The sequence below is a fragment of the Camelina sativa genome, chromosome 15 (genome assembly GCF_030686135.1).
Source record: "Camelina sativa cultivar CO46 ecotype springtype chromosome 15, ASM3068613v1".
NCBI lineage: Eukaryota > Viridiplantae > Streptophyta > Magnoliopsida > Brassicales > Brassicaceae > Camelina > Camelina sativa.
The window spans coordinates 2,449,657-2,711,269 of record NC_141894.1 but is presented as its reverse complement, the minus strand read 5'-3'; the positions used below and the strand labels follow the sequence as shown (position 1 = coordinate 2,711,269).

Genomic DNA, 261,613 nt, shown 5'->3' with positions numbered 1-261,613 from the left:
TGTTTACAAAATAACGAAGAGTTTATGACCAACCAATCAAGGTTGAGAAATTAGAAGAAAATTAATTTGACATAATTAAATAAACAATAGAAAATTATAAGCACAGTAATATACGGATCCTAAATAATTCAAAGATGAAAATATAAATTAAATAAAATAATCTAAAAATACTAAAAAAAATTAAAAATACAATATTAAGAAAAGTATACGCATATATTATTTTTTGGGTCAACATATTAATATTACCTATTTCCAACTGAAAAATGAGAAAGTAGGAGAAAGTTTTGGTTTTAGAAAATAAGAAAAAATTACCTTCCCATTTTAAAAAAAAAATCCCAATTAAACAATCTTGAAAGCAGTATTTTTAAATAACTTAAAATTAAAAACAATTATATAATATATAATTTCGAATTTTATGAAATATATATATATATAATCTTCTTATAATTATTTTTAAAAACTTTTTTTTATATTCTGTAATTTTTAATAATTATCTTTTTATATTATTAATATTTTTTTAAACAAAATTTTTGTTTTTTGTTGTAATCAAGTTACACATGTTAAAATCAAAGATTGATAACTGGACACATGTCAAAATCTTGTTAATGGCTAACTTTCAAAACTCTACTTTATATAATAAGATACGTAGTTATATTTTTATATAATTAATTTTAATTTTGATCATATTTAATTTAAAAATTTGTTTTTTTTATTATTTTCCTTGATCACTATGTTGTTCGTTTGTCTGTCGCTGGATCCAGCGACTAGTTTCAGCGACTGATCGCTGATCGTTGGCGACAGTCGCTGAAAATTTTAACGACTGAAAATTACGGTTGCTGATCGCTAGCGACAATCGCTACGACTGATCGCTAGTTAGGGACAGGTAAACAAACAACTTTCTGTGCAAACGAACAGGCCCTACGGTTTTAGAGGGGGTAATAAACAAACAATATACACTAGAAGGATGTAGAATACAGTAGTATCTTTCTTATGTGTACAGTAGTACACTAGCTAGTATTAGTAGTTGTTTCTGGATGGTCAACTTTTCTTAAAATTTCATTCCCGAGAGAGAGGAACATTGTTGTATCTTTGTTAGGGAGGGAGAGAGAGACAGTGTCATCATCATTCATCACTCACTCTCTCCTTAGTCAAATCAAATCAAATCCCTACTTTTTTAGTTTTGACCACCATGGTTTAAGCACACTTCAAGGTCCGATTCAACTCGCGCGATTCCCCGATTCAATTCTGATTTCAGAGGGTAGAGTTTTGATTCCGGTGGTCTGGTGTAGTAAGGGTTTCCGTTTTCTGACCGCAATAATGGAGACTCCACCTGTGGAAGAGCTGCTGAAAAAGATGCTAGAGCTAGAGCAAAGTCAGGACCATCTAAAGCATGAGATGTCTAGGCTCACGGGGCTTAGGCAGCCGTCGCGTCTTATGTTGCCGGGTCAGCCGTCGCGGAAGGAGAAACGACGTATCCAGGGTTCGATGAGTTCCAGAGCTGGAGTTGGTGGTGGCAAAGAACCATCGGCAGGGAAGTTCAGTAATGAACAGTATTTGAATATTTTGCAGTCCATGGCTCAATCTGTTCATGTCTTAGATCTAAATACGCGAATTATCTTTTGGTAAGTAGTTAAGGCTTCCTCTTATTTTGTTGATGCCTGAACTTCGGAATTGTATAGTCAGTCAGTGATATGGTTTCACTTTCATGGGTAGACTCTTTGTATTATAGGTTGCATTGTTCATTTGTACTAGTGCTTTGTTCTCAGATTGCTATTCGATGGCATGATTTGTTTCCAGGAATGCCATGTCGGAAAAGCTTTATGGGTACTCTGCGGCGGAAGTAGTTGGGAAGAATCCACTTCATGTTATCGTAGATGATCATGATGCTGGCTTTGCGATGAATATTGCTCGACGTTGTGTCAATGGGGAGAGCTGGACTGGCGAGTTTCCTGTCAAGAGCAAATCAGGGGAGATCTTTTCGGCTGTTACTACGTGTTCACCCTTCTATGATGATAACGGCTCTATTATTGGGATCATTTCTATCACAAGTGACATAGCACCGTATTTGAACTCGAGAATCTCTTTGGCTAAACTGAAGGCAGAAGAAGAAGAAGAAGAAGAAGAAGAAGAAGAAACGAGTTCTATTCCTCCAAGGAGTAGTTTTGCCTCTAAACTTGGTTTGGATTCCAAAAGAGCTGTTATATCGAAACTTGGTTTTAACTCTGATCAGCCTATACAAGTTGCTATAGCATCAAAGATATCAAATTTGGTTAGTTCAATTCTAGGTTGCATATTCTGACCTTTTTATCTTGCTGTTGCATATTTTTTTACTAGTGTAAAAATTGCAGGCATCCAAGGTGAGCAACAAGGTCAGGTCGAAAATGCGAGCAGGCGATAATAGTGCCACACTTTCCGAGGGTGGCAGTGGGGATAGTCATTATTCAGACCATGGTGTCTTCGGTGCTACTTTCGCTGACCATAGGGAAGATGCAGCTTCAAGTGGTGCTAGCACACCGAGAGGGGATTTTATCCAGTCTCCTTTTGGTGTATTCACATGTGATGATAATAAGTTACCTTCAGAACCCTTGAAAGATTCCAGTGTTGAGAGTAATGGAAAGCATGCAATCCATAAGGTTCTCACCGCAAAAGCTGAAGAATGGATGATAAAGAAAGGCTTGTCACTGCCATGGAAAGGGAATGAGCAGGAAGGTTCAAAAAGAAAGTCTACTCATTTTGTATGGCCTTGGGTACAAGATGAAGAAGAGAAAAATAGGTATCACCAGATTAATCCCTCTGCTGGTGTTAAGTCTGAAAGCTATGGCTTTGACAGTAATAAGCCTACTGATGACGAGGCTTTTACTATGTGGTCTTCCTCTATAAATGGGAACAGCACAAGCAGTGTTAGTAGTTGCGGAAGTACTAGCAGGAGTGTTATGGATAAGATTAATACAGATAGTGATTGCTTGGAATATGAAGTTTTATGGGATGATTTGACAATTGGGGAACAAATTGGACAAGGTAGTTTATTTCACAAACAGATTATCATGTTTGCTAGACATATCCATTCTTTATAACATCATATATTTTACTATTTTATGTGATGTTCTGTCTCTGTTCTGCTAGTATGCTTCAATAATTTTCCATTGTACAGGTTCATGTGGAACTGTCTATCATGGACTCTGGTTTGGATCTGTACGTTTTTCGCTCCTGGTGATATTGTAGAATCTGCATCTGTTGATTTATTCACACTTCCATGGTAAAAAGAAAATTGCAAGTTCAGAGATCTGTCTTATTGAGAGTTGCTAATGTCACCGCAGGATGTAGCTGTGAAAGTGTTCTCCAAACAAGAATATTCAGAAGAGGTCATAAAATCTTTTAGACAAGAGGTACTGGTTTTGATCTTTTGTCCATAATGATTGCTCTGAATGTAGTTTTGCCGAAAGACAATTAATATTTGTATTGGTTTTCTAGTAGAACCAACATCCAAAAATTCCAGGTTATATATATATATTGGTCATGTTTTACTTTTGAAGGTATCGTTGATGAAAAGACTTAGACATCCTAACGTTCTGCTGTTTATGGGAGCTGTTACTTCACCTCAGCGTCTCTGTATAGTGTCTGAGTTTGTTCCACGGTTCAGTCTCGTCTCTTTACTTTCTTTGTGTTTTTGGGCCTTTAAGCCATAGTTCCTAATCATTTGAATTACAATTTGCAGAGGAAGTCTCTTCCGTCTACTACAGAAGAGTGTATCAAAACTTGATTGGAGGCGGCGTATCAATATGGCCTTGGATATTGTGAGTATTAAGTATACGTTCATTAGACATCTTATTTTTCCGTTTCTGTGGTCATTGACAGTTGTACGTAAACAATTTTCTAAGTATGGGCTGCTCTATTGGATTAATTCTTTGTATTTTTCTTGTTAACATTCTTGTTCACTCTATTTGACCTGTCACCGTACATCTCATACAGCGTATTACATGATTCTTCGCACAGGCTCGCGGTATGAATTATCTTCACTGTTGTAGTCCACCCATCATACATCGTGATCTGAAGTCGTCCAATCTGCTGGTAGACAGGAATTGGACCGTTAAGGTAACATTTTGGTCTTTCATCTTGCAATCCCGTAATTGAGATGAACAATAACTTTCCATCTTCAAACGGATTATATAGCTTTCTAAAACGAAATGAAGATAAAAATTATCACTTTACGTGTGAATGCTCTCTGGAACTACGAAGGTCGTCGACTTACAGTGACATCTCTAACAGGTAGCCGACTTTGGTCTTTCGCGTATCAAGCATCAGACATACCTAACCAGCAAATCTGGAAAGGGAACGGTACTTAACCTGGACTCTTTCGATTTGAATCCTGATTTATAGGCAGCTTCCCTCAATGATCTTGTTTGGCCTTGTACCTGTTTTGCAGCCTCAATGGATGGCACCAGAAGTTCTTCGAAATGAGTCTGCTGATGAAAAGTATATTCTTGTATTCTGTTGGTTAATTCCTTGATTTCTATTTTTCTAGCCGCAATCGCTAACTAGCTCATCTAATTTCTTGAGACAGGTCTGACATTTACAGCTTTGGAGTAGTACTATGGGAACTTGCCACAGAGAAGATACCATGGGAAAATCTCAACTCGATGCAGGTATTTCAATGAGCGATAGAATGGTGAAAAGAAAGTGTCTTCAACTGAAAATTGTACCTTGAAATCACATTTTTGGGCATAACTTACTTTTAGACAACATGTTTTGCTCTGTCAATGGAGCTGGAAAAATAACTAAAATCTTTGAGTCAAAAGATTAGTGTCAGGGTAACCGCTGTTAAAAATTCATCAGTACTTTCCGTTAACTAATTGTACTAGTTAGGAAGCTAGGGATTATTGTACTTACAGTAATCTGTAAAAAATACAAGTGAACTACATATATAGCCTTACTTTAAACAATATTTTTGCAACATCTCTACGAATTTGATGTCCTATATCCATCGCATGACTATTCTGCTTGTCAAGAAAATTTCATTTTTAGTCTCACTGCACTTCCTCTTGTTTACGAAGAGATGCATATTTGAATTCTCCGCAGGTGATCGGAGCTGTGGGGTTCATGAACCAGAGGCTGGAGATTCCAAAGGACATTGATCCTGCTTGGATCTCATTAGTGGAGAGTTGTTGGCACAGGTAATTAACATATTGAACATCGCCTTAGCCTCGCTAGAAGAATATCTTGTTGTGTTTCTCCTTGATTTATATAGATTTCACAGCTAATGGGGACATTATTTTGTGGTTCTATTTTGGTTTGTCCCACGCTGCAGCGATACAAAGCTGAGACCCACATTCCAAGAACTGATGGAGAAACTAAGAGACCTGCAAAGAAAGTATGCTTTACAGTCCCGACTGACTCGTGCTGGGTTACTTGAGAATGAGAACCCTGTCCTCAAGAACAACTAAACAAAAGGAAAGTTGACCCCTTTTCCCTTATGTGCCATTTTGCTCCGTGACGCACTGCTTCTAGCAACAGCAATGCTATGGTGGTCTGCCAGTGTCTCCTTCATCATTGAACAAAAGAGTGGAGCTGCTTCAGAAATTTGCAGAGTCTAATTTCCCTGCAGTTGAAGTACATGAATACGCAGTTCAAGTAGAGACATACACCACACTCTCTAAAGCCAACAGCCTCGTACTCAGTGTCAATGGAGCCATTATATCTCTCTTGTTGGACATTCAAGCTGGAAGTGGGATGTTCGCTAAGCAAGAAATTAACGAAATCATCCATACATCTTGGTCTTGAAGCGATTTAAGTTGATTTGGATTGTATGAATTAATGGTTTCAGGCACACATTTGACCAGAGGAGACCAAAGCAGCCACTGTATCGACACCCATGGGAAGATGTCTTGTACACCAAGTCATTATTCACTTCACTTCTTGCCATCATCATATTATTATTTATATATTCCATCCCCTCCAATTAGGCCTTTCTTAATCTGGGAGTTTTTTTGTTGTGATGTCCCATACCATAATTTTTTGGTTATATTACACACAATGTCTCGGTAAAATTTATTAGGTTATAAACCCATCGAACTGTCACTGTAATTCGTACAAAAACTCTCTCTCTCTTATCTCTCTAAAATCTTTTAGAGGGAGAGAATGTTTGTTTTGCTGTCCGGTGTTTTCTGGCTTCTGTCCAACACTTTTAGCTTTCATAGTGGGATAGTTGGCTTTTATCTGGCGTCGTTGGCTCTTTTAGCAATGTCGGCCGGCTTTCTTCCGGCATAGGTGGCTCTGATTAGTATCTTTGGCCGGCTCTGCTTCTAGCATAGGTGGCTCTAATTAGCACCTGTGGCTGGCTTTGCTTCTGGTATCTTTCAGCTTCTATAGTGAAGATATTCGGCTTTGTCTCTAGCAATTCGTTGGTTGTTTTTCTGGCGAGTTGATACTTTCTGTGACTATGGCCAGCTTTTGCCCGCTATCCGTTCGTCTCTTCGGCGATTTCAGCAAGCTTTTGTCTCGGAATTTTTCCGGTTTTGTTTTATGGATCGATTGAGTTTTCATCGATTCTATGTTTGTCTTTTTAATGGCGGAAGCCTATAAATCTAGATCTAGACTGCTTTGTTGAAAATCGATTTTTCACTGGTTCTTGAAGACGAAGATTTGAAGCTCTGAAGTTACATATCGCGTCTGTGATTATCTGAAATTCCGGCGATTTAGAGTTTTCTGCAGGCGAAAAAACAACCGGCAGTGATGATCGGCGGTAGCCCCTGTTTCTTCCTCTTCTTCACGCGTGTTTTTGACCTCATCCTTTGTGCAACACGTGTCTTGTGTGTTCAATGTTTATCCATCAATTTTCTTCGTGGCAGTTTTAGATCATTTAGATTTAACTGGGCTTTCTTTTGGGCTTATGTATGGTTTGTTGTACTGGCTTATGAAATAAATAAAGAAACAATTGAGAAAAAAAAAAAAAACCCATCGAACTGTGGTTAAAATAAAGAAATATGATGAGAATGTATCTTTGTTTCAAATTTGGAAATATCATGTCACTTTGACAAATTTATCTATTTTATTAACTTGACATATTATCAGATTGAAATAATAGTTCAAATTTGACATATTGTGGTAACCTGACATAGTATCAAATTGACATATTTAATTTAAATTGACATATTTCAAACTTGACTATGTTATTATAATAACCTGACATATTATCAAATTGAAATAACATAGTCTGCCAAATTCAATTTAAAGTGAAGACAACAATTTTGCTTATCTTAGAAGAAACAAAAATGGTATATCTCGCAAAAATCGGGTAGTCAAGTTTCTTAGGGGATGATTCTTCTGCGCATGTGATGATATTGAATGGATTAAGCTTTATTCTTCTAGAGATAAGTTTTCAAATCTTTTAGCTTTTTAAGGAAAGAAAAGTATAAATATATTGAAATATCGGTCATATCCAAATCCGAAAACGTAAACTATGCCACCTTGCCAAGTTAGCATTAATAAATGAAGAAAGACATCAGCAAAGAAAAAAGGAAATGACAAAAAAATAGTAAAATATATGATTTTCAATCTATAAAGGTGAATTAGTTGCCCGATATTTTGGCCGACATACAGGTCATACACAACAATACAGCAATTGCAATTGCAGCAATATTGGAGTTGAAGCGGTGGGGCGACGAGTTTCATATTTATTTTTGTTTGTTAAATAGTTTTTCGATAGTATTATGTATTTTTGTTATAGCTTTGAAAAAAGGTGGAACACGTAAGAAATTTAATGCACAAGTCACAAGTGATTGTATTTTTGTTTGTGGATTATAGTTGTCAACACTCTCTACAAATTTCATCTTTCTTACGTATTTTTTTTTTGTTTTTGTTTTTGTTTTTGTCTACATAACCAAGACTACCAAGTTACCAACAAATTGTCAAGTTACCAATAAAACAGAACCGGCCAACCTCCTTTTCCTCTCTCTTTCTCTAAAGTTCTAAATTTTAGGTCAATCTTTTAAAAATGCCTTTTAAAAAAATTAGATAAGTTTCTTGATTATGTTTTTTTTTTTTTTTTTTTTTTTTGTCAAGCTCTTGATCATGGTTTTAACTGGATATATTTATAAAGATAAACTACCGCAAGATAATAAACTGAAGATATATATATGTTTTTGATTTCTTCCCCGATCAGAATTTGAGTTGAGATATATATGAACCAGTCATTGTCCTGTCTATATTTAAAAACTTAAATCTAATGATCTACTTTAGTGTGATTGTGAGTTTCAAAAAAAACAAAAAAAAAAAATACAGAGAAACATGCATGTTCACTTAAAATGTAGTATAAGTTAGGTGCCAAAACAAACATGTGATATAGTGCTTAATTAGTTATAAATTTTCAAAAATGAATCAACTTGTTTCTAATTAAATATATAAAAAAACTACTAATTTGTCTAATTGCAAAAGCAAACAAATAAAGTCGTCCACATCAACCACAAAGCTTTCTTATTATATGTGTCCATTTAGGAAGATTATCTCCCACAATTAACCTAAACTTATTTGCAAATTAGTGATTACATGCATGACACTTTTTTCATATACAATGAATTCATAGAACTCCCAATAAACTGGGAACAAATCAATCTGTATCCATCTTCTTGGTTCATCTTTTTTTATTTTTTTTCCCTTTTAAACAATTTTTTTAATTAGAAATTTACAGAACAACAAAACCAAAATTACCATATTTTAAAATGAACCAACATTTACAGTTTAGAAAATAATCAGAATTTTTTTTATTTTCTCCCAAAAAAAATCTAATTTAGAATCTACCCAAAATAAATACATAAGAAATCTATGATTGTCTGTCTAATGGAAAAAAAAGAAATAAACCGCCAAAAAAAATCAAGGAATAATTATTAATTAAGTGGAAAAAGTGAAGGTAAAGAACAAAAAAAAAGAAGAATAAAAAAGAAGCAAAGATAAGCGAAGAAAAGGTTTCCATTATTGTTGACTGCTTGAGAAAACGTTTCTCTCGCATCTCCTCATTCCAAAGAGAGAGAGAGAGAGAGAGACTTTTGTTCTTTGGTTAGGGAGCCAACAGAGATTGTCATCTTCATCATCATCATCTCCTTTTATTAGTGTCCTTTAGTCAAATCAAAATCCCTATTTCGTCATGGATTAAGCACTAAATCACCTTCTTCAACGCTCCGATTCAACTCGGGCCACCGATTCCCGATTCAAACTCGTTTTAGCTCTTTCAGATTTGATCGGGAGCGCAAATGGAGAATCCACCTGCGGAGGAGCTGCTGAAGAAGATACTGGAGCTAGAAGAGAGTCAGGAGCATCTAAAGATGGAGATGTCTAGGCTTAAGGTTTCTACGGAGCTTAGGCAGCGATCGCATTCGGTGTCTCCGGCGAGGAGGAACATCGGAGATGTAGTAGCTCCTTCGTGGAGGAGAAGCGGTGCCGCCGCCTCGTTTCGTAACGCTTCGCCGTTGCGGAAGGAGAGCCGTATCCTCCAGAGTTCGATGAGATTGAGGTCTGAAGTTGGTGGCGGTGGACCATCGGCTGGTAAATTCACGGATAAACAGTATTTGAATATACTACAGTCCATGGCACAAGCTGTTCATGCCTTTGATCTCAATATGCGTATTATCTTCTGGTGAGTAGCTTCCCTCTTGTGAAATGCAGTTTATGGAATTTAGAGAATGTCTAATTAGGGAGTTAGGTTTGAGTTGCAATGTTGTTACTTAAGATTCCAATTCGGTGACATGACTGTTACAGGAATGCCATGGCGGAAAAGGTTTATGGGTACTCTGCAGCAGAAGCACTTGGGGAGAATCCAATTAATGTTATTGCTGATGATCGTGACGCTGCCTTTGCAATGAATATTGCTCGACGTTGTGCTAGTGGAGAGAGCTGGACCGGCGAGTTTCCTGTCAAGAGCAAATCAGGGCAGAGATTTTCAGCTGTCACTACATGTTCTGCATTCTGTGATGACGACGGTACTCTTATGGGGATCATTTGTATCACAAGTAACACTGCGCCGTATCTGAACCCGAGAATCTCATTAGCTAAATTAAAGGCGCCTGAAGGTGAAACGAGCGTTAACCCTGTAAGGAATAGTTTTGCCTCTAAGCTTGGTTTAGACTCCAGAGGAGCTGTTGTATCAAAACTTGGCCTTGACTCCGATCAGCCTATACAAGTCGCCATAGCATCAAAGATATCAGATTTTGTAAGTTCAATTGTAGGGTTGCATATTCTCACCTTTTTATCTTGCTCTTAGACATTCTGACCAATGTTAAAATTGTAGGCATCCAAGGTGAGCAACAAGGTCAGATCGAAAATGCGAGCAGGCGATAATAGTGCCACACTCTCCGAGGGTGGCAGTGAGGATAGTCATTATTCAGACCATGGTGTCTTCGGTGCTACTCTCGCTGACCATAGGGACGATGCAGCATCAAGTGGTGCCAGCACACCAAGAGGGGATTTTATCCAGTCTCCTTTTGGTGTATTCACATGTAAAGATGAGAAGCTTTCTTCGAAACCCTTCAAAGATTCCAGTGATGAGAGTGATGGAAAGCCTGCAATCCATAAGGTTCTAACTTCAAAAGCTGAAGAGTGGATGGTAAAGAAAGGTTTGTCATGGCCATGGAAAGTGAATGAGCAGGAAGGTTCAAAAGGAAGACCTACTCATTCTGTATGGCCTTGGGTACAGAATGAACAAGAGAAAGAGAAGTCTCTCCAGATTCATCCTTTTGCTGGTGTTGAGTCTGAAAGCCCTCCCTTTGAAAGTAATAAGCCTATCAATAATGAGGCTTCTAGTTTGTGGTCGTCTTCTGTAAATGCGAACAGTACAAGCAGCGCTAGTAGCTGCGGAAGTACCAAAAGCAGTGTTATGAACAAGGTTGATACTGATAGCGAAAGCTTGGAATATGAAATTTTATGGGATGATTTGACAATTGGAGAACAAATCGGACAAGGTTACTTATTCTCTCAAACAGATTATCTCGTTTGCCAGACACATTCATTCATTTTAAAACTGGTATTTTTTGGGTAAATTCTATCTCCCTCCTGCTAACATTCAGTAATTTCCATTTTACAGGTTCATGTGGAACTGTTTATCACGGTCTCTGGTTTGGATCGGTACGTTTTTGGCTTTGTGATATTGTAGAATATGCATTTGTTAATTTATACGCGCATCCATGAGAAAGAAAAGGAATTCTCAAGTTCAAAATTCTGTTTTATTGACAGCTGCTAATGTCCCGCAGGATGTAGCTGTAAAAGTATTCTCCAAACAAGAATATTCAGAAGAGGTCATAGAATCTTTCAAACAAGAGGTGTCATTTTTAATCCCTTCTCCACAGTGATTGCTCTGAGTATAGTTTTGGAAAATAGACCGTTGACATTTATATTGGTTTCTAACTCTTGTCTTTCATTTCCTAGTAGTCAGATTGCTTCTTCAACTACAACAATTTTCTGTACTAACAAAATATTCACTTACAAACTGCATCGCACTGAAAAATGAATAATTTCTGAGAATAGTTAATTCCATATTCTAAGTTATATATGTTGGTCTTGTGTTATTGTAAAGGTGTTGTTGATGAAAAGACTCAGACACCCTAATGTCCTGCTGTTTATGGGAGCTGTGACTTCACCTCAGCGCCTCTGTATAGTGTCCGAGTTTCTTCCACGGTTCGGTCTCATCTCTTATAATTATATCTCTCACTTTCATTTTACTTTTTTCGGCCCTCAAACCATACTCTGATCCATGCCCCTAATCATTTGAATCACTATTTGCAGTGGAAGTCTCTTCCGTCTATTACAGAGGAGCACGTCAAAACTGGATTGGAGACGGCGTATCCATATGGCCTTAGACATTGTGAGTGTTAGTTACACGTTTTTGACGTGTGATCCTTCTTTGTATTATTTGTTTTGTGATCCTTATTTCCCCCATATTTGACTTAGTCACCGTTCATCTCATCGAACATATTACATAATTCTTCACACAGGCTCGCGGTATGAATTATCTTCACCATTGTAGTCCGCCCATTATCCATCGTGATCTGAAGTCATCAAATCTGCTGGTAGACAGGAACTGGACTGTTAAAGTAAGATACTTATCTTGAGATACACTTACGTTCCTATAATCCAGATAATTATAAGTTTTCATATTCATAATGATTATATAGCTTTCTCAAAGAAAACTAAGCTTTAGAAAGAAAAAAAAAAGGAAAAGTGAGACTCAGATCTCCAAAATAGAACTAGAAACATCGTCAACTTACAGCGACATATGTGACAGGTAGCTGACTTTGGTCTCTCTCGTATCAAGCATGAAACATACTTAACCAGCAAGTCTGGGAAGGGAACGGTACTTAACCTAGACTCTCCTTGTTTCAGATCTTCAATTATATTCAATCTCTCACAGTGATCGTTATTGAATTTTTAATGGTTATGCAGCCTCAATGGATGGCACCAGAAGTTCTTCGAAATGAGTCTGCTGATGAGAAGTATACTTCTGTTTTTTCTTTAATTAAGTTCCCTTGATTAATTGATATTTTTAGCCTTCATCGCTAACCATCTCTAATTCATTGATACAGGTCTGACATTTACAGCTTTGGAGTAGTACTATGGGAGCTCGCCACTGAGAAGATCCCATGGGAAACTCTCAACTCGATGCAGGTATCGTTTTTGATAGATAGAGAAATAAGAAGAAGATGTCTCCAATTGACAATCTGGCCTAGAGATCACTAATTCAAATTTTCTGTGCTATCAATTATGCTTAAGAAACTTAACAAGAATCTTTATGTCAAAAGATTGGTTTCAGGGTAGATCTGTGAAAATCATAGGAACCATTGTACTGGCCTTAAAATATACTGATACAAGTGAAATGTTATTTTATATATTGTTTAGATACTTAGAAGGTATATTTTACAACATCTCTACGAATTTGATGTCCTAACTCCCTTTCTCGACCTGCTTGCTGAAAATTTTCGTTTTAAGTCTCACTGCATTTCCTCTTGTTACACATACACAAATCAAAGTATGGAGAGACACTTATTTGAAAATATGTGCAGGTGATTGGAGCTGTGGGGTTCATGAACCAGAGGCTGGAAATCCCCAAAGACATTGATCCTCGTTGGATCTCATTAATGGAGAGCTGTTGGCACAGGTACATTAACATAGGGAACATGCATTAATCTCTGTGTAGCCTTTAGTTATTATGGTTCTCGTTAATTTAAGTGTTCTACATATTTCACGGCGAATGCTGACATTGATCTGTGTCAATTTTGGTCTGTCCCACATGGCAGCGATACAAAGCTGAGACCTACATTCCAAGAACTGATGGAGAAACTAAGAGACCTACAAAGAAAGTATACCATACAGTTCCAAGCGACTCGTGCTGCATTATCTGACAACTCTCTTCTTAAGGACAGCTAAAGAGAAGAAATTTTTTTGCCTTTTTGTTCCTCAACGCACTGCTTCAAGACTCTAAAGACGTTCATGAAAACAGAGAAAGATAGAGAATTGGTCTAATTTTGAGCAGTAACAGTAGGATGGTGTAATGGCAACGTGGAGGAGACTGTGAGCAGAGACAGCCACTGAAATTCTGAGACATGTGTTGTGTGATGTATTCGGGTCATTACACAAACTACAAAAAACAACGTATGGCTCAGGTTAGTTACTGTAATTTCGGTGGTTGGCTTCTGCTCTCTCTTTCTATTGTGAAAGCTTAAAGGAAGTGCGTGAAAGGAATATGATGTGAGGTTGATTGCAAAAATACCACGCGCTAGTTGGTTAGATGGGCAAGAGATTGCACTTGCATATGTTATTGAGATTATATGCATACTAAATGTTAATGCCTTGAAGAGTGACAGATTTGATGATATGTTGTACAGTGAGAGGAAACAAAAGGGATTTAGAACCCCAGTTATGAGTGAATGTGGTGATACCAATGGGGGGATTTTTTATTTATGTAGTTGTATCTATTGGAATTAGGCCAAAGTATGCAAACTCACGTGGAAAGGTTGTCAAATTAGAACTTGGAAGTTTGTTAATCAACAAATATCTGGTTTTGAATGTCTTTGGTTGGAACTTGCAAGTTCTCGTTGTATCCAATATAAGAATGAATCATACTCATTTTAATCTTTTACTACCAACTATTTCAGTTTTGTTTTCTTTTGCTTTGACAGTAATACTAATGTTACATGATAATCCCACATGCTTTTTACAGCTCCAAGACCAAGTAAATCAGGAACAACTTTCTTAAAAGTTTTGATAATAAGATAGAAACACAAAACACCACCCCAGAATGAATTGTACCTGTATTCAGGGCATCTTAAGAGAGATTGATTCAGCAATAGACAACTTCAACTCAATTAAATATTTGGAGACTTGGATCTCTCAACCTCTCACACAAACAAAAAAACCTTGGAAGTAAGAAAAAAGAAAGAAAGATGGCCTATCATAGAGGATATCGAGAAAGCAATTCCCTAGTCGCAGCAACTGCATCCCCTTTATGCTCCCTTAGGGTTCTTTCCACCACATTTTTTTCCAGCTGCTTATTTACAAATGAGACAAACTTTTGAGCTTCGTGCACACAGGCATAAGTATACATGTTTAAGCTTGTGATGGATAAAAGGAAAAAAGCTAACCTCTAGTTCGTTCATAATAATCTCAACATCTTCAGCATTGATCTTCACAGAAGCCAGTTCTTTCTCCCTGCATAGTATTCCAGCAAACTATCAATCTAATACAACGAAAAAGAAGTCTAATTCTATCTTCTCATCTTTTCCGAAAGATGAGTTTCACACTAGATCACATAACTGCCACTTGTTTCGTTTACCATTCTCATTTCTCACTGTATTCTCTTGTAAAAGCTGTTACAGCACAACTGATAAATATGGCGTCAATACTACTACCTTCATGTGACTAATGCCATGAAACAAACAGATCCTCTAAAATTCACTCTCTTAGTCTACTAACTAGTTAGACTTCAAGTGTACCAAGTAAAGAAACAAACAGAATCTCTAAAATTCACTCTCTTGATCTACTAAATAGATAGCCTTTAAGTGTACCATCAATTTATACAGACACATTACTTGAACAGTATCAACTTAGTTCTAAAATATGATTAGAAGAAAACAAACGGGTTTAACTTATGTTATAGCTTCCTTAATCATCTCCTTTCCCAGAATTTAGAACACAAGAAAGCTAAGGGGTTTTTTTTTTTTACCTCAATCTCTTAGCATTCAGATCAGCCTCCCTAGAAGCAGCAATCGAAGCCATAGCCTGAAACACAACACCGACATTTCAATTTACTAACTGAGCTCAAATATTTTACAGATTTCCCAATTTATTCCCAAATCAAAACTACTAAACTACGAAAGAGAAAAGAGAAACAAACCGATTGAACACGAGACGAATCGAGCTGGCGATCCTCGACACGATCGGTAAGCTTGTCGAAAGCTTTGCTTTGTTGCTGTAAGTCCTTTGAATCAATCGCTATCTCCGCACCAGCTTCATCTGTTCCCTCCATTGCTTCTAACTCTTCTCTCTCTTTCTTCTTCTTTTAAGTTTCGGTGAATGATATCTCCGGCAACAGAGAGATTTTGAGGTTCGAAAAGTGTTCAATCTTCAACGTTAGAAACCCTAATAAAGGCAGCTTAAAGCTATCCGGTCAAAATACCAAACCGAGCCGGATTCAAGTTCAAACCGTTTTATTTCAATTTTAATTTAGATAACTGTCCTAAACCAACCCATAATAAGTTAAACCGAACCCAAAAAAACTGAAACAACTCAATTGAACCTCAATTGAACCAAAAATCGGACGGTTTATTTGGTTGATAACGATCTATATTGGGCCTTACATCAAATTGTTATCGGCCCTTATTAGCCCATGAAAGAGATGCGTACTGGCCCTTAGCCCATGGAAGAGAAGCGCACTACAAAAATATCTTGCTTGATATTTTCTAGTTCACACACTTCTTCACACACGATTTCACTTACGAAAACATTGACGAGCTCCAAATTTGAAAACATTGGAGAGAGAGATGAAGGATATTCAAATCCCCAGGAAAAACTTCGCGCGCTCATCCGATCTCGGAGCTAAGAGAGTCAAGGATCCAGAGATGAAGAATCGCAAGGTAAATTCAATCCTTGAAATCGCCATTGTTTCTTCTTCCTTCCATCGTACTACTGAGATTTCCAATCAATTTTTTTTGCTTCTCTGAACTGAAGGTTGCGGAGAAGAGACAGAGCGCTACCTTTTCCGACGTTTCTTTTGAGAGCACGAAGGATCCGATCGAATCTACTCCTATCTCTCAGATTTCTAGCGCGATCTCTGATTCCGAGGCTGAGGTTAGCTTCTCTCCGCGTTTTTAAACTAGGTTTCGTTTCCGTCGATGTTTTCTTATCTGTTATTTTGCAAACGCCCAGATCTGTTCATATTCGGATGTTTATTTTTGGAAATTGAATCGATTGGGTATGTGATTGATAACGAATAGGAAGAATTAAACCTTAATCGTAGCGATTTGGTGTTTGGGTACTCTCTGATGATACTCGAATTATGATGTTCTCTTCAGAGTGTTATCCAAGGATCGAAGCTAGACTTCTCGTCAACGCCAGAGATTTGCCTCCCGACTGATGATTCTACAGTTTCAACCATTACTACTAGTGTGGAGGCTCGTATTGACACTTCTTCGACTGATCAGATCCATTCGATTGTGGACTTGTCTGCTTCTGTGCAATCCTTGCGTGCGGAGATCAATGAGCTTAAGAAATTGATCTGCTCAGTTGTCTCTTCTGAAGAAAGGAGCTGGGTCGATAGAATTGTTACTATGAAATTCCGCGTTGTGCTTTTGAGTTTCATCATTTGGGGTATCTTAGCTGCGTTTGTGGTCTTCTTCAGCTCAGGAGAGAACGTTGATTACTATGGACCACTTCCAACATGAAGGTAACTCACTTTAGGTTTCTTACCTTTGTTACATTGATTCTGGCTTCCTTTTCATTAGATGATTACAGTCATAATATCAATGTTGCATAGGATTGGGGTTGTATAGTGATTTGCCTTCAACAACACATCTATCCTGATTGTCATTTTTTTGTTGCTTCTCTGCTTATGAAGTCCCCAACTGTTTAATTTCAAGTTAGCTACTAGGCATCTGTAGAGCTTATAGATCTTACCAAGACATGTGCTAGTCTTTGTTTACATTCTTATGCAAGTTGTTCTTTACTTTTTAGCTTTTTAGTATAATAAGCCAGACAACCCTGTGGAAAGTCCAGCATGTGAAACTTTTTTATGTAATTACTTGATTTGATCTTTTAGAAATATTAGGATAAACTCCTCTGAGGTGTTAAGTTAGGTTTATTCTCCATTATGGATAAAATGATACAAAGATTAGGATTTGGGAACTATTCCTGTAATTTAAAACTGAATGACAGAATAATCCAGACTGGTGTTTGGCTTTTCTACTGGAGATTATAGTAGTAGGTATTAGAGGAAACCTCAAGGCCCAATAGTAGGCCACTTAACACAGGAATAAAATATACTAATATATGACATGTGTTAAAGAAAAGCAGCTCTTGTCGATGAAGTAAAGTTTCTCTGTTTCTGTGTGATTAAAGAAAAATCCGGCTTAGTGATTTGAATTAGTGGGATACTAGAAACCAATTATTGGAGTTTTTTTTTTCATGATAATAGTCTTTGTGTCTTGACATTGATTAGTGACCATATTTTGTGTTTTTTAAGCAATGGTTTGTATCATTTTTCTTGCTTGCTTTTGTGGCGTTTGTATAGTTAAGTCTAGGGATTTATTTTTTGTGAGAACTGAGTATTGCTTTCAAATTCGAATTCTCACTAAGCATATTTCACGTTTATGATGAAAAGCTGGTATTAAACCTAGGCATCTAGGCAAATCATGGGTTGGAAATTCAGCTTTTAGATTCGCAGCAAAAGTTGTCATTGGTCAAGTAACTGTCACGTTTGCTCAGTGTTGTTGGTAAAACAATGATAGCAACTTAAGAGTTAGGCTTCGAAATGCTTATAATTTAGTGTAATATTTGTGCTATTTAAACAGGTTTGGCTAATATATATAACTGGGAACCGGGGACCTAAAACTCAACACTACTTCAGAAGCGCGAAGCATGTTAAAGTTAGAAAAGATCATATGAAAACAATTCGTACACAGGTTAGTAATTTCATGTTTGCCTCAGAACAGCGTGTAGTTGATATTAAATTTACCAAAAGACTATTAATCATTTCATATTAGCAATTCAAAGTAGACCGTTGAAAAAACAATGATTGAGCATCATCCGTTATCTCATCAGTGCTTCTCTTTTTCTTCTTTTTAAAAATAGTCCTTCTCCTTCCATTGTCTGTCGTTCACGTAGTTTCTTTGGTGTCTAGAATTAGGGAGGCAATCTCTGTACCACCTTCATCATACTTAATACTTAATTTTCCTTTCTTATCAACTTTTCTATCGATATATATATAAACATATGAGAAAAAGAGAGGAAAAAAAAAACACTACATCCTACATAGAACATAAACAAAAATTAAACAAGTTTTTACATTTTAAAAATAGAATTCCAAAACTCCTTTTCATTTATTATTTACTTTTACGTTTTTATCGAGTATTATTCTGTATGATTGTTTTGTTACTATAATATCCGCACATGCTGCAATTATTTCTTTTTAACAAGTAATGGATAAGCTTCATGATTATTTCCAAATTCAATTTTATATAGATAATAATAGGGTTCGGGATTTCAAATGTGTACTCCTTTATTATAACATAAAAATTAGGTCCACGTTTAATGGCTCACCTGTTGATCCGTCCAAAGTTTTATTAGCTGAGGCTCCTTACATAATCCCAAATCAGTAGTACAAGTTTTCTTTATTGATTCACAAATGAATTAGACATCTATGATTTTAGTATGGATTACGCTAATTTTGCATAGTTTCAACTATTTATTAGTCAACAAGTATAATTTGTGAATGCGTATATTTTTGTTGCCGATTGTTTTCGAAGTAGAGCCAAGAGTCACATTAAAAACCAAAGAAAGTAGAGCCAAGAGAATTACACACAGATACGACGAATAATGGTTTCTTTGACTCAGTTCAGATAATTCATTAGGTTGCTTTTGTGTTTTGACCAACAAAAGAAATGTAGAATTATCCGAGGAAAAGAATCGTGTGTTTTATAAATGTAGCTGAAAGTATTAATTGAGAAAATTGAAGTATCTAAGTCGAAAAATACATTCTTAAAGTCGAAACAGATAAACTATTATATTGTAAGTGGCACTTTAGTGGATAACTGGATATATAATATGTTGTTTCTTTATCATACTACTAATTTGTCATGTGCAATCATTGTAACTTATAACTTTCTAAGGTACAGAGAATATGCCACATTACTTATACAATAATTAACCGGCCCTTAGGTCAAATGAATAGTATTAAGCATCCACTCTGTTTTAACATCTTTTCCACCCTCGCATTCTACGCCTGAAACATCTTTATACAGTAATTTATGCTATTGTGGTACTTTTGTCTAACAGAAATAATGTTAGTTAATCTCTCTAATTTATTGAACTATATAACATAAATGATATCCAAAAATCAAACTAACAGTACAATATTCTAGAAAAAGAAGCTGGTCTTAGCTTATACTTTTCTATTTTTATACTAACCAAATGGAGAAGTTCGGAAGATCATTTTTTCAGCAGGATATATGGACCAAATGCCACTCCCACACACCCACCCAACAAACTCATTAATCTAATACTTACTTAAACATCCACACAATATAATGAAGATTTATTAGTGCATGTTGATACATACACATACAAAACTCTTTTTCTTTTAATAAAATAAACGACTTAATTTTAGTGATCTTTACAGGGGGAAAAAAAAAATTTGATAAAGCCTTAAAGAGAGGCAATGCCACTACCCTACATCGCACATGCATTTCGTTTGGTATTTTACTTTATGCGTAAAGTAGTATTTAAACACAATTGCAACAATTCAATATTTACGAAATGATTGCACTGAATACAAAATCCAAAGTTTTAGTTTTCGGCCCCTCTCTTTCCCCTTGTCAGTCCACTAAAACGACCAATAGAAGTCATAAATGGATTTCTCCAATAGTAACGTGACATGTCATCATACCATTTGAATCTACCTTCCTCCTCCATTACACCACCAACGTATCGGCCTTTTATATGACTACAATATGAGTCTATGACGCATATGATACAAGTTTGTTTTTTCTTAAAACAATTATAGATATGAACCAAGCTCATTTCACTCCTACCAGGAAGGCAAGAAAAAATTACTAACTATGATTGAACCCTAAACGTGATGGGAAACTATCTTAAAGATACCCCTATTAGTCTATTACTACCCACATTATGATAATATGATCTTTGTAAGTATGTATTCATAAACATTGCTTTTTACGTCACAATAATGTCTTCTTAATAATTCCATAACCATAGTCTTCTGCGAGCCAGTAATTATAAGTTTATAACTTATTATTTCCATTAGGCTTCTGTTGAAAATTAAATTATTTTTTCTTGGTGGTATTCACGAAGTCCTTATCATGCAATAGTGCATTACAAATGCCACTGTCGTATCTGGCTAAAACACATAATAATTCCCCGAGTGAAACAAAACAAATACATATAGACAATACGACGCCGTCCGAATAAAAACTGCTACATTTGAAACGACGCCGTTTATTATATACCTCTGTCCCTTTTATATATCTTCGTCTTCTTCCCTCTTCCCTTCCAATATTCTCTCTACAAATTCATAATTTTATTCTCCTCAACTTCAGAGAAACTCTCAGACTCCGTAGCTTTGTGAATACGAAAAAGAAGATTAAGGAGAGATCAAAACCTATTCTTCTGGTTATGGCGTCTCTGATCTCGGATAATGAACCGCCGACGAGTATTACTACAGATCTCGTTCGGAGGAAGAAGAAGAAGAGATCCTCTGTTTCCTCCGCCGCATCGTCTCGCACAAGCGCAGCTTCCATCTCCGGTGAGAGCAACACGCGATGGAGATCCGAGAAGCAACAACGGATCTACTCAGCCAAGTTGATCCAAGCGCTGCAACAAGTCCGCCTCAACTCTTCCGCCGCGGCGACATCGTCTCCAACGGCTCAGAAACGAGGCAGAGCCGTTCGTGAAGCCGCAGACCGAGCTCTCGCCGTTTCAGCTCGCGGAAGAACGCTCTGGAGCAGAGCGATCTTAGCTAATCGGATTAAACTGAAATTTCGTAAACAGAAACGTCCGAGAGCGCCGACGACGGCGATCCCGAACACCACGGTGGTGTCGGTGAACAGCAGCAACAACAACAACAGATGGAGAAAACGAAGAGTCTCGGCGGTGGTGAGATTGAATAAGAAGAGTATACCGGTTGTAAACCGGAAAGTTCGAGTTCTAGGCCGGTTAGTTCCGGGTTGTGGGAAAGAATCAGTACCGGTGATTCTAGAAGAAGCAACGGATTATATTCAGGCTTTGGAGATGCAAGTTAGAGCCATGAACTCTTTAGTTGAGCTTCTCTCCAGCTACGGTTCAGGCTCACCACCTCCTCCACCGATTTGATGAAGGTTAAATTCGTCATTTTCCCAATATTCATCCTTTTCCTCTTCTCTCTCTCTCTCTGTACACCAAAAACTTTCATATAAATAGAAGATTCGGTTTGAGTATATATATCATCTGTCCCAACTGCTGATTTCTTCTTCGCCATAACAACTAAAGGTTACTAGTTTTGAACTGATTAAATAGATTAATTAATAATTATCTCAATTTCACGATCCTCAACTCATATATAAAGTAAGTCTTTTAGTCGTTACCATTAAAGGTTCAGAATCGTAGTGGATTTAAATTGTCGTCTACGTTATTGCAGTTAGTGGGGGGGGGGGGGGGGGGGAAATGTATGGAAATTTTGATGTACTTTTAATCCCCTTTCAATATGGCATCTTACTATGTAGTATGTATGTAGTATAGAACCCCAAAAAGATATATACTGCAGTAAAGTGTAAAGAAGATAATTTCCTATTAATGAATTGGTTAGACACTAATAATTTTTGATTATGTGATGATGCATTAACTAGAGAATGAAATCATACAATCAAATGCATTGAATTCAATGATGAGATGATATATCTGTCTCACTCAATCATCCACTCCCTTTCTCATATTTGCCACTTTTCTAGGTTGTTTGTCTCCTTTTCCTTTTTAACTTATTTCACACGAAAACAAAAAAAAAAAAGGGAAATCTTTACATAATTACATTGGCTAATTCTTCGGTTCTTCCCTGCCAATATAAATAAGTTGTTTCAAACACTAATCTGCAATTCTGGATGTACGTTCTTAAAGGATTCGTCACCAAACAAAATTTTACGAACCTATATGGACTAACCATGATTGATTCATTAGCTTCGTTACGAAGCCTTCGTATATATATATGACCCCAAAAAGAAAAGGAAAAAAAACGAATATAATTGTTGTTTTCTATATTTTACAATTTTTGAGGATGAACACTGGAGTATGACTAAGCGACAACAAGAGAGAAGTGACAAAAGCAAAAATATTAAAATTAAAATATGGAGAGAAGTGACCTTATAAAAAAGTATGAGGAGGCACATGGGAGTGGCCATGCATTGTCCTCTTCTTTCTTTTCAAGCTTCCTCTATTAACTTGCATTATAACTCTCCTATTTTGATCATATATGTTTATATCTGAACTATTACCGCCAAAACGGACAAACTAGTAGAGTAAATATCGCAGTACTATTGTTGAGAGGTTTGGGTTCAAACTCGCAAATTGTAACACATGATAAATATAATAAATAACACAAAATTGAAGACGTTAAGAGGGAGACAGACTTAATTAGAAACCTTTATGAGACAAGAAAACGAAACGGGCAGGTTCCGCATGCAAACAAAAGACAAGACTCGCACTCTTGGTCTTTTGTCGGGATAAACCTCGTGTCATGGCGAGCGCAACTACGATCAAGGAGCCTCAATATTCCCCACAAACAATCTTTATATATGTATTTTATCCATAGCAGACACTCTACCATGTTTCTCCTAGTCTTCACGGGGGAAGATTCCACGACAAAGGAAGGCTTGAAGACTTGAAGACTTGAAGATCACCATAGACTTGAAGATCGCCATCACGATAAAAGGAGATCATTCCATATAGGTATGTTGCCGCTTTGTGTCCTTTAGACGCGGCTTTAATTTGCTAGACATTTGATCCCTTCCTCTTCTACATCACTAGCTTGTTTGGTAAAATCACTTCGTAATTCCTTCACGAGACAATGCTTCTGCGTTAGAAAACTCATCAATGATTTGCAGACGAGGCTGAGATTGAACAAGTTTTTTGAGTGAAGAAGAAGCCACTCGTGTCAAGATCTCCTTAAACAACCACTTTCTTCCGGGAGAGAGACTCCATTTGAGGAATACTATTTTGCAAAATCTTGTTGCAAAAATTTCGATTTCATTTTTTAATAGATTGATTATATATTAAATTCAAAAATATATGATAAATTTGCATCATAACCGAATTCCAAATTTTAAACATTAAATTCTTGATCAACATCAACACCTAAACCAAAACGGCTTTTTTTTTTTTTTTTTAATTAGTACTGTATAAATATATCTATATATATAAAGTTAGCTTTTCTCACTCATGGTGCAGCCACCTCAGCTGCCACGTCAGCCACATCTTATTTAATTTTATGGGCCTTACAAATTTTAATAAGCCATTTACAAATTTTATGGGCCTTACTTTCAAAGAATCAAGGAAACACAACTACAAATTAGTTAAAATAATTATTTGGCAGCACTTCACAAATCCATCACCAAAGACAAAGACACAAAGAGATGAACACACATTTAATAAAGTAAGAAGATTCAGATATATGAATGTCATAATCAGATAACCGTAACACAAAATTATATGAAAAAGACAAACGAAGAAACAAAAAAACAATTTGGACTTTATAAAATTACAGCAAGATAAACAAGAAAATTAATTTTCCCCAAAACACAACTTACATCGAATAAAACAAAATCACTCACAGGACAAACGAGAAAAAAATTACAAGAAATAACACAAAACAACTCACAACTTAATTAGGAAACTTAAAAAAAGCCAACATATTTTCATATAAACAAATTTGCAACCCACTTGACATTCACCTTTAACAAAATCAACAAGGGATAACCAAATATCCCCAATAGATGCGAAGCGAGCAACGAATCAACCAAATACGCAAACCCCAAAAAAAAAAAATCAAGGAAAAACGGTTAAGATAGGAATGACTGAAAAAAACAATTACGAGCATCAAAGACATAAGTTTAATCCTCAAACAGACCTCTAGATCGGAAAATTGCTCTTCTCCTATTCGTTCACGAGGACATCGGATTTTGAAAAAGAACAAATCAATTTCAACTCAATAACATACAAATAATAGTCTAATTAACCCACAAATTATAAACCTTACAGAGAAATTGGGTCTGAATGAAACAAACAAAAATAGCCTAGAAAGAAAATTGATAATAAAATCCACAATAAATAACTTATTTATTTTTCTTAATAAAATCCACAATATTTTTCACTCCAAACACTAAAACATTGACAAAAAAAATTACTCCAACAGTTTACGAAATACATATGAAAATATTAAATAACAATCCAACCACAAAATAGAAAATAATAATAAATTAATGACAACTAACAGCTACAACAAAACAACAACTTCAACTAAACAATGTTAACTTCTAATAATAACTTGTTTTAAAAGCATTATAAACACACAAAATGATCTCATTTTTTCTTTAAAACAGCAAACTAAATTATACTTACTCCAAAACATATTTTTATTAAAATATCCAACAAAACAACATAAGCAACCAAAACTAAATACAAAAACAAACGTAAAGATGAATTTACAAAAACCAAAAAAAATATACACAACAAAACTCAGAATACACCTTCATCTAACTACCGCGCGTAGCGCGGATCGATTGCTAGTATATATATATATATCTTGAAATTAATTATACTATATGTATAATTTTTTTTTTTTCGTGTTTTTGTTGCGTATAATAATAATATGTACAACTCAGACACGTCAAAAGTTAAAAATTCGAATTACGACACCATCTCTACTGTTAATTACAAGATTAACTTTTGAGTCAAAAAAAACATCATTTTATTTGGAATATATAATAATCTTCAACGAATTAAATAGGATAAAAAGATATCCAAACGTGTTCTGGAATCCAGAATATTTATACCTAAAGGAGGTTTTTGGATAAGTAAGATATTCACAAAATATTCATTTAATCTTCAAATATACCGGAAACAGATCTAATCTAACAAAGAATAGTAACAAAAGTATCTGTTAGAGAAATAAATAAGATCGGTGGCAATCCAATCCCCCCTAATAATTATGCGCAAGCCAAGGAACACGCTTCGTGACAACTGTGAAAACCTCGTCATAAGATATAGATAAATAGCGAGGTTGAGAGTGACGACGACAAGTGATCGATCGATCGAGAGAGACAGAGAGCTAAAGAAACTACAACCAAAAAAAAAAAATGGCGAAACAAGAAGACGTATCGGAGGTCCCGATCTTCACATCCCTTGAGCCTGTCTACGGCGATGGATCTCTTCTCCAAGAAGCTACACAACGATTCGATGTTTTGATGGCCAGTTTCAACCAAACCTTCGGTGCTTCTCCCCAACTCTTCGCTCGCTCTCCTGGTAAAATCATTTTTTTTGTTGATAAAATTGGAGTTTCGTTGACTTATGATTAATTGGAGGATGAGATCAGCTGATCTTGTATTGTGAAATTGATGGTGAAAGGTGTTTTTTGATTTGTGTGTGTTTGTGTAGGAAGAGTGAATTTGATAGGAGAGCACATAGACTATGAAGGATACTCTGTGTTGCCAATGGCTATTCGTCAGGATACAATTATAGCTATTCGGAAATCTGAGGATCAAAAGCAGCAGCTTCGGATTGCAAATGTCAATGATAAGTACTTTATGTGTACTTATCCTGCTGATCCTGACCAGGTTCTTCCTCTTTTTATATCATTACAGCTGCAATGTCGAATTTGCTTTTAAAAAATTATGTCTTTGTTTGCTTTGTTCTGTTTTTTTTTTTTCACATAATAGAGTTGAGATCTTGGACTGTTAGAATACTACTACTGCCTTACTTATCTCGTTTATGCTAAATTTTTTTTGCAGGAAATTGACTTGAAGAATCACAAATGGGGCCATTACTTTATTTGCGCGTAAGGGGTTTCGTTTTGGTGCTCTAGTGTCCATTAGAAACTGAGATATCTCACTTTTTTTTTTTTGAGGTGTCTTATGATTTTTTTTTCGATTCTTACAGGTACAAAGGTTTCCATGAGTATGCAAAGTCAAAAGGTGTGAATCTTGGTTCACCAGTTGGACTTGATGTGCTTGTTGATGGAATTGTTCCTACAGGTATATTTTCCCAATTAGTGCATCTTTGATACTCCCTGAACAAGAATTTTTTTTTATCATTTTACTTGTAAAGCTTAAACTGGATTGTCTTGATATAGGTTCTGGGTTGTCAAGTTCTGCTGCATTTGTTTGCTCAGCAACTATTGCTATTATGGCTGCCTTTGGGCAAAACTTTGAAAAGGTATCTTACTCAATCGTGCTCTATGCAAGGCTTTTCACACAATCTCTTTTTGATTATTGAAATCTCCAACTTCTCTCTGCCTTTCAGAAAGAACTTGCTCAGCTTACATGTGACTGTGAACGACATATTGGAACACAGTCTGGTGGGATGGACCAGGTCAGAAATTTTCTCGATTAATCCATGATTTGTTTACCTCTTTATCCATAATTATTTGGATTAATCAAATTTTATTCATTTTCCACAGGCAATATCTATCATGGCTAAAACTGGATTTGCTGAGCTTATTGACTTCAACCCAGTCCGGGCAACTGATGTGAAACTCCCTGATGGAGGGAGTTTTGTTATTGCACATTCTCTTGCAGAGTCGCAGAAGGCCGTCACGGCTGCTACCAATTACAATAACAGGGTCGTTGAATGTCGACTTGCTTCTGTAAGTCATAGTGTATAACTTTTCTGCTGCAATATCTTAACTTTGTTTTGGAGTTGCATATGATTCTCTCTACCATGTGGCTTTGTAGATCATACTTGGTGTTAAGCTCGGAATGGAACCAAAAGAAGCAATATCAAAAGTTAAGACTCTCTCTGATGTGGAGGGATTATGTGTGTCATTTGCTGGTGATCGTGGGTCATCTGATCCTGTCCTTGCTGTTAAGGTACTCATCAGTCAGTCTCTGCCAAAATTTAATCAGTCTAAATCTATTTAGTTGAAATCTAATTTATGCGTTCTTGTCTATGCTGCAGGAATATCTGAAAGAAGAACCATACACGGCTGAGGAGATTGAGAAAATCCTGGAAGAGAAATTACCATCAATCTTGAACAATGATCCAACATCTTTGGCTGTACTCAATGCTGCCACACATTTCAAATTGCATCAGGTAAGTATAAATGTACAAACCTGTGGGGTATTGTTTTCCTTTTTTTTTCCCCTGAGTCGTAACAAGAATGGTATGCTTACGATCATCAACAGAGAGCTGCACACGTTTATTCAGAAGCCCGGAGGGTTCATGGTTTCAAGGACACAGTCTATTCAAGCTTAAGGTGAGACCGTTTTTTCCCATGAAACTTCTGATTAAATCTTAACCGGAACCTTAATACTTTAAAACATAAACTGCGTGCAGTGACGAAGAGAAGTTAAAGAAACTAGGTGATCTCATGAATGAAAGCCATCACAGCTGCAGTGTCCTATACGAGTGCAGGTGCATAAGCTAAAGATCAAATGTTCAGAGTGAAACCGGTGAATGTGTGAAAGAGGATTTTGATTTTGAGTTTGATGTAATCGTGCAGTTGCCCCGAGCTAGAAGAACTGGTTGAAGTTTGCAGGGAGAATGGAGCACTTGGAGCAAGACTGACTGGAGCTGGATGGGGAGGTTGCGCAGTGGCCTTGGTTAAGGAATCTGGTGTTACTCAATTCATTGCCGCAGTCAAGGTAATAAATAAAAATCCTTATGGTGTTAGGACACTAATGTTGTGGTCATTGTTTTGGTAGTAAAAGAAACGGAATTGTGGGTATTTACAGGAGAAATACTACACGAAGAGAGTAGAGAAAGGAGTTGTGAAGGAAGAAGATATGGAGCTTTACCTATTTGCTTCCAAGCCATCAAGTGGTGCTGCCATCTTCAACCTCTAAACACTTATTTCCCTCTCTTATTAATTTTATTCAATCTGAATTGTTTGCAATTGTACCACTTCCCAACTTCACTTCGTATACATATTTTTTTTTAATAATATGTTCGTCTGAAATCAATAAAAATATATAGTAGAGTTGACAAAATTTTTTTCTTTCACAATTGTTTACACATTATTTATGAAATAAATATATCACTTGACTCAATTGATATATACGGCGAGACTAAAGGCATTTTTTCGTACTGCAATACCGGATATGTTGACGGGAAGTTGCACGTGATGCCTTGGACTACGAGATGTGTGGCTGCTTACAATTCCAAGGAAGCTAGATGGGCACAGGTTGATCCGGTGATGGGTGCTTTTATGTGTAAAAATGCTTATTGCCAGATCGATGATGTTTTTGGGATGTCTGTGTTCTTTTGGTATATGCAACTGTGTTATTGTCTCTTGTTTCACTTCTAATCATGTCATGTCAAGGGAAACTAACTGAGAAAATATAACAACTAGATTTGGACAGGAGATATTTTACAAAATTAGAAAGTGAAAGTCAAACTAGTTACTTCCTGCAAACATTACATCTCTACTCACAGGCACACACTTACCGGCCAAGAGCTCAAAGTTAAAGACAGAAATAAAAAGAGTGTAAAGGCAAAACCATCATTACTAACACAACCTAACATTTAACCTCCATACTCTCAGCCTCTTTGTTATCCATCTTCTTATACCCAACCACATAACCGGGCATATGCTTTGAGTAAACCGGTACATTCTTGCAATGCTGCTTATCTTCCGGGATTCTGATTTTCCAACAAGTCCTTGTCACCTTCTTGCTTCTGTTGTTGCTACCACAATCACCATTCCAAGGCAGCTGGGATGCTTTCACAACCGATAAATGGATTCTACCAACTGGTCCCTGGAAGCTTCCACTGTTAAGATTCGTCAGAAAGGTTTTCTCCACATATGTAATGTCTGAAACATTTATGGTTCTGAGCTGTACATGTAATCCCCAGTAAAACACAATGTTTGGCTGCTTTGCATAGGTTTCGACATACTCTGTTGGGTTTGGATCGCAAAAGCCATAGACTTCCTCTATCTGCATTATAGATTATATGTGGAATAAAGCAAATTAAGGCCATACTATGAGACAGAGACCACAAAACAAGGCAAAGTGTTTGTACTGAAAGAGTTGAACCAAATTATGATGCAAGTGCGTACCTTGAGCATAAGAGAACGGAAACGTGACTTAACCCAACCAACCCAATTACTTAGATCTTCCTGATTAGCAGCTGAGAGGTGTATCTTGATGAACCACGTGTATGTGTTTACATATGGATAAGGCTCAAACAAATTCTTCCAACTGAAGTTGGGTTTCGAGTAATCCTGAAATTTGTCATAGTAAGTGTGTGAGATAGACCAAAAAAACATCATAAAAGGACTTGGACTACCACATAAACCTCAAGGAAGATCCAAAGAGACTTAAAAAAAAACATAGCCAAACAGGATATAACCCTACAGCAACCACTACTTGTTAGGTGGAACACTGAGAAAGTAAGACTTTTAACCTTTGTCAAATGATGCCCTCGTAGAAACTCTGCCATTGTCTTGTAAAATGTGCTTCTTGTTATGTTGGAGTTGCAGAATTGATGTGGGCCGCAGGGTAATTGGATGGGCATTAAGCCTGGAGGAGACCCAGTAGGTAGAAAAGCATCCTCTAGCAGCACCACCGGTGTAGGCCATGGCCAATGAGCAAATATGTTAAAGAAATTTGCCAGAAGGGAACTCAGTGTAGCGTTCCGTTCATATCCACAAACAAATGCAGCAAGAACAGCCAGATGAACTCCCCCTAGGAATCCATTCAACTGAAACAAGTTAAAAAAAAAAAACTCAATTAAACAAGTTATGAGAGCAATGGTTGATATTCATTTATACTATAACACACTTACGTTACCGTATACACCTCGCCTCTTTGCCCATAATTTGACACACCGCAGCAATGATTGGAATAGCTAAAATAACAAGAAGATACACTCAATAAAACAGAAGTTGACATGCATGGTCTATAGCAATAATGCTGGAGGAATCAATTAAGAATCTCTCTGTTACCTCTAAGGAAGGCACTAATCGAAGTATGCATTTATTTGCGCGAACTCCAGACAAGCTTTTCCAACTTGTCTCATCAATATCCCTCAAGAAGAAAGGATTAAGCACATCTACATTCTGAAGTAGTGGTCGCAAATTTTGAATTAAGAGTATATTAAAAAGCCATCTAGTGTGTAAGTAAAGCAACTGGGACTTAAAAAGTTATGAGAACCAACGTGTGGAATGGATAATACTCTAAGCTGAGCATATGGAAGATCAACCAAGATCCCATCAAACTTAAAGCGGATCAGAGGAACTTTTGCATCTTTAACACAAAGAAGCTCGGAAACTTCTATTCTAGTTTTCAACATATCACGCAAGCCGATGAAAAAATCCTCCTGTACCAATAAGAAAGAACAATCTCAAATTTACGAAACAAAAAATTAAGAATCATTCAACAAAGGATGCAAAACTCACAGCCAAGGAGGCAAAGAAAGGACCAATGCAGAGAGCGTCAATGTCTGATTCAGAACCATAAACCTGGCCGATGTCAAGAAAGACAATTACATGGCAATAGATGGTTCACCATTACATATTCTTCAACATTGCTTCTGATTTAACGAACTCATTGCATCTTACACATAACATTTGATAAAGTTCCAAAGGTTGGATTCATTGCAGTAATATAAAGATAAGAAAATAACCCCAAGACCGTAAGAGCCGTAAGCAAGAATGGTGGCGTTGGTGGCGTCAACATGATGTTGAGAAAGACGGCGTTCCCAGGCTACATTCTTAACCCATCTCTCCACTATCTGTTTCATTGAACTCAGAGACATCAATCGATCACTGTTTTAACTCAAGAAACAAAACAAAAAACAAAGACTTCATGAAAAAATCGAATGTACCGTACCCCTCGTAGCTTACTAATAACAACCCTACGTTTCTCCTCGTCTTTATACGACGGAATAATTCCTTCGTCAGCCATAAGCTACCAACACCACACAAAATAAGATAAAAGGAAAAGATGACCAGACAGAACCCAATGAATTGAATATATGATGATCAACTTTGACACGAAATAGGCAAAAACCCTAGTAATTCTTTTTACCTGACGAAGCGAAATCGAGCGTTCATCTTCTAATTCAGACATAGAAGGAGGAAACCCTAGGGACAAGAGACCAGAGCCGTTACGTGAGGAAGAAGAAAGGGTTTATCGAAGAAAAAGCGAAATCAGCGTTTAGTATAGAATAAAAAAAGAATCGAATAAAACGTGACGATGATGAAAGGGCGGCAGTGACGACTTGGACAATATTTGGCGGTTTGCGATTTACACAATCGGAGAAAACTCAGAAAGAGAGAAGAAGATTATGCCGGGGAAAAAAAAAGAGGAACTAACCTATATTTCTCCCACCTCCCTTGATCATTTTCCAGGAATGTCAGATTTTCTTGCCTTGTTTCCCGAGAAAATCTTGCGAGAAAAAAGTGAAGAAATCAAAATTGGTGATTACGAAGATCTCTTTCTTTTGAACTTTGTTATATATAAAACGAAACGACTAATTCCAGCGTTACTATATAGTTTCAGTCCCATCAACTTCTTGACACGTGGTATATATGTTTTAATTAGTTTATTTTATGAAAGACATATATTAAGATAAGTTGAATTATGATCTTGATGGGACATTTTGATAGACATATTAAAAATACATAAATTAATGTGAAGAAACCGTTTCAAAATTGCGGTTTGTTTGATTGATGATAGTTTATGCTTCACAGAGAACGTTTCTGTTCTTTAGACAGAACAGATTCTTCAGCAAATCCGAAGTGTTTGGAGGTATCTTTGCCGGTCGTGGTGCCATGAAGTTGACAATCTTCTCATTAACATTATACCTGTTTCGTTTTTTTACACACAAATGATTCAAAAGAGAGAATTGACGAGAGGGAGAAAAAAAGACTTGAAAACTACTGTATGTGTGTTGTATTTTTTTTTTTTTTTTGACGATCTTATGTTGTATTTATTATACCTGATCTTTCTGCTCTTACAGGCACGCCGATCCACAAGTTTCCTTTTCTTCGTCTGAAACTTCTTCATTGCATAGTAAGCCGCTTCTGCCATTGGCAAATAGAGATTTTCAGTATAATACCATAGACTTTACGGGAAAGCAGAAACTACAAATCAAGTTCCGAGTTGTTGGACATAACAATCTAACGAGTCCAAGATGAATACCTGAGGAAGCTGGATCGATGGTCTCAATGAACTCCTTCAGTAACTGCTGATAGAATTCAGCATCTTCTATAAGTTCAGGGTCTCCTTCAAGCTGTCTTTCCTGAACAAGAAAGAGAGTACACATGTTAGACAATTGGCCTAATAAAGATAATCAAATAAGACTGATACAAATTGACTTGGTTAGAGAAAATTGTTACTCTACCTCTTGATTTGGTTCCATGGCTTCCCCTGGGACCTGTAGATGGAAATTTCAAGATTAGAAACTTACTGAAGAGAAGCTGATCTGGGATGCTTTTCTTATTAAAGAAAAAAACTTACAGTGCCAAAAACAGCAACAGTTGATCTGGACTGTTGCATTTGTTTGATCATTCTACTTGGATCCCTCATGTATGAAGCCACCTGTTCACTAACATTCTGTTTTGTTTTATAGAAAAAATGGTCAACTTAGATTCCTGATTGATCCGCAGATGTATAAGCAAAAACGTTTATGGGGTTTGTCGTCAATACCTGGTTAAAGGCGTGGAACTTTCCTTTAATAGCAGCTGCACCGCTTGTGACTTGTGTTCTTCTCTGCCATTTGTCCACAGCTTTGTTTCGGAATACAGACATTCTACATGGCAAAGACCAGTTTTGTGTTAGCAATGAAAATATAAAATCATAATCAGACTGATTTCCTAATGAAGTCAATCAAGTTTTTTACTAAATCGGACAAGAGCTTTTTAAGTCGTACAGTTAGGCTTGAATACCTTTTCATCGCTATCTTCTGTATGTGATTTATTGGATTCTGCACTAGCTGTTCCTGACCAGATAGAAAAACAGCGGTGTTATAAATTGACCCTTGCTTATACTGATAACAGTTATGTTTTCTGTATAAAATAAGGCATACTATTCACTTGTTGTAGATCAACCGAGGGGTTCTTCTCAAGCAAAGCCTGCAAAAATAATTATTTTGGATAAAACGAGTAAACCAAAGGTGGCAGAAAGACAAAACACACTAAGTGACAGTATAGAGTTACTGAATCTCAACCCTAGGCATACATACCTCTAGCAACTCCAAGAGGGAGTCTAATGTCTTCTTAGATGAAGTAACTAGATCTGCATATGCTGTCGAGACATTCTCATCATCTTCCGAACAAAACGACGATTTCACAGGCTCCTGAAGAGGAGGATTAGCTTCTGTCATAAGCATGAAGGAAACAAACAACAATAAATAGAAGAAGAGAAGAGACTATAGCGTACCTGTGGCAATCTGTTTGAACTATTAAATGGTTTCTGAAGTAAGAATCTGAACTCCAGAGTTTTATCCCAAAGAGCCTTCACATAGAAATGAAATTGAATTGTCTCTTAAACAGAAATTCGCTATAGATTAACTATAGAGAAAAAAAAAATATACATGTGCAACTGCATGCATTTGATTTCTTCTAGTAGACTAATTCACAAACTGTAGAAAAAAATGTCATACCTTCTGGTTCTTCACGGCTTGACCTTTAACAGCATCCTCGCCCTTATCACGCTTCAGATTCCTCAATATATCCCTGTATACAAAAGGAACCAAGTTAGTAAACAAAGAAGATTCTTTTTTTTTTGGCTCTCATTCGCTCATTTTAGTATCTGACATAAACCTTCAACAAAAGTCTGTTAATTAAATCCAATTGCTTAAATTGAATTTGAACCTACTTCGCCAACACTCTTTGATAAGACTATCTCTATCTACCAATTCTAGAAACAAATTAGAAGAATTCACTATTGACAGAAGTCTTGAGAAAATATTACAAGTTCAAAAATGGAATCTTACTTACTCTTCTTGTGAACGAAGCTCCTTGTACTCTTTCTCAAACTCTTCCATCTCAGCATCTTTATTGTCGCCATCATCCTCACTATCTACGTCACCATCCTCTTATCTCATCAGATAATTCATAATCTTCACTCACGCTTTTGACCTGTACGTAATAGAATCCCCCAAACATTAACACAGCCATCTAAATAATTAACATAAACCAGACGAAATCAAGCAAACAAAAACTATTATACCTCAACAACGTTTTCTTGGTCGCTTATGTCTTCCGACTCACTGTCATAATAAAGTCTTGCTCTTTTAGACCTCTTTGATGATCCCCCAGCCATTTTTTTTTAAACACTCGCAATAACGAAAAAAACTCAAATCAATTGAGGGAGGAGATTGAGAAACTGTTATACAGATGGGATTGAGAAGGAACTATGATCAAACGAAATTAGGGCTTTTGATGACTTTCTATTACGGGAACTACCCTTATTGTTTTGGGTCTTGGGCCTATGGCATATATCATATGTTCGGCCTCTTATTTTGCAATTTTCTCCTCTTTAAGTTTTTCATTCACCGGTTTATTATTTAACCAAAATAAAATAAAATTAACCGGTTAATTTACATTTAGAACAACATATAGAACCCAAGTCACGTAATTAGACCAGTGTATTCGAGTACCGGTTCGGCTTCAGATAGAAACTCTTGGGTCTCGACTCTCGAGTATTTTAGTACTACCGGTTAAGGTCTTAATCGAATATATCTTATAAATTCGGTTTGGTACTTTTGGGTTCAAGTTTATGGTTCTGAGCTGCAGTCCCCAGTAAAATACAATGTTTGGCTGCTTTGCATAGGTTTCGACATAATCTGTTGGGTTTAGACTCTACGGTCTACGGATGAGACGATATGAAATGATTGATCAAATGTGGACACGCTTATAATGGAATACTAATTAGAATTCAGAAAGTCAATATACGTATATAAATATAATATACATGGATCCTTAAAATTCAATTAATACTATATGAGTACCTAAGCTACATCTAATGTCGGTGAATATTACTATTAAAGTCTCAATTTTCTTACTCGAAAATGATTGCAATGTTTATAAACTTCTTCTCAGTGTAACTAATTAAAGTCTAATTAAAGAAACGCGTCTTTGACAAACAATACGAATACAACCACACCGCACTAGCACATCCTCGTCAGTCGTCACTATTAAAGTCTAGATGAAAGTTCAAATGCTAATTTATTACGAACAAAATACATAAATGCTTATGTGAAGAAAGAAATATACTACTATGTGACCATATATGACTCCTCCTTCCTAGGTTATTAGACGGTGGTGGTTCACTGGTTCTGGTTCATACGATACACTTCACCGTTGAGGATAGTGATCCAAAAATCAATCATCCACTAGTCTTTTAAATATTTAGAGTACAATGATGAGATAAGGTTTGAAACATTACATGTCACACAAAAATGTTAGAAATAATTTAAAAAAAAAATCTTCAGCATCTGGCCACTCAAAATTATATCCAGAAATATACATGTCCTTCTTAGTTATTGGAATCTATGCGTACTGTAATTGATAAAAATTGAGAATCAAAATGTACAATCCAGCGAGTGTAAAACAAAATATGTCTCTTTATTTTTATTCCTTAACTTGTCTCGTTCTAAAGTTCTAACTAATAACTAGGACACAAATCTAATAAAACGTGTAGTATTATTGGTTGTTAAAATCCTCACTACACAATTTATATTTTTGTAACCATGCAAGCATTCCCTTTCTATCGATGGCCCCCTGATTTTGATATAAGAGTATAAAAAATCCCAAACCCGTATTAATCATAAGAATTATATTCTTTTTTTTTCATTGTAATTTTTATAATTTAATTTGTCGGTTAGTAATTTTTGTTCTGGAGGAGAATCAAAAAAATTGATAAAAATGAATAGAGAGAGAGCTTAAAAAGCTACTAACCGTTCAAAAACACACAGTTCGTTCACTCGTTCCTATCTGTGAGTTGTCGTTACTACTTTTATTATAATTAGGATTCATCTATCTATCTCTATACTCATACTTGATCCACTCTTTGGTTCATCATTGTTCGATTTATCAGGCGAGATCTACCAGATCTGGTTCTGGAGCGAAGCTAATTGCTGGCAAAATTATTACAGTTTTTTTGGAATCCGACGAATTATCGCGCTTTGATCGTTGTTGCTTCTCTGATCGGGAATGGCGATTTCAAGTCCTGTTACACCTGGGCTAGTACGTCTCTATGAGCTATTTTAGTTGTTGTTATTTTCTTCTGAGCTTTGTTTAATTTTTTAGATCTTGCTTGATCTAGCCCTTCGTCTCTGAGAACTAAGCTTCTTCTTGTGAGTTTGTTTTGGTAGTGAAGTGATACTGAGAGTGATTTGTTTGGGAAATTGCAGATGTCGGTGGTGCTTGGGATTGTGCCGGTGATCGTTGCTTGGCTATACTCCGAGTATCTCCACTATGCTAAATACTCCGTCTCGGCCAAAGCGTATGTTGATACAACGTTTCTATTTTTTGAAGTGATTAATGAACTTTTTTGCTTTGATTTTTGTATGTTGATTTTTGTCACTTGGGTTTTGTCTGTGTGTGTTAGTAGGCATTCTGATGTCAATTTGGTGGAAATTGCTAAAGATTTTGTCAAAGAAGATGACAAAGCTCTTTTGATTGAAGATGGAGGTGGTCTTCAGTCTACTTCTCCTAGAGCCAAGGCCCTTTCCACACATTCTCCTCTCATCAGGTTCCTTTTCTTCTTCTCAAGCACCCCACCAGTGATCTCTGCTGTTTTTTTTCTTATGCTTAATTATGTGCAGGTTTGTGCTATTGGATGAGTCATTCTTGGTTGAGAACAGACTGACGTTAAGAGCAATGTGAGTACTTGGTTCCATTTGCTACAGTAGTGTTTTGTATGTTTGAAAGGTCCATTATTTTGAAAGACTCCCATTTTATCTAAGTGATCTTGTTTTGTATGCAGAATTGAGTTTGCGGCACTTATGGTATACTTTTACATATGTGACCGCACGGATATCTTCAATTCATCAAAGAAGGTGATGGTTTATCTAGCTAGTTACAGAGTCTTTACATTGTTCAGCAACATCTTATATACACTTGTTTCTTATAATTAAGGTTGGTCAAAAATGTTACATGAAAAGAATAGACCCTCGTAGGATTGTGAATTTGATGCGACTTAAAAAGAAAGATAATAAATTTGATATGTCATGATGATTACCCTGCTTGTGTCGGTCCATTCGTCCGTGCTTCTACGAATCTGACTAGCTTTTATTGTTTATCTTTTGACACAGAGTTACAACCGGGATCTCTTTCTGTTCATATACTTCCTTCTCATCATCGTTTCAGCGTTAACTTCATTCACTATTCATAGTGATAAATCAGCATTCAACGGAAAATCCATCATGTACTTGAATAGGCATCAAACCGAGGAGTGGAAAGGCTGGATGCAGGTTTGTCGTTTAACTTTTATGTTAGTGACTTGCCCTTCGATTTTGTTCATGTCTGTTAATGCATCTGCTGGATAACTTTGTAGAGAAGTATCTAGTGTTCATTTTTTGGATCTGCCAGTTCATTTGCTGTTGCCTCATCATTGTTTTCTTTTTTCTGGTGTTGTAGGTCCTCTTTTTGATGTACCACTACTTTGCTGCTGCAGAGTACTATAATGCAATCCGTGTCTTCATTGCCTGCTACGTATGGATGACTGGATTTGGGAATTTTTCTTATTATTACATTCGCAAGGACTTTAGCCTTCCGAGGTTTGCACAGGTAGCTATGTTGTCCCGGTTTTTTTTCTTTCTTATTTCTAGCTGTCAGCTACTTTATATTCTAACATACTCTTGTTCTACAGATGATGTGGCGGCTAAATTTTTTGGTCATATTCTCCTGCATCGTCCTCAACAACAGTTATATGCTATACTACATCTGCCCAATGCACACTCTGTTTACTCTGATGGTCTATGGAGCACTTGGTATTATGAACAAGTATAATGAGATGGGTTCAGTCATAGCTGCCAAATTTTTTACCTGCTTCGTTGTTGTCATCATCGTTTGGGAAATTCCTGGCGTTTTTGAATGGATTTGGAGTCCATTTACACTCCTAATGGGTTAGTGACATCCTAAAACTTTGTTTACCACAATATAAAATGTGCTCATGAGACCGCTGTTTTCTAAGAAAGTACTTGAAAACAACAATTCCAGGTTACAATGATCCCGCAAAACCACAGCTTCCCCTCTTGCATGAGTGGCATTTCCGCTCTGGCCTTGATCGGTACATATGGATAATCGGGATGCTATACGCATACTACCACCCAACTGTAAGTTCCCAATACTAGAATTTCACATCAACTCTGTTCAGAAATGGGTAGTTTAGTGATAAAGACTTGCCAATTTTCGTCCTTCATTTCCTTGATTATGTATCTTATAGATTGAAAGTTGGATGGATAAACTGGAGGAAGCTGAGATTAAGTTCAGGATGGCTATCAAAACAACTGTGGCACTTATAGCAATAACGGTATAACAAGTCATCATTTCACTTTCTTCTAGGTGAAAGAGCCTTACGTACTGTTCTTCCAGCTAATCTGTCATTGTTATTATGAAACTTTTAGGTGGGATATTTTTGGTACGAGTACATTTACAAGCTGGACAAGCTAACTTACAACAAATATCATCCTTACACCTCTTGGATTCCTATAACGTATTCCACTTTACTTGCAAATCTCTATACATCAGATTCATCCAAGAACCAGTCCTAACATGTATACTTTGTTTTGCTTTTCTTTCAGTGTTTATATCTGTCTCCGGAACATCACTCAGTCTTTCCGCGGCTACAGTTTGACCCTCTTGGCGTAAGAAAAAATATTTCAGTCAATAGTGATATTCGTCCTCTTGTTACGATTTTTCCAAAATAAATCTGTTCATGAACTTTCAGGTGGCTTGGGAAGATAACACTGGAGACATATATCTCCCAGTTTCATATATGGCTCAGGTATGTCACACTTTTTCTTGTCGCAGTTCTCAACTGTAGAGTAAGTCGGAAATTGATGGTTGAGGATAGATACAAAGCTATTAATATGTTCTTGACCCATTGAACTATGAAATAATATAATTCACCCACAGATCTGGAGTTCCTGATGGTCAACCCAAATTGTTACTCTCTCTTATCCCGGATTACCCATTGTTGAACTTCATGCTCACAACTTCGATTTACGTCGCTGTAAGTAAACCCTGCTATAACAGATAGAGACAATTTGAAAGCCAGACAAACTGATTGGCGTTTTGTTGATATGTTTCAGATCTCCTATAGGCTCTTTGAGCTTACCAACACTTTGAAAACAGCCTTCATACCAACCAAGGACGACAAACGCCTTGTCTACAACACAATCGCAGCACTCGTAATCTGCACTTGTCTCTACTTTTTCTCGTTTGTTCTTATCACAATTCCCCAAAAACTGGCAAGTCAAAAACAATTCTCTTACTTTTCAGTTCATTGATATGTTAGTGCATACACAAAGCAAGTACAAATGCGATTCTCTCATATTCGATTGTAACATCTCACGTTTTGTTATTTCATTGGAAACAACAGGTGTGAAGGCAATTCTGAACCGGGCTGGATTATTTGAATGGATTCATAGGAGTTGTTGAACTACGCGATATGGTAGATACACGAAGATAGAAGTCAAGAGGTAGATGCATACAATGTTGCTGTAGTGTCACCTTTCTGTATATTTTATTTATGAATACGGTGTTCTTTCTTTCTTGTTTATTTATGTTTGTGTTGACGATGATGTAATTGTAAAGACTTATTGTTATTGTTTACCCCAAGTTAAGGAAATCCATGGGAGTAATATTATAGCAATAAAATCCAGATTACTCTCTCAAATGTAAGTGGAGTTTTTATGCATCAAATCTCAAATAATATGATAGCTAGGGAGTGAAGAGCATCAATTCTCTGCTCACTCCTGCTATGCAGGAGACCATGTTTGACGTTTGAATTTGAATTTATGTCGACCATTTTAGCCTCACTGCATTTCATCTCGTATTTGTATATATAATTATATATACACAAATCATGTATGAAGATGCGCTTATTTGACCAAGATGTTCTGCACGATTGATCTTCAAAGAAGCCACTTCTTTCTCCCTGCACCAAAGTTCCAGCAAATTGTCAGTCGAATCTTCTCACCTTCTCTAAAAGATGAGTTTCACATTGAATCGAATGAATAATACTATTAAGTGCTGCCCCTTTGATCATTCTCACTTGATTTCTTCAGTAAAAGCTATTTAAACCCGCTTGTTTTACTAAAATGTCAATAAACAAACAAGTTTCTCTAAATTTCACACTCCTCGTCGTGGTCTACTAAATAGATAGTCTACTAAATAGATAGCCTCAAGAACATCGGATCAATGTATACACAGCTTAAGCAAACCACCTATCCCAAAGGCTCTTAAACCATAGTAGAGTATCCAATGTCTGGCGATCTGACCTCTACACCAATCTTTCACTTCATTTCTCGGCACATAAATCAGCAACAGACGAAATAGATACATGAAAGTTATTCACCAAAGTTTAAAGTTGTCTACCGAAAATTAAAGTTGTCTATTGAAAATATAGTTGTCTATAAAATTAAAATTTAGTCAATATTGTTTTCGTCTCTCTCAGTGTTGTTCATGGCATTTCTCAAAAAGATTTATCGCCTTATGACACATTTAAAAAGGTTTTCCATTGTTCATGACAATTTTGTTACTTTTATCTAAAGAAAAATTACATAGACATATAATTTACTAATATTCTATGTTATGTTGTTTATATGTAAAGATGCTTGGTAAGTGTCTTTTCTTTTTGACTTCAAATGCCCAAGATTAATATTTTATGTTCCTTCAGCAAATTTCGTGCATTCTTTCTTTGTATATTTCATGCGTTTGTGTCTTTTCACTTCAATAATTCTGCTCTATTCTCTTTTGCTTTTTTACAAGCTTTTTTATGTTAATTTTTAGCAAGTTAATCTAGTTTTTAAAATATGAACGCATATTTTCATATTGAATAGACCATTTTATATATCAAGCTCTAATATAGGTTCTTATCAACCACAAAATAATTTATATTTGTTTGATTTGTATTATAAACTATTATTTAAGTGTTTACAATTCTGTTTTATATATGATAACAAAGTATATAAGAACTAAAAAGTATTATTTTAAAATAATTTGAAAATATAAATTTGTATTCATCTATGTCTTCAGATGATTAAAAAATAGTTCAAAAAATCACACTATAAGTTTATTCATATTTTAAACATAAAAAAATAAACAAATTAACAAGTAAAATCGTATGAGCACAAATAACCAATTTTAACACTACATATATGGCTCTATAAGCCAATTTATTAAATTAAATTGTTTATCAATTTATAACAAAAAAAATCTGTGGGTCGCACTCGTATCAATGATGTGCTTGAAGTACTAATGGGCTTCATGATTGATTTGGGCTTTTCTTTATATTTTGATATTTGACCCAAATCCAGAATTTCTTTACTTTGCCTTTGCGAAAGCTTTTTTCCGATCACCGAACTCTTCTCCGGTGTCATCAGAATTTTGATACCCAAATCGGTTCGAGCCACACACCATGAGTGACCTCCCTCCTTACCCGCCGCTTGATCCTTCTAACTACGATCTCATTGTCGTCGGAACCGGAGTTTCTGAGTCCGTCTTCGCCGCCGCTGCTTCCTCCTCCGGTAGTACTGTTCTCCACCTCGACCCTAACCCCTTCTACGGCTCTCACTTCGCCTCTCTTTCTCTTCCCGATCTCACTTCTTTCCTTCACTCAAACTCCGCCTCTCCTCCTCCTCCGCCGCCGTCATCTCCTCCAATTCCGCCGTCAAACAGTCATGAACTCATCTCAGTGGATCTTGTCCATAGATCCTTGTACTCCTCCGTCGAGATATCGAGCTTCGATTCGAAGATCCTCGAAGAACACTCTAGGAGATTTAACGTTGACTTGTGTGGTCCTAGGGTTGTCTTCTGCGCCGATGAATCAATTAATCTCATGTTGAAATCAGGAGCTAACAATTACGTTGAGTTCAAGAGTATCGATGCGAGCTTCGTTGGGGATTCGAGCGGTGAGCTACGAAACGTGCCGGATTCGAGAGCTGCGATTTTCAAGAGCAAGAGCTTGACTCTGTTGGAGAAGAATCTACTGATGAAGTTCTTCAAGCTTGTTCAAAATCAATTGGCCGAAAGCGATGATGATACAACAACAACAGTGAAGATATCGGAGGAAGACATGGAGAGTCCATTTGTGGACTTCTTGGCAAAGATGCGTTTGCCACCCAACATCAAATCGTATAGACTCCTTCTTCATCACTTCTTCGTAGGTTTAGTTTCTAAAAATATTGTCTTTGAATTGTTGATGATAAGGTTTTTGTATACTCTGTTTAGGATCATCTTGTATGCCATTGCGATGTTAGATTATGATCAAGACGATATGGAAACTTGTAGACATTTACTCAAGACCAAAGAGGGTATAGATCGATTGGCTCTGTACATCAAATCTATGGGCAGGTCATTCATCATTTTTTGTCTTTCTTGGCTCTTTTAAATTTGTGATCATCTTTCTCATTGGTTTATCTGTTTATCATTCTCTATACCTTAGGTTTTCTAATGCACTTGGAGCGTTGATATATCCAATTTATGGACAAGGAGAACTTCCTCAAGCCTTTTGTCGTCGAGCTGCTGTCAAAGGATGTATCTATGTACGTTTGGAACAATTTTCTTCATTGTGTACTGTGTTGCTGCTGTTGTATTTGTTACTTATCTGGCCATTCCATGTACTCGCAGGTTCTTCGGATGCCTATTACTGCTCTGCTTTTAGACAAGGCAAGTGAGTTGACAGTTGTAGCATAAGATAGGTTCAGTTGGTTTCGTTGAGTAAAGGGTTCTTACTTGCTTATGTTATACTTTCTTTTCAGGAAACTGGGGGTTACAAAGGGGTTAGATTAGCTTCTGGTCAAGAGATATTCAGCCAAAAGTTGATTCTGGATCCATGTATTAATGTTGGATTGGAGTCGCTGTCGTCATTGACAGATCAACAAAATGAAACTCTCAGGGTTCTTGTCCCAAAGGCGATGATCAATAAGGAGAAAATAGCAAGAGGAATATGCGTCATTAGAGGTTCTGTGAAATCTGATATATCGAACGCTCTTATCGTATATCCACCTAAATGTAAGATATTTTTTAAAGATCCACTAGTTAGTTGTTTCAGTTGCACATTTATCGTCATTCGCGTTTTGAAGGTTCTAACACTAATAGGTTTTTCCTCTTAGCTTTGTTTCCTGAACAGCTAACTGCAATTCGGGTTCTGCAGCTTGGTAGTGGTTTAGCAGTTTGTCCTGCTGACATGTAAGTTGTAGTTCAGCCTAAGATGCTCCTTTCTCATTTTGGTTCTGTTTCTTTCCATATGCTTCTCTTGAACTGTTCTCTAAGTCATAAGTTTGCTGCTGCAGGCATGTGTTGTATTTTTCCACTCTCTGCGAGAACGATGACCAAGGGATAAAAGCGCTGTTATCAGCCATGGGTAATCTCATCAGATTGCCTGTTCCTGAGAACGATTCTGTTGTTGAGAATGATACTTGTGAGGCAAAACCTCTTCTACTCTGGAGAGCACTGTACGTGCAAGAGCTAGTCAAGGTGGGAAATGTGAATTTGGAATCTATCTCTTCATTTTCTGACGTTGGTTAAAAGGTCATTTCACTAAACTTTGAGTTGGATCAGGGTGAATTTGGAGGTACCATCAGTTCCATGCCTAGTCCAGATGAAAATTTGAACTACAAAGAGACAGTGGAATCAGCCGTGAAGGTTAGTAAAGGCTCCACACGAAAACACTGCTCATTAAGTTATGGTTTGGATAATGTTATGTATAAACAAGATATCATCTTTGGATTTTGGTAGCTATATGAACAAATCATGGGGAGTGAAGAGTTATTTAAAGAAGAGACCTCACTGGAAAACACAACGGAGGAAAACGAGGGTGGTGTTGAAATAGAAGAAAATTGAAACCGTTTGGTTTTAAAACTTGTTATACACATTGATTTATTTTTTTTATTTTTTTTCACATTTTCTTTATCTTTTGTCATCTGAAATTTATCAGATTAGGAGAGTAAACAACGTAACTTTAACTTTATAGAGAGATGCAATGTAGCCCCAAACTTGATCGCTAAGGAAGAGATAATATAGGACAATTGAAAAATCCATAACCATTCGCACCAACGGCGCGTTGAGCGCGTGAGACTAAAACCCGTGGGTTATATAACCCTCCGATTTGGGGCTTTTTGGCATAAATGGGAAATAAAGAGGATCGCAGCGCGTGACTTAATATAGTCACACGATTTCACGTTTTATTTTATTCGCAGGAGATAATAAGAAGCCGACTGACTCGAAAACTGAAACATGGACTCAAATTGTGATCCAAAAAATTTGTGATCTTGATTCATATTATAAAGGAGAAAAAAGTTATTCATTAAACTTTGTGCTAAAATATTAAAGTTTTGTGTTAATAATTAAAATTTCAACACGAATGACAAACAGAAACCGATATATATATTCTGAAGTCGTTACAAAGGATCTCAAAACTGTATCATTAACCCAAAAAAGTTCAGAAAGTTGTACTTTCCATATCTAGTTATATATATACCAACACAGACAAAAAGAAAAGCAATCAAAATTGGGATTCAAAGGTTTTCTTAGTACTCTCAAGTGTTTCAGAGGTATTGCGTTAGACTTTCACCGCTCATCTCTTCCATCTGTTTGATAATATCTTGAGCCAAAGATTTAACAGACAGCTCGGCGTCTTCGAGTAGCTCACCTAAGAATGGAATGGTTTCAGCAAGCAACACAAGATACTCTTCTTTCAAATTATCCAGCATCTGTTTCACACTTCTCAAACTCAATATCCTTGACCGTAGATTCTCACTCCTCGTTTGCATTAGCACCTGACCAAATATGATTTTAAGTCAGTTAAAAAATTCAAGTGTTGTGAACAATAAGTCAAAGTAGCTGAGACATGCTTTCTCGAGATTATGTTATTACCTCGTGGTTCAGTGGTTTCCAGAGGAGGTCGGAGCCCGAGGCTACTGCCATTTGACCGATGCATGCAACCAATAATTCATCAACCTCACCCACAGATGGTACATGTGGATGCTCCTTTAAAGAAGATGGAGGTTCAACAACTAGCTGTGATACAATAGGCTTCAGTAGCACCTGTGGAGGGAAGACAATATGAATCCAAGTCAATACTCCAAGAGAAAGGGAGATATGTTTGATCGAAGAAAAAGTAATATTATACATAATAATGACCTGGAAGTTATTTGCATCTAGAAACTTCAAGCTGCCGGTATCATGCAGAAAACAATTCTTCAAGGAAGAAAGAACCAACGCCCTAAGATGCCAGCTTTTTGGTGGTATAGCGTCAGAGGTTTCCTGAATTTTGGCTTTCTTTTTCTTCCTAGTTGAAACAGAAGCTTCAGCACTGGTCTCGGTGAGATGTGACACAATACCATCAAGCACGTATTTGAAATATGGTACAAAGATGGACCTGCATTCAAAGTAAGAGAGCTAAAGTTAATTTCCCAATTATCTAGAAGTATAAGCAAAAGATACCACCGTATTTGACATATGTTTATTCACCTGTGACTCTCACATAGTCGATTCACCAGACCATAGAAAGATATAGCCCGGTCGATGCTCTTGTTTTCACTCCCTGATCCGTCTATAATATCTGACTCAGCCCAATCAATACTCCTAATAAAGAGAGGTCTGAACTCAGACTCAGTTAGTTTCTTTGTGAGAGCAACCATTGCGTTAGTTACACTTCTCTCGGCATCATCAATGTTCTGAATTGCTGCTGGATTTAGACGTCGAATATCGAGGGCAACTAAGCATTGATCAAAAATCTTTCCATGGCTGCTAACGACAGATGATCTATCCATTTTCACAACTAGATTTTCTAACATATCAAAAGCAATCACCAAGCTTGCATTCCCAGAACTAACAGCCTCATCGTATATTCGTAGAAGTGGTTGCAGAGTGAGACGAACCTGGAAGAAGAGTTACTATTAGAATCACTACAAATAAGCAAAAAATTAGATTCATATATGTATGTGAAGAACTTACAGGTATTTTATCAGTAAGGAGCCTCCTAATGGCATTGGCTTTGGACTTGAGATTCTTGTCGAAGTCAGAAACATATTCAGGATGGAGCACCATGACTTTCAAAATATCTCCAAGATGAGGATTTAGGAAACCTCCAAGTTTATCAATCACTGCTTCCAAGGTGACTAGAACAGACACCATAAGCAACTGTTCTTCAGCTGTTGCGTTTCCACCACTCTTGGATGCCGGTGATACTTTACGAGATTGTTTAACCAAATTATTCATTATGCGTGGAAGTTCAACAAGGGCCTTTGGTCCAAGAACATTAATCAGTGCACCAGCTGTGCGAAGACAGCTTGACGAGACTCCCAAATTCTTCGAACTGATGCCTCCTGCAACAGAAGCAAGGCATTTGCTGAAGACTGGATGACCTGACGGAAACCTGCCAGCCAAAACTTCCAGTGTAGAAATGGCAGCTCGTTTAGCTGGAACACCCGACTCACCATCTGTCTCATCAATTTGATGGACAATCTCCTCACACATCTTCCCGAAAGAATCAACAGCTACCTCATCCAAGTTCAACCACGGATTTTTTCCTTTTTGATTGGGGAGCCTCCTCTTGTGTTTCAGTTTAGAAGAAGATGTGTCCTTAGCTCTCTCACTTATAAGTCCAAGTACCTGCATTCACGAATAATAGCAACATTTGCATCAAAGAAAGTCATTAAGCCAACAATCAAAATACCGATAAAGAATAAGGTAACTTCAAAGGATCTGTGCATTCTCAAGGGAATTCATAAGACAATGCTACATCCAGGCAAACAAAACAAAGAATCTTTGGTAGATATATGTCATTACAGCCACACAATAGATATATGTGTACTCATTACAGCCACACAATTACTATGAAAACTTCTCTGTATTAAATGGCAATATCATATACCTTTTTCGTCCCATTACGATCAGACTGCTGCTGAAGCAAGCTAGTAACAACTCTGAAATATATAGACAGATCCATCGCTCCCGTCACAGTCATTAAGACATCATGTATACGCATTCTGATTTCATTTCTAACTGCAGAAGTCACATCTTTTTCCTTTTTGGCATCAATAGCTTGAAGGAGAGATATACAACCCTTCATAAGCTCCTGTAGTTCTTGCTGAAAAATTTAACAAAAAGTACATATAAGAAAGCAAACAAACAGAGAACAAGGTAAAAAAGATCTCGATATATTGAATATGCCAGAAAAAACATAGACACGGAGGTTTAGTAACAAGTTGAATGAAAAAGAAACGACGGAAGAGTTTTTTTACCTGGATTCGTGGTTCAAGTGACACTGCAAATGCAAATTCTGGGTCTTGCAACTTCTGGAATATAAATTCTAAGACAAGCCGCGTCTGTAAGAGACATTGTTTACTGTCTTTGCTGGTAGTTTGAAGTAGTGTGACCAGGGATGAGAGCCATGTCGAAGAAGAATATTGTTCACATATTTCCACAGCAAAAGCATACTCCCATTCTCTCTTAACAACGGAAGCAAAACTTTCGGAAGCCTTGGCATTACCAAGCCAAGCTGGGTCTTTCCTTGAAATCAAAGACTGGAATAAGAGGACAAGCAAAGAAGGCAAGCCATTTCGTTCACCGATAACTCTGCAAAAATAAAGGATTGACATTCAGTATTTTCAGATGAAAAACGCAAAATCCTATCGAAATATGTTTACAATGAAAACATTACCCCAGCAAGTATGCTACAATTTGACGCCTTCTATGCTCAACAATATCAGGCAACACTTTCACAAAAATCTGAAAATTAAAATTCAAATTAAGAAATATTTATTGCCAATTGATTTTACATTTGAAGTACACTATTAAGGGAAAAATACCTGCAGCAACTGCTCCTCACTCTTAGTCTTAGACAGCCAAAATGGAATGACCACTGATATAAACCCCTCAAAGATAGACTTCGAGTGACTGTCAAACTACAAATCAAAATAACAAACCAGCCGTTAGGGAATATACAGTCATGACAAAAATACTGGGGAATGCCAAGAAAGATCCAGAGATCTGAAGAGTCTTAAGGGAAAAATGAAATATTGCACAAGACTAAGAAGATGTAGACTAACAAACCTGTGTCACAGTGGATTCCCCAACAAGTGTAAGTATGCTGATAATATGGTCCAAAACTCTATCAGGGACAAATTTAACAATTGCAGTGAATAGGGAAAAGACATAATTCCGTGTGACTCCATCATTTGATGAATGAGCCAACTCAATCAGCATTTTGACGTTGATTTCATTTGCTATTTCAGCCTGCCATCAGAAGAGAATTAAGAGAAGAAAACAGGCAACAATATTGTTAATCACCTACTAAAATTTTAACATACCTTCAAAGTACCCATATTCAGAGAATCAAAAATATCTTTCAGGATTAAGAGCACTGTCTGTTGGATGGAAGAAATAGATGTAGGAGTTGTTTCACGAACATCCTGTGGAGGTTGGACTGAGGTTTCCTCAACAGAAGGAGCAATTTTTACCCATTCTTTAGACATAGATCTTTCTAGGAGCTTAAACAGGGGCCCTACGAGGGTTTCCCTAAGCACAAAAACAAAAAAAAAAATTAAAATTTCAGTTGGGCAACAAAAAAGTCTCAGATCACCAAAATTAACAATGGAATGCAAAAAATAAGCATATTGATTTTCAAGAGACCTGTGAGCTAGATCTTTCTTTAGAAGCAGTATGTCAAGTAACGCGGCAATGAAAGAGATAGCCTTTTCCCCACTTAGAAATTCCCCGCTATTTACGTCTTCTTCTGGACAAGACTTTGAACTTTTCTTCTGTTTCTTCTTCTTGCTCAAAGAACCAATAACAAGTGTATTCTGCTGAGTGATATGATCAAGCGCATGGACCACAGTTGAAGAAGGAATCTGCAGTAACAAGGAAATATCACGTAATTAAGGCAAAATACAACAGGCAGAAACTCTTTTGAGTAAAAATGATCAGTTCTTCCATTATTGTTTTTTAAAATGAACATACCTTCAGGCGTAAGATAGCTTCTTTGGCACCATTTTGTATACTGCCATTTGTGCTTCGAAACAACGACACCAGTTTATGGAAAAAACGAATCTGATCCAGAAAAGAAAATCATGTTGAAAACTATCCTGATAGGCTGGTATATATGACGAGTACCCAGCTATAGAAGAACATTGCATTTATATTACACTATGCCATTAAGACTTACCTGAACTTCAATCTTCAGTGCACCATAAAATTGATTATTTAGCTTCTCCAAAATGGTAAGACAAGGAGAAATAACAGCACGATGTTCTGATGCCATACAATCCATCTGCAAAAGCAAGCATCTGTCACCGAAACGAAAAGGTCTCCAAGCTAACAAGGAAAATATCAGATAATGAACTATTCTTACTTTCAATACGTTCAGTATATGATCATCAAGAGACTGCCCTTTATATGATGCTGAACGGATCATGGAGCACTGACACCGGGAGAGAAAAGCAAAAGGGAAACTTAATTAAACTGTAGTGCAATGCAGTATGTAAAGTTTCCTCTGGCAAAAATGGAGAAAAGTGAATTTACCTCCAGAAGAAGGCACAATAAATCGACCTCGGTGTCTGATATTGGCTGGGAAGTTTTGTCCAGTTTGGTGTAGTATTGACTACGCTTATCTAGAAGTTGAGACAGTAACTTAACATTTTCTTCATGCAGAAGCATGCTGCCCAGATTTTTTAATAATGAAAGGACTCTCAGCTGTATAAGAAAAAAAAGTAAGTTTTTAATACTCATCAATAATTGCCCAAACCATTAGGATTCTTGACCTTCAAATGGAAAGGGAACATAAACAGATAAAAGAACGGTAGAGGAAACACACCTTCCCATAAGCGGGTAGTTCTAGCGAAGACAATAAAATGAACGAAAGAATGTTTTCCTTTGTGGACTGATCAAACCTGAAGTTGAAAATAAGGAAGAGATGACAGAGTATGAGAAGCCAATTGAAGCCAACAACATGTATACAATTGTTTCTTCAGTCATTAGGTATTACTGTTATCTAACAAGTTCTTTTGCACTTTTTATCATGGTGGAAACAATAAAAAGTAGTACCCCAGTGTCACCTAGACAACTATTCTTAAGTAAAAGAAAAGTTTACTACGATTAGTTTTAGTACGAGAAACCCAGCTGACTACCTTTTTTGAAGGTCAACTGGCACTAGAAGGTCATTAGGGTTTGAGCTGAGCAATGATGTCAAGTATGATGGGAGAAACTTATTGTCCGACAATATAAGCCTCCTTTGTTGCACGATCATTCCCACAAGTTCATCAAAAGAACTACTATAGATTGCAGCACTCCCTGGTTGTCAATTTCAGAAATGTAATTTAAATAATGTTTTGATAAAACATGACAATTCATACCAAACTAAGATTTACCATTTTTTTTGCTCGAGTCGACACGACACCGAAGGCTAAAGAGCGCCTCAATACAATTCATGGCAGCTACTTTAAGGTCCTACAAGTGAAAGTACCAAGATCAAAACTGGTTTTAAGAAAAGAAGATATACCAAAACATTATACGATTAAAAAAAATTCAAGTGTCACCTGATTATCACTGGACAACGGAACCAAAAGTACAGGAAAGCTTGACAAAATTTGAGTCAACCATTCATTATTCCCGCTAGAGCAAAGATACAAAAAGCACTTGAGACTTTCAATTTGGACCACTAGAGGAACATCTGCAAGAAGAAAAAGTAGCATAAGAAAACAGAAAACATACACAGTTGCCAGATACCATGAGCCATTAACGGCACAAAACAGACGAGAAATTCAGAAATCGAGAATGCTAGGGAAACAAAAAATAATCATCTGAAGAAATGTGAAAGCTCAAGCGTTTTTAACACCAGTGAACAACTAACAGAAATATAAATTTCCATGCAAACCTTCTCGTGAGATCAGTGGAGATAGAAACAAAACGGGACAGACTTTAGCTTCTCTAACACGGTAACGAAGATGTTCCTTGAAGACATGCCGTGACCGAGTTGTTGCAAAAAAGAAAAACAAGTCCTCAAGTCCGCTACACAACCTTTTGCTAAAAACCTAAACGAAGGAGAAGTAGCACACATACAGTTGTGAGCATTGCTATTGATTGGGTGCAAGAATTTCAATATAACCATGTATTAACCTGATCATTTTGAGCATCACCTACCGAAGCAACATGGGCGGGTTCAAGTTTGATAAATAACTCGCCAAACTTCCAAAACAAGCAGATCATGAGCTTCGAATTCAGAGCAGTAAAATCAGAGGTATCAAGAAGTTGGTATAGGAGTTCTTGGCAGTTGCTTTTCGACAGCTGCACGTAATGCACAAATACATCAAAAATTAACAAGATTAAAAAAGTGTCAACCATAAAATGATAACATCAATCTACATCAGCCTGTAGAAAACTATACCTCTTTCAAAGAAACATCAACTTCGACCTCAAGTTCTTCCCACTCAGTCTTCAACACAGGAGAGCAAAGTTCGAAAAGATCCAAAAATTGGCTAGGGTCTAAATCATAGGAAAACACAGCCATCAATATCACTTCATGATTACTTATCATATGAGACAAATGTTTTTTTTTTTACGGTGCTTAGATATAGAAAGAACTTGATTATCAGCATGTATAGTAGTTAACACATCCGTTATGGACAGATCTTTACCAGATGAAGAATTTATCTTCTGCAGTGAATGCATCAACAACATATAGAACAGTGTCTTTGACAAGGTGAAGTCTTGGCAACTGACAGTAAGCCACGGAATATAATCACCAGGGTGCAACATAAATGCTTCCACCAGCATGTTAACAATATCCATGTTCAATGCGGACACACTTTCACGGATCAGTAGTCCCTTCTGATATGAGATAAAAATTAACAACTTATTAAGAGCATTCATAAAAACTCAGAAAGAACGGATAATAATATACCAAATATGTGAAGACAAGAAAAGATTTAAAATACTTCACCAAGGAGGAGTGGAAATATTTTTTACAAAAAAAAAAAAAAAAAGTAATGGCGAACCTGCAACTTGTTACGTTCCTGTTCTGTCAATTTGATATTGCTGCATGTTTCCAAAACTTCAGAGAGCTTAAAGTTGCAGGCACTCTCAATAAGCTCAATCCTACGCTCATCAGGATCCAAGGAAAGTGCTTCCCCCAAATTGTTGATAATATCCATGCTAATCGAGGATAAGGTCGTAGACATGATATCTTGGATCTTTTTCTGCAACAAAGAGTTTCTTAGATGACATGATAATAATAATCAACAAAAAGATTAGTGACTGCGACTAGGGGTATGAAGCAAAACAAAACCGTAAACTCAGATTTACCATTCCATCATCAGCAGCAAGATTCGTGAAAAGTGGCCAGTTAACATCCTTTCCCAATTTTATCACTTGAATATTTAAATTCCACGTCTATAAAAAGACATGATTACAACAATTAGCAAAAGTAATAAAAGAACTTCGTCATAGCTGTATGGAATGAAGAGTACAAGAAAGAACCTTCGGTTGAATTAAGAGAAAAGGAAACATTGCAGAGGTAACTTTCTCAGTAGAGTCTGCTTGATTACAGAAGCTTGAGACAGCAATTTTAAGAGACAAAGAAACAACATCAACTGCCAATTCAACATTATGTGATACTCCTGCAACAAGAATGGATGATTTTAGATAAATTGATTGAACAAAGAAAAAAAACATTACATCAGATATTAAAGAAACTGGACGAGAACAGTGTACATAGTTTTCCTCAGGTAATTATCCATCCAGTAAATTTATAATATGCATAATAACATTAAAGAAAAGTGGCCATAATAAGAAAAGCAACACGACTATGGCCTCAGCAGTTCAAGAGCCTATAAATAAAACAGTGTATCAGCTGTGGACAGGGAAGAAATTTAATTCACAAAGACAGTACAGCCTAAAACATATCCAGATTTCGTCCGCATAATGTCTCATCTGATCAAAGTATTACTGCTAACAGAAAGATATATTAGATGATACACTAAAGATCAACACTCTTTATTAATATGCTAAGAAGGCTCTAAACAACAACACTGAACTTAGTTATGAAAAGAACAGAGTATCTTCAATCACCTGATAGGAGAATGCCAACACATCGTTTCACCACATGTAGCAAAGCATCTAGAAGACCAGAAGAGGTTATTATATTTGGCAACTTATCAAAAGACAGGGCAGCCTGAACAACAGCCAAATCATCATCCCAAAGCTGACGCAGTATAGCATCCTGAATTGTGACAAGGTTCTGGATGGGGAGTAGAAAAAAAGTTGAAGAATAGTCAGATGACAAGAAGTGCAAGTACAGAGTCAGAAAATGCTTGGAATGAGTACCCCATACATACCTCTGCTTTAGAGCTATCATCCTTGAGAACACCATTCAGACTAGAAAGCGCAGCACAACGTACAGCAGCCTATGGTACATATTAAGCCATCAGTCTTGCGCAAAAAGGTAACAGAAATTTTCTTCACATAATTAAGATTAGAGTTTATATTACCCTGGGATGGTGGAGCCGGAACCACAATTTTGAATCCACGAATGGGTGTGACATGTCAGAATTTCCATCCAGCATACAAGACAACATCTCTAGCTTTAAATCGTCTTTCTTCGACTGACCTTCAGTACCCTGCAACAAATATTTGATGACTCAGAGGACCATATAACAAAGAAAAAGAAGATAAATCGAGAGTCGGACCACAGACCTCTAGAAATTTAGGAACAGCTGCGCGTAGTTCAGCAGGATACTTCTTGCTCACAACAAGCAGAATTTTCTTGGCCCAGCCCCCTGCAATTAGATCACAAGAATAGTTGTTATAGAAAGAGGAATCTGAAAGAGAATCTTCAAAACTGAACATCCAAAACCAAAGGCCTGGGTAGTTGACATTCCACGCACCAGATGTAGAAGATGTAATATCACTATTCTTCTGGTATTGTGTCATACACAATGAGAAAACCTTGGAGATCAAATGATCAACCAAATTGTTTATTGGAACAGTCTCAACTATTGAAGCTAAAGCTTCACAGCATTGATCATCAGACGAACTGCAGAGCAGATGACAGTAGGTCAAAACATGAACTAACAAAATATATCCATCTGCTCTGAAATGATAAATAGTGTCAGATATACACCTGTTTAGAAGCAAAGAATCCAGTAGCACTGCCATGAATCTTTTGATGTTAAACTCTTTGGACAAGCCCAAAAGAATACCAGAAATATCTCTGCACAAAATTGAAGCCGTCAATGGAAAAATACTAACAATGGATATGATTATAATAGCTTAAGATGGAACATTGTTAATATTCAACTACCTTATTTCCTTTAAAAGATCCAACGCTTTCTTTGGGATCAAGTCCACGGACTGCAGCTGTAGTTGATGAAGATAAACAATTAGTTCAAAAAGACCAACACCAACCAGTTGTGAGCGGAATTCTCAGTGAGAAATAGAAGATATAGTTCACCTCATAATTAGAAGTTTATATATTCGTAATATTGAAAGTTAAAATGCAAGAGATTCATGATAACAGAAAGTTATTGCACCTGAACAAAATTGATCAAGGCCATAAATGGCAATCGAAGGGACTGTGGGTCAGAAGATTCTTTAGCATGTTCACGAGCAATGTCGATTATGGCCCTCATAAAGCGCTTGATAAGGTTAGTATTTAGCACGGCTCTGTTAGCCAACATGCCAACAACCATTAACGCTCCAGCCTAGAACCATTTAAATATGTCACAAAAGTCACATTAACTGAATAACAAAATCAATTAGAAAACAATATTTGGTAAAATCCACTTTACAAACCTGTTGATCTAAGCATCCTTTCACACCGGATTGAAGACCAGAATCCACAAATGGCAAAATACTCTTTACAATATCTCCATCAACAGTTGGAACTGAACCAAGCACCCCAACAACAACCGCTGTGGAGAAACTAACCACAGGTTTTGAAGGCTGATACTTTTTAGTACGAGATGCCTACAATGTAACCAAGAAATAAGATGTTCACTTTGATATAGCCAATAAAAACCTAGTTTGTGGAAGAGAAGTATTGGCAGCTACTTACATAGTCACACAAGGCCTCCAAAACTTGCGAATCACGTATACATTGCTGAACGATAACCGATCTAGGAGGTGGAGCACCTGAATTTTTAACACCATCAAGAAACTTCCACTTGGTATTTCTGTAATGCAAGTGAGAACCAAGGTTAACAAATCGATTTGATAAATATGGTGACTTCACTTTAAAAACTGGAAGTGAAAGATCCATACTCACCCAGTAGAAAGCAGTTGAACAATGCGGACAAACGCATGTGTGTCGTGGTAGGGCAAAGCGCATAGAACAACATCTTCTACGTTGTATAGATCAATCCTGCAAAAATAGAGCAAATTAGAACAATCTGATGAACGAACAAAAGGCAAATATAACATAGCCAATAGTAGTGATAAGTAAAGACATACTTGTATCTTCGAATCAGATACTCAAGGGTCTCCAAGGAAGCACGAAATTGAAGATAGCCCGAGAGTAAACGTAGATACGAACTGATTGATGCATCAATCCTAGCGTTTTCTTCTTTGCCCAACAACTCCCTATCGATTTCTCTACTTTTATGACTAAACAAATCATTCATATAATTCTTAAACCTCTCATCTTTGTTTCCAAGTACTTCTAGACCTGAATTAACAACAAAAACACGAAATTACGATTAGAATCTAATTCATCATCATTGAGCTTGTTCACTGGAATTACGTATTACAAGAAAGAGAACAATTAAAAAAAACTAGAACAGACCTTTGAGTCCGAGCTCGAATATGGACTCGATATCGAAATCAGCTGCTTCTTTAGGACTGAAGAGAATCGAAGGGCGTGTGAAAGGTCTCTTCGAAGGCTCTGTCTGGGTTTTTATCACTGATTTGAGAGCCTGTAACTGCGACTCCATTGTAGAACTCATTCTCGCTATTGGGGAGAGATTGTTCTTCTGATGAAAAATCGGAGAATAAGTTTGAGGGAGAGAGAGAGAGAGCGCGGCGTAGCAGAAGAACACCAAAAAACAAAAACACACAAATGAAAAAGACGCGGCGGTGAAGAGGAAGAAGAAGCGGGTTTAGGGTTTAACGATCCTTTTATTTTTTAATCGGACAAACAAATAGTTATAGCCTTATAGGATAAAAGTAAAATTAAAAGTAAACCCCTGAGTTTCAATGGATTTGCGTTTCAAAGCATGACCTAATTTTTGTTTTTTACGTTTAAAACCCCAAACTTCTAAAATTTGGATTAAAAACCCCATCTCTAATCTGCAGCTATTGCATAAAACGGTGCGTTTTGGTTAAACGGAGAATCCTTTGAATCCACGAAGTCAAAGTCTGAAACAAGTAGAGTGGAAGAACTCTCTCCATTTGATAGAACTTAAATATTTTTACTTCAGGTTTTATTACTTGTTACATATCATTTGCTAATATTAACACACTCAGTCATCACTTCCAATGGAAGTTATATCCCAGAATTTCAATAAAAATGGAATTGAAAAACATTGTTAAAAGCTCACTACAAAACACAGAACTAAGAGAAAATTTAACACGTGACCTCTCTCACTAGAAGTTATACAATTAACGACATCAACCAACTTCATAATTGTTATATAAACAACAAAACAGTGCTACTGCTTATAAACAACTTAGTTTTCTCATCTTCTTAATCAACAGCTGTAACTGAAGTCAGTCAACTTATTCTTTTCTTTAAGCACGACTCCACTTTCCGTTTCTCCACACTTGGCAAGGCCTTAGATCATTGCAAGCAAACTCCAATCTCTCATTATTCGTCTTGAAGTAGACACCGTATCTCGTGTGGTTGTAATTTATCGTATAGACTTGACCAGACCACCATCCTTCATTGTACCAAGCATCCACATCTTCATGCAATTCATATCGATATGCCTTTGGAATCAGCGGAGGAGGAATAGGTCTTAAATCTGAACCTCTTGCTTCTTCCTTCAACAACTCTCCTTCATCATCTGTTTTCAGTGTTTGATACTCCACTGTGTATCTGTTTTCCCCTAAGTAACTTATGACCTTCGCAGAGAACCATGAGCCTTCGTAACCTGGTTCATCGCTTCTAACTTCCACCATCATTCCATTTTTAAACACCATCTCTGCTCTCTCACAGGATTTCAGCTTCTTAAATGGAGGTCTGTTACATTCTCCCTGCACATAACAAGGTATACACAAACTGTAAGTATGACGGCATAAACACTTAGATCTTAAACCAATAACAAGATCAGTCAATACCTTTGATTTAGAAGGATTACTCCATTCTCCATTGATCCAATCTTTGTGGGGCCTTAAGTTGAAATTTAGGACTGTCGGTTCTTCACCTCTTGAGATGAAAACAGTATACTTGCAACCTCCTCCGAGAACATTGGAAACACGACCAATCCACCACCGTTTCTTAAACCAAACATCAACTTCATCCTCTGGCTCATAGCACACAACAGGAGAAACTTCTGGAGGAGGAACTGGTCTCATGTTCTGTGCTTCTACAACATCTCTCAATGGGAGCGACTCACCGTCATCTCTACTAAATTTCAAGTGCTCAACAATGTACTTATCGTCACCTAATGAACAAAGTATACGTGCACAATACCAAGAACCCTTGTAAACTTCTTCTTCACTTCTGACTTCCACTAGAGCTCCCTTCTCATATTGATTCTCTCTTTTCTTGATTTTTATCTTCAGTTTAATACGTTGTGGCGTCGATTCCATAACATTGCTCTGAAAATAAAAATAAAAATAAAAAGCATTGTTAGTATATATTGAGCTAAAACCCCAACAAATCTTATTAATTAACATATTAGTCACCTCAGTCCTAAATTTGATTCTAAATCTGTGTACTTGAAACCCTAATAGATTCAATTCAAAAGCAGAGAAATTTTTACCTGTTGGAGAGAGGGAACCCATGAACCATCTTGCCATTCACGGTGCAGCCTCATGTCGAGCTGATCAACCTCTATCTCTGGACGATTTCCCCCTTTAAACTCCACAATGTACCTTGAATCACCAAGTACGGTCGTGACATTGCCTCTAACCCAGCAACCCTCGGTGTCTCTAAAGACGTCAACCTCATCTTTAGCTTTGAACCGTCGGTTGAGTTCACGCGGCGGAGATGGGCGAAGGCGCGTGGGAGTAACGTACTCCTTCATACGTACGGAACCTCCGACAGTTAAGGCTTCGTGCTCCACCAAAACGTGATTCTTTCTTACCGAAGGCGCGCTGACCACAGTCGCTGGAAAGTACGCCGTCGCGCCGGAAACGATTCGTTCCACCTCAACTCGGTCGCCGCCGCGCCAGAATCCGTCGCTCGTCATCATCAGTAATCAATTTTTTATGCAAAAGAAACGAGAAAAATATTGAAAGAAGATGAAGTTTCTAGAGACCTTGCTTTTACAGAAGCAAATCAGAGAAGAGAATAGAAGAGAACAGAGTGACTGATGAGGGCAGAGATAGAGAAAGAGACCGTGGCAACACGAACACGCTTATTTTATGGGGATGGTCAAGATTGGTCAACGCTAAACAAACCAAAAAAAAAAGGAAAACTTAAAAAAAACACGTCGTTTCTTATTTATGTAATACAACGTCCTGCTGTTTTTTATTTCCTTCAGATCACACAACCCTAGGAGGAGGCGTTTGTGTGTTTTTTCTCACGTGTCAAAATTAGAAACCGTTAAGTTGATCTCTGTGACTAGCGTGGAGTTCAAGTCTTCGAGTAAAACATTCACGGACAGTTTAAATTAAAATGGGCCGGCCTAGCCCACATCATCCTAAAGTTATTCACCATCTTTCTATATCTAAATACTTGCCGTTTCCATCCCAAGTAAGGAATGAAGCTAAGCATAATAACCGGACACTGGGTCGGTTAAGCTTGCTATTCATTGGTCGAACTGACGCGTAGGTGAAAACAGCGCCTCATCCGTAGGCAAACGTTTGAACAATAACAAAGATGGTGAATCGTCTCTAATTGCGCCAAAGGTTTGGCAAATCGTACAGGGAAACGAGTTTTTTTACACTCGGGTTTTATCTACTCTCTTCCTCTAGTCAAAGGGTGAGGCTAAAGCGGGATGTAGAATGAGCCCACCATCATCAGTGTGCTTGATCTTCACTTTTCTTATCCTCTTTTTCATGATAACCGGCCATATGAGAAGGGTTCGAGCCACGCGACTCAACGGGTCTTGAAGACCATCCATTTGGTAGTGACCAAACCGCCAGTCACGGTCAACAATAGGTCTCCACTGAGGCTTGTCGAGACCATCTTTTGAACAAACACAGCATTGGAAGTAAGATTATACAGCAACAGTTGGAAGAAAAAAACTAACAAACGTAAGGTGGATGCTGTAACCAACCTGCGTACATAAGACCATGATTATCAACGGCTCGATAGAATGGCCGTAGTTTTCCTGCTCTGGCAGCTTTCTGGAGTTCGTTCCATGCAAGAGACCGGTCTTTACGAGTGACTTTTCCGCTTTTAACTATCTGGAGGGCAGGAAAGAAAAGAGAAAACACAAAAGCCATTTAAGAAGAACAGCAATCCGGTGATCTCAGGTGTAGTGGAAACCACAAAGGGGTTATAATGATAAACCTTGGAAAAGAGATGGTACGACGACCGAAGGGTTCGAGCAAGATCATGGGATCGGTCAACCGCAACAAGTCCAAATTTTGGACCATATCCATCAGCCCATTCCCAGTTGTCCGAAATGGTCCAGAATACGTAACCAAGCACAGGGACACCCTGTCGTGAAAGCCACAAACACAGTGAGAGATATGCCAATAACTAGGGTTGTTATGGCGGACCCAAAGCGTGACCCATTTTGAGTCTAAGCCCGTCACTTGCGAGCCAGGTACCCACTATTTTTCGTAATGGTCCCAGGCTGGCCTGTGACCCGAAATCATGGTAGTGTTTGGAAGCTTAGATTAAGCTCATAACAAGTCAGGCTCAAAATGGGCGGGGCCAGCCAGTCACAACAACACTACCAAATATCAACATTTAAGAAGTTAATCACGTTTGAATGATTCAGCACCTTAAGCATTGCAGCATATAGGGCAAGGAGATGCTCGATCAGGTAAGGTCGTCGAATCACATCTGTCTCATCAGACACACCATTTTCTGTAATGATGAAAGGAACTTTCAGATGTTTGTATCTCTCGTGGAACATCAACAAGACGCGGTAGAGACCATCAGGATATACCCCTCTTCCAGATTCACTGTATTCATCAGTCTCTACAAGCTTCAGTCCAGCACCACACACTGCTTCCTGATTTCTCGGAGTCAGATTCCAACATACTTGTTCGAGAGAAAGCAATATAACTGATCCAAATTTGAGAACTAAAAGCAACTTTAACTCTTAGCTCTCTTACCTGTCCGTAGTAGTTGATGCCTATGAAATCCAACTTCTCACAAATGCTATCGATATATGGAAACATAGTGAGGGAATTTGTAATAGTAACGGCCCCGATATCAAAGAGTCCATATGGTCGCATAAAGGAGACATGGTGTGCAACCCCTACCAAAGGTTTTTTCAAAGAACTGCAAAATAAGAATTGGAAGCTCTTAAGATGTGCTAGTGAGAGAAACCTCTATGGTATTTTTTAAAGAAAAAGGAGGAAAACTAACAATTTCCCGTGGATGTAGTCATATGCCTTTGAGTGAGCAACAGCCATCCAGTGTAAGGCTCGATGAAATACACCCATAGGTAGAGTAGATGTAGCTATCTCCAAAAAATCAGGGTTGTTACCGGGCCAAGATCCACACATGTAGGTAAGCATGGTGAAGACATGTGGTTCATTAAATGTCACCCAAGAGTCTACCAAATCGTACATGGAATCCACAACAAGCCTGGCATGTTATAGAAAGATGATTAAGACCTACTTAATTTCCATAAATAAAGCTCATTTAAAGAGAAAGTCACCTGGTAAATTCCATAAAGTAGTCAACTGTCTTCTCTATTTTCCAGCCACCATAATCAGCAGCCCATGGTGGCAATGAATGATGAAACAAGGTTAGCATCACCTTCATTCCATTCGAACGAACTCTACCAAGTATCCATTTATAGTGTTCAAGGGCCTCATAGTTAACCTACAAAGCACAAAAGGTAAGGTGCGTTCTCTACAAGAAGCATATCCAGAGACAAAGTTTATGTATTCTAGACTCACTGCTTCCTTAATTCCTTTGGTAGGCTCTACTGGCATGATCCTAGACCAATCGATTCCCATTCTAAAGACAGTAACGCCAGTATCTTTGGCTAGCTTCACTTCTTTGTCAGGATCTGACCAAAATTTAAGCCTTTCCTCCCTGAAACAAAATTTGATAAAATCCAACTTTGAGCTGTCAAAACTAATGCTTACAATACATGCATTCAAGTGAAAAGATTGATGTTAGAAATCTCACGCATGGGGAGCGTTATGCCAAGCAGCTACATTTTTAACGGGTGGCTTATTAGCTGCAGACTTATCTTCTTTCCCATGTGAGTTCTTCGCCAAACCTTTGGTTATAGCTCCCACAGCAAGCTTAACTTTCTTCCGCTTAGCTTTCTTATCAGTGACCTCTGCATCTGCCTCTGAACATGGTGTTTCTTTTGCAAACTGGAGCCAAGCATCATCAAGATCGTCCTCAGCATGAGCAGGAGCAGTAGCCAACCCAAAGAAGAATTTGCCTTCCTTGTGTTCTGAAAACAAACATGTTCAAAAGCAATTCCATCACAAAATTTGATTTCAATTTCTACATAAACTGATAAAAACGTAGTGAAGATTGCTTCTGATTCTGAATCCAAAAATCGTTTAAGGAAGAACACATTTCAAGAGCTGCTTCGCTTCTTACCAATGGAATTGAAATCGGCGAGAACTTCTTTAGATTCGTCGATTGGAGAGCGAAACTTAGAGAGGCTCTGACGACGGAAACGAGAGTAGGAGTATGCGTTGGCTCCGACGGTGATAGTGGCCAAAAGACCGGCGACCTTTATGAGCAATGCGACTAATTCCATAATCGTCGCCGGATGATGAAATTGACGACCGGAACTTTTTTTTTATGGTTCGTACCGGCGCGTAGAAAGATAAAACAAAACGGGTTTATGAAAAGCCCATTAAAGGCCCATTGAAACGGCGTGAAAGTGGTTGGGTGGTGGTGATCACTTTGCTGCTCGCTCTATCTTATCGTGTTCGTGTGGGTGGCTTAGCTCCACAGTCCGTGTACGTCTCTTTGTATCTCTACCTTATCTTTTTCAGTAAGTACTACTATACATGCAATAACAATACATCTATGTTAAGTACTAATTTATTGAAAGCTATAGACTCCAATCTGATTAAGGATTAATTAAAAATACCTTCCAACTTGACATGTGATATATGTGTTGATTGTTTCTTTTCTGAGATTTTTATACATGTATGAGTGTGAATGGTTGCAGCGGTTGGGGCGGACAAATCCGTCTGCGGACTAGATCGCTTTTTATTTACCATTCAGCAAATATAGTTCGCAGTGGTGCGGTCCAAATAAAGCAGAGATAAGACCGCTGCAGACCAACTGCGGACCGCTTTTGCATATACATAAAGCCCCAAAAATAGAGCGGTCCAGACCGCAGACGGATTTGGCCGTCCTGACCGCAATTACCATTCAAACCCAAAATAATAACTTGTGGTTGTAAAATATTTATGATTGTTGTCCAAATTATCTTAATCGTATTGTGAGTTCTAAAACTTTAAAACTTTTCATTTTTAGTAAGTATTGCTATACAATAACAATTACATCTATGTTTAATAATTTGTGAAAGTTATATAGTCTCCAATGTGTTGTTGATTGTTTCTTTTGAGATTTTTGATTCACTTTCTTTTTGAAATTTCAAATTTTTATTTTTGCATATATAAATTGAGGTTATAATATATATAAATTGTGGTGAGTGGTCCACTAAGATTTTCTACATCCCTTAAATTGATATGGAAGGGCATCTTTTCCGTATAGTTCCACCTTGAGTATATAGTCGGTGAGACTAAAGTTATAGTTCCACTTTGAGTATTTATGGTATTTTTGGAGAAAAAAAAAACAAAAACAAAAATGTAGTATTTTTGGAAAAAAAAAAATATTTTTAATGGCATTTTGAAGAATTCCTCTTTAAACATAATGTAATTATTTGACATTAATAAAGTTTGTTTGCATCAATTAACATATCGACATAGTTAAACTATAATTATTTATAATTGATAAAAATAAAATGTTAATGATTTCAATTTAATTCATAATTGATACAAATAGTAAAGAAAAAAATCAAATAGCATGTAGATATATCAGCAAATCAAAATCAAAGAGCGTATGAAGAACAAAACGTGTACAGTCATAAAGCCAATCAAACATACAAAACCATCACTCCCATGACATAAAGCCTTCGACTAAGCATTATTAGTTGTTATTTGTGTTTATTGTTTATCCTTTCAATCATGTTTTAGATTTTGGAGTTATAGATTTTAGTTTGTAATTTTTACCAGTGGTGGTATTATTATAATTATAATAAAATGATATAATAATCTGCAATTTATATATAACTTTACTTATTTATTAAAAATAATTGTAAAATAAAATGCTTAAAATTACTGTTAAAATTAATTATCATAGAAAATAGAATAATAATTATTGTAAAATTAATTATTTCAAATGACACAATTATTTGAATCAGTTATGAAAACTGATATTATTTTAACATCAATTGCTTACAACTGATATAAATATTGGCATCAAATATTGTAATTGTTACAAATAGTAACATCATTTTACTTATTGATTTAAAATGTAGTATCATTTGTTGGTAATTGACAAATTATTCATATCCATGAAATTTAGTCACTTTTTTTTCTTGGTTGAAATATATTTACTAAGCTAGGATGAAATATTTTTGGGACTGAACAAAGTATTCACACAGTAATGTATTTAGCCGACAAGATCCATGGTGTTTATTGAATCTCAAATCACTTAAATTATTTGTTTTATCATAGAATTTGAAAAGTTATTTAATGTTATTTATTCATCCAATTGTATCGTTTAATATTTTTTTATTGATCAACCGTTTATTATTAACAAACAACAAGTAGAGAGAAGCAGGTTAAAGAAGATGGTTTCTTTCGGTTTATCTAATACATATGTATATAACTTAAATTTGTATAAAAATATATGTATAGGTACAATTTCATTTTAAATATCTAATGTGCAATTAAATAGATATTTTAAAATCAAAGAAATTTTAAATAGACTAAAGATAGAGAGTTATATTTATTTAATATTTTATTATATAAACTAGAGATTTTAAAACATACCACATAGGAGTTTGTCTCGGCCATCTCTGGCCTTTGCACAGCTGGTTTCTTCTCACCCCATAATAAGACAAAATTGCTCAGGAGATAAGTGAGAGTATGGGTGACCGCAACACCAGCGTCTCCGAGGAGCACCCACACACATATATAACACCGATAGGAAACGTTAACATATCCTCCCATACCAACTTCACGTCCATTGCTCAGCCTGCAAGTAGCAATGATATGCCCATCGACAACATCTAAAGACATGATGGTAACGGCATGATAACCCCCAAACCGAGAATATATTGATGTTGCGCCAAAGTAAACTCGATTCCCAGAAAGGAAAACGGCCAATTCCTCCCTGAACTAAGTTACTTTATCGTATTCATGCATCAAGTTTTAAGGTGTGCTTATAACCACATAAACTAACTTATAATTTGAATTTACTGCATAAACTACTAAAATGTGGTCAAAACCTCCAAATTTACGGATGCCGTTACCGTTAGTGTAGCTGACTTGGATGCCACATAGATTGAATAAAACGACATCGTTTTGTTAAAAAAAATTGGTTAAAAAGAGGGAATGGGAAAACGACATCGTGGCTTCTCATTTCTCACCACCTTTAATGAGAATAGAAAGACACATCCTTTGGTTTAGTAGAAGGAAGCGATGCTTCACATAAACATGAACGAAAAGGTTGCGATTTAAAGACACATCTTTTGGTTTAGTGACTTTTAGCAAACATAAAAAAATCACAGCCCTTTGATCAAGATAAAGACTAACTTCAACTGTTGGATTATAAGGATGACATCTGTAGTTCCTAAAAAATGGGTTTGCTATTATATATATAGATTATTGTGCCCGATATAAAAAACATTTCTGCATCCCCACTGATTAAAACTAATTAGAGAGATAGGAAATTCAGGAAACAAAAACATATATTCGTTTACTTATACATGTTTCAATCAAGTATACATATTTGTATTTTAGTCGTATATATATAATCCTTTTATGTTACTTCTTCCTGAGTCGTACATAATTAATTTATAATTATATTTACATAAGTAAGCGTATCTAACTTATGAACGTAATTTCTACTTGAGGAAACTTTATGCAACAAGCTCATGTTTTGTTTATGAGTTATGATCACATGCATGTTGAAAACTTGAAATATGGAGCTTTCAAGACAAAAGAGTCAAGTCAGGTTTCAGGAAACTATGATCTCGGAGGTTGGAAACGCGAACACTTGTTCTTCCGTCCGCTGCTTTTACTCAGGCCACAGACACAGGTCTCAAGCAGCTGATAGTCCTCTTCCCAGAACAAGAGTGATGCTTTCTCGGGTTGTTCTATGAGTTTCTTAGAAGCCAAAAAGCCTGCAATGGTCCAGGTCTGATACAGCCTTGATTGTTTCCCCACGAATCTCCCGCTTTTCGTGTCATAATACTCAGGCCACTCATCTTCCTTGAGCCTTTTCTCTGCAACAGCAACTGCTTTCTTCGCCAGTTCTAGCTTACCCATCTTGATACAAGCCAATGTAAACTACAAAAATCCATGCATTCTTAGAGTTTCTTCAATCTGAAAACACAGCTAAATGATGCATGTTTTGCTTGTTTGTTTATACCTGCCAGAGGAGGGTTGGCCAGGATCCGCCATTGTGATATGACTAAGGCCTGGAATGACAAATATGAAACCAAAGATCAGTAGAATTCCCAAAGAACAAAAACGAAATAGTATTTTGAAGGTGCTCACGTGTTCTTTGGATCAGAGCCTGTGATTATTCGCCATTCTTCTTTCTCTAGAGCCGGAAAACAGATCTTGAGAGGCATGTTAGCAACAAGATCATCCCATTTCTCTTCGATTAATGTCATGACTCCTTCGTTCTGTTCCTGACTTCCCAGAGATGAAATAACGGCCCAAAGGTTTCCAAGTGTGAAGAATCTGAAATCCATGTGGGCAGGCTGGAGATTTCCTATGAAATAACCACCTTTATCAGGAATCCAGTCGACAAGCCAAGTAGGGATCTGATCTGGATATATGTTAAACTTGTTGGTTGCATCTGCTGAATACTCCTCAGTGTTGTAACGATATATCTCGTTGATTTTCTTGATATCGACCCAATAGTACTCTCTAATATGGAATGATAAAGCACTTAGGCGATTGTTGACAGCAGCAACTAAGTTCTTGGTTCCATCATTCACAATAAGCATCTCTCGAGCACAACGGAGAGCAGAGTAGAATAATGCCTGGGAATGAAAAAATGATAGACTGTTAATTATCAATTATTATAAGCTCCTTGTTACATCAATCATACACGATCAGTCACTTTACTTACTTGGATTTCAAGTGGATGCCCATGAATGCCCATTCTTCGATCAATCATGCATGAGCCGTCAGTGACAAGAAGAGTCGGGAACATGTCAAAACCGTCGGCTAGACATAGCTTAAGTATCAACTTGATCCCTGTTTGAACATCAATTCTCTCTTGCAAAGTGTAGTCACCAGTGAGCTTTCCATAAGCTCTCAACAATATGATCCACCACAAACCTATAGCAAAATTAAGAAAGATCATTGCACTAATGTCAAAGATTCACAACTTTTAAACGAAAAGAGAAAATATTTAGTTGCTGGACTGTCTAATGTTTGTTTCTCCATGATAAGCAGAAAATGTCAAAAGCATAGGAGTTACCAGAGTCAACAGGGCTAACACGTCCAATAGCAGATCCACCAAAATCTGGATCTAAAAACTCCTCAAATGAACCATCATTTCCCTCAAGTGGCGCAGATTTCACTTTAAAACTCGCCGGCATTAGCCCTGGGCCAGGGCTGTGACAGTCCACTGTTTTCTCCCAGCTCTATAACAACCAAAGAACACAAAGCTCGACTAATAAACTTCGGTGTAGATTCATATATCAAATGCCTTATAATTACATTCACAAGAACTGAAGTCAACCGAATAAAAGGCAAAACACCTTTCTAGGAACAAGAAACTGTGTCTGTGTAGCAGGCAAGGAAATGCAAATCTTTAGACCAAAGCTAATTCATCAAAACCGTATTTAATAGCAAAGAATCTTAAGAAGACGATTTAACACTAATTTAATCAAATAAGGATTCAAATGTTTGGGAGATCTAAGAGAGCAATCAAACAGGCAAGGAGAGGTAAATGAAACTAGGTGGCGTCTTAAAGGATATCAAAGTATCATTAATTTTAACAACTAAATTATAAAAAAACAACGCAATCAAACATTTCGGGACTAAACAAATTTAAACATAAGAAGACATACCTGAAAGTGCAACGTTGGATCTTGCCTTTCTCCATTAGGCAAGATAAATCAGTAAACAAACTAGATACATTTCCCATTTTCAAAATCCGCTAAACTTCCCTAGAATGAGAAATCAAATTCCATTGGCAAATAATGAGCGTGCATGCAACCAAGAAAAAGTAAGACTATTTTGAAAGAATCAAGCCAAACATCACTCCTCTATGAACGGAATATATTTACATAGCAAACTAGTTAATGCGTGTATTAAAGACCAACCAACTTAACCAAATTCCAATCTCTAAAACTGTTGATTTAGACAGTCTAAAACCAGTTGTAATGGAAAGAATGCAGAAGCAATCAGATGATAGCTCAAGAGAAAACATTTCAAACAAAAAAAGTTCAGGACAATGTTACCTGCAACTGCAATGTATGAAGGAGAAAGTTTCTTACAATCTCCCCTTCTCCATCAAGCAAGAAAGCATACGCCGAAGGAACAAAATCTCGAATAAACACCTGATCATAGTTCAAAATCTGCTTATCCCCTGGATCCTTAGCCGCTACAGTCCCCACAGGAAACCCACAGTAATTCACAACAGCACCACGAAGCAGCTTCCACGCCTCCTTGTCATCCTCAGTCTGACTCAAACCACGTTCTGTCTCCCTTCTTACGCCCACATTTCCAAAATTAGTATCTTTTACTCCTCCATTATCACTTTCCTTTTTAAATATCTCTTCAGATTTCTCCACATCCTTGAAAACCAGTGGCTTCACAAACATACGCTCGAAGCTCTTATCATTTACATGAGAATCTAAAGAAGAACCCGAATGGTTCTTAAAATCTGAAGCTACACGGGGAATTAATAATACACCCCTGCTGCAGCCTCTTCCTCTACTACTACTACTACTACTAATACTAATGGAATCGGAATCAGAAAAAGCATTCCGACGGGAATGAATACCAGATCTAATACTTCTGGAACCAATCTTTGTACAGTGTAGCTTCGACGAATTGATCAATCTTCTTCCCGAGTTAGGGGGAGAAAACCCGAAAAGCGAAGAACTTTTAAAACTAATTAGAAATCTACAACAGGGTTTCATCGTAGAGACACAGATACAGCTCATACTGTTCATTCTCTCCAATTACAGCTTCTTGATCGACGAAAAACACAAAAGAACCCGATCGTAGGAATTGGAGAATGTCTGAACTAATTCAAGGTAAGTAAAAAATAAACAAATACTTAGATCGGATATACTTACAAGGGGAAGAGAAGACGATCAAAGAATGAGATTTTTTAGAAGATGATCGGATATACTAATCGTTTGGTGAAGATGATCAAATCTGAGACTGTTTGTAAAAAAGGTTGCTGCTTTAAAAAGAAAAAGCTCTGTGGACAAAATTGTAAAAACTACATGAACATGTTGACGCGCGTGCACTTTATGTTTTTTTAATATTCAGTTATCTTTTAAAATTACGAAAATAAGCTTATTTTACGTGTCTCGTTTGCTAGCTAGTATATCTGTATTTTTATCTTCTGGATAGGGGTAGAAATGATATTTGACAATATTGTTCTCTGTATCTGTCTGTTTGGATCAGATGGGCCGGTGGTAGAGCCCACAAGAATTCTTCGTTAAATAAAAAATGTGGAGAAATACATGACGATAACCTTATTGTCCCCCTTGACGCATTCTATTTACGGAACTAGCCTTAGAAGCCAAAACCGGTGCACTACGTGGCGTAATTTAATTAGTCAGATGTAAAATGAAAAGTATTTTGTTGTCTGAGATATTTATTTTGGTGCAAGCGCGTCGCCGCGGTCAGTTTCGGTTTGCTATTTGTCACGATTCAATTAAACGTCACCCACAGGCTATGGTTTAGCGCGTGTTATATAAACGCATTAAAAGGATTCAGGCCTCTTAGCCCATTGGACCAAAATATCTGTGGCCCATTTTATGCTTTCACTAGTAGAAAGCTTTACAGATTAGCAATTGTTAAACATTTAAATGGGTTCTGATGATGCTTTTTCTATGTACTAACTTCTCTATATTATAAAGAAAAAATGTATACTGTATAATCTAAATAAAGCCCACATTTTGCTTATAAATTATTAGACAATCTCCACTCCACAAACACACAAACCATAGTTAAAAAATGTATGAGCAAAATGTTTTTTTTTGTTTCCTTTGTTGAAATGACTAACATAGATATAAATCTTACAGCATCTTCTTTTGCAAGTTGATAATTCAAATGCATATATATGAAAGTGGGGAGTTTATAGACTTCTCCAAGATCAATATTGCTATAATGCTATCATACTTCTTTTTTTGGAAAGTTCAATTCGGACAAGCCAATTTCGTAATATGTAACTAGTGCATACGTAAACTATATATTACTTTTTATAAATTGTTTGAACTTATCTATTTTACTTGGTGGAGAAGGAGACTGGAGAAGTTAAAAATTTGCAAAATGATAAGAACTATCTATCTTAGTGTTCATATTAGATGCCTAACCACGAGGATCGAAGCATGTGGGTTTAATACTAAACGTTTGCTTTTGAATAACCTAGAAAGGGATAGGATCATGTCATTATATAACGTGCTCTTCAGTTTATCTTCTTGATATATATTTTAGCTGATACGGTCTTATCCACATTGCCATATTCTTTTTTTAAGATTTTTTTTTTTTTTTAATTTGTAATCTTAATGATGGGAAGGGCCTCTTCTTCTCTAACTTAATGGTAATTAGATTTCTTCACAAGCTCGCAGCTAGTACTATGTACATGAAAATTTAATTATTTATAAAATTATATATATACGTACTCATGTAGTCTGGAAACATAGATTAATCTTAAATAATATACAAGAAAGTTAAAATATGTATGTTACATTCATGAATTTACACACATGCCCTAACGGCTTATTACCATGGAGGCATGGATTATCTCAATACTTACGCTAAGCATCATAGATTCATAAATAAATCTCACAAACCCTACAACCCGTACATCGGTATACATATATAATAATAACTAACATAATATTGAAATTACTTTAAATTGATAGTTAAACCAAAATGTTTGATATGAATCAACATTTTGATTAAGAAACTAAAGATAACCACAGAAGACAGACAAACAAACAAGTGGTTGCTAAGGTATGGCAAATTTCAAGGCAGGTATCTATCAACTTACGACCGGACAGACAAAACATAAACCTCTTGTCCAAAGGTACCACGGAAACCGAAAAATCAATATCTTTCCTAGATTAGCAATAATATGAAGTTTCAATTAAACCGAATATTCATGTGTCGTATCAATTACACGATTTGGGTATTCGTTTATTTGATTAATATTTGGGGTTGCGTTTCGATTCAGTGTTATGGATTCTCTGATAAAGCATTAATTTTATTTTTAAGTGTTATCACGTGATTAGCATGGTTTTTTCGCAAGTGATTAAAGACTTTTGTGGCATTAAAATGCTTTGTTTCTATAAAAAGAAAAAAAAAAAGAAACGAACAGATAAAAAGTTAAAGCAATTGATTAATAAGACTAAAGTTTATAGTATGGTTTATTATTATTTTTAAAATAATATCATAAAACTCAACTTTTACGAATAACTTTGATCTTTCAATAAATTGTGATTACATGCATGGAATAAACCATTAATTAATTGCTTCCTTTAAATTATAATAATATCTCATTTTTGGCATAATTAAAACTAAAGCAACCGATTTCCTAAACATGGCTATATAATAATAAGAAACTATCTAATAGTAGTATATTTTCTATTCTTTTGGGGTTAAAGTGTACAACTATCTCCATAACAATTTATAGTTGTTTTTTCCCCATAACGATCGGAACAAATGAATGAATGATCCTCATACACAAAAACTATATCGAAATTAATATTCATATATATACATGCATGCATTTATATTTAAATCATTAATTAATCCACAATACATATATATTGCTTTTCCACACTATCTATATTCTGATTCTGGATGCGTTAGTATATAAAAATTGAATGAAAGAAATATTAAGCCCCATAAGATTTTACATTTGTATCCTATTCATTCGTATATTATTAATGTCATACTTCAAAAATACCATTAGCATATTCTTCTATGTAGAAATTAAAGACGAAGAAAAGAAAGTGAAATTTTCCAAATACAATGTACTTCGCAGTTTTCGGATTAAGATATGGTATTGTTAGTGTATGTAAAGGAAAAGGATTGGAACCCAAAGGAAAGACATGTTGACGCCGACGTGTAAGTCTATGGAGGCGTTGACCTTGACCATTCAAATGACTATATCGGTCTCTTCTTCTTTGTGCTTCTCTTCCCCAACAATAATGGAATATTATCCACCTCATCGAATCATTGGATGCCATGTGGCGCACGCTTTAGTCCAATCTCCCATGTATCTGAATCTGTTTTCTGTTTTTTTCTAGCTGTTCTGTCTTTTCCGAATAAACGTTGATTAACAACACTGCAAGTTTGATTTTTGAAGAGTTTTTTTTTTTTTTAATTAAAGAAATTACGTTTCCAAGTGTGAATAGAGAAGAAATTCATCTTACACCGTCAATGATTATTATTCTTTTTTTGAGTTGCATTTTACATAATATTGCTGAGTTTAATGTTCTGTATTTACAAGTAAATTATCATAAAGTTCGCAACAGCGACCCGAGGAAAAAAGTCAGCCACTAGTTCAAGAGGCTTTCGATGAATAGGTTTTTCCATCCAATCTTAAGCTAACATAACTATGCGCATATATACGTACATGCATTGCATCGTCTAATTCAATATTAATAACCCATTAGCTAGTATATTTGATATTTGGGGTTTTTTAAAAAATTAATATTAACTAAGAATGTAGATATCTATTGGAATGAAAACCTCCTCTCACTTTCAATGAAAAACTCGTAACATGTATGTACCTGCATCTGAATAGATTAAGTCTCGTTGTTGGCATATATAAGTACGAATTTTGAATTTAAACCAACTGAATGAAATAAACATTTATAAGTTTAGGTCATTTATTCACACTAGATATATGTTGAAAAGGGAAAAAGTTCACATGACATGACCCGTACGTTCTAAACTTTATTAAGGACGGATCGAACTTGATTTTTCGAAGTTTTTGAGAAAGAAAAAAACTGACAATAAAAAAAAAAAAAAAAAAAAAAAAAAAAAAAAAAAACTGACGTAAACATTTCGTTGCCAAACGTAAAGTGGTAGTCTAATTAACAAGTGGTTCTCCGTAAAACTACTTGCTTTAATTTTAGATGAGATAACGGATCAGAAAATTCTTGGTAGGATCAACATATATATTTTCAACCTTGGACTGAATTTGAATTAAGTTCCAAATCAAAGATATTGCTGAGGAAAGAGTTGTTCGGATTTTGGGACCACTCTCGGTCTTGAGATGGCTTTTAGGCGTCGGCGGCTTGCTTGCTGGCCACACCACACCACACCGCCTATGAATGATCTTTTCATTCTCAGCCGCCGCCATCTCTTTAAGTCTTCCCCTCACATTCACTATTTAAGCACGTGCCTTTTTATATTCTCTGTCACGTGCCAATTCCATAAGATGTGCGGGCATGTATATCTTATGTTCTATATGCAAAAGCTTAGAAGATAGGAAATTAAGCAGTATTTGCTTATAGGATCAAGTTGGTATACTGAGAGAAAACGACTTCCGCTACAGTTTTTTTGACGGCTTTGCAATTATTATGCATGTACTGCGGGAAAAAAAATAACAGAAAAAATAAAACTTAGCAAATTCCATAAACGTTTATTATAGCTAGGCTTTTAAGAGCTGTATACATTAATACATATAGTTACTGCAATTATAGTTACGTGCCCAAGCCAAAAGCAATATATGAATAACAAAATCCACAATTATATTTATAACTACACAACGATTTAACTAAAACTAATTAGGTATCATGCGTGGCTTGTAACTGATAGCTAACTAGCTAGTTTTTTTTTTAATAATATGCCCCAATAACATTCCAACAGTTTCTCTTCGAAAAGTAATCTTCTCATTTTTTTAATACATGTGAATTGATTCAGGCTCTAAAAACTAGACCATGACACTCATATTGGAATCCTGGTGTTAAAACAGAACTGAGTGAGAACAGAGGAGGAGAGGTTGTACATATAGATAACATAGTGTTGCTGACGTGGTGCCGAGTAACGACACGGTTTTGTCTAGATAATGGTGTAACGGTCCGTACAATAATTAACTAAGGTTTTTGGACATATTTAGTGGTGGGTTATCATCACTTAACATATATTTTAACAAATTATTTACTTTTCAATGTATAAACCCCTTAATGGCCACCTTAAACTCAAAGCCCAGATTAGAACCAACCAGAGTTTGCCACGTAGCCTTCGAATATGACAATCATTTTTTATATGTCATCTTTTGAACCCAAAGAAAGGCTTTCACACTCACACTTGCACACTAGTTCATTTTATTTTTCCATATACATGCTCTATAGACATAGTTCCTAAAAAGTGATATCACTTGGATTATCCGTTTTTTATAGTACCAAAGTCATTATTATATACTCTTTTAATAATATTTTATGATGTCTTTGTTTTGTTTGTTTGTGTCATATCTTGGGGTTAAATATTAAACATGGTGGAACCAATTATGAGCTTCGTCGTTAGAATATTAATAATTAAACGAATAACGTTAAATATTATGCTTCCATTGAGGAAATCACTCAATCTATAGTGTGAAAACAGGATCAATTATTTATGTTTATTGTATACTAGCTCCCACCGACGAATGAGTTTTATTTTTTCTTATAATTAAATCACAGATTATTTTCATATGAATTATCCACAAAATATCATTACAATCCCCAATAAACGAAACAAAACCAAAAACCAATCAAATTTAGCGCTTTGTTAAAACGCCATATGATATATATGATCAAGCTTGGAATAAAAAAGCTGATCTCATATATCCTAATATAAATACTATCAGTGAACACATTCTTTGTCTTTTAATTATTCCCCTTACAACAATTCCTTTCACACGTATACTTTAGTGTATAATTAATATAACTTAAAACGATTTCTAATCATTTCTTCTATATTCATCAGAAGCTACCATTATTGTTGAGCTGTTGTTGTTGCTGCTGCTGTAGGAACCAGAAGTCTTCATCACTTTCTCCAATGTTCCATAAACTGTCTGAAGAGGAAGCAGCACCATTAATGTTTTCAAACCAGTTGAGGTTGCTTTGCTCTTGCATAGCCGTTAGATCTTCGTCCAATAATCCACTGTAATCGAAATAATTCTCCGGTAATAACTGTGGACCCACCACCATATTCTGATCCGGGTAATAACTATTCCCCATTTGACCCGAGTAGTATTCCGGGTTCGGGTTTGGAGCGCTGTAGTACTCCGTCAAGTCTGACACCGGAGAGACTGCCACGCTGGAATTTTCCGGCGTGATATAATCGTTGTTGCTCACTACACCAAACTGTTGTCCCATGTTGTTGTTGTTGTAGTCGTAATTCATGAATTGATTGTTAGAGGTTGTCATGCATGACGACGTGCCGGCTGATCCCGTGGTGTTGGTGGTTGTAGTGGTGGCTGCGGCTGAGGCCGAGGCAGATTGGATTCTCTCGACTAGCCGAGGCATCCATAAGTACTTCATTGTGTCTTTGAATTGTTGGCTGTTCACATCACATTTCAACTGCTTTGCATGTTTTTGCACCCGTGTTCTCCAGTAGTTTTTGATCTCGTTGTCCGTTCTCCCCGGTAAATATTGTGCGATTTTTGACCATCTATTCATCAATATAACAAAGATTAAATGAACGGTTCTAAACAAATCATAGTGATAATCAAATTCTTATTTTCTTGTCGTCTATGACATTTGATTTGGATATCTCAGTATCATATATGTATATGTGGTGTCTTTTATCCATCAACATCGACATGATTTGATATTTTCCCTATACCCTATTATAGTACTGATGCAAAATTATATGTAAAAAAAAAAGATTCAATCCAAATTAAATAAACTTCATCAACTAGTATAAAGAAACAATTGTATAATATTATTTGGAAAAAGATGTTATATTAATAGAGGATATATATATTCTGATTTATTCTTTTGTGAAACATACCTATTGCCCCAACGGGAATGAAGTTCGAGGATCAAGAGTTGTTCTTCAAGTGTAATGTTTCCACGGCGGACATCAGGGCGGAGATAGTTTAACCACCGCAGTCTACAGCTTTTACCGGTACGTTGAAGTCCTGTTTCATAGGCAAAAGTACATATGATGATTAATTTACCGGTCAGTCATGTCTACGTATAGTATGATGATTTTATACGGAAGAAACTCATTATAATAATTGTTTCATTTTCGGTAAAGTTATATCTATAAATTCCCCCCGCAACGAATGAACCGTATATATTATGATGCAAATTGTCCTAAAGGGTCTTTTTCTTCAGCAAGCTTTCTCCCATTGAGTTAGTGCTCTTCCCTTATAGATGATGATCATTAATTCGCATTAGTTCTTCTTTTATTTTCACCCATTGAATAACCAAATTTGGATATTTTATTCAAATTTGAGATGGTTAATAATTGAATCCATTACTAAAATATATCTCACTCAAATCATGGATACTTTTTATTTATTCGTATGAAATTATTTTTAGAAATACGAAGAAGACGAGAAAGAGAAAACATGAGAGGTTTGCACTTTTTGATTCATACCTATGAAGGGTCTTTTCATCTATGCATATATAGAAAGAAACCATTTTCGGATTATTATTTTTTTCTAAAAACTATCTTTAAAAATAGTAAAGGTTGGGCGAATTAAAAGAAAAAAACACAATCACACATGGTGATTGAAACATGAAAAGGATTGAACAAAAAAGCAATAAATCTATTATGTTATGCGACTTGTTCTTTGTCTCTTTATGCTTAAAAAGATGCTCATGGAAGTGGAACATACATATATACAACTATATCTGTATATAAAAAAATATATATCATACCTGCGCAACGAGAAAGAGAGTTCCATCGACCTTCTCCATTAGTAGCAATGTAATTCATGAGCTTAAAATCTTCTTCAGCGGTCCAGGGACCTCTCTTGAGGTCCATTTCGTCTTCCATGTTGTTGTTGTTCTTTGAGCTTCTTCCTTTGTCATCCATAGATACACACAGAAGAGACCCACAAAAGAGATTATTCAGCAAAAAGATTGAGACTTTCTACTTTGTTTTCTTTGTGGTTTTGCGAAGAGAGAGAGAATTGTTTTTTTTTTTTTGGTGTTATGTGTAGATAGAGAAAGGATGAGTTTTGAATGCACAAGAAAAAGAGAAGTTGTGGGTTTTATAGAAGAAAAAAAAAGATGATAGTTTTCAATTTTTCTTTTCATTTTAAAAATTATTTGGAACATGTGCGAAGAAGGGAATAGACAGCCGTAATATAGGAACTATATGTTTATTGATTATAATTCTTTATAACTTTGTACTCCTTAATTCTGTTTCTATAAGCTTCTTTTTCGTTAAGATTTTATTTCTTTAACTTATAAAATTCGTGAAGGATAATCGAATGCGGGTAGTCCACTTGGCTGAAAATTATTCTCTTTAATTATCGGAGGTAAGTCTTTGTATTCAAATTTTATTACGTCCTTAAACCCATAATAATTTTTTTAACCATTGAACCACTATGAGTCTATGAATTGTATTAATTAACACATACAGTATGTCACATCTTTAAAATATAATACATTGACTCCATTCTTAATTTTTTTTTTAACTAAACATAAAAATAAATTTTATTTTTATTTGCATGCATGTTTACGACTAAGCCAACAAATAAGGCTAAAAATTACAGTTATTTCAGTTTTTTTTTAACAAAGCAAATAAACATATTATTTTATTCTGTCATGTTGATAAAATAAGAGACATTGCAAAATTAATCTAAAATCTATATATATCATTATTAATATTCTAAACAGTAGTATTAAAAACGGATGAAGTTATAATACTACTAGAAAGTCTATAAGTAGAAAAAGATGCCGTCCAGATAAAATATCAGTTAAAAGGAATAATTAGTAAGGAGTTAATTATCACTTAGCACTTACAATTAAGCACTGAGTTTTAAAAGTTGACCCGCTGACTTTCCACTCCGTGCGTAAAAATAACTCTGTTCAGTTTTCTACTTTCTATTGAATTTTTTTTTGTGTCAAAAATAATCAATAAGTTTATTTCCTTTTATGGATTTCTAATTTATTCAAACAAGTTGCAAAAAAAATATATATATTTTCCCCCTTTTCCTTCGTTAGTTTCTCCACTTCCCCTTTATTTCTTCCAGTTCTTATTTGACCATAAAAAGTCCGAATTCATTTTACCCAAGAACCACGCACTCTACAGCCCCGAAAGTTATATCATTATTTTCAAAATTAGTTAAACTGACCCATGCAGGTTTAGATTTCATTGTGTTACTTGTATATGTCTTTTGAAGATAAATTAGAGTTCGAAAGATTATCTATGCGAGGTAAAGAGATTTTCACCAGAGATTTTTTTTCCAGTGAAGGTTCTTAAGAGGTAACCAATATTATTTAACACTGAAGTAACCTATTGTACAATTTGATATATCGTGGGTGTATTATCTTAATTTGGCTAAGTTGTGTATGTATCAGACAAAAGTGGAAATGTCTACGTATCACACGTCCTTTCGATAATGTGTCTTTTTTTTTTTTGTTAAAATTTTTCTTTTCTTTTCAAAGTTTGTAAAAATCAAAAGGACAAGTTGATATGTTGAACTTAGATATAATAGTGAACTTTGGTATAATCTCACTTTAAGTAGTTGAAACTTGAAAGCTCTCAAGCCTTCGTCCACGATTCATTTGGATGAGTACTACTCGAATTTCTGACATATATATATATATGCATTACGCTTACATATATGTACATATACCTCCGCCTGCCCACAGGATTTAGAATATACCCTAGATAATATCTCTAAGCTAATATCACTGTATCATAGATTATACGCCATGCAATCATGCATCTTTAAATGCACTATGCAGCATATATTGACATGAATGTTATGTTAAATTTATATTTATAATGGTGTTGTTTTTAGGCGTTGTTTGTCATAGCAATTTTTTTTTTGATCGTTTCGCGTTTTCGTCAAATTGTGATATTAATTATTTATTTATTCGTATCAATGGCTAACGAGACCAATATGTTTGAATAACTCTTTCTATAATATACTGTAGCATATGACTTATCCCAACAAACGTATAACGTAATACACAAATTATGAGACTAATCGACATTATTATATAAATATAGGACCACTCTCTAATACACCCCACGCTCAAAGCAACTACACTAATTGCTGTAGTTAATTGAACATCATTTACTACGCTTTTGTGTGCACCATAATGTAAACTTAACCTACTACTAAACGACGCCGAACTAATTAATATATGCATCAACTTGTCAACTAGGTTATATATCAACTGGTTTTGCTTATCAAGCTAAATGTTGAAAAAGACATAACAAGTGGTTTATCAAATCCTGCTTACTATGGATTTGAAATGTACGGTGATGCACTATATACTGAAACCCACTTAAACTGTAAGTTATGGTGTTTATATACTTATTTCATAGAAGTGTAAAATCTTTGAAACCCTGTGTATCTTTTATTAAGACGTATAAAGTCATTCAGATGCACAAAAATCTAGAATTGTAATCTTCTTTTAAACCACAGACAGAGCCGGCCAAGATGCCAAACAAGCCAAGCATTGGCTTGCGGCCGTGCATAATAAATAGAAAATTTCGGCTGTTTTCTTCAAAAGTTTTATTTAGGCCAGTGATTTAGTTGTACTAAAATAAGCACCACTTTACAGGTTTGACCTCCATGAGCTGCAATTAGATATTTTTTTTTTTTTTGGCTTGTAGCCCTAGAAAGTTGAGCGCCGGCTCTGGCCACAGACCACAGTAATTTGATATATATGTACAAACTACTCTGTCACAAACCTTGAAAATTAGTTTGCATTTTGGTATGAGATTTCCCTGTTATCTAATATATATATACTACATACTTGGTATCCATATACTTCCAAGTTTCTTCAATTTACTGGTCACTCAGTACTAATATAGTTTGTAATGGTTCTATAGTTTGAAATTACCCTTTTCAAACGCCACTCTATTCGAACTCTAATCGATCCAGCTATATCGAATTTATCTAGTTTGTATTGGCTCAACCGTAATCTAATATTTGCTGGTCGCTTAGATAATGTATTTGTAAATTCTGATTCTCCATTGCCCCAAAATACAAATAAGAATACATATATGCTCATTATGCTGCGCATATGACTTTTAACTTGACAAAAAAAGATAAATTTTTGGTGGCATGCACGGACATCACGTGTTCCACTATAAAGTAAAATATGTAAAAACAAATTTGTTTCAGCTCCACACATGTCTTTCTTTTAGGAAACCACATCTTATATTAAAAATTCGTCTACAAAACCAAATAATTAGTTTTTCCCTAATTGAATTATACTATGGAAAATTATAGTTTTTTTAATAAAATACTTTTAAATTTTCAGTTAGAATAATTTTTGCAAGTATCAAAAGTTTGGAATACACATATATCCCTTTTATAATAAAAGGGAAGTACACAACATTGTTTTGTAAACTATATAATCTTAATAAGTTGGTTACAAATAGGTTATAGATTAATTGATAAATAATTGGTTACAAGTTAAATAGTGGTGCAACTTTAAATTATTTCCATAAATCTTAAAAAGAATATTCTAAAGAATCAATTGATATCATCTAACTTATCATATTAATTTTTATTATTAAATTATTCATCCATATTAAAATCTTTTGATATCTAACTTAACATATTAATTTATTAATTATCATTATACTTCATCTCTCATTTTTATATATAGGTCTATTTGCTGAACTAAATAAATTATCATATTATTTATTATAATTAAAAAATAGTTTTATTTCCGGATATATCATAAGTTGAATTTTTAAAAACAAATATAAATTGTTTAATCTATAAAATATTCAAACTTTAGTAATATTATTCTTTAAAAATAATATCTATTGAATTAAAAATTTTCCTGAGTAACGGGTCAAAATTTGAATATTTGAATTCAATTTTATATTTTTGTTGAATTTTCTAATTTTATATAATATAATAAACTTTAAATAATTTATTTTGAAATATTTTTAAAATATTGAAACTTGATATAAAAGTTAGAAACTATAAACGCATTAAACTGATTTGTTATAGCAATGTCAATAATATGTAATTATAATATGAAAGAATTTCAAGAAACCAAGTATATTAAAACAAAAAGTATAACGATATATTAAATTAATAATAATATAAGAACTCACTTTTTAAAAACCAAATTTACAAAATTATGTCTTATAATGAAATTCAAGTTATGATATAGAATATACATTGTTGAAATAACTTCACATACATAAACTAATACAATATATTAAAAAAATAATATAAAATATACAAATTTTTGTATAAATAAAATTTAACCAGTTTTATAACACGAGTACTTATCTAGAATCATTAATAATATAAAACTTACAAAATATGTGTCTTTTTCAAGCAATCATATTTAGCATATGATTTTATTGCATAATGTTTTATCCAAATTTTTTTTTTAAAACAATCACATAAATTATATTTTATATAAAAATTACAATGTAACAAAAAAAATTTCAACCCGTGCTCTAGCACGGGTCTTAATCTAGTATATATATATATATGAATCTAGAAACTATATATAAGGCCAAATTATTCGAGAGACAAATGATTAAAAAGTTATTTTTTTTTTTGTTGAATATGATTAAAAAGTTATACCAGAGACAAATGATTAAAGATCCGTCCATGATATTTTACTGTATTTTGATTTTTAGTTTGATATTAATATGCTTTAAAATATCTTCTTTCTTGATGAAGTATGATAATCAATGGTTGGTTGTGAACGCAATTGTAAAATCTTTTGGACTCGATCGATATGTATACGGTAGTCGTTACATGCAACTAATGGTTGCATCATTCTTTAGATAACTCATAACTGATATGTCTAGACCGGTCCTAATTAATATTTCTTAAAAAATTAAAACCCTATGTGAATATTAACAACAAAATAAATTCAACGTGAAAACTCCCATCGATCTATACTACTATTACGTTAATAATTCATTAGCATAGATAGAACTCTAGACAGTTTTGGAAAAGTTATCGGTCCCCATTTTGGGGTAAGTCGAAACGGGAAACTGTAAAGAACTTTTAGAAAGTCCAAATAATACTATTTTTATAAAGAAAGAATCGTAGCCAATACATTGAGCATACATATCTGACACGTCGCCACTTTCATACATCTGATATTAATCTTTTTCTTCCAAAACTTGTAAGTTTTGAACTCTTATTATGATTGGTTGGTCGATATCATAATCTGATTAATGAAATATAATTTTTTAAAAAGAGGTAATAAAGTGTACTTGGTTTTCATAAGTTATGTGATTAGGCCAAATTGTGAAACAATAAACAATGTGCCAAAGAATATTTGTGGGCATCATTAGTAGGCACAAATCCAAAGGAACCAGCTAGAACCACACACCCACACGCTCGCATACATCCATGTATTCATGTATACAGGTATTTGTCTTATATATAAATATTACGCTTTTTATTTTAATAAATTTTGGCCGCAATAAACAAGTTATATATGGTCAAGAATGTCGCAAACAAGTCCAAGAAATTTAATCTTAGTAAGGAAAATGCTTTGTCTTTTCCCTATACAACAAAGATTTAAGTATTTGAACAAAATCGAAGTAGTGTGAACAGATAAAACTGCAAATTTTGAAAAAGAGTGAAAGGCTAATCTTTTATTATTATTATTATTTTTTTATCTAGAAAGTGATATAATTCATATTTGATGCATCAAAATTCAGAAAACTCAAATCTTTACTACTAAAAATAACAGTAACGAATGTTAAAAAACAAAAAAAAAAAGATGTTCAGCGAAATGATTTACATTACAATCGTTTCCGGTTACCTGTAACAAAACTTTAACATCTCTTGACAGCTAAGATTTATCATTTTTTATAACATCAGCAGCTAATCATAGTCCCAAAACAGTTTTACTAGATTTTTATTACAATCTCTAACAGTATGATGACACGTACAAAAAACATCTTTAACAAAAAAATAAAGACTTAAAAAAAAAAAAAAAAAACAAAAAAGACACGTACAAAACATTCAAAATAAACTAACGTTACCCCCCTAAAATCATATTTTTTTGTCGTCCGATGAGATTATCTGATTACACTTTTTTTTAACGTGTATTTTACTCTTTCGTTTTAGCGTAGAGGTCAGATTAACAATTTAATCAAATATCTTAATGACGAGTTAAAGAATGTAATGAAACCACGTAGTAATATAATCAGAAGAGCACGAATCTCGCATTCTTAATTAGTTGATAAAGTTAACAACTTAGTGTATATAAGTTGATGTCTTAGTTTACACAAAAGTCCAAAACACACGAACCAACAGGCCATCAAAGTTTTTACTAAATCTTAATAAAATAGATTTATTGGTCAGTCCACAAATTCCAAATCTTGAATATTCTCTTACGTGTGTTGGTTAATACGAGGGCATCTGTTTTCAGGACCACTTTCGCATATAATTAACATACAAAGAGAATGAAGATGGGTTATAAGATAAGATTAATCTGAAAATGATTACACCTAAAATTGCATATGAAATTGACGACAACGATCGATGGTGAGATTGTTCCAGAAATATGTATTGAGATACATATTAAAATAGCATGAAGTGCCGTTAGATTGTTTTTGCTTTTGAATTTAAAAAGTTTACGTCCTACTCCGACGTCCGACCTAAGCTCGGCTAATCCAAACGGCGGGTGACTAGAGAAACTAGTATTGTAGCTGCCCGCGCGCTTTGGTTCCGAATTAAGTGTGGAAATTAATATATCTTCTCTTAATATTTTTTGTTAGCAACTATATTCTCTTAATATGTATCATGTATTTTTTGTTATTCTGTGTTTCTGGAATACGTGCTGTAGATTTTTCTATAAATTTAGATATTTATATTGGTATTAGAACTTTTTTTCTTTTTCTTTAATTATAATAGTAATAGTTATGATTATTAGCTGAGATTTATGAAAGTTATATTTGAAAAAGACAGGCGAATGTAGTTTGAAGTCTAGATTCAATGGTCCTTTACGCATACAAAGTCCTCCCTGAACAATGACAGCCCTTTTGAGTTTCCATCATTTTTTATTTTAATTTTGTATATTTTTGAAGACATTATTCTTTCAAATAAAATGAACTTCGAAGTTGATATGACTTAACATTCCGAACGCTGATGCTTGGTATTAACCATTGTTATCCCATTGTTAAACCCTTTGTGCGATTGTTTGCTTTTAGAGGTGTGTTCTTCCCTTTCTGTGAGATTTTTGTACCCCTAGATGAGTTTTATTCTCTTAATTAATATTAAAGTTGGCGAGAAAATAAAATAAAAATTAAACGCATGTTTGTATGTTCATATTATATATTTGTCCATATTTTTCCATTAATACTTTTTATTTTTTTCTCACTCGGATAAATACTAAAATTGCCTTTCTCACTCGGATAAATACTGTATACTTTTTTTTGGTCGACATGTTTCTTCGTACATTTTTCCAAGATGACTCAAAAAGTGTACTATATAGCTACATAGTAGATGGTTGAATCAATTTGACATTCTTTATATGCACCATATCAAAAGAATGTGTACAATAGAGCACCATAAAATATTTCGATATGTATTATTTACTGTAAGATACGTACGATAGTTAAATTACATAGGTTTGCTACTGACGCAGGTGGTTATAGACTCATAGTTGTTCATACCTGACTTTTTCCCATTGCAAGATATTTGATACTTGTTGCCTTAATTGATCTTTTAACTGATTCAAGCTCTATTTCTGAGATATATATAACTCTATTTTTTACTTGAATTGTTTCTGTATATTCATGAGTGTACATCACGTGAACTGCTCGTGTAACAAAGATTCGAACTTCAGATACTATGAGGTTGAAGGAACACAACTCCTAGAAACCAGTTTGATTAGTTTCCTGTGGATGATAATTTGAAAAGAAAGAAAAGGAGATAAAAATTTCCCGCTAGTCACGCTTCTGATCATCGGGGTATGACTCAATTGGATTAAGGGCCGCAAAATTAGAAGTTTAATGAATGAAACTATATATATATTTTTGGAATAAACAATTTTGTGTTGAAAAATATGGTAGGATGTAGGGGAAGTAAAATTCCATTATCAATTGATTTGAAGTGGACTAACTAAACGACCCATATTGACAATTATATTACTTATTTTGAACAACTACGTACTTCTCATTTTTTAACATTTCATTATTGCTATTTAAAATACACCACCATCTACGGTTTCACATTTCGATAGATTTTCTAGTTCGGGAGCTCGACATTTAGTTCCACTTCAATGTATAGCTGTAAGAAGCACGTAGAGTACCAGTTTTCAATCTTTTAATAGTTTTGGGGTTGACAAAAAAAGAAAAGAAAAAGAGAGTTTTAAGGATTAAAGGTTTATATACCGCGAAAGGAAATCAAACTAAACCAATAATTCGATCAAAACGTTTATATAATACGCTTAAATGAATTAATAGTGGTGTCGTGTTATACGTGAAAATAGAAAACAAAAAAATTGTTTGTATCATCAGTCTAAATTTACAAAAGAGCTTCACAATAATTATAGGAACGTTGACTGTTAATGAATATATGAGGGTGAAAATTTTGTATTCGTAGTAATCTACATAGTCAATCGGTTAGAAGCTTCTAATCCTAATTAATTTAAGTTTACTTTCATATAATTAATTATGTGAATTTATATATATTGACGCACGTTTAGTAAAATTTAACGAGAAGATGGAATATGTTAATGTAGGTGTGAAAGCAATTATCCGAAGTTATATATTTTATGAAAGAAAACAAAGCTAATAGGGAACATAAAGTAATATTTAGGATTTTAAGTAGCTTCAAAATTAGTATTATAAGCAATTTGGTTTCCTCCGAAGTGGAGAACACAAGTGCTTGTTGATTATTAGTACTACTTTTCTCTCTATGCTTCGCTAAAGAAACATGTTGTTTGTTTAAAGACAAACATTTCTGTCGTTAAACCCAATTTTGTTTTCATTTAGAATGCTTTAATACTTTTGCTTTTTTTTTTTTTGTCACATAAATTTTTCCCACATCCAAAAAAGCTATATATATCTTATTTAAGATAGCTATCCACATTTTAAAAAGAGAAACCTATATGTGCAAGATGGCTTTTTAAACAATGATGATGATCAATGCCATATGTGATTTGTTCTCTCTAGAGGTTTTACTATTTAATAAACCAGCAAGTAGTAAATAACAATTAGCATTTTCCATTCGTGCTTGACCAGTTACGCGGTATATAAATATTGTATAACTACTTTGAATTTTAGTATCAGAAAATTCATTTAGTAAAAAAATTAAAAAGAAGTAGTAAATACCAAATAATTTCCTTGTTAAGCACCCATATATATAAACTTTCCATACTCTTACTAGTTACTACATTACATATATAAGAGAGCTAGCTAATATGTGGGAGAGAACCGAGGCTCGACAGTATTCATCTCGGATTGAACCTACTAGGAATATTATTTTTATGTCTAATATCAATATCGGATCTTAAAAATAGTTTGATAGATTTTGACCTGTGTAACTCGATTTGATATATACAGTATTGAATATTAATCAATTTGACGTGTCCCCGGTCAATTAGTCAAAGAGCTATACGAGTTAAAATGACAAACCCACTCGTGCGTTTTGTAGTCTCTTCTCTTTCTTTGTTGACAAGTCAACAACGGAAGCGTTAATCCAAAGCCCATAATTAAACGTACTTTACATTATTTAATTGTCACAAGTTAGTGGTTAGTCTAGCTAAATCCCTTTTAATCCTCTTTCACGATGATTATAATAACTTAATAAGGTATGGTTGAATAGAAGTTTTCTACAAGTTTCTAGATCTTCTTTACATGGTTATTAATTTACTATTGTTTGCTGTGAAGTCAAATATTTCATTTCATTGTTTAACATAAAATGTACGATTTCAATCAAGTAGTTATATATAGAGCCAACAAGTTTATTTGTCAAACAAGAGTTTTAGCGTAGAAATATAAAAAACTTCAGTCAGAACCCACTTTTATTTTTAAAATACGGATCATTAAAGATATTTGAAATGAGATGGTAACATTTCGTAGTCAAAGTCGAAAGCAAATTTACATAAATGAGTAACTTGTCCTATGCAAATAAGTCTTATACAGATGAGTTCATTAATCGGTAAAAATATAAAACTATAAATACCGAATTTTTTTGTAGACATTCTTCGTTAATGTGGACTTCAGATGATATATTAATTTGAGTTTCGTCCAACAAAACCTCGTACCGAGGAGAAAAAAAAACGATAGAAAATGGAGTGAACAAGTCAAAGATAAACAAGCATGCAGAAGCAGAAGTAACAAAATATGAATAAAATAGATCAAGGTCAATGATATATCAAACACCGTCGTTTCAAACAATTGAGATTCGGGGATGAAGTCGGTAAGATAATGAAGTCAAACACAAACTCTTTTGTTGTGTTGTTCCAAAAGAAACAAAACATTTGTTTGAAACTTCAAATTGCGATTCCTCTGCAGTCTACATCTTAGGCATGCTTATGAGTTTGGCCCAAGACTTTGTTGCCCTAGCTACAAAACTGTGAATTACATGGGATAATTAAGAACTGATTATATTTTCCTGTATTAATGTTACAGAAGTAATACTTTATTACAACATATAATTTACAAATTCTGATTTACATTAAATCAAAAAACCAAAAAAATCAAGTCTAAACACTAATGCTTTGAATGGCACCTGATTTTAGAGTGGTTTTTGGCTTTAGATTCTGAAAAATCTATTTTTGGAGCCATTCAGGATTATGAAAAAATAGATTTCCTAAAATTTAGGAAAACCAGTTTTTAGAGGATTTTAGCGTGATTTTTCTTTTTCTTTTTCCTAATATATATTTATTTATTTTAGTTACTTATTAAATTCCAAAACAAACGAAACCTTCTTTTTTTGTGCAATGAACAAATTAAAACCTATTCTAAGGATATTTCCTAAAGACTTGCATATTTGTTATTATTAAACTAATTTTTCTTATATACTTTTTTACTATAAAAGATCTACGTTTCATACTTTTTTCTACATTATTGTATTTTTTATTTTATAATATTTATTTTACTATTTTAAAAATAATTATTATACATAAAAACCAAAAACTAATCAAGTTACCAGATTTTACAAATGCTAAAATCTACACCAAAAATCAAAAACTCAAAATCCAAAATCTAAAAACTAAAAACCAAAATCTAAAAACCAATAAAAAACAGGCAGCCATTCATGGCCTAAAACTATAAAAAACTTGTTGTATGGCTTATTATAAGTTGGAAGTATATAAACTTAGTCTTAAATCTTAATTATAAAAAATGGTCCTCTATAATATAGATTAAGTGTACCCTTAAACTCCCTACTCTCTAAAACCTTTCCCCCAAACTGCTAAACCCAAAAAGCTTTGCTCGACTCTGTGTACTTGCATTTAAATTTGAGAAAAACCCTTTTATCATTAGAAAAAGAAAAAAAAAAATTAGTGAAAGGAGGATTGGAATATTGGGCCTTTAGGGCCTTATATCAAAAGAACGGGTCGGGAGCCTTTTGGACATCTAATTACTTCTTTTCAAAAAGAGACAAAAAAAACCGTGTAGTTTTTTATGATAAAGGACGACGACACATTATTATAAATCTATCGAACGGCATGTTGTTTTGGATCTCAGCCTTTAGCCATCATCCATGTCCCATGTGGACTTGTGGATAGGGTAGAGATCCTTTTTACTAAAAAAAAGTCTTTGATATTTATATTTGTTTGATTCACATCCTTTTCTCAATCAATAATTATTATTTATGACTTAAAAAAAGAACTTTGTACCAAAAATAAGTAAATACTAAAAAAAAAAAAAATAGAGATTTATTCCAAAAAGAGCCAGTACGCACTACCACACACAATCACTTCAAATAGTAAAAATCGTAATCCCATGAAAATTAGCGGCCAAAACCAAAAAAAACACATAAACCAGATTAGTATTAAGCACATAATTAAAACGATTATAATTTCAGCCTTTTGCTGATTCCCAAAGCCAAAAAAAGAAGCCAATCCTCTCTTCTCTGTTTTCTCTGGATGTCCAACCATCTTCTTCGCAGTTTCCGTCAAGTCGATGATAGATAACAACGTTGCCGTTGGAGAGCGACGATAGGGTTCCAACGCTTATGGCAGTTAAGAAAGCCAGCGAAATGTTTCCCAAGAATTTGATCGAGGATTTACACAAATGGGGTTGCATGAAGCAAACGGGTGTGAGTCTCAGGTATATGATGGAGTTTGGTTCCAAACCTACTGAGAGGAATCTTCTCATCTCCGCTCAGTTTCTCCATAAGGAGCTTCCGATTCGTGTCGCCAGGAGAGCGCTCGAACTCCAGACGCTTCCTTATGGTCTCTCTGATAAACCTGCCGTTTTGAAGGTTCGCGAATTCTGGGTTTCTGATTTTTTGAATTTTAATGATTTCTGACTTGAATTGAATTTGTGGTGGTTGCTTCTTATTAGATTGTTTTGAATTGAAATTGGATATTGTAGATTTAATGAAAAAAGTAGAGATTAGATTCTGTGGTTTGATTATTTTAAAATCAAGGGAATGCTACAGTGAATTTTTTGAATGCGTAGAGAATTGAAACCAGAATTGGCTAATTTTGTTTGACACCTGAAACTCTTCAACAGGTATTTTTGTGAATGATGTGTTCTTTGTTACATTTTGCTGTTTTCTCCTAGGTACGGGATTGGTATTTGGAATCATTCAGGGATATGAGAGCATTTCCTGAGATTAAGGATTCAAATGATGAGAAAGAATTCACTCAGATGATTAAGGCTGTTAAAGTAAGGCACAACAATGTGGTTCCCATGATGGCTTTGGGTGTTAATCAGCTTAAGAAAGGCATGAATTCCGGAACTCTTGATGAGATTCATCAGTTTCTTGATCGTTTCTACTTGTCTCGTATTGGGATCCGTATGCTTATTGGTAAGATTTGGGGTTTTTTTGTTTTTGGAAAGGTTTTTTTGTTTTCTGTTGTTGTTGATGTGCTGATACTTGTTGAGATTTTTTAATGGAATTCTCAGGGCAGCATGTTGAGTTGCATAATCCAAATCCACCACTTCATACTGTGGGTTACATACACACTAAGATGTCTCCTATGGAGGTAGCGAGGAATGCTAGTGAAGATGCTCGCTCAATTTGTTTCCGAGAGTATGGTTCTGCACCTGAAATAAACATATATGGGGATCCGAGTTTCACCTTTCCGTGAGTTCAAGTTGACCCTTCTCTTTGTTCTTAAGATTGATTCCATATAAGCTTTTTGTTCTCACTTTGCAAACAATTCATCCTTTTTATAGGTATGTTCCAACGCACTTGCATCTTATGATGTATGAGCTAGTCAAGAACTCTCTACGTGCTGTTCAAGAGAGATTTGTTGACTCCGATAGAGTTGCACCACCTATTCGTATTATAGTTGCTGATGGAATCGAAGATGTAACAATAAAGGTTGTTATCCTGTGCTTTCTCTCCTTTCTGTTAAGCGTTTCCATGTTTTTGTTGCACTGGTTTAAAACCAACTATTGTTGTGGGTTAATCTAATAGGTCTCAGATGAAGGTGGAGGTATACCCAGGAGCGGTCTTCCCAAAATATTCACATATCTTTACAGTACCGCAAGAAACCCGCTAGTGGAGGAATTGGAATTAGGACCAGCTGATGTTCCAGTGACTATGGCTGGTTATGGTTATGGTCTCCCCATTAGTCGCTTGTATGCTCGATATTTTGGTGGAGATTTGCAGATCATATCCATGGAAGGATATGGTGAGTCCATTACTTATTTGATTTTCATATTTTTAGATCATATCAGTAAAAGTTTTGACCTGAAATGTCTCAATGAGCTTCATAAGAAAGATTCAGTTTTGATAATATATATGTGTATCGGTTGGAATGTGCAGGGACTGATGCTTACTTGCACTTGTCTCGTCTTGGAGATTCACAAGAGCCTTTGCCCTAAGAGAAGCTTCATGTCAGGCAAACAAGTGAAGAAAGCTTTGAGTCTTTGACATATTAAATATGGTAGATGAGGGATCTACATTACTCAATTATTTATGCTTTTCTAGTTTCTTTTAATGTACAGACATTTATATCTCTCATTATGCTTTCTTGATTCCTAGACTCAGATTATGGAGATTTTTCCAAGTGAGTTTAATCTCCTCTGATTTGATTTGATTCGATTTAAACCTTGTACTTTTCTCGGTGCAAAATCCCTTTCCTTGTATCCCAATGTCGGCAAAACATTATTGGTTTACTTCGATAAAACAGTTATTGAAGAAAGTCCTGTAATTGGACCGGTTATTTGATTTTCTTCACTGGTTCAAATGTTTTTTCTTGATCGGTTTAGTACTTGAGAACCAATTTTCCCAATCTAATAATTTCTCAAGATTCAAGAACGAACAAATCAGGATAATAAAGAAACGACTACGTTTTGTGTCAAAGATCGTACAGTCTTTGGCCTTCTCCATTACGACGTCGTGTGGCTTCTCTTTTTGTCAGAATTCCTTCTCTTTCGTGAACCCCAGCCTCTCTTCTTCTTCTACCATACGCCGAACCCATCCCCTGTGCTCTCTAGTTCCCATCGAGGTCCATCTCTGATTCGCACCTGTGTTTCTTTATTCAACTCTGGCTCGCGTAAGCGACTGCGGTGCTGTTTCGTTGTCGATGTAAGCCTCTTTCTTTGTCTCTACCTCAAACCCTAAATCGTTGCATCCCTTTATGTTTTGATGCTCAGGTATTACTTGTGCAAACTGTCTTCGGGTTTCTTCACCTTTGAATCCGTTTCTCAGTTTCTTTATTTGCTTGATTTAGGTATAGTTTCTATAGTTTGCGATTGAGATTGTAATTATAATTGGACATGATTCTTTTATGGTCTCGTGGAAGTAGATTATGTTGAATGGTCTGGTCTGTGCGCGTTGAGCTTAGCTGGACTATATCGTTGATGATACTTGTGACATAAAGCCTTTGAATGATAGCGTGAAAGCTTTTGTATGGTAACATGAGAGTTTTTGTATGCTTGCAGAGCCGTTGCCTATGGCCACAACAGAAGCTACTCCAGCTTCTGCTGGTCCAAGATATGCTCCAGAGGATCCAACTCTTCCTAAACCATGGAAGGGACTTATTGATGGAAGCACTGGAATTCTGTATTACTGGAATCCTGAAACCAATGTCACTCAGTATGAAAGACCTTCTGCGCCTCCTCCACCTTTGCAGGCTGGTGCTCCTCCGCACGCTGCCACAACGCCCAAGCTCGCTCAGATTCCTATACCCTCTTCAGGACAAGGTCACCAAGCTCAGCACGAACAAGCAAAACATGTTGGTCACGTGTCTCAACAGCATGGTTTACAACAACAGCCACAGCAATTTCCATCCCAACATGTAAGACCCCAATTGATGCACCAGCAGCAGCATCCAGGCCAGCAAATGACTCAACAATCAGGTCAACAGTTTCCCCAACAACAGACTTATCAGCCAACGACGCAGCAGCAGCAAGTCATGCAGAATCAGCATTCACAAATGCCTCAGCAGCTAAGCCATCAGTATGCACATCCACAACAACAGTACATGGGTTATCGGCCTCACATGCAACCGCAAGGGCTTCAAAATTCACATCAGGGTGGTCCCCAGTGTCAGCAGTTTTCTAGCCAGCAAGAGTACAACTCATTGGCCCCAAAGAGGGATGGGGATGAGTTCCATGGGGGTAAGAAAACTGGGTTTTCTCAACCCCATTTGCCAAATTCTGAAGGTTCACCATCTCAAAATGCCCCCTTTGAAGCCAATACAGCATCCCAAAGAACAAATGCAAACTTGTCTATGGCTCAGAAATACAATGGACCGCAAGCAAACATGCAACATCCTGTTGCAGTCACACAGTTTCAACAACCAGAGGCTAACCTGATTCACCACCAGCTTGGACCTAGGTTTCAAAATCAAATGGACCCAACAATGTTGCACCAGAAGTCTCATACTTCCCCTTTCCAATCAAATAAAACGTATGAGAATAATGTACAATCTAGACCTGGGAATGACGCGTATGTTAACGCAAGAATGGAAGGGCCGGTTAGGGGTGCCCAACCACATCATCCTGCTGCAATGCCTAAGGTTAGCTACAGATAATCACTTCTTCTATCTGTCTTGTTAAATATTTTCTGCCTCACAGTTATTTCTTACGGAAAGAAGCATTTGTAAAATGCTACGCAGGATATAAGGATAGGTGGTGGTCCACCTGCAAATGCTGATTCTGCCATGAGGCAAACAGGGCATGGAACATATGGACACGCTGGTCCAGCTTTTCCACAGAAATCCTTGGTGAGGCCTCATTTTGTCACATCTCCTGATGTTCCTCATCTCTCACCCGTTGAAAGCTACCGGAAACAACATGAAGTTACAATAACTGTAAGTTCATATTTCTTGGTTGCGTTGCTCAACTTGTCAGTTAATTTTTCAAGCTGTAATGTGCTGTAATAATTTGCAATTGTTGTTTCAGTGAATGTTTGTCCATAAAACTCTACTGTGAATGTGGGATTGGACGAACTTCAACTGGAATAAGTAATAGCATTTGAGAATAGTGTTAAACCTTGCACTTTTCTCATCTATTCTGATATGTGTACGGCCTCTCAGACTTTTTTTCCTTTATTGTGAAGGGCGAGAACATTCCAGCACCATACATTACATTTGAAGCTAGTGGTCTCCCTTCTGAAATACTTAGAGAGGTCAGTTTTATTATGAACTTTATAAGTGGTGTAGCGACTAGCTTGTAGTTCTTCATATTTCTGGTGGGCTAATGTTTGTATATTTTACTTTCCAGTTGCTTTCTGCTGGATTTCCATCACCAACACCGATCCAGGCTCAAACATGGCCAATTGCTCTGCAGAGCAGGGATATAGTTGCAATTGCAAAAACTGGTTCTGGTAAAACTTTGGGATACTTGATCCCTGCCTTCATTCTTCTACGGCACTGTCGTAACGACTCCCGAAATGGCCCCACAGTTTTGATCCTAGCTCCTACTCGGGAGCTAGCCACACAAATACAAGATGAAGCCCTTAAGTTCGGCCGGTCTTCCAGGATATCATGCACTGTGAGTTTTATTTGAGTCTCTTTGACATTTTTCACCAGGGCTGATAGAGCCTATACTAAATGTTTTTGTTTACGAATCTGTATTCTTGTCATTAGTGTTTGTATGGTGGAGCTCCAAAGGGTCCTCAATTGAAAGAGTTGGAACGAGGAGCTGATATTGTGGTGGCAACTCCTGGGCGTCTAAATGATATACTGGAGATGAAGAAGATTGATTTCCAGCAGGTTTCCCTTCTTGTGCTTGACGAAGCAGACCGAATGCTTGACATGGGTTTTGAACCCCAAATCCGTAGGATTGTGAATGAAATACCTCCTCGGAGACAGACTCTTATGTACACAGCAACTTGGCCAAAAGAAGTTAGAAAAATTGCAAGTGATCTTCTTGTGAACCCTGTCCAAGTTAACATAGGCAGGGTAGATGAGTTGGCTGCTAACAAATCGATAACACAGGTAATGATCTTCTAAACCATTTTCTATCACTCTTAAGCATTGTTCCACATGACTTGGTGATGATGTTACTGAAGTAAACCCATCCTTATGATGCAGTATGTTGAAGTAGTCCCTCAAATGGAGAAAGAGAGACGTTTGGAGCAAATCCTTAGGTCGCAAGAAAGAGGTTCAAAAGTTATAATATTTTGCTCGACGAAGAGGCTTTGTGACCATCTTGCACGTAGTGTCGGACGTCATTTTGGCGCTGTTGTGATCCATGGAGACAAGTCTCAAGGTGAGAGAGATTGGGTACTTGGCCAGTTCCGAACCGGTAAATCTTGTGTATTAATAGCTACTGATGTTGCTGCCCGGGGACTCGATATAAAAGACATAAGGTTTGTTGTAACAATTCTTGGTATATATTTCTTTGGTTGTTGTTTGTTATGAAGATTCCTTATCTTTGTTCGTGTTATACTACTACAGAGTTGTGATCAACTACGATTTTCCAACCGGAGTTGAAGACTATGTTCACCGTATTGGGAGAACCGGTCGAGCCGGTGCAACTGGAGTGGCATTCACTTTCTTCACAGAGCAAGATTGGAAATACGCGCCTGATTTGATCAAAGTCCTCGAAGGAGCAAACCAGCAAGTACCGCCTCAAGTAAGGGACATTGCAATGCGTGGTGGTGGTGGTGGTGGTCCTGGTTATAGCCAGGATCGAAGAGGTATGGCTAACCGGTTTGACTCTGGTGGTGGTGGTAGCCGTTGGGATTCTGCTGGAGGGTTTGGTGGCCGTGGTGGAGGGTTTGGTGGCCGTGAGGGTGGGTTTGATGGCCGTGGCCGTGAAGGTGGGTTTGGTGGCCGTGAAGGTGGTTTTGATGGCCGTGGCCGCGAAGGTGGGTTTGATGGCCGTGGTGGCGGATTTGGAAGCAGAGATGACTCATTTGGACGTGGCGGGAATCGTGGTCGGGGTTTCACTGGTCCTGATGCCGGTCGTATGAATGTTGGTGGTAGAGGCGGATTTGGTCGGTTTGGCAATAATAACATGGATGGCCGAGGCTTTGGTCGTGGTGGTGGTAGAGGCTTTGGTCGTGGTGTTGGAAGGTTTGACAACAGAAGAGGTAGAAGTCGTAGCAGAAGTCCTGATCTGGTTCGGCCAAGGCGACGTAGCCTGAGCTATAGCCGGAGCCGGAGCTATAGTCGTAGTCGTAGTCGTAGCAGGAGTTGGTCACGTTCAAGGAGTCGCAGCCCTAGACATAGCCGTGACCGTGGTGCTCATAAGCGGAGCAGAAGCTATAGCCGTAGTCCTAGTCCGGTTTATGAAAGACAAGATAGACGGCCACGAGTGTCTGGGTTTGATATTAAACCACCAATTGAGTCTGTCGTGAACCCCGACATGAATGCGGTTGAAACCGTGGTTCCTACAACCATGTCTGAGAGACAAGGGAATGGGGTTGTTGAATCGAAGGTAGAAGCGGCTTTAGTACGACCAGTGGTTGATGAACCCTAAAAAGCCAGAACGTTAAGACTGATATAAAACCTCACTGCAGAGATATCACAACTCATCCCCAAATTTTTGGTTATTGAACAGATCCAGCAAATTAGACAGCTGATGCGTCTTCTCAGATTTGTTGGCCGGAGTAACTTTATTTTAATTTTTTTTTTCTTTCTCGTTTTCTTGTTGTATCATGGAGAATTAGTTTGTAATGTATTTGAGAAGAATTCTTATCGTTTATGTAAAGACCTTCAACTGCCTTGAAAAAAATCTGGATTAGAAAATACAAATGAAGAACCTGAAATCAAGAGATCAAAACAATTCAAAACGAAACTAATCTAATCGCTTTTTTTGGGCACCTCATTCGTCTTCTTGACATAGTTCTTAGAATGGAAGTTGGAAAAGAGAGCCAAAAGAGAAGCATTAAACGCAGCGTTGAAACACCATCCCCAAATCCCGGAGCAACCCGACCCGAAAAAATGTTCTCGGAGCATCCAACCGGATAACCCGAAACTGAAAACAAACTGAACAATCTGACAATCCGTGACCAACCTCTTCCACTTAGGCCTCGATCCAACGGCGCAGAGGAAGTAGTAACCGTACATGATGACGTGTACCGTCGAGTTCGTCACGAGCGCAACCGGAAACATAGACTGGCGAGTCCGGAGCCAGAGATAACACATGACCACAACCGTGGCGTGGTGATATACGTGGAGGAACGAGAGCCGTTGGATTGATTTGCCGAGCACGATGAGGATCGTGTCTCCGAACTCGAGGATCTTGGAGAGGTAGAAGACTTGAGCCCAGAAGAAAAGAGGTCCGCTAGGTTTCACGTCGACGGGGAAACAAATCGCGTGGAGGAAACGCGACTTCGGATCTAGACGATGTTGTTGTTGTTACGGAGAGAGTGCATCCGACGGCCATGATTAAGGAGAGGAGACAGAGGATGAGGCTGTGGACGGCTGTGATTGGTTTGAGGACGCGTGGACTGAGTGATGGGAGCGAATCGATGACGGATCGGAGGAGGAGTGTGGCGGAGAGGTAGACGGAGACAACGAGGGAGACGAAGAAGACGGTGGAGCCAAGTGTTTCGCCTTCGATCCAAGTGAAATTGGCGATGTAAGGGTGGTTTACGAGCCAGTAAGTTAGAGTGGAGGTTAGCGACGACGCCATTGCCTCCGGTGGATTGAGCGGCGAGGTTTGGGGGAGACGAAGTTTGAAGATATGGTTTTGTATAGAGAGAGAGACGAAGGGGTCAGAGTCAGACTTACCCCAAATCGGCTAATTTACATTAAAGTGGGTCCCATCGGATCATGTTTTTATTATCTTCAGTTTTTGGGATACGTATCGTATTAGTACGTATAGGGTAATATTGTAAATGACAGTTATCTATGTTTTATAGTATATCCTATAAATTATTTCATTTATTACCCCGATTAATTAGGTTAAGGATAATTGGTAACTTTAATTATCACATTTTTTCACTCTATATAATCTTTTACGTTTATTTCAGCTTCATAAGTTGAGTAGTTAGGCCACGGCCGCCGTAGCCTGAGCTATAGCCGTAGTCCTATCCAAGTTTATGAAAGACTACTACGTCTACGGGATAGGCCCATTGTAGCAGCGCGCGGGGTGGCTCTTAAAATGCAGACGAGGGAATTAATTGGAGTTGTCGTTACAGATATGTAGAAGAGGCTTTAGAACGATAGGACCAGTGGTTTAAACTGGTAACAACCTAAATTGGTTTATTTTGTAGACTAATCTCAATGTTCAACTCTTGAAGAAACATTGGCTGTATATATTATATATCATAAACAGATGTATGCAATCTGAGAAGAATATATCAGACGAACAATGATGTTGATTTATGTGACATTTTAATATCTTTTGTCATCTTATTATTCATAATAAAACAATTTTTCAAACCATCCCAACATTTTACAACTACAGAAAATATTCAATCATATTTTTTCGAAAACAATCTAATGGCTTTTCTTGCCCACCTCTCTCCGTTTATGAATATAAAAGTTTCGACCTTATACATAGTCGAGGTTGTCGTCCTCGCATAGTTCTTGGAATGGAAGTTGTAGAAGAGAGCCAAGAGTGAAGCATTAAACACACCGTTGAAATAAAGTCCCCAAACCCCGGAGCAACCCGACCCGAAATAATGCTTTGGGAGCATCCAACCGGAACCTAACCCCAAGCCGATAACAAACTGAACAATCTGACAATTCGTTACCAACATTTTCCACTTGGGCCTCGACCCGACGGCGCATAGGAAGTAGTAACCGTACATGATGACGTGGACAGTCGAGTTCATCACGAGACCAACCGGAAACATAGATTGGCGGGTTCGGAGCCAGAGGTAGCACATTATCAAAACCGTGGCGTGGTGGTAGACGTGGAGGAACGAGAGCCGGTGGATTGCTTTGTTGAGTATGATGAGAAGTGTGTCCACGAACTCGAGGATCTTTGAGAGGTAGAAGACTTGAGCCCAAAAGAAAAGTGGTCCGCTAGGTTTCACGTCGAGGGGGAGACAGACGGCGTGTACCAAACGCAACTTCGGATCTTGAGACGAGATCAGGGAGAGAGTGCAACCGACGGCCATGATTAAGGAGAGGAAGAAAAGGATGAAGCTGTGGACGGCTGTGATTGGTTTGAGAATGCGGGGACCGAGTGTGGGGAGTGCATCGATGTAGTGTCGGAGGAGGAATGTGGCGGAGAGGTAAACGGAGATTACGACGAAGACAAAGGGGACGGTGGAGCCAAAATTTTCACCTTCGGCCCATGTGTAGTTGGCGATGTAGGGGTGATGCACCAGCCAGTAGGTTAGGGTGGAGTAAACTGATGCCATTATTCCACGTCGAAGTTAATTTGGAGGAAGATATGGTACATATTTATATATACATATTAAATGGAGTGTGCTGATACCATAGCGTCTTCTTGATTGTTTTGGAACATGGGAGTACAACGATGCCATAGCGTCGTGAATACTCACTCACTCATGCGTCTCGTCCGTTCTCCCGGCGCGGATATGGGAGAGAGAAATTAAGGGCTCAGATGCTTAAATGACCCAATCGGCTACTCTATATTCAAGTGGGATAACTTGATGCATTGATTTGTTAATATTTTTAACGTGGGAAGAAGGTACACTATCGTAAGAAATGCATCATCGATTCTTTTATCAATCATGCATAACGTGGGAAGGTAATACCGTAAAATTTAGTTATCAATGTGATGACCATTAATAATGATGTTCCAAAAAAAAAGTTTTAAGGCTTGGAGTTGGAGTTGTCGTTTTAAAAAATATATAATAAAGGGCTATAGTTTTTTTTTCCTTTTAATTGTTTTGGGCCTGAAACCCAAAAAAAATCTGAAAAACAGGCCTTCGCAAGTGTTTTTAGTATATAAATCAAGCAAGGATACACGATTACAAATGATGTTATAATTAATCAGCTGAATAATCCGTGTATTAGGAATGTGATTAGGATGATCGGCTAGTAGATAGAAGATATTTACTTCGGAATTCCGTCCAAATAAATGTGAAAAACAATAAATCATTGTAAATTCGTCATTGTCAGAAATGTGACCTCTCTTTGGAAAAAAGATTCCAAAATTTTCAAATCCTAGAAAACGTTTATGTATATGTTTGAGGAGAGAAGAAGATAATGAAGCAACTTGACTATTAAACTTTAGAGAAATACCCTAAACTAGCACTATTTTGGTTTTTTGTTCCAAAACTAGCACACATACTGGAATGTTCCCAAACCAGCATTTTTTAATATTGAGTAATTAATATAGAGAAATATTATTATTTAAAATATTCAAAAAAAATCAAAATCCGATCTCTTTTTCATTTCCGGCATAGCTTGATGAATTTTTTGATCTGAGATCTTCTTTCTGATCTCACATTTTCCTGTGAAGCTTCAATCAGGTACTAAATCGATGGTTATCATCAATTCTTCTTTCTTCTTCTTCGATTTCAGAGTTTGAAATTGTTGGGTTCTCTTTCTTCTTCTTCGATCGATACCTTCAATCATCGATGTCAGAGTTTGAAATTGTTGAATTCTCTGAAATTCAGAAAGAAATTGTAACTTATGGCTCTATATAGATGAATTAGTTTTATTGTTCTGTGATTTTAGTTTAGTTGGCTTGATGGTAGCAATGTATTTTTTTCAAGAGAGAAGCCGCTTCCCAACGGAGATCTCAACATCGGAAGCTTCTCCGGTGGGTTTTCACACGGATCCAACAAGTATCTTTGGAAAAATGGGTGCATGTACAAAGGTGATTGGAAACTAGCCAAAGCTTCAGGAAACAAAAATTCTTGTGGCCTAGTGGAGCCACTTACGAAGGTGAATGCAAATTTGTTTTGTTTGTGACTTGTTTTCAAGTTGCGGATTACCTAGTGGGCAGCCATGGGATTTGGACTTATCAAGATATTGAGATTGTTAAAGTTGTGGCTGATCAAGTAACAGTTGCGTTAGATCATGCAGCGGTTCTTGAAGAGTCTCAGCTCATGTGGTAGAAGCTAGCGGATCAGAACAGGGCGTTGCAGATGGCTAAAAGGGACGCGCTGAGGGCAAGCCAAGCGAGGAACACGTTTAAGAAGACAATGAGCGAAGGGATGAGACATCCAATGCATTCGATACTCGGACTACTGTCAATGATTCAGGACGAGAAGTTGAATGATGAATAGAAGATTGTTGTTGACACGATGGTGAAAATGGGGAATGTGATGTCGAACTTGGTTGGGGACTCGATGGATGTGTCTGATGGTAGATTTGGTACGGAGATGAAACCGTTTAGTCTGCATCGTACCATCCATGAAGCAGCTTGTATGACTAAATGTTTGTCTCTATACAACGGGTTCAGGTTCTTGGTTGACGCGGAGAAGTCTTTGCCGGATAATGTAGTAGGAGACGAGAGAAGGGTCTTTCAAGTGATACTTCATATGGTTGGTAGTTTAGTAAAGCCTAGAAAACATCAAGAAAGTTCTTTATTGATGTTTAAGGTTTTGAAAGAAAGAGGAAGCTTGGACAGGGGTGATCAAAGATGGGCTGCGTGGAGATCACCGACCTTTTCAGCAGATGGAGATGTGAATATAAGATTTGAAATAAATGTAGAGGTTGATGATTTGAGTTCTCAATCTTTTGTTTCTGTTTCGTCAAGAGATCAAGATGTTGGTGATATGAGATTCTCCGGTGGCTATGGGTTAGGACAAGATCTAAGCTTTGGTGTTTGTAAGAAAGTGGTGCAGGTGAGTTTCGTCGTCCATATCTATTTCTAAACATGTAAATAGATGTTGGTTTCAGACAATTAGGAAGACCTTCATAAAAGTCAAGGTCATTATGGAATGCCTTCCTAAAATTCAAGAATGTTTTCCTAAAAGCTATTAAATCCTTCCTAAATTTTTTAAAAATGTGTTTTTAAATTTCTTTATATGTGTTTTGTGCCTTATTGTATTACATTCACATATTACTTCATTAATGATGTATAATAATTTGATTTGGTGCACATATTGGTGTTTTACAACAAAGGTAGAAGATAGGAATATCTAGCATGATGTTTTATTTTATTTTTATGAAGGTCTTACTAAAATGCTAGATAACCTTCCTAAATATTTTATTGTGCATAAAAATAGGTTCCGTAATATAACTGGGTTATCAAAAAAAGTTTAAACGTTCTATAGTAATGATAGATGTTGTTGATTTTTCAAGTTACAAGAACATGAGAAGGTAATCTACAAGCTATCAAGGAACCATCTATAAATAATAATTTTATGAAAATATATTTGAATTCATAAAACGAAGAAAAGTTCAACATAAAAACTCAGCATTATTAAAAAAATGTAAAACATAGAAAGAAAACTCCATTAGTAAAGGGTAATAGCATCATTTTTGTGTTACCCTAGTGTTTACCAATATCCAGAATTTTTATGAAAGTCATCCTGAAATCTAAACTTGTTATGAAGGTCATCATGAAGTTCTAAGAATCCTTCCTGAATTTCGTGTAGTCCTTCCTGAATTTCACCATTATCACGACCAAGTGACATCATAAAGTGTTAGGAAAGCATCCTGTGAATTTAGGAAAGCCTTCATAAAGTGTTATATTAGGATGTGAACCCGAGAACTGGTGTTTAACCAATAATCTAAGCCTTTACTTCGAGTACACATTGAGGCAAAATACAAATAAAAACAGTGGTTTACACACATATTTAACATAGAGCTTTAAAGGAAATGAGTTAAAATAAGGGTTAGCATCATCATAACTCCAAACAAGAGCAGTCTCCTTGTCTTTTTGATTGTTGATCCATTGGTCATCTTGGTGTACAGTTCCATCACATGTTCTGCAATGAACAATTTTTTGCTGTCACACCATTTCTAATATTCTACTATCTTATTCAGCCTGCATAGTTGCCAGATAGATCTTGAGTTATAAGATAAAGGGTAATGCATGGAAATAAGAAATTTTGGTTGCTTACCTTCGAATATAGCCATACTCAGCAGCAATTTCAAGAACTTAAGGGAATCAATAGTACCATTACCATCCACGTCCACTTCATTAATCATGTCTTGAAGCTCTGCTTTGGTTGGGTTTTGTCCAAGGGAACACATCAAAATCCCCAGCTCCTTAGCGGTAATGCAACGTACAAGTTAAATCAAGAATTGAAAAAATGAATCAAACTATTGTCGCTCTAGAAATCTTGAATAGAACAATTCAATCGAATTTATCTTTAATCACGAAACTCAAAGAAAACAACAAGCATGCATCATCAAATGCTAGATATCTATAATTCTTCCTCTACTGACAGTTTATTGTCATGAACAATGAACAAATGGGCAAATCTAATCTGAGATAATCCTAACAAAATTTAAAGATATGAAATCTCCAAGGACCAAATAGCTAAGTTCCTTGTAGACTTAAACGTCGTCATCATCATCTTAATTTCAATTCACCAACACAATTTTATCAAATCAAGAAACTAAATAAACAAAAACAAGGACGAAACTAGAGTTCATGATTGAGAGACCCAAATCACATATCAGGCAATCTATTGAACATGTAAAACTTTTGAAAATAAGAAAGGGAAGTCGATCACACCATAGGATCTAAAGCAATGACACCTAAGAATCGAATCCAGAATCGAGGATCTAGAATTCAAAATAGAGAATCAAGCTTACCTTGAGTTTAAAATCAGAAGCTGCTTGGCAAATATCCTCACCAGTCACCACTCTCTTCCATCCTACTTTCTCAGGCTTTGGAGTCGTAACCTTCTGTGCCCGGTGCTGCGTGGCAGTGGCATTAGTCTCTATCGCTACAAAACTAGACCTCCTCGTCACATAGCTTCACCGTGTCTCAAATCTCTATTTGTGCCACAAGTTTCCCTAACACCACCGTTCGCAAGTGATTCACTTTGACTCAAAGTTGTATTTCTTCTCTTCAGCAAAATCAGCGTCCCGCTAGTCGTCGCCGCCGTGTTAACGGTGATAGTCACCGTCGATGCTCCGATTCTCTCTCATTATATTCTCTCTCGCCGGTGGAACACTAATTCTCATATTTTCACCATTTCAACATTTTTTTTAACCCTTGTTTTAATTTAACTTTGTTAATATTTTATATTATTAATGATATGTAAAGTTATTTGAAAGGATGTGTTAGTTTTGGACTAAAAACTTAAAATCGTGCTATTTATAGAATTTCCCTAAACTTTATCTCATCTATATAAAAATTGGGGGTGGTAAAGAGTGAAAAAAGAGACGCAGACAATTAAACACCGGGTTAGGCGCGGAACAAGAGTACAAAACACATCACACTCGCTTTATTCATTTTTTAATCTAACCCTTACAGTACTTTATTTTTTTCTTCTTCTCCAACAATTTTAACCTGCAACAGTTTGTTTAACTGATACATTAAAAAATCTCCCACGGCTCTTGTTTAGAGAGGTCAAAAGCGTAGAAAAACGAAAGCTACGCACATTTTAGAAAATTCTTCTCTACTTCTCCCTCTCTTTTAGTCTTTAGAAAGTTGTCTTCTTTTAGCCATTCTGGTGCTGTTTTGTCTCTGGTAAGTATTCTTTTTTCTCTCCCAGTCAATTCTTGAATCAAAGCTTAGATCCCCATGTCTTTTTACTTCTTTTGATTTTCTTTGAGCTTTCCAACAATACATTGTGTGTTGTAAAGTTCTCTCCTTTTTTGCCAAATCACCCCTTTATCAAATCTACACAACTCCTTTTTAAAAAGACATCCTCCGCAATTAGCGTTTTTAAAGTTTCTTTTTAAGGTTTCTACATATTTGGATCTGAGTTTCTTTAGTAACAAAAGAGTATTACGCCCGCTAAAAATTGTTACTCACCTTTTTGTTTCAGCTACTGGAAAAGTATTGAATCTGAAACATTATAGTTGGATTAGATTTACTCATTTACAGTCTTGATTATAATAGTGCTTTGTCTTAACCATTCATCATAATCTTGTTCAAGATTTCCTGGGTTTTTAGCTTTAAGTAACAGAACTGAGTGTTGTTTTGTAGGGACTAGGACACTGTCAAGTTGGAAGCTTGAACAGAACAAATCTACATGGACGAAGCAGAAAGCTTTGTCCCGTTTCAAGGCATAAAGAAAGATGTCAAAGGGAGACTCAAATGTTACAAGCAAGATTGGATCAGTGGTCTCAAAGCTGGATTTAGGTATATTCATCTTTTCTTGCTTTTACAAGAAGTGGTAACGCTTGAGCTTTTTTTTTTGATACTTAAAACTTAATTTTATGCAACATATTTTATAGGATTCTGGCACCAACAACTTACATATTCTTTGTATCCGCGATTCCTGTGATTACATTTGGAGAACAGTTGGAAAGAGATACTGGTATCAGAATTGGTTCCCTTATTCATCTTTACTACCTTTTGATTTTAATGAAATTAACAGAGTTTGGTTTCTTTTGTAAACTTGACAAGATGGGAAGATCACTGCGGTACAAACCTTAGTCTCCACAGCATTGTGTGGAGTGATACATTCCATTATTGGAGGACAACCATTGTTGATTCTTGGTGTTGCAGAGCTTACTGTTATCATGTACACATTCATGTTCAATTTCGCTAAAAGTAGAACGGATTTGGGCTCTACTCTCTTTCTCGCTTGGACTGGATGGTAAGCTCAGATCTTTCTCTTTGCATTCCTTTTTTAAAAAGCTTTTAAAGTCTCAAAACTTTATGAGATGAGGCATTGTCTTCTTTGGTTTCTTTTTTAAGGGTTTGCTTGTGGACGGGGCTGTTGTTGTTCTTGTTAGCTGTATTAGGCGCTTGCACCTTCATCAATCGATTCACTCGACTTGCTGGGGAACTGTTTGGTATCCTAATAGCCATGCTTTTTATGCAAGAAGCCATTAGAGTAAATTAAAAGAGCTTCCTTTATTTTATTTCTGTCCTAACTTATACTAGCAGCATTTGCATCAAAAGCTTGTTCTTTTATGTTGATACTCCACTTTTTCAGGGCATTGTGGATGAGTTTGGTGTCCCTGGAAGAACAAATCCAAGGTTAGCTGAGTTTCAACCTGCTTGGGTGTTTGCAAATGGAATGTTCGGTTTGGTTTTGTCTGCTGGACTTCTGTATACTGCACTGAAAAGCCGAAAAGCAAGGTCTTGGAGATTTGGTGCTGGTAAGGAACCTTAATGTTCATTCTAACTGTGGAATGGCTAAAGTTCATTTTCTTACTTCAAGCAAGAACCTCAGGAACATTGGTATCCTTGTGATTGCAGAATGGTTACGCGGGTTTATAGCAGATTACGGTGTTCCAGTAATGGTGGTTGTGTGGACTGGTATATCATACATACCTTGGAAAAGTGTTCCTCAAGGAATACCAAGACGTCTTGTTAGTCCTAATCCATGGTCTCCTGGTGCATATCAGAATTGGACTGTCATTAAGGCACTAATCACTTCCTCTCTACTTATTACCCTCTTTACTATTAATGCTTTATGTTGATATTCATCAGAAGTGCATGATCAATAAAACTGCAGGAGATGGTGGATGTGCCTGTGCTTTACATTCTTTTAGCGGTTGTTCCAGCTTCAATGATTGCAGTTCTTTACTACTTTGACCATAGTGTAGCCTCGCAACTCGCACAGCAGGAAGATTTCAATCTCAGAAAGCCTCCTGCTTACCATTATGATCTGTTTCTTCTAGGTTTCTTGGTAAGAGATGAAGTATCTGTTTTTCTTGACTTGATCATTTACATAATATTAAGCGTTGGAAATTTTCATCTGTAGACGATCCTTTGCGGTCTCCTCGGGATTCCTCCATCCAATGGTGTCATCCCTCAGTCTCCAATGCACACAAAAAGCTTGGCAACATTGAATCACCAGGTTTGATTATCATACTAGTGTTTTATGTAGGACTTCTATTAAATTTGTCAAAAGGCATTTATTTAAGACCAGTGGATGTGCAGTTACTTCGAAACAAACTCGTGGCAGCTGCGCGTAAATGCATCAGAAACAATGCAACAATAGGAGAAGTCTATGAAAGCATGGAAGAAGCTTACCAACAAATGCAGAACCCTCTGATACACCAAGAGCCTTCTCGTGTACGTTTGAATCCATCTATATCAGTCTATAATTTGACATATTTACTCATTCCTGATTTAGCACTGGGCATATCAGATTCAGGGACTTAAACAGTCACATATTCAAAAGGCTTCAAACGCAGATACACTGGTCGATGAAACAGTGTTTGATGTAGAGACAGAAGTCGAGAATATATTGCCAGTGGAAGTAAAAGAACAAAGAGTAAGCAACTTTCTTCAAGCTATGATGGTGGCTGGATGTGTTGCAGCAATGCCTGTAATCAAAAGAATCCCAAGCTCGGTTCTATGGGGTTACTTCGCTTACATGGCAATCGAAAGCCTCCCAGGGAATCAATTCTGGGAAAGGATCGTGCTTCTCTTCACTGCTCCAAGCAGGAGATTCAAGTAAAAAACAAACCTTTCCTCACCAATCAAGAGTATACAGTATCTTGTTTCTGCTACATTATTATAACTTCTGTGACTTTTGGTCTTTTTATTATACAGAGTTCTTGAAGATAATCATGCGGTGTTTGTTGAAACGGTTCCGTTTAAGACAATGGCGATGTTTACTCTTTTTCAAGCGGCTTACTTGCTGGTGTGCTTTGGGATAACGTGGGTTCCGGTGGCTGGAGTTTTGTTCCCGTTGATGATAATGTTTCTTGTTCCGGTTAGGCAATATGTGTTGCCTAATTTCTTCAAAGGAGCTCATCTTCAAGACTTGGATGCTGCAGAGTATGAAGAAGCACCTGCTATCTTATCATTCAACCTCAAACCGGTATTAAAACTCTCTTCTTCTTCTTCCTCTTCCTCTCTACAAAAGTTTAGGGCTTTATCGAAAATTTACACCGGTAACACGTAACATACTGTTTTTTTTCGTCTTTATGCAGGAAGGGGAAGTGAGCCGTGCGACGTCGTTTGCGGATAGTGGAGAAGTGATGGACGGAATGTTCACAAGAAGCAGAGGAGAGATAAGGAAAGTGAGCAGCTTAAAGCTCGGAGGAAGTGGATCGGCAGTAAGTTCTCCGGTGGCAGGAGGAGTGGAGTTGATGAGAAGGGTGGTGAGTTTTCAGAATCCAAGAGTGTCGGAGAAAGTATATATCCGGAGCTTAAGTGATTTTAGAGGAGGAGGAGGTGGAGAGATAAGTCCAAGGTCGTCCGCTGGAAGAGCTCCGTTCAGTCCACGATCTGCTGCCGGAGGAGCAGGAGGAGGAGAACAGAGACTTTCTAATTTAGGAAAGTCTGTTTAGTATAGTGTTGTAGTGTCTTTCTTTTATAGCATATTTGTTCTAACCTTCTAAACCAACAATTCAACAAACCATATACATATTGCTAAGTTATTCCATTTGTATGTCATTATGAGATTTTTATAATTGAAACGAAGATTATTATCACGGAGAGATAATGTAATGTTGTTTAAACAATCCACTGTTCTGTATTGAGTACTTTAGGTTTTTGTTTCTTTTGTTTGTTTGCTCTCATATTTTCCGCCAATGGTATATTTTATATTCAATTATACAAAAAAATAAAAGTATTTGTTATTGGTACTTGTGGAAATTTATGTATTTAGAGAAAGAAAATAAATGTGTTCTCTTTAGTAATAAAGTTAGTTTTGAGGATTAGTACACAAGATGTACATGCTGCTAGAAAAAATCAAATATATTAGAATTTACTGATTAACCAAATATATGGTTGATATATCTATTCACAGCAAATAGATTGGCTTAAGCTTCATTGTTGAGTCTCAGTTTTGGTTTTATCAAAAGTTTTTCACTAAATTAGCAATCCCAAATTTATATTTTCATATATTCCATATACAATACGAATTAGCATGCAATACTAATTAATTTTCTTCAAAATTTATGCTGAAGTTCGATTTCTACAAAGTGTAAATGATATCGAACGAAGCACAAAGAGACCTAGTACAGTGAACGGAGCATCAAAGAAAGCAAAAAAAAATCCTAATCAAAGGAAGCACAGAGATAGATAGCCAATAACAGAGCATCAATGAAAAAAAAAACCTAAAATCTATCTAAAAACTAAGAGGATCCAAAAAAATATAGGGTTCCAAAAATTCGGTGAGACACTCACCACTTGAATTCGGCGACTTCACTTTCATCCCCCAAACTTACTATTTGGAGGTATTTATATTGATGGTGCTAGAGGTGAAAAAAACCCTTAATTTTAATTAACCAATGAATTAGTGCCACATCATATTACATTTGAATAAAAATAATTAAATAAATAAAAATAACAAAAAAAAATAATTTAGTAGAACCTAAACTGATACCTAATCTCCTTTAATTTAATTATAAATTTTAAATTCTAACCATTATTTTATAAATCTAAACCGACATATAACTTTGTTTAATTATAAAATATAAACTCTAACCCCTAAATCTTAAACCATAAATCATAATCCTCTTTTCTAAACCCAAATCAACATATAATTTCGCTTAATTGTAAAATATAAACCCTAATTCCTCATTTCTAAGCCTAAACCTACATGTTATTTCGTTTAATTGTAAAATATAAACTCTAAGCACTAACCTCTAAATCATAAACCTTTTTTTATAAACTCAAAGCGACTTATAATTTTTTTTATAAAAGTTTTAACATTATTTTGTTTCTTTAACTTATTTATTTTTAATTTTAGTTTTGATTTAGTTTATAAATATGAAATAAAAGAACATTTTGATTGGCTAATGAAGAGAGGATGAAAAAAAAAAAAAGGTTAAATATATTTTTTAATATTGATTGGACTATCCTATTAAACAAATTCAAAATATGACAATACACATTAATTATCTCACAAAGCGGAAAAAAAATTAAACATAAAAATTGACACGACATCGTTTCGTTGTAATAAAAACGACATCGTTATGATAATACGCAACGTAGAGTCTTTGCTTCAGCTGTGGTAATGCCTTGGTCTCTCTGGGTTCTGCAACTGCAAATTGAGTGATCTTGGATCTCCATCTGAACATCCCCATGAATTATTTTCTATTAAAGTCACCATACATCAATAAAAAACGGGTAAGCTTCTCAATTTTATAAAGAACTGAACTTTTTCAGCTCTTCAAACAGTGTGACTTAGATGTTTCAAAAACTCTCTTTTGAGCTATATATATATTTCCCTGTTAGTGCTACTGTCTATATGCCATGATCTTGCTTCTGGGTCTACTTGTATCCATCCAAGTCTTATCTTTTCTGCACCAATTCAGTTTAATCTTTCTTCTTTTAGGGTAATGCCTCGGGTTAGTTTAGTTATATCCAACACCAAAGCCAAAGTTCTCTGGGTCGTTGACCATTGTTTGAGTTCTTCTATATTTAATTATGATAAGTACCCTTCAGGCTGTTAGGATTAGGAGAGTAAGAATCGGATTATGCTAAATCTAACTCGGAATCTTGGTTTTTACTTAGGTTACTAAATGATGCAAGTCATGTCAGTGGTGAGATTCAAATCTGTTTTCACTACAGTCAGAATGAGGAATTGGTCGGTGGGAATCTTCATCATGGTTCTTACTTTGATCATTATTATCCGTTATGATCAATCTGATCACAAACTTCCAACAAATCATACTACGGATGATTCTAGTAGTATAGAAGGAGAGAGTGTTCAGGAAGATCTTGATTATCTCTTTTCAAACATGAGCATCTCCGGAGGAGAAGAAAAGTTGAATGGTTTTCTTGTATGGTCTCGTATGCGTCCGTTTCTTGAAAGGCCAGATGCTTTGCCAGAAACTGCTCAGGGGATCGAAGAAGCTACATTGGCGATGAAAGATTTGGTTTTTCTGATCAATAAAGAGAAAGGAGCATCTTCTGCTTTGGTATCCAAGGAACTTGGAAGAAACTGTCCTGATTTTGTCACTGCATTTGATGGGGATTTGTCTGGTTTAAAGCCTGTACTTGAGCTTCCTTGTGGTTTAGTTGAAGATTCTTCAATAACTTTGGTTGGTGTTCCTGATGAACAGTCTAAAAGCTTTCAGATTCAGCTCGTTGGCTCGGGATTATCAGGAGAAACCCGCCGTCCTATTATCTTGCGTTACAATGTAAATTTTTCTAAGCCATCCATAGTGCAAGATACATGGACAGAAAAGCTCGGTTGGGGAAACGAAGTGCGATGTCCATATCATGGATCATTTAAAAACCATTTAGGTAACAGAACTCACATATTTTGTTCCCTTTTATGCCATCTTGATGATTGTTGAAATGTCTCTTGGCAACCATTGTAGTCGATAAACTTCCTCTCTGCAACAAACAGAACGGTAGAATCACTTCGGAGGAGAGTTCCAATGATAAAGCAACTATGGATTCTTCTCTTTCAAATGCTAATTTTCCATTTCTCAAAGGGACTCCCTTTACTGCCACATTGTGGTTTGGCGTAGAAGGTTTTCATATGACAATTAATGGGCAGCACGAGACTTCATTTGCTTACAGAGAGGTATAGATAACTAGGCCCTGTTAGTTAGTTTGTGAGATTGTTGCTTTGTTTGAAACTGACATATTTAGTTTGTAGAAGCTCGAGCCGTGGTTAGTCAGTGCTGTCAAGGTCTCAGGTGGTTTGAAAATGTTATCTGTCTTAGCCACAAGACTGCCCATTCCGGATGGCCATGCTTCTTTAGTTATAGAAGAGAAACTTAAAGCTCCATCTCTTCCTGGGACAAGAATCGAATTATTGGTGGGTGTTTTCTCCACTGGAAATAATTTCAAGCGGCGTATGGCATTGAGAAGATCTTGGATGCAATATGAGGCAGTAAGATCTGGCAAAGTGGCTGTTCGATTTCTCATAGGCCTTGTAAGTATTTCTGCAAGTTAACATTTATCCTTGGATTTATACATTTCTAAGCAATAACTTGGCTTTTTTTGTTGCTCAGCACACAAATGAAAAGGTCAATGTAGAGATGTGGAGAGAAGCTAAGGCATATGGAGACATTCAGTTTATGCCGTTTGTTGACTACTATGGTTTACTTAGTTTGAAAACAGTTGCGCTTTGTATTCTCGGGGTAAGCTATTTGTTTACACAAAACATAGAAACTGTGAGATATCATATCACTTCTTGCCTTGTCTGGTTAATCCATCCCTCTCTGATGTTTCTATGATACAGACCAAAGTCCTCCCAGCAAAATACATAATGAAGACGGATGATGACGCGTTTGTGCGGATCGATGAACTCCTATCAAGTCTAAAAGCAAAGCCGTCTACTGCCCTTTTGTACGGTTTGATATCATTTGCTTCATCACCGGACCGTGAACAAGGCAGCAAATGGTTTATCCGTAAAGAGGTAAGACTTCTCAATATTTCTCACACCTTTGTGTGCTCTATCCGCTTAGAAACTCATACAGTATATGGTGGCTTTCTCTTTGTGAAGGAATGGCCTTTAGATTCATATCCTCCATGGGCACATGGCCCTGGCTACATCATCTCTCATGATATCGCGAAGTTTGTGGTGAAGGGTCATCGTCAAAGAGATCTAAGAGTGAGTTTAATTTGTAGTTTCATCATAGAGTTTGGTTATATAACCAATCAGAGAGATCATTACTAAGTGAAGTTGTTGTTCTTATGTTGTTTTTGTTGAAAGCTTTTCAAATTGGAAGATGTGGCGATGGGGATATGGATTCAACAGTTCAACCAGACAATAAAAAGAGTCAAGTACATCAATGACAAAAGATTTCATAACAGTGACTGTAAATCAAATTACATTCTTGTTCATTACCAAACTCCTCGACTAATTTTGTGTCTCTGGGAGAAGCTGCGAAAGGAGAGTCAATCAATTTGCTGTGAATAGCATGTAACTAAGTTAAAATGTATTTTTCTTTTCAACTTGTATAGGTTGTGTGGATACGTATTTAAATCCAAACAGAAAATACAAACCAAAAATAATTCTATAGTCTTGCGACACTCAATAATCGTTTTATGGGATCTTCGCCAAAACTCAAATAATTATATAATCTTGATAGATTCAATAATCGCCATGTACATCTTGAATTACTAATCTCTAATGCCAAATCCAATATATTTAGTGACTTTATTTTCTATTAATGTTCTTTTAATTAAGATTGCAATCCATTGTCATATATGGAATTTGATTTGACTATGTATTGTTGTTTAAACAATCCACTTTATTGAGTGCTTAGATTTTTGTTTCTTTTGTTTGCTATTTGCCGCCAATGGTATTTTTTATATTCAATTATACAAAAGATAAAAGTATTTGTTATTGATACTTGTGGATACTTATGTATTTAGAGAAGAAAATAAATTGGTTGTCTTAAAAAAAGGTTAGTTTTGAGGATTAGTACACAAGATGTACATGCTGCTAGGAAAAAGTCAAATATATTAGAATTTACTGATTAACGCAAATATATTTGTGTTCTTCTTAATTGGTGTTAATCAGTAAATTCTAATAAAGAATTTAGATACCAAAGTAGTCAACAAGTTCTTTGGTAAAAATGAAGATTGAGTTAGTTGACTGGCTGAGTGCATGGTACTTTGCATATTTATATCGCTTGCTATGTTTTGAAAACGTTTCCTATAGTGTTCCAGTCCAGCATCAATTTTTTCTAGCTCGCTTTTTCCATCTAGAATAGTCTTTCTAATCTTACGCTTCCAAATCCAACTATATTTCGTTAATTTTGCTCATTTCATCAAATTATTAATCATAACCAAGTTTGATGTATTTGTTTATTTTCTTGTTGAGATACAAAATCGTATTTTTTAAATAATAAAATAATTGCTTATTTTAAAATTTTAAACTTTAGTAAAAAAGCAATACTGCGTTTGATCTTTTGTGTAAATTAAAGTTAGGTTCATCCAAATTTGAATAACCTTGATCACTGGATTTACTTGTTTGAAAATCTAAAATTCGTATGATTACATTAAAGAGAATTCATATTTAGAAAGAAAGAAAAAAAATCATTTTAATGGTTGTTATTATTCTGCCTAAAAGGGTAATTAACATATTTGCTTATCTTCTAAAAACCATCAAAAAGAGGTAATCATGAACTTTTTTTAGGTTTTATAGTAGTATTTGTTTAGCTTCTAATTTTTTCTTCAAATAGTAATATTTGCTTGTTGGCAAAAAAAAAAAGTAATACTTATTTGCTTGGAAGTGGGTCTACTCTTTCTTCTTTTCACATTTAATTTTTTTGGGTCAAACAACTAATGAGCTATATAAAGTTTATAACTAATAGTAGAACTAATAGTTTAATACACTTAAACGGCTACAAACAATTGATGGTCTTGATCAATAATAAATTAGTGGGTTTTTCTTCTTTTGTAGTCCGCATTTTATTCAAGTGTAAATTTTATGTGTTATGTAACTAGTCTCATAAAATGTTCTTACCAAAAAAAACTAGTCTCATAAAATGTTAGCAATTTACACAAGATCTCTGCAAGAAAACGATTAATCATATTAATAAAAAAAAAAAACCTAATCAACATGAAAATTGCATGTTCAAATCTTAAATTCTTGTAGTCATGTGGATAAATTTTATAAACTTTGGATAGTATGCATTTAGATTTTCTTTACTGAAAAGGAAAAAAAATCATATTTAAAATCAACCCTAATCTATTAATATGTTTCTCTTGCATGATATTATTATTTAATTAGATATATTGTGAAAATTGTCAGAATTTTGTAATTGTTTTAGAGCTGTCTGTTAGCTGGAAGCCTGGAAGGCTACAATAACTTTATTGTTTCGGAGAGATGTCCATTGGTCTACCGTACGCGTTGGACGGGCTGGGATAGCCCGACGTATAAACATAACGATTGTCTACCTTTTCAGTTGAAGTTAATTTGTATAAAAAAATTATGTTTTGTAGCAGAAGATACTATTAACAGCCATTTTCTGCCGATGATCATAGAATATTTTAAAGATTCTTAACTTTTATAATTTGAGTTACTAAGTTTTTCTTTATATGTTATCACTCCCGGCTTCTTAATTACACCTTTAGTAGCCAAGATTTTTCATATTTAAGAGCAAACTGTTTAATGAAAAAAAAACTTCACTTATATATATAGTATAACGAGACAAAATAAATGCAGAAAAAGAAAGAAAAAAAACTTTGTAGTCGACTTTACGCCATCTTGGGATATACTGCAAATTATTTTATCGATAACAGTACATATTATTTTAAATTACTAATCGACGATAGCATTAATTCTGTGAATCAGCCTAACCAATAGCTATTATGAGTCGATGAAGAATGAACCTTATACAACTATAGTAACATTATTCCAGTTCGAAATTTAATATTTCCTGAGAGTAATTTTTTTTTTGTGTGGAGATATTTAAGAAAGTTTCTGACGGTTACATAAAAACATGATACGTTTATATGATATTTTTATTGGTCTTTTCTTATTTTTATTTTCATTCTTGTTAATATTTGGATATTGGTTAAACTTTAAAGGGTGTTTGGCTGTTGTGCAGTTAGGTCACTCGCTCTCACTTAAGAAAAATGAGAAGTTGTTACGGACCGGTCCATCGTGTTCGTCTCGTATAGACTAGGGAGGTGTGAAGGAAGTCCACGTACCGCTCAGGCGCTCCTCATTTACTGAAACAAAACAATATGAATAGTGTGACAGAAATAAAAATAAAGAAAACAATTTTGGTCACATACACGCTAACTATGGAAATTTGTGAACCTGTTTTAATTTGTTTTTGGCTTTTGCTATCATGATTGACTTTTTACTTAATTATTTGTTCATATTCAGAATACTTTTATTAAAGTTAATTAGGGAGAGGACGTTATAATATAGAAATGATGTTTATCAAAAAAATTAAAATCAAATTATCTTTCTTGCGAGTTACCAGCATGTTGTTCCATTCTTTGTAAAACTATCCACATGAGTAACATATAGTCAAAGAGGTCCTTGTCAGTTGAACAAGCAATTGGTATTATACTATTAATTTATGTAAATGTAACAAATTAAATTAACTTTTATAATGTGGGGACTACAAGCAAGAATGGAAAAAAATAGAGAATGTCTTTAATTCATTTAGGGCTCGAAGAGGCACTTTACATGAAAGGCATAAATTAAGGTAATTAATATAGAGAATATCTCTCATTTGTTTGTGCCACATATAACTTTACTACTAGTATATTTTTTTTTGCTAAGGGTGCATTAATTTAAACTCAATTATAGGAAAGTTGCATATATATATATATATATATATATATAGATTGGATTTATGATGAGCTGAGATACAACCGTAGACAAGTCACAAGTGCTCACTTCAAGTCCTCAAGACATACACATACATGATAAGGATACTTTACTGATAAGAAGAAACTCCGATTGCTTTATTGATATGAAAGGGGATTACAACCAAGAGTGAACACTAGCACATCACTAGCTCAACTCCAAATCTCACACACGAGACTTTTACAAATGATTCAACATGATCTCTAAACAATGAGAAAGCCTTATTTATACTATTGTAAAGTTTGTTACAGATATTTCTGAAAGCTAAAAGTAACTTTTCTTCTTTCTTCACTTCGAATTTGAATTTGAATTCTTAACTTTGACTCCTTTCACTCGCGTTGACTCCCGCACGTGCGTTCCCACGCCTCACGTACACCCTTCTGAGCTTATCAATACCCTCCCCAATGAGACGCAGCTTGTCCTCAAGTGCAAAAGAAGGGAACTGAACCTCCAACACACGAACCTCCTCCCAAGACGACTCATGGTCTGGTAAACCTGTCCATTTAACCAACACCTCCAACACACCAGAGTTAGAATAACGCGAGGCCAACAAGTTCTCCGGCTCAATCACTACCTCATCTGCTTCAGAGAAAGATTGAGGAAACGGTAAAACCTGATGGTGAACGCCTAACACCTGTTTCAACTGAGAAACGTGAAAAACAGGGTGAATTTTAGACGATGCAGGCAACTGTAAGCGATACGCAGCCTTCCCAATCCGCTCAATTATTTGATATGGTCCATAGAACTTCGCCGCAAGCTTCTATATAACTAAGGTAGATGCAAGTCTTTTAGTGAGATGCTATAAACTTAACGAATGTTGCTGATAATCTGATACCAACGATTACCATATTTCATACATACCCTTAGAATCTCAAGGATATAAAATAACGTTAGAAAATCCGGTTCGGTATGATGATCAATATTAGCTTTATTAGAAAATGTATAACGTTTTTTTTTTTTTTTTTTAAACACAGAAAATGTATAACGTTGGATATGTCTTTTTTGTAGTGAGTCGAACATGTGTATCAGAGGGTTTCTTTTGTAGACGTTGACGTGCCAGAGGGGACCTCAAGAATACAGTGAATGAAACCAAATAAGGAATGCTTCTGGTTTATTGTCCCATTAAAGCCGAGAGCTTATTGGCCTTTTACATGTAAATTGTTTTTTTTTTCGGAATGAAGGGTATTTGTTTTATGAACCTGACCTTTTAAGTTTTGATGTGACCTTGTCACGTGACTAATCAAGCATTGTCTATTTTACTTTCTTATCTTCTACACTATCTTGCAAATTATTTGAATACGTTATTTTTCAGGAAAAATGTAACACAGTCTATTAATTAATTCAACGTATTTAAATTATCCGGTAGAACTATTTGTAATTTTGTATCATCTATATTTCCGTCTGATATGAGAGCAAAAATAAACAAATATACGACCGCACGTACGTTGCCATTAGAATTTCTCTATTTATATTATTAATTAGTGTACAAGTCTAGTATACACGAAGATTAATTTAGCTAGTATCGTTTTCACCTAACAAGAAATAAACGACTTCGTCAAATCGAATTTCGAAAGATAAAATGAACAGCCGGCTGGATTTTACAGTTCCCAACAAGTTGTTATAAAAGTATGAAGTTTATTAAACTTAATAATATATTCAATTTTAAAAGTATAGATATATATATATATATATATGTCACTGTGTGTATTTGTTGCCGTTGGGAAAGTATCGCGACCTTCAACCCCGTCGCTGTACAACTCTCTTTATATGCAAGACAAAATACATGGTATTTAGGTGAAATGAGTAAAAAAGTGAAAGAACCAAAAATTAATTAAGGCCACTAGATTAGTTGTTGAATATAATAAGATTACCATATCAACTTATATATTTACTAATACGACGTTACAAAAGAAAAATGATTACTACTAGTCATAATTAGGTTACTCTGCATTAGTCTTGGTGTTTTTTTTGTCGTTATGTGATAAACTTAATTATCTTGGTCTAAATAATGTTTTTTTTAAAAAATTCTGAAACCAAAAAAGTTCAAATAAAGCGGGTCACATAATATACTGTAAAGTTTTGATGATCCGAACTGAATACACATACCTAACAACTTAACCAAAACCATATATTTCTTATTTAATTTTGAAATTATAAAAATTACCCTAAGAAAATTCTGCTTAAATACATTTTATGTGCTTCAGTAATGAAGCTTACAAATAAATCCATTGGTCAAAAAATTTCGAAAAAAAAACCATCCACGTGCCACTCCCATCTTTCTTTAGAATGCATGTGCATTTCGACAAATGACGGCACCATTTTGTAGGATGAAAAAAGGTTAAATGGATTTCCTATTATTAATAAAAACCAGTGCCACTCCCATCTTTGATTCTCTCTCTCTCCACCATTTGCAAATCCGAGCTTCATCTTCTTCTTCTTCTTCTACCCTTTGCTTTCTACTCTCTCTGACTAGCTTTTCTTTCAATGGTTAATTGTGGAGAATTTCTTTTAGGGTTTTTTCTTCTTGTTCTACTTCCCATTTACCAGTATGTTCTCCGTCCCGTTTACGAGTATGTTCTCCATCCCCTTCTTCTCGGTCTCGTTTACCAGTTTGTTTTGCGTCCTATTTCCCACTTCATACTGAGACCTCTTTTCTTGGGAATAAATTGGGTTTTGGGATGGATCTCTTGGTTGTATGGGTTTAGGTTCACACTAATGCTGCAAGGTCTATTGTGTTATTGGAGAGCGTTTCTTTACTTTGAGAGATCGAGTCTATGGGAAAAGTTTGTAGAGACACATGAGAAACCTCAGGAGAGATCTTATTTAATCCCACTTCTTTGGACTATAGATGGGGTTTTCCTTATCTTTATCATTATTCTGGTTTTGGTTGCAACTCTTGCTGGGGAACGCAATATGAGGAGATTTTTTAATATTCAGGGAAAGGTTGGGTTTAACTTCTACTGTCTAGGTAAGAGTGCTGGGGAAATGTCAATTTTAAGGTTAATGGTTTACATTAGTGACCATGTTGCAGATAAATCTGTAGCTGAAATAGATATTGCTTCCTGCTTTGTCTGTGGTTATCTTAGCCTTGTCTCTCTTTTCAAACTTTGCCATGTGGGGAATGATTTAGGGTTCATAGATGGGATAGCTTCTATAATCTTGTCTATTTTTACACACTACTGTAAATCTCACGAGGCTAGAATAGTTGGGATCTTCATTTGTTGGTTTGTTGTATTGGTAAAGAACATTTTGTTTACCAAGTGCTGTGGTCCTTGTTCCCAACGTGCTATAATGGAACTTCCAGTTAGAGGCGGAGGTGGTGGAGGCGGAGGTGGTGGAGGCGGAGGCGGTGGTGACGGTGGAGGCGGAGGTGGTGACCACGGTGGACGAGTTCGACGCCGAGGCAGAAGCCAGGAGACAGTTCTCCCCATTACTCTGGTAGAAGAATTCCACTCAACCAGGAGTTCGACTTCGGTACTAATGAGCGTATAATTTTAAGCCGCCGGCCGGTTTAGTCTCCCGATACGTGTTGAGACGTCTTGAGGGTTTAGGTTTAAACTATCTTTCGCTTCTTTCGATTTGGTGTTAAGTTGTTTATTACGGATTATTATAATCATGTCGATCTCGATCTGTCACTTTGGGTTTGTTAAATTTCACGATAATTTTCTTATCCGTTTTTGTTGCATATCGCGCTAACGACATGCTTCCCTGATTTAACGATTATGCATTGCTCTAATTAAATTTGTCATCGAGTTTATATTTCACACAGTACATCATGAAAACACTTCGTTGATCAAACTCTCGTCGTCTGTGAATTCCATAAAACCCGCCCAACACAATATATAGATATAGTATAAGCTTGGATCTTGGAGCATGAAAATCTAGACATGACGCATGAGTCTTCTACTGTTGACCTCATTTTTGGGATATACAATACAAGTGTCTTGCATGCTAATGCCATATTAGATATAATGTGCGTAGTTAAGAAAGCTTCTAAAATCAAAAATATGTTCACTTCCGGACTATTCGTCTATTCGGAATTGCCTCTCTTTCTGGGTACGTAACATCTATATAGTTAACATAACGGTCACATTAATATCGCATTTCCCTATACATCTTGTAAATTATATGTCATTGAGAGAAAATGAACAAATTTTTCCATATGTTTTTTTTTTTATTTGGTACGAAATTTTTTCTCCATAACTATGAAATCTTTCTTTAGCACCATATTTGCATCATTTTAGGGTGAATTAAATTAAGTAACTCACTCACACTCAGATTTGGAACAAATTATTTTATAAAGAAGTGGACATAGCCGTACATATTTATTAAACAAAAAAACCGGTACAATTTTTGGAAAACCATTTGTTGATGGTAAAAGGATTATAATGCCTCGGATCGTTTGGAATTGTTTTATTTATTTAATTTATTTAAGATGACATTGCTTTCACACCTCTCGTTGCCACTTGCCAGTTGCCCACATGAAGCCTAAGCATATATCACCAGCGGGAATTTGATGTTTTTTTTTTTTTTTTTTTTTTTTGTGGTTACATATATTTGACGAAATCGGAGGTTTGCATAGAGTTTTAATCATGTAATGAGGATAGAGTTAACCGAGGTGACGAGACACTTTTGTAAAGTTGTAAGTTGTAATATTGATCCAGTGAGCGATAACTACTAACACGCCAAAAAAAATGATAAATGTAACAAACCGTACGTTAATATTTGACAAGTATATATGTAATTTTTTATAATATGAGCGAGGCCACTTTTGTTCTTGGATTTTACAATGAAAGATTTCTTAATATTTTGCTAATATATACTCCCAAAACAACGTTTTCGTCGAAAAAATAGTTCTATCATTTTATCTGGTTAATCTATAGATTTTTTTTTTTGTTAGATATCTAAATTAATATTTAGATATAGTAGTCGTTCAATGATTTACTCTTGGCCTTCGTAATGACTAATGTCTATTAGTACTTTTTAGAGTAACACCATGGTTTGATTCTAGGACGAAAAAGCGGTATGAGATAAGAGGTCTCAACGAGCCTTCAGCATCTGAAACGTGTTTACATTTACAAAATATGTGGATGGCGAAATATCCTCTGAATAATTATATAGCAACTTCATAATATATAATTTGTTTTATGTAGTTGAGATTTTATTAGTATCTCCTTGAGAAATTACTCAGTTCAATTTTCTTGTAAGTTGAAAGAAGGATAAATATAAAATATATATATGTGGTTACAAAACCTTTTGGTTTTAGCAAAAGGTTTTAGCGACAAATATATTTTTTTATTTTCTTGTAACTATTCAAAAGAAAGTGGTTTTGTGAACACAGTATGCTATCAATTAAAACCCCAACTAAAATAAAAATTAAAAGAAAACTAGTGAGTGTGGGTAACAGCTGTAAAGCAGACCATGGTTTTACTAAACTATCCCGGTTTTCTCATTTACATAGCACTCACAAAATAAAAAAGGGGCTAAAGAAACAAGTAAACCCTAGTTTTAAAGCATTCTTCTTTTCCGTCGCTCTTCGTCTTCCTTAACTCAATTTCTTAAAAAGAACGAAAAAAAAAACCCAGAAAACAATGGGCAATAATAAGAACAACAATAAGAACAAGAACAAGAAGAAGCCTGAGAACAAGAAGAAGAAGCCTGAGAACCAGAAGAAGCCTGAGAACAAGAACGAAATCTCCCAGAAAGTGATCGTTTTTGGTGTGAATGATCCAGCATCAAGGATAGGTTGGACTCTCTTGGCTCTTCTGTGCGTTTATGGAGCTGTGAGTGCTGTAAGGGTGATGAAGCTTGAAGAGGGTTTCAGCTACAAGATTGGCCTATCTCTATATGTGATTCTTGCGGTAGCCTCCTTTTTCACTGAAACTCCATCTATAGTTTGTAGGGCAGGTCGTTGGGTTAGAACTTTTGTGCCTCTAATTCTCTTCATCATTATCTATTTTATTATCTATAATTTCCAAACATTTTGGGTCTCTGTTTTGGTTTTATCAGTAGTTTTTGGGTTGTTTGTCTTGGTTCAACTCCTTTATCCAGTTGAAGGCTTTTACTTTATGTATGTGTTAGGCATCATGATGTTGGGGGGTTTCTTAGCTGTCTTTGCTTGTGATTATGATCCAAAAATCCATCCTTTTTGGTTCTGTTTCTTGACTCTTTCCGTTTTTGAGATGATCATCTATTTTTTCAACTATCCAGGACCGACTAATAGGGCATTCAGCTTCTATTGAGCCTTCCTTTGTTTTAGATTTTGTCATCTTATTATGTTTGTAGTCTTTTTATGTTCTTTTAATCAACATTGTAATCCATTTTCAGATGGAATTTGATGTATTTTCTTATGGACTATCTAGTGTTGTTTTGTTAATCTACTTTAATTAATGGATATTTTCGTTTTGGTTATTATTTTTGCCCTCGTAATTGTTGCCAGTTATTTTTGATATTCTCATTATACCAAAAAAAAAGATACGTATTTGTTTATGAGATTCTTAACTTAACTCTGATATTGATGTAAGCTCCAACATTAACTGGCTTGTGATCAAATGGAGTTGTTAAGTTGTTGAGATTAAAATTCTGTTAGAAACAAAAATAAAGGATGAATTAACTCTTCAAATATTTTATGAATTAAACTGAACATGCACAAATAGATTTAGTGGATCAGACTAAAAATATGTCCACTTACTTTCCTATTTATCATGCGATATTTTATGGATTTTTGTTGTTCACATCATTAACGGATTTCTAGCTTTCCCACTATTTTGATTCATCCAAATCACTGAATATTATGAAAAAGATAATGGACTGTAACAACTCCCCGTGAGGTTAGCTAGTAAGAAAACAAGATACATAACCATCTAAAACAAGCGCATACTTCTTTTAAATCATGAGAATCAACATATATATTTTCTCTAGTTTGGACATAAATGTCAGCCACAATATATATAATTCACTACTCTGAAATGAAAAAATATATCTATTTTATTATTTGGTGTCTCGTCTCTTTTTGCATAGCCTTTTATACATAAAAACCTAAACACATTCTGACTTTAATCCACATTGAATCAGAAACATTCTTTTTTTGTTTCTTATATTTTAAATTTTAATTTTGTATTGCAAATATTGGGTTGTCCCAGGGAAAAAGAAAATCAAACCTTCCTGCGAACGTAATGATGATAACTTCTCGTTAAAAACACACGTTCTCACTAACGACGATAATAACTTGTCATCATCATTGTAAAAATATGAACTCGACACTGCCTTTTTCCAAAACTCCGGCAAACCAAGGCTTTTTTTTCTCTTTTCTTTGTCACTGGATTAATATTGGTTAGGATAGAGGGTTACAATCATGAACATGGCTTGTGGAAAGCCTCAAACTGCACACATGCCAAAAAGACTAAAAACCAAAAGAGGTCACATACTAATATGCAGACCAAGGTTTTTCTTTATTAATGTTTTCATTAAGAAGTTACATTTTCTTTTAACTTACTTTAAATTTGTCATTTAAGATTAATGTTAGCAAGAACAGATAAAGATGTACTTTCTATCATATTTCTTGTCTTTTTCTAAATAGAGTAAACATATTCTCTAAAGTTATAAAAAAAAAAAAAAAAAATCTTGAACATTTTCCTTTTGAACGGCTAACACTCGCAACGGGATCTTCTATGTTACCAAACATGATTTGGATCCCTCAGAATCATGCATCTTGCAAATATCTTATTTCCAACTAATGTCTTTTGAATAATCTGCTATTCTGCTCTATACGTCCAACTTTTAAAATAGATTGTGTAACGGTGGAACCTCCAATATCGATACAAAATTACAAACCATGTTTTATTGTTTTGGCAGTTGGGAGTTTTATTGTTTTAAGTTGCCACTCCGAGTCTCCGATCGTTATTATAAACAATCATCCCATCCCATCGCAAATTAATTAAAGCAATTTTGTTGTTTTGCTTCAATTTTGATAATCCAATATGTTTATCTTAAATATCAATATATCATGGTACAAAAAGAAAAGTCTGAATGCTGACTGCTGAGAGCATCTCCATTGGAGGCCACTGAAATCATAATTAATAAAGAGATAAATAGGATAGTGAAAGAATTGCTTATTTCAAAATTTAAAAGCTTAATAACTAAAATGTAAAAAAGCAATACTGCGTTTGATCTTTTGTGTAAATTAAAGGTAGGTTCATCCAAAATTTAATAACCTCAATCACTGGTCCATTAATTGTGTTTGAAATTTTAAATTAGTACGATTACATTAAAGAGAATTCATATTTAAAAAGAAAAAAAAAAACTATTTTAATGGTTGTTATTATTCGGCCTAAAAGAGTAATTAACATATTTGCTTGTCTTCTAAAAAGTAAAACCCATCAAAAATAAATAAAAATAATTTTTTTTAGGTTTAACAATATTTAATTAGCTTCTCATTTTTTTCTTCAAATAGAAATAGTAACATTTGCTTGGAAGTGGGTCTACTCTTTCTTCTTTTCACATCTACTCTTTGGGTCAAACAACTATCGAACTATACAAACTAATAGTTTAATACACTTAAACGGCTACAAACAATTGATGGTCTTGATCCATAATAAATTATGGGAGTGGGTTTTTCTTCGGATTTTTTTTGTTTCCATTTTTGATTCTTTTGTTTTTTTTTGGTAGAAATTTTTGATTCTTTTGTAGTCCTCATTTTATTCAAGTATAAATTTTGTGTGTTATATGTGACTAGTCTCATACAATGTGAGCAATTTACACAAAATCTCTGCAAGAAAACGATTAATCATATTAATAAAAACAAGTAAACCCTAGTTTTAAAGCATTCTTCTTTTCCGTCGCTCTTCGTCTTCCTTAACTCCATTTCTTAAAAGAACGAAAAAAAAACAATGGGCAAAAATAAGAACAAGAATAAGAAGAAAAAAATGATTAAACTGAACATGCATTAGTGGATCAGCTTAAATATATGTCCACCTATTTTCCTATTTATCATGCGATATTTTATGGATTTTCGTTGTTCACATCATTAACGGATTTCTAGCTTTCCCACTATTTTGATTCATCCAAATCACTGAATATTATGGAAAAAAGATAATGGACTGTAACATCTCTCCGTGAGGTTAGATAGTAAGAAAACAAGATACATAACCATCTAAAACAAGCGCATACTTCTCTTAAATCATGAGAATCAACATATTTTCTCTATTTTGGACATTAATGTAAGCCACAATATATATAATTCACTACTCTGAAATGAAAATATATATATATACATTTAATAAATTGGTGTCTCGTCTCTTTTTGCAGAGCCTTTTACTTGACACAAAACTAATAACAAACAGAAGAGATACCAAATCTTGACCTTCTGCACATCAAGATAGCCGTATCCTCAAAATCAATATACAACATTTAGACATATCTTATATAATATGAGAAGGTTTTTTTTCTAATTTTGCCTGCTAATGCGACACTTGGCGCTCTATATTTGTGACATATGTCTTTCTTATTAATCTTAAATTAAATATTTTTTATATACTTTATTTTTTTTTTAATCTTATATGGTGTATAGTTTGCTTTTAAATAAAATTATATTGTTACAAAAATATATTTCTTCCAACTTTTAGTTTTAACATATAATATATTTCCAAATGAAAGCATATACCATATAACCTAAAAATAAAACTACTGATCAAACAAATTAAAACAAAAAAAGTTTTCATACTTTTAAAGTAAAAATAGAAACAAAGTTAATTTATGGAAGACTAATTTAAAAATATAGAATATGTACTAATATATTTAAAAAATCACATTGTATTCAATAATCATATATATTGTATTAAAGACAAAACTCACATAAAAATAAAACTACTGATCAAACCAATTAAAACAAAAAAAAGTTTTCATACTTTTAAAATAAATAATTGAAACCAAGTTAATTTATGATAGACTAATTTAAAAATATATAATATGTACTAATATATTTAAAAAACTCACATTGTATTCAATAATCATATATTGTATTAAAGACAAAACTCATATAAAATAAAATTGTATTTAATATTATATAAGTTACCGTTTGACTACTGATATTTAATACTCCATATATGTACTAAAAGAAAATAAAATAGCATAATGGTATCATAACATAACCTTTAGTATTAACATATAATATATTTCCTAAAGAAAGCATATACCATATAACCTACAAATAATTAAAACTACTGATCAAACCAATTAAAATAAAAAAAGTTTTAATACTCTTAAAATAAAAATTGAAGCCAAATTAATTTATGACAGACTAATTTAAAAATATTAAATATATCCTAATATATTTAAAAAAATCACAGTGTATCCAATAATCATATATATTGTATTAAAGACAAAACTCAGACAAAATTAAATTCTATTTAATATTCTATAAGTTACAGTTTGACTGTCTTTAAAACGTATGTATTAAAAGAAAATAAAAATAACATAATTGCTTAATCACCCCATAAAATAATAGAAACAATAGTTTCACAAAATAATTTTATGGTAATTATATTATTTATTTTAAAATGATTAGAAAATAGAGATATTATATCGAATCTAAAAAACGTTAAATTTGACACACTTTTCTTTTCATGAATTTTATTCAAAATTTAATGTGAGATATAGTATAAGATATTTCATAAATTTTTATGACATGAGCCATATTTTAATTTGCATTATTCCAATTTTTTTTATATTAAGTGTGATTACAAGATTAGAGAGTAAACACCAGAGCATATGATAAATCGTGAGTACACTTATCAATTATTCAAAATAATCATTGGTGATTCTTCTGTTACCTTCTAAAACATATTGTCTAGATTCATAATCTCATTCGTATAGTACAAAATTCAGGTTTTAGAAGTTTAATTTATTGATTGGATGAATTTGAGTCGGCTGATTTTTTTTCTCACATATATTATTTTAAAATCATCAAAATCTGATGGAAATATCAACATATAGATATAATAAGTTTAAATTTAGTTAATTATAAAAAAAAATATTTAGATGTAAGTTAAAATAAATTAGAAATGTAGTTATGTCAGAAAAATAATTGGAATGTATCTATTGTTGATATTAATTTTTCTGATTTTGCCTTCCCTTCCATCTACACCAATTGACATGTTGGAGAGTTTATTTTTTTTATAATTAAAAGAACATAATGAATAAGAATAGAGACAAGGACCAAGAAATAACCCATCATCATAGAAGTATAACACATTTTAAGCATTCATATAGAGTTTTTAATTCACAAGAAATTTGTTAGGAGGCTAACTAGAGAAAATCAAACTGTAGCAACATATTGTGGACTCAAAAAGAAAATCAAATATTAAGATTGAGTTAAAGAATATATAAAGTTGTAAAACCACTCGCAAAAAGATAAATATTTATCAATTATTTTTCTTGATGATTGAGACTAAAACATAATTTTTATTTATTTACTTTAATGTTACTGAGTTTCGATAATACTTTTCTAATTATAGAGACCTACTGAATCATCATATAGTTCTTGATCGCATCCATATATTACAACTTTGAAAAAAAATGTAGGGAAAAATGAGATTTATCTGGTAATATTTGTAGACTAATTTCAATATTCAATTTTCGTTTCGAACGTCTGATATATAGTCTCTATACAAACCTTATGTGTGCTAGGACTATCTCCAATATATATTCTAAAATAGAGCATAGTTTTTTAAATGATCAAACTATTTTATACTCTAAAATAGAATTAGTATAAAAAAATTAAATTTGTATATAGAGTAATCCTACCTCTATTTTAGAATAAGATATTTTATAGGCGTATAGCAAATGTTACTCTATAACAGAGTATTGATTTTAAAATAGAGTGGGATTGGAGATGCTCTAAGAACCTAAAAATTTATCACAAAACAATAAAATCCAAAACAACAAAACTTTGAGGGAATTAATTACTTAATTTGATATGTTTTGTTTATTTTGTTTTGCGTCCAAACATTAAGAACCATATATATAAATGTATTAAACATTTTTTAAAAATTTCATATTAAAAAAATACATTTCAAAAATATATTTCTAAATTAAGATATATCATAATTAATAAAAATAAAATTAAATATATCTCGTGCATCGCGCGAGTCTATTTCTCAGTGTTCTAAAACGCGGGCGCTTTGCCCGTATATGCGCCGCCTATTCTCTATTCGGTCTCATAACGTATCGAATACATCATATACGGCTTGTTATGCGTTTTCTTATAAAGCGGGCGCCTGGGCACCGTATAGTCCGCGTATACAACACCGCCGAGACGTCGTCCGTACGTTTTCTCAAGTGGACAAAAACCTAGTTTCTTAATACTTAATGAAAAACCCTAAATACAATCCCAACTAATATTGATACCTCTCTGGCTATACCTCGTTTTCATAGCTCGTTAAATTGTATTGCTCTTCTCTGTTATTTGGTATTCTTCTTTGGTTTACCTCTCTACTCCGATTGACCTTCTTCTTAACGTAAGCTGCTTCATGGTCACTTTCGTGTATCGCAATCTTAGTGGTACAGTTCTTTCTTTATTATTTAATATTATGCTATACTAGTAATAGTTTGTTGATGCCTCTGATACCTTTGGTTTATTGTTCGTGGCTATTCCTCATGAAGTGATTATATAACATCGATTGTTACATTGGAGTAACAATCATGTTCTGTTGTCATGATTTGATTATTTAATTATTTTTGTTTATATTTTTTGTATTTTTTTTCAGTAAAAATTAGAGGGGATTATCATCAAAATTCAGCTGCTATGAACTATGACTGAATTTGCATAAATAACTGCTTTAAAAATATAACTGTTTTATAATTTATATGTTACATATAATTATTTAGTATATATAAATTTCCGCCTAGGCTCCGCCTAAACACCCGCATATACAACTAGGCGCTAGGCGTTCGTCTATCGTCTAGAGAGCGCCTAGCGCGTTTTAGAACACTGCTATTTCTAGTATATATATAAGCATTATTTTTTAAAAAATTGAGGGACAGCTACGTACACGTGAGTCGTCGTCACAGTTGATCCAAAAGACAACGACATAGATAACTTCGATAACGAAACCGACGCTATTACTGTCCTTGTGAACAAAAGGGATACCATACAAAACCCACAAACTACATTTAGCCAGCATGATCAACAGACGATTAAGTTTATATCCCTCCACTGATTTCTTCTTGTATATTTGTATAAACATTGGCCTGCACGTAGTACATATATGACTCTTAAACACATATGTACATGCACAAACCGTTGTGAAACAAAAAAGTAAAAAAAAGAAAAAATAAGATAAAGAACTACAAATATGAGAGGGAGACCACAGTGGACAGAACATTCCCTGCACCAAGCAAGAGAAAAATCGTAAGAGTAATATATATATATATATATATATATATATATATATATATATAGCTATATCGAAATTGTGCTAACTAAAATTAGTCACCCCCTCTCTTTATTTATATTTAGTTATTTACACACACAGACATAGGTAAAACGAAACCGACCAATATAAATAAAAATTAGGATAATGAAGCATCGATCTCAATCATAACGACGATTTAGTTCCGTGCATGATGACAAGAACAACTAGCTAGATACAGTGATGCATATAGCATGGAATCAGTACCAATTAAATTAAATTACACTACACACGGCTATAGAAATGCGCGTAAAAGAGGGAGGGTGAATATTTGGCGTTATGAAAAAAGGAAATTTCCCTCATCGAATTAATTGTTCCGAAATTATTATTCTTATCTCTGTCCTCCATTGAACTAGAATTCGCTTCGTTTCGTCGTTTCGGGCACGTCAAGCTTCTAGGTCCTTCGTAAGTTTCTGACACACTCGCGTGGTATATCATTTTTTCTCGTTGCTTGCCTAGTTTTGATAGGACCTTGCACTCGCGTGGTACATCTGATCCGTGCTGTAGATTTGCTTAGGTACTCTTTTACATCTGTAAGAGTTTGATTTGCTGCCTTTCTCCATTGATTTATGTGTTTCCGTGTAGGCCACTCGTTTGTACGATTCTGTTTCTCTTCTATTATATCCTTTCTTTCAAGCCTAGTCGATTTAATCGTGCATTTGTTTCCCAGATCTCACAACTTCTTTGTCATTGAAACGTTAAGCACCAAGTAGTAGTTAATGTAACGGTTTAGGGTTAGGAACCTTTTGGTTAAATCTCACTGTAAGTGACTAAATGAAGTGCTCTGGCCTCTGGATTATTGTCTTGTGCAGCAGGGATTATCCTCGACTGGCTTGTTTGTGTTGTCGGATCGCTACGAATGGATTCCAACAAGGAAGAAGAGGCTTTGAAGGCGCAAAAATTAGCAGAGGAAAAAATGATGGCTGGTGATTTTGTTGGAGCTCATATATTTGTTACCAAGGCTCAAACACTCTTCCCCAATCTCATCCACATACCGCACATGATGGCCATATATATGTGATGTGCATTCTTCTGCACACAACAAAATCAATGGGCTTGACAATTGGTATGGTATCCTTCAGGTTCACCGTTTGGCTGATGCCGACACAATCAAGAAGCAATACAAAAGTCTCACGCTGCTTCTTCATCCGGACAAGAACAAGTTTGCTGGTGCAGAGGCTGCTTTCAAGTTGGTTGGGGAAGCCAATAGATTCCTTTCTGATCAGATGAGTCGTTTACTGTATGATGCTAAATTGACCCTTTCTAGGGTGCGTTCAAATATTGCTAACGCTCGTCCTTGTCCAACCGCTGGTGGTCATAAAGAAGAATATCAAGAACAAGAGGCCGACAAAAGGAGAAAAGAAGATGTCGTCGAGGAACCCTCTAATAAGAGGAGGCGGACCAGGTGGTCGAGTGCAAAGCAGGAGGATCCTAACGCAGAGGCTGAGAGACGCAGAGAGTATGAAGAACTCCAGAAGAGTGCGGAGAAAATTTGGAATGAGGCCCGTGAGCTGTCGAAGCAGCGCTGGAAACGTTTCCATGACTCGAATAAGAAAAATATGAACAACTTGCCTGTTAAGAAGCCTGATGATCACATTGACCCCAAGGCCCAAGAGCTGGCAATTCTATGGAAAGGAAGAATAAGTACTGCATCATCATCCCTCGAGGTGTTGGCTTTTCTGCAGTTCATTGTGACATGTGGATTGCAGAATTCAATCATCAATCCAGATGAGACTGCTCAACTTGCCTTCTCTATTGCTCATCTCAAAGAGGCTCCAACACTCTTTCAATCACTTGGTCTTGAAACTGTCGTCATCTCAGAGATTGTTGAAAAGCTTCACGATACATGGCAGCTTATACCCACCGTCCGGCTTGTTTGTTTCTTTAAGCTTAATGGCTTATATCCTTCAGCGCTCCTGATGCTTTATACCACCGATTTAGCAACTAAGTTCCAGGCTGATGACAAAGACTGGGAGAAAGTGAGAGACATACTTGAACTTGTGGCAGATTATAAGCTCAAAATCGATGTTTCAGTTATTGCCAAGCTCATGGATCAGCAACCAGGCAATCAAAATCAAGTCCCACCATCAAACCTCTGATCTGCGGCCTGGCTAGGGTGGTGCATCTTGCGGTTCCTAAACCTAAGAGGACTTTTGCAAGATTGCAATAATTCAATAATGTAAGAAGTTTTGTTTTGTTTTTGTTTTGTTCTTACACCTGACTTTTCATTATGATCTCGTTTTTGTTTCTTGTTTAATTATTGGAAATACTTCACCATTTAGTTTTTAGTTCACTAAGTTAGAATGATGATTCAGGGTGGAACATAATATAAACTTTTAAAATTAAAATCATTAATCTCCAGAAGAGGTCACATACTAAGAGAGTAAGCTAGAGAGCCACTTGACACAGAGGATTGAACTCTCTCATTGTAGAACAAATATGCAGACCAAGGTTATGCTACTTGTATTCACTAATCTCCAAAGATTAAATCCTCTTTAGTTTTACACTAGCGGATAGAGTTACTGGTTTTACTTTTTTCCAAAGGAATTTTACGTGGGAAAATCTTTATGGGTTATCATGTGGTCATTACTTATTTGTCAATGTTTTACTAACGGCACTGATGCGATTAAGGGATTCTTTTGTGTTTATTTTTCACTAAATTAACAATACTCGCCAAAATTTATGTGGAGGTTCGATTTCGTAACAATAATAACTCCTTACAATACAAAAACATACCAAAATGAATCATCATCATAAACTTCAAACATAACTAACGAAACTAACTAACGACAGCTTAAGCACTCCAAATTCCAGCGTTAACGAAACTAACTAACGACAGCCAAAATGGCATGTACGTAAAGTTCTTATTCTTCTCCATTTTGTTCTATTGTTTATTGCACCAGCATAAAAATTAAAACTAATTAATCAAAACCAGAGTAATATAATAAATAGTTTACTATAATCCATATCACAAGAAAGAGAGAGCTGTACCAGGGACAAGTTAAGATAGAGCCAAATGTTGAAAACGTCGCAAACAACACCCACGAGTATATGCTTGTAAGGTGAACTCCAAAATGCCAAAATAGTAATCGAATAGACAGTTGACACGAATGTAATAACAAAAATAAGAGATATCATATCATGACCCTTCTGCACATCAAGAAGATAGCCGTATCCTCAAAATCAATATACAATATTTAGACATATATATATATATATATATAAGCATTATTAAAATTTAAAAATATAAAAAAAAAAATGGAGGGACAGCTACGTACACGTGATTCGTCGTCGTTACAATTGATCCAAAAGACAACGACATAGATAACTTCGATAACGAAACCGACGCCATTACTAGTGGAGACGAGAATACTATTACTGTCATTGTGAACAAAAGGGATACCATACAAAACCCACAAACTACATTTAGCCAGCATCAGCAACTGACGATTAACTTTATATCCCTCCACTGATTTCTTCTTGTATATTTGTATAAACCTTGGCCTGTACGTAGTACATATATGACTCTTAAACACATATGTACATACACAAACCGTTGTGAAACAAAAAAAAAAAAGTAAAAAAGAAAAAACAAGATAAAGAACTACAAATATGAGAGGGAGACCACAGTGGACAGAACATTCCCTGCATCAAGCCAGAGAAAAATTGTAAGAGTAAATATATATATATAGCTATATCGAAATTGTGCTAACTAAAATCAGTCACTCCCTCTCTTTATTTATATTTACACACATAGACATAATTACGACGATTTATTTCCGTGATCACAATAACAACTAGTTACACTGATGCATGAAATCATCAACACCAAATTACACTATAAACGGCTATAGATATGCGCACAAAAGATAAACAAACATATCGATTGCACGTAAAAGAGGGAGGGAGAGATCGCATATGGTACCAATAACTCCGATGATTATACGAATATCTTTGGCGTTAATCATCATTGTGAAATCGACGAAGAGTAAAAGAAAGACTATCTAATTCATTTTAAGGAGGGAGAGAAGAAGATTTAGTCAAGGAGTCCATTATCCTCTATGGATTTATTTGTTTTTCTTCGGCATATATTTCTGTGTAGTTGGAAGATTTTGTTTTTTTTTTATCTGTAAATCCAAATATTTTTGTTTGTTACCTTGTTAATAGGTTTGTTATGTCTCGTATAATTTTAAACGGTTACGATGTTTTGAGCTTTTTATAATTTTGAACGGTTCGGTTCGGTCCGGTTCTAAAGGTTTGAGCTTTTTATAATTTTGAACGGTTACGATGTGTTTCCGGTTTGGTTACATAAACCGGGTAATTTGGCCATATCCAACCAAAGTATTGTTGGAGACGGGAATTATCCGTAACAGAGAGTGATAGTGAGAAGAAGGAAGAAGACGATGGCGTCGTCAATGTCTCTCTCGTTTTCATCATCTCTATGTTCGTCTCATCTCCCAGAAGGAAAGCGTAGGTTTCGTCATCACAGAGACGCGAGCTTCTTACGATGCGTTTTAGCTGCTTCTAAATCATCTCCGGGAAGTGCTACTACAACGACGAAGAAGAGGCTTTGGAAAGACGGCGAATTCCCCGGAATCACGGAACCGGTTTCTCCGAGAAGAGCTCCGATGAAGAATGTGAAGAAGAAACTCGACAGAAGAAGCAAAGCTAACGGATGGGCTAACACCGTCACTGAAACCTTGTCCGATCTCATCGCTAAAAAGCAATGGTTACAAGCTCTTGAGGTATCCCCAAAATTGAGTTTGATCTGAATTTTGAATTCCTAAAATCAATTTTTGTCTGTGTGTTGTGTAAATCTGTAGATATGATTTTGCTTCAATTAGGTTTTTGGAATGTTGAGGGAACAAACGTTTTATCAACCAAAGGAAGGAACTTATATGAAGCTGCTTGTTCTTTTGGGGAAATCTGGACAACCAAATCATGCACAGAAGCTGTTCGACGAAATGCTTGAAGAAGGACTTGAACCTACTGCTGAGCTTTACACTGCTCTTCTCGCTGCTTACACTCGCAGCAATCTTATTGATGATGCTTTCTCAGTTCTTGACAAGATGAAAAGCTTGCCTTTATGCCAACCTGATGTTTTCACGTACAGCACTCTGCTCAAGGCGTGTGTGGATGCTTCTTTATTTGACTTGGTTGATTCGTTGTACAAGGAAATGGACGAACGTATGATAACTCCAAACACTGTGACACAGAACATAGTTTTAAGTGGGTACGGTAGGGTAGGAAGGTTTGATCAGATGGAGAAAGTTTTGTCTGATATGCTTGTGAGTACTGCTTGCAAACCTGATGTGTGGACTATGAATATTATTCTTAGTGTGTTTGGGAACATGGGTAAGATAGATATGATGGAGAGCTGGTACGAAAAGTTCAGGAACTTTGGGATTGAGCCAGAGACTCGAACTTTTAATATTTTGATTGGTTCTTATGGGAAGAAGAGAATGTATGATAAGATGTCTTCTGTTATGGAATACATGCGAAAGCTTGAGTTTCCATGGACAACATCTACATACAACAACATCATCGAGGCGTTTGCGGATGTTGGTGATGCCAAAAACATGGAGCTTACATTTGATCAGATGCGTAGCGAAGGTATGAAAGCAGACACAAAGACATTTTGTTGTCTCATTAACGGATTTGCCAATGCTGGTCTTTTCCACAAGGTGATAAGTAGTGTTCAGTTGGCTGCAAAGTTTGAGATACCCGAGAACACATCTTTTTACAATGCGGTTATATCAGCGTGTGCTAAAGCTGATGATCTGATAGAGATGGAAAGAGTGTACACAAGAATGAAGGAGAGACAATGTGTAAGCGATTCAAGAACGTTTGAGATCATGGTGGAGGCTTATGAAAAGGAAGGTATGAATGATAAGATCTATTACTTGGAACAAGAGAGACAAAAGGTTATGGATCGCACAGCAGCTACAAAAGATGAGGAGAATCTGCCGGCAGGATGATTGCAGTTTGTGAATCTCTCTGCTAAAGGAGAGAGCTTTCCTTTCAAAACAGTCTTATACACTTGATTGTTCTTGCAGCTATGTGTATAAAGCTTTTTTTTTTTATGTTAAATGTTTTGATTGAAAAGTCCATATCTAATAACATAGATGGGCCAACAAAATAGAAGTAAAGCCCAAATAGATGGGAAAGTCCAAAAAAATGGATTAGTTGGTAAGGTAACTGCGTGTCGTTTTGGTTCTATAAATAAATCTTTGGTCTTTGATATCTCTTTTACCGTTTCTTCTTAAACAAACAAATCAAATCCAAAAGCAAAACGAAACAAAAGATAATATTGAACACATCCTTCTCTCTCTGCTCTCTCTCTCTGTAATCAAACAAACCAAACAAACAAACAAAAACTCACCGATTCGATTCTCGTCGGAAAGATCATCATCGTAGAATGGGGTTTGTTGTCAAGTCTTTCAAGGATCAATTCTCCTCTGGTTTGTACTTTTTGATCTCTCTGTTTTGGAATTTGTTTACCCTAAAAAAAAGATGCTTCTGAAGCAAGTTTTGATCGGGTCTTTTTGCAGATGAGCGATTGAAGGAGTCGAAGAACATCATTGCGAAATACCCAGATAGAGTTCCGGTTAGTTTTGTTTTCTTTTTTCAGAAAAAAAATCTTTTGATTTCTTTCTTGTTGGCTCTGTCTTCTGAGTTGCCGTGTGATTGTGGGTTTCCTCCTTAGGGTTTCGAGAATCGATTTAGTCTAATTTTTGACTCTATGTCTGTTTTCTAATTGCTAGACTAGTTTCTGTGAATCTGTGTTCTATATTTAAGAATTAGTTACCGCTCTATGGTTCTGATCTGGGATCTGATATATATTTTGACTTAGTTTGTGCGTTTTGTTTGCTGATTCCTTCACTCTTGGTCAATGTCACATTAGCCCCAAAATGCACAAGTGTATTATTATTATTATTATTATGTTACCCTTTAATATTTCTTTCTCAATACAGAGAAATCTTCTATGAATCAATTGTGTGCTTGGTATATTTATGTTTGATTTGAACTATTATTGTTTAGGTGATCATTGAGAAATATTCAAACGCGGATCTCCCAGACATGGAGAAGAACAAGTGAGTTGTGACATCAATTTTTTTAGCTGTTGTATTGTTGTTGAAACAAAAAAAGTGAAACCTGTCCTAATTAATTAAATTAATCATTCTTGTTACTTTGCAGATACTTGGTCCCACGAGACATGACTGTTGGACATTTCATCCATATGCTTAGCCAAAGGATGCAGTTAGATCCATCCAAGGCTCTCTTTGTTTTTGTACACAACACTCTTCCTCAAACCGGTAATTATAATCTAACAATCATCATCATCATCATCTATGTTAAAAGACTTAACAAGTTAACACTTGGTCTTTTGATTATGTGCAGCTAGTCGCATGGACTCACTCTACAATACTTTTAAGGAGGATGATGGGTTCTTGTACATGTGTTACAGCACCGAGAAAACTTTCGGCTAACCAAAATGATTTGCCGCTTCTTATGTTTTATGAAGCGCGCACTCTCAATAATCCCATTTGTTTCATTCTTATGTTTGTGAATAATAATAATGTCAGCTGTTCTTCTTCTTGTTGTTGTTGTTATTATTGTTCTTAGCTGACATTGTACAGAAAAAGCTAAAAAAAAAAAATGCATTTGACTTTGTAAATCATGTAACACAAATGGCAGTAATAATAAGACAATGTGTATGATTCACACACGAAACCCATTTTGATGTTTTGTTTTGTTCTTCCCCCATAAAATAAAAAGAGAAGAAAAAGGGAACATAGTTTCGTGCAAGCACGTTAGTTTGGGGAGATAAGGTAAAACGAAGCCTAAGAAAATTCAATGTCGGTGCGGTAAACGTGTCCCCTACGACTTGGATTGTGTGTCTCATGCGATAATGTGTTTGCGCTGAACCGCAAAGAACAATAGTTTGTGTATATCCGTTTTGGTCAATCTTCTCTACAAGTTCTTTATGCTTCTTTTGTTATACGCATTCTATGTTCCGATTACAGATTGTATATTTCTAAAAAAGAAATCATCGCTTACGAGTTAGGAGTATCTTTCTAACCTTTTCTTTCTGCAACGAGTTTATATCTTTATCTATGTAATTAATGTCTCTCTACTTAACCTCAATATAAAATGATTAACGCGTTGGCACCATCATTATAATAATATCTCTATATATGATTAACAAGAAAACTATATAATATATCTCAATTTAAAAGTCCACAGTTCTGAGCCAAAAATATATAAAAGAAGAACTCTAGAAGGACACCAATCAACCGACTGAGTATATCCTTTTTTGAGTTGGGGATGTTACGTTACGATGCCATCCATACATTGTCCAAACCAACTGGATCAAAATGCTTCTTTTTACTTTTTGGAATGTTTTGTGCTCTTTCATTTCAATTGTAGATTCGGATATTCCTTGTTAATAATAAATAGAAAGTGTCGACGGATATTCATGATGATTAATAATATAACACTGCCACAGTTTTCATTTCTTATTTATAAAAATATCGATGTCGGTTACAAAACACGATGGTACTATATAATAGTAGTAAAATAATTGATCCAAGACGTAATAATTGCGGATTCAGTGTTAGTTAGGCTATTGTATTTTTAATTTTCCGTAAGGAGGATTAATTTAAAGAAATGATAACAAGCAATGTGTATATATATATATATGAAATCCACAACCAAACCTACGGTCGTAATCTGTGGTGGTTTAGTGTACTTGTTTAAAAAGATTTGTCATGTGGATCGCAACCGAAGATTAATAGTATTTCTATTGCGATTTTTTATCAATATGAACATCTTAATAAAGAAGATTTGTCATGTGGATCGCAACCAAAGATTAATTAGACTTTTAAATCATCAGATTACCAATTAAAAGTATATAAAAAAAAAAAGTATATACTTTTCATAACACGCTGCTTAATAAATTTAACTTCACAACAAATTAAATATGTATTCGGGCCAGATTGGGCCTATTAAATATGCAAATTTTAATTTAGTCAATTTTGTGACTTGTCAACAAACTACTATTTATATTGGGCCTCACAAATCTTGGTAGTGATTGTACTCTTTCTTGCCATGATCAAGAGTTGTGTAATTTAGTCCATCCATACTCTTGTCTGAGAGGATTTAGGGTTTCGTTTTGAGAATTTCTTAGAGACATTTCTCCTTAAGTTTTTACTTTTTAGAGTAGCTTTGCTATAGATTTATGAAAGTAGCCATGCTCATGTTGTCTCGGTAATTAATACAGAAAACTGTTTTTTAAAATTTATGTTGTTTCTGTCCTAACCAAATCCGTATTCTTGTGTATGTTATTAGAGCATATTGGCTTGATGGACGTACTTGCATATGTATCTGATAAGAAGGAATCAAAGCATAAACTTGATTGAGGTAGTAAAATCTACTGGTGTTTTCAGGTGGGACTTGGGATTAAGAAAGATCGATACAACACGTCGAAGCCCCAATTCGAAGATGTTGAGGTATCTATATCCCCTTTGGTGCTATCTGGAGATAAAGGAATAACATTTTAGAATATATGTGTTGTTGTTGGACCTTCTTTAAAATCTTTCTAAGGTATCATATATCCTCTGATGAAGATGGGCTATTACAAAACAAAAACAAAAAAAAATCCTTAAAGCTTCACAATATTGAAGAAAACAGAATTAAAAACAAAAAGAATAAAGAATAAAGGTGTGTATATTTCTACTACACACCTTTTATCTCAATCTTTCTACTTTTTGTTGTCGTTGTTGTTTCCCTCACACAATGATTCTACGATCTTTATGAGTCAATGTTTCTGTGTATTCCTGTCGGTAAAAGTTTTTTGGAAAAAACAGATGAACTGTGGATGAAGATGCCATTGTGAAAAGACCCAATAAGAGTTGTTACGAGTAGGTTTTTAATAAGTCCGCGGTTTAAAGAATCAGCTTTCTCTTATTTACCGGTATGTTTAGGTTACTAGAGTTGTTCGTGTTGTTGTTAGACGTAAGACGTACACGTGCTTGTATAATTCACCTTTGAATAAAAAGAAAAAGAAAGAGAAAGAGATACTCTTCGAAAAAATTATATAAGTAAAAACGTCATGCAACAAATAAGACAACGATGTTATCGTGCCCAATATTATAATTAAATAGTAGTAGTAGTAGTAATTTTAAAAGTTAGAAAACAATAATGTACACTGAAACTTTTTTTATTTTTTATTTTATAAAAGATAAAATAAAATAAAAAAAATTATTTTATCTCGCCGACATTTGGTAGATGAAGAAAGGAGGGATGTTTATGGTCCAAAAGATCCTTTGGGCAGAATAAAACACAATCTCCAAAAGCTGATCACATGTGGCTCATTCTTGTCCAAGTCAAACCTTCTTCAATTCATCTTCTTTTTTTTTTTATTACCAATTTTTTTTATTAACTTATTATTTATTACTCTTTTACTTCCTTTGCAAAATGCTTTTTAATTCTCCATCCGGCTGACTAATTTTCACTTTTCGACTTTACAAACGAATTTTTTTTTTCCTTTCTATGAGGTGACATGGAATTGATACTCATAGTTTAACAAGTATTTGGTCTCAACCATAAAGACTTTTTTTCATTACTTTTATAATTTTTGGGGTACTATTAGGAAATCTACTTTTAATTTAAAACATGATTATTTGATATGAAAGTTTCTTTTGTGTATGCAAGATCTTGGCTACTTTTTTTTTTTTTTTTTGTAATTTCAGATATGCAGCATATCGAAATTGATTCCATTAATGGTATCATTAAGTATACTAAGAACTTTGAAAAGTTTCTTTTACAATCATAATATATAGTCCGACCTTTTTTGTTCAAGTCATAAAAGATAAATATAAAATATAGCAAAATAACTTGTTGCGCAAACATTGTTAAAATTGTTACTATGCTGAACAATCTGTGGTCCTAATAAAAACTTAATTCTATTTAGTTGTTTATTTGTTTATTCAAGTAATTCTCATATGGAGAGGAACATAAAATAAAGCTTCTGTAAGTTTTTAATTATAAAATTATGAAGAGAATGGGCTTCTTTACCTACTACACTCAATGAGCCATCTGGTTCGTTTGGTCATCAGTTCAATGGAAAGTGACTTTGGAACAGATCTCGACCGTTGTCATCACCCCTAGTGCTTTGTGTTGCCGTTGGATTGGTCATCTCATGACCAAACCAATTTGACTTCTCTAAGTGATGTTAAAGTCTTATTATTATTGCTCACAAATCTTCCTCTGAACCATTCACGCGTCTTTCTTTAGCAACTGAATGTCAGACGCTACAAATAGATCCAAAATTTATTAAAAATGCAATGGGAACATGTTTTTTTTTTCTTGAGAAAATAATATCTTACTTCGCAAAGTTCCGACTTCAGACGGGATTAAAAAAATAACTAAGCTATACATACGACTCTGCTTATTCTTTTCATCGCATCACAGTAGATAGCATTAACTAGTCTGTAAATACCATGGACATCTATATTTGTAACTGTGTCTCAGTCGAAATTTATTGGTTTGATATTTGTTTTTTTCTTGTTACAGTCACATTTAGAAATAACTATACGTGTAAATTTTATGGAAAATGGAGTTTAGGTGAATGGAACCAAACAAACTGATATCACATAATACTATTTTTACCCATGCTCATGGACTGATACTGATAGACATCATTTATTTTTATTTTTATTTTCTGGAACAATTAAAAAACAAGGATAGTGAGAGATTCATTGCTTTTTTAAATTCAAATTTTGCATTTTGTAGTGGCAGCATTGTCTTTGACCCATAAAATCCAATTTCTCCATGGACGTGTGTCGTGGTCCATTGATTAAAATTTAAAGACAGAAGATATAATCTCTTTAATCCTTTTTAAAAAAGGTAGTGAAATCATCCCAAGTAATTTCAAAATAAGAAATAAACAGTCTTCATATGTCAAATGGCATGTATATTTGATCAAAATAATTGCGATTCCATTGTTTAGCCGGATATCATAAAAAAAACAAAAGAAATTATCGTTTGCAATGATATACTTAAAAATAAAAATATAGTAACTATAGACAGGATTCATATATAATGTAAACCATTTTAACTAAAACAAGAAATAAAATTGGCCATAAGTATATTTTGTATAAGCTAGTACTGTAATAATCTGTACTAAAACCTAACAAATCAATATAATCAACGTCCCTGTCCTTATACATGAATGAATGAATTGTACAAAATAAACAAGAAACAGAAAAACAGGTCGAAAATTTATAGACTTAATGATTTTTAAAGTACAACCAAATATAGCACCCTTAACTGATTCTATCATTGTAATAAGCTTTCCTAATATACTTTTTTTAAAAAAGAAGCTTTCCTAATACATTTTTTTACCTGAATTCAATTGTAGTTTTATATATTTTATTTACGTACTACTGACAACAAAATATTTATGTAAATGTGAAAAAAAGGAAGAGAAGTGCACTAATTAATTAGTATAGGATTAAGTTTTGGGCGCGTAGAATAATAAATTAACCACCACCGGCAAAACAACACACCCACGAAAAAAGCGAGCACGCATTAAGAAAGATCAACAAAAAACTTCCCCATCACTTCCTTACAAAACCCAAAAAAACAAAAACTTGTTTACGGACCCAAAAATAATAATAAAATATTTCGTAGCCGAAAAATTAAATTATAAAATTATTATTTTTATTTAGTTCAAAAAAAAATAAAAAAAGTTTCAGCTTTGAAGGAAGGCAGAGAGAGAGAGAGAAAGAGAGAAAGATCAAAGCGACTGAGAGTGGTGTGGAAGCAAAACTACGATCTGCCGATTTTTTCTTCAACTTTAGGTTTTTTTGCAACACTCTTCTTTGATCGGAGCTTGAACATTCTCACAAAAGCAAAAAAGACTTGATCTTTAGCTGTTTTGAGGGATTTTATCTCATCTGCCCTCTGCTGTAGAGAGATTAGGGTCTCTATCAATGGAGAGGTACGGTCGCCCCGGTGAAGAAGGGTCGCGATCGGATCCATCTCTTGAATGGACTTCTCATGGTGGCGACACCGGACTTGAAGGTAATGTCTTTTTTCTTTTTCTTGGAGGCTTTAATCTGCGATTAGAGCTGTTTTAAATTAACGGATTCTGTTTCAAATGTGTGATTTTTGTAGCTTCTATGTGGCGGTTAGGGTTGAGCGGCGGCGGTGGTGGTGGTGGTGGAGGAGAACCGTACCCGGAGAGACCTGACGAGCCTGATTGTATTTATTACATGAGAACCGGTGTTTGCGGGTACGGGTCAAGATGTCGGTTTAATCACCCTCGAGATCGTGGAGCGGTATAATTCTATATTCTCCTTCTTTTATTATTATATAGTTAACCAATTTCAGTTTCAGATCAGTTACTGATTCTGATGATCAGATCGTTGAATGAACCACCAGTGATTGTAGTTATTATTGGTTATTTTGTAAAGCTCTGATTTGATGATGATGTTTTAGGTGATTGGAGGAGGTGTTAGAGGAGAAGCTGGAGCTTTACCTGAGAGGATGGGACATCCGGTTTGTCAGGTTTTGTAAATCTCTCAGTCTCTCTTTTTTAGAGCAATGCAGTTTTTTATAAGATCTTTGTCCCCTTCTTTTGTTTTTATATTGTGAACTTTTTTTTGTGCTCAGCATTTTATGAGAACGGGAACGTGTAAATTCGGAGCTTCTTGCAAGTATCATCATCCTAGGCAAGGAGGGAGTGGTTCCGTTGCGCCTGTCTCGCTAAGTTATTTGGGATTTCCATTACGTCAGGTTTGTGTTGTTCTAATCTCTCTCCAAATTTGGTTTATTTGAGGTGTCCACATTATTATTTGTATGATCTCTTTTAATGCTCTTTGAAATTTTGATTGCAGGGAGAGAAAGAGTGTTCTTACTACATGAGAACTGGTCAGTGTAAATTTGGTTTGACTTGTAGATTTAACCATCCCGTGCCACTCGCGGTACAAGGTCCACCTCAGCCGCAACAGCAGCAGTTACAGCCACAGCCACAGCCGCAGTTGCAGACTATTTATCCGACACTTCAGTCTCAACCCGTTCCTTCGTCTCAACAATATGGGTTAGTTTTGACTAGGCCATCTCTTTTACCTGGTCCATATCTTCAAAGCCCTTACGGTCCTCCAATGGTTCTGCCTCCTGGAATGGTTCCATACCCTGGTTGGCATCCTTACCAGGTAATCTAAAATCCAAAGCTTTTGTGGTTTCGTCATTGCTACTCTTTTGCTGAAAGACTCTTTTATCACTTTTTTTTTAAGGCTTCTTTAAGTGCAATGCCTTCCCCTGGAACTCAACCGTCTATTGGATCGAGTTCTGTTTATGGAATTGCGCCGTTATCTCCTTCGGCTACTGTATATACAGGTCAATATCAATCAGGACCTTCTTCAAATACCTCAAAAGACTTTCCTCAGCGACCTGATCAACCTGAGTGTCAATACTTCATGAGAACTGGTGACTGTAAATTTGGATCCTCGTGCCGATACCATCATCCTGTAGATGCAGTTCCACCTAAAACTGGCCTTGTCCTCAGCTCCATTGGCCTTCCACTTCGTCCTGTAAGTCTTGTTCTTTTTTTTTCTATGGACATGATAACTTTTTGCTAGTTTTTTGTTTGAGACGATGTTTTTAATATTTTGACAGGGGGTAGCGCAATGCACACACTTTACTCAACATGGAATCTGCAAGTTTGGACCGGCGTGCAAGTTTGATCACTCAATGAGTTCTTCGCTTAGCTACAGCCCGTCTGCATCTTCACTAACCGACATGCCTGTGGCTCCTTACCCAATTGGATCATCCTCGCTCAGCGGCTCATCAGCTCCAGCAAGCTCAAGCAATGAACCCACCAAGGAGGCTGCGACTGCTGCAGTTTCATCTTCAACAGTCAGTAGCTTGAGCCGTCCAGAGCCCGCTGAGACGAGTGGTGACTCGGCCAGCGTCAGTGGCAGCATAGAAGCTAAGACTTCAAGTTAAAAAAAAAAAAGAACAGAAAAAAAAAAGAGGAAAAATATCCTCAATTCTTCATGAACTAAGCAACATTAAGAAAGAAGATTATTTTTGGGGTCTGAGATTTGATGGAAGCAGAGAGACCAAAAGCTTCTGTCATTGACCATTTGTCCATATATAATATATTCTCTTCATACGGCCATCTCTCTCTCTCTACTACTACTTTCTCTCTCTCTTGGTTTTTCTTCTTGAAAAACGATTAATAAATGGCCTTATTCAAGCTACTACATTCGATTCATGACAAGTCCCCTGTATGAGTTTGGAGCAGCAATTCAAAAAGTTTGCTAACGAAGGAAATAGCAGAAACAAATCTAGTGTTCACGTTTTCTCTTCCCTGTTCTTGTAATTTTGTATTCGACACACGACATCTATAATTCAATCATTGAATAAATCAGGCTCTTACGTGTGGAAAATGCAAATCACTAGTAAAGTATAGAAGAAAAGAGTGAAAGTGATTTCATTAAATCCAAGTCAAAACAGGACAAACATTCACGAAAGCAGAATGAAATCCATTTGATATGTTTTCTTAGAATTAGCTTAATTATATATATGTAACAACAGAGACTTGACAAATCTCTAAAACACATGATCTCATCTCATCGAGAGGTGCTTTCGCTTCTTCGTCGATGAAGGACTCTCACTTGCTTGTCTTCCTACGGTTCGCTTTGATGGTGTTGCACTCTTCAAACATTCAAAAACCAGAAAATGATTAAGCACCCTAAGAAAGTCAAATCAAAAGACCTTTATATATATGTGAATAACATTGCAACTTTTACCTTTGCGAGCTTCTTTTCTTTACGGGCCTGCCTCTCTCTTTCATCAAACTCTTGGTTTTCTTTCTCGATCAGTCGAATCAGAGTGTCGCATCTTCTTGCAAGTTCCTGACTCGTGCGGGATTTCACAAACCAGTCAAACCTGAACAAAGGCGATGTCCTGAATGCTGCCTTTAGCTCATCCCAATTCCCATAACCAAGTTTGTGGATCATGCAGATCTGTTTTTAACCACAAAGTTCCCCAACAATCAAACTTCATGATAAAATTAATGAAACAATACAACAACAAAAGAAACGAGAAAAAGACGTACCATGAAACGATCGCACTCTTCATTGTACAGCTTCCCTTTGTTCTGACCATATTGTATCTTCAGTTCAAGCCAAGGGTTTCTGTAGCGATCCAGTTTCTTTCCGATGGCTTTCATGATTTCATCTTTCCTAGAGATTCTTGCCTCTCCCCTCTCAATGTTCTTAATGATTCTATCATAGTCTACATATTTAGAGGGAATGATGATAAACTTACTTAGCATAAACTCATTTTTTTTAGGTAGAAATTACCTTAGCAATATGTCAAAACACGCAAGAATCTTAGCGTTGAAAGATGTTACATACCGTTCAGTTCCTTGTATCGCTCTTTGAATACTTTGGCATATCTTTCAACTTCTTCCTCTGTCTTTCCTTCCATCTCAGAGGCAATGCTTTTTATGTCGTTACGGCCATACTTCTCACAAGCCCGAAGGAAAGTATTGAAGTCTCTTCTACTCCATGTGGAGAAGCCCTGGAGATTGAAAATTACAAAGAATTAAATAAAGCCTACCAAATTAAATGTCTAAGACTACTTTAACATTAATCGTATTCACTTGCCTCCTCCAATAATTGCTCCTTTTCTTCTACTTCTTCAGCAGTTAAGGGATCACCACCTTTTAACAAAACATTTCATAATCAGTAATAGGTTTGCTGGAAAAACATGTTAACAAAGTGGACACATGCTGAGAAACTAAGCTTGACCTTCTGGTTCTTCAACATCAATTGTGTCTTTCAACTGATTTTTCTGATGTGTTTGCTGAAACCAAAGTGAAGCAAATTGCTTTTATTAGCAAAACACTCGCTCTTAAGCAAATCAAAACAGTGATGAGTGCTTCGTTTAGAGATCCCTACCATGAGATAACGTACTTCCTTTTCATACAACTCGGTCAATCTCTGAATGTTGAAGAACTGGAAATCGTGCCTGAAGGATGGATAATAAATTAGATTTCTAGTGTAAGAAAATCGCAAGACAGGGAAAAGGCATCCAACAATGAGAGTAGAGTTTGTTGAAGTACTCACAACTGGGGCATGCGCGGAATTCTAGGCTCTTTAGGTTTAGCTGGACCACCTTGCCGCAATGTTTGCTTAAAGTATTCAGATTCAGAGTAGCTGAAGATACAGTAGATAAAACAAAAGGTATGTTTCTGTTAGATAAAGTTTATGAGGACTGGAAAATAGGACGCACAATGTATAAAGCAAAAGGAACACTTACTTGCGCTTTCTCTCCCGCTTTGGTGGATCATTCCAATTGTCGCTCACAATTTTCTTAAAATCAAGCTTGTTCTCATCCTAAAAAAAAACGACAAGGGTTCAATAATGCAGAGCATAACTAGGGTATGACATCAAAGCTCAACCTATGCAGAAATATATAAAAGAGTTACCTTATTTTCATCATCAAAATCATAGAAGTCAGCACCTGCAACAAATCAAACAGCAGGTTATCCAGACATTACAAAATTTACACAGCGTAGTAGGGGAGAAAAAGGTTCATGGCACCCTTACTGTCATCCATTTTAAACTGTATTGCATTTTCTGTAAATTTCTTCATCTTGGCATCAAGTTCAGCTGTTGCCTCCTCTCCTTTGGCAATGATTCTATCAATATCCTCGTCTGTGATTGTGCTATCTTTAGAACTGAACACCATCTCAGCACCATATCTAACCATTTGAAGCAACTCATCCTTATTGACAGCTGCATAGTATAGTAAGATAATTTTATATCCGCCAGAGATGAAACAAAGCATTTTGTGATCATATGATAAAAAACTTACTTTTCTGCTCTGCCAATCGCCCTTGTTGAATTACCAGGGCATCAAGCGCCAACTTCTTGTAAGCTCTCTCAATCACTTTCTCCTCAATAGCAGACTGTAGACAACAAACACTATTAATTTAAACTCTTTTAGGCTGTTCCTACTTGATTGATACGGGGAGAATATCAACCTCAGTGCAGAATCGAAACACTTGAACTTCTTTCTTTTGACCAATCCTATGAGCACGATCCTGAGCTTGCAAGTCAACTTGCGGGTTCCTATCAAAATCAGCCAGACTCGTCAAAAGTGAAGAGAATACCCATAAACTACAGTCGAAATGATAAGAGACTTACCAGTCACTATCATAAAGGATCACAACATCTGCAGTAGCAAGATTGATACCAAGCCCTCCGGCTCTAGTCGATAACAGGAAAACAAATTTCTCACTTCCTGGCTTGTTGTAGGCTTCTATGGAGGCATCTCGTTCATCCCCACCAGTATTTCCATCAATACGGCAATAGAGATAACCGCGATACATTAAATAATCCTCAAGAATATCCAAAAGCCTTGTCATCTGATAACATGAGCAAAGAAAAGAAAATCGCTCAGACTTCATATAGAACAGAAATAAAAAAACAAAGATGGTGAACTGTAGGAAACCACTATCTCCAACTGTTCTGTAGCAACATTCACCTGAGAGAATATCAGAACCCGCGAATCACGTTCCTTCAGCTTAGGAAGCAATTTATCCAAGAGAACCATCTTACCTACAAATAACAATATAAATATGCTTCACAAAAAAAAAATCCATGTAATTCTGCAGAGTTTAGATTGAATGCTAGTCTTACCAGCATTTGTTATAAGGTGATCTCCTGTGGTATAAGGGGGACCAGGCTCTGCACCCTGGAATAGATAAGGGTGATTGCAGCATTTACGAAGTTGCATTGCAATGTTTAGCAAACGTTTGCGTTCTCCACCAGCATTAACTGCTTCAAGATCCTTCTGCAATAAAGCCTTGTAGTATTGTTTTTGCATCTGAGACATGCCAACTTTAAGTATCGTCTCCTTCTTCGGTGGTAAGCCTTTCTCAACATCTGATTTCAGTCTACGAAGAAGAAATGGTCGAAGAACCTAAAAGGATATAAGAAAGCGATTAGCCAAATAATAGAAATGACATAAACTCGATAGAAGCAATGAGTACATGCATACCTTGTGAAGTTGTTGAACAACTTCTTGCTGATCATTCTCACCAGAAATTTGAAACCATTCATCAAAAGTCTCTGCTGAACTAAAAACCTCAGGCAGAAGAAAATTGAGAAGAGCCCACAGTTCATGGAGATTATTCTGCATATATGAAGAACTATGAGTATAGCCAGCTATACAACATTATCGAAAACAGAGAGACTAAAGAAGCTATAAAAGTCCCCGTGATAAGCTACTTAACAAAAAAATACTTCAGTGTCAAAAAAGCATAAGATAAGAGCAAATACCTGAAGTGGGGTTCCCGTGATAAGAAGTCGATAATTGGTGCTAAAAAGTCTCATGGTTTTAGAAAGAAGTGAATTCTCATTCTTGATTCGATGCGCTTCATCGATGATAATATAACGCCAGCTAAAACGACGAAGTGCTGTCTTTTCTTTGATGGCCATCTCAAAGCTTGTGACGCAAATATCAAATTTCCCAGCAACTAACAGGTCATCTCGAATATGTCTCTGCATTATTTAGCAGACATCTCAGAATCTAGGGTAAAAATTTCCATGAAACACTGAAATGGTAGACAGCTCCTGACTTACCCTCTCCTCAGGATTACCAAGGAATTTCACAGCGCGTAGGACAGGACAAAACCGTCGAATTTCGTTCATCCAATTACCAAGGGTTGATTTTGGAGCAACCACCATATGAGGGCCATTGATTCCCCTGTATTCATGAAGGTATGCCAACAAAGAAATCGTCTGAAGCGTCTTCCCCAGACCCTACACCACAGAAAAAAATGGTTTAATGACTAGCATCATGGAAAATAGAGAACTTATTTTTACCTAGATCCTTGGGGGAGCCATTGTTTACCATTTCATCAGCAAGAATTCCATTGATGCCGTTCTCATACAGCCGAATGAGCCAGTTTAAACCAGCTAATTGGTAATCTCTTAACTTCCCTTGAATACCTATCAATTGAGAAGTAAAAGATGAATCTCAAGCTTTCTAGAAAGTTAAGACACTATTCTACATGGTAACTGTGAGTGTAATGTCACAACAATATTTCTAAATTCGCAAATGGACAGAGATGCCAATCATATTGTACTTATTGCTCCCAGACAGACCATCAATATGCAACAATCCTAGATTAAATAGCAAAATACAGTTACTTACAAGAGGGCTGTGTAAGCAACCGTGTGTTTCCAGATCCAGTTAAGCCATCCTCTTCTTCCTTAAGATACTCTTCATCTTCCTCTTCTTCAGTTATTTTGGAAGCATGACGACCCCTGAAGGTTCAAGTTAAAACCCAATAAATCAGGGCTATGAGAAATCAATTGATTGCTGTGTGATATCAATTACATCAAAACTCACCTTCCTTTCCCCTTTTTCTGAGAAGAGGATGCATCACCTTTAGCAAAGTGTGCAAATAACTCAGTCTGCTGCAGAAGATACTTCAATCTCCCTTTTCCCTTATTGTTCTAAATACATGAAACGATTCAAAATCGTCAAAACCCCAAATTACAAGAAGGAAAAGCAAATTAAAACCTGGAAATAGTTAGTTTCAAAACAACGCACCATATCAGCATCAATGGAAGCATTTTGTGAGTCCAGCAGCTCCTGAATCTTCTGCTTCTTCAACTTCTGCATCTCCTTAAGTCTGGCTTTCTCACGTTTGCTGATTTCAGCTTTTTCTTCATCTTCTTCGTCCTGCATACACCATATTACCACAATGAAGGAAAACACGAACGCCAAATCCAATGTAATCCCAAGTATTTAAACAAAAAACGCAGAGTTCACTGAGAATTCGAAATTCACGGCCATGGAAACGAAATCAGCCTGCAATTACCTCGTAATCGTCTTCCATAGGGGCGGCTTCTCCGTCGGAGAGTGGGGATTCGTCAGCGGGGGCTACTTCGTCATCGTCGGAGCCAGAAGAACGAGCAACAGCCTCGAGCTCCTCCTCGTCTTCTACTTCTTCGTTTTCCTTAACCCGCTCCTCTTCCTCCTCAGACGAGAAAGCCTCATCGGAATTCGAAATCCTCGCCATGGAAAAAGCTACGAATCAGGTTTCGCCTTTGAGATCGAGGGTTCGCTTCTGGGAAAGTAAAATAAAAAAAAAAAGTGACAATTTCGAGATACAAATTGCTAAGTGAAGACCCTCCGAAACGACCGAAGCTTCAGGGTTATTTATGATCGTTGATTAGGTTTATTAAATCTATGGCTACGATGTACCCATTCGCTTCGTCGAATAGGAATTACCCGCCAACTGAGCAAGAGAGTTTTGGAATATTCCCGGGCTTTAGATGGACTTCGTTAGGTCACAAAAATAAGCTTAATGGATCCTTACAGCCCAATCCCAAGCCCGATTAGCATATATTATTACTGTTCTGTTTGACTTTTTGTGTTATTCTTGACTTGTGTGTCACTGTCTCCCAATTTCTTGGTATAAAATTTGGTGATTTTGCTTTGGAGTCTAGACAACCTGGTCTCTCTTTCGACTATATATATAGTATCCGAAATAGTTTTATGATCCATGGTTTAAGCATGTTACTGGACTATATAATATGTTTGAGAAGTGGTAATAATGCTAATAGACTTTTGTTTCTTGCAGTTTAATAATGTTTTTTACAGCCACAAGTAGAAAGCAAAGTGATACCTAAGAGCATATATAAAATTAGATATTTTTCTTGCAGATGATTGTTTAACCACTCCCTAATGTTCCTTAATTACTTTTATACGATTTTGCTTTTACCATCTTGATTATCGTCGCCCAATTTCCTCAACCTTCCCGGGGTTGGCCTAACACGTTCCATTGTATTTGTATCTATAGTATCCACAACTATATACGTACAACTTTAAAATGAAACTACAACATCTAATGTATTTGTCAAAAGGTGTTTGCAGAGTACAAAAGAAAATACTTTTATTAATTGATCAGATTACAATAATTAATTTCAAAAATATATATTTTACACTCCATAATTGATATATAAATTCATTTCTTGGCGTGAGGGTAATTACAACTCATCATCACCGGCCGGGACTATATATGTAGCGCCCAATTTTGTAACACATAGTCCAAACTTAACCACAAAAAGATATAAATCATCTGATGGCATCTATAGGGAACCCCGACCCAGAAGTCGGCAAATCTGAACCAATTCCGGAGTCCGCTGCACTAGTACTACTACCACCACCACCACCATCTTCATGCGCCAGTTTTTTAGGTTTCCGGAAGATAGATGTGATAACAAGAGTTCTTCTTTTCTCCGCCACTCTGACTGCTCTTATAGTAATGGTGACCAGCGACCAGACCGAAATGACTCAGATCCCCGGAGTTCCATCTCCGGCTCCTGTCTCTGCCGAGTTCAAAGAATCTCCCGCTTTCATGTTCGTTTCTTCCTCCATGTTATGACTTATGATCATAATCAAGGAACGGCTTGTTAGTTTAAACTCGAAATTGTTGCATGTTGGCTAATGCAGATTCCTTGTGGTGGCACTTGTGGTGGCTAGTTTCTATGCTTTAATCTCAACACTTGTCTCCATCTCTTTACTCTTGAGACATGAATTCACTGCACAGATCTCCGTTTACATAACCTCCTTAGACACGGTAGCTTATTTTACAAGTAACTTTGAATCCTCTGGTCCAAGTTAGGGCTTTCAATATATAATTCGGTATATACATACTATGAATAGGTGATGCTGGGGATTTTGGCGTTTGCGACGGGAACGGCGGGAGGATTTGCATTGAAAGGAAACGAAGACGTTGGCTGGAATAAGATTTGTAATGTCTACGACAAGTTTTGTCGTTACCTTGCAACTTCGCTTGCCTCATCTCTATTTGCTTCTTTTCTGCTTCTACTTTTATCCATTTGCTCAGCTCTTTCCAAGAGAACTCCATAAACAAAGCTTAATTCCATCTTGTAACGTGTGCAGTGTGTGTGTCTGATTTGGTTTATTCGTTATTAATTGATATGTAGTAATGGAGTGGAGTCGTCCCTTGTTACTTATGTCGTAGAAGTTGCTTTGCTTATAGAGCCTCTACATTATCATAGCAGTTGCTCTGCTTGGAGTCTTCACTTTCTACATTGTAGCCTCCAACTCCTATATTTTACCCTATGTGAGATAATATACATCAGTAATACCTCAGAAAATCAAACAGAGCTCCACCACAAACCTAATTGTGAGGTTGGGACTAGACTCAGACAATAAAAAATGGAAAAAAAAAAAATAAAAAAAAAAAAAAAAAAAAAACAGAACCGGTTAAATTTCAGATCCGACTTTTTTCTAATCAGAAAGCGCAGGTTAAATCCACGACCCGGTTTGCAAGCCGCTTGAGTCACAGTAGATACAGAGTAAACCAAACCTTTCCTGTGAACTAAAACCCGAAGCTCTCTGAGAGAGAGATTGATTACAAATCTTCTACAGCAGAGTAAATAATTTTTATTTGTAAATTTCACAAAAGGATGTAACGTTTGCCTATTTTAGGTAAGCCTCTTTGCAGCAAAGACAAATAAATACTACAGAAATATATAAAATGTCACGAGAAGTCAAGAGAAAACTATCACGATCCTGAGATTTTTGACCATCTAGTCTACAGACCACAACAACGAGTACATGAAGGTGAATTAAGGTTAGTCTCTTCATAATTCATTCACAGGCGATTCTGGTTTCAAAACTGCTCAGGCAAATTGCAAACGCTTGAAACGCAGAAATCGGATATCCATAATCCATGGTGAACATGTCCTTGCCAACTTTCCCAAACTGGAGTATGATCCTTTCAGACGGCTGTCCTGTTTCACAATCGCTAACCGCCACAAGCTGAAAGTTTTTAACCGAAGCAACTGTGACTCGACCATGGAAATTTAAGCACCAACATTGTAGCTGCTCGTGCCATCGTGGAGTCTTGTTACTCAGCACCAACGGTGGGTCTCTAAGGTTGTTGCCTGAGTCGCTGCAAGATGCACTATTGCTGCGCACCGGTTTTGAATGAGATCTCAACAACGGTGATGGACGGATGGAAAATGAGCTTATGGACGTTGAAGCTACTCCTCCCCGGGTCTCCACAATGCTCATAGGTATTGTATCCATAATGCAACGCATTCTTCTTGGTCCCCTGTTATTTGTATACCATGAAGAGATTGTAAAAATCACAATAGACAAAACTTGCAAGATTTTCACTTTCGAATGTGGAAATTGTTTACCGAGAACCTAAGCCGTTTAACTCGTATGAAATGTGAGCGATGGGGTAACTTCCCTGAGGAACTCTAGGTGAAACTTTGATGAGATTAGAAGAACGGCTCTTCTGCATCTTGGCTGCTCCAGTCTGTGCCGTCAGATTACCATCAAAGACCGTGAATTTTGTTCCAAGGAAGTTTGATCTTGCAATAACAATAAGAGGTTTAGACACAGTTAACATACTTTAATAGCTTTGAAGAAGTTGGGTTCCGATTCAATACTTTACCATCTCATAATCTAATGCTCACAACCCAACTATAACTCATAAAGCTAGAATCTTTGTTGTACTACTCTCTCAAAACAAGTTAATATGCATACCTCACTCTCCCTAGATAAACATTGCTTCTCTTTGACATATCGTCTGAACGCAAAGAGATGATGTAATCAGTACAAGTTGCCCGCTTTAGCTTAGAAGCAGCAAGAAGAAATTTCCCGTTACCCGTCAAAGCTGCCAGAGTATAAAAAAAAAGAGTGGCCTTTGTCAACAATCTCAGAACTCTGAAACAAAGTAATCTCTTTTAAATATAGAAGAAGAAACAGAGTTAGCTTACAGTTGGTTAATCCGAGATAGAGATGATACGATTGCGTATTCCGATTACGTAGTATGAAACATTGAACCAGAGAATCCCTTGGACCAGGCTACATAGAACACAATCAAAAGCACCAAACCCTTCACAATGAGAATCAAAGTCTCGATTTTTATGTTTCAATTTCATCACTTAACACTAAATAAAAATCGAAACTTTTAAGAGAGAACCTGCTTGAGGGAGGTGGGGAAAGTCAATTTAGAGGAGAATTCAGGGAAAGCTACAATCTCCTTGGTGAGAATCCTCCAACTACGGCAAACGCCGGCGCAAGCCACCACGTTTTTTCGTGAAGGCCAATCGCCGCCGTCAGCAGTCTCAACCCTAATCAGGATTTCTCTGAGCAGCTCCTCTGGAAGCTCCTCCCAGCTGAAAGAGTCTGAAACAGTAGGAATCGAAGCGGCGTCGTGGACCACACGGTGTGGTCTTGACCGCATTTCCTGGATCAAAGTCCGGATCGTCATGGCGGTGAGATCTATCTATCTATAAAGGGGTTTTAAGAGATGAAAAACATGATCTGGGGTTTGGTCAAGGGAGAATCATTTGAGGTTGGGTGGGTGTGGGGTGGGGTGAAGAAAGAAGTTGGGAGAAGTGTTTGTTTGTTTGAGAGACGCGAACAAGATTCCAACACAATCAATAATAATGGATGGAGGCGTTTTCTCAACTTCTTCTTCTTCTTCTTCTTCTTCTTCTTACCGCTTCTTAGATAGTAATTTGTATTCTTTTTTTTTTTTTTTTTTTTTTTTTAATTAATTCTTTTTTTTTGGGGAACTATAAAATAAAAATGATTCTGTGATAGGATAAGGATGATATAACTGATAAATCTGAGAATTTTGGTAAGAATATGATATTAACCTATTTTATATACTAGCTGGTATTGTATAGTATATTGTATTCATAGTATTACTACGTACTAACCCGCGGAAAACCGTGGGCTAAATTTTTTTTATGAAAATTTGTAATAATTTATTTTGTTATTATGTTATTTATAATGATTCGTGATTAAAAATTCAGTTTGCTTATATTAAAATTTTTATATATTAAAATTTTTATATTTTAAAAATGTTTGTTGAAAATTTTAACCCATGTTAGAAATGTTTTTTGATAAAATTTATGGTTATATAGATTTTATTCGATTAGATTTTTAGAATATTAGCTGTTTATTTTTTTAAGTACAAATTAGTTCTGATTCTAATAGATCTTTTTTTAGCTTTCCTACAATGTATTTTATTTTATGTGTCCCCAATTTTCGTTTTTATTTAATTATATATATTTAATTAATTAATCAATCTTAATTAAGTTTTTCTAATGGCAATTGAATGTAATTTTTTACATATTTTAAAGTTAGTTTCATATTTGTACTTCCCAATTAATATAGTAGGATTATTTTTACTACTACGACTGGAATACTAAATTTTCAAAATCTTTAGCATTCAACTGTTTGTTTTAATGAAAAGATACTTTTAAACCGGCCATAATGTGGAGGTCATTAATGTGTCTATTATCATCATGATTCGTTTCTTGTTCTAATTCATTCCTTTGCTTTCTTCCTGTCCCTCGTAAGAAAACAAAAACTAAAGAATCCAAGTCCGTAACTAAACTATAGATTCGTTATCTTTCATTTGTAGGTATAGATTCCATGGTTTTCTTAAGTAAACTTCGAAACTGTGACCATGATGTATACTATTATTATACGTGTAACATGTGTGTGTATCATGTATTCATGTGGCGCCTTAAACGAAAAGTAATACTCCAACTAGGATAATAGTGTAGAACGGAGGCACAAACGCAGAGCACGAGGCATTCAAATTGCCATATTAAAGGGTCACATGTTTGACCCACTGGCCACTACTATAATGAATTTGCAGTTAAATGTTTCAATATCCATGGGATTGGTTAAAGTAACATTTGATCATCCAGTTAAGCATCCCAATGGCTTTGGAAAATACTAGTACTATACGTAGTAATTTAACATCTCTGTTTCAAGATGAATTTTGATTTCTTTTGTATCATAATTTTCTATCCATTTTTGATATTTTATCCGAAGATGAATTGCATATCTAAACCATATATCGGAGATGAAGGGTTCATTTTAATATTAAAAGGTTTTGAAGATGGAAAGGAGTTTACGCGATTAATAAATTGATTTAATGATGAACCTTTCATCATATTCACCCCGAGACGGGTACACGAGAATTGGCTTTTGCGCCCTCTCTCTGAGTGCAAGGACAACAAAGAATAGTATGAGAAAAAAGAAACACCTGGGCGACAAAGTATTATTCAAAATCACAAAAGCTATTTCTTGAAATGATGAATAGCACTCTTTTTAAATATAGACTTTAGTTGATGTCATAAAAGAGACCTCTACTACATCCAAAGATAAATTAGTACTTCATAACATTAACATATGTATATTGCCAGGAAATTCTTTAATAAAGTAGTTTTAATTTTAGCATGACAACCAGTTTCATAAACCTTATAAAAAAGACTCGGCTAGGCTAATATTTTATCAAGTAAACGTCTTAAGACGGAAGAACATTTCCATCACAATTAGTATAACTAGATATTCTGGTACGGGGTCAATTTCCTGAAACTGGTTAAAAACTTAATTACTCTCACATAAATTTAGGATTATTTCTTTATTGGTACATCAAAACACTTTTATTTGGTCATAAAGTCATTAAAAATAGGGGGAAAAAGATAAAAGCGTGTTGTTCCCCTCTGTTGTTTTGATATGTAATCTTTAACACGACAACATCATAACCAATGAGCTAATTCCACAGATACGGTCATAACAACGGGGGTGTAAGTGTAACAAATCATCTCAACCGTCCATTTGGAATAAATTTCTTGAGATGGATATTTCGACGGTTAGAGATTAGCTCAAGTGAGATTTTTTTTAAAAAAGCGTTGACCTCTCTCTCTTCCACTTGGCTTTTAATGGCTTCTCTGCTAAAAAAATTTATATAGGGCCATCTTTGGCGGTCTCTCGTCTTCGTCTCTTTGCTGTCCCTTAACAGAACTGTAACATCTCTCTCTCTCTCTCTACGACCAAAGAGAATCATTTGATCGTTCGAATCTCTTTACAACAAGGTTTGTGTGTGTACTTTTCAGATTCTTTTACTGTTCAAGAAAGTTTTTTCACAATTTCTTGGGTTTTCACCATAACCAATTCCATGATATTGAGATATGGATTCAAAATCTTGATGATTATGGTGGAGTTATGATTTTGGAATGTTTTTGTTATTTTTTTCCCTTTTGCGGAAATTTTCTTGATTTTTTGAATATTTCACGGCGGCTAAAATTGGAATCATAAATCTAATGCACTAAATCACGTTTCGTGTTTTGTTTTAGGAGAATATATACTCAAAACGCTGAGATTTTGCAAAAAATAATGGTGATTGGATTAAGCACAATGCTGGAAAAAACAGAGACTCTGTTAGGGTCAGATCACGCATCAGTTGTCTCCATGAACTTGTTCGTTGCTTTGCTTTGCGCTTGCATCGTGCTCGGTCACTTACTCGAGGAGACTCGCTGGATGAATGAGTCTATCACAGCTCTTATCATCGTAAGCTTTCTTTTTTTATTACTATTATTATTTGTTTTTGTCCCCAAAGTACACACATAGACTTTATTGGTTACAAACAATTCTAATAAGTATTATGAATTATACGCAAACTAGGGTTCATGTACTGGTATTGTGATCTTGCTTATAAGTGGAGGCAAGAGCTCAAGGATTCTTGTGTTTAGTGAAGATCTCTTCTTCATTTATCTTCTTCCACCCATTATATTCAACGCTGGGTAAGTTTTTCTTCTTCTTCTTCTTTTAAATTTCATGTTAAACCGGTTATGTTCAATTGAAAAACCGGTTCACTTGATGAACAACACATTTTTGTTTTGGTTTTTCTTCAGGTTTCAGGTAAAGAAGAAGCAATTTTTCCGCAACTTCACGACCATTATGTTTTTTGGTGCTATTGGTACTCTCATTTCATTTGTTATCATATCATTAGGTAAAACAAAAATCTCAATTATTAACTCCTAAATTTCAAAGTCATCAGTCTTGATATATTTTGATGATATTTTCCGGTTTTGTTTTTGGTTAGGTGCTAAACACTTTTTCGAGAAAATGAATATCGGAGATCTCACCATATCGGATTATCTAGGTAACCAAAACTCTTTCTGCTTTATTGCTCTCACTTAAGTGTCGCATCCGCTTAATTAGTCTATTTTGATTTGTAGCAATTGGAGCAATATTCTCTGCTACAGACTCTGTTTGCACTTTGCAAGTAAGCTTATGCAACATTCGAATATATTATTCTACTACATTTGCTAATCAAGAATTAACAAACCCTCTTTGTTAAATAATCTAGGTGCTTAATCAAGACGACACACCTCTCTTGTACAGTCTGGTCTTTGGAGAAGGTGTAGTGAACGATGCAACATCAGTCGTGCTCTTCAACGCCATACAGAGATTTGATCTCACAAACATCAATTCAACCATAGCTTTGGAGTTTGCTGGAAACTTCTTTTATCTCTTCATCTTAAGCACAGCCCTTGGTGTTGGAGTACGCTTCTTTCTCTCTTCTCCTCAAATTTCAGCACTAGAATTTGGAGTTAACCAGAAAAGTTCTTACTCAATTTCTTTTTCAGGCTGGATTGCTCAGTGCTTTCATTATGAAGAAGCTCTATATTGGAAGGTATGTTGCGTGTTTATGGATCGTTATATTAATATACATGACTTTCTTTTTTGGTTAGTTCTTGATAAATCTATGCTTTGTTAGTTACGTTCTTTCTTTAATAGTTTTACTTTATTTTTTGGTTAAATCAGGCACTCTACTGATCGTGAAGTTGCACTTATGATGCTACTGGCTTACTTATCATATATGCTGGCAGAGGTAAAGAGACAAATATGATAATTAACGAAGCAAGGTTTTTGCTACTTTCTCACCAAGACAAATTAAAATGAAATCATGAAATATTTTTCCTTTGCAGCTATTCCACTTAAGTTCAATCTTGACTGTGTTCTTCTGCGGGATTGTTATGTCTCACTATACATGGCACAATGTAACAGATAAATCAAAAGTTACCACAAAGTAAGTTTTTTTCTTCTAATAATAATTACAGAAATCTCTATCTGGTGAAATTGGTTGACTAAAATAAATATATTTTTCTTGGCGTAGACACACTTTTGCTGCATTGTCATTTCTAGCTGAGATTTTTATCTTCCTTTACGTTGGAATGGATGCTCTCGATATTGAGAAATGGGACGTTGTACGCGACAGGTGAGACTTTCTACAGTGTGTCAAATGAAAATATGTACAATTTGCTTTCGTTAATTCATTATAGTGATCTTGCTTCAACACTACTTTGCGCAGTCCTGGTCAGTCGATTGGAGTGAGTTCGATACTTCTAGGGCTTATTCTTCTGGGTCGTGCTGCGTTTGTGTTCCCATTATCCTTCTTGTCTAATTTGACAAAGTCACCAGATGAGAAATTAGATTGGAAGAAACAAGTAACCATTTGGTGGGCTGGTCTGATGCGTGGTGCAGTGTCAATGGCTCTTGCTTATAACCAGGTTTTGATCCGTGAACTACAAGAAACAAAGAAAAAAACCTATTATAACGATCTTTGGGTTTCAATAAGTTCTCACTAGTCTCTTCTTTCTCTCTCTCTTACATCATATATAGTTCACAACTTCAGGACACACTAAGGTTCTTGGAAACGCTATCATGATCACCAGCACCATTACCGTTGTTCTTTTCAGTACTGTGGTACGTTTCAACTCTTTGCGCAAACCGGTTTGCATCCTAGTAAAGTCAAATCGGGTTTAACCAATCCAACACGTAATTGAACATATTAGACAAAAATAAAACGAATATGTAACAAGGTATTTATCCTAATCATCTCTTACCTTTTTTGGCAGGTGTTTGGTTTGCTAACCAAACCGTTAGTAAAACACTTGCACCCTTCATCAAAACGGTCCTCCACGACCGCGCTGCAGATCACACCGGGATCTTCTTTACAGGACCCGCTCCTCAATGGTGATAGTATCTATGACCCGTATTATGACCACATTGATCAACCGATCACCTTTAAAATGTTCTTGAAAACTCCGTCCCGAGCCATTCATCACTACTGGAGGAAATTCGATAACGCTGTTATGCGTCGCATTTTTGGCGGCAGAGGAGTTTCTCCTGTCGTTCCGGGTTCACCAGTTGAGACAAGTATCCGGCAGTGGAGTGAAGGAGTAGAAATCAAGGAACAAAACGGTGAACCTTGACGGACCATATTAATGTGGGTAAAGATCTTTGACTAGATGATCGCGTTTACGGCTCTCATTTTTTGCCTCCAGTTTTGGTACAATGGTTTTTGCTATATGGGCGCATTTTGATGTGGTTTTTTTTCTTCGATCGGTTTGATTTTGGTTTTGTAAGAGCCGGTCCAATTTTTGTGGTTTGGTTTTTGGGTGTTTGGTTTAGCGGTTTTGTTGTAAAATTGTAATTTTAGGGACTGTGACTGATATAGGGTGACTTGTGAGAATGACTTGAGTAACACTGTCCACCCCAATCAACGTAGACGTTAGCGGCTACGTTTTGAGATACGCCGTTTGCGTTGGGGGTCGTTTTCTTTCAAGTTTTTTTTTTTTTTTTTTTTTTTTTTTTTTTTTTTTTTTCCTTTGGTATGAATTTTCTTTAAAGTTTGTGTACACTTTCTCGTACATACTTCTTAAACAAACATTACATACAAATTAATCTTCTAATGTTCATAATTCTGCAGGAAACTTGTTGACGAATTCGAAATTACCAAATACAATAATATATATTTGCTTGCTTAATATCTTTGTCTTCCCACTAAGGACAAACTAAGTGAGTGGGTCTCAACCTATTATATATAGTGACATTATTACAATCTGTCACGCATAAACTAAAACCCTAAATATATGATGTGAAAACAAAGAAACGTCCTTTATATATTCTTTTTTCACCTAAATATAAATTTAATATTGAAACCATTTCTGATCCGTTATTGTTGTTATGGCATTAAGAAATCCCGGAAACAAAATAAAGCGTCGGACAAGAGAAGAAGGCAGCTTTTTTTTTTGTTCTTGCTTTTGCATTATGCAGTAACTCACATGCATGCGCCTCTAGCCTTCTGGCATTTTAGGAATTTTGCAATATTGCAATATACTTAAATACGTTATTAACTAGGTATTAACCCGCGGAGAACCGCGGGCTGAATATTATTTTAATAAAAATTTGTAATAATTGATTTTATTATTATGTTATTTATAATAGTTTGTGATTAAAAATTTGGTTTGCTTATATTATAATTTTTGTATTTTAAAAATGTTATTGAAAACCTGTAAATACACAATCCTTACTAAAATGTAAAAAAGAGAAACTAAATATAGCTAGTAAAAGTTCTAAAAAGTATCTTTGAAAACAACATTTATTGTTTTTTTTCTGTGGCTTTTTTTTTTGTCTGTAATAATTTTAACCTGTGGTGGAAATTTTTTTGATAAAATTTGTAGCTGTATATTTTTTTCGATTTGGTTTTTAAAATCTTACCTGTTAATTTTTTCTTAAGTACGAATTAGTTTTGATTCTAATAGATTTTTCTTACTTTTCTACAATTTATTTTATTTTATGTGTCCCCAATTTTCATTTTTTAATTAATTTTATTTATTTAATTAATTAGTTAATTATTTTTTTAATGACAATTGAATGTATTTTTTACACGTTTTAAGGTTAGTTTCATATTTATACTTCTCAATTAATATAGTAGGATAAAATTTGTAGTTGTAGATTTTATTTGATTAGATTTTTAAAATCTTAGCTGTTAATTTTTTTTGTTAATACGGATTAGTTTTGATTCTGAAAGATTTTTTTTTACTTTTCTACAATTTATTTTATTTAATGTATTCCTAATTTTCGTTTTTTAATTAATTATATTTATTTAATTAATTTATTAATCTTAATTAAGTTTTTCTAATGGCAATTGAATGTAATTTTTTATACATTTAAGGTTAGTTTCATATTTGTACTTCTCAATTAATATAGTAGGATTCACTAAACACGTCTTTCAATTCCTATACACGTCTCAACTCAAGATCAAGACCAAATAACCATTAAACAACTGGTAAAATAACTAAAAGGATTTGAAGAGGATATCTACAACGAGTAGTCTTATAAGACAGTCTCTAAAGTCTAAATACATAAAAATTGCGTGTAATTTTATTTATAGTGGCTATAAATCCCTATATTAAGAATTGATTATTGTAGACCATTTTTCTGTCTATATATAACTCCATTGTTATTTGCATACCTATGGATTCAATTGCATATAAACAGTACTGAGTGAGAACAGTTTGATTTAAAAGTTGATACTACTGAGAACAATAGACTGTAAAGCATATGAAACTTTATTTTGAAACGTTATTTCTACTTTTTCAAAAGGTTCTTTAACTAGCAAAAAAAACAAAATAAAGCAACTGCATAAACAAATATAGATGAAGTGAAAAGAAAGAAAGAAAAAAAGTTATCAAAGTGTGTTGTTTGTATGTGAATTACTTAATGGTAGATTAGATATTTATTCAAAATTTCCAATTAATTAGTTAATTATGCATCAATTATGTGATTTACTAACGCTTTACTCATAGATTGTAACAAAATATTATTTGGAAGACAAAATAAATATACGACTAGTAAACTGTAAATGTTTGTTTTGACTAGAAATAAATGTTTATTCGAGAAATACAAATATGTTTTGGACATATAAAACTCATGAAAACAAATACGTACGTGGGTCTAAAATATAAATGACCTATAAAGCTGAAACGGCAAGAAGACGGAGCGAGAAACACGAGGCGGCGGCGAAGACGACGGAGAGTAGAACTTGAGGAGCTTGAGAAGACGGAGTAGCAAGAGAAGAAAGCGGTGGAGAAGCGGAGGGAGCGAAGGCGGGATCAGGATCGGCGAGAACGTCGTCGTTTTCTGGTTGGGGAAGTGTTGAAGAAGAAGGGATGGTTTGAGTAGTGGAGGAGACGGCAGGGGAAGGGAGGAGAGGAGCGATCTCCGGCGAGATCTGTTGATCAAAGGGAGAGATTGTTGGGGAAGAAGGGATCGTGTTTGTCGTCAGGGAAGAGATGGAAAGTGTTGAGGAGAGAGAGATGAAGGTGAAGGTGATGAGTGTTAGCATTATAGATGAAGCCATCTTTTTGTTACTGTAATGATGAACAAATCAAAGCTTGTCTTCTTTTTTTTTGGTTTGAGGTTGTCTTTCTCTCTCTCTCACTCTACTCATCAGCATTTTGTGTTGTAATGATACTGTCTCTTTAAAAGAAATCTTTTAGCTCTAATAGTAAAATATTAGATTTTTTTTTTAATTGAAATCTGTCTCACCTTTTCTAAAAAAGTTGATTAGTATTTTTTTAACTGAAAGGATGTGTTCGGTGGAAAAGAAAATATTATTGTTGAAATCTTGAGGAGGGAGTAGAAGCTGCTATATGTATATTGCACATAATCAGTTTTCTCAATACATGCAAATGAAATGGACTACCAATTTTTTTTTCTTTGGTTATATGTGTAGTACTTGATAAATAAATCGAACTCAACTAATACAAATGATAAACCGGATTACTAAGCAAGAGTGATTAAAAGTTTGTTGTTGGATGTTCAAATAAGAAGTACAGTGTAAAGGGTTGTTCCAAACCAAATATTTTGTTGTCTTTTGTACCAAAGTTTGTTGGCGAGTAAAAAAATTAAAAAAGCTTTGTGGTGTGAGAATGTTTCTTTGGGGTTGCTGGTTTTAATGATATCTCTTTTTGAATGTGAGTGAGTTTGCTTAAAGGTTTTGTTTACTTTTTTAGATAGTGGTATCCATTATCCAATATCGGTAATTCGATTCGAAACCAGTCAAAAGAATACGTAATCAAACCGAACCAAATCAAATTTAATAGTTGTGAGATAATCAAAAGCTTTCGTTTGTGAACAACTGATATATAGAGAGAGAGAGACTAATGAGCCCGAACAATCACAAAAGCCCATTTTATATGCTTCTTTGGGCCCATGAAATGCGAAAACAAGCCGAGTTTTATATATACAGCATTGCATGCCCAACTGTTATAGTTATGGTACTGAATGCTCTACTGAGTTTACAGAGTTGAACCAACAAACCTTTAATTCTGAAACATCACACTCTAAACTTTTGTGACATTTCAAACATTCTTTTGAATTACATATTTTGAATTTTCTGATTACAAATTTTGAATTTTCTTATGAGGACTAACTTGATCGAAGCTGAAAAAACAAAGTTACATAAAAAGGAGAAATATCTGAATAAAAAATAGAATTATGTTTATCCACAAATGATCCATCACCACTAAGGCCTACACACCAACTCCGAAACTAGAAAAGCCACCTAACATTTATATTGCAGCGTATAAAAAAAACCAAAATTTAAGAATCTGTCAAAATATTTGCAAAAGAGGCAACCAAAGGGTCCCCGTTAGCTTTTTTTGTTTGACGTCTCTTCCCACAATGGCTGCTTCTTCTCGTCTCACCTACTCTCCGCGTCTCCTCTCTTCTAATCCACGACGCTCACCTACCTCCGCCGCCAACCTCAATTTCTCCGCCGCCGATTCTTCTCTCCGCTTCAAATCCAATACCTTCTCCGCCGAGTTCTTTTCCCTGCAAACCAGGAGTGTGCCGCTTCCCGTTTTGTTATCCGATCACCGGCGCCGGCGAAGCATGGAACCCTCCAACGTCTATGTTAGTTAAATCTTCTTCCTTTTTGATGTTCAATTAGAAGACTTTTGATGTTCAGATTTTGTTCTGCTCTGAGTTTGAAACTATATGTATAGAACTGAAAAGACGAAACTTTATCTAGAGTGTGGGAATTTATATCCTTGTTCTGTTCTGTGTGACCCTTTAGGTGGCTTCAAATTCCACGGAAGTGGAGATAGGAAGTCAAGAAATTGTGAAAAATCCGAGCTTGATTTGTGCTCCAGTGATGGCGGATTCAATAGATATGATGGTGCTTGAAACTTTCAAAGCACAGGAATTGGGTGCTGACTTGGTTGAAGTTCGATTAGATTGGCTTAAGGATTTCAACCCTCTTAAGGATCTTACTACCATTATAAAGAAATCTCCTCTGCCTACTCTATTCACCTACAGGTTTGTTTTGTGTGTTCAAAGCTTGACACTTTATTTAATGTTTGATATGGAACTTCCTGGTGGTGTCTTCTTTCCCTTTGTAGAGTAAAAGTTTTTTTTTTTTTTTGGTATTATGTTCTGCTTTTTAGGCCAAAATGGGAAGGTGGTCAATATGGAGGTGATGAGAAGGAGCGACAGGATGTGCTCCGGTTGGCCATGGAGTTGGGAGCTGATTACGTTGATGTTGAACTTCAGGTTAGCGTTGTATAAACTGATGAATTTTGGTATTCAGAAGGTGCTTTTGATGCTAGCTTATCAGTTTCTCTTTACTCTTATGTTCGCATTGTTAAGATTGCAACTGAGTTCATCAGATCGATTGAAGGAAAGAAGCCTGAGAATTTCAGAGTAATTGTTTCATCGCACAACTATGAGAATACCCCTTCCGTTGAAGATCTCAATGACCTTGTTGCAAGAATACAACAGACTGGAGCGGACATAGTGAAGATTGCTACTACTGCTGTGGACATCACAGATGTTGCTCGCATGTTCCATATAACCTCAAATGCTCAAGTAAGTGTCTTGCTTACCAGCATGAAGTAAATCAAGTGTTTGCCGACCTCTGAATGTGATTCCTTGTTGTCACACAAATCTCAGGTTCCCACAATTGGGCTTACTATGGGCGAAAGAGGTCTAATGTCTCGGATTCTTTGTTCCAAATTTGGTGGTTATTTGACCTTTGGCACCTTAGATTCTGGAAAAGTTTCTGCGCCAGGTCAACCAACGATCAAAGATCTGTTGGATCTTTACAACTTTAGAACAATTGGTCCTGACACAGAGGTGTATGGAATTATTGGCAAGCCTGTCAGTCACAGCAAATCACCTATTGTTCACAATCAAGCTTTCAAATCAGTTGGATTTAATGGAGTATATGTTCACTTGTTAGTTGATAATCTTGCAAACTTTCTCCAAGTATACTCAGCCGCTGGTTTCGCTGGATTCAGGTAAGCGATAACGGTGACAAATAAGTTATTCTCCAGAGTAAACAATTCTGAAGTAATGAACAGAATAGTCCACATTTTACTTTTACGTTTTAAGGTTTGCATGGGAATAGAATAATTTTTGGGTGAATGATATAAACTTGTTTTACCTGCAGCTGTACAATTCCTCACAAAGAAGCTGCGGTGGAATGTTGTGACGAGGTTGATCCATTGGCAAAGGTCTGGTTTCCTAATAATCACCAGATAATTTTGATAGTAACCCTAAGCACTAGCAGATAGAATATTTCATACTGTTTCACCCTGAATGTTTGATTTTTTATTATCTTACAGTCTATAGGAGCTGTGAACACTATACTAAGGAGAAAAAGCGACGGGAAGTTGTTGGGTTACAACACTGATTGTTTTGGTTCCATTTCTGCTATTGAGGATGGCCTACGAAGTAAGTTCTATGTTCACAGTTTCCATCTTTTTGTTGCTTCTCGTGGAAAAGTTTCGGTTTTTAGTAATGAAGCCTTTTTCTTTTGCTTTTATTTTTCAGGCTCAGGTGATCCAAGCAGTGACCCTTCCTCTTCTTCGCCATTAGCCGGTAAAACAGTAGTGGTTATTGGTGCTGGTGGAGCAGGCAAGGCACTTGCTTATGGTGCAAAAGAAAAGGGGGCCAAAGTTGTAATTGCTAATCGAACTTACGGTAAAATTACATTTCCTAAACTGGCGCTTTCCCCTTTAAATATAACTCTTGCCAGTCATGCTCAGCCTTGATAATACTCTTCATCTTATCACTTTTTAGCTGTCATGTTTGCGGTTGTAATTGATGATGTGGTTTTTTTGTCTGCCTGATGTTGTGTTTCTAAAGAACGAGCACTAGAACTCGCGGAAGCAATTGGAGGCAAAGCGTTATCTCTCGCGGATTTAGATAGCTTTCACCCAGAAGATGGCATGGTTTTGGCCAACACCACATCCATGGGTATGCAACCAAATGTTAGTGAGACTCCCATTTCCAAGGTAAGCTCTCCTTATAACAACTCTTTTCTAATGTTATCTATCGACAGCAAAGGAGCAAATATGTTATTTTCTGTTATGTAAAGAATAAATTCCGATCTTATCACCTGCAAACGCTCTTCAGATCTTTAATCTATAAGACACATCAGTAAGCTAGGTTGTCTTTGTTTCTGCAGCATGCATTGAAGCACTACGCATTGGTATTTGATGCGGTCTACACTCCTAGAATCACTCGGCTGTTACAAGAAGCAGACGAATGCGGAGCCATAACAGTCTCGGGCTCAGAGATGTTTGTCAGGCAGGCTTACGAGCAGTTTGAGATATTCACCGGTTTGCCTGGTAAGTGACTCGTATGAAACAAAACTCATGTCTTCTGTTCCATAAAACTTAAAACTGACTTTATGTTGAATTGTTTGTGTAGCTCCAAAGGAACTCTTCTGGCAGATCATGTCCAACTACTGAGACATACTTAAGTGTGTGTCTTGTGTGTCTGTGTGTATGTTCTTCTTCCAAGGGAACTCGATAGAATTGCCAATTGTATTTTCCGAGAGTGTCCTGTTTTTGAGGCGATAGCTGATTGTTACTGTGTAATCTTATCATGTAAAATCTAATACATCTCGCTAGAATCCGATACATGGCTAAGATTCTATATGTAATTCGCCACACTTCTACAAGCGTTAATATTTGATGAAAGTACAACAATACCTCCCATATCAGAATATTGTAATCTTTCTTAAATAATTCAACTTTTGTGACACTAATATGTATAGAATGAGAGGTGTTTTTGTTCTACCTTCTGAATGTGTTTTAAAAAAGAAAAGAAAAAATACACATGTGGTGGTTAAACAACTGCTTCTACCAATATGGACCTCACTAGAAAAAGCCAAAAAATACTAGAGCCACAAAAGATAAGGCTCGAAAGATGGCTGAGATACAACAAAACAAAGGCAGAGGATTAAACCAATCTCACTGGCAAATAACTCTTCCAACTACTCCGAATAACCTAAGTCTACAGAGTACAGTGTATTGGGAGGCGAAGCAGTTGGATTTCGTCACGCTTTGAGTAATGGAGATAGGCTCCTTTTGGTTCACGTGTCTCATTTGCCAAAAATATAAATGAGAGGTGTGTGTATACGTCTCTTGGCATTTGGAAAAATTAGTAGATTTTTTCCAACTAAAGTAAGCAATAAAGCAAACTTCTGGTAGACTGCAGTTCTTTTCTTTTTGATTATTATTCTCCTTTTCCATGAGGGTAAAACTAAAAAGTCTCTAGTAAAAGAAACAAAAAGACCAAACCGGCATATAATATTCTACAGTAAAAAAACAAAACTGTTAAGCCAACCACCATTTTAAGTCTATATATATATATAGCAATACCAAAAGACTACTAGTCTAATAATTGCAAACGACTGGGAAATAAACAAGACAAGAAGAAGAAGAAGAAGAAAAATAAGCTTCAAACTTGAGAAAGTTTGAAAAGAGCCGCATGGTCATTGGCTTGGGTTTTATGGCAGCTGCTTCAACTAGTGTGGTCTCCAACTTTCCTTCTTTGGTCACCGATCTTGCTGTCCGGTTCAGATCGAATGCCTTCTTCACCAAGAATCCACCGGTTTCCGTTGTGTTCTCAGGTCGTCGGAGTTTGAAACCAAACAATGCTTTTGTAAGTGACTAGCCTTGTTAATATACACAATAAATATGGTAGATCTAGTATGATTGTCGTTTACATATATATACAAATATATAGTATCTTACATATACAAAATAAGTGTACTTACGATATATATTTTTTCTTTCCGGACAATCGGTTAACCTAACATGGTCGAGTAAAGCCAGTTAGACTAAAAATTTGTCTTCACAATTCACAAACGAAATATATTATAATTAATCAAATTTGTTTCGAAAGATATAACCATCTCTAATCCATCTCTATACTCATTTCTGAAATAGAGTTTAGAGTTTGATTTGCTCTAACCCATCTCCATTTTCATATGCAAAATATAAATTTAAAATATGTTTATTATATTTTATATTTTACTTATAATTTACACTAAATAGATAAATTGGTTGGTGATGCTACCTAATTAGCTCTCTCAAGTAGGAGTAGGACATGTGGGAAACTTATTTAAGTACGGTGCATGTCAGGAACCCACCATTTTTTGGAAACACATGACAATAAGGGAAGCGTGAGGGCCATGCACCATCACGACTAAGCACTACCCTTTTTTTTTTTTTCACAGCGACCGAACACTATCTAGTGGCTGTGTTTTTTCCTCTAGCATAAAGAGAGCCAAAAATATAGTACCGTCGCAATAATTTTAAGGGTTGTTAATAAAAATGTTGTACATGTATTGTATTATTTAAAAAACTTTATACTTTACAATCTTTTTTTTAATCCTTTCAGTCAGTCCAATAAAAATCCTGCTAGCTTTGTTCAAAAAAAAAAAAAAAGTATAATACATTTAACATTATAAAGTCTCGAAAGTGATGGATTTGGGCAACTTGCTTGTCCTACAGGTTGTAAAGCAACTAAACAACTATGAACTTGTCAGTTTTGTCACTATCGTCATGAATATATGGATAGACTTTTTTATTCTACATAACCAAAGTACTCACAAATTTCGTTTTGAACACATTAGTTGGTTTGACACTACAACTGATATGACAAATCTAGATTGTGACTTTATATCTTGTTTGCAACGTGTAAGGTGGTTTCAAATTCCACGGAAGTGACGATCAGAAACAAAGAAAAAATGAAAATTCCAAGAACCAAAGAAACTGTGAAGAATCATAGTTTGATTTGTGTCCCCCTGATGGCGAACTCAATAGACAAAATGGTGACTGAAATGTTCAAAGCCCATGAATTGGGTGCGGACTTGGTGGAAATTCGATTGGACGCTCTAACAGTATTCAACCCTCTTGAGGATCTGAAAACCATTATACAACAATGTCCTCTACCAACTTTGTTCACCTACAGGTTTGTGTCATAGGACATTTAATGAATTATTATGGTTTGTTTGTGTGTACATGCATGATGCATTATGAGTAATGTTAATGTTCGTATGATGATCTAGACCAAAGTGGGAAGGTGGTCATTACGAAGGCAATGATAATGAACGACAAGATGTGCTACGCTTAGCTATGGAGTTAGGAGCTAATTATGTTGATATTGAATTTCAGGTCACATATTATAACTTAATAATTCCTCTTTTTTTTTGGATTGATGCTATAATAATTAATGAGTTTGACTTCTTCGTATGATAAGGTTGCAAGTGAGTTCATCAAATCGATTCATGGAAAGAAGCCTGAAAATTTTAAAGTCATTGTTTCATCGCACAACTATAAGGATACTCCTAGTGTTGAGGATCTCGAAGACCTTGTTGCAAGAATACAACAAACTGGAGCTGATATAGTAAAAATTGTTACGACTGCTGTTAACATCACAGATGTTGCTCGCGTTTTCCATATAACCTCAAATTCTCAAGTAAGTGCAATACATAATCTAGATAAAATTTGGATCTCTACCCGTTGCAAATATGGACTACTATCTCACTGAAACGTTCAGGTTCCCACAATTGGATTAGCTATGGGTGAAAGAGGTCTAATTTCTTGGATACTAAGTTCGAAATTTGGTGGATATTTGACATATGCCACTTTGGAGTCCGAAAAGATGAACGCACTTGGTCAACCAACGGTTAATGATCTGTTGGATCTTTACAACTTTAGAAAGATTGGTACTAAGACTAAAGTATATGGAGTTGTGGGAAATCCTATTAGTCACAGTAGATCACCTCTTATATACAATCGAGGTTTCAAAACAATTGGCTATGATGGAGTGTATATCCACATGTTAGCCGATAATATTGCTAGCTTTCTTGGAGCATACGCATCTCTTGATTTCGTTGGATTCAGGTACATAACCTTTTTTTTTTTTTATTGAAAAAATTACATATTTTCATTAAATATCCAAGAAAATTGAATAGAGCACTTGTGTTGACATGCAGCTGTGCAATTCCTTATAAGGAAGATGCATTGAAATGTTGTGATGAAGTTGATCCATTAGCAAAAGTATGATATGCTAATCATGACCTAAAATCATTATCATATAGCATATATATATATATATCATCATCGTCTTAGTAATATTGCTGAAATGCGTAGTGCATTATCTTATAGTCTGTAGGAGCTGTGAACACAATACGAAGGAGAGAAAGCGATGGAAAATTGTTGGGTTACAACACGGATTGTTATGGTGCTATTTCTGCTATTGAGGATGGCTTGCGTAGTAGTAAGTTCTCTGTTTTCATTAAATATTTACTATAGTTTTCGATGTGGGATTCTTTATCAAGTTATATATATATCCTTTTTTTTTTATTATCCGATGTGGGATTCTTTATGTAACTTCATTGAATATTCTCTCTTCTGGTGTGTTTTATTTTTGTTTGGTCCTTCCAGGCTTTGATGATCCGAGCAATGTTCCTTCCTTGTCGTCGCCATTAGCTGGTAAAACAGTAGTGATTATTGGTGCTGGTGGTGCAGGCAGGGCACTTGCTTATGGTGCAAAAGAAAAGGGAGCTAACGTTTTTATTGCTAATAGGACTTACGGTATAATTAAGCTTCATCAAGTACAAAATTTTCACTTTTAACATTATGTCATATTTTATCTTGACACTTCCTTTTTTTTTGTTTGGTAGAACGAGCCGTAGAACTAGCGGATTCAATTGGAGGCAAAGCCATATCGCTAGCGGATATAGATGATTTTCATCAGGAAGATGGGATGATTCTGGTCAACACCACATCAATGGGCATGCAGCCAAATGTCGATTTGACTCCCATTTCCAAGGTACATTTTTCGTATATGCCTTACCATTGTTGAAATCTTTTTGTGTTCTCTCTAGAGGCAAATTTAAAAAAACTAGAATATTTTCTTTGTTGATGGGATCGGATAGCATGCATTGAAGCACTATTCATTAGTATTTGATGCGGTCTATACTCCGAAGATGACGAGACTCTTACGAGAAGCAGAAGAATCAGGAGCCAAGATAGTCGTCGGTTCGGAGATGTTTGTCCGACAGGCGCTTGAGCAGTTCGAGCTTTTAACCGATTTGCCCGGTATGATCGATAGAGATCATAAAGATAGATATATAAAAAAAAAAAACAAAAAACATGTCTCGTTAAAAAAAAAGAAAAGGAAGCTGACTTTGCTAATCACATAAGCTAAAAATAAGAGATTCTTTTATTTTTTTTTCACCAATTATGATATAATATTGTGAATGTTGTTGTGTGCAGCTCCAGAGGAACTCTTCAGGCAAATCATGACAAAGTACTAGAAGAGATTTTGATGGCTGATTCAATAAATTTTGGTGAATGTGCGTTGTATGACATATACCACTGATTCAATATTTTACGAGAATGTGCGTTGTATGTTGTATCATATACCACTGAGTCACTAACAATGTAATAAATTAATTCAATAATTACAAATTTACAACAATAAACGACACTGAAACTACAATAAATCCCTTAAATTTATTTAAATCCAAATCTAACCCAAAATAATGTGCGAAAATTTGGTATATTTTCCCGGTTTATTTTTGTTATACAATACTGTAATAATTGAAAGAAAATTTTATTTGGCACGAAGGGTTTTTTTTGTTTCCCGCCAAAGCAAAAAAAAAAGAATTGGGGGAAAAAGAGGAATGACAATTTAACCCGCCAACTTGAAAAATGAATCAGTCTCGAAAAAAAACAAAAAGGGGTACTTCACTTACACACGTACTTTATAACTTGGTCATCAGTTTTATGTTTGAGTTTGTTTTCTTTTCCCGGCCAGACAAAATCTCTCTACACACCGTTTCGTCTTCCCTCGGCAAAGTAAGCTTCCTTTTTATTTACTTCTTCTTCTTCTTCTTCATGTTCCAGTACTGATTTGAAATCTCCGATCAGAATGATTAGGAATCTTTTAGGATCTGAATCTGACTCTTCACGTTGCGTTTGTTCCTTTTGTCTATTTTTTTTTTTTTTTTCTTTTCTTCTCCCAATTGTTTAGGATAAAACTGAGTGTAAATTTGCGAATCTCAATTCTAACAAAAGTTGGAGGGTTTATCTGCAATTAATTTAAAATACGTCATTTTCTTTTTCTTTCAATTAACCCCAAAACTTAATCAAATCTATTGGGGATGGGCTTTTCCAGTTTCACATCAGAGAGACGTCGTGAACTTTAGTCGGAATCCTCCTTCCTCTCCGCCGTTCGGTTAACTCCCGCCAGTAAGTTTCTCAAAATATTCTCCATTGAGTAAATTCGTTAAATCGTCAGATCCTCTAAATATATTATAATTTTGGGGGGATTGATTCCTCCTCTGTTTCATTCGCCGCCGGTATCGCCGTGTTCGAATATTTCAATTCCACGATGAATTCGTCGTTTAACTCTCGTTTTGTTTTAATTCTCCTCTGATTTTATCACTTCTGACTTGAAATGGTATCTCTAGAGAACGTAAGACACATGTCTAGGGTTTCTAATTTTTTTTTTTTTTTAATTTGGGTTTCCTTCAATCCTCTCCTCTTATGTTACAGTAAGGAACGTTTTCTCTGATTTACGTGCATCCATGTTTTGGTTTTGCAATTATACTATAGTTTGTAGTTTGTATATAGCACAAGGATCTCTAATTGAAACAAGTTTGATCTCATTTTATTATGTAGCAGGATCAGAGCAGGGGTCATTTACATCACTCTCTCGGGTTTGGGGGTTTCTATGATACTTATGCTTGATTGATTATGAGTATCAATAGAGATGAGGCTCTTAGAGCCAAAGATTTAGCGGAGGGTTTGATGAAAAAGACTGATTTTACTGCTGCACGTAAGCTTGCTTTGAAGGCTCAAAAAATGGATGCCAGCCTTGATAACATATCTCGTATGATTATGGTCTGTGATGTTCACTGTGCTGCAACGGAGAAGTTGTTTGGCACTGAGATGGATTGGTACGGTATACTTCAGGTTGAGCAGAGCGCTGATGATGTTATCCTCAAGAGACAGTACAAGAGGCTTGCGCTTCTTCTCCACCCTGATAAAAACAAGCTCCCTGGTGCTGAATCTGCTTTTAAATTGATTGGTGACGCTCAGAGGATACTTTTGGACAAAGAGAAAAGGAAGCTTCATGACGTTAAACGCAGAAGTTGGAGAAAGCCTGCACCTGGACCACCGTATAGAACCCAACAGGTGCCGAATTATAACACACAGCCTGTGTTCCGGGCAAGCGTTAATAACAGGAATATCTTCACTGAATTGAGACCTGAAAACGGCCATCCTTACCAGAAAGCTCATGCCCAACCAGCTTCTTTCGGTCACCGTGCAACCTTTTGGACATCTTGTGCCTTCTGCCCGGCGAGGTGGGAATATAGTCGGGAATATGTCAACAAGGAAGTCACTTGTGCGTCTTGTAAAAAACAGTTCACTTCTTATGAAATATCTTCGCAGAATGCACCACCAGGGAAAGGATCATATCAGACTACATCCTTCCCGCAACAGAACAAATTTCCAGACCAAAAGGCTTACAGTGAACCGCAAAAAGGCGAGTTTCCAAAGCGTCCAGAACATCCTCCCAAAGTTTCCTCTACAAAGGCGAGTTTTCCTATGCCGGGCTCTACTGCAAAAAACACTGGGAAGAGGAAGAGAAAGAATATAATTGAATGTAGTGAAAGCTCTGATAGTGAAAGTAGCAGTGAGTCAGAAGATGATGTGGTCAATGATACTGTGGCAGCACGAGATTTGGGGTCCAAAGGAGGAGAGAAGCCTCGGAGGTCAGTCCGTAGCAAGCAGAAGGTTTCCTATAACGAGAATCTGAGTGATGATGATGTAGACTTAGTACCTGAAAACGGTGAAGAGAAAGAAGAGGAAAAGCAGATGCATGAGGAGCATAGCTCAACTGAGAGAATAAACACGGAAGAGAAGATAAAAGAAGACCCGGTGGAAACCCCTGCTGGTGCGAGTGGTTCAGAGGACGATTTGAGTTCAGAGAGTGGAGCACAACCAAATTTGATAAACTATGATGATCCTGATTTTAGTGACTTCGATAAGTTGAGGGAAAAAAGCTGTTTTCAAGTCGGCCAGATGTGGGCTGTTTATGATGAAGACGAGGGAATGCCTAGATTTTATGCTATCATAAGAAAAGTAACAACTCCTGATTTCATGATTAAGTACGTATGGTTAGAGGTAGACCAAGATGAAGAGAATGAAAGACCAAATTTACCTGTCTCTGTTGGTAAGTTTGAAGTAGGGAATATGGAAGAGACGAAGGAGTGTTCCATTTTCTCACATTTGGTCCGCAGCACAACAAGAGTCAGGGGTCGAAAGTTTAAAGTATTCCCAAAGAAAGGAGAAATATGGGCCCTTTTCAAGAACTGGGACATCAAATGGTCGGCTGAAGCAGTTTCTCCTCTTAAGTACGAGTATGAATTTGTTGAGATACTGTCTGATCATGTAGAGGGAGCCACGGTATCAGTTGGGTTCTTGTCTAAAGTGAAAGGCTTTAAATGTGTTTTCTGTCCAATGCCAAAGGATGAATCAAACACTTTTGAGATTCCACCTCATGAGTTCTGTAGGTTCTCACACAGTATTCCGTCATTCAGATTAAATGGAACAGAAGGAATAGGCGTAACCGAGGGTTGGTATGAGCTTGATCCAGCTGCTTTACCGGTCTCTGTCTCTCAAAATCTATCAAGAGAAGAAGCAGCTCAAGACTAAGACCATCAATCTCCACCTTCAGGATATGCCTCTTGATATTATCTCAATCAGAGGCTCTGTTGTGTTCATGAATTGCTAAAGTCACGATTTTTGGAGCCTGTTTTATTTTGTTCAGGCGTACGTACAGGTTTACTGACAAGGGAAACCAAAGCTCCTCAAGAGGCGTCGATAAGCTTGATCCCTCTTTGTTGTTTTGTGACATGATCAAGTCATGATTCTGGTGGGCGATTGTTTTTTTTTTTTTTTTTTGTCTAGCTCTTGCGTTTTCCTTCTTCTGGTTCAGTCGGACTTAAAACTTAACTAGCATTTGTCTCTATACTCCATTGTTGCTAGAGTAAGAAACTGTTGAATTAAATTGTTGAAAACCCTTTTTGGTCATATTGTGCTTCTACTATTAACTTTTCACTTGTAAAATAGAGCGTCAGTTGAAATTTCTGTTTTTAAGCTCAGATAGCTTCCGACCAAAAAAAAGCTCAGATAGCTAACGCAAACATTTGTTACATACATATTAAAACGAGTTTTGTAATACACTTATTCGTCTATATTAGAACAAAAGGGCATTTGGTCTAGTGGTATGATTCTCGCTTTGGGTGCGAGAGGTCCCGAGTTCGATTCTCGGAATGCCCCTTTTTGTTTTACCTAAAACCTCTCTGTTTTGTACTCACATATTTTGTTGTTCTCGAACCTTTGGATTTTAATCCAGAAAAGAAAAAGGAAAAAATAGATCACATACATTACTCTTTTCATCTGATACACAATGTCATCCCTTTCACAAATTTTCATCGTGCCCTGGCAAAACACACTTTTAGGGGCCACAAAAAAGAAACTTCAGTAACATGTTCGAAGAAGAGCGTGTACATATATACATTTTACAGGTTACTGCTGGATCAGGTGAATCTCCTCATCAACAACTTCTTCTTCCATAGTACATACAAACTCAAAAAAGAGATTTCATGCTGGGCTTGAGTTTTCTGCAATGCGTACACGCCAAGTAAAATAATGAAGGTACAACGAGTTTACGCACACAGCTATCCCAAAACCAAGAATTCCTGCAAAAAGTATAGAATAGATCGCAGATAGTCTAACCTGAAACAAAGAGATTGGGAAAATGTAATGATCTTCATGTATCAATAATGAAATGAGGAAAACCGATAAGTGAGAGTATTGCTTACTGTAGCATATAATATGTGAACCAACATGCCCACAAGCGCAAACTCAAGTGCTGCGTATGTCCATATGTATTCTCTGATGGCTGCAGAGTCAGATTATGAAAAGAAGCGTTCTTAATTTTGTTGGCAAAAAAAAGGAAAGAGAGAGAGAGACTTAAGAGTTTCTGAGGCAGTGGTTCTGTGTACCGAGGACAATGGCAAAAACAGATGCTAAAAGGCCTAACGTAAGTGAAAATGGTGCCGCTATGTAGATAGCTTGCTTGTTCAAGTCCCGAATCTACCAAAAAACATCAATTTTTTTGGTCAATGCCTTTCACAACAAAGTCAATCAAAACACAGAATATGTTTCAGTGGCTACCAGTAATTGCTCGAGGAAGAAGAAGTAACAGACTGTGCTGATTAGTACTAGCACCACAAACTCTTGCCAAGCACTGCACCAAACCATTCGGTGATCAGTTGTGTAATTTTTCCAAGAATGGTCAAAGAAAGAAGAATCTTGAAGTTACCTAACGGTTTGTGACTGCATATTCGGTTGACTGCGATCACGCCTGTGGTTTAGTTGATTAGTTGTGGGCACACGAACCAATGTAACTGGTAAGTTCTGGACTTCTTGTCTACAGACGTCACAGGTTCTTGTTCCCTTTGTACTAAACCACTTCATGGCACACGCTTCATGAACAAGTCTGAGATCACCTTTGCAGCTGCATTCCATTTTTAAAGTATTATTTTCTTCGCACACGTCTAGACAGATCCTGCACACTGCTTCTTCTTCGGGAATTTCTTCATCAGTTTCTTCAGGAGGAACAGGAGAGATAGGATCTGCTAAACATGGAGGAACAGAGATCTTATTCAGTATACACATAGCATCTAAACGAAGAAAGTTTTAAGTTTCTTTCTAATTCTCAAACAGAAAAAATCGCTGAACCAACCATTTGATTATGCACATTATTGATTAAACGTTGATATCCCCTACACTAAAAAACACTGCATATGAACCAATCAAACCCTCGTATCTTCATCATCCATACCTCAAGTCTGTATCTTTTGATTCAATGAGAATTCAAAAAGAAAATAAGGCTCCATGTTTAAGGGAGAATTAGCATTGATTGTTCCAGTCACTGCCTAAACTCAACTTTCAAATGAGAACTTGGGAAAAGATCTGATGCTAACACCTGTTAGAAACATGTACCTGCACTAGTTTCACTGGCAACACGGGCTTTGTGGTTGTCGAAAGAGATGGATCGCACAATCACTTTGTTTCTTCTTCCGGGCATAGACAAGGACCTTGGAACTGCTGGACAAACATAATCTTTCTGCAACAAAATCCAATCTTTAGTACTTCCAGCTCCATTTTGGACAAGAAAGGAGATTCCTTGAGTGAATTTTAACATATTTACGCATATTACAATTGACATAACACAGAGGACTATAATGTAAATAGAATAACTCACATTAGGCGGTTCACCAGGCATCCCAGCTGAAACCTGTGTAGATACCACAGGAGACAATTTTGCGGCATGTCTACTAGGAAGTGACAAGCATCTTTTCCAATAAGGCGACGTTGTTGAAGTGGGAGTAGTGGGCTTTTGCACAGTTTCCATGAGCCCGGGAGATAGGAGGGAGCTTCTCTCGCTTTCGGTTTGAGAAGAAACTTTCTTTTTCAAGCTTAAATTCCGCAAGATTCCTCTAGGTGAGGAAGTAGTACCAGATTTGAATGAACTAGTGGACTTCAGTGAGCTCTTTGGGTTACGGCCGCTACCGAATGGAATAGGTCTTGGCGGTATTTGTATAGAAAGATCCAAATGAGTTTCACTGGATTGAGAGCTGGGGACATCTTCAGTAGACTTTTCTTTAACCTGATGATCACCCTGTAAGCATTTTATTCACACAAGTCAAAGGTTCAGGTCTTCCTCTTACACAAATTAAACAATAAGAAAAAAATGATCACAAACATTTATAACACATAAAAGAGACATACAACAACATTATCGATTTGAATCTAGATGGTTAAACAGAATCACACAAGCTATCTCTACATACCTCCAAATTTTGAGAAAAAAACAGTATAGTATGTCAATAATAAGGGACAAGAAAAGCTTTGTAGTAACCAGTAACTGCAAGATCTAAACAATGGATTTGTACTCGTATATGCAACAGAAAAAAAGCTGAAAAGTTACTTGTTTATGTATAAAACAATCCCAAGTGGCTCAAGCTTGTTCTCTTAATAATAAAATCAAAAGCAGATTCTGTACCTAACAAGTGATTCATGTCGTTGATCAAAATCCAAGATTCCACAAAAGGAAGAGAAAATAAATAGAAAGAAAAAGCCAAAAGATAACATCTTTGAATGAAAATAAACCCTGGAGTTTAAAAGACATGTAGTTTCCTGGATAATCAAACCGTACCAAGCAATCACAAAGAACAACAACAACAACCAAAACTTAGAAACAAGAGAAAACCCAGATACGTTTTCAAGCGATTCTTGCAGATACACATGTTATATGAGGAATAAAGCTTTCAGATTTACCTTTTGTAATCTGATTATCTAAAAAACCCAGAAAAGAAAGAAAGCAAATTAGGGAGAGACGACAAAGGTCAGATTGTTGGAATAGGGGTTACCTGAGAAGAAGGATGAAGAGAAGAAGAAGAGGAAGAAGAATCACCAACGACGATTATAGAAACTCCGGGTTGTTGAGCTGCCGAATCTTGCATCTTCCTCGAACCAAAATTTATCTAAACCGATTTAATTCTAATTCTATATCGTATCAAATTACGATATCAAATCCGCTCGACAAATATTCTGAGAGACTGTGTGTGTGTGTGTGAGAGAGAGAGAGAAGCAAATCTGTATATAGTATATGAAATTATGAATAATACTATAATAATAATATGATGAAAATAATTGTGCTTTTATTTAATACTTAGTAATTTTTACGACTGACATGACATGTAGTATTATTATTACTTTATTTGTTCACTTATACTATAAACTATACGTACGTTGTCTTTGTCTTCATTTATTACTGTTCTTTAATTTTTCCATAATCGTTTTTTTGTTGTTGTTGTCAAATCTCTATAATCGTATTTGAGATATGCAAATATAAATCGACAAAGAAGAATAGAAGATGAAGAAGGAATCATATTCTTGTCGTTGAATTTTTTGACGAAGAAAATTCAACGTTACGGCCTACGGGTCCGCTCATGTTAACTTGTCCGATATTGCCGTCACTTTCTTGGAAAATATAATATAATCATTCTCTTCTTAGTTCACCACTTTACGCACTGAATTAACAAGTAGTAATGTGATGATAAAAAAGTACTATTATCATAAACATAGATAAATTGGATTTGAAAGGACGCATACCTTTCTAAAAAAAATACTTGCAAAGTAAGAATGTAAAAGCTACTTTGTTAAACGATAAAAGGAAAAAATAAATACTTTTTTTAAGTTTAGGTTGCTAAACTTTATTCTTTATATACTAAACAAAATACACAAGATGATCTTTAAGATAATGGCGTCTTTAATTAATACCTCACCAGATTTTTTCTTCTATCTCCTTCCTTCCTGCGTAAATATACCACGTGCTTCTATCATACTCTTCTTCCTCTGCCAAGAAACTCATAATGCGGTTTGGTGGGTTCTGTTTTAAAGTTCATGAATATATTAATTTAGTGATTTGTATCTGTATTGTTCTTGTGTTCCCATTCATATATATACTTAAACATGCATATATGTCATGGACGGATGTTTTTGTTTTATATGAATGTGTGTAAGAGCATTTAAAACATTTTGATTGTTACCACAAAATTTAATTAGCAAACCTTTTAATCATCTCCTCTTAAACAACATGATAACTTTTGATAGTCAAAGCTATAATTCCAAAACTACATATCAAAACATTTTAATATGACAAACATTATAAAATCATCATTATCGTCTTTTTACGCGTATAATATATTCATATTTTATACATAGATTTTAATTTAATAGTCGTTAGTTTCTGCAGCGCGTATTTTTTTTATGTATTTACAAAACGATAGATAGTGTGAAATGCGATGTTGATGTACATCCCCAAAGAGAAGTGTGTATGTGTTCATTGAATCTTCTTAAAATGGAAGAAAAATTCGATTTGACATCCAAAATTTGGCTTAGTCATCTCAAGTCAAAGTCATGACCTAACATAAAAGAGATACGGTGGGTCGATTAGGAACAAGACCGGTTATGCATTTAGGCATACATCTAAGGTAGAGACATTTTTTTTAGCTTTCCTTGAAAAGGCCAAACAATTCTTTAACGTTTTGTAGGAAAACAAGACACAAAGATCTCCAATTGTTAGGCTTTTGTTTGGTGATTCTTTTAGGCAGCCATAAGAGTGGTCGGATTATGCAGACATATGGAAACTACTAAAGTTATATAGGTCGTCGGGTAAGCAACTTGTAGAAGTAGGAGGATCTAACAAATATCGTGCTCTCGTTGGAATTATTAAAATTTGATAACAATACTAATCAAACTGCACTTAATTATGTTTTTAGAGAATTCAACAAACAGTTTCGATACAAGTTCTAAATTGTAACAAGAATGATAGCATAAACAAGCAAGCATGTTTTGTGTGTCATCACTTCATTTTCTGCTCAGTGAAGAGGACATGACGATTAACACGAGGATCGTACTTACGGAACTCGAGCTTCTCAAGAAGTCCCTTGGTACTCTTCCTCTTGACATAGAAGAATCCAGTCCCAGCTGCTGAAACTAGACGGATGAACATGAACGTCTTCTTCCTCTTGTCACCCATATCTACTTTAGAAAAACACAACAAGTATGAGAATGTCGTCACATTACAGAGATTGCATTAGGACGAACTAAAAAAACCCTCGAAACTGATGAAAACAGAGGGACCAAAAACGTATAAAGTTCTCATTTTTTAGCTTATAATATGAAAAATGCTCTCAACAAATACTTAGAAACGAGGACAAAAACAGATCTGGTGAAGCTAGAGATGAGAAAAAGTGAAAAACTAAGCGGAGAAACAGATCTAACACCTAAGAATTTAGATATCTCAGCTCCAATTCATCAAATTACAACACGATTAACAAACTGGAAGAACCCTTTTCGGAGGAGATGAAATGAGATCTTCGAAATCAAAATCGAAGAAGCTAGAATGATTAAGCGTACCTGAGAAATCGAAATCGACGGAGTCCGAAACTAATCTCGCCGACGAAGATGACGGGGTGATAGATAAACCCTAGAAACGAGTGATTGGGGTTTTCTGTTTTGTTTTAACCAAAAAAGGCTTTTAAATTAAGCCCAATACCGGCCCATTAAAGCCAGATGAAAAACGCAGCGTTTTTGTTGTTGTTCTTCTTCTTCTTCTTCTTCTTCTTCTTCTTCGCTTTAATTGTTTGTTCTCTCTCTCAGTGGAGAAGAAGAAGACTCGAGTCATCATCTGCAATAAAGGTGAGATAACGTTTCGTTATTTATCGAATTTTCATTTTGGAATTCGAAGTTTTGATTCTCAATTTTGGGTTATATACAAATCTATAGATATAGGGATTTGTTGGGAAAAATCTTAGAGCTATGGAGGCGAATGCGGCGGTGGACGGAACGGGGAATCCGATCCCGACATCGGCGGTTTTAACAGCGTCGGCGAAGCATATTGGAATCAGGTGTATGCAAGAAAACATGGCGTTCTTGAAATGCAAGAAGAACGATCCTAACCCAGAGAAGTGTCTCGAGAAGGGTCGTGAAGTCACTCGCTGTGTTCTTGGCCTGTACGTATCCTAACTTCTTATTTCTCGTTTCAATTTCTCTGTAAGCTCTTAAAATTGATGAGGGTTGTGGATAATGCCAAACATTGTAGATTTAGGGATTCTGATCATAGAGTTTGAGAAAGGAGTAGTAGTCTTTAGACTTGTTTTGATGTGGTTTAACAGTGTTTTTAAGGTCCAGGAACATAAGAACATTTCCTAGAACTTGGCAAGTCTTTGTTACATTATGACCTCCCTAGGAGGATCCTTTGTTTCCGTAGCTTGAAATTGAACTCAAAAGCTTTTAGAACTAGCCATTTGTTTAGTTAGTATCTAAGGAAGGTGTTGTTTGACTCGTTGTGTAGTGATCAGTGATAATATCTGAGAGTTCACTTACTTTGTTCAAACCATAGGATAGGACGATGATGCATTGTCTATAACAAGATCTGAACTTGAGTATTTTGCAATGGTGGACTAGTTTGTTCTTAAAACTGGTGAAAATGATATTAGCAGGATCCTTTGTTTCCGTAGCTTGTAATTGAACTCAAAAGCCTTTAAAACTAGCCATTTGTTTAGTAGTATCTCGGACTAGGAAGCTGTTGTATGACTCGTTGTGTAGTGAGTGATAATATCTTGAGAGATCACTTACTTTGTTCAAACCATAGGACGGTGATGCATTGTCTATAACAAGATCTGAACTTGAGTAGTTTGCAATTGTGGACTAGTTTGTTCTTAAAAACTGGTGAAAATGATAATTTGCAGGCTGAAGGATCTTCACCAGAGATGCCCCAAGGAGATGGATGCTTACGTTGGATGCATGTATTATTACACCAACGAGTTTGATTTGTGTAGGAAAGAGCAAGAAGCCTTCGAAAAAGCGTGTCCGTTGAAATGAGAAGTCAAGTTTATTGTCTCCTAACTAATAATAAGCAATTGTTTTATTTTCAGTCTTGAGCTTTACTCTAATGATCACACTCTTCCATCGCTGCTTCGTTTCCTTTTCTGGTAGTGCGAAGACCATTATTAAATCATGTCTTGTGTTTCTTAATTATCTTAAAACATGACCGAGTTAATTTGTAGAGGCATTTGACTCTCTTCAGGTAGACATCTTGGTTATTTATTATGCGCCAAAATGTAAACAAGGCTTCTCATAAATTTATACATATAGGAAATACTGATTTTTAAAATTCAATTTGACGCTAAAATATATCCAATGATTGTAACGGGTGTTTAACGGAGCGATGAATATGGATATACTTTAGCGTCAAATTCTCTTCAAATTGAATTTAGCGTCAAATTATCTTCTAAAAAAACGAACGCGTATTACTTAAATTTCTCCAAATTGGAATGCAATCTATGAAACCAAGTGAAAAAAATCTCTACTAATAAAGCTAATTAAACTTCTACAATACATCAATTGTATGAAGATTTGTTGTTTTTGCAATGATGAACAACAATGTGCAGAAAGAAGAAGAAGATACTTAACAAAAGAATTCCAATCTTTGTACAGATTTTGATGTGTTTCAAATCCACAAAATAACCCTCAATAAAGAGGTCAAGAACTTCATAAGAGAGGACAATGACAACAACAAGAATAAAATTTAGGAGTATCAATGTTTTATTCATATTTAAGCACATAAGTTATATATATATATATATATATATATATATTAATGAATAAAAATACATAATTTAATTAAATTTATCGGGTTGTTGTTTTTAGGAATTTGGTGACATAAGTGAGATACTCAAAGATTGGAGAGATATTGTGTTTATAATTAGACCAGTATTAAACCAAAAAGCTGGTACATTGTTTTCCTTGGATACCTCAGCTATTTGTTGGGCTATTGTTTTCGCGCGATTACTAAAAGTTTGGTGTGTCAACGGCTATGGTAGAATTACCATTGAAGATGATACAAGATGTTTAATTAGTATTTTATCTAGTAATATAGGATATGTGTTAAAATACAAACCAATATCCTACGTTAAAATATTATAAACTAAGTGGGTTTGGAAAGTTATACAACTTAAACTTTCTTTTAGAAACATACAATTGGTTTGTTTAGTCTTTGTGCATTATTATAGCTTACAACCATATGTAAGTCTAGAAACTAAATTTTTTTGACACCTTGTTTCTAGGAAAACTTAGGGCTCTTAATTCTTATAGGACTCAGATTTTGTGGAAGTTTTAAGCCTCCTGGTAGTGAAGAAGAAGCTTGATATGCCTCATTTTCGGAATATTAGACTATTTTTCTCCGAGGGAATTAACTTGTTTTTATGTAAAAGTTAATTAGGATTGGTAATTGAAAATTATGTTTCAGTTTGCTTCAAAATTGTTGATCAAAGGTTGATTGCATATTCTTAAAATTGGTGCATGATGATGATGCATCAGGTGTCCCTTAGAGGCGCCAGCAGTGGAGAGATATCACGGGATGCTTTGCTTGCTAAAGTGTCTCAAGAGAGGGAGCTACGCAGTTATGCAAGACGTGCTAATGCTGCAGCTATTTATATTCAGGTACCTCTTTCTGTTGGCTTTTGCTGAACAGGTGAACTTAAATTAAACCCGTCGCTATCGACCTATCGTTAAAAGATCTCTTTAGTTGTTTGTTCATATAGTGAAATTAGTAGGAGAACGTTTTGTGCAGTGATTGTTGGTATTGGAAGAAGTGGCTAAACTTGGTGTCATCATTTCCAGTACATTTTTAGGATTATTCTGAGTTGGAATTTAAGGATGTCGTTTTTGGTTTAACGAGACTTTATCTCAGCTATATAGACGAAGGCATAACCTTACTTACATCATTTTCCAATACTTATAGAGAGTTTGGAGGTCTTATATTGTGAGAAAGAAGGCAGCTATAGAGATCCAAGAGGAGTGGGAGATTTTACTGAGTTGCTGTTCTGATGCACTGACCAAGAGTTGGGTATCAAGCACAGTATTGAGACCGTTCCTCTTCTTTATCAGATCTTTGTCTATCCAACATCAAAAGATACAGTCAAGAGATATACACTGCATCCAAACTTGCTTTAAGATTCTATTGGAAAGCATCAACTCTAATAGTATGCTTTTTTTTTTTTCTTTAGAATATTTGGGAAAAATGCAAGGCAAATCATATTAATGTATTAATGTTTTATTATGTTTTGTATGTTTGAAAATTAATAAAAATAGAATATTTTTTAATTTTATAAAATCTTAAATGTTTACACATTTATACCACTTCTATTCTATTTAAAATTTTAAAATTTTAAAAACCAATATTTTAAAAAATAAGAGACCCAAAATAAGAACCTACCAATAAAAGAGAAAATTTTATCTAAGAGATCATGAGTTTTTATATTCCAAACAGTACACAATTAATTCATAAAAAATTTAAGAACTCTCCTTATATGAACCCCCAATAAACTTGCTATTAGTTGTTAGTTTTTACAATAAATCAAATAGAGAGTACCCTTATAATTTTGGAGTTGGTCTACAAAATATGGCGTGAGCTTTACGTTGCCAAACCTTCTTCTCCGTCTTAGCTTGATATTCCACAAGATCTCCATCGGGAGACTCTCTAGCCATGAAAGTGATATGTACAACTTGAATCCGGTCACCCTAGTCAGAATAGCCCTCACAATCGATTCACAAGTCACACTCGATCCCTACCATTATTATCCCCACAAAAAATACTAATAATTAGTTGATCAAATATAGGCAAAATTGTGTATCACATAAATATTGAGAATCTTACATAAATCAATTACCCAATTATATACGTACCTTGATTTTATTGTATATATCTTTCCAGAGCCAAATCTACCATGGTTTGCACGTATTCACGGCCTGTAATCCTATATCTCCAAAAGGGTTCATCAAGAATAACCTGAGAGAAGTAGTCTAGCTAGTTTCCCAGAGTAGCTTTCTCCATCCACGTAGAAACCCTGAGCACAATCATAAATTTGAAACTTATAAATCTCAGAGTCTTAAAAACTTGGCCAAATTAAGAGTCACACCATTTATCCAAAATCCATAGTTGACTAGTTGCTGATTGATGAATAAGTCATGCATGAAACTAATCAAAGAAGTAGCTAGAATATATAGCATAGAAAGACCTTGCTCCGGTACATATGAGGTCTATATATAGACGCATTTTTTCAATTTCCCTCTTCGTAATCCAAATTATCCGGGGGCTTGAACTCTTCGTCATCCAAACTATCTACATCCCATTCTTGGTCACTTTCGCGGCCGGACCCGTCACTTAACTCACAACCACTGGAAGAATCAGAATCGTCCTGTATAACTACAGATTAATTATGTTAACAATGCTGCATATGGATATATCATAGATAAAAATCACAAGAATGTAGGAAGAGCAAACTGAAATATTGAATTCTCATGATATAACTTTTTTTTTTTTTTTCTCAAGATACACTAAGTAGTTTGTTAAAAGAAGCATACATACATTGGATTGATACATCTGAAGTAGGTATCGACGCGTTTTCATAGCTTCCTCGTCGTTGGGATCAAACTTCTTTTTAGGTTTGTATCCTTCCCCCTCGTCGAAACTATCCACGTCCCATTCTTGGCCTTTCTCACGGCTGGACACGTCATCCTCCTCCTCATCATCGCCACCGTCTTGTTCTTCTTCTTGTTCGTTGTTTTCGCCATCATCGAAAGAAGAATCCAGCGGGATGGAATCATCTGCCTTGCGCTTCTTAGATTGATTCTCCTCCTCAGAGATCTCCATCATCATCATCATCCGCCTTGTTCAATTTGGGATCCATTTCTATTTGAGTAATCAAACCCTAGAATGAGATCTCTCCCTAACCTGAATCGAATCGTCGAGTTTTTTTTTTTTTTTTTTGTTTTGGGATTTTAAAGCAGTGAGTTAAAATTATATCCCTGGAATACCATATAATACCATCACTTATTACGATTGTGCCATCCCTCAACTGTATCAAGTGATACATTTTAACAAACAGTTCAGGTTCAGAAACAAGAAATGGAAAAAACGAAGCTTTAGATCAAGAAAAAAACAAAACAGAGAGAAAAGGAGATATATAGTCAACTCCTCTTCTTTTAACAAGCTTTACAGCTACGTCTGCACATCCCAGGGAGTTCAGGGGTTCCAACCATATACTCTGGGTTCTTTGCGCATTCTCCAAGCACTGCCCATCTCTCACAGCTCTCGTTTACGTCCGTACATTTACCGTCGTCATGACTCACAATCTTATCGAATGAGTCCACGTGGATCCACTTTGTAGCCGACCATTTCTCGCCTTCTATCACTGGACAACCTCCGTGAAGGCTAAAGGGGTCTGGGATTGCGTCTTGGTTGAGGTTGAAGAACAACAGTGCATTCCCTTTCTTTGGTTTCACTAAAACAACATTTACCAAAAGAAATTTAAATACATAGTTCAAAAACATTCCAAGACACTTAATGATTCTTTCTTTTCATAACTCACCAGCGATTCCTTTCTTTGCACAATCAGAAAGATCGTCTTTGTTCTCAGAAAGGGAGCGGCGAGAAAATTCCTGCGCAGAAATATTCATGAGAATGATAGGGGAACTAAAGACCTATTTGTCCCATGTAGATATAGAACCAATACATACAGAGTAGGCAGCCATTGTGGACAATGTAAGCTGAAACTGATGGTTTTTTTCTTTTCTGAAAGAAACAAACCTGTGCATCGGGGAAAACAGTTTCTCCACCCTTTGTGACATTGGATAGATACAAGAGAACAGTTGCTATGCGGTGTCCACCACGGGCAATATTGACTTTGTCGTGAAAGTAATCAAAGTGAGCGTCATATTTCTGGCCGTGCTCATATCTTAGTACTTGAAGGTCTTCTCCATTCTCTGTGACCACAAAAGTGAACAACTTAGAAACAATAAAGACTACCCTCTGATTAAACCTTTCAAAGAAGAGTTAAGGTTCCTTGTCACTTGATCTTCTGAAACAGAGAGATCACTATTAAAACCATTCAGCTTGTTTTAAGTTACCTTTTGGGAGGAATGTCCATGTTGAGAGCTTGTCCTCAATACCGGAAACGATAGGATCCTGTGGATACAACAAAGAAGATTGTAACCATTACAATGATATGGGTCATCTCTTCCTGTTAACAACTAAGTACCATTCATCATCCACGATTGGTCATCATATACTTGGGGTTCTAAATTTCTAGTTCCATCAGATCTTGAGGGATTTGACTAAATTGATCCGTTAGTATCAGAAAACAACACCAGAGATTCAAAGTTGTTGAAGTCAAATGTCATAAATCAGAAATAAGATCAAGGCCAATCTATAAGAGATTCAATGAGATCTCTCTTGTGTCCAATTGATTGTGAGACCGAGCAATGTAAGAGATGGAAGCGATAATAAAAATAAAAATTGCACCTTTCCTTTGGAGATAAACGTGCCGGAGCTGGTACGAACGTCACTGACTTGACTCTCGCCATTATCGTTATCAGCAACCGCAGATCTCTGCAGATTCTCTTTCGCCTTTTCCCCCAAAAACACAACCAAAATCAAATACTCAAAATTAGCACATTTAAAAGAAAAAAGTTTCCAAATTGAGCTCAAACCCAAATTCACTCACAAGAGAGATTAGATGATCACATTCCAAGTCCGTCAAAAAACCTTCATACACATATGCCCTGAAGAAACAAACACACCAATTTATTTTAACAATTCAACAGTTTGAAAGTTCAAAGTTCCCAAATTTACTTAAGGGTTTTGCTACATGTCTCACTAAGAGGGAGAAAAAAACAAACCTGGGCTTCGAAGAAACCTGTTTGACTTTAGAAGGGTTGATGATAGAACTTGGAGAACTAATCAGAGAAGTGGAAGATTGAAGCAAAACGAGAAAGATAGCAACGAACAACAACAATCCGAGATTAGACATTGACATTAGTAATCAATCAATCAATCGCTTGAATCCAGATGATCGAGATCGAGATCGAGGAAACTAGTCTCCAGGGAAAATTGAAAGAGGGAAAAAAAAAAATGTCAACGGTCATGAAAAGTTGATGTTCTACCTAAAAGATGGCTAACGCGAGATGGCGACAACATGCGCACGTTCTTCGGAATCATAACAATTATTTATAATCCAATGATAAAGCCCATTTTCTTATGAATAAGGCCCAATATTAAAACGACGTCGTTGTTTCAAAACGTAAAATAATTCTCGCCGGACGGAGAGGCGTGAGTGCAGAACACAAAATTCGATTTTTTTTTCTTTTTTTCTCTTGTTTCGACGTTAGCCGGCGACGTTATTGAACGAAGGTTGAAGGAGAAGAAGAAGAAGAAGATAAGCAGCGGTAATAATCTTAGTAAAGGAGTTTTTAGAGAGAATGGCGTTTAGGCCTTTCGGGAAGGAGTCAGGGCCGTCGGTGAGCTCTAAGCCATCGCCGTTTACGTCGTTCGGTGCTTCTGCTCCTACTCATACCACTAGGTGTGCTTTTCGATTTCTCTAATGGATGTTTCTATATGCTACAATTGGACTTTTATTCCAGTTTTTTTTTGAGGATTTTGAGATTGATTTCACGCTATGGATCTATTATTATGCTCATGATTCTTCGAGCTGTCAAATTTACATCTATCGTTGTATTGAAGTGTTTAGGATCAAGCGAATGTGACAAGTGTTGTTCAATTTTTGTATGAATTGTGTCCTGTATCACTTCGGGTATTGAAGCTCAGTTGCTTATTTTATGGCCAATGTAATTTGTAAGGTCCTTTGGAGGAGGAGCTGCGAGTTACTTCATTTTTTGCCTTTTGTTTCTCTTTAATTTTAACACTGTGAATTGGGGATTTGCTTGTAGTGATTCTTCAGTTCAACCACCGGCGTCTCAAAACCATTCAGCCTTTGCAGGACAATCTTTTGGACCTGGTGGAATTCAAAGGTTAGATAAACCAAGCTCTAATGAGGGAATGTTAGGTTGTTTGTGAGCCTCCTTAGGGCGAGCTGTTGTGCTACATCTTTGTAGACTTTTTTTTCTCAAGTTTGCTGATTATTCTATCTCCTTTACATTGTTGTAACCTGTGTATTGGAACTTTTGCTTGTAGTGGTCCTCGAGCACCGCCTCCTTCGGCTTCTCAAAACTCTCCACCCTCTTTAGGGCAACCTTACCGACCAGGTGGGGTTCAAAGGTTAGACATTATTAATTGTATTGCTTCATTTTATTTCTTTGCTCTTTCGGTTCCATGGGACTGATGATGATGTTAGGTTGGTTACTTATTCAATTAATTTTTCCTTCTACCTTAGATTCTAGCCTAAATTTTTATGGTTTTTGCTTGCAGTAGTCTTCCAATTAATCGAACACCATCTCCCTTGGCTTTTCAAAATCCCTCACCCTCCTCAGGCCAACCTTACCAATCTGGTGGAATTCACAGGTGAGGTTACTTGCTATTACGGCTCTCTTTTATTTTAATTTCATTCCTTATATGCCTGTAAAGGATATTCAGGAAAGGTCTGATCGTAATAGCTGGTGATGGGATAAACAAAAATTTCTATTTTCTTTGGCTTTGGTTATTATTATTATTTTTTCTGCTTGAATCTTCTAAATGTTGCACAGATTTTTAAGCCGAGAAAATTATAGGAAGCCTTTAATGTTATCTGTTTTAGGAGCCCGGAACCTTTCAATGGAAAAGCATGGGGTTCAGAAACTTTTCCACGTCCAAGCCCCTCTGTGAGACCTTACCAATTTCCTGGAGTTCAGAGGTAAAAGCATACGTGAAACTTTTTGACTAAGAAGAGTGTCATAATTGGCAACTGTGTTAATCACACATCTCATATGCTTTCAGTTTTCTGCAATTGAAATTATAGCAGTAGGAAGAAAGTAGAATGTGATGGAATGCTATAAGTTTTTCTGCCTAGTACACGAGGGCTTACTATGGCAGTGACTTTGAAGCTCCAAAGAGTTCATTGTCGCCGGAATGACCTTATAAGCTTTAGCAAGCAAGCTGCTGGATTGTTCTTGATGAGTTAGCTGAATTTGACCTGTTGCATTTTTTTCCTCTCAGGCCTACTTTAAATCCTCAATCGGGGCACGATGGATCAAGGAATTTCTTGAAAGATCATGGTGAACATAGTCAGGCCACGTTTCCAGCTAGTACATCTCACATTCTTTCCAGAATTGGAACTGATGCTGTTGAGATTGGTCGATCACAAGATTCAAAAAGAAAAAGGTCGCTTATGTCATTTCCTTTAGATGAAGGCCATCTATGGCACTTTCTAAAATAATCATTGTGTCTGTTCTTTATCCCTATCATATATCATTGGCTTTCTTAGTACTTGTCTATTTGCCGGGTTTGTACACCTTATGTGTTTTGCATCATGTACCTTCCTCTTTTATATTTCATAAAAAGTCTGTTGTGTGGTCTAGGTGCTAGGAAATGAGATGTATACGCATAACTGTGGGGATTAGTGAATATCATGCTTTTGAATTTTGATGTAACTAACGTCAATCTATAAAATCCTCAATTTTTTTTTTTTTTTTTGCAGTCGGTCAGATTTTCTTCCTGATCAGAATTTGGGATCTTCTCGAAGAAATCAACCGCCAGTATCAGGTTTTGAGAATGGCAACTTGGCAGATGATTTTCAGCCGCCATCTAGCCAACCTTGGATGTAAGCTTTTTTATTGTCAGTGTCATAATTTTTTCATCCCTCCCTCTCTTTTTGTTGTTGGATTTAATTTTTTTATAAGGTCATAAAATATATCACAAGTTGCGGTGTTTTTATGGATAGGAATTTGAACCATACTTGTTTATTTTGCATTTTGTGCTGATTATTACGCTATTGTCTCACTGACTTTTGAAAATTTTTTCTCATGTTTTTGTAGGCGCTCTCCGTCGTCTGTGGAGAATAATCCAATGAGGTCAAGGAGCAATCCCAATCGGTTGATTAATCAAGACCAAACCCCAAACTCTTCATTTCCCTATGCACATGAAGCAGCTGAAATTCAGGAAGCTACAAGAAGAAATTCTTCTGATAAACCTCTGGGAGACGACTCCATATTTTCTCAGCATGATTCTCGAAGGTAGAAAGCATGACACTTACTTTGTAAAGCTTATTATTTTGAATATAATCAAGGTAGACAGCACCTCGTGTCCTACATGCAAGTATGAAGGGCAGGAGAAATCAAAATTAAGAATAGAGTTACAATCCTAAGAAACTTTATCGTTAGTAAATCGGTGTACGCGTAATGGTTTCATGGAAGATTTCTACAACTAGCCTGTAAAGTCATGCTTACTCCACTTGCAGCTTTAAGTAATGCCCTCGCAACAAATCTGCTTTTCTATATCTGGTTAGATGTTCCTTAAAAGCTTTTTCTTAGTTAGGCATGCTGTTTCTGTGATAGGATTTCAACATCTCCTCCTACGTCAGGATCGAAGACATATATGCTTTCAAGAAGTTCAGATTCTCAATTTCCTGGGCAGCCCTCCTCTGTAAATAGTTTCAACAACGCGGGTAAGACAAGCAGTTCACCTGCTACAAAAAGGACGAGATCTCCACCTTTATATTCAGCTGAAGAGGATATCCAGCGAAACTCTTTCTCTTCTCAAGACTGTACGGAAGGGTAAATTGTTAAACCACACAGTACTGACTCTTTATTTTAATTTGTGGATCATTTCTTCAAGTTTTCTGAACTGTGTGGATTTTTACAGAGAAGAGCAGGCCAGGGCAAAGAGACTTGCTCGCTTCAAGGGTGAACTGGAGCCTATTGCAGACCGATCTGTTGATACTCAACTTACTAAATCATTTGTAAATAAAACTACCAAACCTCTGGACAACAAACAAATGTTCAATTCATTGGAATCAAGTAGGGATACCGGGAAGGGAGATTCCTTGTCTAATTATGAAAGCTCGGAGCAACCCTCTCTTATCATTGGTTTATGCCCTGACATGTGTCCTGGTAAGCATAAGCCTGAGACAAGCTTATAAAACGATGACTGAGCGTATATTCTTTGGTTCACATAATCTGATTAAAAAGGAATTGCGTTGCAAACAATATTTATCTTGCCCCTAACTGATGTGAATGTAGAACAAAAATAATGATGGATTTTTTTTTTCATCTTCCCAGAGTCGGAACGGGGGGAGCGTGAAAGGAAGGGCGACTTGGACCATTATGAGCGTGTGGATGGAGATAGGAACCAGACGAGCAAATCCCTTGCTGTGAAGAAAGTAAGTTCACCTTTGCTGCTTTGCATATCAATTAAGCTTCAGATTGTTTCTTAGATGACAAATACTCATTCATCGTGATGACTACTTATATATCTGCCTTTGAATAGTATACCAGGACGGCGGAGCGAGAAGCAGTTTTGATACGACCAATGCCAATCCTGCAGAATACAATGGAATATTTGCTGAGTTTGCTAGATCGACCTTACAATGAAAACTTTCTAGGCATGTACAATTTCTTATGGGATAGGATGAGAGCTATTCGTATGGATCTCAGAATGCAACATATTTTCAACCGAGAAGCTATTACTTTACTGGAGCAAATGGTTTGTTTTTCTTTTTATCTTTATATAAAGCCCATATTATATCGATATTCTGTTTTGGATGTGTGTGGTCTTACTATGGATTTTCTTGCTACAGATAAGACTTCACATCATTGCAATGCATGAGCTATGTGAATATACGAAAGGAGAGGGCTTTTCAGAGGGGTTTGATGCCCACTTGAATATTGAGCAGATGAACAAGACATCTGTGGAGTTGTTTCAAATGTATGATGATCACAGGAAGAAAGGTATAATTATTCCTACAGAGAAAGAGTTTCGTGGCTATTATGCTCTTCTCAAACTCGACAAGCATCCTGGATATAAGGTAAGTCCTTCTGGGTAAAATTTGCGGTCAGAATTTTGGCTAAGTTCTTAACCCGACAATAAATTCGTCTTGTTAGGTTGAACCTTCAGAGCTTTCTCTTGATCTTGCCAATATGACTCCAGAAATAAGGCAAACTTCAGAAGTTCTCTTTGCCCGCAATGTAGCCAGGTTGTTCCTTGAATTTTTTTTTTTCTGGTTGTTAGTTTGTTAACTGGATCTAGGTGAGTATTGATACTAGTTGTGAAATAACAGAGCTTGCAGAACTGGCAATTTCATAGCCTTCTTTCGCCTTGCACGGAAAGCAAGCTATCTTCAAGCATGTTTAATGCATGCTCACTTTTCGAAGGTAAGTGCTTATATCTTTTGTGGGTATAAAAGCTTATATTGTTGATGTGTGATTGTTTCACTGAGATCTAAGCATTATTTTGTTGCATCAGTTAAGAACTCAGGCACTCGCTTCTCTTCACTCGGGTCTTCAACAGAATCAGGGTCTCCCAGTTTCAGATACGTCAAAGTGGATAGGGATGGAGGTATTTCTTCCATCACTTCGTTGCTTGGTGTATTCCTTTTTTTTTTTTTATCTATAACAGAGAAGTTGCTAGAGGTCTTACATTTTTCTTCTGGTGATGGAATTCAGGAAGAAGACATAGAAGCCCTGTTGGAGTACCATGGCTTTTCAATAAAAGTGTTTGAAGAGCCATACATGGTAAAGGATGATCTGTTTCTCCATGTTGATAAGGATTACAAAACAAAATGCTCAAAACTTGTTCACATGAAAAAGTCAAGAACCATAGTGGAAGATGTTTCTGCTCCATCAATAGAGGAAGATGTTTCTACTCCCTCTCCATTACCCTCCTTGCTCACAGAATCAACTAAAGGACATCAACCATGTATTACCCCCCATAAACAGGAAATGCCGCCTGCTCGAAGTCTTAAGAAACAAACATCCATGCGTCTAGTTGATAACGAAATGACTGACTTCAAGACAACCTTCCTACCAGAGGAGGACAAGCCAGTGGGGACATTTGTTATAAATCCAGTGGGGCCATCTGTTATAAATCCAGTGGAGCATCAACAGAAACAAAATGACATTACATCAGCTGGTGGATTTCATTCTCCCGTGAAGCTATATTCTCCTTTTGGTTCCACTGGATTTCCTCAAACTAAATCCTGGAATTTGGAAAAGCAACCTAATGACCATAGTATTGGTATGTCTCCTGGGGAAATTAAATTTCCAATTGCACATACGAATCTTGTGCCGGGACCAGCTTTGCAACAAAGTCCGAAGTCTATGCCAATGGAGATTGTGCCTGTAACTACAATTGCAGAGTCTTCGACAAGTGTGGGAAAAGAATATGCTTTGGAAGAACCAGTACCTGAAGCTGCACTTATTAGTACCTTGGAAAAGAACTTCCATGACAATGACATTGAACAGGAAGACGAGGATGAGAATGGGGTCATCGTAAACCAGTATGATGAGGAAGTGGCGAAGGCAAAACTCAAGTTGATCATAAGGTTTGTCAGCTCCTCATGCAAATTGACAATTGATTTAGGTTATTTTTATCTTTTCTCTAATAATCTTTGCAGATTATGGAAACGGTGGGCTTCACGACAAAGTGAATTGCGGGAGCATCGACAGTTAGCAGCAGCTGCTGCACTGAATTCACTATCCCTGGGTACTCCTATCCGATTTAGCAAAACTGATGTAAGTTTCAGCATTAAAAGTCTTAAAACGCATGTACTATTATTGAGGTTGGTAGTGTAATATCGGTTTTCTCTTCATACACAGCAATCAAGGGCGTGTGATGAGTTTGACATTGATCAAGCCATGAGGAGAAGATTTGAAGAACATGAAAAATCATGGTCAAGGCTGAATATTTCAGATGTGATAGCTGATATACTAGTTGGAAGAAATCCAGAATCAAAATGCATAAGCTGGAAGGTCATCTTATGTACTCAGACTAAATCAGTAAACACAGCATCCTCTGCAAGTCAGGTTACGCATTCAGCAGCCAGTCGATGGTTATCATCAAAGCTTATGCCTTATGCAGAACATAGGCCCAACGATGATAATCTGCTGTTTTCAGCTCCTGGTGTGTCGGTATGGAACAAATGGGTTGCAAATAGGTCTGATTCAGATTTCACATGCTGTCTCTCAGTAGCTAGGGATGTGGACGCTGATAATGATATATGCGAAACAACACGTGGTGCAAGTGCAGTCCTTTTCCTTGCATCTGGAGGCCTCCCTTTGAATCTCCAGAGAGAACAGCTTAACCACATTCTCGAATCAGTACCCTGTGGTTCAGTTCTTCCCCTTCTTGTAGTGATCAGCTCATGCAATGGGGAACGCATTGAGCCTGACACTGGTATCGTCTCGGGACTTGGTCTCCATGATATTAACAAATCAAAGATAGCAAGCTTTTCCATAGTTTCTATTGCTAATAAGTCCCAAAAAGGACAGGAAGTTCATTTTTTCAACGATTCACGGCTAAGAGATGGGATTAAATGGCTGGCGAGCAATTCACCGCTGCAACCGAATCTTCATCATGTTAAACCTCGGGAACTGGTTCTGACCCATTTCAGTTTTTCCCTGGAGTTGCTTAAGCAGATGCCAGATCAGGAGGTTGGTCCTAACATCTGCATATCAGCCTTCAACGACGCATTGGAAACATCAAAAAGAAACATCACTTCTGCTGCTGAAGCAAATCCCATCGGTTGGCCTTGCCCCGAGACAATGTTGCTCGAGGATAATAGAAAAGAACGTCTAATGGTGAAGCGGTATCTTCCCAACCTGGACTGGAGCCGTGCAGAGAACATCGAACCACTCAATTCCGTGCTAGAGAGTTGTAAGCTCCCATATATTGAAGATGATTTGACATGGTTAACCGAAGGATGTGCTTCTGGTACTGAGATAGAGAACCATACGCAACGACTCGAGGGATGCTTAGTTGAGTACTTAACACAGAGAAGCAATCTTATGGGAGTCTCATTAGCTACCAAAGAAACAGGAGTGATGCTCGAAAGAAACACTAGACTCGAACTCCATAACTCAAGCCGCTACCATATCATCCCTAGATGGATTGGTATCTTCCAGAGGATCTTCAACTGGCGGATAATGGGTTTGTCTGATTCATCGTCTTCCTCAGCTTACGTACTGAACTCTGATCTCACCATGTCAACTTCAAGCTACGCAGATAAATTCTTGTCTGAAGATGCATCATACCAATCTTCTCCTCCAAATATTCCATTGCTTCATGAAATGATCCAAATCAGCTGCAGCCCCTTCGAGTCGTCTCCTCCATATGAACACAAAGGCCAGAGAGTTGTTGAACCAGTACAGACAGAAACGCTTATTGATGATAATAGAGACATAGACGAGTCGATGTTGGAGAAGAGCAGAGAAGCTTGTGGAAGGATTGATCTGATGATAACTGAGGATGATGAGTTAGCTGATGAAACCGAGAGATCATGGAGAAGTAAAGGTAAAGAAGCTGAGAAGAAGACGATAAAGGAGAGAGAGAGTGAGAGACTAGATGAATTGTTGGAGAAATGTAACTTAGTACAGAATAGCATAGCCGAGAAGCTCTGTATTTACTTCTGATTTGTTTCATTCAACCCTTTGTTTAGTGATTGTTGTAGCATGTCAGTTTTTGTCAAAATACGTGTCATCAGTTCGCAGTCGTTGGCTCCCCCATACGCAAATTTTGGCGCGTGAAACTACAACGAGCGCGTGAAACTAAAAATTCTTAGGCGCTATTTATAGTTACATTACTAAATTTGTAACATGATGAAAAATTTATGTCTAAACCCCTAAACGGCTAAACCCCATAGATACGGTCCCTCTGGATCCAACCTCTCGGAGGTACTCTTCACCACCCTGCCATGTTTCATCAACTCTGTCGCGCAGCACAGTCCATCTCTTCACATCTTCACAGTTCAAGGTGACAACATGGTGAGTTTCTCCTTGCCACACCAGGGGAATACACAAAAGTCTTCTTCTTCTTGTTCTCCTGTGACAGTAATCTTATTAAATAGGCCAAAAGGCCCGCATTTACCCTACCAATTTTGATCCACGGCGACACTGCTTTAGATTGGTCATATATGAAGGAATTGCTATAGAGAGTCTCATGTCTTTGTAAACAGTATTTCTTGTTTCTTTCTGTTGTTTTCCTTTAAATCTAAAGGCAATTAGTTGATGATTTCTAGTAAATCATCGGCGGGCTTTTTCAATAATGTTTTTTCATTCTATAATTTGGAAAAAAACAAAACAAACATGAAAAACTTGTCTGTGTCGTCAATATCTTATTCTCAGCAACAAGCAACGTTTTAAAGCAAATAGCGTAGTAAACACGTCATTTACTCTTGGTAAGAGAAGCTCATATACGAAACCGAGAGAGAGAAAGCATTACTTTAAACATCTGCTATATAGAAGGAATCTGTGACAATACAGTACAGAATCAAACAAAGGGGCAAATAGGAATTTGAATCATTCATTAAGACAGCTTTTTAATCTGTACAATGATAATTGTGATATCATCTGTCCTATTCTCATGTTCCAACCACAGTTTGTACGATTCTGCTGCCGCTGCAGCACATCCATCGCGCGGATCAGCGTATCTCCCCACCTGCAAAACATCATTCCCAACCACATTCAGACCACAACACAACTATTAAAAACATGATTCTACATAAAAACATATTTTGAGGTCTCCAAAGGGTTTTTGTTGTTAATTCTTACCATATCAACAACAGCTTGGCTTGGAAGAAACTCGAAAATCCCATCGCTAGCAACAACGAAAAACAAATGGTTAGGCGAAAGATGAACCATTGACACTTCTGGTTCCGCAGTAACTCCAATGCTCTCAGCTGTAAAATCTCCAACACTCCTTGTGAAAGCAGTTCCCGGATACATCCCGTTTTGTACCCAAAGTCTCGGCGGATCCCCTCCTTCGCTCTCTTCGTTAGCCCATGTCTGTATATTCGGATCTTTCAATCCTTCCACTTGATCAACACTCAGCACTCTAGCTCCACACGCTTTCACCCTCTCGCATTCATCTTTCCTAAAAGGCGTTTGATCATAAGACAAATCCTCTGCTAAAATCCTGTTCCTGTCTTTAACAGCAAGAACCGCCCTCGAATCCCCTACATTAGCAACATAAATCTTATCCCCAACAACAAGAACCGTAATGGCAGTAGTACCACTCATCGAATCATCGATTTCACTATCGTGTAACTCCTCATTCACCCTTAAAAACGCAGACTTGTAAGCTTTCTCTGGATCCTCAAGCAGAGTTGGGTCTTCAGACAACATTTCAACAACCCTCTCCTTGACGAAATTGGAACACTGCGTACCGAACACGCCGTGACCATCAAACACACCGAAGAAATGAACATTTGGGTTACCTTGAAGCTCGGTTTTGATGCAGTAAGTGTCTTGATTCTCTTTATCAGGTGAATCAGGGTAATAGCCTCGCTGAGATAACACAGAGTAAACCATGTCGAAATTAGGAGAAGGAACGTGAATAGATCCAAGAGGTTTCTGATCTTTCCCTTTGACAACACCATTGGCTCCAACAGGTCCACGAGAATCTCCATCTGATGATGACGATGGGTACCGGCTACAACATTTGCATTGAACACAACCCATAACGCACAAGAACACCAAAAAAAAAACAGAATTCTAAAAAAAAATCGCAACTTTTTTTATCTTTTTAGCTCGGAGGGGTTAGAACAAGAAATCTCCAGGAAAATAAAAATCGTGGGATACAACAATGGCGTAGAGAAAAGTGTAGGGTTTTGCAGATGTCATCGTGTTAAACGCGGCAAGGAAAGAAGCAAAGGGGGAAAGAAGAGATTCACACCTAAAGTTAGAATCTTTTTGAGATGGAGAAAACAGAGGAAGAGGAAGAAGGGAAAAGTTCGTAACTTTATCTTGTTGGGGATGGTTTTGTGTTCGAATTCTTCTTTCTTACACCTTCGTGGTCTTCCTCAAACCCCCCTCAAAAGGGTTATTTCGTCAACAACCCTTTTAAGAGAAAGCGTCAAAATTTTTTTGAGAGAAACCCTAAAAAGTGCAGAAGCAGAGATGAATTTTGTTCGAAAAGAAACAAGAATGATGAAGATGAAGAAGATAGATAGAGAGAGAGAGATGAATGTGGTGGGTTTGGTGGATCCGACGGATGATGGAGTACACGGGTGGGTTTGGCCTCTCTGCCACAGCCGCGCACGAATTCCCAAATCAAACCAAAAAAACTCTTTTTTTGACAAAATCGATGAATATTATTTTCTCTTTTTTTCTTTTTTCCCCGAGAGAGACAGAGAGATGAGATTATTCAACTTTTCTCGTTTGTTTTACCCCCGTAACGGGTCGGGTTTCTCGACCCGATCAATAATAAACCTAACGGGCCTGACGTCTTATTGGGCCCTAACTAGTTCGGCACATTTCTTCTTGGGATTTTTTGTTTTCTTTCATTCATAAGAACAAATGAGCAAATTGATTAAAACTGATTTCTTAATTCTCAACTAATAAAACTATAACATCTCTCTAATATATAACATGGTGAGTCCAAAAAATTCACAGTGCAACATTGAAGTAGAGAAATAAATCTTGTAGCAGAAAGATTCGATTTGCGATTTCTATTTTTTGTCTTATCTGCAAATGTCTATTATTGGTGAAAGAATAAGTTCCAAGTCCTAACTCAAATTTTTCTATTTGTCGCAATGACGAGTCTTACGTATACAACTGGCGTTTACCAAACATCGTATCTTTGTCGTTTTTGGAAAAGCCAACTCACATTATCAGTAATTGAATGCACTTTTTTTTGTAATCGAAAGATCTTCTCTGGTCCATAAATTATAATTTATTCTTGCACACGTATTCTTCTTAATAGCTCTTCTTCACATGACTACTACGGTTTTGTTATGTCATGTCCAAAGTCATTGCTTACACATTGCAGTAGACCAGTTCAGTGTCCGTTTTATCTGTAATGAACCAAGTGTATACTAAATTATGGATATATGCAGAGACACTAGTTAAGCTTTTCACCACTAAGACGCTGAATATGTCCGATCCATACAACATTCAACTCTCTAACTTTGAAATGCATAAGAATATTTGTTGTTTGTGATAAAAAGTTTGTTATTCTATTTTTGGTACCAATTTCTTTTTTTTTCAAAAGTTTTCAGCCGGCGCATTGAACTAAAAAGGATATGACAGCAAAGCAAATAGATCAGTACAATCTTGTCCTAAAAATAAGCCATAATTTTTTTTTTTTTGTCCAAGAAAAAACATATACCAGTTTGCTAAGAATCTAAGGAAGAAGAAACAAAATCTAAAAATTATCTCCGGTTTCATTGGGACAAAAACAGACTTGTCTTGTTCCTATTTCATAGGAAATTTAGGATTCTTTTGAGACAAAGATTGTGTGGGAGAAACAGTCCGAAGTTCAATCTCTTCCCTACATTTCGACTGCTAATAAAACAAGCCTCTCCCCAAACCCTTTATTCTAGCCCCCTCCCTAAACAAATGGCTCTATTAACTAATTCATCTCTTTAACTTGTAATGATAAACCCTTTTTTTTAATAAAAAATAAAAAATAAAAAAAGTGAAAAAAATAATAAAAGAGTTCACCTGAGAAATTAGGTTCAGGATGGCCTCAAGGAGCCTCTCCTATACACAACTCCTAGGCCTCCTGTCCTTTATCCTCCTCCTCTTGGTCACAACCACAATGGCGGTTCGTGTTGGAGTCATTCTTCATAAACCCTCTGCTCCAACTCTCCCTGTTTTCAGAGAAGCCCCAGCTTTTAGAAACGGTGATCAATGCGGAACCCTTGAGGCTGATCAAATCCATATCGCCATGACTCTCGACACAAACTACCTCCGTGGGACAATGGCAGCCGTTTTGTCTCTCCTTCAGCATTCAACTTGTCCTGAAAACCTCTCTTTTCATTTCCTCTCCCTCCCTCATTTCGAAAACGACCTCTTCACCAGCATCAAATCGACCTTTCCTTACCTCAACTTCAAGATTTATCAGTTCGATCCAAACCTCGTCCGCAGCAAAATCTCTAAATCCATCAGGCAAGCCCTCGACCAGCCGCTGAACTACGCGAGAATCTACCTCGCGGACATCATCCCTAGCAACGTAGACCGGATCATCTACCTAGACTCTGACCTCGTTGTGGTAGACGACATAGAGAAGCTCTGGCATGTGGAGATGGAAGGTAAAGTCGTGGCAGCTCCCGAGTACTGCCACGCAAACTTCACGTACTATTTCACAAAAGCCTTCTGGTCAGACCCGGTGCTTGTGAAAGTACTCGAAGGGAAACGCCCGTGTTACTTCAACACAGGGGTGATGGTAGTTGATGTAAACAAATGGAGGAAAGGATCATACACACAGAAGGTAGAAGAGTGGATGACGATTCAAAAGCAAAAGAGAATATACCATTTGGGATCACTACCTCCGTTTCTGCTCATATTCGCCGGTGATATAAAAGCGGTTAACCATAGATGGAACCAGCACGGTCTCGGAGGTGATAATTTCGAAGGAAGATGTAGAACGTTGCATCCTGGTCCAATAAGTCTTCTTCATTGGAGCGGGAAAGGGAAGCCATGGTTGAGACTAGATTCAAGAAAGCCTTGTATCGTTGATCATCTATGGGCACCATATGATCTATACCGTTCATCAAGACATTCATTAGAAGAGTAGAGGGCAAAAAGACAACAAAACACATTTTAAAACCATGGCACATAAATAGGAGAGGAGAAGATACAACAACAAAGCAGGGGTTTTTAGCGACGAGGCAAAAAAATGTTCATTACGAGTGAAAGAAAGTGTAATGTTAACACAATACATTGTGCATTTGAGAGCTCAGTGTGTGTTTCAACACAAGAGATGGTATTATCATCATTTTTTTCTTCTTCACTCTCTTTGATTCAACCTTTAGAATATTCCGCGTGTAATGTACATAGGTACCCAAAACAAAATTGGAGGATTCAATTCATTTTTTGTTCAATTCAAAATCTTTCTAGTATTATCTGATACTACTAAAAAAACAGAGCATCGAATCATCTAAATTGTTTAGAAATCATCGAAATTTCGAAACTTTATCACAAAAACAAATCGATCAAACACAGAAACAAGCTACACCGTTTCGAATTCCGGATACAGAGAGTGATCGAAGTCAGCGTAGCCAATATTTACCAGGATAGGGCGATATAGAGACGTCTCGCTCTGCTCTGCTCTGGTCGGGTTTTGGAGAGAAGAAGATACTGTTCGGACGAAACAGAGATTCCCTGATCGTCCGGTTCGATTTGTATCCTCCGGGGATAGTAAATGTGTTTCCTTTTTGTTAAATCTGTTAAAAAAGGTGACTTTTTTATTTTGTTAATGAGAATGAGTTGGAGACAAATGGTGGTGGTACCATGTCCTTTGGAAAGTTAATTTAATTTGTTTTGTGTAATCTTTTTAAGTAATCAAATCGCTTTGTTTATTATTTACATCAAAATCTTAAATATTTGGTCAATTGACGGATAAAAAAGGAAGCTTTTTTGCTTTGCTTGCTTCTTCTCTCTCCCTCTCTCTCTCTCTCCTCTCTGTATCTGTGTCTATCTATCTTCTTCTTCTTCGTTTCAATCCCTAAATTGTGTATCTTCTTCGTTGCAAATCACCTCTACAAGGATAATGGTGACGGTCAAGAATTGAGACTCGTTATAAGTGAAGTCTAATTAATCGCCACACCAAACCATTTGAACCCTTCCGAGCTCTGTCTCGCAATCTCCGTCGTTATTAAAGAAAAGGGTTTTGCTGCTTCTCTCTGTTTCGGTGGTCTCTCTGTTTGCTTCGATGGACATGGAGAGGTAATCTTTGGAATAAACAAATCCATTTTGCTAATTTGTGTTTCGTTATGTTTTTTTATAATCTCTCTTCTCTGTTTCCTTGGAATTTTATTTCTTCTTCTGGTGTTGTTTGCTTGCAATTGGATTAGATGTGAGGGTTTTGATTAATATGCACTTCCCTGCTTTTGTTTGATTCTCTATTCTCATTGTTTCTTCTTTTAAAGTTTTCCATTTTAGCGATTTTTGTTACATAAGAAGTAAGAAACTAAGAATGTGTAAAAATGATTTAGAGATCTAAGCTTAATGGGATGAGATCAGATAGTAGTGTCTTCCAATCCAATTCAGTATTAATCTGTATCAGTTTTGTATTTACTGTTTCTGTGTCTGTGTCCAACATTTATTACTTCTCATTTCAATTTATTCACATGGCACTGAAGGCTAATAATTGTTCCTAGAATAACGTCTAGTTTAGGTTTTAGCATCATTGACATTAGTTGGATAGTAGATAACTGTCGTTTACTTTTTGGTTTGATGCAGTGCAGATACTGAGCCTAACAACATGGTTGTCAAAGCTTACCCATTAGGTATGCGGATTATGAATAACAATGGCATTGGTGAAGATGAAGGAGACTCTGGAGTTGAACCGTATATTGGACTAGAGTTTGACACTGCAGAGGAAGCAAGGGACTACTACAATTCTTATGCTACGAGGACTGGTTTTAAGGTTAGGACGGGTCAGTTGTATAGATCGAGGACCGATGGAACAGTTTCTTCGAGGAGGTTTGTTTGCTCTAAGGAAGGTTTTCAGCTTAATTCAAGAACCGGGTGTCCTGCGTTTATCAGAGTGCAGCGACGAGATACTGGCAAATGGGTTCTTGATCAGATTCAGAAAGAGCATAACCATGAGCTTGGAGGTCATGTAGAGGAGACTACTCCTCGTCCTTCAGTGCAACAGAGAGCACCGACTCCCACGAAGCTAGGCATATCGGTTCCACATAGACCCAAGATGAAAGTTGTTGATGAGGCTGATAAAGGAAGGTCATGCCCTTCTGGTGTGATCTCTTTTAAGCGCTTCAAAGGAGCTGAAGAGAGTGATGTGCAAACGCAGCCCAAGGCTACTGAACCCTATGCAGGGTTGGAGTTCAGCTCAGCTAATGAAGCTTGCCAGTTTTATCAAGCGTATGCAGAAGTTGTAGGTTTTAGAGTTCGGATAGGTCAGTTGTTTCGATCAAAAGTCGACGGATCGATTACATCAAGAAGATTTGTCTGTTCAAAAGAAGGGTTTCAGCATCCTTCGAGAATGGGCTGTGGAGCTTACATGAGGATCAAAAGACAAGACTCTGGAGGTTGGATAGTGGATCGTCTCAATAAAGATCATAATCATGAGCTTGAACCGGGAAAGAAGAATGCTGGTATGAAAAAGATAACAGAAGATGTGACAGGAGGGTTGGATTCTGTGGATCTTATTGAACTAAACGACTTCAGCAATCACATCAGTAAAGCCAGAGAAAACACCATAGGAAAGGAATGGTATCCATTGCTTTTTGATTACTTTCAGTCAAAACAGGCAGAAGACATGGGATTCTTTTACGCCGTCGAGCTTGATAGTAATGGAAGCTGCATGAGCATCTTTTGGGCAGATAGCAGATCAAGATTTGCCTGCAGCCAGTTTGGTGATGCTGTTGTGTTTGATACTTCATATAGAAAAGGAGAATACTCTGTTCCGTTTGCTATGTTTATTGGTTTTAATCACCATAGGCAACCCGTGCTTCTCGGGGGTGCTTTAGTTGCTGATGAATCTAAAGAGGCTTTCTCATGGTTGTTTCAGACATGGCTTCGTGCCATGTCAGGGCGTCGTCCGAGATCTATTGTAGCTGATCAAGACTTGCCTATCCAACAAGCAGTGGCTCAAGTCTTTCCCGGGGCACATCACCGGTTCTCAGCGTGGCAAATAAGGTCTAAAGAACGAGAGAATCTCAGGTCATTCCCGAATGAATTCAAGTACGAGTACGAGAAATGTTTATACCAGTCGCAGACAACGGTCGAGTTTGACACTATGTGGAGTGCTTTGGTAAACAAGTACGGCCTTAGGGATAACATGTGGCTCAGAGAAATATATGAAAAACGAGAGAATTGGGTACCGGCATATCTAAGAGCCAGTTTCTTTGGTGGAATCCCTGTAAACGGCACCTTCGAGCCATTTTACGGAACTTCTCTTAATTCTCTAACGTCTCTCAGGGAGTTCATCTCGCGGTATGAGCAAGGACTAGAGCAGCGCCGTGAAGAGGAACGCAAAGAGGATTTCAATTCTTATAACTTGCAGCCGTTTCTACAAACGAAAGAACCCGTTGAAGAACAATGCAGAAGGTTGTACACGCTCACCATTTTCAGAATTTTCCAGAGCGAGCTTGCTCAATCTTATAATTACCTTGGTTTAAAGACCTATGAGGAAGGAGCTATCAGCAGGTTTCTGGTGAGGAAATGTGGGAACGAGAATGAGAAGCACGCGGTGACTTTCAGTGCATCGAATCTCAATGCAAGCTGCAGTTGTCAGATGTTTGAGTACGAAGGGCTTCTGTGCAGACATATCTTGAAAGTGTTCAACCTCTTAGACATTCGAGAACTCCCATCTCGATATATACTGCATCGGTGGACCAAAAACGCGGAGTTTGGGTTTGTACGCGATGTAGAATCAGGCGTGACTTCTCAGGACCTTAAGGCCTTGATGATCTGGAGCCTGAGGGAAGCAGCTTCGAAGTATATAGAGTTTGGGACATCTTCTCTGGAGAAGTATAAGCTTGCATATGAGATCATGCGTGAGGGTGGGAAGAAACTGTGTTGGCAGAGATGAGGAAACCAAGTAAGGTCATTGTCCTGATTCTCTTAAATTTGTTTCTCGAGTTTATAATCTGAATATCGAAATCTTCAAAAGCTTGTGTCGTGGTCCTTCTCAGTTTCTTTCATTTGGGTTGTGTTGTTGCCTCATCGGCTGCAGACTTCTCCCTCTGTTATGCCTCCTTATGAATTAACACTGTTTCATTTATGTCTGAGCTCTTGGATCATTTTTGCCATTATATTCAGTTTATAGTTCAGCAGTTAATGACACTCGGGCTTAATATTGTATAAAGGATTGATCCTGAGTCCTGACAGATGCAGTATAAAATTGCTTTAGTGAGACAACTTAATTTGGTAGAAAGGTTGAATATTTTCTACCTAACCAGTCGACATACACATAGACAACTTCATTCAAGACTTCATTTCCTCTGTTACAGATTGAAAAACCAAGAAGACGATGAAGCCTTACTTTATTAGAGATGATGGAATTCGGGCCGCCAATGTAAATCCTAACCCTTCTGTTAACTTAAAATCATCAGACAAGGAGGTGGCAGTGGAGTGGTCGTCGAAGTGGTGTGGCCAATTGTATTCATTGATAAAATCGGTGGGTTTAGTGACCACATGTATGTTCGTTCTCGTGTTTTGTTCACGTTTTGTTTCCTTAAAAAATCCTAGGAAAGTGAATAACCTACCAACTTAGAATTTTTGGAAGATTTGGACATTTTGGAAGTTCTTTTTTTTTTAACAACAAGAGAACGACATTTTGGAAGTTCATACATATGAATCTAGTAGAAACTTAGGACGTTTGATAAGCAAAAAAATGACGATGAAGCCTTTATTATGTTGTGTATATATTATATATCATATAAAAAACAACAAATTAAAAAAAAAATATAAGAACAAGAGATTAAAGAACCTAACTAATTATCGGTGTGTGTGATTAGGTAATACACTGAGTTAAAAAAAAATTGGGGAAAAAAAGAAAAAGAAAAAGCAAAATATATGGGAAGGGCAAGAAAATAAAAGAATATATGAAACTTAACTACATGACATCGTCGTGTATGCGGTATATTTGGCGTCGCAATATTCGTCCATCAGCCATATCTAGATACGCCGATCGAAGCTTAAGAACATTTTGATTTTGGACTTGAAGCGTTGTTGAGACCGAGCTGATCCATGAGCAGTGACGATCGTGACTATGTGTATTGAAAAGGGCATTTGCCGAGCCACAAAAGACAAAATAGTAAAAAAATTGTAATGCCATATAGTAAAAAATTGTAATGCCATATTTTTTAGTTAGGTTATGTATTTTAGTTTGAAAATGTGTTTACATTTTTTTCTAAAAAAATTATGATATTCTGTTTGTTATTAGTTCTTCTTATTTCATATTTTTAAAAATTTTATTTGTATTAATAGAGTATTATATAATGTATTAAATGTTTGAAAGTAAAATGAAAAATCACATGAAAGTTGAAAATTTGTATCTAAATTTTATACGAAAATATATTTTTAATGAACTAACAAAATGCTAACGTGACAATAAAAATAGATGATATCATTTCTGAGAGTCTATATTATGTGTTATAAAACACTACAAGAGATTTATTAGATAACGTCAGTTTATTAACGTCACTTCAATAAACAATGTAAAGATTAAAAAAAAGAAGGAATTTAACATTGTTAATTAAACTGAAGTAAACAAACCAACGGTAAGGTATGAACTTATTTCTAGAGAAAGCTTCGTGTAAATATGATAAAAATTAGGTCAATAAATCGAGATCTCAAAACTGTGTTGATTCAATTCTGGGACGCAAATTTTTTAAGTCAGTTATAAACTGTAGTTAAGTTAAATTAAAACCGACTTTAAAAGCTTTTTTTTGTAGTGAAAACACATACGTAAAAATATTTTACTTATGTTTTATTCATATTTTACATATGTTTTTTCTTATTTTTTGTTAATATTTGCTTAACATTTTAAAGAACCAAAAAATAACTAATTTGTTGCTATATATAAATAATCACACCTATAATTTATATTTATATAAAATTTTATGTAAACTATAATGTATTAAACAATCAAACAATCTATATATATAGATGATTTGATCATAGTCACAAAATAGTATAAATAAATAAATAATTAAAAATACATATCATCTACGTATTGTATGAATAACCATTGTATTATATTGTTTTAACATTTTTTAATAACAAATTGCCATATATTTGTATTCGTCTTAAACCTATATGAACCTAAGCAGGGGGCACTGTCCATCAGTGTTTGTCATGATCTGAGTCAAGTTCAGAATGTAGAGCCCTTCGGTCACTGTAGTAGGAAACTCACCGTACCGGAGCAGTAGCTGATGAATATCCATCGTATCAAGCCAACCGTTTCTAGAAGTTTGAGGAAGTTGCACGATATCTTGAAAAAAAAAAAAAGAAAAACAATATAATTGTTGATAGACGAGAAGAAGAGAATAGTAACTATAAAGTTGTATAACTCTGTGTAATTAAAATTTATTGGACATTTACCTTCGTTTGCGTTTGCGTGAGCAAAATTCTGCAAATTATTCATCGTCATCTTGCAAAACAATATTGTTGTAAATTTGTAATTAATTAAGAACTAAAATGTGTTTTGGTAAGAACTAGTGGTGTTTTGTAAATGTGTTTGTAAGAATGATATGATGTGATTTTTCCTCTGTGTTGTAGCATTATTTATACCCATTACGATGCGCGTTCTTGCTTCAATATAGATCAGCTTGCATGTCTTTATCAACTTTTCAATATAAGTCAAAAGTTTGTCATTCTTTTTTTTTTTTGGTGTGAGAAAAGTTTGTCATTCTTACATCTATGATCTATTCACCATCCTCTATGCACTAATGTAATTATTAGACCAAATTAGAATGCCGTGTTTGTTTTACGCTTCCTTTTTTCTTATCGTTGCTGTAAATTCTTACCTTTTTTTTTCCGTCCATAGCATCAACTTCATCAAGTTGTTAGTATTTAGTAATGCTTTCTACTTATATATTTTGGTAGGTTGTTGAATCCTCTCGCTATGCGCACTAAGCTCATCAAAATCATCAATTCCACGAACTTGCCAATGCTTTTTTTCTGTGTTTGTGCCATTCCTTCGTTGTCTTTAGCGTGAATTAATCTGTACGTAATCCCTGGTCTGAATCAAACTTGAACCAGCGTCAAACCAGATTTTGATCAAGCAAATCAGGCACGTACGCTTGCTGGAAAACATAGTCACCTGAAAAGATTTTCTTTACACTAGCTAGGGCTTTTGCTTTATCATTGTTTTCAACAAGAAGATATCTATATATATCATTTTCTTGCGACCCAAGTCATCTGTAGATTAAAAAGCCACCTTGCTGAAAACATTGTCACCTTAGGGACAATGTAATTAAAAGTCACTAGGTAAATCATTATCGAGTTCTCACTATCTATCGTATTGAACTTTTTGCAGCATGACTTTCAAGAACAACATTACATATATAAACAGAGAACTAAACGATCTAAGATGGATATATAATCTTTAACAAACAAAAAGGAAGTAACGAAAAGTTAGGAGAGGCAGAAGCGAATTAAGGAGAAAGAAACTTCAACTTTCATTGACCAACCATTCGTTAATTATATAATAAACCTAGCAAAGGCTTTAGATTAAACTAGATTTAAGACAATTTAATTTGTTATCTCATCACGCAGTAGTCATTGGTTTTTTGAACTTAACAACAACGCACTGATGGGAATGTTTTGTTGTCTTTTGGAGAAAGCAGACTTGCTCGGCTCTCTTTGCCATAAGAGCTAGGTGATACGAGGCTCTCTACGTATGTATCGGCCTCGAATCCAACACCTTCCTTGAACCCGCGAATTTTGATTCTCCTCGATGCATCAGTCTTGCGGTTGTACACGACCATGAACTCCGTCTGGAGCGTCACGTAATACGTATTCTTCTATGGGAGATTTAGGTAATCAACATCCAACGAGAATAGATTATACGAAGACACGATGATTTTCCGGTGGTTCGTTCGTTCGTTCGTTCTAGGTGACTCTTCACGAACCCCGGATCCGACGATAAAGAGTAAAACTGCTTCGACACGCACCTGAATCGCCCGATCGATTTCGCCGGTAATCGGAGAATGATTTCCGTGATTATATTAAGAGGAAGATCGAGAGATTCACGTGAAGCTTCTTCCCCGCCGACGTCATCTACTCTTTTCGCCGCCTCCATTGTCGCTTTTATGAAACGTTGCTCGTCTGTTACTCTTTTTACTTGTGCGTGACATGAAACCCTAAGGTTTTTGAATGGCATATCAGATTTTATATGAGAATTTGGCTTAATTATGCAAAATCCACTTAGCTGATGAATTTTACCAATTCTAGGAATCCAAAAACCCACATTTTGTGGATCTTTAGAAAAATATTTAGTAACTTTTACTTTTTTTTTTTTTTTTTTTTTTCCTAATATAAAAACTATAATATATTCAATAAAACCTTTTTTTAAAGAATAATTATATATAAAAACCAAAAACTAATTAATTTACCATTCAAATTTTTGCAAAAACTAAAAGCCAACGGTCTTGAATGTTTACTAGATTTTAAGTAGTTTTTGGATTTTGGTTCTTTGAAAGTGTATTTTTTACCATTCAAGATTTTCAAAAATAGATTCACTTAAATTTAGAGAAACTAGTTTTTGGGTGGTTTCTTTAAATTTAAAAGAGAAACTAAAAACCATAATTTGTGGTTTTTGTAAAAAATAATTATTTTCAACGAGAACATTTTTTATTTTTGAGTTTTTTTTATTTTTTATTTTTTATTTTTTATTTATTAATTTTAATTTCAACAGTAAATACGAAAAACCAAGAAATCAAAAACCAAAATTGAAAATCTAAAATCTAAAATCTAAAAACCAAAAACCATCTAAAACTAATTACCCTATTCATGGCCAAAAACTAACAACCATTTAAAAACTACAAAACATTTAGGCAAATTTTCTTAAAAAACGATTGGACCCGGGTCATATTCGGTTTTCTCAAAAAACACTTTAGTCCCAATTTCCCGGTTTAATAGTCAGACCGGAGAGTTACGTTTTTTAACCTTTAATCTTCTTAATAACAAAAGTACTGAATACTCTCCACTGATTTAGAATTTAGATACAACTATGTGTATGTAACTATGTACACTCAATTTGCCACTCCGCAGTATTATTAGTTTTAGTCTATGGATGATACATATTACAATGAGAATACTTATATTTGTGTTTCTGAACTAAAACAATGCTCATATGAATGTTATCGGTTATTATATCCCATAAGAGTTTGGTGATATGAGGCTCTCTAGGTATGTATTAGCCTCGAACCCGTCGCTGAGCTTAACACCTCGAATTCCAAGAACACTCGATGCATCAGTCTCAAAGTTGTACAACACCATGCCTCCATCAAGCTCCAGAAGAACCTCTTCATCGTTCTTAGTCGAACACAGAGGTTTCATCGACCTAAACAACCAGCTGATCCGGATTCTGCTCCATGATTTAGCTTCACCGTACTCATGCATCACCCATAAGTCATCGTGCTCCTCGTAGCAACTATTGACAACACACAAACATCCGTTGAGACTACCGACCACGAAGTTTCTAAACCTATGTTGACAATCCTCAGCTTCATCAGGCAATGTCATCTCTCTAAACTCCTCTGTTCGAAGATCAAATGCTACGACCACTCTTTGGTTACCGCTACTCTCTGTGAACACCCAGTGAATCGCACCGCTGAAATGCACACCTGACGTGTAGAAACCATCGTTGTGCTCATAATTCAAACTGCAGATCCTTCTCCATGAGTCTGCTTTCAAAGAATACACACTAGCATCGAGAACCTCGTCACTACTAGCAACAAGCTTCACCACTTTGTAATCTTCAGTGAGATCATCGAAACCAAATCCATAACTTTGGAAATTATCTATTCCGTATCGTATAGTTTCAGGTAATCTCTTGGAATCACCAGTGGTTGGATTATACAAGAAAACAACACCTTCACCAGGAGAGATACACACTAAACCATAGGAAGATCCAACGATCTCAACCCAGTTTCTTCTATAAGGTTTCACATTCAGCGTAAGCATCACACGACGATCATCACACATATGATCCCTAACGTAACTCCTAATCATCTCAGAGAAAAGGCTCGCATCGTCCTTAAGCGGATAATTGAGTTCCGTAGCAGCTAAATCCCTAGTTCCTTCACATCCAATCGAATCGAAATCTAACGAGTAGAGATTATGTGAAGATACGATAAGCTTGCGGTGGAGAGATCGTACGGATTCGTTTCGGAGGATTAGATCGAGATGACTCTTCGCGAACCTAGGATTCGACGATAAAGAGCAAAAGAGCTTTGACACGCACCTGAATCGCCCGACCGATTTGGCCGGTAATCGGAGAAGAATTTCTGTGATGATCTCCGGAGGAAGAACGAGGGATTCTGGTGAAGCTTTTCTGCTGGTTTTTTCTTCTCCGTCGCCGTCGTCATCTTCTTTCCGTCTTCCTCTCTTCGTCGCCTCCATTATCGCTTCCCACAGCAACTGGATCGCTTTCATCGTTTGCGTCTGGTAGCTCTCTGCTATGACCCGGAAATCTTAATTTAACCCGGTACACACTGGATCCGGGTCTAATTTCGGTTTTAATTTTAACTTCCAATTTCCCGGTTAAATAGCCAAACCGAGTTCTTGAGCTAACTCTATTTGTTCTCTTAAAATTAAGATACAGTGAATCAATTTGTTCTGATTTAATTTGACTTAAAATATCCAATCCAATTTTTTTTTTTAGAACAGTAATCCACTTTCTAATTTTTTATCCTAAATTTTTCCTAAGAGTGTTAATGCGTAGGAGTGCACTCTTTGGACACTCTCATAATATATAATTAATAATATTTTTGATAAATATATGTATTTTTGTTCATGTTAAAATATATGTTGTATTTTTAAATATATTGTAAGGTTTGAAATCGAAAAAATAAGCCAAACATTTTGAAAGTATTGTTTATGTTGGTTCATGATAATGCTTAATTACATATATTAATTTATCAATTAGAAACTTAATATATTTATATACAAACTTAAAGTTCAAACTCTAAAATTATTAATTTATTCATTATATTAATTTATTCATTATATTAATAATATATTAATTTATTAATTTATTCATTATATACAAACGTAAAGTTCATTATTAAATATAAATATTGTAATATATTTAAAATTATTTATCTTATCATATCACATAAATTTAAACTCTAAAAATGATAACTTTACTATAAAAAGAGATAATACTGTTTAATGTTATTAATTTACTAGTTTTATTACTAACATTTTAAAATTAAAATATATGTATATTTTGCAATAAAATAAATAACAATTAAATTTTAAAAAATTTAAAGTGAAAATAGAACTAAAAGAATATGGTTTTGTTTTAAAAAGAAATAGAATATAAATAAAAATGCGACGAGGAAATTCGTGTGGTTATAAATATAGTATACTACCAAGATGAAGTATACCATCAAATTATAGTTGTGGCTTGCTCAGAGTAATCTGAAGCTAGGAGGACTGAGAGAAAAAGTAGGATAATACTGACAGGAGGACGAAACAACTTCATAGCAGCCACTCTCTCATATAGAGGAACATCAAGTAGAGTCTGCAAAAGGCTCTCTGGAGTAAGCCGATGGATCTGGATTCTAGAGAACTTCTTGAGAAAAGGAAACAGAAATCAATTGACAGCGTGATGAGCTAGGGAATTCAGAGAGATGAAAACAGAATCGCAGAGAGATGAAAACAAAATCAGCGAATGATGAAAACTATAAAGGGGTTACTTACGCAACAATGAGATTAAGTTCCTCCGGAGCTGTGAAGTTTCCTATGCAAGAGTGGGTGATAGAGGTTGGCTTTTGAGCCGTAACGACATAGTTCCACTCGCTCATCGTCTTCTTCGTTCAGAAATTAGGGTTTTTGGTTTCTACATTAAGGAGTGAGCGAGCGAAAGAGAGTGAATGTGCGATTTCTTCGCTAATTTAAAATACACCATTTTAATTTTAAATTCCAATAACCCGGTTAAATAATCAAACCGAGGTATTGAGCTAACTCTATTTGTTCTCTTAAAATTAAGATACAATGAGTCAATTTGTTCTGATTTAATTTGACTTAAAGCATCCGATCCAATTTTTTTTTAGAACAGTTCTCCACTTCTAATTTTCGATCCTAAATTTTTTCTAAGAGTGTTAATGCGTAGGAGTGCACTCTTTGGACACTCTCATAATATATAATTAATAATATTTTTGATAAATATGTATTTTTGTTCATGTTAAAATATATGTTGTATTTTTAAATATATTGTAAGGTTTGAAATCAAAAAAATAAGCCAAACATTTTGAAAGTATTGTTTATGTTGGTTCATGATAATGCTTAATTACATATATTAATTTATCAATTAGAAACTTAATATATTTATATACAAACTTATAATTCATTATATACAAACGTAAAATTCATTATAAAATAAAAAAATATTGTAATATATTTAATATTACTTATCTTATCATATCACACAAATTTAAACTCTAAAATGATAATTTAACTATAAAAAGAGATAATATTGTTTAATGTTATTAATTTACTAGTTTTATTACTGATATTTTAAAATTAAAATATATGTATATTTTGCAATAAAATAAATAACAATTAAATTTTTAAAAATTTAAAGTGAAAATAGAACTAAAAGCATGTACTTTTATTCTAAAAATAAATTGATTAAGAATAAAAAAAATTAAAAATGCGACGACGATAAATGCTAACTGACCAAACAGGTCATCGAACTCCTTACCAAATTCTTTACGTGGGAACAATTTACCAACTGGGTAAGGATTATAATGTTCAAATGTAGTGATGTTAAAATGGGTGGTCCAGACCCATTTAGACCCTGCCTGTTTAACTAATTGTCCAGTTAAAACTCGTTTGTTTAAAATCCATTAAAATTTCATTAACTCATTGACACTTGTTTACATCCGTTTAACAAGAACTTTAGACCATGAGCATTTGTAATTTCTCATAGAATTTTTCATAATTAAAATAAATAATATTAATCGGTTTTCAAGATTTTTCATATGAGAAACTTTGAGAAACTCATAATATCCTCTCATATGGTGACACATGTCATTATTTTAGTTACTATATTTTATTCTAATAAACTAAATCTACAAAAACTTAAAAGCTTAAATAAATAGTTTATTTGTTGTTATTTTTTAGTTTTATATTTTTTATAAATCATAAAATAAAATTAGCTTTCCAAAAAGTTCCATTATGCATAATTTTATATTATTTAAAATTAATATTAATTAATACAATAAAAATATTAATATGATTAAACAAATTATGAGAGTTGAAAAAAAAATTAGTATTGTGAAGCTTTCACTAACTATATTAGTACTTATAATTTTATTATTGATAATATGATAAATGGTATAAAATATAACTAATTAATAAAATTAAATATATTTAATAAATAATTTAATATGTTTAAAAATATTAATAATTTTTATATAATTTATGATAAAATGCAAAATAAGTTAACAAAATAAATATTTTAAAAAACTTATATAAAAAATATTAAGTTACAATAAAATATTATATTAAATCAAAATTTTATGCATTAAAAAAAATCAATATTTATGATGAGAAACTCAGTTGATCTCTCACCAATGAACATGCTCTTCTACAAATTTTGCTCACTCCTTTACACACACTGCTAATATTTAAAAATTAATGTAACGTAGATCCGCCACTGACCCTAACCCTAATCTTGGTGTTGGAGAAAAGGGTGGTTGAGAAGCTGAGAAGCTGTCCACCTCTCGCTAGCTTTTTTACGTAAACAGCAGTCGATGAAACTCTTCAACTCGTCAGAGCATTCTTCGGGGGCTTTCGGTGGTTCTGCAAAGCACACGGCGCATATTATGGCGGCCTGGTCTGGTTTCTGTCCTTGAGGAAGCAGCGGGAAGTAACCCACAAAGATCTCGAGCATCGTAAGCCCAAAACTCCATATATCTCCTGCATAAACGTTCAATCTGTCTTCTTCTGTAACACCTTCAGCTTCACTGTCGAGTCTTTCGGGACTCATATACGCGTACGTGCCCACGAACGAGTTGCACTTGTTTAAAGACTTGGCCACGATCTTGCTTACTCCAAAGTCTGCGATTTTGACTTCTTCTTTCGAGCTACGTAGTAGATTCGCTGGCTTGATATCTCTATGAACAATCTTGAGCTCGTGCAAGTAATTTAAACCTTGTAAAATCTGACGAGCCATCAAAGCTAGTTGATCCTCTGTAACGACTTTGCCACGTAGAGACTCTAGCGTGCCGAGATCCATGTAATCCATCAGAATAGATACTTCTCCGGAAGGATTCTGGAAGATGTCGTGACACTTTACGATGCTAGAAGAGTTGACGAGACGTAGGATCTCTATCTCGCGGAGGAGTTGCTGGCGGGAGGTTGAATCCATGTCTTCTTTGATTTTCTTCAAGGCGTAGATCTCTGAGGTTGTCTTGTTCTTAACTTTGAAGACGGTTCCGCCGTTTCCGCTACCGAGAACATTGATCCTATCCAGATCAGTAGTTGAGATGTTGTTGCTTGCACAGGAAGTAACCATTGAAGCGGCAGCGATGGGGAAAAAGCTGGGGCAAGTAGATGGAGTAGTGGTGGAAGGTTGTAACTTGAGATTTAGGAATCGAGGATTTCTAACAAGAACCATCGTGTTGTTGCTCGAAGGATGGATCTTGAAGAGGTTTGGTTTTTTTTTTCTTTTACTGGAAGAATTAGTTTGGTTTCTGAATAATGACCGTCTCTGTTACTAAATTGATTGATATATACACAAATCCTATTCCTACTTCCATCTCGAGATGGGATAAATTGTTTCTTATTCGTATTCGTATTTCCATCTCGAGATAGGACAAATTGATACATACACAAATCCTATTCTGTCTCTGATTTTTATATATCTCAAAAATTGTGATTTAGTAAACATATCTATCATATACTCCTCCTATTCTGTTTTCTTAAAATTTATCACATAACTTATTTATTTATTTTTTTCCAGAAATATCAAACCACGTTGTATTTTTATTATAAATATAAAGAGATTATTAGTGACAAATATTCCCTAACTAACATAAGAACGTTAAGTCTTGAAATTCACTAATTAAGTCCCCCATGCATCAAGCGCTAGAAGAAAGCCTCCATTTTCATGGAAGTGTGCATGAAACCAAAATTCGAATCCTGCTCCATGATCTCGCTACACGTGCACTCGTTCACCACCTGTGTGGCCAGCCACCACCACAACACTAGTCAAAACCTATTCTTCTTCAATCCTTTGATTTCCAACCTTTACCATACGACTTAGGTCCCTACCAAAAAAACCATACGACTTAGGTGATATGAGCCTCTCTAGTCTCTACATACTTATTATTGACCTCGAATCCCCCACTAAGCTGATTCCTACCAAAGTTTACACTACCTAGTACCTACCAAGTCTATTATGTGATTCTTAACTTAAGTAAAGATATAACAGATATTTGTAATTTGTGCCTATGAAATTGTGTAACTTCGCTAATAGAACAGAGTTAATTTCACTATAGTGTAAGTTCTATTATGAGGATCTTAATTTGGGTAACAATTGAGTATAGATAGAACTTACACTATAATGAAATTAAGGTCCTCATATAATAGAACTTACACTAGTTAACTTATGTTATGAGAGTCTTCATTACATTGTTTTGCCTGCAAGTGTTTAGATAAACAAAATCATTAATACAAAAAAATGTTAATGGAGCCTAAGCTAACGACATCCTCACTAATCAGAATGAAAAACAAACTCAATTATTGGTTAACTTACTAAGTTGAATCATTATCATTGGTTTGTTTCTTCGGACTGAACATATAATTTTTCCAATGAGAATATCAACAAAACGACAAAACAGAACAGGGATTTTGAGTGCAGAACTAGATAAAGCTTTTACTCAATGAGACAGATTTTGGTGTTGACTCATCTTTTTATTTACTGCTCTGCTATCATTGACTGTAGTATAGTACAAAATGTGGGGTTGTTTTGGAAATCAAATGGTAATAAAGTAAAAAGTAAAACAAACCAACACCATCTCTCTCTCAAGTCTCTCTGCCTAGTCACACTCGCTTTATTTTAATTTTCTTTTCACTAATAGTGAAATTAACATTAGCTAGTAATGCTAAACAGTTAAAGAAGCTCCTCAATAACCATAATCTCAGCTTATACTTTATGATTGATCTCGAATATGTTGCTGGCTAGACTGTGTTGTTTTGACATGCAAGCAACATTAATAACGCCAAAGCTACCAAATCTCTTTTTCAATTCTAAGAAAAAATAAAGAACAAATAGAAGAAAGTGGTAATAAGAGCAATGCTACTCTGTTTGAGTACAAAGAGTGAGAATATCAAGACTCAAACAGAGTTTAATTAATCCTAACAAAGCTGAAACAGAGAAGATTATGATCCTAACAAGTAAACGTTTTTAAAGGATAATGTTACTTATAACCTCTCTTCCTGCTTGTGGTGGCGGGCTAATTGATCACCTCAGCAGATTCCACAGAGATCGTTGTTGTGTTTGGACTATCAGGAGAATAGTCAGTGTCACTCTTTGTCTGATCAGCATCATTGAAGAGTTTGATCCTAACAAACATTATCCTAACAAGTAAACGTTTGCTTCTCTTTTCTAATATGATCTAGCTTTTAAATCAAAAAAGACACGGGGAGTTTTAATGAGTTCAGATCTCAACTCACTAATATATTCATCTCCATCTTCTTTACAAGAGGTTAGTTTCCCTGGAGTTAATAAGACAAAAAAGCTAGCTGCTTTGATGAAATTTGATTAATAATACACAAAACCAAGCCGAAGGTTGTCAAAATAATTAAATATATTTCATAATCAGCACATTTTTTTTCTTGTTCTTACAAAAGAATAGTTAAAACCTGCTAATACAGAGAGCTTGGAAAATTATAATTATGATTGTTCATCCTCGAGCATTTTTAAAGCCAATTCAGCTAGCCAGTGAACCGTTCTGCTCTGGCGACTCACTCCAACTGCACCAGAGAAAACATCGAAGTTCTCGAGCTCAGCCGTAGTTTCCAGAACTTTCTCGAGCTCTCTCTCCATACTCAAATCTCTGAACATCACAACAGTCTCCACATCATCTTCCATCATCCATATCGCAAGCTCGACCACAAACCTCCTGATTCTTGGAACTTTGATCGCTGGCTTGTCATGCTTTTTCAATATCGAAACCAGTGAGTTCGCAAGTTCTAGCTTTGTGATCCCTGAATCCGTCAGAACAATGCTTGCTTCTTCTGAACTCATTAATTTGAACACTTGTGCTGCTAATCCTAGCATCACTTCCAGTAATTTGTTGTCTCCTGATGTTATTGACTTCAACACCTGCAAGTAAACATAACAAGTTTTATATAGTTTTAAACATAACGAGGTTGGCACAGTTTTTGTTCCGACAGACATGCATACTCACCCTAGGCGCTGCTGTTTTAATGAATATCAGGTCGGGAAAGCATTCATGTCCAGAATATATGCACAAGTTTCTCAAGACTCTAGCTGCATTGACACGGACCAAAGGAACTTCAAGTGCCTCCACGAGTCTTCCCAAGACTCCGAGCTTTAGAATGTGGACGCAGTTGCTTCTGCTCTCCAAAGCAAGCATCGCTATAGCTTCACCTGCAGCGATTCTGACTCGGCTCTCATTCTCATCCACCTGTGTTTTTCTTTTCAAGAAGATGTTAAACAACTCTTTCAAGACACCTCCAGTAACACCAATTCTTTCCCGCGCATCAGCCTCAAGCGCGAGGAAGCTCAGAATCTCAATCCCTAACTTCTGTAGTTTTGGGTATCTCACTCCATGGCGCAGTACGTCTCTCAAGTTGCTGATTGTGAAGACAATTTCTGAGATCTCTCTCCTTAGACATTTCCCGGTGTTGCCACTTGTGCTTACTAACATTTTTACTAGCTGCAGGGACCGTTTCACTGTCTGGACTCGTGACAGAACCATATCTGCATTCTCTTCTTTCAAGAGTGTTTTGTCTGTGTGCGTGAAGTCAATGATCTTAGGGAGAAGCCCTCTTGTGTTACCTATTTTTCCACAGTTGTCATGATCTCTGGATAATTTCTTTAGAATCAAAAGGCCCAAATTGTTGAACCTCCAGAAATCGTATTGTAGATGATGGTCGTGGAATATTTTCTTCTCTCCAATCTCATCAGGAGCTTCACCTAAAGATCTGGTGTTCTGTAACAGTGATGAAATCGATTCCATCGCACCAGAGATTCCGGCAACTCTGAGAGAGTTCTGTTTTTTGCCAGCGAGTTTTGAGAGTATCTCTGCTGATGATCTCCTAATCTCTTCTTCTTGCATATCTTTCCAGTTCAGCATCTCCACCAACCTGGAGGATAAAAGCTCAAAAATTCAATATTTAGATGAAAATGTATGAATATGATTAGTTGTGTCACCCAAAACGTTATTTCAGTTTCCAACCTGCAATTGCAATTTAACTTTTGTAAAGAACCAACCTTTCAATGACGGGTAAGTTGATTCCGATCTTCTCAAGCGTATCCTCTGCGAACCGCTCATTAACCACAAACTGCCTAAGAATCCTCGCTCCAATGAGCTGTTCATCAGAACAGTTAGATCCCACAAGCTCCATAGCAAAGCTCACCATATCCATCTTCACACCATCAAAGATACTCCCATTAACAGACTTCGAGTATGCATCATAAAAGAATCTCTTGATCGAAACCATTCCAGTAACCCCAAACCCACACTCTCTAGTCACATTCTCAAGCAAGTTACACACACTAACCTCCCATTCCCAATAAGCTTTCTCAGCAAGAAACAACAAAGCTTCAGCAAGCGCAAGCGAGTAAAAGATGCTCAAAGCAGCTTGCCTGTTCCTTTTATCCAAGTCTCCGTCTTGAACATCTCCGTAGTTGTGCCTTACGAGCTTGTAAGAAGACAGAGCCACACAAGAAATCGCTGACAAGAGCTGGAGCCAATAGAGAAGACGGCTCACATAGCTGGAGATGTAAAGCCATCTCGCATAAGGAAGAAGAGGAACTTCTGAGTTCTTCCATGTCAGAGTGGTTCCACGATCAAAAGTCTCTTGTCGTCCGATTCTCGTCGTTGCTTCTCTCAGTCCATTCTTAAAGACCCCATCGCTGCAGAGAAACACAATCATTACTTACTCAAATCTAAACCCTAAATCGAATTCGATTAAGCAAAAAAAAAAAAAAACAAACCTGATTCGTTTTAGATTTATGAGAAGTGAGATTGAGCTAGATCGGAGGACGCGGAAGCTACTGATTCCGACGCCGGATACAGTCCAAGTTGCTTGGTGCTGCCACTCGAGTTCGTGGCTTCTGCTGAAGATTCGAGTGCCTTCGATGAGGAGAATGATGGTGATGAACCAAAAGTCGGATTTTTCGAGTGTGATCGCGAATCCGCCGAGAAGAACCACCGTGGCCCAGATGAAACCTAGGGTTCCGAGGTTAGTGGCGATTTTCTCGAGGATCGCAAGGCGGAGAGCGAAGAGAGTGAGTTTTTGCTCCGGCGCGGGTGTCGTTGATCTGTGAAACGCGATCGCGGAGGACACAGACGCTGCGTCTGCGGTTTCGCCGCTGTCTCCTTTCTCAACGCTGTTTCTATAATCCAAAACGGTGTCGCTTGAGCCTCTAGCTTCTTCTAATTTTTGGAGCTCCAATACCTTATTTGAATTGAACATTAATTATTAAATTATTAATTTCTTACCCTACCAATCCCATGATAGTAATGTTTTTTTTTTATTACGAGGTCAACCACACTTTTGGCTACTCTATAACATAAAATGAAGATTTATACAATGTACAAAGAAAATAAATACATTGTACTAATAATGTTTGCAGCAGCAAACTTTCGAATTTTTTTTGTTTTGCTTATATGAAGTTTATTGAATGAGGGTTAGCTTAAATATCAGCATTTGAAATTGGTTAATATGGAAACACCATGCAAATATGTTACCGTTAGAGCAAAACGAGGTATGTTGTATCATATTTACAACGATCATATAGACGTGATCAACAGTGTTTTACAAATGTGTTGAAGATTAATCGAATATATAGTAAAAAAACCTAAAACCTAAAGTGAAAAATAAAAGGTGTTGAGAACAAAACTTGTATATGTATGTAGTTTCAAGAAGATAAAACCTGCAGATGGATGCTCCGATCATCCTCTCCAAAATTCTTGGAATCCATATTAAACCTTGCGAGATATTTTCCTTTTCGTTATTTTTAACTTTTAATTAAGATTTTGTTGATGATGGATACATATGAGAAACGGCAAGATTATATATATTGCATCTATTTGTGTGTTAGTAAAGAGACAAGGCAAAGGCAAAAAGAGTGAAGAAGAAGTCACCAATGAGGCGAAAATTGAAAAGGAAGTGTGCAAGAAAGTGTAACTTCAAATCGCTGTTTATTTTCTGTCACAAAATAATCATTAAGTCTTTCTAAAGCTTAATTCTTCCAATCATTTATTTATATAAACAAAGCGATCTTCTTGTATCTTTCTTACATCTTCTTCGAAATCTTTTAGGCTTATATATTGAAGAAATGATAATGTATCATTGACTTCATAAGGTATATATGTTGCTTGACTTGTGTTTTAAAAGCCGCCCCTAAACCCTTTTATGTTGCCTTGTGAGTTGTGTGTTGTGTCACATACAAACAAACCTATAATTAACGGTCCTAAATAAGCAAAACAAAAAGCTATTATTAATACGAAATTTGGTTTGCAAGATAACATACGTCAAAGTTTGAATTAATAAGTGGATATGCAAGTCAATATTCTCTGTTCACATAAGTCATGAGTTATTGGAAATTAAGAGTTGGAGTACGGCACTACAATAATATATGTATGAAATCATCGTAGTTGTATAGTCCATATGAGGCGCTTGGTTATTGTTTATGGTGGTGACTTGGAAGTCCGGATTCTAGCATAACCCTCCCTGTCTCAAACTCAAAGCCTTATATTTGGGTCATCATCATTCATCACCCTATTAATTTATCAAATTATCTCTGTTTTTCATATTTTCTTATAACTTGGATGAGAATTTTGGTTTCATGCACACTTCCATGAAAATGGAGGCTTTCTTCTAGAGCTTGATGCATGGGGGAATTAATTAGTTAATTTCAAGACTTAACGTTCTTATGTTAGTTAGGGAATATTTGTCACTAATAATCTCTTTATATTTATAATAAAAATATTTTTTTTTCACGTGGTTTGATAATTATAGAAAAATTAAATAAATAAGTTATGTGATAAATGCTAAGAAAACATGATACAGTATATCATAGATATGTTTACTAAATCACAATTTGTTATATATATAAATTTCATAGACAGAATAGGATTTGTGTATGTATCAATTTGTCCTATCTCGAGATGGAAATACGAATACGAATAAGAAACAATTTATCCCATCTCGAGATGGAAGTAGGAATAGGATTTGTGTATATATCAATCAATTTAGTAACAGAGACGGTCATTATTCAGAAACCAAACTAACTCTCTCAGTAAAAGAAAAAAAAAAAACCAAACCTCTTCAAGATCCATCCTTCGAGCAACAACACGATGGTCCTTGTTAGAAATCCTCGATTCCTAAATCTCAAATTACAACCTTCCACCACTACTCCATCTACTTGCCCCAGCTTTTTCCCCATCGCTGCCGCTTCAATGGTTACTTCCTGTGCAAGCAACAACATCTCCACTACTGATTTGGATAGGATCAATGTTCTCGGTAGCGGAAACGGCGGAACCGTCTTCAAAGTTAAGAACAAGACAACCTCAGAGATCTACGCCTTGAAGAAAATCAAAGAAGACATGGATTCAACCTCCCGCCAGCAACTCCTCCGCGAGATAGAGATCCTACGTCTCGTCAACTCTTCTAGCATCGTAAAGTGTCACGACATCTTCCAGAATCCTTCCGGAGAAGTATCTATTCTGATGGACTACATGGATCTCGGCACGCTAGAGTCTCTACGTGGCAAAGTCGTTACAGAGGATCAACTAGCTTTGATGGCTCGTCAGATTTTACAAGGTTTAAATTACTTGCACGAGCTCAAGATCGTTCATAGAGATATCAAGCCAGCGAATCTACTACGTAGCTCGAAAGAAGAAGTCAAAATCGCAGACTTTGGAGTAAGCAAGATCGTGGCCAAGTCTTTAAACAAGTGCAACTCGTTCGTGGGCACGTACGCGTATATGAGTCCCGAAAGACTCGACAGTGAAGCTGAAGGTGTTACAGAAGAAGACAGATTGAACGTTTATGCAGGAGATATATGGAGTTTTGGGCTTACGATGCTCGAGATCTTTGTGGGTTACTTCCCGCTGCTTCCTCAAGGACAGAAACCAGACCAGGCCGCCATAATATGCGCCGTGTGCTTTGCAGAACCACCGAAAGCCCCCGAAGAATGCTCTGACGAGTTGAAGAGTTTCATCGACTGCTGTTTACGTAAAAAAGCTAGCGAGAGGTGGACAGCTTCTCAGCTTCTCAACCACCCTTTTCTCCAACACCAAGATTAGGAACCGATGATATGCGGATGATGGAATGTTACGGAGATGAGAGATCGATCATCATCGGCTTTTTTGTACTTGAATGATGTCTACTTGGATTAGAGGATGGAGAATAAGAATTCTGATCATCGATTCATCATCATCCATCGGAATTCACAGAGTCTATGTATATAGATGAAAGATAGCCGCTGGAGAAGCAAACGAACTACATCACCATCATTGTACGTGCTCTTACGAAAATATAGATAAAGAGAGAGAGAGAGAGTTCAGAGAGATGTTTATTTTTGTTGGTTTAGGGTTTTGATTTTTGAATGAAGAAAAAGCGAGTTTTGATTACTCTCTCTCACAAGGAAGAATTAAGAACGAAGCGTTAACAGAGTATTTTGTGTTTGGTTCTCTTCTTTTATGAGCTTTATGTAGTCACACTTTATGTAGTCACACAAATATGTTGTTTCCTTCAGATGAGGATGATGATCCTGAACATATTCTCTATAAACTGTTCATTATTGAGCAGCAGACTCTGACAACTTAGATTGATAATATTACAGAATGGATTCGGAAACAGAGTAAAAAGACATGAGACAAGTGTTTGGTTGGTACTTGTGCAGACCCGTTCAATATATTATATATGATGATGGCGATATTTAATCCTCTACTACTTCTCCCAAAGAGAGTTGGTCACTCAAACCAAATCTACATCTTGTGCCATCTCTTCTTTCGCCAAAATTACGCTCAAGATCTTTGATCTGTTTGCCGAATCAGGGAGATTTACCATCAACCTGCACAGAAGATCTACTCTAAACGATGCTTCGAAGATGATGACAAAACACAGAGAAGAAAAACAGCAAGCAATCTGCAAAGAAACAATCATGATAACGTTTACAATACCAAAACATTTGCATTTGATAAACTCGCAGTTCCTAAACCTAAGAAGTAAGAACTTTTGCCAGAAACTCCCTACTTCCAGTGATTTCTAGGATTCAAAACATATTAGAGAATGCCACATCAACTAACTTAGCCAGGTGGTTAGCGAGCTTCTTCAAGGGATGACGCTAAAAGCAGATTTATGTAAACAACTTAATCAGCCAAAAGCTTAAATCACTCCTACTGTCCTATCTCTCAACGCTTTGTCAGAACGGCTTCTCTAAGTGTATGTATTCTTCCTCAAGTAGCAACAAAACGTCACACTATTGTCCCATCAAAACATGCTACAACAAATCAAACTTTCCAAAGTCTATTCCTCAACTAAATCTAAGCAAGTCAATGCATTACTATATGAAACTGAGTGCTTTACAGAGCAAGGCAAGTAAAGTACCTTGCAAATCAAATCCTGACAATCCTTTGATGAACTTTAGATTTCTCAGCATCAATAATAGATTCCACGCGATTAACCGCATCATCAAGCCTCCCTTTAGCATTAACCACAACGTAATCAAAGCTCTTAAGATGCCTAACCTCTTCTCTCGCCGTAGCAACTCTAACAAGCAACTCCTCTTGACTCTCCGTCTTCCTATCAATCAACCTCTCCACCATAGCAAGCTCACTCTCCGCCACAAGGAAGACAAACACAGCGGAGTTACCAAGTATCCTTCTCAACGTCTGAGCTCCTTGAATATCAACTCTAAGAACAATGTCTTCCCCTTTAGCCATGTATTCCTGAATCTGCTTCTTAGGGATCCCTTTGTATTCTCCATAAACAAGTGCGTACTCAAGAAGCTCTTCGTTCTCCACCATCGACAAAAACTCATCTCTCGAGACAAAGTAATAGTCTTTACCATCGACTTCACCAGGTCGCATCGGACGGCTAGTTGCTGTAACGACGAAATGTAGACCTTGACGAACCTCACGAAGCTTGTTGATCACTGCGTCTTTGCCGACCCCGCTCGGACCACTGACGACGATGATGATCTGATTCGGCGGTGGGATGATTGGATCGACGGTGAATGAAGAACCTAATTGAAACTCGAGGGAACGAAGCGATTCGGGTTTGGTGGGAGATTGAATCGGGGAAGAAGACGAATTGGGGTTATCGGGGATATGGGTATCGGTCATTTTCAAGGAGGAGTAAGAGTGATGACGGAGAGGTTTGGGAAAAGAGCGGGAGGAGATGAAGAAGATGGGTTTGTTGGGGAAGATGATGGAGCGAGAGAATGAAGAAGAACAGAGCTTTCGAAACATTTGCGGATTAAAAGGTGCAACCTTTGGGTATTTTGATTCTCTGTGGTTTGAGATTGGGTCACTCACTAGTCACTCGAGCCACCGATGATGTTCTCGTCTCAATGCTTTGCCGCGGTATTGAAGAGTAAAGACCTTTTAGCACGATGAGACCTACTTACTAGGGTTTACTCTTTCAAATCAATTTTAATTTCTTCCTTTTTTTACCCCATTTTGTAATTTCTTGATTCTTCTATGATTGATTATAACGATGTATAAACTTATATTAAATTATCTTATTACATAGTCATATTGTAGTTGAAAATTTATAGATTTTTTTTTCATTATAAATATTTATATTATTATCTAAACTGACTAAACAAGTAGTTCTAAAAAAATTTAAAATTTTCTAATCACTCGTTTAAGTTTAACAGCAGTTTTGCTTTCAAATTAAAGTGTTTTTGTTGACAAACGTGGTTCCCAATTTTGTAATCTAATTTCATCTTCTTCTTCTTTTTTGTTTTTTTGTCAAAAAGTATATACATTTTGTTGTTCAACTGTCAAAGTAATTTAAATATCGTTTTTTCATATCTTAACACGAAAATATAATTTGAGTAAATTTCAGATAAGTTTTTTTTGTTTCCATATATGCAAAAATTCCAAACACAACAATAGGATGTTCTAATTTAATTTTCTCCCTAAACTAAAATTAAAAATTAAAAAATTAAAAATTTCGACGTTATATTCGCAACCAACCAAGTTGTTGTGTTAAAAAGTTAAACCGATCAATCAATCAAGTGGTTCCTCCTCCTCTCTCTATCGCATCTCTCTCTCTCTCTCTCTTTCTCTTTCCTCTCGTTTGTGGCCAACGTCGTCGTCGTCGTCGTCTTCACGATCCACGACGATTCATCTCCTCAGTTCCGGCGATTCTCCTTCTCTCTTCTGATTCCGCTCAATCCCCCCCATTTACTTTTCTCAAATCGCCGTGGTTGTCCCTGTGATTCGAGATTCTGATTTCGCCTCTCAATCTCGGGAAAAAAAGGTCCAACCTTTTTCTGAAATTCGAAGTCTTTAGCCGCGGGAAGATACTTATTCCGTGTGAGAAGATCGAAGAAACAATTAGTTTCGTGGTTTCTTGAGATCTCTCGTTCTTTTTGTTTTGATGGACACTATTAGGGTTTCCACGGAGGTTCCTGGATCTTCGAAATCGACCTCACAGTCTCTCTCCGAGTCGACCTCTCTCACGGAAACCATCAATGGCTCCCACGAATTCAAGATCAGCGGCTACTCTTTGGTCAAAGGGATGGGTATTGGCAAATACGTTGCCTCCGATACGTTCATGGTCGGTGGATACTCTTGGGCTATCTATTTCTACCCAGATGGAAAGAGTCCTGAGGATAACTCTGTCTACGTGTCTCTCTTCATTGCCTTAGCGAGCGAAGGTGCTGATGTTAGGGCTTTGTTTGAGCTTACCCTCGTTGATCAGAGCGGTAATGAAAGGCACAAGGTTCATAGCCATTTCGGTAGAACTCTCGAAAGCGGACCGTATACTCTTAAATATCGAGGAAGTATGTGGTAAGTGATCCCTTTCTGGAATAAAGTTTCTATTTTTTGAAGTGATTTCAGGAAATGCTATGGCTTTAGTATCTGCATGAGTTTAGATTGGGGTTTCTTGAATGTTTAAATCTATTGATGATTGCTTTAATGTAGGGGATACAAACGGTTTTTCAAGAGGTCTCTTTTGGAGTCATCTGACTATCTGAAGGACAATGGTCTCTTGGTTCGGTGTTGTGTTGGAGTGGTGAAGTCACGCACAGAAGGACCAAGGAGTTACAACATCCATGTGCCGGTTTCTGACTTGGGTCAGCAGTTTGGGAAGCTTTTGGAAAGTGAGAAAGGAGCTGATGTTACTTTCGACGTTGACGGAGAGACATTTCCTGCTCATAAACTAGTTCTTGCAGCTCGTTCTCCAGTATTCAGGGCACAGCTTTTTGGTCCGTTGAGAAGTGAAAATACCAAATGTATTACCATAGAAGACATAGAAGCACCAATCTTCAAGGTCCTCCCTTTAATGTTGTAGTAGAGTTTTAAATCTGTTAGGTTTACTTTTTGAGGCTGTTAGTTTCAGTATCAGGTGTTATAAGTCCTTATAGGAAGTGGTAGTTTTCTTGATTCCTTGCCTTTTCTCGGGTGAGTGATTATGGTGTGATACAGGATATTCTATTTACGAGACCTTCTCCTGGGGTGCTGCTTCTGTTCTCTAATATTACTCACCCGGGATAAGGTTTAATCTTTCTACTTCTTTTCCTGGTTGCATGAATCTCTGTTTGCTTACAAATAGCTGCATTGTCTCCTTTTCTCGTATGTGGTAAATAATTTTTTATAGGTGATCATGTTAAAATGCCAAGTATGAACCTTTTTATGCTTTGTAGCTCGAGTTTTGTTTTGTTAAGATTGTTCTTTAGTGTATGTGCGAGTTTCAGATCCTAACTCTTGTAAATTGAAGGTTGAAGTGTATGCTGATACATATTCTCTTTTACTTTTGTTTGATTTTGCTCTTTTGGTTGTTGCAGATGTTGCTCCATTTTATCTACTGGGACGAGTTGCCTGATATGCAAGACTTAATAGGAACAGACTTGAAATGGGCATCGACTCTTGTCGCTCAGCATTTGCTTGCTGCTGCAGACCGTTATGCGCTTGAGCGGCTTAGAACAATATGTGAGTCAAAACTCTGTGAAGGAATCAGCATACATACGGTTGCAACCACCTTGGCTCTTGCAGAGCAGCATCATTGTTTCCAGCTGAAAGCCGCCTGCCTTAAATTCATAGCTTTGCCAGAGAACTTGAAAGGTATAAAAGATCATTTCTTTTTGCTTAAGTATCTTTGAAACCTCATACCGTCCTTGACTCCTTGTATTAAAATATAGTCTGTAATGTTTTGTAAATTCTTTAGCTGTGATGGAAACGGATGGGTTTGATTATCTGAAGGAAAGTTGTCCATCCTTACTAAGTGAGCTATTGGAGTATGTGGCTAGACTGAGTGAGCACTCTTTAACATCATCGGGGAATCGGAAGGAGTTATTTGCTGATGGTTGTGATGTCAATGGAAGACGGGTGAAGCAACGGTTACATTAAGTAACTAACCGAGAGAGAGAAAAATAGAACTCACTTTGGGAGCCTGAGTTGATGATGGTGACTCGTGGCAAACAGAATTGTAGAAGAGTAAAGATTTGTGCATTTGTCATTGTAAAAGGATTAGCGGGTGTTCTGTGTTGTTCAGCTAGTAGAGTGAAAATGTTGCTTTTTTCTTCCTTTTTTTTTGTTTACTGAGGATTTTATAACCAAAACCGCTTCTCTCAAGGAAATATTTCATTTACTGATAATTCTTGACCTGCCAAAAATAATCACAGGGAACTGCTGTTCTAGATATCTGATGCAAAAAAGGTTATAAAGTTTATTCATTTGAGTAATAGACAAGCTTATCCTATGTCCATGGGACTTGAAACAAAACAGAGTTTTAAAGAGCCACAAAGGGACATAAACCGAATTAGAAGGAAAAAAATCCAAGTTTTAGACCAAACTAATTAGGTTATCTTCAGATACAGATCATCTAAATACTCTTGACTCTTGAGATATCAGAAGAAGAATCTCTTGTCACGTGAGCCAGTGAACTTGAAATCCAGTTAAGAAATCAAAGATAAATCCCTCGAACTGCATATACCAGTTATTCAAGCTTACAATTTCGGAATCTATATTCCAGAATCCAAGTAAACTGAACAGAATGGAGATACACATTAGAGCAGTTCCAACGCCAAAGATATCAACTTTCTGGACGGAAAAGCTAACCCTCATCGAGATTTCATAGACTTGCAATGAAATCAGGAGATGAGAAGCAAGAAACAAAAGCAAACACGACACAGAGATAAATTCATCCCCTAAAATATGTGTAGGAGGAAGTGCAACGAGTGCTTCTGCCTTTTTTTGCTTGGTAAGTAATGGAGTTCAATAAAAGTTAAGTATTCAAGTTGTAATATTGGGACATTTCTAAGGTAAAAGAAATAAGAAATCCGCAAACGAAGCTGTCCGGATATTTCTAGTTTCCAAGATGAACTATGCAAACATTAAATGTGATAAATCTATAATGATAGATTGAAGGGTTCCTATCGACCTGATCAGCGATGATCTACCCCTCCCTTTAAAGCCAAGTTTGCTTGCGATCTGCAGAAGATAAAGGCATAAACTGAATCAGGATTCTAAGAGAAGAAATAAAATGACTCATGAACAATATGTTAACCCAAAAAACTTTAATTTGAGTATATGAATGAATGAGAGATGTAGTCGGATAAACAAAATAAACAAGTCTGACAAGAGCACGCACCACAAACAAAAAATCACAAAATCTACTGATGTATAACCAATCAACGACCCTAGTCATAGTAGAAGTGTAGATAATATTACAAGTTACATACAAAGCAACAAAAAGAAGGCAATCATCTACTCGAGGTTGTTGCCAATTGGCTACTTAGAACCATGTATTCTGATTTATAAAAGCATGTATTTTTATCGAGCAAATCTCCAATTTTAAGATGTTGTGGTGCTACGTTTAAAACAAGGGAGCCAGATATGACCATTGAAAATCATGTCCAAGTCCCAGCATATCAAAGTCGAATAGTTTTGTTAAGAATCATTAGCTGTTATATATATGAAATTCAGATTCTCGACAAAAAGAGATTGGAAAGCAAAGGACTAACATTTGCAGCAAAAATGGAGTTTCCCATTGATATTTGATAAGCACAATCAACTAGACAAAGGCTGCTATCTGTTGACTCTTAGACTTTATTATGCCGTGGAACAACCATTTCGAACAACATGAGACAAGGCAATCCCTTCAATGTAGTCTTAATCTTACAAGGAACCTTATTTTCTAATCAGAAGAAGCTAAGGCAGAAGAATCATAATTCATGACCAAATTCCCACATTTATTCATATCTGACTTGCCAGTACTTTTTTTTGCTTAAATTTAAATCTACTAACACTGAACACTCGACATTTCTTCATATAGACCACCAAATGTTCCCTATTCAAATCTCAATTATATGATTCAAATCTGATCCAATTGGCAGCAGTTCTAATCAGCACAACTACGAATATTATTTTATAAACTACTCTTTTTACCAAGAGACTCACAATTCATTCATCATAACCAATGAATCACAGAGAGGAAAGCACACTGTTATCAATCAAAAGCAAAGAACCATTGAAACATATGATCTCTTGAGAGTGGCAATGGAGATCACATCATTCACTGGTATACTCATCGAAACATATGATCAAACAACTCATTCATAGCTAATGCTACCCAAACAGACCAGAGAACTGGCGAAAGCAAGTTCATTTCAGGCAAAACTTAACAATCAAATGAAAATGGAAATCGAAATTGGCAAAATTGAGAAGGAAGAAAGGGTTTGACTAACTTTTTATGACGACGACCTCGCTTAGGTCCCCAACCTTGAAGCTTAGCAACAGGGCAACCACATCTAGATCGGAAAAGCAAAACAGCACGTCCATTAGGAGGAGCCATCCTTCTAAGCTCAGCTCTCAAACACTCGTAATCAGGATTGCTCTCACTACCTCCTTTCCAAGGCAACCTATCAATCTCCTTACTACCTCCTCCTCCAGATTTAACACATTCCTCCGTCTGCAATTGCAAATCAAACTCCATCGCCTTCTTCAACCCTTTACACTTTGGATTCCTACACTTCCTCGATCTCGGTCCACAACAAAGGTCGAGAAACGCAATCGAAGCGGCGAAGAAGACGGCGAAGGCGAAGAAGTAAGAAGCCGGAGGGATCGGAGAGAGATCATCTTCTTCATCGTCGGAGAAGATTAAGGATGAGAGGGGAGGGAAGTGTGAGGAGAGGAGAGAGAATGAGTGGAAGAGGTAAGAGAAGTAAGAAGAGAGGAGGAAAGCGCCGGAGAAGAGGACGAGGATTAGGATTAGGAGGTCGAGAGTCGCGGAAGGAGAGTGCTTGCAGAGGTGGAGAGATGAAGAGGAAGAGGATGAGGAGCTGTGATTAGCGGCGGATCTAGAGGCGGAGGAGGAAGGGGGCATGCTATTGGTGGTGTGATGATCTTCGTCGGAGAGAAGGAGGAGATGGAGCATGTTAGGGAGGGACGACGACGACGACGGTGGTGGTGATCCCCTCCTTTACATATAATTTAACTCTTCATTTGTGTATCTATACATTTTTTTATTTTAAGGGAAAAAAGCTATAAAAAAATTAATAAAAATTTAAACTGTAATTGTGATAGATAGAAAGAGAGAGATTTCTCATAACTGAAAATGTATAAATAATGAAATAAAATAATTAATTAGATATTAAAATTGAATTTTAAATCTGTAGATATTTATATCTAAGAAATACAGTTATATATCTTATGAGATAAGAGATTATTTATGAAATATGATTGGTGAACACGTTTAAATAAGACGGTTATAAAGTTTTGAGCCGTTGGAAAAAGGCGGTAAAAAACGGTTAAAGATAATGGATAGAAAAAATGATACAGTAAAATAGAGTGATTGAGTATTTTGCTTGATCGGTAGCATTATAGCGATTGAATAATAGATAATTTGGTAAATTATGAAAAGATAAAATATAGAAGAAAATATAATATTTTATAAATACTGTAATTGTGAGAGAGACAGAGATTTCTCATAACTGAAAATGTATAAATACTGAAATAATATAATTAATGAGATAATTAAAGTTGAATTTTAAATCTGTATACATTTATATTTGAAAAAATATATATTCTATATCTTACATATTATGATAAGAGATCATTTATTATGAAGAATAATATGATTGACTCTACATCTATGTGTATAATAAGTCAACATATTAAAGATAAGAGATTGTGTTACTGATTATTATTATTATTATTATTATTATTATTATTATTATTTTTTTTTTGTGTTACTGATTATTATATGATGATTTTTATGAAATAAATGACTTTTGTTTATACAAAAAATAGTATGTTTTTCTATCGAATGTTGATATATAATATACACCATAGATAGTGTATACATAAAACTATTTTGTATGTTTTCAAATAATAAATATGGTGTATATATATATAATATATATATCAGCATATTGTTTAGGGTAGAAAATTTTAGTTACATTTATCTATGATAAATTATTATTTGAATCATTCAAAATAATTTACTAACTACTAAGTAAATTTAAAAATCCAAATTTATTGTAAGAGTAAAAAACATACATAGATACTAGTAAAAATGTGGTTTGTCTTTTGAGTTCTTTCATATACCAATGAGTAATGACCAAAATATATACTTTTTAGTTGTGTAATAAATTTGGTTCAGGATACTAGTCTACTAGAGACTAGAGAGAGTGGTCAGAACTAAACCATATAACATTGAAACATGGTTCGCATTCTTTGTATGAGAATGCGTAAAGAGTAGAGTTCGTACTTCGTAGCTAGCTAAAACCAATTTAGCTCCTCACTACGGCGAAATCGTTTTCATGAGACACATACCAAAATGATAGAATTATGTCTACTATGGATGGTAGAGCTAAATTAGCTAAACGATGTTGTTGTAGTTATTTTGAAATATAGAAAATTTATGGAAAATACAATAACTAGATACACACGACACGAAATTAACAATAATGGATTCAATTAATTTTCAGATTTACAGTTGGTTTTACTAATTTTCCTAATATTCACGGTATTTTAGATTTCAGCAAATCACACGTAACATGTCAGGTCAGGTCATGTCTTTGTTTGGACAACTAGCCGTTTAATTAGTCATGTCATGTCTTCGTTGATTGGCTTTTTGCTTTCAATTTTTCAAGAATGACAAATGAGTTTTTAGCTTTTACAAGGTTGGTCTAACTCACACGTAATAATTAATATGCTCTTCGTATGTGGTAATGGGAAAATGATCAAACGTGTGTAAATCTAAGAGCAAACTAAAATTTGGTAAGGTAGGTAAATCTAAGAGCAAACATGTGAAAATGAACAACATAATTTTACAAACTAACCATTGTCATATGATTATAATTTTTTTGTTAAGATAGGTAAATATAAGAGCAAATTAGATTTGGAACTTTTTGAGTATAATGTGTAAAACTGTAAAGCATTGCCCAAAAGCGAAGGATATGAATAGATTGCTATAAGCCATACAATTAAAGACGAATAAAAAACATGGTTTGTCGGATTAACTTGAATGATTTTGTCCTTATGGATTATTCCAAGGAGAAGGCACAAGGAAGAATCAAGAATAATATAACCAAGGCTATTAAGATTGCTAATTCTAATAGCAATGATGACAAAAATGGAACAAAGCTACTCAATGTCTAGGGGTTTTAGTTTATTTGAATGATGGATTAGATCAATTTTAAACAATGAACCATTCATTATGAACTATATGATTGGATTCTTACTGAACTTTTCCTGTCAAATTCAAGTAGAGTATTTCCGTAGTTCAAATTTAGTTTATCTTTCGTTCATAGTAAGGTTTCAAAACGCTGAATCCCCAACTCGACTCGAGAGTTCTCTACAGAGCCTATCTTACTCTCTTGGCTATTTCCACCATCGCCAACAACTTGCAACCAGAAATTTAGATAATCATATGATGTAGTAACCAGTCATAGAAACAACACATCGATTCAAACAACATCCAAGGTCTTTTAATTTAGATTTCAATTACACGTCCAGCACGTAACATTAGCTACTTCCATTACCATTACTATTACCAAACGTACCCACTTTTAAGTGACTACATACATAAACATATACATAACATTCACCAGATTGGATTGGACTATATATACATGTTACCCTCGGTATGCCCCTTTAGTAGAACTCGCGATCCGGAAGGATGAGCGGTGCAATGAGTGTCCAGATGTACAGTGCGGCCGTGACCCAACCGGTGCATATCTTGACCCACACCGAGGTCCATCCCACATCGATCAGAGATGCACTCTCTGATGAATCGGTCCATCCGGAGAGAAGCATTGCAGCGTACATGCTCGCAAGCGCAAATATTATATGGAAGAAGGAGTATGAGTAGCTCACAGGCCGCGCCTCGGCTTCACTACCCTTCTTCCCGTCCTCGGGGTCCTCTAACAATGCCTCTTTCCCACCTGCAAATAACGTTTCCAGCAAAACAGAAGAAACAAAAAGCCGAGTCTAGTTCAGAATTACTATTTACAAAACCGAAAAACTTTATGTCCAAGCATATTGAAGAGTTTGGTGAAGTACCTGATCTGGGAGAAGACGGTGGTGAGAGAAATGTGGTGGAAGAGCCAGCTCGGAGGGCAGAGTATAGAACTGAGAGAACCGTAGTGAGCATTCCAAGGATGAGAGTACTTGCGTTCACTGCCTTGGATTTGTTAAGTCCATTGCACACATAGTCATGAGGTTCGCTACAGAGACCCGTGTAACAGACATAAGCACAGTAAACTGATATAACTGATGCTGGTAAAAGACTGCCATTCACCGCAGGATGTAAAGCAATAATAGCAAAAACAAAGGCCAGGATCATCGGCATGACGATGAAGAAAACATTTAGTCCACAATCATGACCAGATGGATTGAACCAGATGAACAGTATTCCTGAGAAGGCATATGTTGCTATGTAACACACAATTGATATAACAAGCAGAGCGATATACCTGCATAAAGAACCCCATTAGTCAGAAGATTATCATTACAATAAAACGCCAAAAACAGAATCATGGCAAAAAACACAGGACAAATGCATAGAATTTAGAAAAGATGTCGAGCATACCATTTTTTCTCATCCTTTTCGACCCATGAATCATTCCAGTTATGTGTAGCATCTAACAACAAGACCACTTGAACCAACAGAAACGCTCCAGCACCAAATTTTGATAAAGTTCCTGAAAGAATGTGCACACGATGAATTCAGTTCGCATACAACTTTTAAATTCAGCAACTTATTTTTCGTACTTGCAAGTACACCAGCACATAATATATATAATCACACAAATTGTCCGTATTCAAGCTCATCAACTAAAACCTGATGAGATAACACCAACCGATTTTGCAGACCAGTAAAAATTCTAATAACATAAAATATAACGTGATGAGATATAGCACCACAAGTAGAAAATCATGAGGAGCACAGCAAACTTACCATAGATTGAGACGATAACATTTGGAACAAAAAACATGAGGGCAACAAGCAAAAACCAGACAATCATCTTCAAACCCCATCCACCATGGTGCCATGAGTCACGCCTATCGTTCTGGTCCTTCACACCAATCATGATTAAAGCATATATCGCAAAGAAGAGGAAATTCCCAAAGCTCACACGAAGAACAGCTTGCTGCTGATACCATTCTTTGGTAAATGAATCGGAAGTGTTAATCCCTGTTTGTTTAAGCAAAAACCAAAACAGAGATTTTGTATCAATAGAGGTGATGATGATTCCTCAAAACTCTAACTAAGATCAAACAGGTATAACATGAAGCATAAGCAGACCCAATTCAAACACATCCATCATCACAGATTGAGATAAAAACGATCACGGTTTCAAAGGAACAAACTTTACACTGACCCAATAGATTCATACTTATAAACACTATGTCTCATCATGTCTCAGTATTCAATTCAATTGACAAGATCAGAGAGAATCCAATTTCGAAACTGATGGTTCCAAGTTCCAACTACAATCATTAAAGCTAATAACACACACTAAAGAAGACTTAAGTGCTTATAGTTGTCAAAGAAAAAAAAAAAACAAAATAGAGCCGAGTAATGCAATGCAATGCTCATCTGAATAGAGCCGAGTAATGTGAAGAAGTCAGTAAACTAAAAGACAGTGAAATTATGGTCGTTCAAGCAATGAAGTGTGTTTTGGGAAAGATACCTCCTTTTTTGTGTATTCAGGGGAGTATGAAAGAAAAAAGAAATGGATGAGAGAGAAGCGTACAAGGGAGTTTCTCAAGGAGGGGAGCACCAGTCTCGCGAAGAATCCAGGAGACGACAAGAGAAGCACCGAAGAGACCACAATAAGCGATCCTCGCTGATTTCCTCGTAATCCCCGACGCCACCGACGTACACAACCCACATGTCGCCGACGCACAGCACGAAGCTAAGCAACACGCCATCTAGTTTCCGATTTGATAAATTTTGAGAGAAAATTTAATTTTTGTGTTTTGACTTCTTCCCAAATAATCTCCTCTTCTTCTGTTGTTTCTCGTGTGTGTTTTCGTTGTTGTTCTATGGAGCAAAGAGATATCAAACTTTCGAGAAATTACAAAATCTATACCTAACAAATGAAAGTTATCAATTTAACCCATTTTGTTTAAGTTTCATTATATATACTATAGTTTGTTTAATTCTAAGGAGCTACTATTACAGGCCCATTAAGGAGCTAAGACAGGCCTAATTTGGCCCTAATATTAAGTTAGTAAGAAAGATCGAGACCGGTACTAGTTTGGCCCAATATTACTCGGTTCAATCAACATCAATTTACACCTAAAGAAAATGAAAGATTTTCAGATAATGTGTGCTTCTTTATCTTAGGACCAAGACATTTGGAGTTAAAAGTCACATGTCAAGACAGATGCTCAACAGACAACAGCCAACAATAATAAATTCATGGTCAGAAGTCAGAACCATAAACCGTATAAGCCCCTACTTAATTCTCAATCTCTTTTACAAGTTAAATATCTTCTTTGCTCTTCGGAATTTTTTTAATTTTGGTTCAATTTACGGTTATAGCAAGGAGCTTCACTAATTTAATTAATCAAATACTACTATGCTAATGCTATGCCAAATTCGCAATGAGATTTACTTATTAGCTCAAGATGACGTGCAAAACTGTTTATTTATAAACTCACCATTCAATATTGTACAAAAAAAAAAAAAAAAAAAAAAATTGAAACAAATGGATAAGATAAATAAAGATGGAACTATTATTGTGTAAAAAATAAAAGCTAAAATGGTATTGAAAAAAAATAGACTAGTACTAATCTAAGAAGAAGAAAAAAAAAAAGTCTTATAATTGACTTTTTATCTAGTTTTGTGTACTAAAATCTCCAACGGTAGGTTTCTCTCATCTCTCTACTGATGATAATTATAACAATCTGAATTGATATATTGGATAACAATTTACTATTTTTTTTTTAACTTTCATCCATCGTCTCTCTTTATAAATCCCCACCCAAAAACATTAATTAATTTTTATTCTCCTGCAGAGAAATAGGAGCGGCGGTGGTGGGAGAGGACAAATAACAACAAAAAAAAAAAAAAAAAAAAAAAACAAAGGCACGTGAAGCCAATCAAACACCATACACAAATTGTGTAATCAAAAAGACGAGAATAACCCTACCGGCACACCGACGCGACTTTGTGAAAACGCTTCGTTGCCCACATGTCGTCCCACAATTATTTAGCGCGGTCGTCGGCCTGTTGTCATGGTAAAACCATTACCACGACAGGGTTATAATCGTCTTGACATTAAAATTGTCTTTATCTCTCTCTCCCCCGTCTCCGCCTCCTCCTCCTCCCTCTCTCAAAATTTGCTTATTTGGCTGCACTCATCCAAAGAAATCCTAAATTCTCTTGGAGATTTATCTATTCTTATTTTATTTTTGCACTTTCTTAGTAAATGTTTGGTTTTGTTTTAGTCTAAAAAAACTTTGAATCCTCCCATAGTTTCCTTTTTCTCTCTTCCGGAAATTGGGAGGATTTTAAGTTCTTGTAAAAGAGAGGATTGTGTGAATCAATCATCATCTTCCACGAGTTCAAGAACTAACCCATCACTGAACCATTTAAAGTAAGTTTAATCATGTTTTTAATTTATCACATTATTATTATAAAGTTTGGATTTTTTTTTTTGACTTTTAATGTTTTCTCGGTAGAATAATTCTAAAAACTTAAAGCTTTACTTTTTAAGAAAAGAAAGAAAAAAAAAACTCATCTTGATTTGTTTTGTTGTTGTTGTTGTGATTTTGAATTTGTTGCTAACTTGAATCCACCTTTTCTGGGTTTTGTTGTCGGAATCTTCATTCAGATGCCGGATAAAGGAGTGATTTTGCATCCAGTTCCGAGCCAATTACTGATTCTACGGCCAAGTCCATTGCTTCAATGGCGTCTTGGTGCTCTTACTGCACTCGTCTTCTTCCTCATGTTAGTCGTTTGGAGCATTGACGGTTGTTCCATTCAAACCTTCGTTGAGCCATGGAGATTCAACGCTTACTCTGTTAAGATCAGTCCTTCTCCTTCCTCCCACTCCCTTCAAATCAGCCCTTCTCCGTCTCCTTTAACATCACCTCAACCCATTCTAGAAACAGAGGAACCTCACAATCTCACTACACACACGACGAAGGTGGTGGAACCAACTCTGGATCCGAATCTCACTTCAAACTCGACCGGTGTTCAATTCGAATGGATCACCGCCGATTCAGGGAAAGGTTTCACGGCGAATTTGTTAAGGAGTTGGTTGGCTCCGGGAGGAGCGCCGTGCAGAGAAGCAAAAACAGTTGAGATTTCAGTTTCCGGCGTCGACGGGAATGATTCGTTAGAGTTAACCGCCGGTGAGATTCATGAGTTTCGATTCCAAGCCTTGGATGAATCTGGTAAACATGTTTGCATCGGTGGTGACTACTTCGAGACTGATTTATCCGGCGAGAGTTGGAAATCGAGGCCTCCGGTGAAAGATTTCGGAAACGGAACTTACTCTTTCTCGTTACAGGTTCATCCTGAGTTCGCCGGAGATTACAATCTCACCGTCATTTTGCTCTTCCGTCACTTCCAAGGTCTTAAGTTCAGCACCTCACGTCTAGGCTTTGATCGAAAGCTTCGTAACGTCCCATTAAGATTCATCAATAAGCCTGACGTTACTCTACCGGAGCTCAAGTCATGTAAAAGATCTGACTTTAACAGAGATGCTTGGTCAGGACGGTGGACTAGGCTTGGTAAGAACGATGAGTGTGAGATCAGTAATGACGGGCGTTACCGTTGCCTCGCCGCGGATTACCCTTGTAGGAAACCGTGGTGCGATGGAGCGGTTGGAGCTATAGAGAGCAATGGTTGGGTTTACTCTACTCATTGCTCTTTTGAGGTCTTCTCTGGTGACAAGGCTTGGGATTGCTTGAAAGGGAAATGGATCTTCTTCTGGGGGGACTCGAATCATGTTGATTCGATAAGAAACTTGCTGAACTTTGTATTAGGTCATCCGGAGATCCCTGCTGTACCGAGGAGGTTTGATTTGAAGTTCTCGAATCCGAAGAACTCATCCGAGACGGTTAGGATCACGAGTATCTTCAACGGTCATTGGAACGAGACAAAGAACTACCAGGGTCTTGATTCTCTTCAAGACTCAGACTTTAGAGAGTTGCTCAAGAAGTACTTTACGGAAGACCGTGTTCCGGACGTGATGATTGTGAACTCAGGTCTACACGATGGGATTCACTGGACGAGTCTTAGAGCCTTTGCGAAAGGAGCTGAAACCGCAGCTGCGTTTTGGAGAGGAGTTTTTGATAAGGTGAAAAGCAGGGGATTGCAACCGCCTGAGGTGATTTTTAGGAACACGATTGCGACAGGAGGGTACGCGAGAACGTTAGCGTTTAACCCAAGCAAAATGGAGGCGTTTAACGGAGTGTTTCTCGAGAAAATGAAGGACGCAGGATTGGTCACAAGCGTGGTGGATAACTTTGATATGACGTATCCGTGGCATTATGATAACAGGTGCAACGACGGAGTTCATTACGGTAGAGCTCCGGCGAAATTGAAGTGGAGGGACGGTGAGATTGGTCATCAGTACTTTGTGGATTTGATGCTCGTTCACGTTTTGCTCAATGCATTGTGTGTGAAATAGAGACATGGTTAAGTTTGGTTTAGGGAAGAGTCATGGATTCTTTATTTATGTGTAGACTTTTGTAATTTTTTTGGAGTATAGATTATTATTATTTGGGAAAACTCAACTCACCAAGCTTGAGTTTCATTGTATAATAGTGAGAGATTTGAACAACCGTTGTGTACTATATACATATCTGGTTGACATTTTTCAGATAATAATAATATTTTTGAACACTTGAATGATTGTAATTTGGCTCAACTAGCTATAAACTGACTTTTATGTTGGAAGTTAGCTTAATTCACCCATTTATTGCTCTCTATGACTTAAAACACACACACACACACACAGCTAACTCGCAGCCAATAACGATTGTTGCATCCGTGAATGTTTTGAAGAGATGGTCCTCGCAAAAGTCCTAATGATTCATCTAGAAGACGATAGTGTCATAGTTAACGAGTTAACTTCATTTTATATATATGTCAACTATACTGTAATTTGCAAAAGTGTTCTGTTTAATGCTTTGTAATAAACTACAAAAAACGAGTGGTCTATAAACAATTATTTCTTACATATTATATAGAACAAAAGGGGAAAAAGAAACAGACCAAAAAATAATGCCACAGTTAATCATTTCAGTTGGGTCAAATGAACAAATCTTCTTCATTGTAAAGCCTAAAATTTAGAAGAAAAAGGGAATAATTGGAAACCAAAAGGGGGATTAAAGTTTCCATACCTCATAATGGTGACAGTTCAAGCAAAGTGTTTATGTGTGGAACTGTATATTATAAAAATGTACAAGTACACATTATTGTTTGTTAGTTTATCTATCATCAACTTGATACAAAGAGAAATAACGAAGTATTTGTCGGCGTCTTTGATTTCTTGGCTTATTGTCTCGAACCACAATACCAAATTTTCCTTCACCACATGAATATAATCTATCTCCAAATATTTTAGATAAGTATTTCTTAGATTTTCTCGATTAATATGTGAAGCATATTTTTTTGTTCACATATCTCTCTTGATAAAACAGATCATTATCGATTGTGACTTAAAAAATATTTTAAAACGGATTGCTCCAATTGGTTTGTTTTTATCGTAAATCAAATTTATGAGACGAAAACTATAGTACTAATTTTGACTTTTCAGACATGTACAGCTACTGAGAATAAACTTTTGGTCTAGCTAAATCAATATGATGAAATCACAAGGTTGGTTAAACTATTATTGTGAACGGTCAACCAAATTGTCTTTATAAACCACTAGTGAACCGAAATTGCCTCTTTTTTTTGTCTTTTAGAAAATCCATATTATAAAGTACAGTGATACTATTCCCCCTTGCATTTACTATTAGGCACACATATATTACACAATAGAAAATCCAATATCTCCTTACCAAAAAATAAGAAAATCCAATATCTCACTCTTGTGAGGAGCCATCAAAAGAAGAAAGAGAGAAGAAGAAAAAGAATGGATATGATGAAAACATCAAAGATGAAGTTCACAAAAGAGATGATAGAGTCTATCAAAGACAAGCTCCCACGGCTTAGTTTCCTCCTCCTCTTCCTCCGACAATGTTACGGTGGTTGTGGCGACCGGACCCATCTACTCCCTTGCCCCATTGCCACTGCCTCCACCCGCTTTTGGAACCTCTCCGACCGTCCCGTGGAGCTCCAGATTCGGGTCGGTTCAATCCTAAAACGGGTCCACACTCTCAAACCCGGCCGTTCCAAGAGGCTAGGACACAGTAGCATCTATAGAGCTTACGTGGATGACCAGGAAGAACGTAGATGGTTGTACTACGACGAAACGTGTCTACCGTACGTATGGGTGCACGAGACCGGTACGGACTTGTCGAAGATGGTGAAGCAACAGTACGTGAGTCTTGAGGATCTGAGGGATTACTCAGAGATTAGGGTTTATAAGGATTTACAGAGAGGTTGTGTCTCAGTTGAGAAAAGAGACAGAGCTTCTGCTTTGTGTTGATGATTCTCTTTCTTTCTCATGCTCCCAATCTCTTAATTTACTCCTTGTGAAATTTATCGTTATTGGTTAGTTCATCTAAATTATTTTAAGTTCTATATACATATAAATATGTTTTTTATTATGTGATACATGATGCATGTATCAATATGATTGTAATCCATTCTCGAATATTGACTCTTATATGGGTTTATTGGGTTAGACAATGTCATCATTAGTTGATCTCTTACCAAAAGGGGTAACTAGATTTACTTGTCAGGATTACAAACTAATCACAAAATTTTGTCATTGTCGTCGGTTGAAGTTTGTGGTAGTTGAGGACTATATCTGTATGTAGTGGAAACCCAATATAATGATAGGTAATTCAATCAGAAGATGGCATTATTAAGTTTTTTAACACAAGGTTAATAGTATTACATTACTTATAGTATAAAGTGTCCTTGTGATATTTGCTTAGAATGTAGTATTAAAATTCTTACACGAACGATGACCCGCGAATGGTTCATAATAGAAAAATTAGAGGTTTCTTTTAATATCATCATTTGCCAAAACAGAGATGAAATCAAACAAAGTTCCTTGTAATGAAATGAAGACTGACTGTACTATATTCACGGAGTATTTTTGTTTTCCTCTTATTTGGTCGAGAGATCTTATCTTTTACACGTTTCTCGATGATCAATAATGTGTTTTGTTATTTTATTTTCGGTTGGAGAAAGGCAACAAAACCCAACGAGGTGCTTTGATGGCAGGCAAAATAATGACCTTTCCTCTGTGATCCTCTCCACTTTGATAGTCCATTAATCTAATACATTCAATTGTGTGTCATATAGCTAAGTAATATTCAATATGGTAATACTCAACATATGATGCAATGATAGACTTCTGGTACCCAGCAATAAATTAGTGGAGCGTAGGTTTAGCTTTAGGATACGAAGTTTTAGAAATCGATTTTTCGCATGAGATGTAATGTCACTATAGTTATAGCGTTGACTTTTAAGTAGCAGCAGTCAATTAATTGGCACGGTAAGTGAGAGATTAGGTGGTAAAAGACGAATATTAAAGTCAAAGTTACGAAGAAAAACTGAAACCTAACCACTTATTATTTTATTTGATTAGTAAATAATTAACTGAAAATAATAAACCGAATCCTAAACCAAAACCAAACCGGAAAGATAAAGTTTTATTTACTCGTCGGTTTAAAAAGTAAAAAAAGAAAGGAAGTCAAAAAAGCAAAGTACCGAAGCGTGAACGTGAAGGAGACACATCTTTGTACCAAATCTTCTTTGTTCCTCAGTCCTCTCTCTCTCTCTCTCACTCTGCTTTGCTTCTGTTCTGCTTTCTGTCTTGTCTCTTTCTTTCCCCATTGGATTTGTCATTCTTTACTCACCAATGGGAATCTCCTTTAGCAACAACAACAACAGAAGACGAGACACCAACAACAACCGCCGTCTCCTCCACCACAACCATCCTCCGCCGCCTTACTATTACCTCGATCCTCCTCCTCCTCCTCCACCGTCATTCCCACCGCATTATGACTACAATTACAATCTCTCTCAACCTCTACCGCCACAGCCACAGATCAACTCTTGTTCCTACGGCCATTACCATTACTACCCTCAACCTCCTCAGTATTTCACCACCGCTCAGCCCAATTGGTGGGGTGGTCCGATGACGAGACCGTCGTATTACGGTCCTCCTCAGCCTCAAACTCAAACGCAACCAATCCCACCGCCGTATGTGGAGCAACAGAACGCCAAGAAAGTGAGAAACGACGTCAATGTGCATAGAGGTACGGTGAGACTCGAGGTGGACGATCTCGTCCCTGGTCACCTTCTAGTCTCCTTCGTCTTCGATGCCCTTTTCGACGGCAGGTAACATTCACCATCAGGGCTTTGATCTATCAACATTGCGTGATAATGTGATTCGATTTCTAGGTCTTAGAACCCTAATTGCGACGAAATTGGCAAATTTAGGCCGATTAAACTATTAAAGGAAAGATCTTTACTTATTAGAACCATATGGAATGTAGTAAAGATTCAAGCTTTATGTGATTTTGCATAATATAGGTAATGTGTATATTGAGCCTAATCAGATCAGAAACGTCGAGAGAGATCATATCTTTCTTCAGAATTGGAATAAACTTTATATGATATGTATTGACTGACCAATGTTGAAGATAAGATTCTCATTGTGTTCTCATTTCATTTTCAGTTTCACTATCACCTTCTTTGCTAAAGAGGAACCAAACTGCACATTTGTCCCACAGTTTCCAGAGGTTTATTCACCAGCAAGATTCCATTTTCAGAAAGGTCCTGGACAGAAGTTTCTGCAGCCTACAGGGACAGGAACCGACCTCAGCTTCTTTGCTCTTGATGATCTGTCAAAACCCTTACAAGAAGATGTGTATCCGCTTGTGATATCAGCTGAGACTGTAATCTCTCCAAATCCAATCTCAGAGCAATCATCAGTTCATAAGCAAGTCACTCAAGCGGTTCTCGAGAAGGGTAACGATGGATTTTACAAAGTGAAAGTCGTAAAGCAGATTCTTTGGATTGAAGGAGTTCGATATGAACTCCGCGAGTTGTATGGCTCGACCACTGAAGGTGCAGCCTCGGGATTAGAGGACAGTGGTTCGGGTAAAGAATGTGTGATCTGTATGACTGAGAATAAGGACACGGCTGTGCTGCCTTGCAGACATTTGGTAAGACTTTCTCAATCTTTTGCTTTTGGTTTCTAAAGTTGGCATTTGCTTTTGGTAGTAAGCATTTGTTTTTATATTTTCTTTGATGAGAAGGTCTTCTTTTCTTCGATCAAATCCAACCTACAATATCTATAGATCACTGTACAATCAGTTTAAAGAGAATAACATTTTAATTCTAATGTTGTATGTCTGTCCATCTTTGCAGTGCATGTGTAGCGACTGCGCGAAAGAATTGAGGCTTCAGTCGAACAACTGTCCGATTTGTCGACAACCCATTGAAGAGCTCTTAGAGATCAAAATGAACAGTAGTGATGAACAACACTAGTTTTTTTTTTTTTTTTTAAAAAAGGTTCTTCCTTTACTTAAAAACACCATTTCTTATATAGTAATATGATTCTTTCTTCTTCTTTTTCTGAAATCCTCCATATCTAAATCTGTAATTTCAAACATTGTTGTGTAACTTCATACCGCATATAGATTTGTTTTGGTACAAAAGTTTGTAGTTGGAAGATATCAGCATCAGTATATGTAGTACTATTGTGCTAAAAAGAAGAGCTTTCATATTCTTTAGCAGATTTTTATCCTCTTTGATAAGTTCCTAACACTCTCAACTAATCTACTTAATGTCTGTAATTGAATGTTTTTGTTGGTTAGCTTAGACAAAAGGATCCAATGTTGTGGTCCAAATCTCATAGTACCCCCCCAAATAATTAATTTCTTCACAATGTCTAGAAATTAACATTTTGCAGAGTTTGTATAGCAACATTCTTTACCATGCAGTAGAGTCAAAGATCATTAGAGAAAATGGTGAGTTTTGGTATCTGCAGAGATAGTAAAAGAATAGAAAGAGGTGAAGTTGAAGAAGAATCATTTCTGCTTTTTTGCAATTTAAACATCAATTGAAGGAAAAGCTGCAGGAGGAAAAAGAATGTTTCCCACTGAGGTTGAGCTTTAAAAGAAACAAAAAAAGGTCCTTTTTATAAAATCAAAAAAATAGTCTTAGTTATTCTTTTGACAGAATGCTCAAACTTTTAAATTAAAAAAAGTCTTTATTTGATCTGTTATTGTTTGGTCGCAAGCTTAAACTGAACTACATAATAATTATTGGTGGATTTCGTAATTTTTTTCTTCTTTCTGATGCTGAACAAAAAAAAAGAAAAAAAAAAATCAATTAATTATGTGTATTTTTTTTTTAATTATGTGTATTTTAGCTTAGTAGGCTGAAATTTCAATTTTGTAAAAAAAAAAATCGTTTAAAAATTGACTAAAATGAAATGATATCAACGGTGACGTCGATGAGAAATATTACCTTTTAAAGGCCAAAACGTACAATAATGCACTTTCCGAAAACACGAAGAAGATAAAAAAGAATCCAAAGGCAAAGATGGTAACACGACAAAGGAATTAATAATGTCATTTTGCGAAGAGGAAGAAGAAAGATGTCATGTGCAGAGAGACACTCATGTGACCAACAACAGCTATCGAGTTAGGCAAAACCCTCAACGACAAAAGTCTGTCTATTATTCATCTCAACATGCCCAAATTATTTTTTAACCCACCCATCAACTGCTTTTTCAATTAGATAGGTTTTTTAAAAAATTATTTTTATTTGGAACGTTCTAAATGTGTAAATTTATGCATCATCTTACGATTCCATTCCATTCTTTACTAATAATTGTACAACTATCATATCTGATATGTGTTAGAAATCCAAGTCTTGAATTTTCTATGATTTTCATAAGATTTAGTTAAGAATGTGATAATTATATATATTGTCAAAAAAAAAAAAAAGTGATAATTAAATATAGTTTAGGCACTAGGCAGGCTTTGATTTAATAAGCAAATGAAAGTGTCCTTCAGCTTCACCAACAAAACCATTATACTGTATTCTTTTTGTTTTCCAAAGAAAACCATTTAACAATGTTTACAAGACAATTAATTTGAGTATACAGTAGCTCACTTTATAAATGCTCATCCATATTTTTTTCAAAAAATAGCGAGTCTCATCAAGAAGTGTTAACGCGAAACACAACGCGATGAGACGATTTAGTCAATGTGTAAAAGAATAATGTATTATTGTAAAGAAATCGTAAAAACAAATGTACTTAGTATTAAAATACAATTGGGAATTAAACAAGTACTTCTAATAATAAATTAGGGAAACTTGCAGAGATCTGGCCGAAAACGTGATTATGAGGGTCACAGTCGCACTATAAATTAGTAGTATGAAATACGAACGAGAACGAGGCATTTTGCCATTCATCATTAAAAACTTTAAATACCGAACAGCCCCCACTCTTATCTTTTTTTTTTATTATATTTTTATACCTTTTTCCTATTTTTATACTCTCTATATGATATCACCAAATTTTGTTTTTGCAACAGTGACTTTTCTATCCCTCACTCTATTCAAGCATCCATATATTTATCTTATACTTCTTCCGTTTTAAAATATATAATGGTTTAAGTAAAATACGCATATTAAAAAATGACTACTTTCAAAAAGTATAAAATATTATAATACTCTAAAAGTTGCATAAAAAATTGAATACTTAATATTAATAATACTAGTATACTACTAATCATTAATAAAAGTGGATTATCATGGGTAATTCTCACTTAATTAATTGTATCTCTATATCTTTCTTTTTGTTCGGTATAAATCTACTTTCGATAGTTTTGACTTTTTACAGTATTTTAATCCCAGTCGATTTTGAAGTCATCTTATAAGTTGAACATACTAAAAATTTGCAAAATTATACTACCACATGCCTCATTGGCATAGATTTTAACATTGGAGAATTCTCGAAAAAAGTATTTTTTTTTTTTTTTCCAATATTACATAAAATATTGGGAAAGTCTAGGCAAAAAAAAAAAACATAATATTGGTCACTCCTTTCTTCTAAATAAATTGAAGCAGCGACTTTACTTCTCTCTATCTATCTCTGACTCTGAAAAAGATGAAGTGGAGAAGTTAATGTTCACCAACTTAATACAACAAAGTCTGAATCTTTCTTCCTTCTTCTTCTTTGCCTTCTTTCAAGTGCGTCTCTCGTTCTCCACTCTGTTTCTTTCTTGTTTTTGAAGAAACAAAGGTATCTATCTATCTTCCTCAGTTACATATATACATATGAAGTGTTGTCCTTGTACTTGAATGTGTTAGAAGATAACAATTTCTTGGTTCTCTAATGTTGTCCAGTTTGAAGTTGCCAATAGCAGAGGAGCTGTCTCAGATCTGGTACTAAAGTGAGAGAGATTTGAGTATCTTGTTGAGAAAAAAAAAAATGAGTAAAGAAGAGTTCATGAAGATCCAGGTTTAGTCACCATTACTCTCTCATACTCCTTCTCGCAGTGTGTGTGTCTTCTGTTGACTTTTTAATCTGAGAAAGATTTATATTATGTATGTTGCAGACTTGTGTTCTTAAAGTGAACATACACTGTGATGGCTGTAAGCACAAAGTCAAGAAAATCTTGCAGAAAATCGAAGGTAAATAGAGAAGAACTCAAAATCTCTTTTCTTGACTTTCTTGTTTTTGTTTCTTATATTAGTCTCAGAATCAAGATTTTTTAGTATGTTGACTAATTAAAAGTAGTATTGTTTTGTCTGAAACCAAATCAGGTGTTTTCACGACCAAGATTGACTCAGAGCAAGGGAAAGTGACTGTCTCAGGGAGCGTAGATCCTTCTGTTCTCATCAAGAAGCTTGCCAAATCTGGTAAACATGCTGAACTCTGGGGAGCTCCAAAAGGTAACAACAATCCCAATCAGTCCCAACTGCCGGATCAGTTTAAGGGGATGCAGATTGACAATAAGAAAGGCGGTGGCGGTGGCGGCGGAAACAATAATAACAACAAGAAAGGTCCGAAGGCCGGCGGAGGAGGAGGAGGAGGCGGCGGTGGAGGTAACAGTAATGCGCCTAAGATGAGTCAGCAACTGAATCCACAACAGATGCAGCAGCTTCAACAGCTTCAGAAGCTGAAAGGGTTTCAAGATCTGAAGCTTCCTCCTCAGTTAAAAGGCTCTGTTCCTATGAACAAGAACCAAAACCAGAAAGGAGTCAAGTTTGATGTTCCTGAGGATGATGATGATGACGATGATTTTAGTGACGAGTTTGATGATGAGTTTACTGATGATGATGAGGACGACGAGTTCGATGATGAGTTTGATGATCTCCCTCCTCTGTCTAATAAGATGAAGCCTAATGCTCAGCAGATGATGCCTAATGCTCAGCAGATGATGATGAACGCTCAGAAGAACGCTAATCTTGGCGGTGGTCCCGCTAAAAACGGCGGTAAGGGCGCTCCCGGCGGCGGAGGTGGTGGTAAGGGTGGTCCCGGTGGCGGCGGTGGAAATCAAAACCAAGGCGGAGGAAAGAACGGTGGTAAAAACGGCGGTGGTGGTGGACATCCACAAGACGGTAAAAACGGTGGCGGCGGTGGTCCAAACGGCGGAAAGAAAGGTAACGGCGGAGGTGGACCCATGGCTGGGGGACCTCCGGGCGGTTTCCGTCCCATGGGAGGAGGAGGAGCACCACCGAACATGAGCATGTCTATGGGAGGACCAATGGGTATGGGTGGTTCGATGGGAAATATACCGGCGGTTCAGGGATTACCAGCGACCGGTCCAGGCGGTGTACCAGCCGGTTATTTCCAAGGGGTCGGGGCAGATCCGATGCAACAGCAACAACAACAACAACAGCAATATTTAGCAGCTGTTATGAACCAGCAACGAGCTATGGGGAACGAACGGTTCCAACCAATGATGTACGCACGTCCACCACCGGCAGTTAACTATATGCCGCCAAACCCGCACCAATATCCGAATCCACATCCGTACCCGTACCCGTATCCATATCCACCACCTTACGGGAATGATCAATACTCTCACGCCTTTAGCGACGAGAACACATCAAGCTGCGATATTATGTGAGATATATTATGGTAAACAAATCTAAAATAAAAACAACAATAGTTGTGTATTGAATCCTAAGTTGGGATTTTTTTTTCTTCGATGGATCGAATGCTAAGTTGTTTTAGGGTTTTTTTCACTTTGTGATGATAGCTTTGGTAATTTAATAGAATAATATAAAACTTCAAGATTAGTAGTTTTTCTCACTCCATGTGACTTTGTTATTTGCTAATGTTCGTGAATATACGCGTATACGGAGTTGCCAGAACAAATTCAATAGATACCAAATCAAATTGATTATGAATGAATATATTGACACTTTTGGGTTTGATCTTATTAGTATATTTTTTTTCAAAGAGGATACGGAATCTTTTAAATGGAAGTGGAGTTGTGTGTCCTATGGACCATTATATTAAGATAAATTTTCTCCACTATATTTGGATCTTGCTTTTATTTCTTGTTGTTAGTTCTGAATTCTCTCTATTCTGTCGTCGAGTTATGGAAAAGTATTATAAGCAAAAGTCAGCATGATTGGTTTGCATTTAAATTCAAAAGTTAAAAAGGAAGAAAAAAGAATAGTATTTGATATAACGACTCATGACTATAATTTTGTAAAATAATAACCAAAATTTTGGGTCGTGGTCATAGATAATATAGTCTTCCTAGTACGTAAAAAAATTGGTCATCAATCTCCATCACCAATTCACGTCCGATGTAACTGTTGCTAGCTAGTACTATCTATTAGTTATCGAATCACTATTTGCAACCAAATCAATTATTATCATGACTTTAATCGACAAAAACTAAAAATCAAACGTAATTACTATTGCAAAATGCAAATGCCCATATGAATATGATGACTTTTTTTTTTTTTTTTTAAAAAAAAGAGATGTATGTATATCATAGTATTGATTATTGATCGTGCATGATGTATTGATGATGATGGGGCCGAGTAGAACAGTTGAAGGAATTAAATGAAGGCTATGCGCGGCAGAGCTAAAGTGTAGCGTCACCAGAATTGTTCAGTGCTGCTGCATATATATATATGTCTCATCTTCTATGCTTTTTTTGCTTTTTACATAACACACAAACTTTACTAATTAACTCAGAATTTAGATTCGCCTAGCTAGATTCTGCTTACTACGTTACAATTTCCTTTTTCGCTTCAATACTTTTTCATGTATAGTGTAAATATTTGTTTTCTAGCTGTTACTTATTTGAAATACGTACAATATACACGAGTTGGAAAAAAAAATGATATACATAATACCAAAATACACGTATGTGGAGACAAATGTGAGGAAAACACATGCATTAACAATTTAATATGACATCGATAGTATATTTTTCTTGTGGTGTAATTAAGCTAGGAAAATAAAATTAAATGGAGTATTCTGTTATTAGTATTTCTGAAGTTAGAAAACAATTCATTTTTTTTTCTTTACAAGTTACAAGGTTGTCGCCTAACAAATGAAATTTCTGTAAATGGTTTTTTTCTTTCTACGAAGTAGTAACAGTGTTCAGGGTATCCTATACACAGTATATTTCTGTATTTTGCATTTATTTAGATCTCCGCAACTTAATTAGTTGAGCTTAGAAGAAAAAGAGTTGAAAAGTGAAGACAAATAAAAAAGTGAAATGCGACAAAGTGTGCGAGCAGCTCGAGATCCGACATTTGTTCATCTCTTGTTTGGTTGCAGCTCCAAGTCTATCTATCTATCTTCAACCTTAGTTTTTACTTTACTTACTTGTTCCCAATCAAAAACTCTTTACAGCAATTTGACAAAATAACCCATCTTTTCACTTTTTTCTCTTTTGGGACCAATAGTTTTCTATTGTACCTTTTTAAAAACAATCCTTTTCCGAAAGAGATCGCCACAGCCAATTCTCTCTAGTCTTGAGTTAAATTGTTCTGCCGATAATTTGATTGAAATGTTATGTTAAAATTTTTATTAATAGTATATACTACAACATGTTAAAATGCACTATCATTAGTTTTTGGTGAAACTCCCATTTTCCAGTTATCCAAAAAATATGTTGCCAACTCAGCATTGTGAGTGTTCATGTTAAACTCTGAATCTCAGCCGTCGATTCAAGAGCTCAGTCATCTAGGACTTTCGTAGGACCCATCAGTTACAAAACCTTTGAATCACACAGCTGTCCACTAAACACATAAACTCAACAATAGTACTCTCTCCGTTTCAAAATATAAGATGTTTTGGAGAAGTTTGTTGTTTCATAATATAGGATGCTTTCAAATTTCAATGCAACTTTTAGATTAATTTAATATTTTATATTATGCAGTATTGTTTCTGATTGGTTGAACTTGTTAAAAGTAAAGACTTCTTAATTTGCGTGCTTTGCTTAAAACATCCTATATTTTGAAACGGAGAGAGTATTATACTATTGTTTCTACTAATTGACGTTTAAAAAATAACTGTATGTACTAATTATTGCTATTCTTAGGTTTAAACTTTTTAGAAGTTGTATGCGATATTCTAGTACACTGTATAGAAGTATTCCATTAATAAATGTCTGAATGTTGTTTGTTGGGTGAGGGGCTGAGGGTGAACTAGAGTCTAACATGCTACACCATCTGTATATATTACAAAAACGTATATAATACCTAATTCTCTATTACAAATGATTTTAGAATTACAGTCAATATGGTACGTGCAACTGTGCAAGCATAATTTTGACGTGCTATCAATACAGACAGTGCTATTCTTTTGATTCGTTTTAAAAGAATAACGAATATATACAGTGTGTACCCTTTATTACAATGGCCTTGCAATTAGTACAGTCACTGCACTTGGTATGCATGCTACTTATGATGGATGTATAGATTCCGTTTTGTTGTTGTGTATACATATATCCCTTCACGTTGAATATGCGTTTAAGAAAATTCATACTATATCACTATTTATTAATTTTATTTAAGGAATAAATATGAAACATTTTGGGAGAAAATGTTTGTCTTTTTTTCCATCAAAAACAGTTATTAATTCAAGATTAAAAATTCTGATGATGATCGAAGAAAAAATAAATTGGTTCTTGTGAAGGTATAACGACAGAAGCAAGCAAATAGCGCTTTAACTATCGATCAAGAAACTGATAGTCCTACTCGATAACAAAATCAATAATTGAACCACAAGCATTCTCACATGTTAATTGATCTCCTATATATATCTACTTAATCCTGATTAATTAATTATTTCCTGAGGAAACTAATGAATTAAAACACACACACTTTAATCTTTACAGTTAATGTACCTTTTTAAGGGTATACTACTATTTATTTGATTATTGATTTATCATGCAAATTGCAATTGACGTTGACTCTAAATTCCAAGAAGAAAAATGTGTAACCAACCCATGGAGTTCTCTTTCTACAGGGACACACGCTCCCTACAAATTTCGTAAATACAATGTATAGAAAGACTAAATGGAGTGGGTGCTACTATTATAGCAGTCTAGTGGTTTGGATAATCTCCGTTTTCAAAAGTTCCCACACTTTGATTTGGTATTATTATCTTTCTCTCATCATGGCCCATTGACCATATGTACATTTCCACAATTTAATTCGGTTATAATTATATGGTGCCATATATGTGACAAGTAAAAATGTGGAAACCAATGATACAAAACATCAACCTCGCTACTTCAACCCATATATCCAACAAGTTTTACTCATTACTAGCTCACTTATTTACATGCTCTCAGTCTCATATTAATTGTTGTTCAAGGCAAAATTTAAAATATTCGTCTCGGTTTTAAGCATAGGATTAAACAAAAGGTTGACAGACGAGAGGAAGAATCAAATCAAAAGGACACGAATGCCGTCACGAGCATATATTAAAATGGGATTAAATTAAATAATAAAGAAGATTTGGAAAGGAACTGTGAGATTAATAATGAATGGCAGTGAGAATTTTTTTTTTTTTTGGTTGGGTCAATGTGGATATTATTATATTGGATTGATGTAAGCATACTGATAATATATTGAATTTGACAACTCAGAGTGTGCCACATTTCGTGATTCTATCATGTGAATTTGACAATCCACTATTTTTTTTCTTTTTAAATATATAATGCAGTTGTCGATATAAATTTGTTCATGCGTCAATTATTAAATTATTATGTGTTGCACATAAAGCAATAATCAGACGTAAAATTGTTTATTTTTAAGTAAAATAATATTTGTTTACCTCACAATAAATAGATATTTTGTTAATTCTACAGGAAAAACATTAATACTAAATTTTTGACGCAGAAATTTTATTATTTAGTAATAATTAAATAAAGAAGTTTGTTATAATAAAATTGTTTGATAAATGATACTGTAAACAAGTAAATGTGGTAATGAAAAGTTTTAGTGTAAGCAGTAAGATGTCCGTATCTATAAGAAAAAATAGGTAAAAGATATCCTTAAAAACAATATTTACATTGAAAGAGAATATATGAAAATGTCACAATCAGCAGACATGCATGGTTCTGGTATCACCACGTGACGAATTGGGTAACCTTTAACCATCACCAAGAAGCAGGTAAGCCTTCACCTCACCAAATTCCCCTTTCCCATCTTTGGGGCTTGGGCTTTGGTCATTTATTATATACTGTATATTTATATAATTTTATTCTATTACATAATTTTACAAAAGATAAAAAAAAAAAATCTCTAAAACAATTTACGTCCGGTGTGTAGGTATATGCTTACCAAACTTACCAAATATTTGTATATTACATAGTCTAAACTCATAATGATGTCTAAACCATGGAGTAAAGTCCATAATGATGTATAAAACATCCATATTAATTAATGTATGAGTCCATAGTTAACTTGTACTCCAAAAACTTAAAATGATTTTAGAATGAGAAATTCCAGACTTTTTTATCGGAGATTTCCAGCTCTATAAGTCGGATCTGCGAAAGCTATAGAGAGACCATAGACCGTAACTCCGAAAGATGACATATATATCGTTCACGAAATGTCTACATCTTTTCTTTGTCGTCAATGTCTAAATCAAGGGACTGTGTTTTTGTTCCAAGAACAAGTAATCTAATCTGTTAGGATTGTGTATATCTATACATTACATTCTATACGTCTACACACAATTACATTAGGTATTAAACTAATTAGAACATAAAACTGTAATCATTTATTTATGGGAAATTACAACTTTGATCAAGATCAGATACGAAAACAAACTACGTAAAACGTAAATGTTTTCTAAAAAAAAAAGTTTAGAGGAGCTTATTTCTGGCAAAGTATCACGAACGTATGCTCATGTAACGATACATGACAATTAAACCCAAAAGCACGATACACGCTGTAGTACATGTAGAATTTTGGTCTTAATTGGTAGAGACGATGATTCCTTCAGGTACAAAGCTTTTCTGAACTTCAAGAGTTAGTTCCTCCAAGCTTAAGTGACACTCCAGTCCTATCTGCACATGTAAATTTTATTGTGACGACGTTAAAAACAAATACTCATATAAACGTTCTATGATCAATTATATATACGTTGCGCTTATAACTATGGATCTACATATGTTAGTCTAATCAGTAGAACAACCATTTAGACTAAGATATATAGATGTAGATATGTACCTTAACAACGAAAAAGTATAAGACCGTCTCCTCCATGCTACTAATATTGAGGTGGAGAACCTGAAAAGATAGCTTCTCCAAGACAGAGATGATCTTCACGAGCTGGCCCACGATTCGCCTAGAGACAACTCTCAGTACAACGTTAGAGCCTGAGATCTTGGCTTCTACGTTAGCATGAGGAGAGTTGCAGCATGCTCCTACCTCCTTGAAAGTACTCGTGGTCATTACATTCTCGATTCGACTAAACGGTACCCGGGTGGTGGAGGCGGCTAAAATGGATGGCTCAATTGTTTGGTGATCATAAGGAAAAGAAGGTCGGTTTATTGTCTTTCTACGTTTCTTGGACTCAAGAACTTGGACCAATTGCTGCAGCTCTTTGATGAACTCTATCACTCCTCCAATTATCGAAGCTTGATCTCCCTAATACGGATCAATTATTGAAAACAAGACCATATTATTCAATAGGATTGATGCATGCGGCTAAGATCTGTTTTTAGAAGTTAACAGAGAGAAATATATATTATATGCATAAACACATATACAAGATTATGAGAATTGGACCAAATATGATCACGATATGATCATAACATATTTTTCCAAAATTAGTGAGTTTGGAATATACAGTTTTACATGCATGATCCTATCCGTCTCTAAAATCTGTGCTCCCGCACAAGGTTTTTTATTTGCTTCTTAGAAAATAAACTATATGAGATTGTTCAATTGCATGTGAATCCCCAATATTATATGATTCTAGCTAGAATTAGACCTTTGAAACTTACGAAACAAAGAAAGCACCTATGGTTCAACATGAAAAAGCACCAAACCTCTTTCAAATTAAGAGAAATAATAATGAATTGGAATTGAGAAATGAGGTGATCAAGAGGAGATCACATGAAAGTTACCCTTTTGATATAGAAACAAGGAGTTAAAGAACGAAGGGATTTAAGGTGCTCGTTCATTTGTCTTCTTCGATTCCTCTCAACAGCGATGTGAGACATGATCCTTGACTAAGATTCACTTAATTATACCTCGTCTAGGATTCTTATCTATCAAAGAAGAAGATGATCACTTTCACTTTTTCCGACACATTCTTCAAAACAATGTCTTATTTATACAGCCGCAACAACAAAGAGATAATTAGGGTTCAGAGTTTTTTTTTCAAGGTTTCATAAATGCACAATGTCGCTGTCTCGTGACATTTTTTTGTCTCTTACTAATTTTCTCTCTCTTACTATTTTCACTCTCTCTCTCTCTCTCTCGTATTACTTCAATATATGTATAAGTACAAAGTAGAGAAAGGTATGCATATACAAAGATACGTCACGTTTGTGAAGTTGGATACATTTACATTTACATTCACTGCGTGACGTCTTTTATTATAATTAAGATATATCCTACATTCAGTTAGAGTGCATGCCTTTACACCACCTTCTTTTACTTCTTGTTTCTACCCCTTGTGCCACACTTCTTACTTACCGCGTTTCCTTAATTACTAGAAATGTATATTTTAAAACGGACATATATACCAGTTTTGATTGTTAAGATCACTGGTGGAAGATACGAGTTTATGTTGAGATATGGTTTTTTTGGATGAATGAAAATAAATTAAATTATTGAATTGTCCCAAACTAAGAGGATTTAGAAGCAATTGTGATTTATGAAGTGTGATCTCTGTTTTCCCCTTAATTTTTCGCATGACTTTTGTAGGATCTTAGGATGGTTTACAGAAACTAAACAAAAAAAAAGGTTGTTAAGGAATTCTCCACACTAAAAAAAAAAAAAGTTTCCTCAAGAAAAGTCTCATATGCATTCAAGTGAAAAGATGATAATTCCGTCATCGTATCGTAAAAAATCGATAAATTAAGTTCAGAAACGCGTTGAAACAACTACATATGATGACGTCAGCACTTACGGTACTCAGTGATTACTTTTACAAAACATACCTTTTTTCATGGAATTACATGTCTATCTGTTCGACGATTTTGTAAGATTAATATAATGACAAGTAAAAATAAAAAAGATGTTTTAAGTAGCACGCAGTGTTTTAGTTAAACAACATATCATTTCATCCCACAACCAATATTTGATTCTCCATGATTTTATCATTATACATGCGTTTTGTTATTAGTTGGAACTACGTACGTACGTATATCCTATTTTTGTATGGATCACTTTGTTAATGAAGTAGGCTCTACAAGAAAAACATTGCATATAACCTTCGGAGCTAACCGACAAGTTCTGCTGTTGATCAAGCTTCTTCATGAGTCTCAACTACCTGGACGGCTCATTAAGATTCTTCCCGACAGCTAGTTTTCTAATTAGTTTCCCTAAAATTTTTGGCTCTAATTTATGAAGTTAAGAGTATCTCAATGAGACAATAACAATGCATGTTCCAAACTTCAGCGAACCTAACATAAGAAAATTTGTCATAGTGTTTTGGGTTATATGTAACTTGCTCCCACTACTATCAAATAAAAATGCGAAAATGTACGGAGGAGAAGAAATAATAATAAACCTTAATTACGTCCCAAAAAAGTGGAAGCTGTAAAGAAATGTTGGTGACAAATGTTTGTAGCCGGAAATGTTAGGCCACAATACGTATAAGACATGCAAAGGTGCATGCCCCATTTAATCAAACTATTAATTTTAGGAGTAAAGAATTTAACTCCAACATGGATATTCAATTTGTTCATGTTCTATCACGTTATCTTCTTTGTTCAACAGGCAATAAGATTTTTTTTTTTTTCTTTTTTTTTTTCTTTATATTAAGAATCAATTTGCAGTAAGAAAACTCACGTTTGATCAAGAT

The 261,613-nt window shown here is 35.9% G+C and overlaps 52 protein-coding genes, 1 non-coding gene and 6 pseudogenes across 96 annotated transcripts; 33 read left to right on the top strand and 26 right to left on the bottom strand.

Annotated features, from left to right (window-relative positions):
• Positions 1 to 743: 743 nt before the first annotated feature.
• LOC104744833 (uncharacterized) lies at positions 744 to 6,950 on the top strand. 6 transcript variants are annotated; one of them, XR_015581785.1, is made up of 14 exons: positions 910 to 1,622; positions 1,798 to 2,269; positions 2,349 to 2,773; positions 2,891 to 3,018; positions 3,152 to 3,192; positions 3,318 to 3,386; positions 3,534 to 3,634; positions 3,716 to 3,794; positions 3,970 to 4,092; positions 4,267 to 4,335; positions 4,424 to 4,473; positions 4,562 to 4,643; positions 5,077 to 5,171; positions 5,306 to 6,093. XR_015581785.1 is itself a non-coding variant. In XM_010465939.3 (14 exons), the coding sequence occupies exons 1-14, from the start codon at positions 1,318 to 1,320 to the stop codon at positions 5,439 to 5,441; spliced, it is 2,151 nt and encodes a 716-aa protein (XP_010464241.1). In that variant the 5' UTR covers positions 910 to 1,317; the 3' UTR covers positions 5,442 to 6,950. The 6 variants fall into 6 exon arrangements, 2 of the variants coding, with proteins under 2 accessions (XP_010464240.1, XP_010464241.1); XM_010465939.3 differs by having other exon boundaries at positions 3,994 to 4,092; positions 5,306 to 6,950; XR_015581784.1 differs by having other exon boundaries at positions 744 to 1,622; positions 2,349 to 3,018; positions 5,306 to 6,950.
• A 1,928-nt stretch (positions 6,951 to 8,878) lies between these two features.
• On the top strand, positions 8,879 to 14,111 carry LOC104744831 (uncharacterized). Of its 2 annotated transcripts, none has more exons than XM_010465937.3 (13): positions 8,879 to 9,625; positions 9,748 to 10,198; positions 10,277 to 10,946; positions 11,069 to 11,109; positions 11,235 to 11,303; positions 11,558 to 11,658; positions 11,767 to 11,845; positions 11,976 to 12,074; positions 12,266 to 12,334; positions 12,424 to 12,473; positions 12,564 to 12,645; positions 13,041 to 13,135; positions 13,275 to 14,111. In XM_010465937.3, the coding sequence occupies exons 1-13, from the start codon at positions 9,243 to 9,245 to the stop codon at positions 13,402 to 13,404; spliced, it is 2,319 nt and encodes a 772-aa protein (XP_010464239.1). In that variant the 5' UTR covers positions 8,879 to 9,242; the 3' UTR covers positions 13,405 to 14,111. The 2 variants fall into 2 exon arrangements, 1 of the variants encoding a protein (XP_010464239.1); XR_015581783.1 differs by having other exon boundaries at positions 8,933 to 9,625; positions 11,218 to 11,303.
• Positions 14,112 to 14,214: 103 nt separating this feature from the next.
• LOC104744830 (uncharacterized) lies at positions 14,215 to 15,618 on the bottom strand. 2 transcript variants are annotated; one of them, XM_087487683.1, is made up of 4 exons: positions 15,371 to 15,618; positions 15,200 to 15,255; positions 14,619 to 14,685; positions 14,215 to 14,524 (listed from the first exon to the last, which is right to left on the bottom strand). In XM_087487683.1, the coding sequence occupies exons 1-4, from the start codon at positions 15,500 to 15,502 to the stop codon at positions 14,429 to 14,431; spliced, it is 351 nt and encodes a 116-aa protein (XP_087343809.1). In that variant the 5' UTR covers positions 15,503 to 15,618; the 3' UTR covers positions 14,215 to 14,428. The 2 variants fall into 2 exon arrangements, with proteins under 2 accessions (XP_087343809.1, XP_010464237.1); XM_010465935.3 differs by having other exon boundaries at positions 14,215 to 14,521; positions 15,371 to 15,616.
• Positions 15,619 to 15,926: 308 nt separating this feature from the next.
• Positions 15,927 to 21,684, top strand: LOC104744829 (protein SINE3). Its single transcript, XM_010465933.3, has 4 exons — positions 15,927 to 16,109; positions 16,204 to 16,323; positions 16,548 to 16,918; positions 18,042 to 21,684. Exons 1-3 carry the CDS (start codon positions 16,017 to 16,019, stop codon positions 16,914 to 16,916), a joined length of 582 nt encoding a protein of 193 aa, XP_010464235.1. The 5' UTR covers positions 15,927 to 16,016; the 3' UTR covers positions 16,917 to 16,918; positions 18,042 to 21,684.
• On the top strand, positions 20,881 to 21,684 carry LOC104744828 (transcription factor bHLH148-like). The gene has a single exon (XM_010465932.3). The coding sequence runs from the start codon at positions 20,881 to 20,883 to the stop codon at positions 21,574 to 21,576; it is 696 nt and encodes a 231-aa protein (XP_010464234.1). The 3' UTR covers positions 21,577 to 21,684.
• Positions 21,685 to 25,248: 3,564 nt separating this feature from the next.
• On the top strand, positions 25,249 to 28,433 carry LOC104744827 (galactokinase). The gene is made up of 13 exons (XM_010465931.3): positions 25,249 to 25,752; positions 25,885 to 26,063; positions 26,238 to 26,284; positions 26,386 to 26,480; positions 26,579 to 26,661; positions 26,749 to 26,817; positions 26,906 to 27,091; positions 27,180 to 27,314; positions 27,403 to 27,537; positions 27,630 to 27,700; positions 27,781 to 27,858; positions 27,947 to 28,088; positions 28,179 to 28,433. Exons 1-13 carry the CDS (start codon positions 25,587 to 25,589, stop codon positions 28,287 to 28,289), a joined length of 1,497 nt encoding a protein of 498 aa, XP_010464233.2. The 5' UTR covers positions 25,249 to 25,586; the 3' UTR covers positions 28,290 to 28,433.
• Positions 28,434 to 28,775: 342 nt separating this feature from the next.
• On the bottom strand, positions 28,776 to 32,223 carry LOC104744826 (nuclear poly(A) polymerase 3-like). 3 transcript variants are annotated; one of them, XM_010465930.3, is made up of 12 exons: positions 32,092 to 32,223; positions 31,764 to 31,835; positions 31,476 to 31,531; positions 31,278 to 31,355; positions 31,072 to 31,179; positions 30,845 to 30,907; positions 30,604 to 30,765; positions 30,392 to 30,505; positions 30,232 to 30,294; positions 29,851 to 30,147; positions 29,504 to 29,668; positions 28,776 to 29,381 (listed from the first exon to the last, which is right to left on the bottom strand). In XM_010465930.3, the coding sequence occupies exons 2-12, from the start codon at positions 31,789 to 31,791 to the stop codon at positions 28,962 to 28,964; spliced, it is 1,554 nt and encodes a 517-aa protein (XP_010464232.2). In that variant the 5' UTR covers positions 31,792 to 31,835; positions 32,092 to 32,223; the 3' UTR covers positions 28,776 to 28,961. The 3 variants fall into 3 exon arrangements, with proteins under 3 accessions (XP_010464232.2, XP_087345740.1, XP_010464231.2); XM_087489614.1 differs by lacking the exon at positions 32,092 to 32,223 and having other exon boundaries at positions 28,776 to 29,214; positions 29,286 to 29,381; positions 31,764 to 31,922; XM_010465929.2 differs by lacking the exon at positions 32,092 to 32,223 and having other exon boundaries at positions 31,764 to 31,922.
• On the bottom strand, positions 31,992 to 34,812 carry LOC104748050 (uncharacterized). Its single transcript, XM_087489615.1, is given in 14 exon segments — positions 31,992 to 32,254; positions 32,389 to 32,473; positions 32,592 to 32,691; positions 32,794 to 32,826; positions 32,910 to 33,005; positions 33,099 to 33,225; positions 33,336 to 33,390; positions 33,478 to 33,523; positions 33,634 to 33,747; positions 33,831 to 33,905; positions 34,054 to 34,126; positions 34,391 to 34,495; positions 34,497 to 34,531; positions 34,623 to 34,812. Coding segments are annotated over 14 exon segments (1,164 nt in total). The 5' UTR covers positions 34,716 to 34,812; the 3' UTR covers positions 31,992 to 32,127.
• A 1,306-nt stretch (positions 34,813 to 36,118) lies between these two features.
• LOC104744825 (protein REDUCED WALL ACETYLATION 2) lies at positions 36,119 to 40,298 on the top strand. 5 transcript variants are annotated; one of them, XM_010465927.3, is made up of 17 exons: positions 36,119 to 36,390; positions 36,492 to 36,640; positions 36,808 to 36,899; positions 37,008 to 37,148; positions 37,222 to 37,278; positions 37,383 to 37,455; positions 37,711 to 37,869; positions 38,036 to 38,185; positions 38,268 to 38,523; positions 38,618 to 38,733; positions 38,844 to 38,930; positions 39,025 to 39,113; positions 39,202 to 39,264; positions 39,348 to 39,404; positions 39,536 to 39,632; positions 39,712 to 39,870; positions 40,002 to 40,298. In XM_010465927.3, the coding sequence occupies exons 2-17, from the start codon at positions 36,608 to 36,610 to the stop codon at positions 40,005 to 40,007; spliced, it is 1,635 nt and encodes a 544-aa protein (XP_010464229.2). In that variant the 5' UTR covers positions 36,119 to 36,390; positions 36,492 to 36,607; the 3' UTR covers positions 40,008 to 40,298. The 5 variants fall into 5 exon arrangements, 4 of the variants coding, with proteins under 4 accessions (XP_010464229.2, XP_019092961.2, XP_087343947.1 ...); XM_019237416.2 differs by having other exon boundaries at positions 36,164 to 36,390; positions 37,005 to 37,148; XR_015581917.1 differs by having other exon boundaries at positions 36,167 to 36,390; positions 37,005 to 37,148; positions 39,348 to 39,444.
• A 1,461-nt stretch (positions 40,299 to 41,759) lies between these two features.
• Positions 41,760 to 44,662, top strand: LOC104744824 (rab escort protein 1). 2 transcript variants are annotated; one of them, XR_015582755.1, is made up of 9 exons: positions 41,760 to 42,757; positions 42,854 to 42,976; positions 43,068 to 43,167; positions 43,253 to 43,295; positions 43,384 to 43,636; positions 43,738 to 43,813; positions 43,918 to 44,101; positions 44,186 to 44,269; positions 44,363 to 44,662. XR_015582755.1 is itself a non-coding variant. In XM_010465926.3 (9 exons), the coding sequence occupies exons 1-9, from the start codon at positions 42,042 to 42,044 to the stop codon at positions 44,465 to 44,467; spliced, it is 1,680 nt and encodes a 559-aa protein (XP_010464228.1). In that variant the 5' UTR covers positions 41,760 to 42,041; the 3' UTR covers positions 44,468 to 44,662. The 2 variants fall into 2 exon arrangements, 1 of the variants encoding a protein (XP_010464228.1); XM_010465926.3 differs by having other exon boundaries at positions 43,253 to 43,291.
• Positions 44,663 to 44,988: 326 nt separating this feature from the next.
• On the bottom strand, positions 44,989 to 56,736 carry LOC104744822 (uncharacterized protein At3g06530). 3 transcript variants are annotated; one of them, XM_010465925.3, is made up of 40 exons: positions 56,403 to 56,736; positions 56,072 to 56,285; positions 55,887 to 55,982; positions 55,677 to 55,794; positions 55,415 to 55,588; positions 55,153 to 55,323; positions 54,924 to 54,979; positions 54,744 to 54,833; positions 54,508 to 54,656; positions 54,317 to 54,399; positions 54,112 to 54,240; positions 53,959 to 54,027; positions 53,693 to 53,861; positions 53,102 to 53,241; positions 52,928 to 53,014; positions 52,621 to 52,821; positions 52,261 to 52,453; positions 52,011 to 52,108; positions 51,767 to 51,910; positions 51,501 to 51,657; positions 51,163 to 51,296; positions 50,995 to 51,073; positions 50,755 to 50,917; positions 50,442 to 50,517; positions 50,150 to 50,320; positions 49,980 to 50,048; positions 49,794 to 49,898; positions 49,589 to 49,678; positions 49,262 to 49,479; positions 48,940 to 49,147; positions 48,683 to 48,865; positions 48,439 to 48,534; positions 48,291 to 48,358; positions 47,872 to 48,205; positions 47,502 to 47,717; positions 46,583 to 47,239; positions 46,097 to 46,506; positions 45,767 to 46,004; positions 45,500 to 45,670; positions 44,989 to 45,402 (listed from the first exon to the last, which is right to left on the bottom strand). In XM_010465925.3, exons 1-40 carry the CDS (start codon positions 56,560 to 56,562, stop codon positions 45,172 to 45,174), a joined length of 6,615 nt encoding a protein of 2,204 aa, XP_010464227.2. In that variant the 5' UTR covers positions 56,563 to 56,736; the 3' UTR covers positions 44,989 to 45,171. The 3 variants fall into 3 exon arrangements, with proteins under 3 accessions (XP_010464227.2, XP_010464226.2, XP_087345738.1); XM_010465924.2 differs by having other exon boundaries at positions 51,743 to 51,910; positions 56,403 to 56,733; XM_087489612.1 differs by having other exon boundaries at positions 49,794 to 50,048; positions 56,403 to 56,733.
• Positions 56,737 to 57,089: 353 nt separating this feature from the next.
• Positions 57,090 to 59,406, bottom strand: LOC104744821 (protein AGENET DOMAIN (AGD)-CONTAINING P1-like). The gene is made up of 3 exons (XM_010465923.3): positions 58,543 to 59,406; positions 57,896 to 58,378; positions 57,090 to 57,811 (listed from the first exon to the last, which is right to left on the bottom strand). Exons 1-3 carry the CDS (start codon positions 58,972 to 58,974, stop codon positions 57,347 to 57,349), a joined length of 1,380 nt encoding a protein of 459 aa, XP_010464225.1. The 5' UTR covers positions 58,975 to 59,406; the 3' UTR covers positions 57,090 to 57,346.
• Positions 59,407 to 59,556: 150 nt separating this feature from the next.
• LOC104744820 (galactolipid galactosyltransferase SFR2, chloroplastic) lies at positions 59,557 to 62,964 on the bottom strand. Of its 2 annotated transcripts, none has more exons than XR_015582969.1 (10): positions 62,475 to 62,921; positions 62,046 to 62,322; positions 61,811 to 61,949; positions 61,567 to 61,733; positions 61,272 to 61,493; positions 61,016 to 61,184; positions 60,679 to 60,905; positions 60,240 to 60,389; positions 60,004 to 60,133; positions 59,557 to 59,912 (listed from the first exon to the last, which is right to left on the bottom strand). XR_015582969.1 is itself a non-coding variant. In XM_010465922.3 (10 exons), exons 1-10 carry the CDS (start codon positions 62,635 to 62,637, stop codon positions 59,695 to 59,697), a joined length of 1,869 nt encoding a protein of 622 aa, XP_010464224.1. In that variant the 5' UTR covers positions 62,638 to 62,964; the 3' UTR covers positions 59,557 to 59,694. The 2 variants fall into 2 exon arrangements, 1 of the variants encoding a protein (XP_010464224.1); XM_010465922.3 differs by having other exon boundaries at positions 60,679 to 60,912; positions 62,475 to 62,964.
• A 2,889-nt stretch (positions 62,965 to 65,853) lies between these two features.
• Positions 65,854 to 69,651, bottom strand: LOC104744819 (alkaline/neutral invertase C, mitochondrial). Of its 2 annotated transcripts, XM_087489613.1 has the most exons (7): positions 68,608 to 69,623; positions 68,215 to 68,313; positions 67,620 to 67,785; positions 67,266 to 67,477; positions 66,683 to 67,176; positions 66,555 to 66,603; positions 65,854 to 66,472 (listed from the first exon to the last, which is right to left on the bottom strand). In XM_087489613.1, exons 3-6 carry the CDS (start codon positions 67,738 to 67,740, stop codon positions 66,597 to 66,599), a joined length of 834 nt encoding a protein of 277 aa, XP_087345739.1. In that variant the 5' UTR covers positions 67,741 to 67,785; positions 68,215 to 68,313; positions 68,608 to 69,623; the 3' UTR covers positions 65,854 to 66,472; positions 66,555 to 66,596. The 2 variants fall into 2 exon arrangements, with proteins under 2 accessions (XP_087345739.1, XP_019092549.1); XM_019237004.2 differs by lacking the exon at positions 68,215 to 68,313 and having other exon boundaries at positions 68,608 to 69,651.
• Positions 69,652 to 75,028: 5,377 nt separating this feature from the next.
• Positions 75,029 to 77,619, bottom strand: LOC104744818 (transcription factor MYB108). The gene is made up of 3 exons (XM_010465921.2): positions 77,218 to 77,619; positions 76,340 to 76,469; positions 75,029 to 75,997 (listed from the first exon to the last, which is right to left on the bottom strand). Exons 1-3 carry the CDS (start codon positions 77,372 to 77,374, stop codon positions 75,307 to 75,309), a joined length of 978 nt encoding a protein of 325 aa, XP_010464223.1. The 5' UTR covers positions 77,375 to 77,619; the 3' UTR covers positions 75,029 to 75,306.
• An 11,734-nt stretch (positions 77,620 to 89,353) lies between these two features.
• LOC104744817 (pyruvate dehydrogenase (acetyl-transferring) kinase, mitochondrial) lies at positions 89,354 to 91,833 on the top strand. Its single transcript, XM_010465920.3, has 6 exons — positions 89,354 to 89,906; positions 90,212 to 90,458; positions 90,557 to 90,737; positions 90,830 to 90,977; positions 91,074 to 91,290; positions 91,425 to 91,833. Exons 1-6 carry the CDS (start codon positions 89,658 to 89,660, stop codon positions 91,481 to 91,483), a joined length of 1,101 nt encoding a protein of 366 aa, XP_010464222.1. The 5' UTR covers positions 89,354 to 89,657; the 3' UTR covers positions 91,484 to 91,833.
• Positions 91,834 to 91,907: 74 nt separating this feature from the next.
• On the top strand, positions 91,908 to 96,695 carry LOC104744815 (DEAD-box ATP-dependent RNA helicase 40). 2 transcript variants are annotated; one of them, XM_010465917.3, is made up of 8 exons: positions 91,908 to 92,189; positions 92,546 to 93,624; positions 93,724 to 93,918; positions 94,167 to 94,235; positions 94,331 to 94,600; positions 94,696 to 95,046; positions 95,143 to 95,420; positions 95,509 to 96,695. In XM_010465917.3, exons 2-8 carry the CDS (start codon positions 92,557 to 92,559, stop codon positions 96,533 to 96,535), a joined length of 3,258 nt encoding a protein of 1,085 aa, XP_010464219.2. In that variant the 5' UTR covers positions 91,908 to 92,189; positions 92,546 to 92,556; the 3' UTR covers positions 96,536 to 96,695. The 2 variants fall into 2 exon arrangements, with proteins under 2 accessions (XP_010464219.2, XP_010464220.2); XM_010465918.3 differs by having other exon boundaries at positions 91,946 to 92,257.
• A 61-nt stretch (positions 96,696 to 96,756) lies between these two features.
• LOC104744816 (fatty acid elongase 3-like) lies at positions 96,757 to 97,790 on the bottom strand (annotated as a pseudogene). The gene has a single exon (XR_015582104.1). The product of XR_015582104.1 is annotated as a fatty acid elongase 3-like (transcript).
• Positions 97,791 to 98,384: 594 nt separating this feature from the next.
• On the bottom strand, positions 98,385 to 99,385 carry LOC104744814 (fatty acid elongase 3-like). The gene has a single exon (XM_087489555.1). It carries the CDS (start codon positions 99,372 to 99,374, stop codon positions 98,478 to 98,480), a length of 897 nt encoding a protein of 298 aa, XP_087345681.1. The 5' UTR covers positions 99,375 to 99,385; the 3' UTR covers positions 98,385 to 98,477.
• A 1,849-nt stretch (positions 99,386 to 101,234) lies between these two features.
• On the top strand, positions 101,235 to 102,170 carry LOC104748049 (ethylene receptor 2 pseudogene; annotated as a pseudogene).
• A 2,041-nt stretch (positions 102,171 to 104,211) lies between these two features.
• LOC104744813 (putative boron transporter 3) lies at positions 104,212 to 108,492 on the top strand. 7 transcript variants are annotated; one of them, XM_087488914.1, is made up of 13 exons: positions 104,212 to 104,584; positions 105,047 to 105,202; positions 105,298 to 105,380; positions 105,470 to 105,662; positions 105,764 to 105,902; positions 106,005 to 106,170; positions 106,271 to 106,437; positions 106,530 to 106,703; positions 106,779 to 106,874; positions 106,958 to 107,092; positions 107,169 to 107,476; positions 107,576 to 107,846; positions 107,959 to 108,492. In XM_087488914.1, exons 2-13 carry the CDS (start codon positions 105,093 to 105,095, stop codon positions 108,316 to 108,318), a joined length of 2,202 nt encoding a protein of 733 aa, XP_087345040.1. In that variant the 5' UTR covers positions 104,212 to 104,584; positions 105,047 to 105,092; the 3' UTR covers positions 108,319 to 108,492. The 7 variants fall into 7 exon arrangements, 6 of the variants coding, with proteins under 6 accessions (XP_087345040.1, XP_087345043.1, XP_087345041.1 ...); XR_015582467.1 differs by having other exon boundaries at positions 104,323 to 104,584; positions 106,947 to 107,092; XM_087488917.1 differs by having other exon boundaries at positions 104,353 to 104,584; positions 105,764 to 105,861.
• Positions 108,493 to 109,898: 1,406 nt separating this feature from the next.
• LOC104744811 (hydroxyproline O-galactosyltransferase GALT3-like) lies at positions 109,899 to 112,992 on the top strand. The gene is made up of 8 exons (XM_010465915.3): positions 109,899 to 110,104; positions 110,492 to 111,226; positions 111,304 to 111,512; positions 111,588 to 111,866; positions 111,946 to 112,074; positions 112,176 to 112,352; positions 112,440 to 112,547; positions 112,650 to 112,992. The coding sequence occupies exons 2-8, from the start codon at positions 110,500 to 110,502 to the stop codon at positions 112,854 to 112,856; spliced, it is 1,836 nt and encodes a 611-aa protein (XP_010464217.1). The 5' UTR covers positions 109,899 to 110,104; positions 110,492 to 110,499; the 3' UTR covers positions 112,857 to 112,992.
• Positions 112,993 to 118,757: 5,765 nt separating this feature from the next.
• On the top strand, positions 118,758 to 119,765 carry LOC147926221 (uncharacterized). The gene has a single exon (XM_087489153.1). It carries the CDS (start codon positions 118,758 to 118,760, stop codon positions 119,763 to 119,765), a length of 1,008 nt encoding a protein of 335 aa, XP_087345279.1.
• Positions 119,766 to 121,751: 1,986 nt separating this feature from the next.
• LOC104744810 (uncharacterized) lies at positions 121,752 to 122,684 on the top strand. The gene is made up of 2 exons (XM_087487688.1): positions 121,752 to 122,134; positions 122,484 to 122,684. Exons 1-2 carry the CDS (start codon positions 121,865 to 121,867, stop codon positions 122,556 to 122,558), a joined length of 345 nt encoding a protein of 114 aa, XP_087343814.1. The 5' UTR covers positions 121,752 to 121,864; the 3' UTR covers positions 122,559 to 122,684.
• Positions 122,685 to 132,521: 9,837 nt separating this feature from the next.
• On the bottom strand, positions 132,522 to 133,710 carry LOC104744809 (bidirectional sugar transporter SWEET8-like; annotated as a pseudogene).
• Positions 133,711 to 134,076: 366 nt separating this feature from the next.
• Positions 134,077 to 135,847, top strand: LOC104744808 (pentatricopeptide repeat-containing protein At3g06430, chloroplastic). The gene is made up of 2 exons (XM_010465913.3): positions 134,077 to 134,487; positions 134,587 to 135,847. Exons 1-2 carry the CDS (start codon positions 134,146 to 134,148, stop codon positions 135,718 to 135,720), a joined length of 1,476 nt encoding a protein of 491 aa, XP_010464215.1. The 5' UTR covers positions 134,077 to 134,145; the 3' UTR covers positions 135,721 to 135,847.
• Positions 135,848 to 135,972: 125 nt separating this feature from the next.
• Positions 135,973 to 137,476, top strand: LOC104744807 (autophagy-related protein 8h). The gene is made up of 5 exons (XM_010465912.2): positions 135,973 to 136,203; positions 136,294 to 136,349; positions 136,784 to 136,836; positions 136,940 to 137,058; positions 137,144 to 137,476. Exons 1-5 carry the CDS (start codon positions 136,161 to 136,163, stop codon positions 137,230 to 137,232), a joined length of 360 nt encoding a protein of 119 aa, XP_010464214.1. The 5' UTR covers positions 135,973 to 136,160; the 3' UTR covers positions 137,233 to 137,476.
• A 4,840-nt stretch (positions 137,477 to 142,316) lies between these two features.
• Positions 142,317 to 144,932, top strand: LOC104744806 (zinc finger CCCH domain-containing protein 34). Its single transcript, XM_010465911.3, has 7 exons — positions 142,317 to 142,831; positions 142,925 to 143,088; positions 143,249 to 143,317; positions 143,423 to 143,545; positions 143,647 to 143,964; positions 144,046 to 144,342; positions 144,428 to 144,932. Exons 1-7 carry the CDS (start codon positions 142,741 to 142,743, stop codon positions 144,755 to 144,757), a joined length of 1,392 nt encoding a protein of 463 aa, XP_010464213.1. The 5' UTR covers positions 142,317 to 142,740; the 3' UTR covers positions 144,758 to 144,932.
• Positions 144,933 to 145,233: 301 nt separating this feature from the next.
• LOC104744805 (ISWI chromatin-remodeling complex ATPase CHR11) lies at positions 145,234 to 151,077 on the bottom strand. Its single transcript, XM_087488964.1, has 24 exons — positions 150,660 to 151,077; positions 150,389 to 150,520; positions 150,185 to 150,291; positions 149,987 to 150,099; positions 149,684 to 149,781; positions 149,413 to 149,592; positions 149,110 to 149,331; positions 148,829 to 148,963; positions 148,468 to 148,750; positions 148,313 to 148,386; positions 147,973 to 148,193; positions 147,810 to 147,897; positions 147,641 to 147,734; positions 147,373 to 147,561; positions 147,252 to 147,286; positions 147,083 to 147,159; positions 146,890 to 146,979; positions 146,722 to 146,791; positions 146,572 to 146,626; positions 146,428 to 146,483; positions 146,176 to 146,341; positions 145,875 to 146,053; positions 145,567 to 145,782; positions 145,234 to 145,471 (listed from the first exon to the last, which is right to left on the bottom strand). The coding sequence occupies exons 1-24, from the start codon at positions 150,858 to 150,860 to the stop codon at positions 145,382 to 145,384; spliced, it is 3,171 nt and encodes a 1,056-aa protein (XP_087345090.1). The 5' UTR covers positions 150,861 to 151,077; the 3' UTR covers positions 145,234 to 145,381.
• An 811-nt stretch (positions 151,078 to 151,888) lies between these two features.
• LOC104744804 (CASP-like protein 1D2) lies at positions 151,889 to 152,967 on the top strand. Its single transcript, XM_010465908.2, has 3 exons — positions 151,889 to 152,203; positions 152,297 to 152,423; positions 152,510 to 152,967. Exons 1-3 carry the CDS (start codon positions 151,926 to 151,928, stop codon positions 152,714 to 152,716), a joined length of 612 nt encoding a protein of 203 aa, XP_010464210.1. The 5' UTR covers positions 151,889 to 151,925; the 3' UTR covers positions 152,717 to 152,967.
• Positions 152,968 to 153,236: 269 nt separating this feature from the next.
• On the bottom strand, positions 153,237 to 155,427 carry LOC104744803 (tubby-like F-box protein 9). The gene is made up of 5 exons (XM_010465907.3): positions 154,809 to 155,427; positions 154,603 to 154,690; positions 154,370 to 154,499; positions 154,018 to 154,194; positions 153,237 to 153,929 (listed from the first exon to the last, which is right to left on the bottom strand). Exons 1-5 carry the CDS (start codon positions 155,097 to 155,099, stop codon positions 153,464 to 153,466), a joined length of 1,152 nt encoding a protein of 383 aa, XP_010464209.1. The 5' UTR covers positions 155,100 to 155,427; the 3' UTR covers positions 153,237 to 153,463.
• A 2,046-nt stretch (positions 155,428 to 157,473) lies between these two features.
• Positions 157,474 to 161,174, top strand: LOC104744802 (sodium/hydrogen exchanger 3). The gene is made up of 14 exons (XM_010465906.2): positions 157,474 to 157,728; positions 157,990 to 158,203; positions 158,318 to 158,436; positions 158,548 to 158,645; positions 158,739 to 158,798; positions 158,875 to 158,921; positions 159,006 to 159,200; positions 159,286 to 159,332; positions 159,464 to 159,530; positions 159,628 to 159,728; positions 159,816 to 159,917; positions 160,011 to 160,209; positions 160,322 to 160,405; positions 160,558 to 161,174. The coding sequence occupies exons 2-14, from the start codon at positions 158,030 to 158,032 to the stop codon at positions 160,912 to 160,914; spliced, it is 1,650 nt and encodes a 549-aa protein (XP_010464208.1). The 5' UTR covers positions 157,474 to 157,728; positions 157,990 to 158,029; the 3' UTR covers positions 160,915 to 161,174.
• A 2,165-nt stretch (positions 161,175 to 163,339) lies between these two features.
• On the bottom strand, positions 163,340 to 163,957 carry LOC104744800 (classical arabinogalactan protein 27). The gene has a single exon (XM_010465905.3). The coding sequence runs from the start codon at positions 163,845 to 163,847 to the stop codon at positions 163,458 to 163,460; it is 390 nt and encodes a 129-aa protein (XP_010464207.1). The 5' UTR covers positions 163,848 to 163,957; the 3' UTR covers positions 163,340 to 163,457.
• A 985-nt stretch (positions 163,958 to 164,942) lies between these two features.
• On the top strand, positions 164,943 to 168,495 carry LOC104744799 (bifunctional 3-dehydroquinate dehydratase/shikimate dehydrogenase, chloroplastic). Its single transcript, XM_087488962.1, has 11 exons — positions 164,943 to 165,403; positions 165,567 to 165,808; positions 165,937 to 166,042; positions 166,139 to 166,357; positions 166,442 to 166,788; positions 166,941 to 167,004; positions 167,116 to 167,224; positions 167,324 to 167,473; positions 167,639 to 167,787; positions 167,961 to 168,123; positions 168,206 to 168,495. The coding sequence occupies exons 1-11, from the start codon at positions 165,173 to 165,175 to the stop codon at positions 168,244 to 168,246; spliced, it is 1,821 nt and encodes a 606-aa protein (XP_087345088.1). The 5' UTR covers positions 164,943 to 165,172; the 3' UTR covers positions 168,247 to 168,495.
• A 222-nt stretch (positions 168,496 to 168,717) lies between these two features.
• LOC104744798 (bifunctional 3-dehydroquinate dehydratase/shikimate dehydrogenase, chloroplastic) lies at positions 168,718 to 173,279 on the top strand. 3 transcript variants are annotated; one of them, XM_010465903.3, is made up of 11 exons: positions 168,718 to 169,444; positions 170,490 to 170,758; positions 170,856 to 170,961; positions 171,047 to 171,265; positions 171,347 to 171,693; positions 171,786 to 171,849; positions 171,958 to 172,069; positions 172,237 to 172,386; positions 172,476 to 172,624; positions 172,731 to 172,893; positions 173,071 to 173,279. In XM_010465903.3, the coding sequence occupies exons 1-11, from the start codon at positions 169,271 to 169,273 to the stop codon at positions 173,109 to 173,111; spliced, it is 1,794 nt and encodes a 597-aa protein (XP_010464205.2). In that variant the 5' UTR covers positions 168,718 to 169,270; the 3' UTR covers positions 173,112 to 173,279. The 3 variants fall into 3 exon arrangements, 2 of the variants coding, with proteins under 2 accessions (XP_010464205.2, XP_087345089.1); XM_087488963.1 differs by having other exon boundaries at positions 169,186 to 169,444; positions 169,927 to 170,758; XR_015582477.1 differs by lacking the exon at positions 171,786 to 171,849 and having other exon boundaries at positions 168,734 to 169,444.
• Positions 173,280 to 173,343: 64 nt separating this feature from the next.
• On the top strand, positions 173,344 to 176,898 carry LOC104744796 (uncharacterized). 2 transcript variants are annotated; one of them, XM_019237396.2, is made up of 3 exons: positions 173,344 to 173,655; positions 173,975 to 174,048; positions 174,481 to 176,898. In XM_019237396.2, the coding sequence occupies exon 3, from the start codon at positions 174,556 to 174,558 to the stop codon at positions 176,518 to 176,520; it is 1,965 nt and encodes a 654-aa protein (XP_019092941.1). In that variant the 5' UTR covers positions 173,344 to 173,655; positions 173,975 to 174,048; positions 174,481 to 174,555; the 3' UTR covers positions 176,521 to 176,898. The 2 variants fall into 2 exon arrangements, with proteins under 2 accessions (XP_019092941.1, XP_087345087.1); XM_087488961.1 differs by having other exon boundaries at positions 173,531 to 173,655; positions 174,484 to 176,898.
• Positions 176,899 to 177,075: 177 nt separating this feature from the next.
• TRNAP-UGG (transfer RNA proline (anticodon UGG)) lies at positions 177,076 to 177,147 on the top strand. Its single transcript has one exon. It is a non-coding gene; the product is annotated as a tRNA-Pro (tRNA).
• Positions 177,148 to 177,231: 84 nt separating this feature from the next.
• Positions 177,232 to 181,376, bottom strand: LOC104744795 (uncharacterized). Of its 2 annotated transcripts, none has more exons than XM_010465900.3 (8): positions 180,309 to 181,376; positions 179,141 to 179,557; positions 178,879 to 179,002; positions 178,196 to 178,511; positions 178,048 to 178,120; positions 177,876 to 177,966; positions 177,693 to 177,772; positions 177,232 to 177,606 (listed from the first exon to the last, which is right to left on the bottom strand). In XM_010465900.3, exons 1-8 carry the CDS (start codon positions 180,399 to 180,401, stop codon positions 177,472 to 177,474), a joined length of 1,329 nt encoding a protein of 442 aa, XP_010464202.1. In that variant the 5' UTR covers positions 180,402 to 181,376; the 3' UTR covers positions 177,232 to 177,471. The 2 variants fall into 2 exon arrangements, with proteins under 2 accessions (XP_010464202.1, XP_010464203.1); XM_010465901.3 differs by having other exon boundaries at positions 178,196 to 178,508; positions 180,309 to 180,900.
• Positions 181,377 to 182,192: 816 nt separating this feature from the next.
• LOC104744793 (uncharacterized) lies at positions 182,193 to 182,981 on the bottom strand. 2 transcript variants are annotated; one of them, XM_019236549.2, is made up of 2 exons: positions 182,863 to 182,981; positions 182,193 to 182,484 (listed from the first exon to the last, which is right to left on the bottom strand). In XM_019236549.2, the coding sequence occupies exon 2, from the start codon at positions 182,480 to 182,482 to the stop codon at positions 182,306 to 182,308; it is 177 nt and encodes a 58-aa protein (XP_019092094.1). In that variant the 5' UTR covers positions 182,483 to 182,484; positions 182,863 to 182,981; the 3' UTR covers positions 182,193 to 182,305. The 2 variants fall into 2 exon arrangements, with proteins under 2 accessions (XP_019092094.1, XP_019092095.1); XM_019236550.2 differs by having other exon boundaries at positions 182,193 to 182,487; positions 182,863 to 182,926.
• Positions 182,982 to 183,016: 35 nt separating this feature from the next.
• Positions 183,017 to 184,465, top strand: LOC104744794 (NADH dehydrogenase [ubiquinone] 1 alpha subcomplex subunit 8-A). The gene is made up of 3 exons (XM_010465899.3): positions 183,017 to 183,144; positions 183,232 to 183,458; positions 184,197 to 184,465. The coding sequence occupies exons 2-3, from the start codon at positions 183,265 to 183,267 to the stop codon at positions 184,327 to 184,329; spliced, it is 327 nt and encodes a 108-aa protein (XP_010464201.1). The 5' UTR covers positions 183,017 to 183,144; positions 183,232 to 183,264; the 3' UTR covers positions 184,330 to 184,465.
• A 2,262-nt stretch (positions 184,466 to 186,727) lies between these two features.
• On the bottom strand, positions 186,728 to 188,297 carry LOC147926219 (uncharacterized; annotated as a pseudogene). The gene is made up of 4 exons (XR_015582475.1): positions 187,877 to 188,297; positions 187,527 to 187,706; positions 187,195 to 187,355; positions 186,728 to 187,076 (listed from the first exon to the last, which is right to left on the bottom strand). The product of XR_015582475.1 is annotated as an uncharacterized LOC147926219 (transcript).
• A 25-nt stretch (positions 188,298 to 188,322) lies between these two features.
• LOC104744792 (prolyl 4-hydroxylase 2) lies at positions 188,323 to 190,497 on the bottom strand. The gene is made up of 7 exons (XM_010465897.3): positions 190,189 to 190,497; positions 190,014 to 190,071; positions 189,812 to 189,916; positions 189,418 to 189,475; positions 189,098 to 189,273; positions 188,880 to 188,949; positions 188,323 to 188,792 (listed from the first exon to the last, which is right to left on the bottom strand). Exons 1-7 carry the CDS (start codon positions 190,323 to 190,325, stop codon positions 188,494 to 188,496), a joined length of 903 nt encoding a protein of 300 aa, XP_010464199.2. The 5' UTR covers positions 190,326 to 190,497; the 3' UTR covers positions 188,323 to 188,493.
• Positions 190,498 to 190,559: 62 nt separating this feature from the next.
• LOC104744791 (SAC3 family protein B) lies at positions 190,560 to 198,920 on the top strand. Of its 4 annotated transcripts, none has more exons than XM_087488956.1 (19): positions 190,560 to 190,868; positions 191,236 to 191,316; positions 191,480 to 191,563; positions 191,714 to 191,806; positions 192,039 to 192,134; positions 192,437 to 192,601; positions 192,918 to 193,040; positions 193,255 to 193,452; positions 193,774 to 193,992; positions 194,081 to 194,328; positions 194,497 to 194,597; positions 194,705 to 194,920; positions 195,015 to 195,242; positions 195,319 to 195,410; positions 195,495 to 195,588; positions 195,680 to 195,772; positions 195,880 to 196,757; positions 196,830 to 196,947; positions 197,032 to 198,920. In XM_087488956.1, the coding sequence occupies exons 1-19, from the start codon at positions 190,768 to 190,770 to the stop codon at positions 198,841 to 198,843; spliced, it is 5,040 nt and encodes a 1,679-aa protein (XP_087345082.1). In that variant the 5' UTR covers positions 190,560 to 190,767; the 3' UTR covers positions 198,844 to 198,920. The 4 variants fall into 4 exon arrangements, with proteins under 4 accessions (XP_087345082.1, XP_087345084.1, XP_087345083.1 ...); XM_087488958.1 differs by having other exon boundaries at positions 190,619 to 190,868; positions 193,255 to 193,682; XM_087488957.1 differs by having other exon boundaries at positions 190,621 to 190,868; positions 191,480 to 191,550.
• Positions 198,921 to 199,647: 727 nt separating this feature from the next.
• LOC104744790 (putative protein phosphatase 2C 35) lies at positions 199,648 to 201,701 on the bottom strand. The gene is made up of 2 exons (XM_010465895.2): positions 199,981 to 201,701; positions 199,648 to 199,867 (listed from the first exon to the last, which is right to left on the bottom strand). Exons 1-2 carry the CDS (start codon positions 200,887 to 200,889, stop codon positions 199,736 to 199,738), a joined length of 1,041 nt encoding a protein of 346 aa, XP_010464197.1. The 5' UTR covers positions 200,890 to 201,701; the 3' UTR covers positions 199,648 to 199,735.
• A 786-nt stretch (positions 201,702 to 202,487) lies between these two features.
• LOC104744789 (putative galacturonosyltransferase-like 4) lies at positions 202,488 to 204,261 on the top strand. Its single transcript, XM_010465894.2, has one exon. It carries the CDS (start codon positions 202,892 to 202,894, stop codon positions 203,945 to 203,947), a length of 1,056 nt encoding a protein of 351 aa, XP_010464196.2. The 5' UTR covers positions 202,488 to 202,891; the 3' UTR covers positions 203,948 to 204,261.
• A 396-nt stretch (positions 204,262 to 204,657) lies between these two features.
• On the top strand, positions 204,658 to 208,686 carry LOC104744788 (protein FAR1-RELATED SEQUENCE 7). Of its 5 annotated transcripts, none has more exons than XM_087488960.1 (3): positions 204,658 to 205,098; positions 205,620 to 207,942; positions 208,350 to 208,686. In XM_087488960.1, the coding sequence occupies exon 2, from the start codon at positions 205,637 to 205,639 to the stop codon at positions 207,926 to 207,928; it is 2,292 nt and encodes a 763-aa protein (XP_087345086.1). In that variant the 5' UTR covers positions 204,658 to 205,098; positions 205,620 to 205,636; the 3' UTR covers positions 207,929 to 207,942; positions 208,350 to 208,686. The 5 variants fall into 5 exon arrangements, with proteins under 5 accessions (XP_087345086.1, XP_010464194.1, XP_010464195.1 ...); XM_010465892.3 differs by having other exon boundaries at positions 204,734 to 205,098; positions 205,615 to 207,937; XM_010465893.3 differs by having other exon boundaries at positions 204,738 to 205,098; positions 205,620 to 207,937.
• Positions 208,687 to 213,102: 4,416 nt separating this feature from the next.
• Positions 213,103 to 214,695, bottom strand: LOC104744787 (F-box/kelch-repeat protein At3g06240). The gene has a single exon (XM_010465888.3). The coding sequence runs from the start codon at positions 214,501 to 214,503 to the stop codon at positions 213,217 to 213,219; it is 1,287 nt and encodes a 428-aa protein (XP_010464190.2). The 5' UTR covers positions 214,504 to 214,695; the 3' UTR covers positions 213,103 to 213,216.
• A 3,052-nt stretch (positions 214,696 to 217,747) lies between these two features.
• On the bottom strand, positions 217,748 to 218,698 carry LOC104748047 (mitogen-activated protein kinase kinase 8 pseudogene; annotated as a pseudogene).
• A 2,176-nt stretch (positions 218,699 to 220,874) lies between these two features.
• LOC104744785 (uncharacterized) lies at positions 220,875 to 224,330 on the bottom strand. 2 transcript variants are annotated; one of them, XM_019236610.2, is made up of 6 exons: positions 224,213 to 224,326; positions 223,271 to 223,734; positions 222,835 to 223,189; positions 222,545 to 222,699; positions 221,496 to 222,417; positions 220,875 to 221,410 (listed from the first exon to the last, which is right to left on the bottom strand). In XM_019236610.2, the coding sequence occupies exons 1-6, from the start codon at positions 224,258 to 224,260 to the stop codon at positions 220,979 to 220,981; spliced, it is 2,376 nt and encodes a 791-aa protein (XP_019092155.2). In that variant the 5' UTR covers positions 224,261 to 224,326; the 3' UTR covers positions 220,875 to 220,978. The 2 variants fall into 2 exon arrangements, with proteins under 2 accessions (XP_019092155.2, XP_087345694.1); XM_087489568.1 differs by having other exon boundaries at positions 222,545 to 223,189; positions 224,213 to 224,330.
• A 1,283-nt stretch (positions 224,331 to 225,613) lies between these two features.
• LOC104748046 (mitogen-activated protein kinase kinase 8 pseudogene) lies at positions 225,614 to 226,670 on the top strand (annotated as a pseudogene).
• A 342-nt stretch (positions 226,671 to 227,012) lies between these two features.
• LOC104744784 (guanylate kinase 3, chloroplastic) lies at positions 227,013 to 228,991 on the bottom strand. Of its 2 annotated transcripts, none has more exons than XM_010465885.3 (2): positions 227,896 to 228,991; positions 227,013 to 227,359 (listed from the first exon to the last, which is right to left on the bottom strand). In XM_010465885.3, exon 1 carries the CDS (start codon positions 228,756 to 228,758, stop codon positions 227,904 to 227,906), a length of 855 nt encoding a protein of 284 aa, XP_010464187.1. In that variant the 5' UTR covers positions 228,759 to 228,991; the 3' UTR covers positions 227,013 to 227,359; positions 227,896 to 227,903. The 2 variants fall into 2 exon arrangements, with proteins under 2 accessions (XP_010464187.1, XP_010464186.1); XM_010465884.3 differs by having other exon boundaries at positions 227,013 to 227,433; positions 227,896 to 228,978.
• A 355-nt stretch (positions 228,992 to 229,346) lies between these two features.
• LOC104744783 (BTB/POZ and MATH domain-containing protein 2-like) lies at positions 229,347 to 232,117 on the top strand. 2 transcript variants are annotated; one of them, XR_015582431.1, is made up of 5 exons: positions 229,502 to 230,309; positions 230,445 to 230,793; positions 230,949 to 231,018; positions 231,308 to 231,584; positions 231,688 to 232,117. XR_015582431.1 is itself a non-coding variant. In XM_019237316.2 (4 exons), exons 1-4 carry the CDS (start codon positions 229,897 to 229,899, stop codon positions 231,867 to 231,869), a joined length of 1,221 nt encoding a protein of 406 aa, XP_019092861.1. In that variant the 5' UTR covers positions 229,347 to 229,896; the 3' UTR covers positions 231,870 to 232,117. The 2 variants fall into 2 exon arrangements, 1 of the variants encoding a protein (XP_019092861.1); XM_019237316.2 differs by lacking the exon at positions 230,949 to 231,018 and having other exon boundaries at positions 229,347 to 230,309.
• Positions 232,118 to 232,165: 48 nt separating this feature from the next.
• On the bottom strand, positions 232,166 to 235,187 carry LOC104744782 (uncharacterized protein At5g19025-like). 2 transcript variants are annotated; one of them, XM_019237318.2, is made up of 3 exons: positions 234,366 to 235,007; positions 234,209 to 234,271; positions 232,783 to 232,952 (listed from the first exon to the last, which is right to left on the bottom strand). In XM_019237318.2, the coding sequence occupies exons 1-3, from the start codon at positions 234,895 to 234,897 to the stop codon at positions 232,930 to 232,932; spliced, it is 618 nt and encodes a 205-aa protein (XP_019092863.2). In that variant the 5' UTR covers positions 234,898 to 235,007; the 3' UTR covers positions 232,783 to 232,929. The 2 variants fall into 2 exon arrangements, with proteins under 2 accessions (XP_010464185.2, XP_019092863.2); XM_010465883.3 differs by having other exon boundaries at positions 232,166 to 232,952; positions 234,209 to 235,187.
• A 2,225-nt stretch (positions 235,188 to 237,412) lies between these two features.
• Positions 237,413 to 240,088, bottom strand: LOC104744781 (uncharacterized). The gene is made up of 5 exons (XM_010465882.2): positions 239,726 to 240,088; positions 238,927 to 239,163; positions 238,558 to 238,669; positions 238,029 to 238,441; positions 237,413 to 237,910 (listed from the first exon to the last, which is right to left on the bottom strand). Exons 1-5 carry the CDS (start codon positions 239,901 to 239,903, stop codon positions 237,621 to 237,623), a joined length of 1,230 nt encoding a protein of 409 aa, XP_010464184.2. The 5' UTR covers positions 239,904 to 240,088; the 3' UTR covers positions 237,413 to 237,620.
• A 775-nt stretch (positions 240,089 to 240,863) lies between these two features.
• Positions 240,864 to 243,834, top strand: LOC104744780 (uncharacterized). The gene is made up of 2 exons (XM_010465881.3): positions 240,864 to 241,576; positions 241,814 to 243,834. The coding sequence occupies exon 2, from the start codon at positions 241,814 to 241,816 to the stop codon at positions 243,617 to 243,619; it is 1,806 nt and encodes a 601-aa protein (XP_010464183.1). The 5' UTR covers positions 240,864 to 241,576; the 3' UTR covers positions 243,620 to 243,834.
• A 1,098-nt stretch (positions 243,835 to 244,932) lies between these two features.
• LOC104744779 (uncharacterized) lies at positions 244,933 to 245,813 on the top strand. Its single transcript, XM_010465879.3, has one exon. The coding sequence runs from the start codon at positions 245,072 to 245,074 to the stop codon at positions 245,585 to 245,587; it is 516 nt and encodes a 171-aa protein (XP_010464181.1). The 5' UTR covers positions 244,933 to 245,071; the 3' UTR covers positions 245,588 to 245,813.
• Positions 245,814 to 246,820: 1,007 nt separating this feature from the next.
• LOC104744778 (putative E3 ubiquitin-protein ligase LUL4) lies at positions 246,821 to 248,858 on the top strand. Its single transcript, XM_010465878.3, has 3 exons — positions 246,821 to 247,455; positions 247,796 to 248,285; positions 248,491 to 248,858. Exons 1-3 carry the CDS (start codon positions 246,974 to 246,976, stop codon positions 248,608 to 248,610), a joined length of 1,092 nt encoding a protein of 363 aa, XP_010464180.2. The 5' UTR covers positions 246,821 to 246,973; the 3' UTR covers positions 248,611 to 248,858.
• Positions 248,859 to 250,525: 1,667 nt separating this feature from the next.
• Positions 250,526 to 253,399, top strand: LOC104744777 (heavy metal-associated isoprenylated plant protein 32). The gene is made up of 4 exons (XM_010465877.3): positions 250,526 to 251,380; positions 251,485 to 251,599; positions 251,697 to 251,772; positions 251,905 to 253,399. The coding sequence occupies exons 2-4, from the start codon at positions 251,570 to 251,572 to the stop codon at positions 253,212 to 253,214; spliced, it is 1,416 nt and encodes a 471-aa protein (XP_010464179.2). The 5' UTR covers positions 250,526 to 251,380; positions 251,485 to 251,569; the 3' UTR covers positions 253,215 to 253,399.
• A 4,927-nt stretch (positions 253,400 to 258,326) lies between these two features.
• Positions 258,327 to 259,889, bottom strand: LOC104744775 (transcription factor MUTE). Its single transcript, XM_010465876.3, has 3 exons — positions 259,707 to 259,889; positions 258,805 to 259,224; positions 258,327 to 258,641 (listed from the first exon to the last, which is right to left on the bottom strand). The coding sequence occupies exons 1-3, from the start codon at positions 259,800 to 259,802 to the stop codon at positions 258,549 to 258,551; spliced, it is 609 nt and encodes a 202-aa protein (XP_010464178.2). The 5' UTR covers positions 259,803 to 259,889; the 3' UTR covers positions 258,327 to 258,548.
• Positions 259,890 to 261,613: the final 1,724 nt, after the last annotated feature.

What these genes read in the sequence shown, in the direction of transcription:
- LOC104744833 (XM_010465938.3), top strand. Translation starts at nt 1,318, where the DNA reads ATGGAGACTCCACCTGTGGAAGAGCTGCTGAAAAAGATGCTAGAGCTA. An exon ending in ATGGACTCTGGTTTGGATCT is followed by an intron (nt 3,193 to 3,317) that starts GTACGTTTTTCG and finishes ATGTCACCGCAG; the next exon opens with GATGTAGCTGTGAAAGTGTT. An exon ending in GTGTCTGAGTTTGTTCCACG is followed by an intron (nt 3,635 to 3,715) that starts GTTCAGTCTCGT and finishes TACAATTTGCAG; the next exon opens with AGGAAGTCTCTTCCGTCTAC.
- LOC104744831 (XM_010465937.3), top strand. Translation starts at nt 9,243, where the DNA reads ATGGAGAATCCACCTGCGGAGGAGCTGCTGAAGAAGATACTGGAGCTA. An exon ending in CATCAAAGATATCAGATTTT is followed by an intron (nt 10,199 to 10,276) that starts GTAAGTTCAATT and finishes TTAAAATTGTAG; the next exon opens with GCATCCAAGGTGAGCAACAA. An exon ending in GCAAGTCTGGGAAGGGAACG is followed by an intron (nt 12,335 to 12,423) that starts GTACTTAACCTA and finishes ATGGTTATGCAG; the next exon opens with CCTCAATGGATGGCACCAGA.
- LOC104744830 (XM_087487683.1), bottom strand. Translation starts at nt 15,502, where the DNA reads ATGGAGGGAACAGATGAAGCTGGTGCGGAGATAGCGATTGATTCAAAG. An exon ending in ATTCGTCTCGTGTTCAATCG is followed by an intron (nt 15,256 to 15,370) that starts GTTTGTTTCTCT and finishes GTTGTGTTTCAG; the next exon opens with GCTATGGCTTCGATTGCTGC. An exon ending in TTATTATGAACGAACTAGAG is followed by an intron (nt 14,525 to 14,618) that starts GTTAGCTTTTTT and finishes TTTGTAAATAAG; the next exon opens with CAGCTGGAAAAAAATGTGGT.
- LOC104744829 (XM_010465933.3), top strand. Translation starts at nt 16,017, where the DNA reads ATGAAGGATATTCAAATCCCCAGGAAAAACTTCGCGCGCTCATCCGAT. An exon ending in CAGAGATGAAGAATCGCAAG is followed by an intron (nt 16,110 to 16,203) that starts GTAAATTCAATC and finishes TCTGAACTGAAG; the next exon opens with GTTGCGGAGAAGAGACAGAG. An exon ending in TCTCTGATTCCGAGGCTGAG is followed by an intron (nt 16,324 to 16,547) that starts GTTAGCTTCTCT and finishes TGTTCTCTTCAG; the next exon opens with AGTGTTATCCAAGGATCGAA.
- LOC104744828 (XM_010465932.3), top strand. Translation starts at nt 20,881, where the DNA reads ATGGCGTCTCTGATCTCGGATAATGAACCGCCGACGAGTATTACTACA.
- LOC104744827 (XM_010465931.3), top strand. Translation starts at nt 25,587, where the DNA reads ATGGCGAAACAAGAAGACGTATCGGAGGTCCCGATCTTCACATCCCTT. An exon ending in TTGAATGTCGACTTGCTTCT is followed by an intron (nt 27,092 to 27,179) that starts GTAAGTCATAGT and finishes GTGGCTTTGTAG; the next exon opens with ATCATACTTGGTGTTAAGCT. An exon ending in ACAGTCTATTCAAGCTTAAG is followed by an intron (nt 27,701 to 27,780) that starts GTGAGACCGTTT and finishes AACTGCGTGCAG; the next exon opens with TGACGAAGAGAAGTTAAAGA.
- LOC104744826 (XM_010465930.3), bottom strand. Translation starts at nt 31,791, where the DNA reads ATGATCAAGGGAGGTGGGAGAAATATAG. An exon ending in CTTTCTTTGCCTCCTTGGCT is followed by an intron (nt 30,766 to 30,844) that starts GTGAGTTTTGCA and finishes TTATTGGTACAG; the next exon opens with GAGGATTTTTTCATCGGCTT. An exon ending in GAGGGCATCATTTGACAAAG is followed by an intron (nt 29,669 to 29,850) that starts GTTAAAAGTCTT and finishes GACAAATTTCAG; the next exon opens with GATTACTCGAAACCCAACTT.
- LOC104744825 (XM_019237416.2), top strand. Translation starts at nt 36,608, where the DNA reads ATGGCGATTTCAAGTCCTGTTACACCTGGGCTA. An exon ending in GTCCTGTTACACCTGGGCTA is followed by an intron (nt 36,641 to 36,807) that starts GTACGTCTCTAT and finishes GGGAAATTGCAG; the next exon opens with ATGTCGGTGGTGCTTGGGAT. An exon ending in TGGCACTTATAGCAATAACG is followed by an intron (nt 38,931 to 39,024) that starts GTATAACAAGTC and finishes TGAAACTTTTAG; the next exon opens with GTGGGATATTTTTGGTACGA.
- LOC104744824 (XM_010465926.3), top strand. Translation starts at nt 42,042, where the DNA reads ATGAGTGACCTCCCTCCTTACCCGCCGCTTGATCCTTCTAACTACGAT. An exon ending in CTGCTCTGCTTTTAGACAAG is followed by an intron (nt 43,292 to 43,383) that starts GCAAGTGAGTTG and finishes CTTTCTTTTCAG; the next exon opens with GAAACTGGGGGTTACAAAGG. An exon ending in CAGTGGAATCAGCCGTGAAG is followed by an intron (nt 44,270 to 44,362) that starts GTTAGTAAAGGC and finishes GGATTTTGGTAG; the next exon opens with CTATATGAACAAATCATGGG.
- LOC104744822 (XM_087489612.1), bottom strand. Translation starts at nt 56,562, where the DNA reads ATGAGTTCTACAATGGAGTCGCAGTTACAGGCTCTCAAATCAGTGATA. An exon ending in TGGAGGCCTTGTGTGACTAT is followed by an intron (nt 55,589 to 55,676) that starts GTAAGTAGCTGC and finishes GTTACATTGTAG; the next exon opens with GCATCTCGTACTAAAAAGTA. An exon ending in CTGTTCCTAAATTTCTAGAG is followed by an intron (nt 54,241 to 54,316) that starts GTCTGTGGTCCG and finishes TATTTGTTGCAG; the next exon opens with GGTACTGAAGGTCAGTCGAA.
- LOC104744821 (XM_010465923.3), bottom strand. Translation starts at nt 58,974, where the DNA reads ATGATGACGAGCGACGGATTCTGGCGCGGCGGCGACCGAGTTGAGGTG. An exon ending in GGGTTCCCTCTCTCCAACAG is followed by an intron (nt 58,379 to 58,542) that starts GTAAAAATTTCT and finishes TTTTATTTTCAG; the next exon opens with AGCAATGTTATGGAATCGAC. An exon ending in GTAATCCTTCTAAATCAAAG is followed by an intron (nt 57,812 to 57,895) that starts GTATTGACTGAT and finishes TGTTATGTGCAG; the next exon opens with GGAGAATGTAACAGACCTCC.
- LOC104744820 (XM_010465922.3), bottom strand. Translation starts at nt 62,637, where the DNA reads ATGGAATTAGTCGCATTGCTCATAAAGGTCGCCGGTCTTTTGGCCACT. An exon ending in GCATCAACTACTACGGACAG is followed by an intron (nt 60,913 to 61,015) that starts GTAAGAGAGCTA and finishes CCGAGAAATCAG; the next exon opens with GAAGCAGTGTGTGGTGCTGG. An exon ending in CGTACCATCTCTTTTCCAAG is followed by an intron (nt 60,134 to 60,239) that starts GTTTATCATTAT and finishes CCTGCCCTCCAG; the next exon opens with ATAGTTAAAAGCGGAAAAGT.
- LOC104744819 (XM_019237004.2), bottom strand. Translation starts at nt 69,324, where the DNA reads ATGAACAGTATGAGCTGTATCTGTGTCTCTACGATGAAACCCTGTTGT. An exon ending in TGTTAGCCCTGTTGACTCTG is followed by an intron (nt 67,478 to 67,619) that starts GTAACTCCTATG and finishes ATTTTGCTATAG; the next exon opens with GTTTGTGGTGGATCATATTG. An exon ending in GGCATCCACTTGAAATCCAA is followed by an intron (nt 67,177 to 67,265) that starts GTAAGTAAAGTG and finishes TTTCATTCCCAG; the next exon opens with GCATTATTCTACTCTGCTCT.
- LOC104744818 (XM_010465921.2), bottom strand. Translation starts at nt 77,374, where the DNA reads ATGGATGACAAAGGAAGAAGCTCAAAGAACAACAACAACATGGAAGAC. An exon ending in CTCTCTTTCTCGTTGCGCAG is followed by an intron (nt 76,470 to 77,217) that starts GTATGATATATA and finishes CCTATGAAACAG; the next exon opens with GACTTCAACGTACCGGTAAA. An exon ending in CATTCCCGTTGGGGCAATAG is followed by an intron (nt 75,998 to 76,339) that starts GTATGTTTCACA and finishes ATTGATGAATAG; the next exon opens with ATGGTCAAAAATCGCACAAT.
- LOC104744817 (XM_010465920.3), top strand. Translation starts at nt 89,658, where the DNA reads ATGGCAGTTAAGAAAGCCAGCGAAATGTTTCCCAAGAATTTGATCGAG. An exon ending in GATCCGAGTTTCACCTTTCC is followed by an intron (nt 90,738 to 90,829) that starts GTGAGTTCAAGT and finishes TCCTTTTTATAG; the next exon opens with GTATGTTCCAACGCACTTGC. An exon ending in TCGAAGATGTAACAATAAAG is followed by an intron (nt 90,978 to 91,073) that starts GTTGTTATCCTG and finishes TTAATCTAATAG; the next exon opens with GTCTCAGATGAAGGTGGAGG.
- LOC104744815 (XM_010465917.3), top strand. Translation starts at nt 92,557, where the DNA reads ATGGCCACAACAGAAGCTACTCCAGCTTCTGCTGGTCCAAGATATGCT. An exon ending in CTTCCAGGATATCATGCACT is followed by an intron (nt 94,601 to 94,695) that starts GTGAGTTTTATT and finishes TCTTGTCATTAG; the next exon opens with TGTTTGTATGGTGGAGCTCC. An exon ending in CTAACAAATCGATAACACAG is followed by an intron (nt 95,047 to 95,142) that starts GTAATGATCTTC and finishes CTTATGATGCAG; the next exon opens with TATGTTGAAGTAGTCCCTCA.
- LOC104744814 (XM_087489555.1), bottom strand. Translation starts at nt 99,374, where the DNA reads ATGGCATCAGTTTACTCCACCCTAACCTACTGGCTGGTGCATCACCCC.
- LOC104744813 (XM_087488914.1), top strand. Translation starts at nt 105,093, where the DNA reads ATGGACGAAGCAGAAAGCTTTGTCCCGTTTCAAGGCATAAAGAAAGAT. An exon ending in TTATGCAAGAAGCCATTAGA is followed by an intron (nt 105,903 to 106,004) that starts GTAAATTAAAAG and finishes CCACTTTTTCAG; the next exon opens with GGCATTGTGGATGAGTTTGG. An exon ending in TATCATTCAACCTCAAACCG is followed by an intron (nt 107,847 to 107,958) that starts GTATTAAAACTC and finishes GTCTTTATGCAG; the next exon opens with GAAGGGGAAGTGAGCCGTGC.
- LOC104744811 (XM_010465915.3), top strand. Translation starts at nt 110,500, where the DNA reads ATGATGCAAGTCATGTCAGTGGTGAGATTCAAATCTGTTTTCACTACA. An exon ending in TTGCGCTTTGTATTCTCGGG is followed by an intron (nt 112,075 to 112,175) that starts GTAAGCTATTTG and finishes TCTATGATACAG; the next exon opens with ACCAAAGTCCTCCCAGCAAA. An exon ending in AATGGTTTATCCGTAAAGAG is followed by an intron (nt 112,353 to 112,439) that starts GTAAGACTTCTC and finishes CTCTTTGTGAAG; the next exon opens with GAATGGCCTTTAGATTCATA.
- LOC147926221 (XM_087489153.1), top strand. Translation starts at nt 118,758, where the DNA reads ATGGTTAATTGTGGAGAATTTCTTTTAGGGTTTTTTCTTCTTGTTCTA.
- LOC104744810 (XM_087487688.1), top strand. Translation starts at nt 121,865, where the DNA reads ATGGGCAATAATAAGAACAACAATAAGAACAAGAACAAGAAGAAGCCT. An exon ending in CTCTATATGTGATTCTTGCG is followed by an intron (nt 122,135 to 122,483) that starts GTAGCCTCCTTT and finishes TCAACTATCCAG; the next exon opens with GACCGACTAATAGGGCATTC.
- LOC104744808 (XM_010465913.3), top strand. Translation starts at nt 134,146, where the DNA reads ATGGCGTCGTCAATGTCTCTCTCGTTTTCATCATCTCTATGTTCGTCT. An exon ending in AATGGTTACAAGCTCTTGAG is followed by an intron (nt 134,488 to 134,586) that starts GTATCCCCAAAA and finishes TGCTTCAATTAG; the next exon opens with GTTTTTGGAATGTTGAGGGA.
- LOC104744807 (XM_010465912.2), top strand. Translation starts at nt 136,161, where the DNA reads ATGGGGTTTGTTGTCAAGTCTTTCAAGGATCAATTCTCCTCTG. An exon ending in CAAGGATCAATTCTCCTCTG is followed by an intron (nt 136,204 to 136,293) that starts GTTTGTACTTTT and finishes GTCTTTTTGCAG; the next exon opens with ATGAGCGATTGAAGGAGTCG. An exon ending in CCAGACATGGAGAAGAACAA is followed by an intron (nt 136,837 to 136,939) that starts GTGAGTTGTGAC and finishes GTTACTTTGCAG; the next exon opens with ATACTTGGTCCCACGAGACA.
- LOC104744806 (XM_010465911.3), top strand. Translation starts at nt 142,741, where the DNA reads ATGGAGAGGTACGGTCGCCCCGGTGAAGAAGGGTCGCGATCGGATCCA. An exon ending in TGGGACATCCGGTTTGTCAG is followed by an intron (nt 143,318 to 143,422) that starts GTTTTGTAAATC and finishes TTTTGTGCTCAG; the next exon opens with CATTTTATGAGAACGGGAAC. An exon ending in TGGGATTTCCATTACGTCAG is followed by an intron (nt 143,546 to 143,646) that starts GTTTGTGTTGTT and finishes TTTTGATTGCAG; the next exon opens with GGAGAGAAAGAGTGTTCTTA.
- LOC104744805 (XM_087488964.1), bottom strand. Translation starts at nt 150,860, where the DNA reads ATGGCGAGGATTTCGAATTCCGATGAGGCTTTCTCGTCTGAGGAGGAA. An exon ending in TCACCTTATAACAAATGCTG is followed by an intron (nt 148,387 to 148,467) that starts GTAAGACTAGCA and finishes TGTTATTTGTAG; the next exon opens with GTAAGATGGTTCTCTTGGAT. An exon ending in ATTTTGATGATGAAAATAAG is followed by an intron (nt 147,160 to 147,251) that starts GTAACTCTTTTA and finishes GTTTTTTTTTAG; the next exon opens with GATGAGAACAAGCTTGATTT.
- LOC104744804 (XM_010465908.2), top strand. Translation starts at nt 151,926, where the DNA reads ATGGCATCTATAGGGAACCCCGACCCAGAAGTCGGCAAATCTGAACCA. An exon ending in AAAGAATCTCCCGCTTTCAT is followed by an intron (nt 152,204 to 152,296) that starts GTTCGTTTCTTC and finishes TGGCTAATGCAG; the next exon opens with ATTCCTTGTGGTGGCACTTG. An exon ending in ACATAACCTCCTTAGACACG is followed by an intron (nt 152,424 to 152,509) that starts GTAGCTTATTTT and finishes TACTATGAATAG; the next exon opens with GTGATGCTGGGGATTTTGGC.
- LOC104744803 (XM_010465907.3), bottom strand. Translation starts at nt 155,099, where the DNA reads ATGACGATCCGGACTTTGATCCAGGAAATGCGGTCAAGACCACACCGT. An exon ending in TCCCCACCTCCCTCAAGCAG is followed by an intron (nt 154,691 to 154,808) that starts GTTCTCTCTTAA and finishes TGTTCTATGTAG; the next exon opens with CCTGGTCCAAGGGATTCTCT. An exon ending in GTTTATCTAGGGAGAGTGAG is followed by an intron (nt 154,195 to 154,369) that starts GTATGCATATTA and finishes TGTTATTGCAAG; the next exon opens with ATCAAACTTCCTTGGAACAA.
- LOC104744802 (XM_010465906.2), top strand. Translation starts at nt 158,030, where the DNA reads ATGGTGATTGGATTAAGCACAATGCTGGAAAAAACAGAGACTCTGTTA. An exon ending in ATTTGTTATCATATCATTAG is followed by an intron (nt 158,646 to 158,738) that starts GTAAAACAAAAA and finishes GTTTTTGGTTAG; the next exon opens with GTGCTAAACACTTTTTCGAG. An exon ending in AAGAAGCTCTATATTGGAAG is followed by an intron (nt 159,333 to 159,463) that starts GTATGTTGCGTG and finishes TGGTTAAATCAG; the next exon opens with GCACTCTACTGATCGTGAAG.
- LOC104744800 (XM_010465905.3), bottom strand. Translation starts at nt 163,847, where the DNA reads ATGGCTTCATCTATAATGCTAACACTCATCACCTTCACCTTCATCTCT.
- LOC104744799 (XM_087488962.1), top strand. Translation starts at nt 165,173, where the DNA reads ATGGCTGCTTCTTCTCGTCTCACCTACTCTCCGCGTCTCCTCTCTTCT. An exon ending in TGGAACCCTCCAACGTCTAT is followed by an intron (nt 165,404 to 165,566) that starts GTTAGTTAAATC and finishes GTGACCCTTTAG; the next exon opens with GTGGCTTCAAATTCCACGGA. An exon ending in ACGTTGATGTTGAACTTCAG is followed by an intron (nt 166,043 to 166,138) that starts GTTAGCGTTGTA and finishes CGCATTGTTAAG; the next exon opens with ATTGCAACTGAGTTCATCAG.
- LOC104744798 (XM_010465903.3), top strand. Translation starts at nt 169,271, where the DNA reads ATGGTCATTGGCTTGGGTTTTATGGCAGCTGCTTCAACTAGTGTGGTC. An exon ending in TGAAACCAAACAATGCTTTT is followed by an intron (nt 169,445 to 170,489) that starts GTAAGTGACTAG and finishes GCAACGTGTAAG; the next exon opens with GTGGTTTCAAATTCCACGGA. An exon ending in TGAGGATGGCTTGCGTAGTA is followed by an intron (nt 172,070 to 172,236) that starts GTAAGTTCTCTG and finishes TGGTCCTTCCAG; the next exon opens with GCTTTGATGATCCGAGCAAT.
- LOC104744796 (XM_019237396.2), top strand. Translation starts at nt 174,556, where the DNA reads ATGAGTATCAATAGAGATGAGGCTCTTAGAGCCAAAGATTTAGCGGAG.
- LOC104744795 (XM_010465900.3), bottom strand. Translation starts at nt 180,401, where the DNA reads ATGCAAGATTCGGCAGCTCAACAACCCGGAGTTTCTATAATCGTCGTT. An exon ending in TGCCAGTGAAACTAGTGCAG is followed by an intron (nt 178,512 to 178,878) that starts GTACATGTTTCT and finishes CTCCATGTTTAG; the next exon opens with CAGATCCTATCTCTCCTGTT. An exon ending in TCTTCCTCGAGCAATTACTG is followed by an intron (nt 177,967 to 178,047) that starts GTAGCCACTGAA and finishes GTTTTTTGGTAG; the next exon opens with ATTCGGGACTTGAACAAGCA.
- LOC104744793 (XM_019236549.2), bottom strand. Translation starts at nt 182,482, where the DNA reads ATGGGTGACAAGAGGAAGAAGACGTTCATGTTCATCCGTCTAGTTTCA.
- LOC104744794 (XM_010465899.3), top strand. Translation starts at nt 183,265, where the DNA reads ATGGAGGCGAATGCGGCGGTGGACGGAACGGGGAATCCGATCCCGACA. An exon ending in ACTCGCTGTGTTCTTGGCCT is followed by an intron (nt 183,459 to 184,196) that starts GTACGTATCCTA and finishes GATAATTTGCAG; the next exon opens with GCTGAAGGATCTTCACCAGA.
- LOC104744792 (XM_010465897.3), bottom strand. Translation starts at nt 190,325, where the DNA reads ATGTCAATGTCTAATCTCGGATTGTTGTTGTTCGTTGCTATCTTTCTC. An exon ending in CAGGTTTCTTCGAAGCCCAG is followed by an intron (nt 190,072 to 190,188) that starts GTTTGTTTTTTT and finishes TTGTTTCTTCAG; the next exon opens with GGCATATGTGTATGAAGGTT. An exon ending in TGCAAAGAAAGGAATCGCTG is followed by an intron (nt 188,793 to 188,879) that starts GTGAGTTATGAA and finishes ATGTTGTTTTAG; the next exon opens with TGAAACCAAAGAAAGGGAAT.
- LOC104744791 (XM_087488956.1), top strand. Translation starts at nt 190,768, where the DNA reads ATGGCGTTTAGGCCTTTCGGGAAGGAGTCAGGGCCGTCGGTGAGCTCT. An exon ending in CAATCTGGTGGAATTCACAG is followed by an intron (nt 191,807 to 192,038) that starts GTGAGGTTACTT and finishes TATCTGTTTTAG; the next exon opens with GAGCCCGGAACCTTTCAATG. An exon ending in AATCCCTTGCTGTGAAGAAA is followed by an intron (nt 194,598 to 194,704) that starts GTAAGTTCACCT and finishes GCCTTTGAATAG; the next exon opens with TATACCAGGACGGCGGAGCG.
- LOC104744790 (XM_010465895.2), bottom strand. Translation starts at nt 200,889, where the DNA reads ATGGGTTGTGTTCAATGCAAATGTTGTAGCCGGTACCCATCGTCATCA. An exon ending in GCCAAGCTGTTGTTGATATG is followed by an intron (nt 199,868 to 199,980) that starts GTAAGAATTAAC and finishes GATGTTTTGCAG; the next exon opens with GTGGGGAGATACGCTGATCC.
- LOC104744789 (XM_010465894.2), top strand. Translation starts at nt 202,892, where the DNA reads ATGGCCTCAAGGAGCCTCTCCTATACACAACTCCTAGGCCTCCTGTCC.
- LOC104744787 (XM_010465888.3), bottom strand. Translation starts at nt 214,503, where the DNA reads ATGAAAGCGATCCAGTTGCTGTGGGAAGCGATAATGGAGGCGACGAAG.
- LOC104744785 (XM_087489568.1), bottom strand. Translation starts at nt 224,260, where the DNA reads ATGGATTCCAAGAATTTTGGAGAGGATGATCGGAGCATCCATCTGCAG. An exon ending in ATCGGAGCATCCATCTGCAG is followed by an intron (nt 223,735 to 224,212) that starts GTTTTATCTTCT and finishes AATTCAAATAAG; the next exon opens with GTATTGGAGCTCCAAAAATT. An exon ending in AACTTACCCGTCATTGAAAG is followed by an intron (nt 222,418 to 222,544) that starts GTTGGTTCTTTA and finishes TTTATCCTCCAG; the next exon opens with GTTGGTGGAGATGCTGAACT.
- LOC104744784 (XM_010465885.3), bottom strand. Translation starts at nt 228,758, where the DNA reads ATGTTTCGAAAGCTCTGTTCTTCTTCATTCTCTCGCTCCATCATCTTC.
- LOC104744783 (XM_019237316.2), top strand. Translation starts at nt 229,897, where the DNA reads ATGGACACTATTAGGGTTTCCACGGAGGTTCCTGGATCTTCGAAATCG. An exon ending in AAATATCGAGGAAGTATGTG is followed by an intron (nt 230,310 to 230,444) that starts GTAAGTGATCCC and finishes GCTTTAATGTAG; the next exon opens with GGGATACAAACGGTTTTTCA. An exon ending in TTTGCCAGAGAACTTGAAAG is followed by an intron (nt 231,585 to 231,687) that starts GTATAAAAGATC and finishes TAAATTCTTTAG; the next exon opens with CTGTGATGGAAACGGATGGG.
- LOC104744782 (XM_010465883.3), bottom strand. Translation starts at nt 234,897, where the DNA reads ATGCTCCATCTCCTCCTTCTCTCCGACGAAGATCATCACACCACCAAT. An exon ending in CGAGGTCGTCGTCATAAAAA is followed by an intron (nt 232,953 to 234,208) that starts GTTAGTCAAACC and finishes TATCTTCTGCAG; the next exon opens with ATCGCAAGCAAACTTGGCTT.
- LOC104744781 (XM_010465882.2), bottom strand. Translation starts at nt 239,903, where the DNA reads ATGGCGTGTTGCTTAGCTTCGTGCTGTGCGTCGGCGACATGTGGGTTG. An exon ending in TGTTATCGTCTCAATCTATG is followed by an intron (nt 238,670 to 238,926) that starts GTAAGTTTGCTG and finishes ACATTCTTTCAG; the next exon opens with GAACTTTATCAAAATTTGGT. An exon ending in GAAAAGGATGAGAAAAAATG is followed by an intron (nt 238,442 to 238,557) that starts GTATGCTCGACA and finishes TTCTTTATGCAG; the next exon opens with GTATATCGCTCTGCTTGTTA.
- LOC104744780 (XM_010465881.3), top strand. Translation starts at nt 241,814, where the DNA reads ATGCCGGATAAAGGAGTGATTTTGCATCCAGTTCCGAGCCAATTACTG.
- LOC104744779 (XM_010465879.3), top strand. Translation starts at nt 245,072, where the DNA reads ATGGATATGATGAAAACATCAAAGATGAAGTTCACAAAAGAGATGATA.
- LOC104744778 (XM_010465878.3), top strand. Translation starts at nt 246,974, where the DNA reads ATGGGAATCTCCTTTAGCAACAACAACAACAGAAGACGAGACACCAAC. An exon ending in GATGCCCTTTTCGACGGCAG is followed by an intron (nt 247,456 to 247,795) that starts GTAACATTCACC and finishes TTTCATTTTCAG; the next exon opens with TTTCACTATCACCTTCTTTG. An exon ending in TGCTGCCTTGCAGACATTTG is followed by an intron (nt 248,286 to 248,490) that starts GTAAGACTTTCT and finishes CCATCTTTGCAG; the next exon opens with TGCATGTGTAGCGACTGCGC.
- LOC104744777 (XM_010465877.3), top strand. Translation starts at nt 251,570, where the DNA reads ATGAGTAAAGAAGAGTTCATGAAGATCCAG. An exon ending in AAGAGTTCATGAAGATCCAG is followed by an intron (nt 251,600 to 251,696) that starts GTTTAGTCACCA and finishes TGTATGTTGCAG; the next exon opens with ACTTGTGTTCTTAAAGTGAA. An exon ending in AATCTTGCAGAAAATCGAAG is followed by an intron (nt 251,773 to 251,904) that starts GTAAATAGAGAA and finishes AAACCAAATCAG; the next exon opens with GTGTTTTCACGACCAAGATT.
- LOC104744775 (XM_010465876.3), bottom strand. Translation starts at nt 259,802, where the DNA reads ATGTCTCACATCGCTGTTGAGAGGAATCGAAGAAGACAAATGAACGAG. An exon ending in CTTGTTTCTATATCAAAAGG is followed by an intron (nt 259,225 to 259,706) that starts GTAACTTTCATG and finishes GATCCGTATTAG; the next exon opens with GGAGATCAAGCTTCGATAAT. An exon ending in TATACTTTTTCGTTGTTAAG is followed by an intron (nt 258,642 to 258,804) that starts GTACATATCTAC and finishes TTACATGTGCAG; the next exon opens with ATAGGACTGGAGTGTCACTT.